The 234,034-nt window shown below is 40.3% G+C and overlaps 2 protein-coding genes across 11 annotated transcripts; one reads left to right on the plus strand and one right to left on the minus strand.

Moving 5' to 3' along the window:
* Positions 1 to 24,100: 24,100 nt before the first annotated feature.
* SH3TC1 (SH3 domain and tetratricopeptide repeats 1) lies at positions 24,101 to 57,967 on the minus strand. Of its 2 annotated transcripts, XM_076335872.1 has the most exons (18): positions 57,898 to 57,967; positions 52,054 to 52,290; positions 49,517 to 49,591; positions 46,774 to 46,901; positions 44,119 to 44,224; positions 42,141 to 42,284; positions 41,318 to 41,495; positions 40,464 to 40,537; positions 39,403 to 39,598; positions 38,393 to 38,520; positions 36,152 to 36,193; positions 32,804 to 34,489; positions 31,967 to 32,147; positions 29,349 to 29,499; positions 27,078 to 27,200; positions 26,636 to 26,786; positions 25,553 to 25,749; positions 24,101 to 25,326 (listed from the first exon to the last, which is right to left on the minus strand). In XM_076335872.1, exons 2-18 carry the CDS (start codon positions 52,244 to 52,246, stop codon positions 25,096 to 25,098), a joined length of 3,984 nt encoding a protein of 1,327 aa, XP_076191987.1. In that variant the 5' UTR covers positions 52,247 to 52,290; positions 57,898 to 57,967; the 3' UTR covers positions 24,101 to 25,095. The 2 variants fall into 2 exon arrangements, with proteins under 2 accessions (XP_076191987.1, XP_076191988.1); XM_076335873.1 differs by lacking the exon at positions 24,101 to 25,326 and having other exon boundaries at positions 25,664 to 25,749; positions 26,646 to 26,786.
* Positions 57,968 to 72,261: 14,294 nt separating this feature from the next.
* On the plus strand, positions 72,262 to 226,616 carry ABLIM2 (actin binding LIM protein family member 2). 9 transcript variants are annotated; one of them, XM_076335874.1, is made up of 22 exons: positions 72,262 to 72,317; positions 114,729 to 114,872; positions 130,972 to 131,155; positions 141,019 to 141,134; positions 145,987 to 146,113; positions 149,741 to 149,834; positions 166,141 to 166,228; positions 169,522 to 169,580; positions 173,318 to 173,395; positions 178,486 to 178,632; positions 181,989 to 182,021; positions 184,796 to 184,916; positions 186,658 to 186,756; positions 192,300 to 192,401; positions 193,660 to 193,713; positions 198,836 to 198,888; positions 199,504 to 199,651; positions 206,051 to 206,109; positions 208,468 to 208,522; positions 209,907 to 209,971; positions 210,144 to 210,224; positions 224,861 to 226,616. In XM_076335874.1, exons 1-22 carry the CDS (start codon positions 72,302 to 72,304, stop codon positions 224,972 to 224,974), a joined length of 2,037 nt encoding a protein of 678 aa, XP_076191989.1. In that variant the 5' UTR covers positions 72,262 to 72,301; the 3' UTR covers positions 224,975 to 226,616. The 9 variants fall into 9 exon arrangements, with proteins under 9 accessions (XP_076191989.1, XP_076191992.1, XP_076191994.1 ...); XM_076335877.1 differs by having other exon boundaries at positions 198,839 to 198,888; XM_076335876.1 differs by lacking the exon at positions 72,262 to 72,317 and adding an exon at positions 105,951 to 106,066.
* Positions 226,617 to 234,034: the final 7,418 nt, after the last annotated feature.

Consider the following 234,034-nt stretch of genomic DNA (forward strand, 5'->3'; position numbering starts at 1 on the left):
TCCCTCCATGAAAGGAGAGCTAGAAAACTGTTTTATTATGGAATGGAGACTCTCAAATTACTGCAGCAGTTAATGCTTTAAGACTAACACCACATTTTCAAGACTTGCCATAAAATTACAGGAGTTGGAAACTTTGGTTTAAGTTGGAGGCCTAGAGCTTGAAGGTAAGTAGAACTACTGAGGAATTAAAGAAAAAGACAACATAAGCACAATGAGGAAAATTGTAACGCTGCCTGAATTTTCCCTGTGAAGGCTGATTGATGGCAGAAGAGAGGAGCTAGTAGAGCTCCAAAGCCAGGGTAGGGAGGTTGATAGGATGAGTGAAACCATAAAGTGGAGAACAGTGGGTCAAGTGTGGAGAAGATAAGAATGTAAGTGAGGTCTTTCCAGGTTGGTCCAAAGGGCCAGTGTCCTCTCATTTATGGTGACTTACAACAGACCCTTGGAGAAGAATAGAGCAAGTCTGAACTGACACTTCTCACGCTAGACGGTGCTGCTGATTTGGGAGCAGCAGTTTTCTCACATCCTGCCACCACTACTCAGTCTTAAACTGGAACTCTCTGCCTAACTCTGTGACTCAGACTAACTTTGAGCAAAAGGGCTGGACTGCAAAGATGGTCGTTAGACCTTCTCACCCAAGCTGTGGGCATTATCAGCTTAGCCCTGTGAAATAATTGCCCAAAGCAAGTTAAGAAGACAGGTGTTACTGTTAGACCAAGCTGTTTGCCACAGGGTTTTATTTGCTTACCCTGGCACGTTTTGTATGATGTCAGCACACAAAGAATGTTTCTGCAGATAAAGCAAACGGCAAATGATTTCATGAGCCTGTTTGTGACAGATGTGTGCAGTGTGAAGAAACATTGTAGCACAAACTACAGTACTCGTCAAGATCGTGTTATTCCAGCTCATTAATCACATTTCTCTGGTTTGTCTCCATGGATGACTATCTGTGAAAACTCACTAGCGGTCATGACAAGGCTTTCTGCTTGTCACCCCCTCTACATAGATGCCTGTTGAAATTCTGCCTATCATTATCGAAGCCACACTGAAAGACAGATGGGTGTTGTACCTCTTTCACGTCTGCTTCACACTCCTCTTCCATTCAGGGCCAAGAGCTGCCTTGTATTTGAAATCTCCTGCAGTTTTTCATTACGAAAAAAAAATGTTTTAATCAGTATTCTCACCAAATTCTTTTTATTAATGTCCTTTTATCAAATAGGTTAAAATCTGTCATGCTTTTTTTGGTGATGACTGGATAAAAGAAGAGCAAATAACAGGCACTCTAAGTTAGAGGAATTTGCATAATGAAATTACTGAATCATATTACTACAGTGAAATCAGAGCCTAAAACGTATTTGGAAATGTGCAGACCTTAAGGGTATTTTTTTACGTGAGGGAGGAAAAAGAGGAGATGCTTGCCTTCTCTCCACTCCAAAGAACCCAAGGGAATGTATATTTACTGCTATCCCCAGGACTTCTGTGTGCTCCTGGCCCAGTCTTTGGAAAATTTTACTAGTCAAGGAGTCATGCATGCCTGTTTTCTCATCCTTGTCATGGAGCAGCTGCATTTCAGAGTTGTTAGGAAAGTGCAGTGACTACATATGGAAGAGAACAAGATGAATATATCAGTATTTGCAGTTGAGCTCAAATCTGAGAAGAAACTTAAATAATGTGATGTTCATTGTTGCAAGAGAAAACAAGGATTCAAAAATTCCATCTGTAGCAGTGCACAGACTCATGAAGCTTTTGTCCACAGACAAACCTTTTAATTTTGGATGTTTTTGGCAGGACGAGCCTCACTTGGAAGGACAGGTTCATTTATGGATATGCCAGCGTCTTGGTATTGAGGGACAACAGCAGTGAACCAGTCAGGTCCCAAATGGCTTGCACTTCTCTCCGTTGAGCTGCCATTCAGTCAGCTCAAAGAGTCTCAGAGCTTTACGTTCCAGTCCCTCTATCCCCAGCCCTTCCTACTATTCTTATAGAAGGAAGAAGGCACTGCACTAATCCACAAATCCTCTGTTAGTAGGATTAGGGTGAGATTCAGCTTTCAAAGGTGGTAGAGGAGGTGCTTGGCATTACACAGTGCCACAAAGACATGGGCAACTGAGAGAAGATGGAATTCCTCACAACCAGGTAGCTGAAAATTTTAGAAACAGGCCGAGTGTGATGTTGCTGGCTGGCAGTCACTGCAGTGAAACAAATTCAGGACTGAAATTGCTTCTGCACTTAAGGCATCTGGGTGGCATCTTTGACTGCACGTTTGCCTAATTCTTCTCTTCAGAAGATCTGCTGGAGGAGGAGATGGTAGTCATATTGTATATAGCAATATACTGATTGGAGAACTCATCCTGGAAGCAAGGAACAGAATTCCGGACCATTATCACCCAGAGGGGATTTCAGCCTGCATCTCCTTTTTTTTTTTTTTTTTTTTTTTTTTTTTTAAGACAAGCTATTGGAAATTGTCTTTGAGAGCTCCCACCATTTTCTCTGACCATAAAAATGCAAGGGTCCAGATGGGAGATGGTTTCTACAGTCTAGTGTTTAGGATACTCAGCTCAGTGGGATACATCTAGTAAAGTCCTCTAAATACTTATGCTTTTGCTGGTACACAATATTTGTGCTCAGCAGTCTAACAGTTCCAAACAACTATCTCTCCTTCAGGGACAGGATTTTTTTCAAAATGCATATTTTCCTACCAGCCCTTTCCGTGCCACCATATCTGGTAGGTAAGTTCTAAAATAAACCTATACTATAAAATTGCACTATATTAATAATTTGTGTGTGTGTGTAAGAGGGAGCAAGACAATGTTTTTGGTTGTGGTTTTTTTTGGTTTTGTTTTTTTTTAAATTGAGTGAAGAATTAGTATTCCATGCTGCAAAATCATAGCAAAGGGTTGAGTCCTCAGCAAGGTGTTTGGGAGCCACTATGTAGACCATGTATCACGGAGTAACTCATAGCAATAACGGCTTAATTTCACTTATACAGAAGAGCAAGGGTGAAGAAGGAGATGATAGGTATCCTTTAGACTGTCCCCACATGGGATTTCAGAGGTATTTGCTGTTGGTGCAGAACTCTGCCATTTTTGCTCTGTGACTCCCTCAGCTCCCTCCTTTAAATATTCCCAGGTGGGCACACTGCGTGACTCCTCCCTACCGCTGGCCCCTCATTATACACTCATTCTCCTTACTTGAAATTAAAACTTCTCATTCCCATCCCAGTCTCTGGAAATATTGTTATTTCTTTTCACCTCATCCACACCAGCTCCTCTTGGCTCCTCATCTAATCTGTCACTAGCGACTTCCACAAGTTGTTGAGAGGTTGTCTCGTCAGAACTACTTTGTTTAACCTCACCTTTGTCTTCTCATCTGGCTGCTTGGAGAATCTCTCTCCCCCTCTCCCTCCATTCCCCCCCTCCCTCCTTCACCCCCCACACTTACAGAGGTGACTCTTATCCCGGATGTCTGACTTGGATGTGATGAACATCACTCAAATAAATTACATTATTTTTTCAAGTTAAATCAGTCCCTTTTCAATCTATAGCTAACTTTCCCAAGGATTCTGTATAAGGATCTCATGTTATAGTATTTCATGTCAGGCTGAAAAGTTTTTTGAATGGAAAAATATTCCAAGGAATAATGAAAAAACTGCTCCTAAAGGTGCATGTCAGATAACTTAGGGACAAGTTGTGCCTTTCAGTGCAAATTCACACTGGTATCTCAGACGCTTAGTGCAAGTATCCCAAAGTTTTAGTTTGCCAAACTGATCAGTCAAGTCTGCCTATTGTATCCAGTCCCCAAGGTATAACCAACCTGTTGAATTGTGACCATATTTGTCCCTACATATCATACTCAAAATATTTTCAGAAGTTTTGCTTGTTAATACATAAACCAACCTGTCGTCCCTTTTTTTTCTCTTTTTAAGTATTCCACATTTTACAACGTTTCACAAAAAAATTTAGATTAAAGCATTTATCATGTTGAAATGTTTTTATCAACAACTGGCAACTCATCTGGTATCAATAGTTAGTAAGTAAATATGATTTAGCAACACTAAAATGTTTTTTTCCCCATTTTTGTAATGCTCTTTTCTTGAAATGCGCTAAGTGCCAATAATCTGTTTTTCTATTGTAATTGATGCTTTCTTATACAGGCTTATTAATCATAATGATCTAAAAACATCTGCTTGTGGATACAATCACTTGGGATTTAGGTTGCTTTTTCTTTTCTACTTCTGTCTTTGGAGTTCAAATAACTCCCACTCACCTGACAGCATCAAAACCAAACCAGAACAAAACCTCATCTGCTTCTGGTGAATTTCCCAATTCAAAGCTGACAGCAGATCTAGAAGGGAACTGATTCTAGGGCCACATCCTATGCAGCTTTTAGTTGGTAGAACTCATTTGAATTCAGAGGGCACCGGGAGAGATCCTGGCACCCAACTCTGGGTGAGGAATGCAAAACTTGACCCAAAATGTTCTGGACTTGTTTTTACTAATACTGCATAATCTGGCCAGGACTCCGAAGTTAATGTCTTTCCCCTTGTGAAATGTTCCGTGAGATCTTTAATTGACCACAAGTCACCAAGAGTCAGGTTCATCTTTCTCAGCAGTACAGTGCCTCTTTGAAGCACATCGGGCACCGGTTTGATGCTGACTCGGAGGGAAGACTGCCGTCTTCCAAATCACTACCACCATTTCACTGCAGCACATGGCAGTTCTTCAAGATCACAGCTTCCATTCAGATTTTAGCCACTCTGAGCCTGCATTGCTTTACAAGATCTGGAGAGATCATAACCGAAGTTTGTATAGTGGCTGACTTGAAGAAAGTGCCTTAGAATTTAAGAAACCTTAAAATCAACAGCTGATAACTAGGTTCTTTATTATACAGGCAGGCTAAAATTTCCAGAGTATGTATGTACAAATTCCACAATACAAATACAACTTTCAAGATACAGCTAAAAAGATCAAACTGAGTTAGCTAGTGAAAATGCAAAATGTATAGGGAACTTAGATGTCTTACTAAAAAGTATGTCTCTTCAATTTCCAGCTCCCTCTTAGATATCTAAGTCTATGGTTTACAGCTGTACTCAGTTTGGTGGAGATACAGAAAGATAAGAGCTGGAGAGCTGTAACAGTCTTCCGAGGAGAGAAAAATCCTTATGTATCAATCTGGAGGCACTGGCAGAGGAACGAAAACTTCAGCGCAGTGTCGGTGGTCAATGACAAAACAAGGTTCTTTAGCTATTTTTACTGTTACAGACTTTGAGTTATAGAAGAGTAGAATGTTTAGTTCATTTGATGAATATTGTCAATGGAGTTTAAGGTGCAATTCAGTTGATCAAATGTGGGTGTCTACTTTCAGATTAGACAAATAATTCTCTGTATTTTACTGATATATTAACTCTATTGATGTTAAGATTAGCCTGGACACTCGAGTTACGTGTAGACATGTACATTGCAACTACTTAGGACTCAATTCAGTTGCACACAATATGGATCTACTGCCATTTGAGCTGCGCCAGGGTATTACGTCTGGTCTGCAAAAGTCCCTGACACTCCAGAAGGGCATAGCACTCTCATATGCCCTGTTGTACCTGGCAGCCCTGTGCAGATGTCTTGAATACATTAAGGTGTTAAAAATCACAGTCTGCACTGATACTTAGGCAGTTGAATTCAGTCCTTGAGGTTAGGGGAGAGGAATTGCATGCATTGTGTCCTGTTTCATTTGAGAGCTTGAAAAGGATTTAGTTTATCTTTCACAGAAGACACTGGCAGTCTTTCCATGGGTTTTGATGTGAATCAGCTCAGCTATGTGTAATAACGGTAACAGCCTGGGAGACTGAATAGCCCTCCAAACTGACACTATCCGGACTGCATTACTTCCTTTTAAATAAAAGTGAAGCTAGTCAGAATCAACACTTACTCTCATCTAATGGCTGTTTGGTATCTCGGTCCTGTAGATAGATATCTACATCCCCAATAAAACCAATGAAGTTGATACTAGCTACGTATCCAAGACTCAGATTTTATAATACAATAAATGAAGTTTGATTCAGCTTGCTAGCTCCAAAGTTCTGTAGTGGGACACTGGTAGTCCCAGTAGACCAAGCAAAGGCCAAACAGGCATGGCAATTACCCTAACAGCTGAGGGTTGAGGCATGGCAGTTACCCTAACAGTTACAGTTGAGGCATGTTGTATAGTGGAAAGATGTTGATATGATGAGTCCTGATGAACCTTTTCAGGAATTTCTGTCAGGGACTGAGCATCCACATCACTTATTGGATTCAAAGAAATTTGAGAGGGGCTAGAGCGTTCTTAAAACATGCTGAGTGACCCAACAAAGCCACTCTCTCACTGAGAGCAGTGGAGGCCTTCCCACTGACTCCAGTGTGAACAGGAGTGGGACTCAAAAGTATACTTCTGCTGCCAGAACTCTTAGAGCAGAAGCTCTTTACAACCAAGAAAGTGCATTATATGAGTTGAAATGCAATATGTGTCATTTTCCTGTTAAAACTTTCTTACACATATAAACTTGTGCTTCTTGGCATGCTTACAATTGTCCTGTCCTGACCAAGCTGGGTATCTGGCTGCCTGTTTCCTGATAAAGCCCCTTACGATTTACACTGTTGGTATCTTTACGCCAAATTCCTTTGACAAGTTTGTTTCACTAGGCATGCTCATGTACACACAGAGAACAATGAACAGCAGGCACCATCACATTAATTCATTAGTCCTAAATTCATGCAAAGACTCAAAAAGAATATGCTTTTAAAAGGAGACCAATATCTCTTTTTCCTGTTATAACTGTATTTCAAATTTGGCTTCTCTTTGACAGAAGAGAGAGTAGTAGAACATGTAGGATTTATCAATTGTCCCTAGCAAACTTGTTTCATCTTTTAGATACATTTTTACATTTGAAAATAACATCTGCTCCTTCCCTCTTACTCAGTAAGACTTTTCAGAAGAGATTAGATGCAACACTTTTAGAAAAGCCTCGTATAATGAAACAGCTGAAAGAAAAGCTTAAAGGAAGGCAACTGAAAAAGAAATGTATTCCCCACCATGACCATAACTCATAGCTACATTTTGTGAGAACTCTAACAAGCTAATCCATCTGGTTTTGGTTTTCAGTCACAGATGAACTAATAGCCTCTCATTTAAGTTACTGCATGGAACCACCATGAGCTTAAGGAAGCATTAGTCATTTTATTTGCATTCAAAGAGTTGTGTTTTTTCGAATGTAAGGAATATCTCTTCCCTTAAGAAAGGAACATATCCTGCATAGCAAGGATTACCAGAGAGGCAGGAAAATCTGTGTTAGCTAAAAAATTGATTACATAGACTCGTTTGGGTTGGGCAAGGATCCTCCTGTGTCATCAATTCCATTCCACTGCACCAGTACCAAACTGATGATACTGATTGGATTGTGGGATGGAAGAAAGTATAATTTCAGCAAGAACCTAAAATTATTTCAGTGTATGTGTATGAAATTAAGGACTTTGAACTGTTCTGATATCTCTCCTGTAGAAAACACTAGCAAGATTTGCATTATTTTTGCCAACTTTCACCTCAATATTCTAGTTGGTATTCAAATGATACATTTTAATTCTAAATATTTATTGTCTCTCTTCTCACTTTTTGTTTCAAGAATGTTACTAAAAGCCCTTCAGCAAGTAGTTGTGAGTAGATTACTTGGGATGTAGCAACCATACTTTAGCCACAGAGCAAAGAAGGTAATGTAGGACCTTCAGTTTGATTCATTAAGGCCTGCAGCAGTTAATGTACCTCGCTTATGAAAACAGTTTTATCTGTGGAAATATGCATCCATTCAAGGAGAGCCATACCGTAAGGAAGGAACTTTATTCACAACGGGCTTCCTCCTCCAAGCACTGTTTCAACTCACTCAAGTCTGTCCTAGTTTTTCCGTTGCTTCCATTTGGCTTTGGATCAGGCCTCTTCACTGATGAGTTTGAAACCCTGATAGATAGGAGAGTATTTATTCTATGCAATAATAATTCCAGAAATTACCATGTTACAGTAGAGCATAATGAAGAATTTTGCTGTAGTAGGAATTCTGGTCTTTCATTTTGGTTTTGACCTAGAAATTATCTGACATGGTATAGACAGATAAATTGTTACCATTTTTTGATTGTATACATAGTTTTAAATAAGCTCAAGCAGCTGTTTTTCAGTACGCTCTCTATTTTTTCATATTAGGCTCATTATCCCTTAGTCTAGTGCTATCATTATAGATTTCATAGGAAGGCAGAGATTACCTTAAAAAAAAATTTAAATGGCACTATCCTAAACTTACCACCAATGTGTTCTTCATTTAAAAAAATGTCTTTTTCTCAGAGGCTGATAAAGCAGCACTCAGCTAGGCTCAGGAGTGTGTTACCTTTTATTCAACACACATCTAAGTCAAAATGTATCTTGCTTTCTTGTAGGTAGAAAAGCGATTGGATATGTATACATGGCAATACATCCTTTTGTTTCGCAGACTCTTACACTGTAAGACATTTCATTTCCCAAGGAACCATAGGAGCTGTGTTCACAGTAAGCATTTTTAGGACATCATTGTGTAAGGTCTCAGGGAAAGAGACTGCGTGTGTCTGCCTTCTCAAAGAGCTTGAGAAAAAGCTGCCTTATGCATAACTTATGTCAAAGATGCCCAGACTGTTGAATGGAAGGACAGAACGAAGCTCTGAATTTCTGTAGCCATAAACTTCTGTGAAATAGTGATTTCTCCAGTCCATGCTATGGTACTTATGATGGTCATTTGGGGTTTTTCAAGGTTTTTAGTTTTCTTTTGAGGGTTTTTTTAAATGATATGTTCCTTACTCATTCTGCTTTCACTGGTGACTCTCCGACTTTCTTAGAAGATTCAGTATGGTGCGACTTTTTCTGTGGCCCAGAAAAAGTCTGTTTTTTCTGTTGTTTCTAATTCTTAGTAGTTGTGTCACCTTTGCTATTAGGCTATAACTATTTAGGGAAGGGGGTTATGGTCTTCATTCTACAGAAATAATTTTGCGGGCATACCCAGGAGTACACAGACATCTGTGCCAAGGAATTTCTTTTCAGAGCTCCTAGGGGCAATTTTTGGTTCTCTTTGCAGGCTTCGGGGATCTCTGTTCTGTGTGCCGTCTACTCTGCTACAGTCTGGGTAATACTGGTAGGGATCCCAGAAGCTGTTTATGTGAGAGGTTAGAAACTCATTTGCATAAGCTGTTATTCTCACAACCAGCTTCATAGTTCTCTCCTACAGAAAATGGGTTTTGTTTTGCTTTCCTGACGTTTCCGTTTTCATGACGTAGGTCAAGCTTTTCCATGGACAAATATAATTAGCATTGGTATAATTTCGTAACTCAAAATGGCTCATAAGTCCACAGAAATTTTCCATTGGAGAGAGATCAAATTGTCCCCAGAAATCCATTTTTATGAAACCCACAGACAAAATATTCTTGAAGCTGTCTACTTTTATATACATGGTAATGGCCATTTTGCCTGAGGATGCATTTGGAATTGTTGGATTTTCAGGTTACAACTTAATGAAAAGGAGTAAATACTCAGTGAAAATAGAAGAGGGAAGAAAGGAATTTCTCGATCTTCACTCCTCTGTCCTCACTGTCACCAGTTCTATAGCAAGGCAAAAAATTGAGAACATTACTAAAATTTAAAATGATACTCAATACTTTATTTTCCCAATATTTTATACGCTTTCTTTTTTCACCAAAAGGAATGTAATTTTTAATTCAAAAATTGTTTCCAAATCATTTCAGATCAAACATACTGCTTACAGTAATAGACCGGCTATTCTTACTAACAGAACGAGGACCACATTCTCCCTTATGCCACATAAGGGCAAACATGATGGCTGCAAACCATAGTCTCAGTGTTGTCTTTTCAGTACACTAGTCTCAGGCATGAATATGGATGTCCATTAAAATTAAAGAGGCTCAGTAAGAGAAATTAGAAGACAGTAATTAGGATCAAAGGCTTCTGACAGGCATATTCTATAAATAACAGCAAACAGAAATAAAAACTGAATACAGGAATTAAAAAAATTCTCTTGCTAAATTATGTCTAGCACCTGTGGAAGATAGTCAGCCACCCAGCCTATAAATTTAATATTTTTTTGTTCACATAAGCAAGTCTCAGTTCTTGCAGACTTGCTTCTGAGCTTTGCCATTACCTCACTGAGGATTTGTGCTCACGGGTGTGTTTGTGTTTGTGTAGCAGTGGAAATTTTTTTTCAACAAGTATGAAAATAAAGCCTGCGTGTTTTTCTATTTTGAAAATATTTTCCTTGGCAATGAAAGTGATAAACTCAGTGGCTAAAAATGGTGTACTTTCTAGGGTATATTTCTTGGTTTATACCTGAAATAGGACACCAAACTCAATGACAACAAATCTCTCAGCTGGCAAAATTAGTACGGTAGCATGAACTCTGCCAATTAAACACAAGTAGGCTCTCATTAGCGTAGATTTTTGGAGGTATGTAGCGATACAGATAATTTATTGCACATATTATTGATTTGATACTATGGAATGGTTGGTTATATCTTTGTAAACTTCAACAGTGTTACTGGAGTAATACTGTAGTCACTGAAAAAGCAGTTGTCTTTTAGTCTTTAGGGTATTTGCCTCAGTTTTCATCAACTTCAAACCACAGTGCCCAAAGCTGAAAGGCCAATGTAGGCCAATCAACAAAGCCAATTGGATGCATAATGGAAGTTTACAACCCTGGGATCATTGTACTTTTCATACAACTGAGACCCAGCAAAGGTAGGCATATGGTAATGGCCCCCCTGTTTTACTGGTGTGACTTCCTCTTCTGAAAGAAAACTTTTCTGTCAATAAGAACCTGCTTTTGGAACTGCAAAGCCCACATCTGATTATCTGGGACCTTAGGAAAAGTACTAAGATATGCAGTAGTGGTGCCCATCAGTTTATGGTAAACCACAAAGCCAGAGAGACTCCATCTGATTTCACAGTCTTACTGGCCTATTAGGAACATACTGATAGAACTTCCTCCGTTTTCTATTACCTCTTCCCCAAAATTAACAGTGCCTGATGGTTAGGGAGAGCAACCTCTTCCAGTTATTCTTTTTAAAAGACTGATTTATTCAGCAAGTTTGAAACAGCTTTCTGGATTAAGGTGTCAACCAAAATAAGCAAAGGAATGTGTTGTTAGCAGACCCTGATGGGACTTAGGTAGACGGTTTGTGCTACTCGTGATGTGGGAACTATGGTTATACCACAGGAAGAACATCCAGTTAAGAGAATCCAGCGGCCAAAATTATAAGTGTCTATGGACTTCAGACTGCTTTAAGCAGCTGATAAGCATGAGTTTGGAGGACTGGAGCTTTGGTGTCAGGTGCCTAATATCTGACCTATTCATTCATCTGTCTAGCCCACACAATAGTACTTTGAAGTATTTTCATTGAGGATGATGGATGGAAAAGATATGTAAGCCAGCAGAAACACATAACAAGAAAAATTACTGGAAAAGATTGTGTCATGCTTGACCCAGTATTGAATCTGATTCTTCCTGATAAATATTGCAACATTTTGGAAGTAGCTGCATTTTTCAGTTAAAATTAGGTTGTCTTACATTCAGCTGAAATAAAACTGTGCGTATAAAACAATTCTGCTTGTAAAAAATGTTGTAGTAGTGGAAGCGGATTGCTGACCACACCGGTAACATGCAACGGATGTTACATTTCTCTCCTAAATTATGGATTTAAAGTCCAAGATGTTAGTGACAGCTGTTCATTAGCCTACAATCCTCTCTCAATCTCATTTCCTAGTGGACAGGCACCCGTATCAGAATCGTCAGTCTTGGTAAGTAATTGTTTCTGCATCAGCCTGAAGACAAAACTATCCTCCCATAAACTGAGAAAGCCTTTTAGCATCAGTATTGCCACTGCATTTCATGCTGTGCCTGTGCAGATAAAGAAATTATGTCTCTCTCTTTTGCTGTCATATCTGCTTTCATTCACAAGCGCTAAGCTTGTCTGAGCACAAGAATAATACAATGAAAAAGCTAAATCTTCCAAAAAGGTTTTTTATTGTTTAGCTTGGGTAGGCCAAAGCCCATTCAGTCACTATAGGATACGGGATTCCTTACTAAGCATCTATCCAGTGTTTTGGTATAACCACCATTCAAAATCTCTTCTGAACTCTTCAGCCTGATTAAATCCCATGTACGCTTACAGCTTTGGCACTGGTCACATACACATCAGCACTGACAGCGCCAAAGAAACGGCTATACCCTTGCAAAATTGAAAGAAAACAGGTTTCCCCTATCTCTCACTCCAGTGATGTAAGCATGGTTTGTCCCTACAGAACACAACCGAATGAAATAATGCCTTTTTAGTTAGTGGTTGGACAGCTAGACATGAAAGAGTCTGAATCACCATCTCCTTTGGCTTATATCCACTAGGCTCTGGGACATTTACAGATTGAGGTCTTTTGATCCCTCCATAGCTTAAGCTGTTCTATTTTGTCAAATTAAATCCTGAAAGCATGCAAATGCAAGGGATCAGAAGGATCTCTAGGGATCCAGTGCAACCCTAGTGCCCTGAGGCAGAAATAACTACAACCAGGATACCAAATATAAAAAAAAAAAAAATTATCTAACTTGTTTTTAAAAAGCTGCAATGAAAGAGACTCTCCTTATGTAACAGATCCTGGTACTTCATTACTCTACTATTATGAAAATACACAATATAAATCTTATTTTCCTTTCCCCTGCAGATGAGAAGAGCTATCTTCTTCACAAGAGGCTTTTACATTGTGAAGACTGTTATATCTGCCCTCAGTCTGTTCTAGACTAAACAAACATTGTTCCTTCAACCCTTCCTCAAAGTTCATATTTTCTAACCTTCTTATCAGTCTTATTGTTCCTCTTTGTACTCTGATTTGTCAACATCTTTCTTGTGTTGTGTTGTGCCTAAACTGGATACAGTTCTTCATCCAAGGTCTCACTGAACAGAGAATAAATTTCTCTGTATGTTGTCCATGACGCTTCTACTGATTTGAACCTTGCCATTTTTGCACTACAGCCAAAATGTTTAATGTCTGACTTGTCACCTATTACAATCCTTCATCCTCTTCTGTCATCCAGTCAGCTATCTCCCATTCCACATTTATTTTCCATAACACAGGTCTTTAGTGCAAGTTTCCTTTCTCAAAGAGATTTTAATTCTGATCCTACCCTCAGTAGCGCATTTAGCCCCTTTCAATTTGCCATCATTGGCAAATTATAGACATCCAGATTTCTTCAAAACAGGCAAACAGGCCCCAAATCATCTCTCTGAAGGTTGCTGTTTGAAATCCTTTCCATTTTGATAGTATGAAGTCCCAACAACTTGTTTTCGAATTTTTAGTAAATCACATGTTTACATCATGTAGTCTTGTACAAAAGGATGTATGATGTGACACTATTTTACATAGTTTGGCGTTTATTACTTCATCTTCATCCACTGTCCCATTAAAATACTTACCCTGGCAAACTCTGACGTGAGCTCTAAGACAGTTTACCATCATCTTGGTATTTCCTTCTGCCAGTCTCAGGCCAGTGGTGTATATTATGCCTTGTTTTTATTAAATCCCACTTCTGAGGTCCTGGGGGTTCCAGAAGAAAGGTGACTTACCTAAATGACCACTACAGATTTCGCAAAGTATCAGGACAATGGTAATCTAGGAATTGCAATGTTGTTGTCAAATCCAAACCGCAGAGACTTTGCGCTTTTCTAGTGGACTCTTTATAATAATAAAAAAGCCCATCCAAGAGTAGGCTCTTGGGATTGAACCAAATTTGTATGTTCTTTGGAAAAGGGTGTGTGAAATAAATCTGTAACAAGATCTTTTATTTTAGTAAGTTCAATTATAAGTACATAAACCTATTTCTAAGTGATGATTTAAGCCTCTATAATAATGAAACGGTTTATTTGCATGGTGAGTTCTTCCAGAGACTTTTATTAGGTTTTTTTAATTCATGAAAGATGAAGATAAAGAATGAACATGATTTTAATGTAGAGTATGGACCAAATGAAAAGTGATAGTTGACTCCACCCAGCAAAGAAGAGCCACCTCCCCTTAATGGATTGAGCATTTGAAAGGAAGAAAAATAGCTTCAGGTTATTTTAAGATGTTTTCTAAAGTTGGATGAAGTTAATCCATTTTGTTTCCCACCATTTATTCAGAAGTATTGCCTCAGGATATGGATGATTTTAAACATTGATATTCCACCACACCCCATAATATGGGATACAGGAACTAAGCATAATAGTAAAAATTCAGACATTGACCAAGATTGCGTGCATATCTGAGACATTTATACTCGGCTGACTGAACCTGTAGGCCTGGGGAACTCAAGGGTTCTAACTTCGGTACTTTATTCCATGAGGTGTAACAATTATCTTTCTTTGTTTACACATATCTTCTATAGTGTCCCAATCCTCCTCCTACTGTATGAAAATAACTTTTGCAGCCACTTTAAGCAAAATAAAAATAGGGCTAAAATCTTAACATGAGCTGTATGTTTGCAAAAATACAAACACAAAGAATTCTGAGCTGGAGTAAAGGAATAAAAGTACCTAAGATCTTCAAAATAGACATATTATACCAAATCTTGGTTCTGCAATCTTCCATCTTTTTGTAACTATTTTGTACCTTTTGTATTTTTTCTTGTACATTTTGTACTTTTTTTGATACACGTAATTTTTACCAAGAACTTCATATGGGAATGTAGCTACTGAATGCCTGAATCTTATTAGCATACACATTCTTCAGTTACCAATTTGAGCCTCTTCGCCTAAACTGTCTTACTAGTAGTACAGGGGTGGGTTTAACAGCTTTATTCTTTAGTTGCTATGGCATAACTAGTCAATACCACGAGAAAAAATTATACTACTTTTGAAGATGCAATGAAGATATTAAAGATTAATTGCTCTCCTGTGCTTGTCCAATGCACAGATTTAATTTTTTTCTGTAGTCTGAAAGGAACTGTTTGCATGATTTATTCTAGAGATTATGCTTGATTTTTTGTGGAGTAGAAATAAAGTCATTAAAAGCAGTGTAGTAACACTTCATTAGATAAAAATGAAAAAAAAAGAGGATCTTCAAGTGTCATGAGACTGTTTTTGTTATGTTTGAATTTTCCAAACTACTTTGACCACAATGGAAAAACACTGCTGAATATCCCACACGCATTGTTACTTTAATAAAACACCAGATGCATATTCTGTTAGATGCTCACAAGACTATTTTAAACTAGCTGAGTGATGTGGAAAATATATGTGCTTGTTTAATACGAACCTTTATATTAAGCTGTTTCAGCTTTAAGTTAAAAGTTCTGAAATTACAAAAGAATATGTGAAAATATGCCTTGATACCACTTTTGAGAAATAAAAATCATTCATGATTTCCCTTATATTTTCCCTTAATTCAGGGGAACTGAAGGCTCAATTTTACAATTTCCTGTCTTCCTAATATTCAAAATTAAATGCAGGATAAAATTACCCTCTCATTGATAGTCTCTCATATAGTCTAAATGATAGACTAACTGTCCAAGGTTTCTGCATAAGGGGACTCCAAGCAGAAATTGTCAAAATCACACCCCAGTAAAATCAGCCAAGTATTAGCTTCATGAAAATGTAAGCAAAGCAGACAGTATCTTGGCTTACAAACTGTGGAATGGGAGAAGACTCTGATTACAGAAATATGAATCAGCCAATGAAGGACTGATTTTTTCAGAAGATAAAAAGTTCCATAAGATCTTCAACTATAAGGAGAGACTGGTTTTAGAGCAGACACTTGTGACCTTCTTCCAGAATCAGACCTCTTTAACGAGTCTTCTAAACCAAATCCTGTAAAATGTGCCCTACTTTGCAGCCCTCTTTCCAGTAGAACCTCTAATATTTTGTGGAACAGTAAAGGGGAGGGGAGGGTCACTGAGAGGACAGCCAAGAAGAAGGATGCGTAGGAATATGCCAAAACTTCTACATCCTGTGGAGAAGTGCTCCTCACAGTTTAGTGCAAACACAATGCTGAAGAAGTGTCTCCAGTTTGTCCATGCCCACACAACCCGCTCCTCCAGACTCTCACACGGCAAAACACAGCCACACACCAGAGCTGCTCAGCAGCTATCAGATGGGAGGAAGGTTCAGCCTCTCAGCCCACATACGCTCTCCGTTTCCAGGAGTCCATTCAACTTGGACCTTTATGCAGGACCTCAATACTTAGCTGTAATCTCATGTGGCAAGGGAATGTCCCTTTAGCCAAATCTCAAATTCTTAATTTGACCCAGATCTGGGGCTTTATTTTAATGGAGCTTAGCTGATTTATGTGAACTGAGAATGTGGCATATTGTCCAAATCAGAATTCCATGTCTCAGCAACTGAGTAAAATAAAACCTTAACTTGTGAACACAGAGGTCCAAAGGCAGCAATCTAAATATTTCTAAATGCTCAATCTAAGTTTATATTAGATTTAACTTGTTATAAACCATATCCAGCATATTTAATACGGGACTCGTTTCTCAAAAGTCATTTAAAAATAGAAGAGAGTTCAGAAAAGGTCAACAAATACATCTGGGTAATCCAGGTATAGATTTTAAAGTAAAGTTCAGAAGCACTACACAAGCAGCTTGCAAAATTGCAGATATTTGCACATAGAGAAACTTATTCAGTGCACTGCTTTAAGTTTTACCTCTTGACAATTAAAAAGGATGTGTTTCGGGCTGTTTAACAAAAAGCAACAGACAATTCTGAAGCTTCTAATATATGATGGCTGTGAGTATGGGAGACTGGATGTGATGCAGCAGCATCTTCAAAAGTAGCTCTCTCCCCATTCTTCCTCATTTTGAGCAGAGGATAAGCTTTGTTCATACTTCTCAAAGCAATTCTCATATTTTCTGTTGGAAGTCTCATAGGTTTATTTGCTTCACCCTTGTAACAGCATGAGGCATACGCATGGCAGAGCCTGCTCGCCCCCACAAGATGCAGGTAGCTCAAGCTTACTCAGTAGGCATACGATTTTGGTAGCATGTGTCAAAACATCTTTCCTACGCAAGTTGCAATTTTTTAAAAGCTTGTGACAGGAATACTTTTTCATAGGAGAAAGTCCATTCCTAAAGCAACCCCACTTTGCTGGTAAATCAGGGTTCCTGGTCACTAAAGCTTTGTAGAGGACAGGTAATCAGACTTCATTTGGTTTAAAATAAACATTGACCAATTAGCACACTTTTCTCCAGACTCATTCTTAGAAATAGGATTGATTTTTTTCCAACATTAACGGGTATGTGGCAGACACTTAGGATTCAGCAAGGGTGATGAAAAGCCTGGCAGACCTAAACCCAAGTAAAATCATGTCTAAAAAAGGAGAGCAGTAGAGCAAACATAATTGGCAAGAGGTGCAATAAGGACAATGTTTCTCTGGTTTAATAAGAAAGTGTCATCACCTGTTCAATGACCTAGAAAATCACAGATGCAAATTTATACACGTTGATCAACTGGTAGGCAGAAAAAGGAAATAGATAATCTAACAAAGTGATTCTACCCAAAAATTCCACTTGTCCGTGAAAGAAGAAAAAATGTCAGAAACAAAGACATTAATTAAAATTTGTTAGTAAAGGACAGATTTTTAGGCTAAGATACTTGGTGACACACACCTCGATTTTCTTGAAAATTCTTGTAGTTACAAGTCTTTCAAGATTTTAAGGAACCTATAGTTATCAATAAGTAAAATAAAGTGGAAAACTTGAAGAATGGCTACTATCTCAGACAATAAAGACAGACTAATATTATAGTCATATAATTATCATTACTTCATGGTGAACAACATATTTACTCAGCTGTATGTTTGCATGTAGGACTATTGTTATCTCTGGTATGCAGGAAGAACAGAAAAAACAACTTTTATACAGTGTGTAATTGACAGACCTACAGCAGAGCATAAAAGACAAACACTTTTCAGATTACTTAGTAAGCAGTTTACAAATGTTTTCTCTTGAGTTCAATTCATCGGTACAAGAGTGCCTGAATTTTAACTAAGTCTTTATACCATGTAAGTCTTGACCAATATGAGACAAAGCTTCAGGATTTAAAGAAAATTGCAGTGCATATCACTTTAATCTACCAAAGAAATAAGTACAGAATTATGCCAAGAACTAAAAATTCAAAAAGTAATAGTTCCTAGGGAATAGATTCATAGATAGAGTGGATGTGTTTATTTTACTACCCTGTTTCTTTATAATTTGGATGGTTCTGCATGGTTAGTACTAACATCAACTTTGAAAACATGAGACAAAACATCCTGACCACATTTTACAATGATGCTCAGTAATTCAATTCTGAATTGAGAATGAAATTGCCTCAGTAAACAATAGGTTGTTCAAGGCTAAAGATAGTCTTTAAAAGGAAAGTAGACTAAAAGTAATTAATTTACATTTGAATTTCAAGCAAATACGGATACTTTGCTGCATTGCCACTGAACAACAACAGTGTAGCTGTATTTGGAAATTTTTGTATGTTATTAAATGGATATGAATTGCTAAAGAGAAATTATGGCAAAATGCAGAAATTAATTTGGGGGTTCAGTACACCACTAGACCTAAGCCTTCAATTCTCCTAAAAACACGCACACACCCCATTTATTCATGACCAAAGGCCAAAATGTACAAGAACTCCAGAAAAGAAAGCAATATTTTGGTTCAAAGTCACTTTTGGTCACTTCTTCGGTGCTTCCTTGTATGTCCTAATACCGATATGCTGTTGCTTTCTGATATTACAAAAAGTGCCCAGTTACACTGGTACTGTGTTAAGTCTCTTTCTCCAGGGAGAGAAAGAAACAGGTGTATTGCATCTCAGACACATAACTGTGGCATATATTAGAAACGGCAGGCACACAGAAATGTATCTGCACTTTAAGCAAAATATGAGCAGGTGGATAATGGTCCGTAATTCTTGATAAAGTCTTTCCCCAGTTTGGGAATGGATTGGCTCCTGAGAAGTTTCTCTCTTGCCCAGTTTATAACCTAACTGAGAGAACACAAGTATCTAACATCAGCCAGTGGTGTTAGATATACTTCAGGAAATGTTCAGAAAGAATCCATGTTATTTTTAGAAAAGCAAAAATGCTCCATTTATCACACTCGTTCCAGCTTCCAAAAAATTAAATATTTTCCTTGCAATGGTGAAATTCCCTTCTGTTGACTTGGCAAAGAAAGGGTACTTGGAGCAGATTTTGTACATCTGCTACAGCAGGAAAAACACCTGCTGAAAATTTTCAAGAGTTTCCCAGCACATAACTCTCTAAAGTAATTCAGCATCTAAACGGCATATAAGTTTTATGATATTGTGAGTCAGAGTAATCTTGTTTAGTTTGCCTTTTCATGCAAAGATACAATCCATTTAGTATGTCAGTGCACTGCAAAGGCAACTTAACCCGCCACTCAGTGATTCAAGTGCCAGATAGAGAGAAATATTCTGGGAAATGAAACATTATTTTTCTTCCCTTCATTATCTGAAATGGCAAAATGAAGGCAGAAAAGCATTAGAAGCAAAATATTTAGAGGAACATCTCCGTAGCACATCAGCAGACAGTAACACCAGGCAGGCAATTTACGTTAAGTGGGAAAATGGCTACTAGCTCTGCTAATATCTTTGGTACATTTGCAGAAAAAGTCGTTTGCTCTGTAGGTTAAGTATTTTGAATGTCACTGCCTAGAATACTATAGCACCAGGCTCATACAAAGCAATTCATATGGTATTTCTCTTGACAAAACAAGTAGCTGTCAAAAGTTGACCATTTTAAACTAGCACCAACAGTTTTCAGCATGTGCCTGCCTCTAACTTCATTTACTAGGTTTCTTCTCTACCACAGTATTCTGTGTTTGCACTCCAGTTTTCCTGTTACCAAATAAAGCTGTGTACTACCTCAGAGCAGCCAATCTCCAACTTGTCTGCGGACAAGTCAGTTATCAGAACTTTAAGCATTTCGAAGTAGCTTAGAATTATTATCTTTAACTCTTTTTGCTCCCTGCAAGTGCTCTGTTGCTTTCTTAGAGCATATTTTCTTTGCGACAGAGCACACAGATGCTTGTCTGGGGAAGATCTGTGTTTCTCTTGTCCTGGCAAAGGGGCTTGAAGCCCTAGCTAGGATCTAGGGCATCATTTTTGAAGGTTTTTTGAGTGGGGCTTGGTTTGGGTTTTTTTTAAGAGGTATTAGATTTTAGTTGGAAAGGAAGGGTAATGGAGGAACAGCGTGCTACTTTTTCAGGATTCAGGATGCCTTTCTTAACCTTCTGGACTGGAGGCCGCTGATGCAAAGCTAGAGAGTGCCACCGCGTGGCTAGAGGCTCTCTTGGCTGGCAAACTCGATCGCTTGGTCCAGCAAGAAATGAAGTGTTAAGATTGAATGGATTAGGCCCTGAAAAAAACAACATAAAGCAGGCTTAACTCCTCCGAGGAGGGCAAAGTTGCAAAAATGGGGATATGAGAAAGCAGTGGAGCTCTTACTCTAGTAAAAAAAGAGACTAATGGATACCCAACGACCAGGAGTCCTATGTGCCAGTTTCCACTCCAGAGACTGTATTTTATGCAGAGGTGCTTAATGTAAGCCTTTCAGAGCATGGGTGATGGAGCCCAGCCTTCCTTTACTCCAAAGTGAATTCCTTAGCCATGAGACGACAGGGCTGCACTCTCTTTTGCACACACCCAGAGAGCATGCAGAGTTTGGCATGCCTTTTTCTCTAACCAGGAGAGATGGAGAGAAGGAGAGAAGGACAGGCTCCTAAGTCTATTCAGTAGGATACTCTGTATTTTCCTCTTCGGAAATGTGAGCGCCTACAGGCTGAGGAAAGCACAGGGGTTGAGGTCACTCCTTTCGAGTATTTAAGTATTCCGTACCATGATAGCATCACTACCATTCCCGTCTCTCCCTTTTAAAGATGAAGGGGTGACGCTTGGCAACATATGCCATTCCTGGGTGAGAAACCACCACAAGTATCTGGCTCTGTATCTGACAGGGCTCTAGGAACGTAGCTGCTCACGGGCACCAGTTCACGCCTTCCTGGAAGCAGAACCTTGTTACTTCAAATCAAGTAGAAATACCTACAGTGCATCAGTGCCTGCAGAGCTTTTATCAGCTCAGCAGGGCTTTTTTTGCTCATTAAGAGTATCAAACTTTTGCTACTGACTAGCTAAAGAACTAGTTCTGCTTAGAAGCCTCTGAATCTACATCTGCTTCCTATGTCTTTTTCATTTATCATTCAAACATACCATCCCTCACTGTCTTTTCTAACAAACAGGCTCTGCAGAGGTATGCTTTTTATACCCTATCTAGGAGGCATCTAGACTCCGTGCTGTTCTGCCTTTTTGCTTCATTAAACTAGAAGAACATTCTACCAGTTATGTAGCCAGAATTGGTCATTTACATAACTGCTATGGGAAAACAGAGCTTTATAATATCTCAAATAATCAGACTTCCATTTATAAAGACTTGCACCAGGAAGCCCACCAGGTAAGATTCATCTCACCCTTCTATAGAATTGTACATTGTAGACAGTTGACCATTCTCTGATGCTAAAGAGAGTAGGGGCATCTGACAGGTGTCTCCTGAAGGGAGGACGAATCCTACCATTCCCAATCAAAGGGAACAGAACTTAACAGTAAAATCCTTTAGCCCAGATTCAGTTCCTCCCAGAATTTGTAAATTCCAACTTTGCTGTCCAAGTGCATTGCATTTGTTATTGCAGAATCATAAAATGATGCTGTGCTTCCTAAAGATATAAAGGTCTAACAGGTTTTGAAGCAGTTTTTAAAAACCTAAAATGCCATTTATATATCTAATAGGAATGCAGTTCTTTGAAATCCTATGCCTATGACTCACTTTAACCACACTGAGTAGCAAAACACAGAATTCCTGTGTCATCAGAGCAAGGAGAGAATTCAGGTACTGCCTTTACAAAAGCCAGATACATTTTTGGATGCTGTTCAACTGGCTTGAAGGGAATGCCCAAGAAATTCAGTGTGCTATACGCTGCCCAAGCACAATTTAATATTAAAGGGTGAATTAATAATAAAGGACTGGATTGCTACGAAAGCAAAAATTCTGTGGAATCAGGGCAACAAGATGAAGTAGCAATGCATGAAAGAAGATAGGTCTTATCAACAGAATTGAATTCTAGATTAGGAAGTACAGCTTCCCTTCCCACAACAAAAAGACTGCCTGTGATTACAGCAATCACAACCAGAGAGAGGTTATAAATTTATCTAGTCTGAAAGCCAAATTAAATGGAAAATAAACTGCCAAGCACTGAAAAGCAAGTTAGTGAACAGAGAGCAACATCCACAATTTTCCTGCCTCTGCAGAGATCATACAGAACTTCTGTTGAGTTTTCAGGTCAAGACAAGGAAGAGAATACGGGATAATTGATTTCCCATGCTTAGTGGGACAATATGATACCAGCCTGAATCTGAGTCTTCAAGGTAAGTTCCTAAGACACCTGAACAGTAAAACATTCAACTTTAATGCTTAGTTCAAGTCTGATTGTGAGTGTCCAAAAAACATTGTGTGCAGAATTGCTTTGAGCAGTACATATGTTTCTATAATCAAGACATTAGAGGTCTGAGTCACTACCCAACATAAAGCTTTTTTATGTTTTAAAAGCAAAGTGCTGAGATATTTTTAATGCTGCTGCATATTTACAAGCAAGGCAATATTGTGTTCATTATTTTTAGCCATCTAATCCTCAGCATGAAACTGAAAACACAGGAGCACTTAAGTTCTCTTTACAGTGTCAAAAGAGAAGAAAAAAAAAGTGCTTACTGTGCAAGGAGCCTTCTAGAAATAGCAAATACAAAGTGTTTAAGCTCAAAGGGATAGAGCTGAAGCCCCACTTCACTTTCTGGACCTTTGAGCCAAGTGCAGGGCTGCAGAGAGTTACCTTGTTGTCCTGGTTTCGGCAGGGATAGAGTTAATTTCCTTCCTAGTAGCTGGTACAGTGCTGTGTTTTGGATTTAGGATGAGAACAATGTTGATAACACACCGATGTTTTAGTTGTTGCTAAGCAGTGCTTACACTAGGCAAGGACTTTTCAGCTTCCCATGCCCTGCCAGCGAGAAGCTGGGAGGGGGCACAGCCAGGACAGCTGACCCAAACTGGCCAAAGGGACATTTCATACCGTGTGACGTCACGCTCAGTACATAAACCGGGGGGGAGTTGGCCAGGGGGTGGTGACCACTGCTCAGGAACTGGCTGGGCATCAGTCAGCAGGTGGTGAGCAATTGCCTTGTGTATCACTTGTTTTGTATATTTTATTATTATTATTTTCCCTTCCTTTTCAGTCCTATTAAACTGTCTTTATCTCAACCCACAAGTTTTACCTTTTTTTTTTTTTCCAATTCTCTCCCCCATCCCACTGGGTTGTGGGGGAGTGAGGAACAGCTGTGTAGCATTTAGCTGCCTGCCAGGTTAAACCACAACATTTGTATACCTAAGAAGTCAAATCTTCTCTTCAAGGTAATTGACAGGTCACAATTATCATGATAGTGGCAACTATCTGATCTGTTACATAGACTAGTGCTTACAGCACTCACCAAGGAAGAGGATGCATTTCCCACCTCCCTGGAGAGTATGCTAAGTGTCAATCTATCTAGACTATATGTAAGTATCCTCTCCCCTTTAGGGAAGAAGTCAAAAAAATAATGAAGAATTCACAAGGTCAAAAAGATGACAGAAGTCAGATACCTGAATGTATATATAGAAAGCATTCAGAGTGCACTGTGAATGGCAGATTTTAGGGAAATAAAACCCACACATTCTTAGGCAAAGAACCAAAGCAGTAAGTACATAGTTACACAGACCAGAAAAAAAAGTTGGTTTTTTGCACCTTTCCCCAGGTTTGACAGTATAAGCAACTAAAATATAATATGTAGCCAACAACTCCTAGCTAGTTTCTGAGACTGTGTGCGCATCTTCCAAAGACACTTCCATACTTCCATTCTTTGTAACATCTCTTAAAAATAAAATAAACTAGCAGTTTCTGTATGAAGTTGTTACAGAGAATGAAAAGGCATGATTTCAAAATGTATCTGAATATTTAATTGCAAGATTATCAGACTTTAAGACATTGACATTCCTTCTCAAAATATACAGCATGATCTAATATGTCATTTCTACCATAGCTTTGATATGAAAATGTTTTGAGGCACAAAGATTTAGAACTATCAAAATTAGTTGCAAAAATTCTAGATTGTTAAAGTGAAGTAGTACATTTTTCTGAACATAATGTAGTTATATGTAAGACAGTAGGAAATGCGGTAGTAATTCATTGCAAACAATACTGACAGTTCTGAAAAAGGTCAGTTAAAAATAACAGATAATTTGTCTTTGAAAAGAGAGAAAGAGGGCCTTCACATGACCACTGAAATCCACAAAACTACAACTTACATATTACTAGAGACTTCAGTTCTGGAAACCAGAAGTTATTACAACATGTATGTAAGTGTTTTCAGGAATTAGAAGATAAATCTCAACTAGTGCCTAAGTACTGCAGTAGATGAATTAGATAGGAAGTGAGGGGTGGTGTCTGGGGAACTGGATCGAACCAATTCTCAGATACCCCACCTAACATGCTTGTGCACATATTTTTATGACCTAGCTCTATTGTATTTACTTGATGTCATACAAGAACTAGGTCATGCAAAAAACACCACAATTTGTATGGAGTGTTTTTTCTCTATAACACTTTATTAAATATTTTCCATCACATCAATGCATTGATCATTTTCCTGTATCCAGCTAGGCAGAAACACATAGCAAAGAAAAATTTAATTAAAAAAAGACTGTTGGGTTTTGGTTCTAGTTCACAGGTTGATCCTTAAGCAACAAGACCGTGTATCTTGGAGACAGTGAAATGTAGTTCACTGTCATATAAACTGGTAATTTAGTCTGGAATGCTGAGCTCTGGCTTACAGCACATGCATAATGAGACACTGAATGCATTCTGCATCCTCCTACAAAGCCAGTGCAATATTACTCTAGGTACTTCTGTAGTAGTTAGACTGCATTTTCCAAAGATGCTTATGAACTCTTATAACACTGATCAGGAGCTAGATTTATTCTTCTAACATTCAGCTCTGTCGCAAAGGTTCTTGCCTTTTGATAGAAGAAGAGAGACATTTCCCGATCCACAAGGAAGTTATGGTAGATGATTGCAAGTCTTGTGTAAATCTTCAGCTGAGCTTTTTTATTGCCCAGGTCCATGGCAGCAGCAAGTGCCAAATGATAATAGCCTGCTGCATCAAAGGGATCCTGAAATAAGAGACACAAATACAGTACCCTCTATAGTACAGCCAGTGTAAGAGGACATCCAAACTCAGTTTATTAGGTATCAAATGAGAATAATATAGATTCTGAACTTCAGTAGGTTTTCCCACTTTATTATTTACATTCTAAATACATAAAAACAGAATGTGGTAAAACCTGATTACATTACTCAATGTAATGATTTTCTGCAGCAGTTTTTGGTATTTCTTACCTTAAGGTCATAGAATATAATGTCTCCTAAGATCAAGTACACCTTGACGTAATACAGGGTTTCCTCCTCAAACTCCAGAGGAGAGGAACAGAGGGACAAGGCCTTTAAATAAAAGTGTTCGGCTAGTTCACAGTGACCCAAATGATGATGGATGGCAGCCAACCGATGGTAAGCTATTCGTTCATTTAGCTGATTTCCTAATGAGATAACATATGAGTCAGGATAAAACCAAAGAGACAAAGCAGTCAAATTGTCTCAAACCAGAATACATCTATGCTATTTTTTGTTTTACTTCTCTATGGTATTTGCTGATCTTTTATTGAATAAAACTAATTTTGCTCAAGAGATACATGGCCAACACCTGCCCTTTAAGAAAAATCTCAGAATTCCTGAATTTCCCAGTGTAGGATTTGACAGTGTCTGGGATTTTCTTAAGAAATAACTACATTCATATCTCTCATGTACAGATATACACACCCTGCGCATACTTAAAGAATACAAATAGATTATTTTGAAAGTATAATAGCTAATGGGATTAAAGACTCCCTTGCCCCTCCCAGTACATACTTTATATCAAAAGTTATGACAAAAAGATGATTTTCAGATTGATCAAAATGACCTGTCTGTGCATGTCTGGAGGGGTGAGAGGGTTCTTAATCAGCTGAACAGCTCTCAAAGTCAAAGAAGAGTCATTTTGGAAACTAGCCCTATCGTTTTTGACTGCTTTTTCCTAGGTCAGTTCACCAGCAAGGCTATGAGCAAATCTGAAAGAAATATGACACTCAAAAGCCTCTTGGGGCAATATTACTCATTAGTGTTACAGCTTAGCTGTGAGAAGAACACTCAAGTTGGACTTGGAATCCCAGGTTTAATTCTGTGCTCTACCAAAGGTTTTCCATATGAGCTTGGAGTTAGAAAAGACAGCAATGAAGTTGTTCATTCTTGAATGGAAGCAAAAATAGCAATGATTATATCATTATGAAATCCTGGCAAGAAATCTAACTGAATTCAAAGGAAGAAAGCTTTTTAGAATTCTGCCTTATTTTGGAGATATCAGTAATATTCAATTGAAATTGATCTTACCTAAACTTACACTGAGCATAAGAGATGCTCTTGCATATTCCAGACTTTCTTCATAAGCCTTCAGATTCACCAGCAATTCCACCAGTTTATTGCACAATCTGAGTTCGGTGTTTTTGTTGCCAGTCTTAACAGCAAGTGGAAGAGCCCTGTCCTGAAATGCATAAAAACAGCTTAGATCTGCTGAACTGCAAGACATGCACTGACAGGCTTCCAGTTATGTCATGTCAAGCAATTTCTGGTTTTGTTTTGCTCTTTGCATAAGGCATATCTTACACCCAGGAGTTGCAACAGGTGAAATCTATTTACACCATGACAAAGTACTCAGCTGCAATAGATTATAAACTGTTTGCTGAGAGGATCAGCTTTTGGTTCAGCATTTATAGAACACCTACTGTGATGGAAGGGTACATAACTATCAATGCAGTAGAAAAACTGCACAAACCCTGTAGAAAGTCACTGCTTTCTCCTTTTCCCAAGTACCATTGAAAAATATGTCTCCAGCAGCTTCAAACAATTCCATTCCTAAATTTGGATCTCCTGTGTCAAGAGCAGCATCCTGAGCAACCTGAAAAGAAAACAAAGAATGGGGGGAGAGAGAGAGAGTAAGTCTTGGTTACTTGATAAAAAAAAAATCATAAATATTAGCAACTGAAAAAAGATCTTGTTAAGGCTTCTCATTATAAGATAGGAAAGGCTATATTTTATGAGACCATGCTCTGTCTTTTTGGTACTCTGGTTTTGAGCAGGCCAGTGGCAGATGCTGAAGAAGGAACATAAGGACCTGGGCACATAGTGTTACAGGCTCCCTTTTTCTGGCAATAGTACCCTGCTACCTTTGTCAGCACACAGCACTCTAAAAACTAAGACTGCATTTGATAGCTGCAACGTATTAATTTGAATTAAATTGCACTTATTATAGAAATAAATTCTAATTGCAAGTAGATATTGCTAACAGTGCAGATTTAAAAGCCTGTGAAGTGAATTCTGTAAATAAATGCAGCTCCACTATCTTGTTATTCTGAAATAAATATATGCCATGTTAGCAAAAAGGACTTCATGAAAGGCAGCATGCATCCTCCCCAAAGCAAGGAGACCAGGATACTCAGTTACTGATGGGATAAGTAGTAATGAGAAAGGGGACTTGCACATGAAGCAAGTTGAAGAATCTTGCTTTGGTTTTGCGATCTTTAGTTTTCAAGTTGCATTCAATTAATACAAGTCCAGCTCTCTACTTAAGCACAAAGGCAGCAATCCTTTTCAGCCTATTTTGGCTTCAGGCACCCAAGGACTCTATTGCATCACATTTTTGGAAGTTGTTTTACATGCAAGTTAAGACGTGATGACTTGTACAAATTACTGGCACAGTGGTCAACCTTTTAGTGGGCAGATTCTTGCTTTGAGGCTGTCCTCATGGAGAGGCACTGACTCTGCTCTAAATACCGGGTGCCATACATGCACAGTGTGGAATACACATGCATGTCCCTTGCCCACTCCTCCTCTTGGAGGAAATAAAGCAGGTGGAGAAAATCATCCCACATGCTGATTTGGCTTTTCTACCACCAGGTGACAGACTTGGGGGCTATCAGCTAAAATCATTTAGTAAAAGAAAAAGTAGTAACAGGCCAATAACACAGTCCCTTCCTGTAAGCATGTTCATTCAGTTTTCCTGATAAGGAAAACTTAATTTCAAAAGTGTAACTTAACTGAGAAGAAAAAAAAAATCATTAAAGTAGTCCCACATATTGTGTCTGAGTACACTTTAAACATGAATGTGTTTCCTATGTTTTCCTGCTGCTTTGTAGAATTTTTTTCAAAACATCTTAACAGATGTGTGATTATTTTATTTAGAGATCATGTTTTGGTACCACTCACACCAGCCATGACTCAGATCTTACTATATCAGGTTCCATATACATTCTGCACTACAAGGCAGCACTGTCCCTTACAACGGGAGAAGTATTTTTAACTCCTTTACAAAAGCAAGAAACTAATTCCCCAAATACTTCGGTGAATGGCTAGAAGCCACATAGACAGAGTCAGATCTGGGCTGCAGTGCAGCTCTGAGAGACTCCAGATCATCCCGTTTCAGCAGCCACAAGGGCTAGATCCCCTTCAGGTCATCTTTCAGTCTGTGTTAGCACAGAAGTAGAAGCAGCAGCAGGTCCCAGCTGGTTGCGGGGGGTCCGAGGTGTGTGAGCCACACGCCTCCTGTCTCACTGTTGCAAAGGCAGCACCAGCTCCAGCTGGCTCCGTGCCATGCTATGCACAGCCACAGAAGGAAAGCTTTAGATGCTTTGGAAATGTTTCCTGAAAAAGCTACTCTGTTTTCCTGGGGATCTGGCCCACAAGCCAGCATGCAAAGATTATTATTATCTGTTATCCACCAGCATGTAGCATGCATACATGGTTTGATAGCTGTGGTGCTGTAGAGCTGCTAGATGACAAAGAAATACACAGAATTTACAATAGAGCAGGCACTAAGAAAGGTCACTGCCCAAAGTCTTTCCAGAGTCAAGCAACAGATTAAAATGGAGCACCACCGGAAAATGCTGAGACTTTCAGTTGTTAAGCATTACATAAATAGTGTTACTATACATTCAGAACATCAGTTAGCAAAATCTCTGGGATCATTATATCGAATTACTTACTCTCTTACCATGCCACCTGCACCATGTTGACAACATGTGCATGCCTGTAAGTGTTGACAACATACCTGAATATAAAGATCCACAAGCTCATTCTGCCTCAGAACATAATATATCTTTCCTGCCCGTAGCCAAGCATGTGCTTCTTTCTCTTTTCTCTGGAGATCTATAAATATTCCAAGGCTTCTTTTGGTATATTCCAGAGCTGACCTGTAAGCCCTGAAACAGCAGAAAACTGCTAATCACGGAGAGATTCTTCAGAATTGGGAATGTTTTTCTTCATAATGAAAAAAGCTTATGTTAATGTAAAAACCAATGTTTCCTCTATTCAATGCACAATTGTAATTTCTCAGCTATATTCCATTAGTAACTAGCAAATTTGGGCTTCTTCCTCTTTTTTTTGTTCAATCTATGTTTCCTGTTAGATTGTTATCACATTATATTATTTCAGGATAGTTTATTTTAGATGTGTCCTTCCCCTACACCTCAGGCTAGTGACAGATCCTCATCTTTAGCTCTTTATCATTTATCGTTATCCTTAATGATTGTCATTTATGGCTTTTTCCTACAAACCTCAGAAAGAAGTTGTGTCTGTAAATATTTTTTTCTAAATACCACCTACGCCTCAGACTTACTTAAGCACAATTCAAATTAATCAGCATTTGTAGAAAATCTTGGAGGGGGGCGGACAAGACATGATCAGTTCTAGAAGCACCTAAGTTATCAGATCACTGGGCAGTGCAATTTTAGGTGTAAGGGCACTGTGCTCTCAGAAGAGTGGTCATACTTTTCATTAGGAAGACCTGTCAGATTGACTGAGCTTACGGTGCTTTATACCAGACATAGAAGCCCCAGATTTACTTATTAAATCCTTCTCTATCTGTCTTGTGATACTCCCATCTCCTTGACCTGGTACATTTTTCTCCAAGCACAAGACACAAACATATAAAAATAAAGGTTCACTGTAACTGCACAGTTCATGTTACATAGTGCATCTTTAGAACAGCCTACTTAGCCCTCCAAAAAGATCCAAAACAAATCTAAAAGTAATATGTTCCCTAGTATTTCATGCTATCAAGACTTCAGTTCTGTCTCATCGGGGGGGGGGGGGGGAGGGGGGTAAAAAGAGTTTTTACCACTTCTTGGTTCTTACAGAAATTGAAGAGACCTGTCACTCCTTTTATACTCATGAGAGGAAGTAAAGATCCACTGAACAAGCCTGACATTTCAGTCTTCTTTGCTAACAAGCTGCTAACATGAGGAAAGGCAAGGTAGTTAAAGTAGTCCAACTCAGCCCAATTACTGAATGCCACTTCCATCCCTCCTTCAGAGCTTTTGCTTTTACAGCAGACCAATCCATAACAGCAGCTGGAACAGGTCAGGATGTGTCCCCTGGCATGGCCACAGTAATTTACAATGGAGGTGGTGACACCAAGGACATCACTGGTTTTGTTACTTCATCACAGACACATCTCCTTGTTACTTGGGACTGTTAACTCAAAGAATACTGTGATACCATGGTCTAATATCATATTGAGTACGTGCTATTAGCCAGTAGTCTAAGGTTACACAACCAACATTATTCAGGAGCCAGGCTTCTAGGTGAGGAGCCGGGAGTTGGACTCGATCCTTATGGGTCCCTTCCAACTTGAGATATTCTATGATTCTATGATAAATTCCATGCACTACATGCACACAAAGCAGCAGTTTCTCCAGCTACTGAAATCCTTCTGCAAATTCCAGGTAGTTTGAAATCTTAACCAAGTCCTTTGTCTTCAGCCTCTCCAAAGGACTTTCACCAACTATCTCATTAAACAGCAACGAACAAAGCAAAATAAATTAGGTGACATATTGGGAAAGTTAAATGCCTGGACTGCAGCCACTTAAAGCTAAAATAAGCATCTACTCTTTCCACAACTGAGGCTATTTTTTCCATCCTTACTGAGGCATGCTTGAAAATACCTGAATCTAAAGTGACTCCCTGAAGTGAGATACAGTAAGAAGAAAAATCAGACAAAGCTGCCTTAAAAAGCACTTTAAAAATTGGCTAGAGAAACCTCTAAGTTTCCCCAGCACCTGTTAGTTACTATAAATTGACTTGTGCAGTCTGTTTTTTCAATAAAGCAAAGCAAAAAATCGGTATTCTGAAAATAAGAGCAGTATAGAAATTGCTGGAGACTGACACTATGCAGCTTTGCACACAGGCTTTGTGCTTATATAAGTTTTGAAAAAAGCGTTTCCACAAAAAACCACTTATATAGAGACAATTTGTTATCTGATCTGTTTGGAATATGTCATTTGGTTTCTAATGGAAAAATTGTCTTGTAAAAACCTATCATGGCAAACAAGTCACTTGCCAGCAATAATCCTAGAACTTGCATCACATATAGATCTAGAGTTGCATAACATACAATACTTTTTAAACGTATTTACATAGATTTTTAAAATAATGTGGCTCTTGAAGTGGTGCTAATCCCTACTGAACATTTTGTCTCCCTTGAGAGATGATAGTTACTTAAAAAAACAAGAGAAGCCTCCAGTAGCACTGGGCCCTTCAATTCTAATAAAGTGTATTGGCAAAGCAGAGTGAAAAAGTCAGTCATATTCAGCTGTTGCAAAAACTGAGATCTTTAGCATGACAGAAGTTACAGTCAGAATAAAAGAAAAGCCATTCAGCATGTCTTACCTTTCTGTTCCTAAAGACAAATAGAGCTGACTAATGGTTTCCAAAATTTGTCCCTCCAGAACTTTGTTGGACATCTTTCTAGCTAAAGATAGTTGATATTCATTGTAGATGACACACTGAGCCTCACTGGGAACAACTGTACTATAGAACTGACACAGCAGTTTAATTGCTTGTAGTTGACCTAGGAGAATAGATTGGAAATACTAACATGAATCTCTATTTTAAAATGAAAGTTAAATTAGTTTTAAAGTAATTCATTCTTACTGTTTCACAAATTCCACACAGTCCGCTGATTCCACTGCCAGTTTCTTCACCCCCAAAGTTAACAAAGAGGTTACTTCAAACTTGATCTCCAAAATAAAAGCATAAAAGTCACCTTACCTGTATAAGCTGCCTTAATCATGGTAGCAAGAATAAGTAAATAAAGCATGGGTCTTCTAAATACAACTATTCTATGCAAAAGTAATCCAGGTTACCAATTGTTTGCATACCTTTAAACTCAAGTCCGGTGCTGTTTGTACTACCAATGATATAACTATTGTAAATATTATTGAACACAGAAATCTCTAGACTTTTTACTGATTAAGTTTAGGTTTTTTCTTAACATTTCATTTTCTCTATCATTTCTGACAAATGTACCTAAGTACCACCAGAAGAGCAAGCCAACATGTATTTATTTCTCCACCATTATGGGACAGCAAAGATTTCAATCACTTTGACAGCTATCACATAACTGGACATAAAGTGTTGTTTAAGGAACAACTATAACATACCTATATAACAAACACTCCCAAACAGGAAACATTTTGTAACTTCAAGAGAAAAAGATGTACTTACTTTCCAGGTGACTTGTCTCCATTGCAAGTAAAAAAGCCCATTCATAATAAAACCTTCCTTTTTCTCTTTGAGTTCCACCAACATAGTAACATCCCAACTGAAGGAGGACTTGGATAAAGTCTTGGCCGCAGTCCATACTTGGAAGTTTGGAGAACAGCTTCACTGCCCTGATATAATAATGTTCTGCCAGCTTGCTGGCTGCTGCATGCAGGCAGAGTGCCCCAAAATTAGCCAGGGCTACAGCTTGGTTATGGGTCATATTGGTCTCTTCTGAAAGACGCAGTGCTTTGTAGTATCCCTCAGCAGCTTCTTTTGTATTCTTTGTTCTTTTCAAAGCAATAGCTAGCATATTATAAGCGATGCCTAGTTGTTGAGGATTGCTCCATGAAGAGTCCACAACAGCATTTAAAATGACTAAAGCCACATCATATTGCCTGTAAAGAATGTATAACCAAGCAAGTGAAACCAAATTGTTAATAGTTTCCTCTGGCTTAGCAGAAACAGAGTCCAGTGCTTTCATCATGTAAAGAATGGCTTTTCCATACCGTTTGTGGTGGCTGTACAGTTTTGCTAAGCTAAGATAGATAGTGCTGCATAGGTCTTGCTGCTCATTAGTGAACACAGAAGAAAGTGCTTGTATGAGGTAAGGTGCAATTTGGGATGGGAGTATTTGTCCGAGTTTTCTCAGGCTACAGAGCTTGGGAGCATTTTTGATGACTAAATCAATCCTTTTCAAAGAATCCATTAAAGTACTGGAGCTCTGGGAAGAGGTGACCTTTATGCAACTTAATACAATGTGCGGCAAACACTTTTCATTGTAGGACTCTGCTAGTTTGAAATAACAGTTGTTTGATAAGTTGTTTTGTAAACCCAAGTCATTAAGCAACAGTTGAAACCTTTCCAAGAATGGTAGTGCCTCTTCATGCTGTTTGCGTGCACTGTAATGTTTTGCCAGGAGAAAACATGCCCTTGCCTCTGCATGTTTGTTCTGGCTCAAAACTGTCCTCTTCAGAGCATACTTTAGAATATCTGACTCCAGGTCGGCACTGCAAATGTAATTGGGAATTCCCATGAGAAGAGATGTAGCCTTGTCAAAAACATGAGCGCATTTTTCTTTGTTCTTCTGTGTCAAGTAGATGACTGTTAGATTTGTATAAAGAGCTATGACAAAGTACAAATCACTAAACCCTCCAGCTACTGCTCCCAACGCTTCCTCAAAATACACCCGAGCTTGGGAAAACTTCAGCTTTTTAACACTAAGCCTACCTAAGAGAAAGCATAGCCTTGCTAGTGCCCAGGACATACCTGCTTTCTTTGCTGTTTCCCTTGCTAATCTAAAAAAGCTAACCAGTTCTTCTTCTTCTGAAAACCCATAAAACATGCTATTGATAAATGGATAAGAGAAATCATACAGGTTTTTGAAGTTTCTCTCATACTCTTTCCTATTTAAGAAGAGTAACAATGACTCAAAGATGTCAGATGCTTGAACATCATCTTGACATATGTGGAAGCAAGGTCCTTTAGATGGAGGAAAGTTTTCCATATTTGGAGAGCTAGCAGAATCTTTTCGTTCAGTAGTTGGCTCTTCTGCCTGAGTGGCCTCCAAATTCTTGAAGTTCTTCAGGAATTTTTCTATCTTGCCATTCTTGCTAGTGGATACTGTGCTAGAATGTGAACATGGATTTTCTGAAATTCAAAAATAAATTACAGATCACAACTTCACGTGTGCATACACACAAAGATCTTTGATAGACCAACAAAAACATTTATCAGTAGAAGATGCCGTTAGGAAAACATTATGTAAACATACTGCACTTTCTTAACAGTATGTCTAGGAGACAAGCCAAAGGTGGGGAAAGAGAGAGATCAAGAAGGATCAGGGAAGAACGCGTGTGGGAGACTGGAGGAGTGGGGATAAACGGGACTTGCCACATGTAAGCAGGTTGCTGATCAGTATGCTTGCCTAGCCAGGCCCTGTGCCTGATCCAACACTAATCCAACTGAAGTCCAACATTAATTCAACATTGACTGTGTTTGTGTCTGAGTGTATACTCAAAAAGTATACTCTTGAGCATATATTCTCTGTTCTCTCTGTGTGTATATGAGCAAGAGCGATCTGCCAATGAATGGCAATGCAGACTAGCTGGTAAGCAGGAGAAGACCAGAATCTGGAAAGCCCCAAGGTCTGCACTGGAGGCTGGATAAAGGGCCCAAGGTCAGGGCATGGATACTGGATGGACTTAAGGTAACTGTGAATTTGAGCATGCATGTGAGTTGAGTAAGGGTATGCCTATGGCCTGAGAGAAAGCTAAGGCAGGTTAGCCGGGGGAGGGGGGGGGGCGCGGCGGGCAGCGGGAAGTAAGACTGAGCTATCTGAGTTGAAGTCTGACGTGCACGCTGTGAGGGTGCCTGCAAAGGTCCTGCTCTCCTGTCCACATTATTGCTGTGTGGCCAGCCATGCCTGTGTAATGTGTAATAAGATTTCTTCTTGCAATCAAATACAAACCCTGATTCTCTGCTGGAACAGATTAAGTTTCTCAAAATTACCAAGTTTGTGGTGATTGATGTGGTCATTGATCTAAATTCTCCTAGTACTGACATTGTTGAATATCTTACAAATATAAGACAACAGACTGCGATTTCTTTAGTCCTCCCACTGTTATCCAGCCAAGGTAATAGGGACAGGGACTAGGGATGTAGTCTGCAGTCATAGTCAGTGTAAAGCTTACAGCTGCATATCAACAGGAGCTTACTGAAGTTCCAGATTTAGAGCTCAGTTTCCTTAGAGCTCAGTTTCCTTAGAATCTCATTTCTGAAACTGTTCAGCAGAATCATAAATATAAAAATTGGTATTTAGAAAAATGTAGTACAATACAAGTAATGATAGTGACAGCTTAGCAACTAAATGCCAAAGGGAAATAATTCTGCATCCTCATCAAAATATCTCCTTTGGGAAATATAATTATGGGATGAAGTTTTCTAGCAGATGGAAAATCTGCTGGAATTCAAAGTCAGCACTTGCCAGGTGCCCCATAAACAGTATTTTGCCCTGCTAAACAACGTGGGGGGGTCGGGGGGTGGTGCATGTGTGTGTCACAGCAGTAAAAATAAGTCATACAGTTTGCAGTTGAATAGCAAGGTCCAAGAAAGACATCTGATATCAGTGAAAACCCAAAAAGTCTTACAGCAAAACCTAGTGAGAAGGGGTTACAGCACAACCTAGGAAAGCAAAACAATGAGAAAAGTTAGAATGTGAAGAGACATTAGAAAGAAAAGCTGGCAAAGATACCAAAAATACCAGAAGTCACATTAATTTTATGTAAAAATTGTATGCATATGAAGTATTACCACATTTGTGAGCTTTCTGAAATTCTGGTTCTTCTAATTGGTCTGTAAGAAAGAAAAAAAGTCATGTTAGTCATGGTATCTTAGTTCTTTTTCAGTTTTAAATACCCTAAAATAAGGCTATTTTTTAGTTTGGAATTCTTTATGTCAGAAGAATTGGATGTGTCCTGGAAATTTAGAAGAGAATACATTTCTATGTCTGGCCCAGAGCTAACAGATACGAGGGACTTACCCTGCTGCTGATACAACTCACCACTTTCTACATGGTTACCATCATGCACCTACCACTGCTCAGTAAGGTGGGGAGACATCTGCATATCGCAGTTAGCATTAAAGCCAACCTGTTCTGCATGAGGGATGCATCACTGCTGCATTAAAATACAAGTGGGCAGCGTAGACACAATCATTCCCCACAACCCACCCCTAAAATGAGGTAACAAAAAGCCCTTAATATTACTGAAATAAGTTTTAGCATCACTCCTGGGGTTGGGGGGGGAATAATTATTTGGGGTAGTTTGTGTAGTTAAGAGTGTCAGACTTTTGTGGCCATTCCAATAGCATGCAGTTGAAAAATCCCTGTATCTATCTTTTCACTTAAAAGGTCTATCTTTAAATTCTGTAAACATTTAAAACTAGATGTATAGTAGTAAAGTTTAACATAGCACATCTGTAGAACATTTAGAATTACTATTTTGTGTAGAAGATATTTCAAGGTATTTCAGTTGTCATGCTGCTTTTCAGGATTATATTCCCTGTCTTTCATACGCTAGATGCAATATAAGTGGTACTGAGCATATGAAGGATATGTCTAAAAGCAGAGGCTCACAGAACTAGGTCTATTTAAGCAGATGGAAAGCTATTTTATTAGCCTTTAAGAATGACCTCTTACTGACTGTTTACTTCTGGATCTCCTTTCTTTAAATGCTTTCCTGACTTTGGTGGACAAATGCCACAGATGTTTACAACAGCCGTAACTTAACACTCTGAATATCTAATTGGGGAAGTGCTCATCAGTAAATACTTCTCATTAGATTGATGTAGATGGAAGGAATCAAAACCCCTTTTACTCAGATCACACAACAAAACATCAAATGAATATTGAAAAGCCTTGCTCTGGGTAACGCAAGTTATGTTGATCAATTGTGCAGTTTAAGAGAAAAAAAGTGGTAAAGATGGTACTATTAGCTGGGGAAGATGTGAAAAGAAGTTGGCACTTGTAAGATTGGGGAGGATATGAGATGGGGTGAAAAATGTGCAACAGGCAAAAATAGCAGTATGTCCATTAAGCCCATGAGACTGTTTTAGTAACTAATAGCTGTCTGAGCTTTTGTTCCCTGGCTTTTCATTTGAGCGAGGAAGGTGAGATGTGGAGCCATTTTGCACATTGACATGAGTTGCATTTTGCAACTCAGATCTGACATGCCTTAGTTATTGTTCACACACACACTGATTTGCAGCATTAAACCAAAGCACCCAAGTCAAATCTACACACCAGCTCCTTTCAAGCTGGAGCCTACGGGCCTGTCTCTTAGGATGCCACTAATGGAGATAAAACTTTGTTAAGTATTTGACAAGCATATGCACCGCCACAGAACAGCCTGTGGTGGGATAAGAAATTGCTGCTCCTGTTCAGTTCAGCAAGACAATTCTATTATATTACACTAAGTCTGTAAAGGTGAAACCCCAATTAGTTTATGTAAAGCATGAGCACTTAGAGAAATAACAACTGTATCAGAGGTGATGTAGCTAAAGTTTTTTTTTCTTTGTATGAACAGATTTTGCTATTTTTCTATACCTTTGAAAGTTAAATCAAGCACAAAGAGGTGTATGTTTGCATTAGCTGTCAATAATTATTATGCCACCTTTCCTAAGATGAATGAAAAGCCAGCAGTATTTGGGTGAACATACTGCCTTTTATAATGCAGCACTCTGACACATGAAAGCTTGAAGATCTGTTCAGCTCAATAACAGTTTTTAAAACCCTTCTGTTTAATTCACTCAAAAGAAGGACAAAAGAAGACTTGTAAATGCTCTGCTGGGTGAAGTCTTGCATCAGCAGGAAAGTAGCAAAGATGATATAAAGGATTTTTACATGTCATTTCTATGATCAAACTGAATACCGAGATATTTCAAAGTAGGTGTAAAGGCTGGAATCTCATTGAAATAGAAAAAAACAGTTGTAACAGGGATATAGGAACTGCACATATGTCTTGTGCAGTAAAAAGGAGTAAAACTCATGCTTACCTATTCGATACACAGAGCAAACATCTGTGATGGAGGTTTGTTTCAACAAATGTATCACTTCTTCCAATTTTTTTTCTTTTGAAAAAAAAGATAGCTCTTCCGCTTCAAGAAAATCCAGGTCTTGTGGTCTAACAAAGAAAGGAGCAACTTTGAAGGTGTCTGAAAGCTCGAAGAGCTCACTGCCATCAGTCAAATTGGAGCTCGCTAGAGAAACTAATGCAATCTTCATATTATAGGTCTGTTGTGTTCAAAATTAGTATCAGTCATATTTATAAACTTACAAACTGATAGTAGCTATGATTTCAGCTAACTGTTTCTGCCATATCAGAGTAAGCTTTATGTCTATCTGTGTGATGGTATAGCATTTTATAAGATAATTTATTAAAAGCACAGATCTTTAAGGACGTTATGGTATTGGTTTTTGAATATAAGCTTAAAGTTACACATCAAATGGACCTGCAAACAACATTTAAGAACTCCTTGTTTCAGCATGCAAACAGCCCAGACATTAATAGAGGCAGCCTATTTACATGGTGCCAATGCATGCTGAAATGCACACTTTTTACAGGTTTCTTTCTGCATTATGAGCAATTATTTTTAAGAGGACCCATATTTGAAATAAGTTAAGGCCTGTAACAGAGTACTAGCAAAAACAGAACTTGGATGCTTTAACATAGATCTTGAAAGACCAGTAAAAATGGAATCTTCTGCAACAGTAAGACTTCTTGGATCTTGTGATCTAAAGAATAGAGACTGAACCAGGTATAACTACAGCAACCCCTTTTCCCAGTAAGAAACTTGGGTACAGGCTGATAACATTTTTCCAGCATTTAAGCAGACTTCATATTCCAATTTCTTTGCATTTGTTTTGACTGATACACACTATGACAATTCTCATTAAAAAAACAAAACAACAATCACACCAGAAAACCGAACCCGAGTTTAACATTCAGCATTTTAAAACTCAAGAGACTGTCTTTTTGTTTATGAGTTAAATACGTGTCACTTACTTATTCTTAGGTATGTCCAGTTTAACATGACTTGTCTTCACAAAACCTATTTGGCCAGTAAACACATGTCTCCCAAGAAACCATTCCATGCATTCAATGAAGTAGCCAAGGATCTCAATTTTGTCCCCTTCCTGGAAACTCATCTCTTCCGACACAATACTTTCATAATTCATCACAGCTAGACAGGATCCCATTGCTGTGTAATAAGGATATAAATAATATTTGCAGATAAAGTAATTTAACAATACAAATACACTTAATAGGATAGAAACTCAGCAGAAGAACATATTTAGCAAAAGACATTCCTGGAACTCCTGAGTTGCACATCCAATGTGGCAAGATTTAAAGCATCCAAACCTAATCAGTTTGGTTTGAGCAATTAGAATTGTAAACAACGGCATAAAAATCCTCATTTCCCAGCCATTAAAAAACAAAGTCTAAAGCGTTTTCAAAATTCTAGCAAATTCCATCATGAAGCAACAAAAATAAATGTTTTAAGTCCCTACTTTGCTTCTTATAAAGGGCTCTGAACTTGGGCCAGAGTAAAAACATTTGAACCAACTAGTGAAATCCCTATTGGATAAATGTGCAGTTGTATACCAGTCAATACACTATTAAAACTGACACATATGTTAGAAAATAAGCCATATTTACTCTCTAACCTCAGACCATCTGTGTAAGTTTTATTTCTCTGGCAGTATTACATAAAGCAATATACATGTGAAAGATGCACAATCCACACATTGGTACATTTTCTTATTTTAAAGTTTGTCATCAAATCTACAGAGGCATCCTCAACTTAATTACTCTTTACTACTTTGTGCATCTACTTAATACAGTATTTAGGAGGAAGAAGAGGAGAGATAAGCCTTTAGCGTTTAACTCAACTTAGGCAGAGATTTATGCTCTCACTAATTTTACTGCAATGTAATTTTGAAAGCTGTTTTCCCATCCTAATAAAATGGAACAAAGTTACTGAACCCTTTAGAGTTTGCCCTAACACAAGCATAGAATAAGTTTGGGGTTTTTTTTAATGCTGATGTTTGAATGGAGTTTCTTACCAACTTTCCTGATGGATTTAGATTCAGTTTGGTATGTAAAATCAATAGGATTAGAATACTCTTTAAGAAACCATCTGAAAGTAGAAAAAGAAATTGAAGTTAGTGTATAAAACACTTCACTAGATGTTGTGACAATAACAGTGGTATTTTAAATCCATTTGAAAACAGATGCACCCCTCCCACAATTATCTTTCAATTTCAGCACACACTTCAGAACTATGTTTTGAGTAATATTAGTAGTAAAAGAAGTGTTAACTTCAGCATGACTTTCTCAGTTAGGTTTGACTATTTCTCCCTGCCCAAGGTAAATAGTAGTTAAAAAGCTGGAATTTTTCTAAGAGCACCAAGAATGAACGATTTACTGGTGACTCCTGAAGTGAGTCCATTGATAAGTCCATTGATGTAATTTTGACTTTATAGCAATTATGAGCTTGGACATGATCTTGAAACAAACTGCATTAAGGAGGTGGATGGCTCCTGTCAATAGTGTTGAGTAAAAACACTGCTAGCCTGTTGTCATCCACATTTCCAAGCATCCCACCTGTTACTATCCATATTTCCAAGCATCCTGAAAAATGAAAATTCTCACTTTATGTTACACCAGAAATGTTAATAGATTTTATTTCGGCTTCAGGAAGAAAGCAATATCTAACTCACAAGATGGTAAACCATCTTTAAATGCTGCTCTGCAGGCGCCTGGATTAATTTCAATCGTGTGGTATGGAAGGAAATAGAGCATTTGTTCTCAGTGTTAATGGAAGATGGATGTTCCATAACAAGCTACCATTTAGAGACACCTATGTCTAAGCAGACACGTGTACATATGAAACGGATGCATAGAGTCAGGTACCTACTGATGAAAAGGGATCAGTGGCTCTGGAGAAGCATTAGACAGCACAGTCATGTCACCATCCACAGATCCACCTGTTACATCTTCAGTAAAAGCCCCGGCCTCAAAATAAGTGTTTATTTCATTGTCTGTAGCCATTACCTTTCTTATCAGATTGTCGGGACATAAAACAAAAAATGCCCCTAAAAAGAAAGCAATGGAACAGATGTCATTTTATGTAATGTTTTAGTGTCATACAAGCTTTAAACTGGCTTCAAGAGCATCAGTAATATTCAATTAGAGATCAAAAATCTGAGATTTCACAAGAATTTTCTTTCTGATTGTCAGATATTCATACTTTTCTGTCTAGTTTCTCTTTCAGTAGAAAAAATTGCAGAGGTGAGGTGTTCGATGACATGTAGAACCTTCTTCTGCTGCAACATTTTGCGTGTTCCTAATGCAGCAATCAACGATCCATCTAGCTCATCATTCTGTCTGATGGTGATGCTATTTAGGAGAAGCGCATAAGCCTGGCAACTATCTGTAATCCCCCTCCTGTACATCTCCAGGATCTGCAATAATATTAAGCAAGTTGGAATGTACGTCCCTCCCTAATCCTTTTGGTATCCATTTATGGACCAGTTGCACATGAATTTCTCTAATCCCCCTATGATCCTACTGAACCCAATCTGTGTTTGTTCCTTTCTCTTCTCTTTCTGGTGCATTTGGAGTGAATAGATTTAAATTTAACTTCATTAAGTATTTGAGTAGGTCTTAATTTTTTATTTTAGGATTTTAAAGAAAGGTGCTTCTCTAAATTTAGCCTTAGCATGTACAGTCTTCCTTACCTTCCTGTACTAGCAGGCTTCTGTACATCAGATTTAACGATTTTTCATTTATACAGACTTCAATGCCTGTTTCTTCCTCCTCTTGAGAATAGAGCCAGAAAGATTGATCTAGGAATAAATTCTCCATACAATGATTTATAAAACCTAGGAAAAAAAAATCCAATTTGTTTTCTTTGCAGTTTTACAGTATTATACAAGAAAATAACCTTTCAGAAGGTCAGAGACTGGGGTAGGCATTCAGATAACTCCATTATTGCTTAACCCACAATGTATAACTAATTTTACTACATAGTATTGGCAAAATTACATCCATTGTCACATGCATTACAGCTACTTTTAATGCTTAGCTCTCACAAACTACACCTAAAAGGCATACACCTTTTCTGTGCCTAATCCTGCTGAAAAAGCAGACCATGTTCTCCCCTTATGAGGGTTCCCCATAGTTTAGCTATATTGGAAAGGTTTGGAGTCTGAGAGAGGTAATCACTAGCAAGCTTTGAGCAACAGGTGCTTAGCACCACTTAATAACAGATGACTGGAAATAATCTCAAAAAATAATCTCTGTATAGATTTCTGTTGCCTGATTCAGCTGTGCCGATTTATGCAGATACTGTGCCTGGGTATCAAATTCCTGGAATTTCTTTGGGACAGAGACGATGCTGCATACCAGAGTCATGTAAATCACAAGAAGGTAGTGCTCGATCTTGGAAACTGGGACTCCTTATATTAGGACTTAGGGCTTTCAAAGCAATGTGATAGTTACAGGGAGATCTGGATTGGTGTATCATAGTCAGCGCGGTATAGATAGTAGATTATTACTTAAAGGGCCAACATTAATACATTAGCAAATCCTTTGTGCAAAAAGTTATGATGAAGAGGAAAGGTGGTCAGATCAGTGATTAAGGTGCTACTCTGCTATCTGGAAGACGCTGAATCAATTCCCTGTTAGCCACAGCCTTGCCTAAGAAGAAACTTCATCTTCTTGTGCTTTCTCTGCAAAATTGGATTGAAACAGTATTTTTTCTAGTTCTCTAAGAAGCATTTTAAAATACAAAATAGTAAGTAAATAGCAAACATGAAATTAAAAATAAAATTCATTATTTTAAATTGGTCTGATGGAAACAGGCAAATTCAATAGTAATGCACACAAGCTCTCCATACACAGAAGAGGAAAAAAAAAAAATCAGGTGAACAAAATGGAGACAAAGATCTGATTCAAATGCTATTCTTCAGAAAAGACCCGTGAAGTTACATGATACTAAAAGTGGAACTCAAATCAATGGCATCATATTGTTACAAAAGGCATGCTCAGATTTAGAAACAGAACTGAAGCATGCAAAGCATATGAAGCAATCTTTGTTTTACTTGATATTTCCTCTGAAGCCTTACCAACTCTGTCCGGTTTGCTCACTACTATTCGGGAAAGATGTGGAACAACTAGAAGAGTCCAGTGGGAAGCATGACCAGAGGTCTAGAAAATACAGTCTGTGAAGAAGGATTATAGGAATTAGGGTTGATTTTCCTAGTGAAAACAATACTGAGTGGAAGCGCGGGTTAGAAGTCTCCAAATAGGTATTAGCATGATGCAAAGAAAGAGGAGTAACCTCAGCATGTCTACAGTGAGCAGAAAAAGCTGTAAAAGCATTTAAGTTGCAGCACAGGTTAGACTTTAGGACAAACACACCTGGTTTGGAATAGACTGCTTAGAAAGAAGATATGATCTGATTCTGGAGTATCTAACTTAGACATCTACCAGGAACAATAGCCGTTATCTGCTCTGGGACAAAGGCAGGTTCTCTTGGAGGTTGGAGGGTCTCTCCAGCTCTATCACTAGTACCCAGTTCAGGAACATTACTGCTATTAGGAGTTAATAACAAAGAATCTCAAAATCCTGTTTAACAAGTTCCCAGTCAATCAGAAATTGCGTGCAGAGGAATAAAAAAGCATATTGAACTGCTGTATGGTGAAACAGCTTTACCCAGTGAGTGGTAGGTTAGAAACTTCCATATTTCTTCAAAAGTTTTAAATGTCACCACTATTAGATCTTGATCACTATGAATAGACAGCAGTCTGGCGGAGAGCTCCTAAAAAAAAATCAAAGACAATATTTTAATTACAATTATACTAGACTTGAGCACAATTTCTCACTAGGTAATATACATAGCATTTTAGCATAAGTGTTAAGAAGGATAAAAAAAATCAATCAGGATTTTACCTATATGAGATATCTGTTCTTTAACACATAGCTACAACATACAGTGAGCCAAGTTTTAATCTGATTTTTTTCTTACCAGTTGTACCAACAGTTCCAGTGAGGTTAATTTACAGAGGAATTAAGACCTCAGGAATGACCACACTGAGTGAGACTAAAGGCCTGTCTGGTTCAGACATGTCTATGTATAGTGGCTGCTGTTCTTTATTTAGAGTGTGAAAGCCAGGCAAGCATCTAGTGGTACTTTCCAAGAATACCCTCCTAGCACAGAGCAATTTACAGCTTGGGAACTGCCTTTGCCAGACGTGTGGGCATTAATATTAAATAGTGGAAAGGGTTTCTTTGTTTGTTGTATTGGGTTGGTTTTTTTAACTTAAAATTTCTCTAGGTCACTAGAACCCACTGCAAATTTTTAGGATCCACAACATCCTGCTCAGATGTAGGTTAGCCTCAGAGCTCTGTACACATATGAAAACACCTCCTTTGATGCATCTTTGAACCTGCTACCTGGTAGCTTCAGTCTTGTTCCAGAGAAGACATTGAATAGTCATTCCCTAGTTCACTCTTTCCATGGTTAAGACAATTAAATATACTGGAGTTTGGTTTTTGTTTTTTTATAAGATGCAGTGAGAGCCTTTTCTCCTCATTTGTACTGGTTTGTGTTGCTAGAGTAGCATTAAATTGTGCATTTAACAAAGATGAGCAATGATCATTGTAAATTATAATGATGGATTTTATAAGGAATTTCAGAAATGCTAGAAGGAAGAACTACATAAACCTTCAAATAAGTGAAAGAAACGTATATTTTGATGGATTCTAGCCAAAGAGCAGTAATATACAGTCTGGTTGCACTTCAGTTAGTAGCTTAAGAAGAGGGCCATCTAATGATGCTGGCTACTGTCTTTCAGGGAAATACAAAGAATTGTGGCAATTTTGAGACAAGTATCTGAATCAGTATCTCAGAGAGTAAATCAGATGCAAAGCTAACAAGTATTATGTTACTGTATCATTTCCCAGTACTGTACCCTTTCTCCCATCACATCAAAATTGAAATGCATCTTCAAACAATTTAAGGACTGATTAAGACACTGATTCTGACTCCGAGGAAAAAAAAAATTGTCCCTCAAACATTTTCTGTAATCTGAGCAAGATGGAGCTGATCCACTGTTTTTATGACTGTTATGTCACTATTTTAAAAGATCTCTGAATTAATTCTGTTTAATGTCCATATTTTCAGTTCACACAACATGAACAGATTAAAATAGTAATTCCTTTTTGAAAACAAAAGTCCAACTTAAGCCTCTTCAACAGGCATACCTCATCACTGCTTTGATCTTCTGCATGCCCCTTTCTACACTAGATTAAATATTAACATAAGCCTGAAATCTATTAATAAATTGCCAACACATGCTAAAGTATCTCAGCCTTAAGGGCTTTATGCACTGCTGAGTATCAAAACAACATTCTAAGGAAACTTATCATTATGAATCTTGCCTCCTTCAAAATCCTTTCCCCAGTCTGTTTCTAATAAGGCCACAAATCTAGTCTATTTGTACGCTGTTTTCCTTCTCCTCCTGATCCCTTCTCCCTTTCTCCATCTTCCCCTAAACAAAAGCCAGAGCAGAGCAGCAGGAGTACAGACTGTTTTCACAGCCACAAAATCAGCAGGCTGGTGATGAAGAGTTCACAAATGAAAGGAAAATCATGTAGAAACACATGCATCTGAGACAGTCATAAAGCCATAATTAAGATTTCAGTGTTTGGCCTGCTAGTGAAGGAGGCTGGAACTCATGGCTCAGACGAAAGAGGAACACCAGAGGTCAAATGGTATCATCCTGCTTTTTCATCAAGAAGAAACTTTAAACTGTATTTGTAGCAAACCTCATTAGTTGTAGAGGATGGGTTTCCTATATACAAACAAAAGACAGTAATAAAAATATGCCAACCCTCTTGTGTGCTATTTAAAGCTATGGCCATCTAGCCCTAGGAAATCCAATATTTATGCTCTTCTCCTTCAGACTTCCTCTTTGGCTTAGCAGTGGGCTTCCTGGGTAACCTGCATGCCAAATGACTCCAAGTGGCTGGAAACTGAAGTGAAGAGTCAATATGAGGGCAAATTAAAAAAAAATCAGAAACCCTTGATTTACATCAATGGAAATCATAACAGAACTATTTACAATTAAGCCCTTCAATACCTTATTTAGCTGTGTTTATTTTATATCAATTTGTGTTCCAGCCTTTTTCAATGGTTCAATATTTCTAATGTTTCTAGATGGTTTTGGGCCATGGGAAACTCTGGTCACTCAAATTCAAGCATACAGCATGTAGATAGAAATGGGACCCAAATATCTCACAGATTATTTCAGTAGCACAGAGTGTATCCTCTGAATAAATAAATGAATTCCCAAGCAACCGACTTACACTGAAAACTGCCATCACCTCCCTGCTGTCATTTTCCAGAAGACGGAGCTGTCCTCTGAGCTGTCTTTGGAGTCTGGGATCAGGACATCCACTCTTTCGTCTAACCATTGTTAACTTCAAGGAGATATCTGGAGAAGGATATCCATTTACAGTGCTGCAAGTTTTGTGAATCGGCTTTGGAGAACCAGAAAATGCCTCAAAATCATAGAATCCACATTAAGAACTACTTTTTCAGCTTCAGAGACAGACACACTGAAAATTGACCTACTGCATGCTTCTTTTTAATTTTTATTATCCAGTAGAGATAGTAGCCTAGCATGAAACACAAGATATTTTCAGTTGCATAATAAAGGTTACAGCTATACAAAGGAGAGTGATGTGAAAGTCTATAGAAATTTTGGGAGACAACTGACACACTTGGGGATGGAGAAGAGAGAAGAGGAAAAAAGCAAGCAGATTGGTAATTTGTCAAAATAGACAGCTCTACAGGCATCGAGAACATGCCCAGATTTCCAAATATCCCATGCATATTTTAAAAATCGAGGCAAACAGATACTGGAATCGCGAAAAAAAAAATAGATAGTTCAGCATGTTACAACTCTTTATGCTAATCTTAAATTCATGGTTATCTGACATGTCACCCCCACTACTTCAGAAGGCTTCTATAAATTGAATATTGAAAAAGCTGTTTCTCAGCTAAGCTGGTTGAGCAGTACCAACCAAGATGAATGGTCCAACTAAAGCTCACTTACATGATTTCCCCAGCACATCTGAAAGAAGCTAGATACCTGTTCTCAGATCTTGACATCTGTTTATGAGAAGCTTTTACTACAGCTAAGGGTACAGTTTCAGCTAGCTTCTCACAGATAAAGAGGATCTTTGATAAAGCTGCTTTCATTCTGCATGTCTGTTAATTTAACTCAATAACAGTAAATCATATTCATAAGTTTTCAGATACCCAGATGGGCACATAAGCCAATAATACCCACTCAGGAAGAATTCCAATTGCAAGCGTGTAAATAGGTCACGCTTCCAGCAATAAATGGGATTGTTGTACATCCTAAAATATTCCAGCTCTGAGTTTCACCTTTTAATCAGGTAAAATAGATATTTTACACATTCTAGTCTAATACGCTGCATCTTAATCTGTTTTCAGAGGGCTTCCTATGTATGTCTCCAGGAGTTTTATCGTGACTTGCACCTAAATTACTCATTACTTTAAGGCCAAGAAGGGTCACTCAGAAATATAAAGCGGTGTTACTGAATTACAAGACCTTTCTATTCAAGCTGTGGTCATATAGTCAATTGTTAGTTCAAAGAACACAAACTAGAGTCTTTGAATGTTACTTGGATCACTGTTAGGCAAGAGTATTGTTGACCTTTTCATTCTACCTGAAGCCGTAAAAGATACTGGCACAAGCGAAGACTATTATTTAAAGATTTAAAATTTTGTTTACATAATCAAATTGACTTCAAGTTAAATTGTGTTTCTACAGTTACATATTTAAGTGTCATATAAAGTTAATATTACTGAAATAATAATTACATTGAATTAAAACAACTGAAATATGGCTACTTCTGCCAAAAGAACTATTAATAATGTCTTATGGAAATGAAACATAGTCCAAAAACCCATTGCACCTATGGTAGTCTTCCTGTCTGCTTCTGTGAGCTCTGATCCGTACCCTCAGTTACAAACCACCCAAATTCTGTACAGAGTTAGACAAACAGGTACATAAGCATAAATAATTTAACTACAAATAACCATGTGTCTGAGGGGGACTGTCTACCACTGATGTGATTTGTCAGGTCAAGCCAGAAAGCAGAGTGCATCCCAGTGTTTTTTGATGGTTATTTCTCTACCTCCACAAGCGAGAGAAGGGAAGTGTGACTAGACCCTCAACGCACAGAGCAGGCCATGAGCCCTCCGGAAGGGAAGCCTGCCGTACCTACTTACTGAGGAACTGCACTCAGTTCCAACTTCATTGAAAATACAGCATTAAAAAAATAAGTTAAGACTTGGAAAGGCCACAAACTTAAAACATAAGACTTTTATGTATGGGTTTCAATTCTTCAAATAAGCAATGAACTTTATTTGCTTTTCTTTTTTTATTAGCCATTACAATATAATCCACAAATTGTTTCTGGCTTTTATAGGAGTTAATAAGTTATTTCTCTTTTCTTTTTCTCTTTTTCTCTCTTTTTCTCTTTTGGAGAAAAGGAGGCTGAGGGGAGACCTCATCGCTCTCTACAACTACCTGAAAGGAGGTTGTAGCGAGGTGGGGGTCGGTCTCTTCTCCCAAGTAAGAAGCGATAGGATGAGAGGAAATGGCCTCAAGTTGTGCCAGGGGAGGTTTAGATTGGATATAAGGAAAAATTTCTTTACTGAAAGAGTGGTTAAACATTGGACCAGGCTGCCCAGGGAAGTGGTGGAGTCCCCATCCCTGGAGGTACTTAAAAGACGCGTAGATGAGGCGCTTAGGGACATGGTTTAGTGGACATGGTGGTGTTGGGTCAATGGTTGGACTCAATGATCTTAGAGGTCTTTTCCAACCTCAATAATTCTATGAGATTTGTTGAGAATTTACATAGAAGTTAGACACTTCACAGGTACCATGAAGTATGTTATAAAGTTACAGGAGTGACGACTGCAAATGTTGTTGACGTAGTGGTCTCAATTAAAAAAAGTAAGCAATGAGAAAAGCATTATATTTACAAGATATGATGGAAGAAAATGTCTTACCAGTTGGAAAGTTCTCTGCTTGCCTGGGAAGGGTCCTTAAACTGACATTCGCGCATTTTTTACTTTGAGAACACTCTATTATGGTAAATGAAAGGAATTGTTAAGTGCATTTTCTAAGTCCATATAAATCACACTGGGAAAAAAAACAAACAAAACACCCCACACTTTCAAAGCATTTGATACATTGCATAATTAATAAAAGAAAATAACTATATTTTTTCCCCTTCCTGCTATATAATTCCCAAAACCCATCAAAAGTATCTGAAGATCATTTCTCTCCTGCTGGGGAGGAAGTTAAATCTTGATTTCATCGTTTTGATGTGAAGCTTCAAGATGATGGAGAATTTGTGGAAAGACAGCCTCTCAGGAAACTGAAGTCCCATCTGGGAGGGAGCAAGGGTCAGACTTCATTTTCTCTTCCCTTGCACCTATACTAAAAAGTGGCCTCCACTGAAGCTTCAGTGGTATAAACTGGCAGTGATATGAGTGCCTTGTACTAATTCATACATGGAAAGAAATAATCCTTCTCTTTGTTTGTTACAAGCTTAATCCTTGGGAGGGGGTAATGTAAAGACAAGTAATTCAAAGTTTTAGAAAAATAACACAAAATAAGTATATTTTGTGTTAATAATAATCTGCTTTTTTTTGTTTTCAGCCCATATTTCTTCCAGTCCTTTTGGAAATGACACATTTTCATGCTGAAGAAACACCCACTCCAACTAATTCCATTTTCTCAGGGTTCCCTTGGCAAAAATCAGTGAAGATAAGGCTTGATATTTCTAAGAATAAAAGTGGGAGAAATAGATCTTTAATTTTTAAAAGAAGACTTCTGAGGCAATTTTCATGTGTCCTAAGGCATTTTCCTCTGCAGCTCTGCTTTTAAGAAAAAACTTGTAATATAGTAGAACATGGTAATTTCTAAGTCTTCTGCAGATGATGCAGATGCATCTTCCCTTGAGTGCATCTGTTGATGTTACATGAGCAAAGTCATGCAAATAAGCAAGGATACATAAACACAGAACTTCCTACTTCAGAAAAGAGTCAGTAAGCAGTAAAAACATCGTCTTTAAGGCCAATTATTAGCATATACTAGAATTAGAAATTTCAGTTCCCAAGCACTTTGGTTTTTGTTGGGTGTTTGACAGAGGCATTAGGGGGTTTTTTATTTGATTTTTTTAATCTAGACTCAACAATATTTGTTTTTTAAATAGAAATTTGATAGCAAGCTCACTGCAGTGTAGACTGACTGTATTTAAGGAACACTCTAATTTAAGTTCCCCACAATTTCTGGGATCATACTTAGTTGTAGTTCTGTTTTTTCTTGTTTTAGTCAGAAGTACGAATAGAGCAATCCTCAAACCTTTGTCAACATGTTATCAATCGCTTTGATCATCATTTAACAGTTGATAAGGACAATTAGTTAGCATATGTTTTGGGTATGTGAACTTGCCGTTACTATTATTTTGATATTACCAGTTATGGTATTTCCTTGAAAGGTATTTATCAAGACAGGAATATCAAGTGGGTAATAATTTATTTAAAAGCTAAACCTAATTTTATGACTTTTAGGAGAAAGCAAAAACTATGAGCAAGTATTTTATTAATCATGGGAGTTTAATTACAAATAATAGTTTGCTATTAAATTTGAGCAAAAGCGTAAGAGTTACTATAAATACCTTTTAAACATTGAGACTGTTTAAAGTGCTATAATTAGATTCAAAATTTGACATGAACTTCACGTCCCATTCTTAATTAATAGGATGACTTGATACTTCTTGGCAAGCTGAAGAGAAACTTTATACTGCCCTGGGATGCTTGTACCCATATTCTTTGATGTCAGCAGAGTTGCAGTTGTGAACAGAAAGACATTGTCTAAGCCATAGGACATATAATTTAAAATGAAATAGTTTTTCCATGATTGCTTGAAGTATTTTCACATTCAGAAAGCTCTCGGGCCTCCTATAAAGTAAGAGTCTGGCCACTGGTTTTGAGACAGAGCCACCTATGCCACTCCACCCTTCCACCCAAAAAGTGTTTCTGACCTGCATGTTTTTACTGCATGAAGCATGTTTTCATTTGCAGAAAAATATAGTATTATGTATTTTTATGAAAAACAGAAATCTAAGAATTTTATTAAAACAGAAACATGCAGTCTAACTCATCTTTGCTTCTGAATCTTAGAGCTTATAGCAAAAAGTGCTAGACAAAGAACTTATACTTCAGTATTCTGGCTTTTGGGTTATGATCATTTTAATCTCAGCTTATCTTAACTGATAGATAATCCATTTGCCTGCCCAAAGTGAATTTCAGTATAGATGGTTTAACAGTCCAATCTATGCAGCACTGCCATAGAGGTAATAGTTATTTGTCTTGTTGCATTTAACAGTTGTAGATGCATTTAAAAAAAAAAAAACTCAGCTGAAAAACACATGACAGTTCTCTGCTTGTGCACAGCAAGCAATGTTTAAAGAACACTAATTTAAATGCAAAGAAAAGTCAAGAGCAGAGTGACCAGGATATATTGATCAAGGTCTTACCCATTTGTTCCTGCGACATGTCCATCCTGACTCCATCCCTGACAGCGCTGATGGCCTCCCCACGTTTCCAGTCAGGCCTGCACCTTCCCTGCTCCATTTCTCTCCTCTCCAAGTTCGGGTTTTGCTTTCCCTCTAGACTAGGGATGATGGCATTAGCGCTGCTGCTAATGCCTGCCACTGCCGAACTCTCCATAATTTGAAATTCCTCACAGTGATGCAATTAACATTATCAACAATCTGAAGGAAAATTCAATAATATATTTTTAAAAAATGTCAGAATACATGCACATATTCAAGAGCTGTCCCACTCCTGCAGGAGTTATTTTTTAATTGTAATATACATTAAGTATTTGCTTTAGACTTCTTTGAGAGGAATTGTTGTATAACACCCAAATTCATCCCAGAAAAAGCTCCTGCAATCAGGTGGCATCACTGCTTCAGCAGCAAAGCAATAGATTTGACTAATAGCAGCAATCCAAGGCCTGAAGTGAAATGTACTTGTGCCCACTGCTAATTATTCATTCTTGGCCAGCTTTAATGCAGGGCCTCCAAGGGATACAGCATCATTCACATTAACAGAGGCAATGCAGGGGAAAAACATCATTTTCTAAAGGTGACAAGAATGGAACAGGTACTGCATGCTTAATTCAAACAAGCAGGAAGGTTTTTATAAATCCAGCTTTTTTTATAAATCAGCCAATGCATCCGCAAAGGACGTGACTCATGTAGCCAGCACATGCCCCACTGGTGTTTAGACCTTTTTCCTTCGTGGGCTCTCACACACCTCCTTAATTGATTTCATAAAGCCACAAGATAGATTTTGCTTTAGTCCTGTCACTTGGACTTAATCCAAATTTCTCTGTGCTTACTCCAGCCATACTCATTAACAAGCTGCATTCGTTATGAGTATACAAACTTGTAATCTTTGTGAAATTTCCTCTCTCATTTGATTTCCAGCAGAAATTGGTTAAAACTGATGGAAGATTACTTTTGCTCTGCCAAAACCGCAGACTAGTGCCTGGTCACCTGGCATCCCCTTACAATCTGCCTTCAAACTGGTCTGGAAATTTCTCCCTTCTCGGTTCACCATGCAACGGGCCATCCCAAAGCACATTGTTCTGGCTTGCTCCTTCACATACACACCTTCCAACACTTCTCACCCTCCAAGCTTCATGTCATAGAACCCTAAACCTGAGCAAACTGAGCACCAACATGAACAGCAGCAACAGCTCCAAGCTGTCTGCCATGGCGGGCAGGTAGGCAGGACAAGGCAGTGAGTGATCTGTTTACACAACTTCCACACTCTGTTTTGCAGTCATTGAGACCTTTAGCCCATGGAGCACTGGAACAAGCAGTAAACTGTATATAGACAGAAGCATGTTATACAATTATAAAAAAATTAATGAGGTACACATACAGGTGGTATGACCAGCTCAGACAATTAAACCATAACCATATCGACAACAAGCGCATAAATTAATGAATTACAAAGAAATCTAGGCTGGATATTGTTTTAATGTTTTCATTGTCCCATTTTGCCATTTATTCGAAAGTGCCTATCAGAGTGGTGAAGCTGATTGCAAAAGATGCTTTGTGGTATAGCATCGCAGTTCTCCATATAAAGTTGTATATAAATTCATATGTACCTATGAAACACAGATAGTAGCTCAAACAAGTGATTTTGATGCCTTTTCTCAAAAAAGAGTATTTCCACTAACATATTTAATTAACATTGTAGTTCTGACTTCAGATCTCAGTTTCTCTTGCTGAATTACCTGAAAAACTGCCTATCAGACTTGATGACCTAGTTATAAATGATTAAAAATAAAGGCCTGCCAGAGACCAAACTCACTTTGCTAGGGATATACTTTTCCATTTATATAGCTGACCTTTTCCTTAAAATAATGACAGTAGCTAACACCATTCTTTTCAGTACTGTACTAGGATTATATGTAACACTTTAATTTTCACACCTAAGAATTAAACATTCTTCTCCATATATTTTGTAAATACTGGTATCTTCTGTTGATGAAGACGTAAGTATTGTGGTATTAAGGATAATTAAATTCCAAAGGTGATTGTTTAAATTACATTGTTCTATGAAGCCAAAGCCAGTTGTTATTTTAGATCAGGATTATTCTTAATCCCAGAAATGAAATGTCTGTTCAGAATATTATTTTTTCCATCAGCTGCTATCTACAAGCAGAATATCAGCCTCAACAAAATTTAGGAAAACAAATATACTGTGACTTGAATTCTTAGAATTCAGTTGAGTTGGAGAAGAGATACTAGCTTTTCATGTCTTCTGCATCAGTGCATGTTGGTAAGGGTATATAAATAGGGTTGTGAATGAACTGGTGAAGCATGGTGCTGCAAGAGCAAGTAGGACATCTGAACGAATCAAAATGAATCTTCTTAAACAGATCATATCCAGTCATAGTATCCCAGAGCCTAAGCCAAGGGAAAAAAAAATCAGAATGAGTGAAAGAAAAGCAAAAGTGGTAGGTTCTTATCAGTGTTTTCTCTTGGCTTTTCCAAGACACACAGAATGAAAATTTAAATTGCAAAAACATTTAAGAGTCACGCTCTCCTCTACAGATTCCTTTCCCATCTTTAATGTTTGCCTTAACTATCAAACGTCAACTCATGCGGCTCTGTATAAGCACTGAGAACAAGATAGTAAATAACTTTCTGTAGCTAGGCACCTAGTCTGCCTAGGCCCTTTTGAATGTTTATTTAGCATCTAAATGTATCCTAAGTGATACAAATTTGGTCCCAAGTGACAAAGTTTTCATAGAACTTTGCACCACATCTCTGTCCTTCTAGTATTCACCTTTGACTATCATACAAATACCCCAAGGAGCAAAACTGTCACACACAAGCAATGCTATGGTATAGTCACCATATTTATTATGCTGATGCTCTCTCATCAATTATTAAACCATTCCAGTACAAATTAAAACAGATTCAGAAGCACCAGAGAAAAACATTCATCCACTATAAAACAGATTTAGAGAATAAACTTCAGTGCTTGAGTCACTCTCATCATTAGAGATTTTTCATAAACCTATAATGCTAACTTACCATTATACTTATGAGCAACTAGCCATCTGTTGATAGCAACAGATACAAGATGAAGAAATGGATTAAAGATCTAACAGTCACCTTGTAAAGTAAGTTTGTCTTCTATAACTAGTTCTTACAATCTACATTTATGTGGACATGCTTATGACAAAGCATTTTATTTATAATTTAGACAAAATGATTTTACCTCATGCTCTTCGAGGCTTGACCAAGAAATTCATATTTGGTGCAGGACATTGGCCATAAAACTTAATGATCTTCCCACTTTTCCAAACCAGGAGCCAACCTCTATTCAAAAGGCACGCAGACAAGAGGTGGCACTCCCCGCTGATCTGGGGGAGCCTCACTTTCTAAGGCAGGCACTCGCAGTGGGGATGAGCAGTGAGAGAGGGGAGGCAGATGCACTCCTACAGGAGTGCTACCGGGTTCACTGCTGTCATCCCTCCCCATGGCCTGAGCTCCCTGGACATGCTGCCCCAGACAGAGCCATTGGTAGCACCTGTCCAGGCTTACGAGGCTCAGAAGGTCACTCCACCTTCCCCTTGCCTTCCCACAGAGCACCGCAGGCTGGAAAGGTCTATATTCAACAGCTGTTGAACACGAGGTGGAAATAAGACACTTTTTTCCTACTGGAAGTTAAATAGAACAATTCTGTTATCATGCTTTTCCCTCTGTTGCTGCTTCCTTTTCATTGAGTGCTTGTATCTGTTTTCAAAACACAGCTAACCAGAAGAAGACACATACAGCTTGACATTTTCCATTTCCCTAATTATACAGGTTGAGTGTTGTTTTTTTCCCCTCTGCCTTTTGTTGTTGTTTTAAGAGGAGTTGCAGATGACAGGAACACTCTCTCCCCCCTCCCCCAACTCCTTCCCATTAAAGGATGTTGAAGAAGAAAACTAATAACATTCACTGAACAGGTTCTGTCTCTCTCTTTAAAGGTGTATTTCTAAGTATGAGAATAGGACCCAGTATATAAAGATGAGTTACATTGAACAAGTTGCCTAACACATGCATGCAATACAATATTTCTCTTCCATTCATTATCTGCCCTCTAGGAGGCTCAGGACAACTTATTAACACCTAGCAACAAGTTATCAGTGGCAACTATAATTATTCTAGTTTTTACAGAAATGGAAATGGAGACAAAGATTATTTGCGGTCATACAGGAATGCTATAGAAGTGCTGGAGAAATAGCCAAAGGGTCCAGAGGTGAATGTAAAGTTGAATTAATTTATCCCAAGAGGATTATTTATATGTATTGGAAGCCTCCTGGATGGCACAAGGTTACTGCCATTGCTCCTCTGTGCATCAATTCCTATCTCATCCAAAGAAAATGAGCACCAGCTACTGTTTGTTTCTGTCCTCATGTCATCCCACCTGAGCCCCTCGTGGATCAGGGCAACTCTTCTAAATTTAAAGTCTCCAGACTCTTCTAACCACTGCTGCTGTACCCAAGAAAGCAGAACTCTGGTAGCCCCCAAATTTTTACTCATCTCATGGGGTGTGTTGCGTCCCTCCAGGGCTCCAAACCAGGCAAGACAGCTAGTGAAGCCTGCATTGCCTCCATTTAAAGGACATTTGACTGGGTGCACACCCTTGATCTTCTGCTCTGCTTCATCTCCTGTACATCCCACATGTCATACAATACCTCAGTCTTGCAACAGTACTGCCATAAGTTAAATCTAGTTAATTTTCCCAAACTGATGCTAGAGTAGTTATTTTATTATTCTTTCTCCCCCATTTCTTTCTCCCCCATTTCAACTCACATTTGTTTCACATCTTCTGTATTAATCTACAAACATCTTACAGCCAAGATCATGATAAACTTTGTCCTCAGAGAGAGTAAGTCACAGCCTTGATATCTATGAAATTCAGTCACAGGCATGAATTTAAAAAAATCCGTACTACATACTGTATAGGCAACACTTAACACTTTTTCCTCCACTGCTGCTATATATTACACAGAAAAGTAAAGCAAACCTGTAATCAGGGTAAACAGACTTAGGAATCTGCGTACTCTCCGAAAATGGAAGATTGACTCCTTTATCACTGAAATAACTTTAGGTTAGTTAGCAATTCTCAGTAAACCATGTTGCAAGCAGTTCACAGTTGGTCTACAAACAAAAAAGCCCTAGCAAGCTTCAAAGATGCAATGGATTCCTGTAGAATTTTTAACCCTCTCATGATTAATTTTCTTCATACTAGCAGTAGCACTGCAATATACTTTCCACCCTCAATCCAGCTCTGAAAGCATCATTAAGTCCAAAATTTCCAAGTTTAAATATGGAAAGTTGTAGACTAAAATCCACAATTTCATAGCTGATTGCAAATAAGCATAAACTTTAGGGGTGCTTTAAAAAATATCAGATCACTGTTAGAAAGCTATAAAAGGCATCTGTGAATCTCAGCACTTCATTTTGAGTGCTAGATTTGACAGAGTTCGGCCTGTGGCAGCTAATGCAGAGGAATGAAGTAGGAGGAATGCTTTTGTTACTGAACAGCAGCTCAGCTCACACAACACTACCTAAAAGAGGGAACAGAGAGCAGCACAGGAACTCCCAGCCCATTCTCATAGCCATGAGAGATCCCATTTACACGTTTTCCAGTCATTTCATTATTGGCACACCACTACTGAAATTATGCCCCTTTGGCTGCAATTCTAACACACTGACAATAAACCTACAGTCAAATGCCACAAGTACCTAAAACACAACAAGAGACGGACACGCAGATATAGAGCACAGGAGTTCTCTTACCTTTTCCGAGTCTGATTTGCTGTAACATGCTGGTAAAGAGCAGACAGATCTGTGCCTTCCTCAGCTCTACTCAAAACCGACTCCAGCACAGCTCTTCCTGTTTGACCTTCTTATCTTTCCTGTTGATTGCACAGCCTGGCTTGGATGTGGCAAGTACAAAAAGTTGTCTATTAACCAATACTGTTAATTCAAAAACTTTTTTTTTTTTTTTTAGAAAAAACACATTCATGAGCATGGAGTTGAGCTACTAAAGCTCCTTAGGCAAAGCAGAAACGTATCAAGTATGCTGGAAGGTTCATTCACACACTCCTGCTTTTCAAAGCAATAATTCATGTTGGCATTTTGCATTAGTGGCTAAAAGGCTCCATGGGACACATCCAGGCCATTGTGCTAAGCGAGCATTATTCAGACAAAGTAACAAATAGTCCTTCAGATGGAGTACCAGGCTTTGTTTCCCCTTTGCTTTTGATCACAGAATTAGATTTCTTGCTATCATTCCAGCTACAAAAAGCCTGATGAAGAATTGTTTGACAGTGAATTTGCTCTGATACACTTGGTTTTAGATTGCAGAAGTGTAGTTTTGCAGATCTATCATGCACTACGCAGCCACGCAGCATTAAATATCAGTTTTGGGAGTTAAACAAGTCTGTTGTGGAGTACATGCAGAGCATATCTTCTGTGTCACAAGACTTTATCAGTGATCAGATGCCATATCCTAAATGACCCACAGAGGCAAGGATGAGAGAAACTGAAAATAATCCATCCTATTTCAAATCTGCTTGTTTTTTGTCCTCCACACCTTGAGATGTTTTTATATTCTCTTCCTCCCTAACATACTGAAAATTTCACATACAGTTAGTCACAGCTATGCTACTCTTCTTATAGGTAAGCATCGAGTACCCTGCATGCCATCAGTGCAGCTGCATTGGGGCAGGCACTGCAGGAGAACAGAACAAATAGACAGTGTCCACCCCAAAGACTGTACATCTGTTACATCAGACATCTCCAGTCAGCAAAATCCCAACGTTTGAGATATCAGGCCATTTACCAGTTGTGTGTGTTGGCAGGGGGGTGTTGTCCTGAGACACAGTCAGAGAGAGCCTGTGGGGCTGGGCAGCACCTGGAGAGTGTGGTTTGAGGTGATGGGTTGTCCCGCACAGCGCTGCTGCCCTCCTACAGCTCTTGCCCAGGGGAATAGAAAAGACTGACCCTCCAGATGCCTTGAAGACCTTAGTTATGACTCCTGCTAATCTGTCTCAAGGAATGTGTGCTTAAGTTGGTTTTACACTTTATAAACCAGGTATTAATTAGAAATCATACTCTCATTTACCTTACTTCATCCTGTCACACCACGTTAACATGAATTATAGATGCTACTTCACACTGATCGGCCAATCTGTTCCTGCAGCGTGCTTGGGAACTCTCCATCTTTCCAGAAATTATGAAGTTGGAAGGTATTCAAGTCATCGTATAAATCACAACTAACCAATCATCCCACAGGGCTCTCCTCCCACTGCAATTAATTTGATATTGCACTATAATGCAGTACACAAAGCTTGCCACTTCAGGTTTAATTTATGTAGTAGCTATGCCAACAGCACAAAATACCACATTTCTGTCACCATTTTACTGACTAATTTTTTATGTGTTTCATAAATGTCTAAATCTTTTCATCACATTTATTTTATTTGTATATTTAAGGATAATCTTTGGTCACATTTTATAACCTCAGTTCTTCACTGGTATTCCTATCACCTCTTCTTTTATGTGGACTTAAGGTAGTTTTGCAAAAAACAAAAAATCATCTAACCCTGTATTTTTTCCAACGAACACCAATCTTCCATCCTCTAGTTCTATGTCCCAATCATTGTAGGGACACGCTAATCAGTGGTAGATTCTAAAATCCCAAAAAATACAACCAATTTTTATTTTAGAGGAGTGAAATTAGGAGAGATGCAACTTGCTTTAAGGAAACAAGTAACAAAATAGCAACGACTGAACTCCAGGCTCCTTAGCTCCCTTTTCAGTACCTGCTTCTTCAGCTGTCCGCTATGATTTTACTCCAAAGTGTATTTCATCACACCACGCGTGGTACTTTGATTCTTGGGGGTGTCTATTGACATGTAGTTTAAGCAGAAACAAGGAAAACAAATTTTTCAGCTTCAGGGTAATGACATCGAAGTGATGATGATCAAAAATGATTCTATCAAAAATTGGCCCTGGACTTCCTGTTGCCTTATTAAAACAGTACCAATCTGCATTACAGAAGCGTAAGCAAATAACCTTATTGAAGATGTGAACAGCTGCTCTCACGAAATAACTCCAGAGACCAATATATTCTAGCAAACGGGAAAAGCACAAAGGCAGCACTGAGTGGCTTCCGTATTAGTAATTGTATCCCTTATACTACATTTTCATCACTAGAAATTGTGTTACCTGTTCAGGTTTCCTTATGCTAAAAAAATAGGCTTTAGAATACTTCTTTAACGATTAAAATTACATGAAGGCTTGATGGCCCTGTTTATATTTGGTTGTCCCTGATCTTTTCAGGACTATTAAAAAAAGCTGCCAGGAGGCTGAGGAGGACATTGCGTGTTGAAACAAGACACTTCCTCTAATTGTCTCTCTCTGGCATTGCTTTTCATCATCCTGTTTGTCTGCCCTTCTGCAGCTGCATGTTCGTCTGACCGCTTTTCACTACAGCGGCTTGTTTTAGGAAAACCAACACATTTAATATTAAGGCCAAGTTATACCTTCCAATATAACTATTATTCCATCACAGTTGGGGACATACCTATGAAGGAATAGTCCACTGCCAAAGGGACTAACTTTGACATGTAATCACATTGAAATGTAACTCATTTGACTATTTACTGATAACTGTTAGCAAATACCAGTTTTACACAAGAAGGGGTCTTCCCACCTGCTTTACTACATTCCTGTCTGATCTCTTTCATCTCCAGTCAACTAAATGTTACAAAGCTTATTTCCCCTTGCTGAACCCTATCATAAAAAAGATCCTCTCCTGCTTAATGTTTTGCTCAAATTAGCATTCTTCACTATTTACAGCTGGCATGGGGAGCTTGAAATCACACAAGATACTGCCTTCTTGGCTAAATTGGTCTCTATCAGTTCCTATTTCATCCATCGATTGAGGTATACTCACTTAAAAAAAAAAAGTAGTGTAATGCAATCTGAACTGCAAAGTTCAGAGAAATAATCAGTTGAGCCCCTAGATGTGAAATCTACTCAGCTTGAATTGTGAACTTACAGTAGCAGCCTTTTACTTAGCAAATTTACCCAAATAATTATCTTAATTTTAGCAGGATTAGCAGCATGGATGAATATTAGTTGTGTTCACACTATGGTTACCCAAAGCTTCCACAGAAATAGGTTTAGCTATATGTTTCCTTTCGATTAGCATGTTCTCTCTCCACAGTAACTGCATATAGAGTTAGCTAAAGAGTTAAAGTGTTTTCTCGTGGAGTCCTGTCATCTTTTTGTCTGCCCGGTTGGATAGCTTTACTTCCCCCAGGTCTTGAAAAAAACACCACCCCAGCTCCACAGCCTGGTTCAGAAAGGAAAAACAGAAAACATGAGAAGAAAAATATACTGCCATCCATCTGTACGGAAACGCTGTCGCCTTGTAGTCTGCAGGAAAATGCTGAGTCAAAACATCCAGCTGTTACACCGCTTAAACAGTTCCTAAGCTATTTACACAGCTCACTAAATAATAGCTAAGTTTACTTACAATTACCAAATGTTAACAATAGATGTTATTGAGCTTGCTATTCCTCAGCGCAAGCCATAACACAGTACACACCTGACAAAGCTTCCTCCTAAGTTTAGCAGCTCCCGAGAGCCACTGTTACTCACTTGAGGACATTTTTGGCCATGGACCAAAAACCCAACACACTCCTACCAAGGAAGAGATTTGCGCTCATATCGAAATCCCAGCAGGCAAAAAGGTTGCGATAGGATTCCCTGTTCTGTCTCAGCCATGACACAGACCATAAGCCTCCATGTATTAGAGAAAGAGAAACCTTCTAAAACAGTTTCATCAGCTCAGAATAAAAATTGATAATTAGCACTTACCACTTCAAAGATTAATCATCTCTTTCCTTTACTCTCTGGGTCACCCGGATTTATTTTCTGCCCCAGAGAGATAACAACCTCCCCTAATTAGGCACAAACTTTTGAGTCGCGCATGGCACAGAAAGCTTTTACTTCTCCGCAACTCCAAACCAAAAACATTCAGAGCGCTTGTATTCACAAACGCCAGTATAGGGAATGAGCTTTCTCTATTTTCTTTATTTTAAATTTTGAAAGTGAAATTGATTCCCTTATATCTTCTCTTATCTACCAGGATTAACAAACCACCTGGTAAACAAGGCCTCTAAAACATCTGACAAAGCCTTAGAAATTCAGGTAACACGTGTTGATACAGAAGCAACAATACTCTTCTACAAACCTCCAACTATTAAAGGGGGAAAAAAAATGTCTACATGCAATTCAACTTATACTTAAACCCCCTTAGAACACCTACTTTTTAAAAAAAATTATTTTCTTACACTCCTCAGCCTAAACCCCCACCTTTTATAGCATTGCAGGTGATTTAAAGGAAAATGGGTACTTCCTTTTATAATGAGGGGAATTGATTTTTCATTAGAGGTTAACTTTTTCCAGCTGCTTGAAGTTTACAGGTAGAAATAAGAGTTTATTCTTAAGGAAAGATTTGTAACCTTCTTATAGATAGCCAGGAAATACTTATGTAATGATACATTGATTTGAAACTATTTATTTTGTTGTTTGAATGAATTTGGTATCTCTTTTCCTTCTGAGAAATCTTTCGTTTTCCTTGGTAGGCATTCAGAAAAGGCCATTAATCAAGGTTTTTTCCTGAGTGAGATTTCTGTCACAGTCTTTCTGTTAGCTTTTAAAACAGATAAATCTATGTCAGTATATCTGAAACTGTTTATTGTGAGGACTGGAGTAGAAAGCCATGGCTCCATGATTTTAAAAAGAAGGGGGAGGAGCAGCAGCAACGAATATTTAGCTCTGCTTCAATTCCTTCTCCCTTCTAAGGATTTGCATAAATGTACACTATTTGAAAGATATTTTTATATTTCTATATACATATTCATGTTCTTTTTTTACTAGGGTGCTAAAACACTTCTGGGATGGATAAAAAGACTTTCAACAGAAAAGCACTTATAATCCTTAGCTGTATACTGAAACACTTAATTTGCAGTACTGAAATTTTACCCATCTGCTTGGTGATTCTGCTTAGTGCTAGAAAATGCAGGGTGAGGGGACTTTATTTATGGGAGCTCGAATATACATGGAATACAGATATCTCCTGAGCCAGTTTTGGTATTGAGGAAGTAAATTTTGACTGACTTAGGCATCGAAAGTGGAGGAAAGATATTTCAATGCGGATTCAGTGGAAACAGAGGCTCACTTTTGCCTCTGCTGATGCTCTGTGGAAGAACATGCCTGAAGGAATACCTGGAGGACCCAAAATGATAGGAAGCCACCAGGCCAGAAACGATCCTAGAACTGTGATTTATTATCCTATACTCTCTGTGCCATTCATGAGGTGCAACACAGTTTAGTGTCAGTAGCTTCCGTGTGCAACAGAATGAATAGTGGTGGTAGGTATGCCACGTGAGGGTTTTCCCTTTGATCAAGGTAGCCTAAAATACTATCTTCTTATAGTTTGGGATTAACATCTCCAGCCACCAAAATGTCTACAGTATAGAAAATCCTATATTGATAATTTTGACTTTAACAAATAACTGTAAGTCTGCATCCGTGTAAAACTAGCAAAGTAATTGGGATTTTTCCAAATTACTGCTGCCCTCTAGTTGAGACCTGAAGAAGGGCTCATGTGTGCAAAATGGTGCCCATTTTTTGCAGCTTTATCTGTAGATCGAAGTTAACAACTTCTAGCAACATCTTTCCTCTTATATGTATCTTTTTAGACCACTTGGCCACAGACACCACAACTAAGTATATAAAAAGATGGTAATAAACATAACGAGCACAACACTTTCTGCTTCATAAGTATCCAGCCTTGGCATGCTTGATGCAATATTTCTTAGAAGAATAAAGTCTTTAAAAGGTATAGTGCAATCAACAGTCCTGAGAAATATGAGGAAAGATTTTCTATTTAATAGAGAAAAACTGAGGCACAGTGGAGCTTTTGTCAATATGGATCTGAAAATTGTCAAAACTCTAGATGCTTCCAATTTAAATTTTGGCCTTTGAGCCATCTTACAATTCCATTTATGGACTTTTCATCAAGTGGCATATACTTTCGTTTGCCATCACAGACAATAATGATGTTAAGGTGTGTGAATGTGTAGGGGCATGCTATAAAAAGATTCTTAATATGTTTAAGAGCATGCAACTAAAAAGAAAAATTATAATAAGCATTAATACATTCTGGGCTCACTCCATTAAATGCACAATGTGTCATATCCATTCATTATATTCAGTAATATTTTTTCCATTTTTTCCCATGTTTGGAAAAAAATATTATCTTTCCATTCGTCCTTATTTTCTAGTTGACATCTGTGCATATGTTATCCACAAACCCCACCTAAAACCTCTAAGTTATCTTTTAGGTAGGCTTGGCCCAGGCCATTACATACAGACTGGGACCTTTACCGTGTATCATTAAGCCTGGAAAGTGATACTGGTAGTACGAGGCAGCTTTAACACAGCTGGGGACATAGACAGGAGCATTCAGTCACAGCTGCATTTTTCTAGGGACTGATGTCTTCAAGCCCAGGTATGTTCCCTGGCGGAGCGTGCCGAAAGCTTCTGCAAACTGTCGTGCATCTTACCAGGCAAAGCCTCGCTTACAGATAGTGCTATGTGAGAATTTTATCAGGAAGAGTCTAAATTCTGCTAGCGTGATACTGGATTTTTTTTTTACATAAGGACAGTGTTAGAAATGCAATGTAGGACAAGCAACAGGAAATCGGCATACATCAGCCTGTACTGCAAAACAGAGTTAAATTGGCTCGGGGCCAATGGATTGTAATATCATCTACTTGAAGTGAGAAGCTGTAGCTTCACATAAAGAGCAATTTTCCAAGGAGTCGCATTTGCAAGAGATCACAATATGCTTAATAAGCGTTAACCTCTCCGCAACAGGCACAAAAGGGACAGTATTATAGTTCTCGCTTGTTTACTACAGAAAGCGCAGCATTATTTACATGTTTACAGTCAGGGGTACGGATAACACTGGTTACACAGACTGTGCAACATTGCACTGAAATCCTTGCAAGCTTCATCTGCCATTCTCAAATTAAAATTAAATTTTTGCCAATGTTTTTGCAAGTGTAGTGACTTTTGTATTATTCATGCTTTGTCTTGGCTCTTCCCCAAACCATCCTTTGCATTTGTATTTCCGCACATTTCATTGCTGTAACCTGGGTGCTTGTCATTCTCGTGTATAAATTATATATTGATGCTAATCATTACCTGCTAGACTGCCGGTCATGTACAGCAGTCTGTGATATTAAAATTTATTTGTTCTGACCAACTTTCCAAAAGCTGACTGCTGACATGAGAGAACAGTCCTTGATTGTCTCACTGTAACAAAGATTTCTTTCATCCTCGGCCATTGTTCCCTTTGATGTTATTTCATTCTTCCTGTTTTCAAAGTTTGCCTGGGAGTTTTATTTGACCTACTGAACATAATGCATTTAGGTTTGTAATGGGTAATTGATGTCTAAGTTATAACTGCTGATGCAATATTTATAGTCTGCCTACGGTGTGAGAGGAGCTTTGCATAAAAGTTGTGACAGACATCTTGATAGTGCGATGCAGACATCTCAGTACAGTGCTACGTTATTATTTCATTACAGCTGCTTCATGCTAATTCATTATTTATAAACACGTGTACTTCTGGCTCAGTGAATAGTTGGAAATTTATTTCCATACCCAGAATCTCATTTTAAGATCCCAGCCTGTTATTCTTCTGAAACTTCAGACTTGACTTTTATTTTATTCACTATTAATGTCATATCAATACGACAAACACAGTAAGGTGGTAGAGAGGTAACTACTGTCACACAAACAGGTTACAAACACAAGCGTGGCTTATTTTGGCAACTGTCCCAGACCCAGTAATTCCCTGATATAGTGGCTTTAATGCCAAAAAAGTCATAACTTAGATTTGGGATTGGACATAAAATTAGACTAGTTCAGGTCTAGTTACAGGACTGTAACCCAGGCAAAGTAGTCCAGCCCTGAATTCCCAAGAGACATATGACTCAAAAAAAAAAAAAAAAAAAGTAGAAATGTTTTTAAAATACAGATTTTTAAGGAGGTTTCTTCACACAAAGGAGAATCAGTAAAAAGCAAAAGAGGGGTCATGACGGCATGTCATGCCACGTTCTTAGTCTTCTGTGATACAAATGAATTGCTATTTTTGAAGTAATAGGAAAACTGGCTCCGACAGAGCCAGTTCCAGCCTGTTCCAAGACAGACCCACCGCTGGCCAAGGCTACCACCATCAGTGACAGTGGTAGCGCCTCTGGGATAACATATTTAAGAAGGAGAAAAAACTGCGCAACTGCAGCCGAAGAGAGGAGTGAGAATATGTGAGAGAAAGAACTCTGCAGACACCATGGTCAGTGAAGAAGGAGGGGGAGGAGGTGCTCCAGGTGCCGGAGCAGAGGTTCCCCCACAGCCCGTGGTGAAGATCATGGTGAGGCAGGCTGTCCCTCTGCAGCCCATGGAGGTTAATGGTGGAGCAGATATCCACCTGCAGCCTGTGGAGGTTAATGGTCAAGCAGATATCCACCTGCAGCCCATGGAGGACCCCACGCCAGAGCAGGTGGATGTGCCCAAAGGAGGCTGTGACCCCATGGGAAGCCCATGCTGCAGCAGGCTCCTGGCAGGACTTGTGGACCCATGGAGAGAGGAGCCCACGCTGGAGCAGGTTTGCTGGCAGGACTTGTGACCCTGTGGGGGACCCACACGGGAGCAGTCTGTTCCTGAAGGACTGCACCCCGTGGAAAGGACCCACGCTGGAGCAGATCGTGAAGAACTGCAGCCCGTGGGAAGGGCTCACACTGGACAAGTTCATGGAGGACTGTCTCCCATGGGAGGGACCTCACGCTGGAGCAGGGGAAGAGCGTGAGGAGTCCTCCCCCTGAGGAGGAAGGAGCGGCAGAGACAACGTGTGATGAACTGACCGCAACCCCCATTCCCCATCCCACTGCGCCACTGGGGCGGAGGAGGTAGAGAAAATCGGGAGTGAAGCTGAGCCTGGGAAGAAGGGAGGGGTGGGGGGAAGGTGTTTTAGGATTTGGTTTTTATTTTCGCATTATCCTACTCTGATTTGATTGGTAATAAACTAATTTCCCCAAGTCGAGTCTGTTTTGCCCACGACAGTAATTGGTGAGTGATCTCTCCCTGTCCTTCTCTCGACCCACGAGCCTTTGATTATATTTTCTCTCCCCTGTCCAGTTGAGGAGGGGAGTGACAGAGCGGCTTTGGTGGGCACCTGGCCTCCAGCCAGGGTCAACCCACCACAACATTTGAGGGATAATTTGTCATTTAAAACATAAGCACTTCAAAATAAATCACTGTAAATCGCAAGGTTACTTTTTGTCTTCCAGAAGATATAATAGTTGTCAAAAGACAGCAGCTTGGAGTGATTATGCGCCTAATAATTAGATTTCAATTTAAAAAGTAAAGAAATACCAAAGTTTCTTAAGAGCTTAAGCTTAGTTTTCAGGACTACCAAATAGAATTTAAAGGCATGAAATACAGAAATGCACAGTAGGATTTACAAAAGGAAATCTAATTTATGTGGGGGTTTTTCTGATTTTTTTTTTTTTTTTTTTTTTGTTCATGAGAGATCCATTTAGGACATTTTTAGAAGGATTTGAAAAACTAATAATATAGCTGGCATAAACTGACTAATTGTTTTTAAAGTTTTGTTCCAAGTTGCTATTTGACCTGAATATCTTGTGATACTATGTCAGCTTTGAACATGAAGCCAAGGGCCAACTTCTTTTCCTTCATCAAGTTAAACATCTGCTTCATGTTTATAAACAGGTCTTCTATATTCTGGGTTAGCATGTAAATCACTTCTGGCAACTGGTTGGATGATGGGTTTTTTTCACAAGTATTTTTTTTGCTGAAGAGACAAAGGTTCTGCTTCATTCCCAGTGCAGAAGTTCTAGTCACTCTCCCTCTTGCTGGACCCTCCATCACTAAGATGCTTTTAAAATATGACCCCTTTCATACTCAGTTGGCAATGGCCTAAAAAGCTTTGCAGGCAGGCAATCAAATAAAAGTAATAACTTTATTGTGCCGAAAGCCCATGGCCTCCCCATGGTTGGAAAGCTCAGAAATATTAGAAACAATGCTTTTTGCTTGCTTTAGCTGGTCCTTTTCAAGAAAAGCACTAAAAATAAAAATATTATATGACAGCTTTGCTGTGAAACTGAATTTTAAAATACCAGTATTAGTAATTGAATATTACCCCAAGTGGATTCCCTGAATTTTGAAGGTAATAAAAGGAAAAAAATGAAGAAAGGGAAATAATTTTTGATGTGGTTAACTTCACTTTAATACGCAGGGAAAAAAAAAAAAACAAACTTTCTGGCTGCTTGAGCTACACCAGCTTCTGCAAGAATGTATATTTTGGCAGTCCATAAATCTGCAGTATACTTAACATATAGAAGCACACTGTCAAGTGTAATGCTAATATCTATCAATGAATATACACTATATTGATTGCATTTAAAGTGCTCACTCTTTTTTCCTTTACATGAAGCCGTATTCCCTTACTTGTCGAGGGAAGATACATGAAGATATATCCCCTTACTTGTTGAGGATGCATTTCTGATAACTGGGATGGTTAGCAATTCAACAGATAGTGAAGATTTTTTTTTTTTCCAGTACAGCTAATGTAACAGAGAAAGATGTGTGAATGTACTTAAGAAACACACGTAGTTTAAACACACAGGGACAGTAAAATGCAATATAAGTTCTTCCATAACACTGTCCAAATAACATTAGTGGAGAAATATTAGAAAACATTTGTATACTAAAAAGTAAACTTTTTTGCCTTGCATAGAGTTTTCTAAGCTCTGCCACAAAATAATGATGCTCTTAAAAGAATTCGGGGTGACACTGAGGATGTGGAGGAAGAAGCAGGATCATCAGGATTGCCAAGTGCCAATTCAATTTCCAGTAATGACAGAAGCGGTGCAAAGTGCTGGCAGTTTAGAGGCTGACTTTTCAGCCGCCTTTGCAGTGGCTGGACAAGCTGATTGCTTTTAAAAATTAAAACCAAGAGATGACTGCCTACTAGCCTGAGATTTGGCTTGGTAACATGAGACTGCATTTTACAGTGCCCCGATGAGTGTGTCTGCCCATTCTCAGGACGGATCATTGTCCTGAAAGATCTCAGCTGTTTCGTCTACAAGACTGCATGCTCGGTGTAAATCGTTTAATGTAAACCATCTTGCCAACTCTTTCTGGATGGTTTCCTTTTGCTATCAACCCTTTCAAGCCAACTTCCTGAGCAAAAGAGACAATGTCTTTCTGGAGAGCAAGGATAACACCAAATCCAACAGAGTTCAGAATAAACTCTGGCAACTATTTTTGCCATAGACCACTCATACACTGAATTGTGACCTCTTCCCAAGTAATGCTGATGTTATCTATGCCATCCATGATATTAAACTATCTCCAAAAGTCATTCAGGTGGGGATTTTCCTTTCCTCTTGTCTCCTGGATAAGCTTGGAGAAGGTCTCTTTTAGGCAGTAGGCCTTGAAAGTCGTGATTACTCCCTGGATCATTGGTTGGAGTAATGGGGTCTTACCAGTGGCAGAACATGACTTTTCCATTGGGTCATGGGGTCTCCTAATTAAGCTTGTGGCAAGTGGCATTGTCCTAAACAAGGAGAATTTGGAAGTCCATGACCTGTTTCTCACAGTGTTCCCTAAAGTCTGGCACCATGTAGGCACTTCGAGCATTTGTGTAGTAACCTGGGCCTTTCAGTTGTTTCCATGACTGGTAGAGAGAACTTCCAAAATGCTCTGGTAGCCCTGGGGTTCTCACTGCCATGAATAAGCCAAGGCTTTAGCGTGCAGTCTCACTCTGCACTGCTGCCCAGCAGAAGGGTCAAACTATCTTTTAGCAGCCTTAAAGCCCAAGGTAGTTTCCTCTTTGTTACATCCAATATAGATTGCACGCCCACCACATTCAATACAACAATTTATGTCTAATTTAGCTTTTAAAGCAACACTTCTGCATAGCCACAGCCTTACTAGCACCACTCAAAGATTTGCCTTGAACTCATGATTGTTATTATATGCACAGATAGTTCATGATTAAAAACACAAATTGCAGTGATGCTGGAAGCCAGATCTCATTGGCATGAATGCAGAACAGACAAGATGGATGCTGCTGCATAGCCACAAATGAGATGCTCTACACATTTCTACTAGTGCGATACATAACATACATATACACGTGGATATTCACGCATCATCTGCGTCTTGATGAAGTTCTACAAGGCCAACTGCAACTCAGCTGGCATGCTTCAGTACAGCTGGGCAGCTCGGGAGAGCTTTCAATGGAAAACGGGTGGTAGAAGATTGCAGGATGGAAAACAGGTAATAAAAACACTTAGCAAATCATGGTGTTAAACAATCGATGATGCAACTCCAAAACAAATGACAGAACGTGACAGACAGGAGCGTGGCACTGAAGTTACAAGTCACCAGTTTTAAGCAATGACTAAGTAGGGTAGGAGTGAAGGGTGGAATCTGATAAAGCAGCATAAATTCATGAGCGACACAGAGAAAGTGAATAGGGAATGATATGTTTGCTATCTCTTCTACTACAAGAATGAGCAGGCATCAAATAAAGGTAGCAAATAGCAGGTTCAGAACAAAAGCAGGTGGTTCTTCACACCACACGTGATGCTGTAGCTGCTTGAACCGTGCATGGGTTCAAACAACCGGACAAGATAATGGAAGAAAATCCATGGAAGGTTCTTCAATACAAAGAGCACACATCTGGTTCAGGAAGTCCCCTCAGCAGATATCCACTGCTGGTGACTGTCAGAAATGGGAAACGGGGTTGGATTGTCTGATCCTGTACGGCTGCTCTGAGTGCAGGTCCACTTTCTTCCCAATGGCAGCGATTATCTCCAGGGGCTCTCAACTCGCATCAGTCGAATGACGTGAGAGCCATACTGTACTGCTATACTTACAGAGAGCTGAGGACTGTGATTCCCTATCAAATCATGACACGTAAGCACTGCTACACAAGCTCATCTCACTTCGGTTACTGGTGTAGGATGGGAAAGTTGTGTAGGTTTTTATGGTTACAACTGTTAGTTAAGTTTTAACTTTTAGATAACCGTTGATGGAAAGGAGCATAATAATCATGCTGATATAAATGCAAAGCAAGTCTTCACACCCATTTCCTCATGCTGTTACTGTAACTCTGAGCTGCCCAGAACCCAGCCTGAACTCAGCATCAGAGGAGCTGTGCCATACAACACACTTAGGTAACTACAGCTGGCTCCTTCTGCGTTCGTTAGAACAGATGTTTTGGGTCTTTTTAAACATTATTTCTTCCAGAACTATAGTAGATTTTCAGATTGATGAGATACTGAATAAGCTGGCTTTAATAAAACAGTGTGTGTCCTTCTACTTTCAAATATGATGGATCAGTGAGAGTTCACCTGCCCCAGAAAGCACGGCCTTCCCCTCCTGAACAACCAGACTTGCTGCCAAAGATGATCTGTGCAGTGCAGCGCTGCCTGAGTCTAGGTTGAGCCGAGGAACAATGCAAACATCCTCATCGTCATTCCCTGGGCGTTTTGGGGACATGCTAGAGCACCTGTGCACCAGTTTGCTTTGCTCGGGCATCATACAAACCGAGCGCAAGTAGGGCAGGAAAATGCAGACCTCGCCCACAGAGCACAGCGGGGCTGGACGGAGAGCTGGCGGGCAAGCACGCCAGATCAGGCTGCGGCTCTCGCCGAGGCGGCGGGGAAGTTTCTGCCGGTGGAGGGGGGGCTGCAGCAGCTCTGCCCGCAGAAGCGGCGGGGCCGGAGCCTCCCCCCGGCCGCGGCAAGGCACGGAGGGGGATGTAGTCCGCGGGCGGCGGCGCGGGGCGGCGCGGAGCTGCCTACACTTCCCAAGGTGCCCGCCGCGCCGCGCCGGGGCTGTGGGTGCGCGGCACCTGCCGGCGGGGGCGGAGCGCGGCGCCGCCTGCCCCCCTGCGGGCTGCGCGGCGGCGGCGGCGGGGGCGGGCGGGGATGGTGCCGCCCGCGGGGGCGCGGTGACGGGCGGCGGCGGCGGCGGGAGCGGCGGGGAGCGGCGGCGGGCGCGGCCCCTCCTGCGCGCCATGAGCACCGGCACAGGTAGGCGGGCGCGGGGGGCAGCCGAGCCCCCCCCCCCCCCGTGTATTTTGGAAGGGGACATTGCCGCTGCCCCGCTGGGGTCCGTCACGTTGCGGTGCGGCTGCTCTCCAGGGTGCGGGCAGGGGGAGACGGCTGAAAATTGCTAACCTCAAAAAAAAACCCCGCAGAAAATACGTGCACATGCATGTGTGCGTATCTCGGAGGGGAGCTGCCGCAGCCGCGGGCGCTGCCGGGCGGGAGGAGCTGCGGCTGCCGCCGCGGTGCCGGGGCGGCGGGACCCCGCGCGGGGGCTCCGGCCGTGCCGCCCCCTCCCCGAGCGTCGTCCGCACCCCCAGCGGGGAGCCCCGCGGGACGGGCTGGGCCGGCCGCAGCGGGAGGCGCCCCGGGTCTGTGTACCCCCACCGCGGTACCCCGCGGCACGGCTCGGGGGGGGGCGCGTCTCGCCCCGGCCCCACAGCCGGCATGTGGGTGAAGGCGGCTGGCAGGCTGCTGCCCCCCTCCCCGCCCGGCATCCCGGGGGGCGAGCAGGCGGCTCCTCGGACGGGGATATCTGGGTTAAAATCTCGGCCTTTTCTGGTGGCCGAGATGTCGTGGTGATAGAGAAGGTGAAAATCACGGAGGTTTCATGGAGCCCTAGCAAGGATTGCCACTCGGAGGGATCCAGTTGCCCAGGGCAATACAAAAGTAATTTATCCTGTGATACGTGCAGAATTTGAGAACAGACTTGGAATTGTATTTTCCAGCGATTCAGCATTCATCTGCGTTGTGTGGCAGCAGGGGGTGGTTACTTCAGAGCGCAGATGATCACAAAATATTATAGTCTTTAAGGCAAATACAGGGTTGTGCATAGGGGAAAGGGGGAGGCTTTGAGAGTTGATTGTGTATTTCATTTCTGAGGGTAACTGTAGCTGCTAAATATACCTTCTGCCACAACAATAGGGAGACGTTGAACAGCTACAATTACGTGGTGACTCTGTATGTCAACATGCTTAATCATATCAGATCCTCGCAGCGAGCCAAATGAGAGCCTACTGCAAACAAAGAGGAAAACAAGCTCCTTGTTAGAACAGTGCGAGACCTGGGGTCAGACACCTGCCAGAGAATTCAGCTAAAACGTAGTTTGGCATTTCCTCATGGCTGTTGAAAATGTAGATATTTCCATGCGTGCCAATCATCCACGTTCCCGCGTGGTCTGTGGATGGAACACGCACTGCCAGCGTGCCAGTCCTTTCTGGGGAGGTGCCCAGGCCAAGGCAGGTGTCCAGCAGTGCAGGTGAGAGCAGAGTTTCAGGGTGAATTGAATCGTGTGCTAGAAATCCAGAGTCTGTCTTCTGTCTCTAAAGGGAATCGAGATGGTTAATGCAGATGGTGACATCTGCATTGGAGATGATTAAACTCCAGCACAGAATCCTATCCTCGGTTACCCGTCTGTAAATTCGAACAGAAAAGTATGAAATACTGTGCAACATTTAAATTCTGTAGCGGTAGAACTGAGGCTGGTAGAGGGAATATTAAAGTCCAAAGTTGTATCTCGATAATATTTAAAACGCCAGTTAAATAGATTGTAAAGTTATAAACCCAATAGAAAAGTTAGTGCATAACAGCCTAGTGCAGAGGAGACTTGACACAATTCTATCTCAGTAATTGCACCAAACACGGTGTAAATGAAATAGCAAAAATGAACGGTGCCAAGATAAAAATAACATCCTGGGAAAAAAGAGAGTGGAAAAAACCTCTGAGAGTTCTTAGCTCTCATTTGAAAGTATAACTGGCAGTTTTAGGAGTATTGGTTTTAAGTATAGGTTTAGCTTTGATGTTTCCAAGTTTCAATTTTGCATGTCTATGTGGACTATGTAAACAATTTGCAATCAATTTTTATGATAAATTAAATGTGAGGAGCCCACACCTACTCTGCAAAATCAATGGAAATTTTCCATTAACATCAATGGGGCAAGTATTGTACAGCAAATTGAATGCCACAATTTGACTAAAATTACTGTTTCCAAAAGATTTCCACCAAAATTACTGTGGAAAGGCTGTAATTCAGAGTTTGGTGTTTACTGTAACAGAAAGATGTTTCTGGTACTGCAAAGAAAATAAGGGTGCAATGTGGTATTAAAATTAGCCCCACATAAGGTTTGAGGAATTGCTGCACTGTTTGGTAATCCAGGAGAAATCCCCAGTCTTCCTGTTACTCTTGAGGCGGAGTAAACCGTTGCGGATTTGTGCTTGTTACTCCAGAAACCTTCACTCAGTCTGTGTCCCCTCTTGCCGATGCAACACATCATCAGTTATCTGTATCAAGAGGGTTTCATGCAACCCCACTACCCTGCCTTGCCATTTAGACATAAGATTTGGCTTTAGATATAGCAATGTGTGTATTTGGTAAACAACATTTAGTTTGTAATGTATAGATACAGATAATATAATTTAAAATGGCCCAATAGTACATACTTTGAAACAGTATTCTGTATTAATGGACTGCAGACTCATGCTGTAATTTTAAATCTAGAAGGCATATGATCATGTGGCATAGTAAAACACAGCTCAAATGCATCATTACCTATGTTGTAATTAGATTTTTCCACACGTGATTTTCCTCAGCTGACTTCCATATACTCACCATTGATCTTGGCTGAAACTATTTCTAAGAAAGAGCTCATTCACTGCCCTTTACACCTGTATTTGCATGGCATGGCTGTGTAATATTGTCAGACTAATATTTCAGTTCTTTGCCATCTTGAAATCATAGCAAGAAGAAGAGAGTAGGATAAAAATTTGAGATTGAGAAAATTAGTTTCCCATCAATTCCCAGAAATAGGGTAACATGGTGTCTATTATTTAAGCGCAAGAAAAGGAATTGCAGAGCTAATCACGTACTAGGTGAATTAGATTAGATTAAATTAAATGTCATGACACAAATTCACATGGCTATTTAGTCTTTAAACTATTATATTAGAGGGAAAATTTGATTGCGTGGATCAGAGAACAGCTAATGGAGTGTCACAGCCCAAATGGAGGACAAACATAGTGATTCTGGTTGCAAAAGGGGTTACGCAGGTTGGTCACGCAGGGTCCTGCTCTGCTTGGGAGAGGCTTAATTCCTTTTGAAAGTTCACATGCAAATATGCCGATAGGAATCCTCTCTGGAGACAATAGTACGACTGTTTCAGACTGTAGTATATTTTGTAGTTAGACACAGTGTTTTACTTTCAGCCCTTCATTTTGAGCACTAGTAGAAGAGAGCATTGAATTACTAGATAGGAGCAGCAAGAGGTCGACTTGCTTTGGAGTTCTCCAGCTAATGAATGTGTGCAGATTGTAACATGCAATCCTCCAAGTTTTGTAATTAAACAGAAGTAGAACTACTTCATTTCACTGCCCTTTTAGCCACATTTCCCTGAAAAAATAAGCAATTACATGTATTTCTGGATCGTATTTTCTTCCTCTGAAGTGGAATTGTATAGAAGGTATATAACTTCTTAGATTGTAAAAAGTAGGAAGCCATATCTTAGGATTCTTTAAGGGTTTTGGTTGAAGATTCTTCTTTACAGGTCTTTAGAAAAGGATTTCAGCTCAGTGTATGACATCTGTTAAATGGCATCATGTTCTTGGATTGTAAGAACGTACAGCACAGTTATGAGAGGATGAAATAGGTCAGAAGAGATTATCAGGTGGTGGTACATCAGCTGGTAACTCCTGTCTGCAGGACATCCGGGCTGCCACGGGCCTTCACGTGCTGCCCCAGCGCTGCAGCAGACCTCTGGAAAGGTGGCTAGTTCTGCTTTAAAAAACCCAGATATTTGGCTTTCTGAGCGAGGTCTATTTCTTGCCATCTGTACAGTAACAAGCATCTGTTGTGGCTGGTGTCTGTACACATCTTACTGCCACTTCAATATGATGTTAAAGTCAGTATACTTTCACTTTTGCTTCTCAGGACGTTAATGGCTTATGTACTTAATGCCCAATAATCAACTTTGTCATAAAAATATAGAGGGCTACGAAATGTAAAGAAAATTGAAAAATTAATCAAAGTGTGGCTATTGAGGTAACCTTTTCCCTCTCTTACCTTCATCTATGCAATGGGCTGGCCAACATTCAAGGAGAAGTGAGGAAGCCCTGATTTCAGTTTTGCCTAATTTGACAAATTATTCCCCTCTACACTACACAAATTCAGGCTTTTAGCAGTGGAAACACATCTCTCTTGACTGTTGTTAACTTTAAGCTCACCGCTGCATTTTCCAGCGCTGCTAGGGGATTGCTGGTGCCGTTAACTCACCTTCAGACCTTGGGTTCTCAAACCCAGCATCCAGCACTCACAATAATGAATTCAACATATTTGTGTGGAAATGGGCTGCGCTGCTTGGGGCTTTTCAAAGCAGAGCTCTGCCAGTGCCCGGATGAGCGGGGGCACAGCCAGCAGAGCTGTGTCTCTGCACGAGCCCGGCATCGGTTGCAGGGCGGCGGATGGGCCTTTGAGATTATTGGACAATTTGCTGGCTCCCTGTCTGCATCCTTAAACATAACCTTAAGGCAAATATTTCTGAATGTAGATTATTCCCCGTGTCAAGAGCCATTAGCAGTGTGTCAAGGTCCTTAGCTGTTATCGTCTGAAATGTTGGAATGTTTTTTTCACAGCTTATTAGTTGATGTTCGTGCTCTGAAATCTAGATGGAGCATTGTTTTGCACGAAGCACAGTTATTTATTTTTCCATTTCTGAAAAGGAATGTGAGAGGAATATAAACTCCATTCAGTGAATATTTCTGTCTGCCTTAGGAGCCATTTTTCTCCCTTTCTCTGTAAAAGCAAATCATTCTTCTACTGGCATGAGTCAAATTGATCAATAACTATTTTGGAGATTCTTCTGATCCTGTAGAACAAGTTGCTTGATCTGTAGTTGAAGGAGAACAAAGTCTACATGCAGTTGGCCATGACAAATAAACATTCCTGAATTGTAAGATGTCAGTAGTGATATTTTTAAAAGGCTTTAATGTTCTTGTAATACAGATTTTTTTTTTTTGCTATTTAGAAACTATTATTTTTAGATTTAAGTAATACTGTCACTGTAAAACAGTAACAGACCGCAGTTGCTCCTCATGGTGGACATGAGGAATAAGTGTGGTATCTCCATTGTTACTGTATAGTAGCTGCTCACAAATACAGCATCCAGTTCCTTGGAAGTTTTCAGATACCTCTTCTATCGTTTGATTTCTAGCATGGGGCACTCTGATACTTCAGAAGAGGATGAAATGTGATTGTCCCATGTTCTTCCTCTTCCCTCTTGCCAAGTTAATTTGAGCTTCAGGGAGTGGAGAAAAATAAAATTCCTTACCTGTACTGGTTTATGGAGTGAAATAACTGGATAGAGTATAAATGTGGAGCACTAAGCAGAGAGTAGTCGTGTTCCTTCAAGTCTGTTTCAGAGGATGACAAAGTAAAATCAAATCCCTGTGACATTGTTCATATGATGAGATCCTTGGTGAAGTAGAAGGAGTTGAAGTTTGATGGATATCATACGAAGAAGAAGCCACAGAACCTGTTCTGCTCAAGAGTGTCATGCAAGAGCTTTTGTCACTTTAGAAAATAGGTCATATACTTCCTTCCCCTCACAGGTATGTGACTTGAGGATTCATGGATAGCAGGGAATTTCAGAAGTAGTACATGAGGCAGTTTACTAGTTGATGTCTAAATATATACTGGGATCTTCTCTGCTGAGCAATGCTAAGTGGGACTAAATGAATAGGCAGCCTTATATGCAGTGATTAATTTGGAGAGTTCTTGATCACAGACCACTTCAGTTGTTTCTTGACTTATTTTTACCTCTGTCAAGAGAGTTTATTGAGGCACATTTATAAATCCCAGATTGCTGCAAATATTGCAGTTTGAAATGATGTGAATGCTCTAGAAGTCATGAAAAATACCTTTACAGTTGCCTCTTCACTTTCATCTCAGTTACTGTCATTTACTTTGTTCTGTTTACAAATTCTTTACCTCTCTTTTCCTGTTGGTGTTCTCGGTATTGCAAACTTAGCTGGGACCTGCAAGTCAAACAGGTATTTCTGTTCTTTACCTTGTAACAGACCGCTGAGGATTTTTGGTAGAGTTCAGCTGAGAAGTTTGGCTTTACGGAGTCTTGTAGGGTTAGCCTTGCTCCGGTGTTTCTTTTGGCTTTGCAATGCCAGCAGCATTAAAGCAATCACTCGGTTACAATTTTAGATGCAACACAGTTACAGAGGATCTAATCTTTAAGGTTGCATATACAATTGTGCAGGCCAGGGAGACCAAAGGAAACCATAGAAACCGGCGATGTTGCCACTATTACCCTTGATGACAGGAAGAGGGGAATGGAAGAGGGTTTGCAGCCAAATCCGGTAACCGGGAGACAAGGCAGTCAGGAACAGCTGCGGCTGCGTATGTCTGTACCGTGAGTTGTAGCGAGTGTCTGGCAGTGACTCCAACACCTCGCTCCTGTGACTCGCACATATGCTCTCCGTTCTGCTATCTGTTAACCTGGCTGTAAGTCAGGCTCAAATGTAGGGTTTCTGCTTGCGGTCTGAGCCTCGGTGTGCTCGGTGGTTCCTGCCCTGCTCAGACTCCACAAAAGCCTGCGCTCTGCCCTTGGCTTTGGAGCAGCGACAGAAGCGTGCCGGAGCGCAGGTGGTCGGTAAATACTGGTGATAAGAGAGCAGCGTTGGTTTGCGTGCTGTCTTGAACCTCTCCATGACTAATAGTGCACACTTAGGTACAGCGTTCCCACCTGCTTGGTCAACAGAGTCCAGCCCCTAATCCTACGGGGGTTCGTGCAGCGAGTGCGATGAGAGGAGCTGCTGTGTGCATCCCTTGAGTGTGTGGCATCCATCCAAGGAGAGGTGGAGAGGTCTGCTTTTTTCCACCTGGAGAAGAGGCGGCCAAGGGGAATTGGATTGCGGTCTTCAACCCCCTAATGGGTGGGTAGAGGGAAAACAGAGCTAAGCTCCTCTCACAGGTGCATGGAAAAAGGGCGAGAGGCAACAGTCAGGACGTGTAGCAAGGGATCCCCCTGGTTGTAAGGAAAAAAATTGCAATCAGAGTGCCTGAACCCTGGTGGAGGGTGCCCAGAGGGGCTGTGAAATATCCAGCCTCAGAGATTTTCAAAATTTAATTGGCAAAGGCCTGAGCAACCTGGCCTAACTTTGAAGATTGCCCTGCTGTAAGTTGGACCTCTGGGCATCTGGTCCAAAATTTTCTGTGGGTATCTGAAGCCATCGTTAAGCGTGGCTGCAGAGTTCCCATTGAGCTGCTACAGAGATCTATGGGCAGATTAATCTCAAATGTTTTGCATTACCATTTACCAACCAGTCTTCTGGGCCTTTTTTTGATGGCTCATTCCTGCCTTGGAAAATTGGAGAAAAACTGGTGTCAGCTTCATGTATGAACATTTGTACGCTCTCCTGCACCAGGCCCTGTGGAGAAACAGAGTTTATGTACCATGAATCTGTTGAACAGTTGTGTAAAAGATGCAGACCTCTCCCATGGGTTATGTATGTGCAGCTGCAGAGCCCCTCCTTGACTGGGACGGAGAGTTTGGTGTGAACATCTGGCTTCTCCATCACTGCTGGGACTTTGAGAAGTGCTAAGCATCCATCACCCATGGGTGAAATCAGTGTGAACTGCAGAGTGTTTTGTCACTCTGAAACCAGGGCATTTATTTATGTGCCTTAGTACAGAATTACATGTAAACATTTTAACATCTTTATTTTAATAGCCACAGCTTTTCATGGTACAAAACTAAGGTAACAAGCATCCTGGAGACTGTCTTAATGTGTCGTCGGCTGTGGGAACAACCAAAGCTTTTCCAGCGTCTTCTTTTAAGGTTTCTGTCCTTACGGACCGTAAGACCTTTAGTAATAAGCATTTGTGTTTCAATTTGCTGTATGCCACATTTATTGTCATTATTTAAGATCATAACACTGTCTGTACCAGCTCAGATTAAATGTCTGTGTGGCCCAGTGGCCTGTGTCCAGCTGTGCCCATCGTCCTGACCTGGGAACCACCCGTAACAGTGGTTAGTTGTGTCCATCTTGGTCTTGATTGTTTTTCAAGATGGTACGAAGTGATGCATCACCTCAAATGCCAAATTTTAGCTCATTTTTGGTAGTGTGGCCTAAATTTCATTGTCTGCAGAAAGCCAGCATAACAATAAACTTCTATTTATATCTTAATAGAGCTTAATATCTTAATAGAGCTACCCAGTTACACTGCTGTAGATTTGATTGTGTCTGTATTATTAATTGGATTTGACCTAAGACTGAAACTTAGGTTATGCTGAGGACCCTTGACTCCTGTTATTTCCAAACTTTGGGGTTAAATAATCTTTCTGGACTGAAGTGGTACGCTACATTTTCAGGAAAACTGCTAAAGCAATAGGCACCCATTTCACATTTCTTTCCATAGATCTATAATTTTAACTTGTGATATGCCTGAGCTTTTTTCCAAGGTCGAGGCTGATTTTCCATGGGAACAACACGGTCTGTGTCCTGTAAAGAATATGAGACTGACGTTAGAGTGATGCTGCCAGCTCTGAAGAAATGCTCAGCTGGACTTACTGCATCTTGTCTCTGAAGCACATAAGGTCTACATAGATCTAGAAGCGTGCCATAGTCATGCCTATTTTAGAAAGCAGCAAACAGCACGAGTTGCAAATTTAAGTTGGCAGAAGAAGCCTGGCTGTTAAGCTAAAGCTGTGAGAAACTGCCATAACGTTGGTTGGATACTTGCTTGAGTTACCTGTCCTGTTACGAATTAGAAAAAGGCAGCTTCTCAGAGCCTTTCTAAATACCAAGGTACTCTTAATATTTTTGGAAATGTATAGGAATGCTATATATTGGAGGCAGTCCCAGCTTCAGTCCTGGTAATTTTGATCTCATACGTGTGTTTTCTAGATGCTGTAATGATGTATTTAATAGAATGATGGATGCCTTTGGTATAGCTGTTTGCACTGTGGACATCAAACAGCTCACCAATTTCAGTTCTGAAAGTCATCTTTAATTCTAGTTATTTGTTTAAACTATTTTTATGACATTGTCTAGGTTATAAGTCAAATTCAGTTGCTAAACTGCCTAATCTTCTACTACTTCTCTGTATAACTGGTTGTTTTCACTCATATACCCAATATTGAGTTGTTTGCAAAAGCAGAGCTGTCTTCCCTCAAGACAACAAAAGATAACAAACTTATCACTTCTCCTGATAGCCCATTTCTGTACTAATTACTCTGCTTGCTTAGAAAATGCTGTACTGGTTTATATATATATATATATTTTAAATAATTTTCTATTTTTCTCTAATTGAACCTATTTTCTATAAGTGAACCTGTGAATGTATTTTAAGGAGTTGTGCATCCAGTGTTGCTTACAGAGACCTTAGCAGTGGGTGAGTAGCAAACCTTGACGTGTTAAAGCAAGCTTCCTACTCTTAGCGTGCCCTGTGGCTCCGTGCTGTGGATCAGGGAGGCAGGTGATGACTCTTGTGCTGGAAGGCAAAGGGCTGAAGTTTAACAGGTAGCCCTGATGAATTTTCTGGGGAAATTATGGTAATTATGCTATGGAAAAAAGTTATGATAGGGAAAGTATTTCCACTGCATTGATATTATGGTACTATGAAGAATTAACAGTTACCAGAGAACCTATATTGGTCGCAGGCTATTTGGCATTTCAACTTGACAGCGATGTATAGCACTTGAGCAGCAGGGAGGGAGGACGTTGGACGGACAGGAAGAGCTGCGCATCCAGGAGAGCTGTTGTACTCACCTGTAACCAAGTCGCCCTACGTGTTTCACTCCTTTTTGTCTCTAGGCTGCAATCGCTTCTGCTGCTGCTGAGATGACTATTGCATCTCGCTGTCAGTGTTGAAGTCTGTTTTTATCGATTTATTTAGACTTTTTGTGCCATACTGCTGTGTAAGTATCGTAAAATGTTATGCCTTAAATTATGAATGCAATAAAAAATTGAAAAACAAATACAAATAATGTAATTAATAGGGTAATTGCTGTTATATTAATATTCTCTGTATTTCAACTGACTGCAATTTATGTTGTTTGTAAACTTTTGGGAGGAGATGCTATCTCTGGCTTTGTGTACTATATCAACAGCCGTACTATTTTTAGTCCCAAGCTGAAAGATAACATCATCTCTTTAGGAAAATTCTGCCATATTTTGCAGGAACTCCTTCCTTTTTTGGTAGGATGTATCACTCTTTACATTTATGTTCTCTGATGTTGGGGTTTCTTTTTGGTAGAATTTCATTACGGTACTGTTGGTGCCGCATATTTTTATAAATATATTTAGCTTTTTAATAGTAGACAGGACCAGTGAGGAGGGTGACCACATCGGCCAAGGCCAAGTGGAAGATGAGGAGGACGGGGACACTGTGACGGCGGGTGATGGCGAAGCTCCAGAGGACCATGGCATTGCCTGGCAGCCCCACGTTGGGTGCCAAAAGGACTGTCGTGGTTTAATCTCAATCGGCAACTAAGCACCACACAGCCGCTCGCTCACTCCCCCCCACCCGGTGGGATGGGGGAGAGAATTGGAAGAGCACAAGTGAGAAAAAGTCATGGGTTGACATAAAAACAGTTTAATAATTGAAATAAAATGATAATAATAATAATAATATGATAATAATAATAATACACAAAGCAAGTGATGCACAGTACAATTGCTCACCACCTGCCGACCGATGCCCAGCCAGTCCCCGAGCAGCGGCCCCCCCGGCCAGCTTTCCCCAGTTTATGTACTGAGCATGACGTCACATGGTATGGAATGTCCCTTTGGCCAGTTTGGCTGTGCCCCCTCCCAGCTTCTTGTGCACCTCCAGCCTTCTCAGTCGGTAGAGCATGGGAAGCTGAAAAGTCCTTGGCTAGTGTAAGCATTACCTAGCAACAACTAAAACATCGGTGCGTTATCAACTTTGTTCTCATCCTAAATCCAAAACACTGTACCAGCTACTAGAAAGGAAATTAACTCTATCCCTGCCAAAACCAGGACATAGTATTTTTGGTCAATTGACTGCAAAGCTCTCACAAGAAAAAGGAATTTGCTTGTACACACAGGAGAACGGAGAAGCGATTTGTGACTTGTGTTTGGTAGGATTAGTCAAGAGGAAAAGAATCTGAAATACTGAAGTCTGAATTAAATGTTGCATCTGTTAGGTCACTCTGACTTCACATGTATAAGGCTTAATACATTTTGGGTTATTTTGGCACTGGCGTGAGTGGCTGACATTTGTCTACAGAAGTAAGAAATGAAAATGAAAGCTTAATTTGTTTGCCATCTTTCACTAAGTTTTGAAAAATAATATTTGAGCCTTAGCTTGTCCAGTGGCTCAAGGAGGGAGGGAAGAGTTGGGCTTGTAAAAACCAGCTGCAACAAAGCCAGTTTCCTGCTGTTAACTCCATGCCCCAGGGAGCCTAAATATTCCCCCCCTTGCTTTTTGTTTCTCTGTGGATCATATCTATGAGGAGATTTCATTCCAAAAAGAAATCAAGATTGCAACTGATGTCACCTGTCAGATAAGACTGCACATATAAAATACTTAAAAAACAAAACAAAACAAAACAAAAAAATTCCACAAGAACCTAACCCTGGAAAATGTTTTTGTATTTTTACTTGGTAGGAAAAGGCTGCATGTACTGGCACCCGAGCTGCAAGCGTGCAGCCCCACCAAGGAATCTGTGCAGCCCACAGTGACGCCTGTCCCAGCAGACCCTGCCAGCAGCTGCCACTGTCACTTGCCAGTTGTTTAAAGCTCTTTAAAGGTGACGTAACTTGGCAAAGAGATAACATGCAGCTCTTTCCTCTAGAGGCAGCTTACGTTAATATTTCCCCAAAGGCCAGTGTTACGATACATGCAGAAAAGTGGAAAAGCCCCTGCTTTTCTCTTTGCTCGCCCATCTCCCTTTCCCAGCTGGGTAGGGAAGCTGGGGATGGAAGCAACTTTCCAATTTTTCAATTTCTGCAGCTTTCATCAGTCACAATCACATGAATACAATAGGTAATTTGGAAAATATTTGTGATCCATTCCAGATCAAAGGGGTAACGCATGTCAGCTTTTGTATCCCTTGGTGACCTGAAAGCTTGGTTATTGGGGTGAAGATTACTTTAGTCCTGAGGGCTTGTGCTGAGTCAAGCTTGTTTACTGGGTACGTTTGTCTAGATAAAGTGGACCTACTCCAAGCCACACATAGCACTTCCATTCTAAAGACATCGAAACAACCAAGTTCATCTTAAGAAAAATCTGACCGAAGTGCCCCATGCTGTTTGACCCCTAATGCTTTCTGTGAGGCAGCATCAAGTTCCTATATTCATGTGTTTGTCATCAGGTTTTGATCATTTCATCATTCCAGAAGAGTGGAACCACTGGTATAGTTTAATACTGGGGGAAAGAGCGTCTTGCAAAATGAGAACCGTTCAAATGAGACGTGGAGCAGAGAGGTCACACCAGGGGGCGGCCACTGGGGACCAGCGCAGCACCAGCGCGGCGTGGTTATGAAGAACTGCATTGCTGAACAAACTCGTGTTTGTGAGCTTTTGTGTTCTTTGAAGCCTTTTTCCGACGTTTGGCCTTTATTCCAGGGGTGGCTCACAATGGGTTGTGCCTGCACCTGTCGTGCATATGGGTCGTTGCAGTCTTGTTGGTGAGGAGGGGTGGTTTGACCACCGCCAAGTTGAATGGGCCTGGTGTAAAGAAAAATGCAGACAGGTATTTCTTTGCAGGAAGTCCTCAATATCGTACAATAACAGGCTTTAACTAGGCTTCAAACCACAGAAGCGTATGTTTCAGAAGCTATATTTTGAAAAGCGTACTTCAAAATTTGTTCAAATTTATAGTTTATTTTAAGAAATTCATGAGGGTTATTTTCAGAGCTGTTGACATGAAGCCACCGATGAAACAGCAGCCAGCCCTGAAGCCTACAGCCCCCATAGGGAATGCCTGTCAAAATGCGCCGTGGCAGAGCATCAGGGTAAGGCGCTGGCAAGTTAAATTTGTCTTACGCGTGCCCAGAGAGTCTCAAGAAACCAGAAGTGCTAATGCTAGGGATGCTGGCTTATCAGAGGAGTGCAGCTACATGCAAGAGGATTAATTTTACTAATACATGCTTCGAGTTTGTCAAGCTAATAAGGCTCCGCAACATCTGATGCAAATCCACAAAAGAGTTACGTTCAGTAGGCATTATATTGCACCTTTAGTTTGAAATGGACATTATTCACATTTACAGCTTGGAATTCCTCATTTGTAGTGCTCATCATAATGTTTTAAAAGTTATTCTAAAATTGATTCCTTAAATGTTTTTGAGATGAATAATTTTCAAATTCAAGACTAGATATACTCTGCAACGTATAGTCCCATTGAAACATAAGGAACTACGTACTAATATAAGAAATAAATCTTCATGCTGCAGTTATTAAAAGCTGACCCTTATCTTAGAATTGAAAAGTTGAAGAATCTTTTTTTGAAGAAGTTTGATTCCAATAAGAATATTTTCGATTTCAGAGACTTTTATTGATAACGTTATTTGTCAGTCTCATGTCTGTGCCTGGGAAGATCATGGAACAGATCCTCCTGGAAGCCATGCTAAGGCACATGGAGGACAGGGAGGTGATTTGAGACAGCCAGCATGGCTTCACCAAGGGCAAGTCCTGCCTGACCAACCTAGTGGCCTTCTGTGATGGAGTGACTACATCAGTGGACATGGGAAGGGCTACAGACGTTGTCTGTCTGGACCCCTGTAAGGCCTTTGACATGGTCCCCCACAACATCCTTCTCTCTAAACGGGAGAGGTATGGATTTGATGGGTGGACTGTCCGGTGGGTGAGGAATTGGTTAGATGGTCACATCCAGAGGGTAGTAGTCAACAGCTCAATGTCCAGATGGAGATTGGTGATGAGTGGCGTCCCACAGGGGTCCGTATTGGGACCCGTACTGTTTAATATCTTCATCAATGACCTAGACAGTGGGATCGAGTGCACCCTCAGCAAGTTTGCAGGTGACACCAAGCTGAGTGGTGCAGTCGACGTGCCTGAGGGATGGGATGCCATCCAGAGGGACCTGGACAAGCTCGAGAAGTGGGCCCGTGAGAACCTCATGAGGTTTAACAAGGCCAAGTGCAAGGTCCTGCACCTGGGTCAGGGCAACCCCCAGTATCACTACAGGCTGGGGGATGAAGGGATTGAGAGCAGCCCTGCCGAGAAGGACTTGCGGGTACTGGTGGATGAAAAGCTGGACATGAGCCAGCAACGTGCGCTCGCAGCCTAGAAGGCCAATTGTATCCTGGGCTGCATCAAAAGCAGCGTGGCCAGCAGGTCGAGGGAGGTGATTCTGCCCCTCTCCTCTGCTCTGGTGAGACCCCACCTGCAGTACTGCGTCCAGCTCTGGAGCCCTCAGCATAAGAAAGACACGGACCTGTTGAAGCAGGTCCAGAAGAGGGCCACAAAAATGATCAGGGGGATGGAACACCTCTCCTGTGAAGAAAGGCTGAGAGAGTTGGGGTTGTTCAGCCTAGAGAAGAGAAGGCTTTGGGGAGACCTGATTGCAGCCTATCAGTACTTAAAGGGGGCTTATAAGAAAGATGGCGGCAAACTTTTTAGCAGGGCCTGTTGTGACAGGACAAGGGGGAATGGCTTGAAACTAAAGGGGGGTAGATTGAGACTAGATATAAGGAAGACATTTTTGATGCTGAGGGTGGTGAAACGCTGGCACAGGTTGCCCAGAGAGGTGGTGGATGCCCCCTCCCTGGAAACATTCCAGGTCAGGTTGGACGGGGCTCTGAGCAACCTGATCTAGTTGAAGATGTCCCTGCCCATGGCAGGGGGGTTGGACTAGATGACCTTTAGAGGTCCCTTCCAACCCAAACTATTCTACCATTCTATGATTATTCAGAGACCAATTCCAAATACAGCTTTGGTCAGCTTTCTTGTGCAGACATAGGTACTAAAATGTTATTCCTTAAAGTTGAACCCCCAGAGTCCCCTCATCTATGAATTATTGTGCTGCAAATTATTAACAGAATAAGTTATTCTGAAAGTTCGCATCTGTTTTATGTTATTTAATGCAAATGAATTGTAGATATAATATGCTAGGACATTAAATGTTTATTTGAGATAACAGTTCTGTTTATTCAGCTTGAGGAAACTAAAGGTGAAGTTAAGAGTGCGCTTAAAAAAAACATAGGTAGGAAGCAAGAAAAGAGGTTTTAATTGTGATTTAAAATGAAGTCACTACGCAAATAGGTCTAGAATATAATTATAAAAGACTGCTGTAGGTTGCTACAGTGGTACATTAACATACTAAACTATTTGGAGTGTGACACATTCTCCACATCAGAATTAAACAAATAGCAGCGTAATGTGTTAAGTCATTTCAGTGACATCTGCTCTTTCAGTTGCCTGCGGGCTGGAAAATTAAGTTTTATTGCAAAAGATACACGGACGGGATCCAGCAGCTCAGGATTCGCTCTAAGTGGTGGAGGGCTGGGGGCCAGTTTTGGGTCCCTTGATACCAGTCATGTTGGCGAGATGCTTTTGGCCCCTGCCTTGGTTTGGTAGGGGATGCTCAGCTATGGGCATTGTCACCACCGTCCTATTTCCCCCACCACAGCAGTAAAATCGGTGAGTGGAATGAAGGGGCTGTTTCTGGTGTTTCCGAGAGGAGTATCACTTGCTGTGGGAGTATTTTTTTTCTTTTTTTCCCTAATATTTTTCCCTGTCATTGGGGCTACACCAGTGAGTGGAACTGCCCTGCTTACTTTGTCTGCTCTTTCCCAACACCCTGGGAAGGCAGCTTTACAACAAAACTCGTGTGATTGGCGTTCTTGCTCCAAAGCAAGGTATTGTAGTGTATCTCTAGGACTTTAAATGATCTTATACTGTTGGCTTTTTTTTAAATTACTGTAGTATCATCAGTTTACCAGACAGTATACAAGCAGAAGCAAAAACCTTATGCATATCCTGAGATCTATCAATTAAGCCATATACACACACAAGAAAATTAAGGGAGAAACCTCAAGCAATAGCATCTGTATTCATAAACCAGAATACAAGTTGGAGCCTCTTCTTTACCATTTGGGTTTTGTTTATGTTGTTCATACAGGAAAGGGATGAGGAGACTTTTTAAGATGTTAAAAACCTTTAACCTTTTTATGCAACTATGACAGCTAGAACCAAATTAAAAAAATAAATAAAGAACAGATTGCTGCATAATCACTTATCTCCCAGTGATGGTACTTAATTTAAAACGTCAAGTATTTCGAGGCTGTGATAAAATTGTGAGACTTAACAATACTTCTTACATTACAGTCAAAACTCCCAGAGCTCCCATGTCGAAGAGTCAGCCAAAATTCAAAATGCAGCCAGATTAGTAGTGTTAATCACATTGCCTGTTCCTTAAATTGCAAGAAACCTGTTGCAGGGTGTAGAGGCTGGAAACTGGATACCTGTGCAGTAATGCCTGTGACCCATAGGATACCTGGTTAGGTGGGATTGGTATTTACTGTCACAACAAAATCCCTACTTCTAAGGCAAATTGCAGTGTCAAATGTGTAACTTTGTAAACCAGGTTGGTTTCTTTGTATGTTTGGTGTATGCATAGGTTTAAAAAGACAGCTTGGCTTTTCCGTTTCACTGTGACTTTTTGGTGGTGGGATCACCAAGGTCATTGTATGTCTAATGTTTGGTTTGTAGGTTTGTAATGAAATTCCTCCTGAATTCTCAGGGTCAGTCCTTGGGCCAGGCTGCTGCAAACCTGAAGGCAGGCAGTGTAAATGGAAATAGGCATATTCGTTGTGATCGATAGCACTATGGGACAAGAACTTTATTCTGACATTTATATCTGAAAAAAAAAAAGTCATTCATTTAGCCATTTATACATGAGTGTGCCTAAAATTAGCTTCTATTCTGTTAGAATCCAATGGTCTAAAGCTATATGTTCAGATCAGAAATGTTGACCCTCTAGGACATCCCAAATTCCTTATGGAGATTGAGAGAGAAAAGTTTTGCTTTATTACTTATGGTACGTAGTACGATATCATGATGTAAAAAAACCCCCAAAGCCTTGTAAAAAAACCTGGATGGGCAAAGATGCTGCGAGTTAAAGGTGTTCAGCAGCACTGAACGCCAGGTCACTTTTTGATAGATGCTAAATATGAGTTTGGAAGGCTAATTTTAATCACCCTGCTTTAAAGTGTGTGTCCTCACTCACTTGTGATGATGTTCATGTTAGAGAGGGATTTTAGACAGGTCTGTTTTGCTGTCATGCCAGGGTCCTGCCACTGGGATGAAGTGGAGCAGGTCCATGGATGGGCTGCCTGGATGGTCAGAGGCTGGGTGTACGAGGAGGGGCTGCGGGAGCCGTGCTCCTTCAGGAGACTGAGGGAGAAAGTCACTGTCTTCATGTCCCTACTGGTGGGCTGTACAGAATATGGACCCAGACTCTTCTCAGAGGTGCATGGCAAAAGGACAAGAGTCAACACTGTGACAGCTTGCGGCACGGCAAGTTCTGATTAGATATAAGGGGAAACAAAATTCCCAAGAAGGTGGTAAAGCACTGGAGCAGGTTGTCCAGGGAAGTGGTGGCTTTCTATCCTTGAAGGTTTTCAGGTCTGGACGGGACAAGGCCCTGATGCAACCTGATCTGGTGGGATCTGCGCTGAGCAGGAGGCTGGACTAGATGACCTCCAGAGGTGCCTTCCAACCTAAATTATTCTGTGGTTCTAAATACAGCGTGTGGGAGTGCTAAACTTGACTTTGGCATGATTAAAATTACATTTAAAGCAAGAGCAGGACAGCAAGGCAACGCTTCTGGGACTCTCATGCAGCACTTCCAAAAATATAGACACATGTCCATTTTCAATGGAAACTGTTATTCTGTAGCATAATGATATACCAGCTGAGAGTTACATGACTGTTTTAAAACCATACCTATGTCTCGGGGTGTGCATGATGCTTAGATGTACTTTGTAAGGGGTCAGATTTAATTCTCCAGGTCATAAACTGAACAGCTGAATGGATTCAAGGCTTCTATTTCCCATTCTGTGACAGATAATTAAAAGATCTAAAGTGTTGTACAGCTGACCTGAGAATAAAGACAATACACTTCCAATATTCTGTAGATTTTCTGCATAGTAGCGTACCCAGCTTCTCATTTTTAATTGAATACGTCATTACTACAACTAGGCCAATTTTAAGATAGTGTCTTGATTTAAAGTTGAATCTTGGGACTGTTACTTTCTTGTGGACTGAATGTAAAATATATAGTGAATTCCTAGGTAGGAGAGGTAGAATCTCATTATAAAACTGTCTGTAAAATGAGTGTAAAAGATATTGAAGAAAAGGAGCTTTTTTAGAGATTAGAGCAATTTCAAGTTTAAAAAAGCAAAATTTATTCTATTACATTTTCTAATTATGTCCATACCTCATCACACAACTAATAAATGGATTGATACATACATACCAGAGTTTAGGATTAGCATATAAGCATTAAAGCCTTTGAGTAGGTCTGAGTGTGTTTGAAAGGTTTTGGATCAGTGCTTTAAGTAAAATAATTAAATCTTACTCTGTGAGTAGAAGAATACACGTTAAAGTGATTGTTATAATTCTACAATTATAATAATAATAATTATTATATTTTAATATATTTTAATGTATTATAATATAATTATAATAACACTAATAATTCTTCGTACAAATGTAATCTCACTGGTTGAAAAGGGAACATACAGAATGAATGAAAAACTCTTGTCTCAGTAGCTTTCAGATTGATTATAATGAGTTTGTTTTCTGTCTTTTCCCAGTTTCTAGTAATCATTAGCAGACCAAATATGGAAGTGGGAAATCTGTCAGTCTGCTGGAGGATCCCTGGGGGACTGCTGTTACAGTGCTATAGCTCGGGCACATAGGCTGCCTATCTGGAGAACAAAGAGATGATTTACAGCAATTTTCCTTTACCCTTCCCTGCTGCTAAGTGGAACTCGCAACTGGAATTGGCCTAATCAATTTGTAAATAACTGTTGATTACATCTATATAGGTATAACTGTGCTAGCAGTCTGTCAGTAATTGGACTGATGGTGTGAATTAGGTGGCGGATTTGACCTGCAATTGGAAAGAAGGTCAAACGGAGGCTTAAAAGCAGCAGATTGTAAAGCACAGTAGAAAATGCTTTTGAACTAGAGGTGCAGGGATTCTGCTGCTTTCTCAAGTGCCATACTGAATGGCACTGTATTAGTGGTGTATTTATTAGTAAAGATAATTTTATTACTATGTATATAGAAAACCTCCATGACACCATCTTGACCAAAGAATATTTTATCAAAAAATCTTAGATATTTAGATAATAGACAGTAATCATAGAATGACACAGTGTTGCTCCTTTTTTCGCAAATGGTTAGCTAGCATTTTGGGCACTTTTTATTATTTTGGTTAGAAGGAAGAATTGACAACAAAGGCAGGTATTCCTTGCAAAATTAAATTTTCTTAAGAAGAGAACATGAAGAAAGGCCATTTTTTTTGCAAATAGCAGGGCCAAAGAACAGGACGCAATCTCCTGATTCAGAAACACCTGTTTCAGCTGTTTCTTCACTCCAGAGAACCTGTTGCTCTTCTCTTCCCATTGGGATTAGTAATCAGTGGGTTTTGCCTTTCCCCTGGTCCTTCTTCTCTGTCCTCAGGGCGGTACCTGTGTTTGCCAGCGGTTCCCAGGTGTTTATATGCAGAGGTTTTCTAAAGTTTCACAGACCTTCCTCTAAAAGAGGCGGCTTGCTTTTTCTTTCTTTCTTTTTCACTTAATCTGAGTCTTTTTCACTTGATATGAGTCTATATTAAAGACACAGTTTGCATGTGTATTTAATATTTGGTTATATCTGGAACTTGTGTAATCAGAATCTGGAAATAAGAGTTTGTAACGTTGTGGGAATACTTATTCAGAAAGAGACTTTCTTCTTCCATTGTCTAATTTTAAAGCTTAGAGATTAAAGATGTTTCATTTTTGTTATACAGTGCCACATACTGTTAATTCCTGCCCAAGAGCAATGCTCAAACTCTTATAAATACCTTTGCTTTGAATAAAATATATTTGCGCATAGTTTCATACACCATGTTCTGGCTAAGAGATTTTGTTTGGGAATTACTAACTTTCTTCTGATTAAACTTGCATAGCTATTGGCAGTAGCATTTCAGCAAACAAAAGCTGGCATCGTATAGTCATACAAAGTAATTATGGTCCTTCCTCCAAAGAGCTAGCAGTGTTACCCGCCAAACCCTTCAAGATAAATGAAGGTCTTTCACTTTATGCATAAGAATATTTCAGTTGACTTCAATACAGCTGAAATACTGTGCTAATATTTTTCATTCTTTGTTGATGTTCATATTAGTGTATGCTCTACTAGTATGAGCATCCAAAAATATGAAAGACTGTTAATGAATTCATGTCTGCAGAGGAAAATCAAAGAAAGAGTCTAGAAAAAGACTAAATTGTCATTAATTGGGATAATTCATAACTAAAAGTTCATAATTATGTCGAGGTACTTGAAGGGGGAAAAATAGCACAAAAAGGAAGAAAATGGTACAGTGCATTGCTGAAGTAATGGATTGAAAACTTGATACTGAAGTGTTATCAGCCTCCCCAAATTGTTAGAAAATCTAACTTCCAAAAAACATTATATTTGTTTAAAATGATTATACACAATTCTCAAATAATTTTGGGGGGGTTAGAAAGCTATATTTTTCTTTTCCTAATGAAGGATAAGATTTTCACATGTTTACAGGGCTCCCACGCTGGAATCACAAGAAGCATTGATGAGGAGGATCAGGAGAGCTGGCAGCTGAGTGACAGTGAGATCTGGGAGATTCAGACATGGTTTGCGTAAGAAATAAAGAAACTCACAATCCCAACAAGAGTTTTAAACAAGCACAGAAAACAGAGTGCGCAGTTATGCGCTCAGGTTTGGATTTATCTTATCTGACCTTAGATATCTCAACGTTAGGTGTCTAGCCTGAGCTACTCCAACATTGAGTAGAAAGGAGGCACTTCCAGAGGACGTTCTGTGCCAGCCTATGGTGGCGGTGGTGGACTTCATGGTGAGATGTTTCTGTCTCTTTTATGATAGTGCGAACCTACTTTAACTACTTTCCTAATTTTTGGATGCCTGGAGTTAGGTGGGATGACTCCCACCCTAGCAAACAAGGGAAGACTGAAGTTTTACTCAATCTCTGTATTTGTATTAAGCTCATGTTTTCATAGAGTGAAGAACTGAAAACTTGTTCCTTTGACGATTACAATTGCCTTTGGAAAAGATGCCATGTTAGTCTTCCTCATAGTGCTTTGGAAATATAAAGCTGTCTAAAAGCATTGTCGTTATGAAATCAGTGATACAATACATGGTGTTAAAACCTGCCTGCCTTGGGCTGTCAGCGTGGTGTCAGACGGTGAAACTGTGACATGACGGGGGTCATCAAGCTGTATGGCTTGGGGCATAAGTGCATGTAATTCCCATCTTCCAGACTGAAATTCAGACCAGACTGTTCAACACTGTTTCAGCTCAGTGTTAGAAGAGGGACTAAAATTGAGATAGCGCTGGAGTTTCTAGTGCTTAGTGATACAGGAAAGTATTACTAGTTGTCCTGGTTTCGGCAGGGACAGAGTTAATTTCCTTCCTAGTAGCTGATACAGTGCTAAACCACGACACTAGTAGAGTAGCTTAAAGAGATGGGACTGATTTGTGATTGACAGTGTGAAAAATGTTGTTAGAATGACTGAGTCTGGAAGCTAGGTCAAATTAAGGATTTCTGCAAGTCACGGTGGCTAATTTAGAGATTTATGCTTTTGGCAACTAACGTCTCACTGGCTTGTCTAAGCAAGTTGGTTAATCAGCAGAGAGAAGCACTTCCAGAAGATGTCTCATTTCGCACAGCCCCAGTGACAGTTGTAGCTAAAATTACTACAAATGTAAGGAATGGATTGCATTAAGGAATTGCTCCTAGTTCTCTGCTTATTTAATGTGTTAGCCCTTATTGTGTCCTTCTTCTAGCTCTTACATAAGAAACTGTATTGCTGAGATAATTCAATCGCATCCTATCATTTTTCATACCCTGAGGACCTCATCAGTCTTTTCACGGAGTTGGATATCATGCTTTGAATATGAAATTGATACTCATTACTTCCAGCTTGATCAGATTAACTTTATTAGACTATGTTTTTCTTAGGTAGCTCACCTAGTGCTACGTTCACATCCATGTTTTAAGAGAGTACCCAGAAAAGCAAAATAACTTTTTGAAATTCAGGCTTGTTCCTACAGAAACACTATTAAAAACAAAAGGTTTTGAAGTACAGATACTGAGTGCTTAGCAGTGCAGAAAAACGAGTCATACTGGAGCGAATGTTGATTTCATTCATTACAAAGCAGAATTGTCCTTTTTTAATTCAGTGAGAGCAGGGCTGTCACTCTAAATGATAGAGAGAAATGGGATGCCATAGAAAGGGTATTTACCATCTGAGTCATCATTTACTTAATGAGTATTTGGTCCGGGAGGAGAATTATCTTTGCTTATATTCTGTTTTAAACACTGGAAATGTGCTGTGGTAGCATGGATCACTTGCTCTTTCTGTGTGTCGCATCAAACTAAAGTTGGGCTTCTCTCTCATTAAAACCAGTATTTTTGTGTGATACTTTGGGAGTAGAGCAGAGCCAGATTGTGCCCTGATGCTCCTTTGGTATACAGTCTGCAGTGGGGAAGAGTAAAAAGAGCTCCCATGTTTTGCAGCCCTGCAAAACAGTAAGGGAGACTTGCCTCCTCCTGCTCCACGGGGAGCCCCAGGGCTGGTGGAATGAAAGCGTGAAGAAACTGTGCGCCCAGGAGAAGGGGGATGTCCAGGAGAAGGATCGAAGGTGGAGAAAGGAGGCATCAAGGTGGGTCAGGGAGGAGCATTTGTGGGGAAAATGGAGAGAAATTAGGGATAAACGGGTCTGGCTGCAAGTAAGTTTGCTGCCAGGCAGTGTCCTTCTCTGGCCGAGCCCAGCACCTGATGGCCACGGTCTGTCCTGCCTTCTTCTTAAACTGTGTGTGGGTTTTGTGGGTGTGTGTGCTTACTGGGGACTGGCACCCAGCCTCCTTGCTGGCTGCCTGTGGGAGGCATCCCCGCATCCCATGGTCCCCCAGATTTGGCTATGCATAATTTATCCTGCTTGTACATAATGCCAACTGGCCAAACAGCATTTATCAATGCATAGACCAAAATCATATATAATCAGTCATCCCTTGTGGGGAAGTGGAAGGGAGCTTGAAGTGGTTAAGGAGGAATGACTGTGAATACAAACAGCCTCAGAGCCACGCGTACAGCCAGAAGGGGATGCGGTAAAACATGTAGTGTCACGAGCTGAGTCCGTGAACCAGGACGGTTGTGTCAATGATGACCTAACAGGCTGAGTCTCGCTTCAGCGGCATATAGGTCAAGGAATAGCATCCTACGTAATTGTCGTCTTAGTAGGTTGTTATGAAAGACTTGAATCGGTAGGATTATTGGCAGCAGCTTGCAGCCAGATGAAACTCCCCGTTTCCTTCCCCTTGTGCAAAGGAGGAGTGACCTACATCTGCCTGGTGGGGCGTGCAGTGGGGCTGCCAACCTCCATGTCGCAGCAACTCGCTAGGCTTTTCTGTGTTAGGGACAGAGATAAAGACTTCTCTTGAGACAGAGGAAAATAAAGGTTTTTCTAATGCTCGTGCAAAGGTAGCTGGTGTTCACCAGGCCTTGGCTACAATTTTAGATTAATTGTATTTTTTGCATGGAATGTGAGGACTTACTAGGTTCAGTCCCAGTGAAACTAAAAGCCAATTTAGATTAAGAAAGTACCTCAAAATGGTTTCTTTTGCTTTCTTTTGTTTTGACTTGAAAAGCGTTCTTTGGTGCTTTCCTTTAACTGTATTTTACAGTTTCCCCCCTTGGTGAACAGAAACGAATTTCTGAATTGCACTTTTCATCACACAGGGCTGCGTTTATTCGCAGAATCATAAAACAACTCAGGTTGGAAGGGACCTCGAAAGATGACCTGGTCCAGCCTTTCGTGGGAAAGGGAGCCTGGGTGAGATTATCTAGCACCCTTTCCAATCGCATCTTGAAAACCTCCGGCAGTGGGGTCTCCACCACGTCCCTGGGGAGGTTGTTCCGGGGCATGATTGTTCTCACTGTGAGAAATTTCTTTCTTACGTCAAGATGAAACCTCTCCCGGTGCAACTTGTACCTGTTGTCCTTTGCCTTCTCCACGTGGCTCCTTGTGAAGAGAGAGCCCCCATCCTTTTTGTAGCTGCTCTTTAAATACTCCAATACTGTGATGAGGTTTCCCTTGAGTCTGCTCTTCTTCCTGCTTTTCCAGTGAGTTGGACTAAGTAAATACAGACAATGTGAAGACTGTGGCAGCCCCTCTTCGTGCTCACCACAGCATCACACTGACATAGCACTGGGACCAGACTTTGGCCACCAGTTTCCCTCACCTTCTCTAAACTAAAGTCTCCATGCAAAAGCAACCTGGGTACAGAGGCTGGATGGGGACTAGCAGGCTCCAGCATCTCCTGCCCCCACAGAGCATATATCCCACTATTGTTCCCTTGGCACAATGAACATAATTTGGCTGTGTTTCAACCCTGTTGAAATCAGGGGAGTGAGGCTAACGTGGGATTTGGCATTGCATTTTCATCTGTCCTTCACTGAATTGTATTTCTGTATGTTACCTGGGAAAAATGGTGTGTGATATCTTTCTTTTATAAATAAGACACAATTTTATCAGATGATGTTGCTTCTTCCCCTTCTATCTGCAAAAGGTGAATATAAAGCTTCAGACCAAAATATTCAATGTGACATAAAACTCATTCACTGTCTGAATGAGGTGGCAGGTTGCAAATTAAGCAATCCGAAACTCAGTCAAAAAGTGTGTTGTATAGATAGCTCAAAAATGTATCCGTTGACAGTAGAACTGTTAGTTGCAGAACTGTGCAAGAAGTAGCACAGTGGCTCTGGGCTCTGGGATTGTGTTTGCATGAATATAACACGTTTCTCCTTTGAATGCGGTGTTGAAAGATAATTGATTGCAGAAATTGTGTGGCCTGCATGTGAAAAGAGAGGCAATGTGCTGATGTATCTGATGGGGGTGAAGCACAATTAGATTTGTATGAGTGTAATTGAGACTAAGGAGAAATTCTCATGCTGTGAGAACTTCACCAAAGTTAACTAATTTGCACGTTTAAAGTAGCGTGACTTTAGCACCACCACTTCAATAATGTCAATACCTATATATATTTGAAGTAACTGTATGATTGCAATAAAACAGTGGCTAATCCCCTCTTAATGCCAAATTAAGCAGAGCAAGTAAACCAGGAGTTCAGTTTTATATGCTAGCGTAATTATTTAAGACATTTTTATATGCCATAGAATACAGGATAAAAAAAAAGAACCTTTGGAAAGGTCCTTAAATTATTGTTTGTAATCCTTTTCAAAACACCGTTTCATACAGCATTAGTGGAATTATAATTTAATTAATGATTGGGGGTGATTCATTGTGGCTTGGCTATCAAAATGAACTATTGTTTTTTACATTATTTTATCTTGCTTTTGCTTTTCGGTGTTGCTATAACAAGCAGGCATTGTTATTATTATTCTGTTTGTACCAGGGAATGGAAAGAGGAATGAGCCATGGAAATTCCTTCTAAACTGTTTTTCCCCAGTTCCAAACATTTGCTCATTTCCAAGCCAGGGAATGTGCTTCTTCCCCTCCCCCGTTCGATGACACAGATGGAGCAAATATCAGCGTGAAGAGTGATGCTAAGCAGGGGTGCAACCTTGTCAGTGCTACAGAGCCGGGGGGTGTAAATAGCACCAAAATGCCAGTTTCTGATCTAGGGTCATGGCACTCTATAGCTTAATGCCCTAAAGATGAGGGGACTGGCAGGAATATGGCTTGAGTAACTGGTGGAGGTGCTAGAAGTGATTATCGCCTAATTAGGGAGCTGCAGAGCAGTAATAGACATAGAGTCCAGTGGTTTTTTTAATTGATTCTTAAAATTTCAGAGCTACTTATGCTGGAACTGAGCAATAAAGAATACCAATTAATTTAGACACACTCTGAGAAAAAAATCTTTCTGCTTTGTTTCTTGGTATTAAAGTGAGCTCAGAGACATAATTTCATTTCAGATGTTACTGATCAGAAATTGTAACCTTAGGCAAAGAGGGGAAAGGCTGAACTTGCTGGTAGTGATGAGTAAATTGCTAAGATCAAAACTTGGCTGAACTGAGATCAGAAATGAATGCTGTTGAAAGTCTTCCATCCAGATCAATAACAGTTTTACTGGTGGGCTTCACTGGGAACAGGGTGAAGTCCAACAACATCACATTTCCAATGATGACTTCTTTTTTTGATGACTTCTTTTTTATCTTTTTTACTTTCAAAACAGCACTCCACGTTGTTGACTAATTCCTCAGTGATCCTCAATCAAAATGAATGTATTTAAGTAGGCTTTGGACCTGACCTGCTGCTTTGCAGCTACATCCCTTTATAGAGAATGGGATTTGGAAAGCAGGCAGAAAAATCTTTTCTGGTGTGGTCGCTGTGGGCTAAGACAAGGATTAAAGCGCTGGGAGTCGGGTGCGTGTGCACGGGACGCAGAGAGCTGAAGGTGAGGACGTGTCTGAAATCCCCTCTGCCTTCTGGGGCGGGTTTCTTGTTCAGGGCCTTACACTTGGGATTCACAGTCCGGATCCTGACCCTGATTTCAGTGTCTCTCTCCTCGCCTTTGTAAACCTGAACAGAGCTGTCTGTGCAAAGGCCAGGGTTAGACTCACAGCTGCTCGAGCCCCTGAGTAAGCAGAATTCGCAGCTGTGGTTCCCTGTTGGACCTAATGGGGTTAAAGTCGCCTTGCCAGTTTTTCAGTTTGCCCTAATCAGGAGATTATAGCCAACTTTTTTTGCAAAGAGGGGTTTCTGCATGTGTTTTTGGCCACGCATGCCTGTCCTCGTGGTGCCACGCATCAGAGACAGGCTGAGCTGCACGGCCTTGCAAAGGCAACCTGGGCTCAGGTGGGGAAGCTCCTCTCCAGGTTTCCTCCAACAAATGTGCCAAGGACCCGTAAAGCTCTCTATAGTCACATTTTCTTGGAAAACAAGGAAGGTTAAGTCTTCAAATAGGAGATCCTCAGATCTGCTGAGTGATAACAAGTAAAAGCAGTCAGTACCCCGCACTTGCACAAAGGATGTAAGCTACAAACAGGCACATAGAGCTGCTTTACTGTCCACTACATATGGAAAAGGGGGGGGAAACCAAAGGCACTTTCTTGCAGTCCTCCGTGGACAGCTGGGAAATGGGAAGTGAAAAATCGGCTCGCTCTGCCTTTGGACATGCCGAGGAGCAGGTGTGAGAAGGGAGTTTTTCAGCCTTGCAGCTTTGGACTTAGGTGTATGGCATTTCTGGCACATGAATCTTTCCTTAGACCTAGTCCCAGGCCTCTTAACTCTCAAAATCTTCCATTTTTTCAGGGGTTTTATGTGCATTCATTGCTTTTTCTTTTTCTTCATAAGACACCTCCAAAGTTAAATTTCTGGATTCTAATTAAAACACATGAGAGAGCAGGTTGAATCTTTTTTCCAAGTAGCACCCAACCCACATTATCGTTTGATAATCTTGCACGATAGGTAGCTTGTGATTGCAGAATTATGGCAATGTCTGTGTAACTTTCCAGAAGAGAGTGAAGCAATGAAGATACTTTAAGTCTATCTGATTACTTAGTTGATACTTCAGTTTATTCTCCATTTAAGCACTCAGAATTTCCATTAATTAAAAATCCAGACAATATAAATGGCAATTTTGTATGTAAAACAATGATAAATTAACATTTAGTCATCTCTTTCTCTGTTTGTGTGCAGGTACCGTCAGCCCACACAGAAAAATCCATCTTTAAAAACCTGCTCCATGCATTAATTTACTCCCAGAAGAAATACCCAAAAATGATCTTGGCATCTTTGCAATGCCTGTCATCTTTCTTGCACCATTTGTCAACCCATAGATGTCAAATTCATGTTGTTGTTTAATTCCTCCTGTATTAAAGAATATCAGTTAGCTTTTCTAACTTTCATGCCTACTATGTGCAATTTTTGGCCACACCGGCTGACATTTATTGCCTCATTCTGCTTCTTTGATTTCCCTCCCATAAAATGCCGGGCTCGGATTCTGGGTTTTATCTCAGCAGTTCTTGTTACAGTACCATTTCTGTTGCAACCAGGATGCCTTCCCTTCCCTCAATACAATACATCGCATTATCCTGCTTGCTTTCCCAGCTTACCACCAGGTATTCAGCAGATGGTTTAAGTTTCCCTCTCATGCTCTCAAGTCCTTTCTCTGATTAGTGCCTTGTAGTGCCTGACCTTTTAGAAACTAATACCTTTTGTTAATTGCTTGCCTTATCCTTATTACATGGCAGTTTTTCTGTGCTAAATGGCACATGTCAGCCTAAAACCTCTACTTAAGCAGGTCTTTTGTTATCTGACGTCTACTCCATTTTTTACCAGCCGTCCCTATCAGTTTTGTAAGGTCAGCAGATTCCCTGTGCGGCAGGTTCATTTCTGAAGGCGTGTGACCTGCGGTACCATCGCTGTGGCTCTCCTTGTCCCTTTGCTGCTAACCAGACCATATCCCTTTACCCTCTGACCTGTGTCACTTTGCAAACAGCTTTCTGGACGTGCCGCTACTCTGTCACCTCGTTATGAGACAGGGTTGGTTTGGTTTTTTCCAGTCCTCTAAGGATTTTCTTGCACCCTATTTATGGGTTTGATACACCATTTTTTCCCATTATAAAATCTCTGCTAAAGGCTTTGCAGGCTTTATGTTTGATTTCTGCTCACTATTTCATGTGTACAGTTTTCTGAAGAATACTAGATGGTGCTTTTATTCTAGTTGGGGGAGTAAAAGGGGATAACGCACCCTTCGGTCTGGATCTAGGTCTGCTGTAGAGAGGTCCCCCTCTGGGAGAAAGGAGCTAGGAATGGGAGAAGTTCTGGTTTCATTCATCTGACTTGCTGGCCAGCAGATAAGGACTGTCATCATGAATTTCAGGGCTGAAGGAAGCTCTTTATTCCCAAGAGATAGCAGGGAGCAGAGAAGGACTCATGACCCGGTTACCTCTGGAGCAAGCACAGCTGCCTGCTCTCCATTATGCAGAGCCCAGAGTGGATTCTTAGCCTGATCTCACATTTTAAGTTTTCCTGCTTCATAAATATGCAGTGTTGTCGGTGCCTTATACTTCAGTGCCTTGTACTACAAAAGCCCACAAATCGTTATTTTTCTCTGACTTGCTTGCGTGTGTGTTTCAATTAAAGATGCCCATGTATACGGCTCATTGCTGTGCAGGTGATAGGAAATGTTTTCTCATGTGTGGACTTGAGGATGGAGATGTTTGAGAGCCAGGAGTTTAAATTCAGTCCGTTTCTGAGCAGGACAGATTTTGGTAGGGTGCGACTGGTCACTGAGGGCATGGTTGGGTGACTCTGCAAGTCCATCCCCAGCAGGGATGGGACTGACGCAAGAAAGGCTGGGCAGAGAGTTGGACGACATGGGTTCAGTTGTAGAGACACCATTTAACCAACTCTATCTCAAACCTTTACCCTTTTACTGTTCGTTTTCACTTCTGCCATGGGTTTGTCCTCTTTATTTGGATCTTAAATGCTTGAGGGCAAGGACTGTTCAGCAATAGTGCCAACTTTGAACACAACCACTAAGGAATATATCAGTTCAATTAATAAATGATGATAGTTAAAAGGAAACATCTATTTCTTAATTTTATTTTTGTCCTAGTGATCAAGCATTGCCAAAATCTGTATCATTGCATACAGAGATATACTTAATTTTATTGCATTTGTTTGTTTGTTTGTTTGGGATCATATTATCCTCAATGAAAATCCAAATAAACACTAACCTGGATTGAAACCACTGTGAGTCAAAAAGAACACGAAGCAGCTCTACAGTGAGTTTTTGCGACTTAGAAGGAAAGATACCTTAAAGCATACTGAGAAAAATGTGTGAAATATGATGATTTCTTGTATTTTCCAGCATTTTCAAAGTAAAATTCATTAATTACAGATTGTTTATGAAAAGTAAATTTCTTAATCTGTATTGAGACTGGACTCTGCAGTCTCCATTTGCTATTAAACAGTCATATATGCGGTTGGCTAGAAACTTAGTGAGCAACTTAAAGTCCAAGGACATAGATTCATAGACTCATAGAAGCTCCTGAGTTGCAAGGGACCCACAAGGATCACAAAGTCCAACTCCTGACTCCACACAGGGCAACTTAAAAGTTAAACCAACATGCAGTCCCCGAGCAGCATGAGAATTGCTGTATGCAAGCAGGTACATACATGTATTGCAAAGTCCCTGAATCTCAGGTGGTGTTTTAGCTCTGATTTTTAAAAAACTCCTGATTAGAAAGTGCTTCATATTTTATAGTGGAGAAAAACATCTACGTTCTTCATATTTAATAGAATAAATAATTGTTTCTAAACATTTTCAAAGACAGGCTATGGAAAAAGCTCAAAATGGGTCTAGTGCGGTGCTGTGAGCATGGGAGAAAGGAGCAGGATTAGACCGTATGCCATCGCCTTCAGTTACTATTGACATTCACTTTAACTTTTAGTGGGAAGAGAGATGCAAGTACAGGGAAAAACATGAGTTAATTAGGAACGGATCTGAAATCTTTCAAAAATGCCATTTACAACCAATGGTACCATAGGCTATAAGGAGTTTGCAGCCAGCTAATCCATTTCAGCGTGGCCTAAATTTGTTGCTAAGCTGTCTGGCTGCTGTTTGCAAAGACATCAGTGAAGGAGTTGACCTCGGTAATGTAACCTTGGTGAAAAGAAACCTCAAACAGAGGATGGGCGAGGGCATTGCTGTGGCTACTAGAACTTCACTTGAAGTTGTAAGAGGAGCCAAGTGCCTCATCCTTTTCTATAGCAAGGGCAGTGTTACTACTTTTGAAACGGGAGTTACAGGTATTTGGCTTGCATTGATTTGAGAAATCAGGTTAAAGCTATTCTGCTTTCTGGATCATTTGCAGCAGGAGTGTCAGCAGGCGGTGTCTGAGCTGTTTCGCCTGTGCTGCCGTCACTGCTGTATCTTGTCATGCTCCGCCGAGTCAGTCCATCACAGTAATGAAGTGCAATAGCCTCGTACTTTGTGCCTGTGAAGCCCATGACTTGTGCTGGAGTTTCACAGCAACACCATCAAAACCCTCTGAGCTCTTCAAGTATGATTTTTCCTGTGCTGTAGCCAAGTGGTGAGACCGCAGGGGGGGCTCAGGGATTACACCTAGAATTGTAAATACAAATCAGTACACTATGTGACTGCATTATGATCATATAATGTCAAAATGTGGGTTATATAGCATTTAGCCTTGAAAAGGAGAAAGCCTGGCGGAGGGAAAGGCTGTGTTAGAGTGAAAGTGCTTTCACTTTTCCTGCCTATTAATTTATGTTCCTTCAGAGCGTTGCTATTTAGCAAAGTGCCTTCTGCATTTCTGCCAAGCTGAAGTAGCCGCTGGGAAAAACTAAGTAGGCCAAATCCTGCAAATATCTGGAGAGCTCGGCCAGGGTGGCTGATGGTGATCCAAAAGAGTGCGGGGACAGATTTGGCCTCACACAGACAGCACAACAGTATCGAACAAAATCTTGCCGTAAGGTTTTAACACCAAAAGTCAGTTGCTGCAAGATAGCGCATATGTAAGAATTTTAAAAAATGGAATAATTCATAGTTTTGATTCAATGTGCAGAACCTAGGATCTTCAGATCTGCTCTCTGGGTCTCAGGCCGTGTCAGCCGGGGGCTATTTAAAGTTACAGACCATGTCCAGGACAGTGGTGTACTCACCATATGGATTTCTGCAGTCAGAGCTCCTCAGCTGTCCTTATAGAAATGCACGTTCCGTTCCCAATAGTCAATACTGGACAAACAAAGCAATGTTTTGTTTCCTATCTGTTACAAAATGTAAAGATACTTTCTGCAAGTAAGAAACCAAAGGGAAACAATCTGAAACTCGGGGGAATTCTCGATTTCTGCTTTAGTTGATGGGCATTTCTATGAGATCTACGAACTGTCAGCTGTTTCTGGCTTTTCATCATGAAATATTTTCAAACTTGATCATAATTGCATATAGATGCTTTTCAAGCATTGATGCTTTTTGTTTTCAAAAAAAAGAATAAAGAGCCTCCAGGCCCTCTTTATATAGTGTTTATAAGAATTCATCCATAGTGAGCTGGCAAGAGCTTAAAAAAAATTCATAAGAGTTTCACTAAGCCATAAAATCTGCACTTTATTCTACACAAGTCCTTTTTTTCTTTTTCAAACAAAGAAAAAAAGCAGTATTTCAAGTTTTAAAAAACTGTTTGTTTTTTGATGGAGATTGGAAGGTATTGAACTTTCTGCAAAATGATTCAGCATCGACTGTTGAAGTCGATGGAGACTCAGCCTTCAACATACATGCAAATTGGATCAGTTCAATAGATTTTAATATGATTCAGTGTAAAATATTCTTCAACCTGCATAGCAGAGTGAACTTGCTGTGCTTTTTGTGCATGGTGCTACACAAGCTGTGTTGCTTTCACAGCCCGCCCTCAGCAGCATCAGAAGCTGCGGAGACCTGTTTGCACGTTTACACCCCTGCCTAGTTTCTGTTTGTCAAAAGAGAGAAAAAGCTGTTTCTTTGCTGCTTTGTAACCAAGCAGGCAATGACTGGATAAAAGATGGTGAGCAATGGAGGGTGGAGAGTGTTTTGGCTTCTGTGAAGCCTGCAGGGAAAAAATAATCAGCATTGTGAAAAAGGGAGGTGCAATCCTGTTTCTATCCCAGCACTTTACTCCAGGTTTAGCCAGTTTGTTCTCCAAGCCATCAATCCCCTTTCCAATGCACAAGCCACGTTATTACCTTCACACAAATTTAGTCCAAAGCAAGTAAGAGCTACAGATTTTAATCCTCGTGGAGTATTCACATGATAACTGGGCAAGCAAGTATTGCTTTAAATAGCTCAACACATCGCTGTTACTCCAGTGATACGCAGTCCAACTCTGTATGAGCAATCAGGGGAGAGATTTTTGGCTGCCAGGTATCTCACTGACCACCTTCGGGAGAGAGACATGTTTACAGCACCTCCTTCCGAAATCAGTGCTGTGCCCTCCTGCACCAGGGGGAAGGGACCGCCTGGATCGGGGGATGGCTAGAGGGGTTTCCCAGCTACCTCTGCCTGTATTTTTAATTTGTGGCCAGGCAGTTTGCAGGTTTTCCTTCTTTTAGCCTTTTTCCCCAGGTGCCCAGCACCACCCTGCAGTGGCTATGGAAGGTGGCATCGCTCGATGCCAAGACAGCCCTCGCTGGCACGTCCTGCGTCCAGTCCCTCCGGGACCCTGCCAGCGGTGGCCCACCCCATGGACGTGACAATATTTAGGCTTCTGCAGGACGCTATTTTTACATGGCAGCGAGGTGTTGGCTCGCCTCCCGCCTGTGCGTGGGTGCTGCAGGAGTCATCTGACCCCTGGGCGCGTTGGTGTCGGAGCGGCTCCGTGACAGCACGCTGCCGCAGCTCCCGCTCCCCTGCCACTCCGGCTGAGCTCCTCGCCGCCGGCTGGCCACCACAGCAGTGGTGCTTCTGGTGGCATTTCCCCTCTCGAAGGGAATTAATGCGGGAATGCCGGAAGATACAGGTACAGTGTGATGACTCCACATTTTGGAAAGCCTAGACCTGAAATGACTTGTTTTTCATCCGGAGCTGCGGTAACGAAATCATTGATACTGTCGTGAGAATAATTATTCTGTGTTTATGTGGAAACACAGCAGAGTGGAGGAAGATGGTTAAACATTAATTTTAAATTATGCTTCATATTCTTTTAATTATATGAATGATGATTTGGAAATTATAATGATACTGACATTTAGCTGACAGCTCGATTTGAAAACTTTCCTCATTTTATTTAATTTAAATTGACCTTAGAGTTTATGTTAGCTTGTAATGAAAAAAAAAACCCTATTGCTTTATGCAGATATATTGGAGTGCTGTTCCTGTATCCTTTCTCGTAGTAATCTTGCTAAACCCATACAAAAACAGCCTTTATATTGCTGCAGTAATGGTTCCTAAAATTCAGCAGAGATTTTTACTAACTGCCTTTGGATTTGGTAAGTATTTTATTATAATAACGAGGGCAGGAGGTTAGCTTGTGCTAGGCTCGTTTATGTGATGTGAATTTTGCACTGAGCAGATGGTGTGATCTGGAGCTCTCGTGTGCCGTGTACTTGTGCTGTGTTGCATCTCTTATGCATGGTTGTATTCACATTCTGCTGGATAACACCTCTCCTTTGTCTCTCATCCCATAAAGTCTGTAATTAGCAGTAAAAGCACAGGTTGCTTCAGTTGTGCTGTCTGCCTGCTGTCCTGTAGCAGCTATAGGTTTCTGGTTTGATTATGGTCCATAGGAAGTGCTGGAAAAGGCGTGCAATCCTTTCCTCAGTGCCAATGGAAAGGCACTGTAAAAGCTGTTGTTTGTGAGTAGTAGCAGCAGTTATACATTTCAAAAAGCAGCGTGATTCTTGAACCATGTTATTTTGTATTTTTGGACTATGTGAATGAATTCAATTAAATAGAGACCTATTGACATAAAGATTTATTGAATTTGCTGAATTGCCTGTCTTACGGTATAGGAACTAAAGAGAGAAGCAGTAATAGTGCTTTGCTGCAGGAGCTACAGCAGAGGTCTTGGAAAGAGCAGTGAGCATTTCTGGGGGGGCGGCTGGACCTGCCCGGTGCAGAAGAGCCCTGCTGGGGAAGCAAGCGAGCTGGTGTGCACTGGCATGGGGACAGTTCAGCCCTCTGTATGGCCAGCTGGAGGGCTCAAGAGACTATGTAATGTGGACATTCAAGGCAAAACTTCTTTAGCTTTCCCTTTATCCTTGTGATCTTCTGCTTTGTTGTGAGATGTAAGGAAGAAAAAGGTATTGCATTATAATGACAAGGCACTGTAAAGCATGCAAACACGTTTGAAATGGCTTTTAACACAAGCTGCTAATTGAGAAATACGGTAAAACAGGTTACCGGTAGATACTTAACATGCTGTTGCAGAACATCTGTTTCTAACATGTCTGCTGCTCAGGCAGGTTTGGTGCCCGTCCATTTGGGCATGTGTGCTCCCTCCTGCCCTGGTGCCTGGACCACCGGGGTGCATGGCCGGGCAGGGCTGGGGCCAGGGAATTGCTCTTCCCTGCTGCCAAGCGTGGTCAGAAGGATGGATGGGGAAGGCTTGTGGAGTCCCTGCTTCACAATCACTCTTCTTCTCATCCTTTCCGTGGAAAGGATCATTGAGGTCTCAGGCCCCAACAAGACTCCGTATGATTCACCAGTTCTTAGGAAAAAGAAAAGAAACCAAAGCCCCTTATCTGAAGTAAATTTATAGCTCACACCCATGTAGTTTTCTGAACATCGTATGTATTACCGTTTTACTTATTACTGTGTTATATTATCCTCACCCCCACGCCGCCACTGGAAGAACTCCTAGTCACTGTATTTTACACACAGATACAAGGCAGGGAGAGAGCAGGGGCCAGCTTTAGGCATTTAAAACCAGGAATAATGCTTCATGGGATATTTAGAGGCACTTAAATGCTTGTTTCCTTTGCTTTCATCTGGGTGTTTTTAAATCCAACCCCGAGTGTTTTGACTGAGGCGACAGAAGAACAGTTTGGCAAAAAAACAACTTGAACTCCAATCTAATTGTGGTCGGGTGCTGCTGCACTCATCTGCTTCTCCTTTAATCCTGCTCAGAGACGATTGCAAATTTAATTCCCCTCTGGGCTGCCGTGAACCACACCCTCCCCAAATCGCTTGATACAGCATTTTTAGCAATCAGTACTCTGTCCTGTTTCTCAAATACTTAGTGACTAAAGGCATTTGGGTCTCATATTGGTTTATTCTGATTTTCAGTCACCATCTCTACCTATAGAGATGAAAGGTTTCAGTGTCAACACAGAGATAATTTTCTGCTAATTCCTTCATGCAGAATAATATCCATTATCAGAGCTGTGCATTTTTGGTTCAGAGTTGGAATGTGGCCTGTGTCTTTGTTGAAAAACTGGACATTATTATGAACTAAACAGCTGATACTGGTAAATTTAGATATTAATGTCTTTTTGCTCAAACAAAATGTTTCCATCTCATGAAGTGAATGTAATGGGTCGTGAAGAGGGATGTTCCTGGTGAATTTATAGAGGAGCCAGTAGTGCTGATAGTTGCTAAAGAAAATTGATGTAGCTTTTCTGCTGACGGGGGGTTGCTGTTGAAGGCAAATGATATTATATTTGTATGAGCCTGAAATGAAAGGCTTGCACTTTTTAAACCCAACCTCAAGAACAGGATAAAAAAAAAAAACAAAACACAAAAAGAACAGGGGAGGGGACACACCCCCCCCACACCCCCCGCCAATCCCTTTGGTTTTCCTTTTGCCGTTGTCTTCAGGCTCTGGTTCTGCACTATCCATCCAGGAACCTTGGTGAGGAATTAGCACTTTCCCTGGACTGAGAGGTAATTTGGGGGATTACAAAAACTTGTTATTTAGGAATAAAGTATTTATTCACATAAATGTTGTCTATCCATTCAAATTACACCTTTGTTTAATTCACAGTACTCTTTAAAATAACCATATGAAATATTACAGAACAGAAAGCACCTGTCAGACCTAGTGTTCAGCTCTGGGGGCCCCAGCATAAGACAGACATGGACCTGCTCGAGCGGGTCCAGAGGAGGGCCACAAAGATGATCAAGGGGCTGGAGCCTGTCCCCTGTGAAGAAAGGCTGAGAGAGTTGGGGTTGTTTAGCCTAGAGAAGAGAAGGGTCCAGAGAGACCTTATAGCAGCCTTCTGGTACTTAAAGGGGGCCTACAGGAAAGATGGGGAGGGACTCTTGATCAGGGAGTGTAGTGACAGAACAAGGGGTAACAGTTTTAAACTGAAAGAGGGTAGACTTAGATTAGATATTAGGAAGAAATTCTTTACTGGGAGGGTGGTGAGACAGGTTGCCCAGAGAAGCTGTGGATGCCCCCTCCCTGGAAGTGTTCAAGGCCAGGTTGGATGGGGGCTTTGAGCAACGTGGTCTAGTGGAAGGTGTCCCTGCCCATGGCAGGGGGCTTGGAACTAGATGATCTTTAAGGTCCCTTCCAATCCAAACCATTCTAGGATTCTATGACTCCAATATTAAATTGTGTCATTTGTCCGTTTGTCACTTCAGGCTTCTGTAATCACCAAGAGCAGTAATAATAACATACTGGTTTTTAAGAACAGGCTTAAATAATGTGGAGTAAATAGGATATGTGGCCTTTTTTTGTGTCCGTATATTGAACAAAGCAGGTGAAAGTCTTTAAGCCTCATATTTGAAGTTTGATCCAAGATTGAACGTATATTCTTAAGCATGAGACTTCTTAACTTTTCAGTACTTGATTTCTAAGCTCAGTAACAGCTTCTATGGGTCTTTATGCTAAGTTAAACCAAAAGGCACCAAACTGGAAAAAGCATTAGGACTGTGTCGAATTCTGCAGTTTCTGGCCATATGTTTCTTCATCAGGTCTGTAATCTACCATGAAGATTTTTCTCATTTGGCTACCCAAAGCCTGATAGCAAAGGGGTTTGTCATCCTCTGCGTGGACCGGTCCTAGATGGGATCTTTTGCCAAGGGTTTGATTTCCCTCAGCGGTTTTCTCACAGCAGAGAGAAGATGACGAGAGCGCGGCGACATTTTTCCGTTCCAGGCTCCAGAGTAGAGCGTGACCAGGGACTCACGAATCTTCTCCCTTCTGCCACAGCCATCAGCTTGTCTTGTGCTGTTTCCAAAACACTCTTGTCTCAGCCAAATCTTGTCCTCAATCCTGGCACCTCATCCTGGCCCCCACTGCTGTTAATTCCTACTGAGTCTAGCAATGCCAAAGGAGCTGTGTTTATTCAGAAGGGGGTTTTTTTGACCACGTTGTGGATTTTCGTGGATCCGGTGTACCTTTTGCAAAGTCCATCTCTGTCAGGCTTCAGCCTTTACTCCAAAGTACTTCCAGAAACAAGGTGCTATGCTTTCTTTTTAACATTGAAAACCAATATATTTTATCCTATCCTTTTTTCCACCTTTATAAAAAGCTTAAACAGTTTGACTGAAATTTTCCCTAAAGAAATGAGCTCAAGAACACCAAACATGAAGAATGTCAATATAAACGGTTGAAGTTTGGCAAAGTTATAAGCACACTGAAAACATCATTTTACAGTTGCCGTAAGGTTGATAACGAGCGATACCACTGTCCTCTCTTCGCCATGATACTTACAGCAAGTGCATATGTCTCGAGCAAGCAGTGGAGGAGTAAATTTGAGGAATGTATCTTATTTGACAATTTGTTTAATGAACCATTGCTAATTCAATAAGCCCTACTTTATCCAGAAATACAGAATTATGTACTGCGTAGCCTGTTGGAGGGAGGTTGAGTCTTGACATCAGAAATATGTGAGCACCAGACATTTGGCAAGATTATTGGCAGTGATGTCCCCAGCAGACAGGTTTTGTATGCTGATGAAGTGCTGGGGAAAGTGTTTGCTAGTTCCTTTCTTGCCAGTTTTTGTCCTTGTCAAAAAGTATGTGCAGTCAGATCTTTTTAGGGTTTAAGGATTGGCGGAGAGACCTCTGGTAGAACAAAATGCAGTCTGGGAGAAAGGGAAGTTTGGAGAATCAGGCATTCATTTGTATTTCTGTTCAGGAAAAGTCATTTAAAGTTAAGAAGGTAATTTCTCATTTCGTTAAATTCTGTAGATCAGGATATAATATAATTTCTAGTCAGTTATGATCCTTTGAGTAGTCTCAGATCATTACATTCTATCAGTAATTCACTGTTTCACTCATTAAATATGTTGATTGTATCTTTTGCTGCTTCAAAGACTGATTTTGATACATAAAGGCATAAAAGTACAATGCTGAAAATTGCCATGTAAACATATTTCCTTAAAAATGATTTGAAACATAAGGTAAAATTTTAAGTTGACTACTATAGTTAGTTTGCTAAAATTGTGTCACTAGTTGCAATTTCAACATAAAGCACAATGTATTTTAAAATATTAAAACTTAAATTAATATATCATTAATTACATCATTTTGTTGTGCTAGATGAATGAATATTTAAAACTGTCTTCAGAAGCGCAGTTTTATAATGAGCCCAAAGGCACTGTATTCCCACTGGGGTTTTGTGTGAAATATCGATTAGCTTAGTTCTGAACACAGAGGAAAGCAAAATTAATTATTCATCTGTCTACCATGCATATTTTAAATATGATTTGTGTTACTTCAAGACTAATGGAAGAATTCCAACAGAAATACTACATCTTTTCCTTTTTAATTTATTTTATAGAGTTGTTGGGTTTTTTTAAATTCTAAATCTTGATCCAGAGACCTGTAGAGAAGCAAATGTGCTAAATAGTCCTGCCCTGTAGCTCTGGACACTGAGCACCACATGCAATGTGGAAAGCAAAACTTTCTGTTTTCTGTCCCTTTGCAACAATTTTCAGTTTGCAACAATTTTCACAATTGTTTCACAATTCACAAAACAAATTTGCAACAATTTTCAATTTTCTGCTGCTTTGCAACAAGTGCGGCATTGAACTCCCAGGTGCAAGAAAACAAACAGAAAAATGAAGTTTTCTCTGGAAATGTAACAGTATTTTCACTGTAGGGAAAGGTGGTATGTTTGGCTTGGAGGGCTGCCCTCGGGGCTCTCCAGTGGTGCATCTGGGTCCCTCCAGCATATGCTCTGCGCTGCGGCTGGGACTCCTTGGCCAGGTTACTGCCCTGCCCATGGGACACACCATGGAATGAGATTGCAGCCATCTGCGTGCCTCCGCACCGGCCAGGCGCTGATGCCTCTGGAGAAGATGCTGCTCAGAATGCCTTAGCCACGGGAAGAGTCAAGCATTGGGGGGGGAGGGGAGTCAGATGTTTAATCATTCCAATCAGAATTTTATATTTCAAATGAAACTTTTTAGGTCAAAATGTTCTGAGTGTGGTCAGCTCTTTTTAAGTCAAGTCTTCCATGAATTAAATGCTACAAATTTGATGCTTGTTAGTAATTCTGGAGGGAGCAAACCTTCTTTATCTATAGTTATAAACTTTTAGCAGCTACTCTACTAAGTAACTCAGGAAAATACTCTCTTTTGGTTTCTTGGAGGGTTGTTTCTTTTTCAGGGTGGGCAGTTGTTTTGGGCAGGTTACAGTAAAGAGAAATTCTCATGTCAAAAGTTAAGTATTGCAAAGTTCAGAGTTTTCTCTGTTTTCTTTTGAGGAATAAGGCAGACATTCGTATTAGCTTGAACCATGTGCACCGTTTGCCCTGTGTAAATCTGAGCATCTGCCTTTCTATAAACTTCTAATTGCCTCTCATGCTGTGTTGTTTTTATTGGAGATGTACTTAATTATAGCCAGGGCTTCAGTAATAGCTCCAGAGTTCACATTGCCTTGAGCAGGACTTTTTTGACAATCCCAGAATGCGTAATTTCAGCAGACAAGGCAGAATGCTAATGGGTGGTGAATAACGCTACGGGCAGCTCAATCCCATGTATCTCCTTGGGAAAAAAAACCAAACCACTTTACTTAGTAGAAAGTGCTGGTTTGGCAAAACTTGCAGAAACTCCCCTGGAAGACTGGGTGGAAGGCTCAGCATCTCACTGAAATACTGACTCCTTAAAGTCGGTGTATGTGGAAACGCTTTTTAGGTATCACCACAAGGTGCCGGCGGTGGGGATGAGGTGAGAATAGAGGAGGAAGAGCAGCAAGGTCAAGTATTAGAGAATAAAAGCTGGACGATGCTCACTTACTGATTTTGGTATCGTCTGTTATCATATGTGTTCATAGTGACAGTACCATCACTGGCCTCTCTATACCATCCCTGCCTATGGTGAAGGTATAGACATTACTGGGTTTTGGTTTGTTTGGGTTTTTTTAATTAAAATCAATTCTATGGCGTTTTTTCCCATCTCTTTTTCTTTCAGAAGCCTTTTTTCTGAAATAGCAACTCTGATATTACAGTAGGAATAGAAGCTAAAGATCTCGGCCAATCTGAGTTTAATCCAGCCTCTTATAAATTGATTAATCGTGTTGCAGCAGTCCCATACAAAAACTTACTTCCCAATTTTTTTTTTTGAATGCTGATGAAAGAAAAGGGTTACGCAGCAGTGGCATTATCCCTTGTCTAAACCCTGAAGGGAAACACATCTGATTCCCATTTATACTTAGTGTATTGACCTACAAGAGGTTGCTCCATCTTGACTGGTCAGTTGGTAAGTTTAATTTGAAGCTAAAATTTTAAAAAATTCAATCACTTTGAAATAAGCAATGCAACCTTAGAATAAGCATGCCGCATTAAAGAAAAAGAATGTCATTAAGTGTGTAATGTACTTAAAATGCTTGATTTGTTTTCCTGTTATTAGTTCTTCTTCACATCGGAAAAAAGCCAAGTCTGTTGAGTTATAGTGCAGCCACTTTATAATTAACTGCCTTGATGTTTGCTCTCTAGACTCCTAAGTACACTGCAATAAAAAATTGATGCAAGTACTGCAGCAGAATTGCAAGAATAAGGTCATATCTCACCTGTTCCACATAACACATTGGGATGCCAATTTATAGTTATTATCAACAGCCCAATAAATGCAATTTCTAATTTACATCACAAGATGGCAGCAAATTTTTAATTCAGTTAATATTTTACTAACCTAGATAAACCTAATATCTTGAAATCATGGTTTTCTTACAAAATGACAGCAACCTTTGTTTAATGATCAGATGTATGTGGTGTTTACAGAGATGTCAATGTTTCAGAAGTATGAAGTCAAAACATCTACAGAAATTTATTTCTATCTTAAAATCAATTAAAAAGGCAATTACCTTGAACTTTAAGGATCAGTAGCTCACAGTGTAATAGTTACTAATTCCCATTAAAGGTATTTTGGATAAAACCAGTAGCTTTTATCTATAGTCTTTGATTTCTTGAAGAGAAAATGCAACAAAGCATTTTTTGAAATTCAGGCGGCGGCTCTCAAGGCTTGATCATGTGGATTCTTTCCTCTATAAGCAATTCTGATTTATGTTTGAAATGTTTGCAGGCGTGGGCTTTGAAAGTTATGAAATGAGAAGCTTGGCTCAGCTGCTTTAGCAGATCTTTTCTCCTGTGCTGGCCAATACCAGAAGTTAAAACTATTTTATCTGCTTGACCTGTTTTGTCCCAGGTGTTAATTGTCATTATCTGTTGGTCTTACAGAAGATGTGTCTGATGGCCTTTAAAATGCTCTACCTTTTGTTTTCCCTTGCAGTTTCACAACCACAGGCTGTACATAGCCAACTGGAGAAGCCATCAAGTACTGCAATTCTCTGCAATAACTGTGGAAACCCATGCAAAGGAGAAGTTTTGAGAGTTCAGAACAAGTATTTCCATATTAAGTGCTTTGTTTGCAAAGGTAAGTGTTTGTGACAGCTCTTCCTATGAGTAGGGCATTAGCACTGGGCATGTGACTTCATGGTCCTGGAAACTTCACAAACATTATTTTACAATCCAATCCATGCCTGACAGGATTTACTGTAAACGCTATGACTGCTTACTGTAAGATTATAAACATCCTAAATCCTAAAAGTGGAGCATGTTTTGAATGGATATAAACTTGTGGAGTTTACTATAGAGTTGGGACCTGAAGAAGAACAGGTTGGGAGAACTGGTAGTGAAACACGGCATGGGGTTAGGAGAGAATGAACATTTACAAAGAAATTCGGAGGGTATCCCTCTCCCAGCTTTCTAATGCATGCCATGGGATGGGCCATGGCCACGTCTGTTCAGACTCTCTTGTGTTGGACTGTGATGTTTGAATCCCAGCGTGAGCCTCTGTGCTTTTCCATTTTTGGGGGGGAACTACTAGGTTTGCTCCAGGTTAGTGCCTGGCTGTGATCTAATATTGACACATTGTGAATGGCAGCAGGATGGTCAAGGAAACAGGGAATTAACCGATAAAACACCCCTTCTGTAGGTACTTGGTTGTTTGAAAGATTATCTGGAAGTTGCAAATATCTAATTTGTTTTGACTGTACAAATGAGTAGATGTTCACTGATGTTTACTGGACAACCTGTTTGTTTCATTATTAAGCAGTATTTCAAATGACGTTTATTAATCCTTGTAGTACAGCCTAGAAACATGAGCATGGCTCTGGTCCCAGCTGTGTTAATGTGACTATTTCCATTTCTATTTAGAGGAAACTATCAGAAAGAAAACTGTCATTATCTGTCAGCTACACTGATATTTTTATAAATCCCATGGGATTAAGTATATAGTATTCAATACCTGAGTCAATCTTTAATGAGTTAGATAGACAGGATTAAATGTTCAGCTCAATAATTGTGTTCTTTGCAAAATTACACAGCAAGAAAAATAAGCATAGTGCACTATCCTAAATAGCAAAAATATTCTGGTCACCTATTCAGAATGAGAATGGTATTTAAAGCAGAACACAGCCCGTACATACATCTTTCAAACTCTTTTAAAGCCACCTGTTCTTATGGCAAATTTTATTATCAAATTGGTTTTTCAGACCTAACTCGGGAAGAGAGCAGCTAATTTGTTATTCAGGAGTCTTGTCTCCTGCATGAAGTCTCAGTAACATACTGGTATGTGCTCTGTATAATTATCTCGATGAAATCCAAGCCCCCTTTTATACAGATCTGCTATGAGAAAACATTGAGAAGTCCTATGGAAGGAAAGAGACACGATTATACACCCACGTTTTCATTTCATAGGGCATCTCCTTTTAGAGGTTGCCAGGTCACCTGCAAATGCAGCAGGAGGATTCTGAAACTATTCACTGATCCCAAATTTAGGCAGTGCGGAGGCTTTTTTCCCCCACCCCCATGCAGAAGATGATGATGAACGTACTGTAGAAGCTGTATTACCCCTACCTGTCCGTAAGAGATAAGAAGGAGTTTGTACGCTTCAGGCAAATCTTGGATAAAATGAGAAAAAAAATCACTATGTTAACAAGGAAGAAGCAGTGTAGTGTCTGTCAGCCACCCATCAGACTCAGCTGGCAGAGGAGGTAGTGTCAGAGACGCGTGGTTAAACTGCTTCTCGGTGTCAGGGCTTTTGGAGTACTTATATTCCTCCTTAATAATCATTTTGCTAAGTGCTAAGTTTGCACACATGGTTGTCTTTCCCCATTATTTAAATGCCATAATTCCTTTTATCACTTTTCAAGGGTTTCCATCAATTTACTGGCATCCTTCTGGTATCTGTTTTTGTTTTGTTTCTGGGTTTTATTTGTTACTTAAGAAGCATATGTTGCTTTCTAGTGTGGATTTACTGCGTTGTTACATGAGAAAAGCTTAGGAACAGAACAGAGCACTGAACATACATTTCACTAGCTAACATAAAGGGGGAAAAAACCAGGTTAGGCAAATGTGATTTGGGTTTTTAATCATGTGCTCAAATCAATGGATGAAAAAATAGAGTTAATGTGTTAGGATTTAGCAAAAAAATGGTACTCAGTTCTCCTGGTCAGTTGACCACTTACCTCCTTTCAGCCTTGGAGGAGAGGTTCGTGCCACAACCCCTTTTCTCAACCCCTTTTCTTGTCATGCTGCTGGACTGTTGTGCATGGGCAGGGTGATGATCCTGGGAATATATTTACCTTACAGTTGACTCCTCCCTGTGGTGCATTTATTTTGATGGTACTCAGTGATGCAGTTTGCCCCCTCTCACCTCATCTGCCAAAGATAGCACCTTGAAAGAGGCAGTGTGTCCAGCGTCCAGCGCAGCCGCAGGACAGTCCCAGGACAGATTATCTCGCGTGTGGGCTAGCTGCATTGCCCTGCTAAGCTGCCTGCCTGCTTAGGTTGACTGCCTCTGTATTAAACCACTTCATAGCCTTCATCAGAAAACCTTAGCTATTTCTGAAACTGCAGAAAATTACATTCTTTCTCACAGTATTTACAGATATATGATGACAGAAACCACAAACTGACAAAGAGCCCATGAAGAAGAATGGCAAATGACTATGTCTTGAGAGGGTGTCTAGAGGTATTTGAGGTCTGTTTGAATGACTTGATCAGTTGCAGATGATATTACACTGGAAGAAGTCACACTTAACCTTTTTGAATATGTGTGAAATGTTAAACCATTTCCTTGATAGTGTTGGATAAATTACAGGGTTTCAGGGGGGCAGAGACATTTAATTGTTTCATTTTTTAAGGGTAGAAAGATAGTTTTGTATATTGCCATACTGCCGTCTGATTATTCCTATGGGGACTGTGAGTATCAGAATGGTAACAGCAAGTATGTAGGTGCCTTTTGTATTTAAATTAAATTATATAACCAAGGAAGGTTAGTATGAAGTCACTCATTCCCATCCAGTTCTTACATTCCCCAGATAATGATTCTAAAGAATTCTAAGAAAAGTTTTAAAAATCAAATAATTCTTCTTACTATTCAAGATTGAGATAAAACTCCAGATTAAAAATTTTACTACCAATACTGTGAACATCTGCTAGTTTTGCTCAGTATCAAAGTTTAATAGGACTTATGGAGGTAAATAGGCATTATAAATAAGGTTTATACCCATATCTATTTGTATATATTGTTTCTTGTTAAAGTGCACATCCGATCTGCTAGTAAAAGGTTGTAGGGAACATGCCATCTAGTCTCACTTCAAATTTTTACTCAGTCTTTGTTTTAAAATATCTCCAATTTTAATCGGGTTTAATAAAAACACAGTTTATAATAGAAGTCGATGCCTTTGAAATATAAGGCAAACATTTTATTCATTAGACCTCAAGGGCTTTGGTTCCCATGTTTGTGAATTCTCTTCTTATTTCTTACCGCTGTAATGAAAGCACCAAGGAAAATGACAAAAGGTGATAAAATACTGATGACTCAGACTATCAGATTAAAACAAATTGTGTTGTCTAGTTCATTCTGAGGGTGTCTGTCAGGTCAGGACTGCTTCTCATACGGGGTATGGTATTAGGCAAATACTCACTTGGAGCTCGATTACAACGGCATAATTTAGTGAGCCAGTAGAGACACAGACTAATGTAGAATTGTAGATAGGAGAGATGTAGGTGCTGCAATTATATTATCCTGGATAGCCTCTTTGATCTTTCATAAAGACAGAAATTACCTTGTTTTAGGAGTATTTGTCAAGTGTTTCTTTTTCTGTGATGTGATTGCATCCCGGCATTTCCAAAGTAGCAGTAACCTATGTCAAATACAGTAGTTAGGAAATACTGGAACTGTGAATCAAAGCCCAATGTTTCTAGGAGGTCTGGATAATTTGATTACTATAGCTTTATATAAAATCAGAAAGTACACTTTACAGTATTTTATATAGTCACTCTAGCAGACCAAATAATGGACAATCCATAGTTTGTTTGCAAATCTATTTGCATGCAAAAATCCTGCAGCCTCCACCCTAGTTAAATGGGAAAAATCCATGCAATCCTGCAAAAAGCTGTTCTTTGTACAAGAGTACTCATACGTGAGAAGGACCATAACTCATATCTTTGTCCTTTACTGGTTTGGTCTTGATGAAATGAAGTAAGCTCGCAATCTGAGCCACAGATGTAAAAACATGACTGCTGTGCTATAGCAGTGTGGTGGGTTGACCCTGGCTGGAGGCCAGGTGCCCACCAAAGCCACTCTGTCACTCCCCTCCTCAGCTGAACAGGGGAGAGAAAATATAATGCAGGGCTCGTGGGTTGAGATATGGACAGGGAGAGATCACTCACCAGTTACTGTCACGGGCAAAACAGACTCGACTTGGGGAAATTAGTTTAATTTATTACCAAGCAAATCAGAGTAGGATAATGAGAAATAAAACCAAATCCTAAAACACCTTCCCCCCACCCCTCCCTTCTTCCCAGGCTCAACTTCACTCCCGATTTTCTCTACCTCCTCCCCCCGAGTCTTGCAGTGGGATGGGGAATGGGGGTTGTAGTCAGTTCATCTTGTGTTGTCTCTGCTGCTCCTTCCTCCTCACACTCTTCCCCTGCTCCAGCGTGGGGTCCCTCCCACGGGAGACAGTCCTCCATGAACTTCTCCAGCGTGAGCCCTTCCCACGGGCTGCAGTTCTTCACGATCTGCTCCAGCGTGGGTCCTTTCCACGGGGTGCAGTCCTTCAGGAACAGACTGCTCCCGTGTGGGTCCCCCACGGGGTCACAAATCCTGCCAGCAAACCTGCTCTGGCATGGGGTCCTCCACGGGCTGCAGGTGGATATCTGCTCCACCGTGGACCTCCATGGGCTGCAGGGGGACAGCCTGCCTCACCAGGGTCTTCACCACGGGCTGTGGGGGAATCCCTGCTCCGGCACCTGGAGCACCTCCTCCCCCTCCTTCACTGACCATGGTGTCTGCAGAGTTGGTTCTCTCACATATTCTCACTCCTCTCTTTGGCTGCAGTTGCGCAGTTTTTTTCCCCCTTCTTAAATATGTTATCCCAGAGGCGCTACCACCGTCGCTGACGGGCTCGGCCTTGGCCAGCGATGGGTCTGTCTTGGAGCCGGATGGAAGTGGCTCTGTCAGACATGGGGGAAGCTTCTAGCAGCTTCTGACAGAAGCCACCCCTGTAGCCCCTCTGCTACCAAAACCTTGCCATGCAAACCCAATACAAGCAGCTTCACTATGTATGTGTCTGTCTTGTTTTACCCCTAATCAAAATTCCCTGGATTGCTGTCTTGCTATGGATGCAGCACGTGCAGTCTTCCTTGCTGGCACAGCTAGCAGTTTCAAGTATACTTTTTTCCCCATGAATTTTCATCTATTTGTTTAATTAACCTGTTAGAACATATCACATCTTCAGCTAGAGTTGGGTATGTGTTTCTGTGGGTCAGCGTTTCTGATCTTGTGGCACTACAGTTTCCTGGGAATTGTGAAAAAGCCCTGGGCTGGGTATATCACTTTTATACCATTTTTTCAGTAGAATATACAACACAGCCCAGAGTTATATCATTTATTGTGAAGTCATGTTAATGGGAAGGGCTAACACAGAATATTCAGTGAAAAGGTTAAAAACATCAAGTAACTTGGTAATAGGAGCGATTTGTTTGTTAGATCAAATGCATCTGCTAGGATATAAATATGTTAAAAGCTATGCGGTGTAATCTGAGGGACTCGCGTTTGAACATAGCTACGGGGTTTCACGTTTCGGAATGGGAGTCATTTACATGAAGCTCACCAGTAAGATTTCTGAGCCCCAGCTTTTTGCCAAGCAGTAGCGACTGATGGCATGTGTGGTATCTTAGGCACTGGGGATGCAGCATAGGGGCTCTTGTTCATCAGGCGCTCTCAGCAGCGTGCCCATTGCTTCCCAAGTGCTGTAGGAGTTTGCAGTCCTGGATTATATTAGCTCAGTATAATAGGAAAAACTATGTTTTCGACGCAATACTCTGAGTCTGGCTTGGACAGTATGGTGGGTTTGGGGCTGACTTACCAATGTCACGTTAGCTTAATATTTCATTTAATTGAAATAATGATAATAATGACAATTATAATCACTTTTGCCTGTGCAAAAGGGATTTAATGCAGTGGCCAATGGGTCTGCGTTGTGGTTTTGAGATTTTTAAACTTAAACTTTTAAAATCATTAATCACTAACTTTCTAAAAGTAACTCAATAATTAAAGCGTGAAAAAAATTTTCATCAGTGAACTCTCAGAGTCATGAAGTAATAATTAATTTTTCTGTTGTTTTGATCACATCCTTGTTAGTTGCAACCTTTCTTTGGATTCATGAAGAACTTTCTGCTGCATTGCATGTGTTTCATCTGATGAATTTTTTTAAGAATATCTTTCATGAATTTACATAATATTAGTAAAGTGTGGGAAAGGGACAGGGGAGGAATCACGGTTAAGAGTATCGGTAAAGGAATATCTTCCTAACATTTCAATAAAGGTTATCTGTCTATCCACCACAGGAAACCAAGCTTCTGTTATTTCGGGTTTCTAGCTTGATTTATCTCATTGAAAGACACGAAGTTTCTGGGGTTTTAGGTTTTTAGGGCATAGTAAAGCTATACATGCTTACTCTAGTCTTTATACCCAGGATATTACATATACCCCTGCTTTACTTTCTTACTAATAGACAAATACAGTTTTCTTTAGTCTTTTTTATTGCCTTGTTTTTCTCCTTATTTATATCCTTCTAATCCAAAGACTGAGAAGTTATGCTAGAAAGTTAAGTGCTCATTAAAAACATGGATAGGATTTTCAAAGAAGTAATTGCTGAAATTTCTGGGGGACGATCCAAACTACAGATACAGCCACATGCAGAAGATGTTTGCATGGCAGAGGCCTGGTTCCTCACTGGGCAGAGCTACCTGGGAGAGGTGCTTAACTGTGCTGGGAATGCTGAGATAGGTTTAGACAAAGACACCAAATAAACGGAGAGGAGTAAAACTCACCCTGGTTGAAATCAAAGTAGAACCGGGACAAAACTGAATGCATTTAAAAATGATGCCTGATGTTCGTTAGATAAAGTTTTGGATGGAAACGTAAGCTTTGCAGGCAGTAAAGTTATTACTCAGATAAGGCAGTTTTGAGCATACATAATTTCAGCCCACATTAGATAGTGTCACCCCCATGAAGAGCCTGTAATTCTTTTGAATTACTCAAGTTCTCTTCTTAGGGTAAAGTTTTTCCCCACGCAAAAAATGTCAGTGCAAGAATGCCTTTGTGCACGGGAACTTTCTGTCTGTATCGTGCCCTTTCATGTGGGGATGCAGCGGGGATACAGCCAGCACGCTGGAGTGGTTACTGGGCATTTCGATGCACTAAGGTGATGTGAAGCCTGCATGGAGGCCCAGAGAGAGTTGTCGCATAAAATTCATCACTGCCACAGTGGTGTTATTCCACCTCCTGCTTTCTGCGACTCATTAACACGAGACCATCTGCCATATCTGTGCATAGTCAGAGCAAGAACTTAATTTGCAAACCTGTAACTAGCACCCAAAGCATCATTATGAAAAATCAGAAAATATTTAATGTTGTTGCTTTACATGTTTTAATTAAAAAAAAAAGGGCAAACTGTTTTAATTAGTCTGGCAAATGACAGCAGTATTTTATCATAAACACTTAAGATGCTATTAGGCTGAAAATGGATTAAAGCACATTATTCTGTTTCTTAAATCTCTTTAGCATACTTGTAAATTTTAAATAACCAGATTGATTCCTTAAAATAATAAATTAATATAAACCAGACAACTTTTCCAGTTTCCCTGGGGGTTGTTGCAGTAGCTTGGAACAGCCACGTATGTAGTGCTGTGAGGATCTCTCTCACCATAACACTATAGGAGAGCTTTTATAGGGCAGTAACACTATCTTTAAGCTACTGGGGAATTCTACTTTCCAGAAGGGAAATAAAAAATGGAAATGTACTTTCTAATGCAAAATTACTAGACGTGTAGTTCCATAAATTACAGGAGTCAAGTTACATAGTGCACAGGAAACTCCCCAAACTCTCCTTCATTTTAATTAGTACACCTGAGTCGTTAATGTTTTGTCAGTCTCATAAGAGCGTTCTGAATCTCTAAGGGTTTTCTTGCACTGAAGTGTGTACTCCACAAATTAATTTATGGGTATCGTGGCCAGTCTAGCCTGAGAGCTAGTGTAGATGTGTTGTATGTTGTATCCTTTAAAGCTTTATCAATGCTACACATGCATAGTGAAGTGTTGTAAGACGGATAAGATATTGCCCACAGTTCTCTGTATCTTACCCACTCCAGAAAGTTGGTATGGTTTTCCTCTGGCAGAACTGTCTGTCTTCCTGGAGTTCCTGGTTGGGAGCTGGGGAAGGGACCAGCAGGTCTGCCCCAGACTTCCCTGGTGCTGCATACTCCTGTTTTTGTTTACCCCGGACTGTAACAAAATAAGGTGAGATTCCAGTCCTTGAGATTATAGCTGGTATTTCAGATATTATAGCTAAAATGCTGCCAGTGACTGACAAGCTTGAGTATTCTTGATTTCACAGACATCTGCGTGGAAAGACTTAGATATAATCACTCCTGCCTAGAAGAGTGATTGGATTATATGGATTATATACCATTGCAAGGTTCCTTCTGTCTTGCTGCTGCCTCACCTATAGACAGAAGTTTCAGGTGTGAATTGTCCAAGAGGGTGAGAGAGATGGTATTCCCATGCAGACTTTGCATGTCAGCAAACTTCCAGCTGGGGAAGACTTCCCCAAAACCTTCGTGAAAAGTTTACCTGGACTCATCCGCACCAGAAGGACTATCACAGTGACAGTTATCTTCTGGAAACGGGCTTAGACTGCTTCAAATTAATTGCAGGTCAGTTTGAAGTTAAGTCAAAGCTGTGGCGGTGGAATTTTACCAGGTGGTTGCTATTGCTTCTCACAGGCACAGTGGCCAGGAGAAACGTTCCAGATATAATCATGGGCTTTTGGAGAATAGGCTCCCAGACTGCATCAATGGTGTATGAAGACATGCAGTTTAGCTGCCAAAAGAGAATTATGTCAACAACATACTACGTGTCATTCTCGGGATCGTAGTCAGCCACCAGCGTCCATCTCGGAGATGGAGGAAAATGCTAGAAATGGACTAGTGCTGAGGAAGAAACCTTTTATGAGCAAGCAGAGATCTTTTTCTTGTTTTCTCTGTAACAACGTTATGGATGGGTCAGGTCTTTGTTCCTTCTTTCATTTTCAGGGTCTCTGCCTCTGTCTCCTGTGCTGGATTCACGCCTGGTTGCTTACATCAGGCAACAAATGAGGGGAAAAAATAGACTTCATACATGCAGTTGCAGGTTGATAAGCGAAACGCTTGATTGTCTGGCAGGCTGAAAGCAAAACGGCACTGTTTGGATGACAAGACGACCAGTGCATTTTACTGTTACAACCTGCTGTAGTGTACAGCAGCACTGCGAATGTAGCATCCTCCGAGCCCTTCAGTACACAGCCGATTTTCAGGCCCAGCGCACAGCCAGAAAATTAATCTACTTTCAGTAGGCTCATTTACCAGCAAGAAAAATAGAGATGCATTTTATATTCGTACAGTGTGAATGGAATACTGATGACATACAATAGTGGGATAGCAACATGCTTAAAGTGCATTAATTAATTGCTATTGCTGCTATTTATTTTTATAGGCTGTAGGCAATAAAGAATTATGGAGTTGGATTGACTGTGAAATCACACAGTATAAATGACAGTGCTCCAGGTGCTGTTACAGATACCGGGCTGGGGAAGAAAGTAGCCTGTTTCTAAGCAAGCAGAGGAACCCCTCAGATCTATATGAAGTATTTTGGTGTCAGATAACTGCAAACCATCTTAATGAGTGGGATTACTGAGTTGTCAGAGAAACCATTCTGAGGGACCCTCCTGGTGTGGATATCTTCCATCTCAAGTCCCATAGCACGTCCAGGTACTGGCTTGCTGCCCAATACCGTAAGAGCAGACAAACACTTATGCACTACTTAAAAATTACTTCTAAAGCTTGTAACTGTTCAGGATAGGGCATCGCCTTGGTATGCAGGGTAATACCAAGACAAGCAGCTGAGTTACTCAGTGTTAGTCTCTTCGTTATCATAAGTGCTGTGTTTGCAGTGCTTTTCTCGTTTCACTGAGATGAACTTCAATAATGGTTGGAAACTGTTTCTAGGTTTTAAATAACCCTACCTCCAGATACTCATTTTGGATGACAAGTGTTGGGTAGGAGTGGATCTGTGACATAATGCTGATTTCCTATCCTAGGAGAGTAAGATCTGGTAGTTGCCTTCAAACATGCTCCCTAGACTTCCTCCAGCTTTCCTTTCCCTGATTTCTTGTCTCTGCAGGTGTGCAGGATCATCTTGGCTGGGCAGTGTCTCTGTCCATGTAAGTAACAGGCAAGGGGCACAGCGTCTCACCCGAGGGATGGCTAATGGGTCTGTTCTCAGAGCTGCTCTTCTCAGCTTTAAATTGGGACTATTTTAATATCCAAGCAAGTATTTAACTGGAATCCCTGTGTTCTCCTCTGGTCAGCTGGGCATCAAGTTAAATCAGATGGTTCAAAGAGTGCGGGAGCACATGAGGGTTCGTGACTCGAGTTGTGGCTGGTGGAGCATAGCTGGTGATGGAGATGTGTGAAGAGCAGGGGAGGAGGATTTGGATTTTGGAAAAGCTGTGAGTTCCTCCAGCCTGCAGAGTTGGTGGGTAAGAGGACGGACTCTCTCCTGTGCCCAAGATTCACTCATGAGCTAGATTTTTCTTCATTCATGAATAAATAGAAAGACTTTGCAGAGGGTAGCACCTCTGTGAACTGTCACTTACGTGGTCTCTATTATGGGCATATGCCAAAACAATATGGAAAGAAAGGCCAAAAGCCCACCCTGCTCAGTTTTCTGTGCTGAAAAATTCATTAATGGACTCTCTTTCTTAGGAGTTTTGCTTATAGTTAATCAGTTTGGAGGGAACTCTAGAAGAACTAATGACCGTTGACAAGAATTGAGATTAAGGGGCCAAATGTGGCATCAAGGTCTGATACAAATGATTTTTGAAACTTCTTGGAATGCTAAAACACTACAAACCAGTATCACTGATACAGATAAAACTTGTGTGATGGCTAAGCCTGTTTGAAATCTTTTCATCCCAGCTTTTTTCTCTGAAGAAATATTTTACAATGTATCGAACATTTTTGCATGAAAAGCCTGTGTTCATTTAAAAGCTGTAATGAAAAAAATATTTTTCTTTAGTGTGGCACGTGTAAGTTTGCTTCAGCTAAAATCTTCACAAGTTATGTTTTTAGCGACATAAAAGCTGCTTGCTTTATAAAAGAAATATTCAAGAAAATTACAATCCTCTGCCACAAAAATGTTCTCGCACTAAACTGAATCAGTAGTCATACTGACATACCTCAGGAGATCTAATAGCCTTGCTGAGCGGAAGAGGTTATAAAATCTCAGAAGAAGAATAAGCATGTTAGCCACTAGTCTCAATTCGATTTGTTACGGATCTAATTGGTTCCAAATAAATTTATACTATAACCTATGTATATGTCAGTTTATTTCTTCTACTATATTACATAGAAAGTAGTACTGTCGGTGAAAAAGAAAGAGCTTCTTTCCTTATTTCCCATGCATTTTCCACTGTAACCATAGAATTCAAGGACTTGAAATTTCATGCAGTATCAGGGAACAGTTAAATAAAACTGTTAGGTATTTGTTATGTTGTAATGTTTGCTAAGTGATGATTTTATGGAGGAAGACAGATGCATCTGTTTAATTAAGTAGAAGCGTTAAATGGAAGAACTGTATTTTCAAATGTTGATATTTTATGGATGGTATTGGGTTTAAGGTACTCAAACACTAAGAAATTTAAAAAAAAACAATTTTTTTTCTTATTTCATCCAAGCTTGTTTCACATTTGATACTTTTTATGGTTTTGTGATCTCTCTCTCATTATCCTTTAAAAGATAGTCTTTTTAAGCTAATATTTTAACCGTATCTCATAATGGCTTTTTAATATTGCTCAGACTTCATTCCAAAGCTATAGAGATCTGAGGCCTTTTTTTCCATCTTTTTTCCTTCTTACTGGGATGCTGTTCCACAACCTCTTTCCTGTGATGGTTAGAAACACTTGCCCTAATTTGCAGCCTCCATTATTCATGGCCAGGGTTTCCTCACTTGTTCTTGTGGTAACATTCTCATTGGGTTTAAATAGCTCTTCATCTTTTCTTTAACTCGCTCTGTTTAAACCTCAGATGTGTGTTGAGATATTAGTTGTTTCCTAAGGTGGTTGGTTTTTTTTTTGTTATGCTAAACAAGCCAAGCTCTGCTTGTCTCTTAAAATAGGCTTTTATTCTTTATGTCATCCTGATAGCCCTGTTCTTCTGTGAATCAGTTTTTTGTGAAAATAACTGAGCAAGATATACCCTGTGTGCTCACAAGGTATACTGTCTTTAGTACTAGCTAGCTCTGTGGGACCTGCTTGGCCCAGAGTGTTCATACTTATTACTTCAAAACCTTAATGACTTGTAGTTGTCCTGTGATCGCCAGTATTTGTAAGTCTTTCTTTCCTTCTGCCACTCAGAAGGGAATTTTTTTGTTGCTCCTGTCTGAAGGGAAGACATTTCACCTTGTGCATTTAAAGTAAATCCCTTCTCCATGTCTCAAGGTATCCAGCTCCCCTTCAATCCGGATCCTGCTCTGCACCGATAGTGCCTATGGGCTTTGGGTCATTAGTGCACTTCATTGCCATGGGTCTGCGTTGTTGTAGCAACAACATTATTCCTATTGGCATGTCCCATAGTCATTAATCAGCTGTACTAATATCCTTCCTTGAGGCTGTGCTTTCCCCTTCTTCACAAACCACTGTCATCTCCACCTTGGCCAATTACCTAATTACAATCTTACCCTGTTATTTTTTTCTGTCCTATCTATTGCTCTAGAGCTACAGGTAGGTGCGATTTACAGCACTTGGTTTATCTAGAAAGTCGTGTATCTTGAAATAGCTCTGTATTGCGGAGCAAGTATGTTGGTAAGTTGTTTTTCCTTCTCATGGTCTACTTAATTTCTTGTATGAATGTCACCCTAGTGTGGTGTGTAGCAGAAGCCACTAGAAGAACCCATTACTTCGGCATGGAGTTCACTTGCAGCATACCTGCTATGACTGTCAGGCTGAATCCGTTAATATTAATTGCAAAGTACAGTAACAGGTATTAGCACAAGTTAGGTAGAAAACAATTCTTAATCTTCATTCTGCCTTTCAAATGAACGCGTGCTCTGCTCACGCTTGCCCGTGCTTGATGGAGCAATTTGTGTTCCTCCTTACTGAATTCAGCCACTCTTTATGCACAGGGAGGCTGAAGTGATGGCAATGCAGAGAGGGGCCTGGGTAGATGATGCCAAGCTCAGCTTTTATTTTGAAGTCCAAATATCTTGTTTATCTGGCTGTCTTTGGGTAAACAGTTTCACTGCAGGGTTTCCTGAGAAGCCAGGATTAAGTGCACTAGTGCAAACTCCTTTGGACTAATACACAACAAGCCATAGTAATTGTAACCTCGGTGACAGCAGAAAGAAAGGCAGACACCTTCACGGTGAGACAGGGTCCCGTCAAACACCCGTGATGGGGCTGTTGCTGGCCCCACCTGTCCCGAACCTCAGCACCGGGGCCCTGTTAGCAGTGAGACAGGGCCTGTGTGGCCTCCCTTAAGGACCCATGTCATCAGTGAAAACATAGAGATTTGCTTGTGCTTACTGCTCATTTTAGCAGGTGAGTAGTGGCAAGAGTGCACAACAGAGCAGTGGGAGATAGTTCGTGGGTGCACTATCAACTCTTCATCTTCCCCTTGTTATGGAAGCCCACCTTTAAGTCCCTTTTGGATGGCACAGACCAAAATGCATAGGTCAGCGCCTGCCCTGTAGCTCAAAATGGTTCTTGGTGGCTTTGTTCAGGTGCGCTGCAGTAAGATGTGCCACTATTGGCATAAAGAAATATTCTATAGGGATGTAACCCCTCTCTGCTCACTTCAGAAACCCAGTTATGTCCTTTAAGTTTTTTCTCTTATGATCCACTCTGCAAGTTTAAACACACTGTGATACAATTTAGAACTGCTGTAGTGCATCATTAGTATCAGCTCAGCATGCTGTGCAGCAGCATCTTAAATCCATAGTTGATTTGTGCTTCTGTCACACCAGTATGTACCCAGTTGAAATAGACAGACTGAAAGAAACTCATAATATTCAGCAAGTCATGCCATATTTTTGAAAGGTCTGTTCAAAAAGCATGTCTTTAGTAAAAATTAAAGCAAGGGTGAGAAAGAAAAATGTTAAAGCAAATGTGTTAAGCCTGTGAGATAAAGCAAATGAACAATGTATTGCAAGATAAATCATCTAACCAATAGTTGTTGTCCATGACAAATGCAATATAATTGGAATTATTTTGACTTATAAGAAAGTTTAATTAACCCATGTTTCTTCAGTTCTTGGTCATATGTGAATACAGTTTCAGCATGATTTTTGTTTTCTCTCACTTAGTGGTTGGGGCCATCTCCAGGGAGAAAGATCAGGATTTAAATGCCCACTCAGGGTTTAAAGAGCACCTTGAGCCCAGGCCTCCTGTGCTGCGGTCTCTAACTACTAAGAAAGATGATAAAGAAAGAGCAGGTGATTGGATGTGGTTTTGAACAAATGTTCAGGATCCTATGCTTTCTTGGGGTTTCTGTGCTGTGATTATGTGTTATTTTGTGCCTTGAGCATGCCTGCTGGACTCATTTCTCATAGTTCAGATGCAAGATGACTGATTCTGGCATTGCAAACAGGCTTTGGTGTGAGTTGGGAGGCTTTACGTTTGAAAACCAAAGTGCCTGTGGACTTTCAGGTACCTAAGCAGAAATCTCAGTCTTGAACTTGAAACGTTTAGGTGCCTCTGCTATTTTGGGACCAAGGCACTGAGCAGCTCTGCAGTGTTTTGTACATGCAACCCAAATTTGGTAAGCAGCATGCCCACTCTTCTTCTGTTTGCTGCGTGCGAGGAGTGACACTGCTGTGGTCATCTGTTCAGCGTCGTTTGACTGTAAGCACCGTTTGCTGCTGGAAGGGCTTCCCTACATGCACATCCCCAGGAGCAGAAGTACGTAGTAACAAGTGTGATGCTGTGACTTATAGTCAGCCCAGCAGCAGAATCACCATTTTGAATTCCAGTTCTCCTTGTAAATTATTTCAAGTCTGTTTTCAAAGATCCTGGTCAATATGGACAAGGATCATCTTCTACATCTCTGTCTACTTCTGTATGACTTCAGCCAGACTGTTTATCTCCCCTTTCCCAACTTAAATGTTCTCAAAATGCCAGCCTAGCTCCATCCCTGGTGCAATGGAGAAAGCCCCTGGAAAGTCTCACAAGCCTTTGGTTAATCAACTTTAACCCCTTCCTACAGATTTAGCTTAAAAAATATAAATCAACAGATAGGATTGAAAACTCTGCTTTTGCCAGGAGCAGATGGTTCTAGAGATCCCTCCAATTCATGCTTGGTGAGTGACGTTTATCAGGTAAATGTAAGATCTGATTTAAAAAAAGGATCTTTATAAACTTGTGGATGTTTACAGCAGTTGTCATGTGCATCAGACCCCATGTTTAGAGGGGGCAGTATTTTAACCACTTTTCTGTCCAGGAGGAATATCAGACAATTGTAATCTTGCAGAGACCTTTTTTTGTAACATTGGTGCTTTAGGTTTTGAAGGTTTATATCCTTTATGCGTTTCCTTTAACCTATTAAATATGACGGGTGTTGTATATGCTAGCCCTGAACTCAACTCCTAAAGACTTAATGGTGTACTAGCAGCCTCTGCACTGAGGTTAATATTTTTACAGGGAATAAATCCAAACTATTAGTGTACAAAATTACATCACTGATGTAATTTACTATAGAAGTAGTGTTTTTCAGATGCAAAACTGTTCTGTGATCTTAAGCCCATATACTGAAGTGCTTAAATACTCCACTAGGAACCATACTGATCATAGGTGAAAAATCAGCATCGTCTTAGAGAGTGAGCTTTGCTTTTCCAGCTTTCTGAGTTTGCCTTTTCTCTTCTGCAGCTTGTGGATGTGACCTGGCTCAAGGAGGATTTTTTGTGAGACAGGGAGACTACATCTGTACTTTGGACTACCAGAGACTCTATGGCACACGGTGCTTCAGTTGTGATGAATTCATTGAGGGAGAAGTGGTCTCAGCATTGGGCAAAACCTATCACCCAGACTGTTTTGTGTGTGCTGTCTGCAGGTATGTTTTCTGCATGAAGTTGTTTCATTTAAAAACTAGATTTTGAAAGATGAATGCCAGGCATTCAAACTTACAGCCTATACATGGAAAAAAAAATAGTTCTGTTTTCTATTATCGACTCCTTAAAATGTAGCAGAACTTTAAAAAAAAAAAAAGCAAATTCTGAGTGCCTCTTTTTGTTTCAAATGCTTTTCTGTTTTATGGTATCTTATATGTGAGGTTTTCAAAGTACTTGAGAAACTGCCACTGCCTCTACTGTCAGACCTTTAGCCGCGAACGTTGCTTTATTTCTCCGGTGTCTGCTATTTTGTCTTTTGTTGACTAAAGTTACAAAGGATTCAAATGCCAGTGGCTGAGTCTTCGGTGAGCCGGGTGGATACCGTATTAATAGATTTAAACCGAAGTTTCACAGTGCTGCTTCCCAGAAACTCCAATAGTCATTTAAAATAGGACAGAAAGGTCCTGGACTCAGAAACACATACGTGTTGGATTTCACCGAGGGTCTTCAGCAGCCGTGGAGGTGACAAGTGACACAGCACACAAGGTTTCCCCGCGCCCCCAGCTGCCTGGTGGAGTTCAGTGGGATCATTTCCCATGTGGGTACATGCAATGTTGCGACCCAGTGTTGGTGGGGATGTTTGCAGGCTCTGCAGTACAAATCATTGATGTCCATTTGACCTGCATCTTAAACCTCTTCTGTGGAAATAGCGCAAACAAATCTGTTGAAGACTTCAGGAATAGACTTTTAAGTCCACCAAACCTTCAGGAAATGCACTGTTACAGCAGTTTGGAGCAAACAGAAATGCTGTAATAATGTTTCTGCTAAACTAGAGCCTTTAGCAGTACAGGAATAGTAACCCCACATTCAAAGGGAAAGCACAACGGTGCACTGATGCACCGCACTGCAGATGCTGTATGTGCTGGTGCCATATTCAGGTGACTGTGCGGTCCAAAACCAGCCTGTCCGTGTCACTGTGGCCGTCTGCCAGCCGAATCTGCCCAGCTCGTAGGGCCGCCAAGCTCAGATGTCCTCCTGTGCTGATGCAGAAGTAGGACTTCAAATTCCAAAACAGCTGTGTTTCATGGCAGGATATCAATTTAGTATATCAATTGCAGGAATAATTAAATAGCCATGTTGAGGGGAAGACTCTGAGACTGACAAGCCTTTATTATATTAAATTCTGTCTGTTCAAGTTTTGCTATGTTTAATAGGAGATTTTTCCTTTTGGATACTTAAAACAAACATGAAGAGTAAAGATAACAAAAAACACTAAAATCTTCTTTTTTTTTTTTTAAATAGGAGGAAAAATTATTTAATTGGCTAATTGTGGCTCTTATGAGTTAACTGCTGGCTGCACATGCTCTTGGCCTGCAGCCTGTCGGTATTACAGCTCTTCCGCAGATGAGCACAGCTAATTATTGGTACCTGTCTTCTTAGCACTAGTACCTTCTGTAAAGTGAGGTACTTCTTCATTTAAGAGAAAAAGAAAAACTGGTTGAATCCGTTTTCCTGCTAAATGTGTTTGTATCCTCAGCCACACCATTAGGGTTTAGCATTGAGGCATGAATTATTTACCTGTCTGTTACTGTACTTAGCAGCTTGGTACCTAACTTAGGTTTCAGTCAGGCCATGGATATACTAACCTCTTGCTGTATTTAGCCAGTCCTTCAGCTGTTAGTTTGGAGCTTGGTGGTACAATTTGTCATGTTTCCCTGGAAATTCAGAACCACTTTCCATATGACTAAACAACTTATTGTTAGGTACCTAAAAATTCAGGTGAGCTGAATTGCAATACAGTGAAAATACTCACTAGAACATGTTACAAATATGTTTACTGAAGACATGCTAAAGCTTTTAAAAATGAAGTTCCTGATACAATAGTATTTCATATTGAAAAAAATAAATTCAGAGATGTTCCCTAACCTTCTGTATAACTAAATAGTTGGATTAAAAGCTGTTTCACTGACGAAGTTTCTAATTGCTGCTAAAACTTTAGTAGAAAGACCCAGATTTCCTTCCGTTGCTTTCCTTAGAAGGACACACAAATTCATGTTGTCTTCATCAGAGCCAGCTAATGCCCTGCTGACTAGCAGGCTTCAATTAGTGTCTCCCAGGGGGGTCGTAACACTGACTTGTGGTGCAGAGCAACAGAAGAATTCTGTCATCTGTTTATAGTAAAAACACTGGACCAGGTCCTCAACTGCTTTAAATCAGCATTGCTTCAATTACCCCGGTCTTTGCAAGCCAGACATAATTTATGTTTTTTATGGGAAAGCGTGTCCTATCTAAACATCATCAGCATTTATTTTATTGAGTGATATCCTCAGTAAAAATAAGGTGGGTAGACTGTAAATACATGTGGTTTAAGCAGAAAAAAGAACTTTTTTTTGTTGTTTAAAAAAATAGTATTAAAAGGCAAAAAAATAGAGCCATTTGATTTGAGGTACAGGATTGTAAAGCCCTCTACCTTGGCATTTTCTTTGGTGGGAAGAGTCAGGAGTACCATTTGTGTCCTCATTTCTTACACATGGGCAGAAACCTTAAATAATGGGCCAAAAGCATGCTATCTGTGGCAGTTGGCTGATCACGCAAACTTCATCTGACATTGCCTTTTACAGCCGGACTTTAATGTGGGTGCTCTGTTAGTAATCTGACTTCCAGAACGGTGTGAACTTGAGAGGTGGTGACTGCCTGACAGTGGGGCTGATCCTGCTCTAATGGAAACCAAGCAAGGCTCTTACCAACTTCAGCAGGAAAATGCTGGCAGCAGAAGGCACTTCACGCTTGTGACAAGGGTCTGCGGAGTGGTGCAGGATTGTTAAGAGCTTTAAACGAGCACTTTTATAATCTGTATTTCTGTAGCTCTGAAGTAACACTTTTAAACTGTTCCTGCATTGAGTAGTAAACCAGTCACAGTAGCAACTCCTTTTTTTCTTATTTTCAGAGAAGATAAGATTTGAATAGAAACTGGTGGGAAGTGTATATTGCTTCAGATGGGAAAATCAGTGGGAAAATCTAATGTGCATACAGCTAGCTGGAGCAATGGGAAAAAGCCAGTAACACAAGTCCATTAGTTTTCTGGAGCTCCTGGTATTGCTACTTTTGAAAGCCACGTGGCCCAGTGTCACAGAAAAGAGCTGTATTCCTTGGTGCCCTCTGCACCATGGTGATAAGCTGCTGGCCTCCTCTGGAAAAAGCTTGTCTGTCAGAAACCCAACTCATCCCTGGGCACGCCTTGGGACTCAGATGCTATTGCCCTGGGCTGCCACACATCAAAGTGTGAAAAAATGAATTAGTAGTCAGAGAAAAACTGACTATTAAAAGTACAGTATAATGTATCGTCCTATGTGATTGTTTCTCTCTATCTTGCATTGACCAGTTGGCTCTTAAACAAATTCAGGTTTTAATTGCATGATTGCTCTGCTGGTGTAAAGATAGAGGGTTTAGCCCCTTCTTCTTCCAGTGCTGCTTATAGACCAGTGAAACCGTTTTTTACTGTTGTGTTTGATGATGATAATGCCTAAAACTAGGAATGAGTAGAAGAATAACAACATAGATTGAAAAACGTTGCGGACTAACTGCTTACTCTGAATTCCCAGGAAGTGGGTGAGCAATCTTATTCTTACAGTTTCATTAACTGGAAGGGGCTGTGTCCTTCAGAGAGCTGCCAAAGACATTTCCTCCAAAAGGTTCACGTGTTTGTAAAAGTGAAATAGAAAGAGGGAGAAAATTAAGGCTATCTGTATCAGTAGAAGCTGAGTTTTATTGAAATTGTGCACGCAGCTCTTGTATGGCTGTCAGAGACAGGACTGTAAGGCTCCCAGGAGTATCTTATGTAGGGAAAGGGCAGGAAATTGAGTCTTTCAAAAAGCAGTGGGTAATCATACCTGTGATAATACTTTGGAAAAGAGTTTTCAGGAGAAGTCTTAGTGTGATAATACGTTACATAAATGTATTAATACATCTAGGCAGACCACACATATGTAAGATGTATGGTCTGCATAAGGTTGTACTATACAAAGACTCTATATTTGATTTCAACGTTACTGATGTGCTGTGTGTGCATAGGGTATCAAAAATCTGGGATTTTGTTTTAAGGGTTAATGTAACTGGTAAAGTTGCGGGTGTTGTTTATTCACCCAGTTGGAGGAATGTATACAATAATTTTCCCTTTAATTTCAGTATTCTTATAATTAAAGCTTGGGAAAATACAGCTTTTTGTGACATGTAAATGATGAAGAGAGGAGGACAATTTGACTCTTACTTAGCTGGGGGGATAAATTAGGATGTACGTTCCAGGTTAATAACCAAACAGGTACATGTTTGCTTTACAGAATTTGGATATCTGAGTTCAGTATTTTGTCTGAATTTAGAAACCTTTGTCTTGAAACAGCATATTGACAGAAGTTGAATATGTGCCATGCAGAGGTGAAAAATGGTGGAGGGGCAAGAGGCAGTTACATACTCTTCAAGGGGTTTTGTGCCAAATCCAGATCTAAAACCTCTCTCAATCCATTTGTATTTCTGTTATCTTCAAGAAAGTAATCGCTGTGGCCAGGCAGTTGAATAGAAAAATTCAGAAAACTAAAAACTTTTTTTTTTTTTAACAAAGGGTTTTATAGTCCTACATACAACACTGCTATTTCTAGAAAGAAGCTGAGGGCTTTTGTGTATGTGTCTTAAGAAATTAAGACAATATTGAAAATGAGAAGTTAAAATTCAGTTTGTTCTGGAACGTAGCAATTATGTCAGACTTTTCATATATGCTAAACCTTTTTAATTGCTCACTTTTTTAGTGCTGCTGAATTTTGAAAGAGATTGGTTCCCACTTAAGCAGTACGGGGTGCTTCTTAAAGCATCTCATGAAGCAGGCTTCTTCATCTGGATGTTGAGGCCAACGTTTTGAAATCAGACTGAATGTTCTTCTTGGCATTTTGATTCTAAAACAAATACATTTATCAATATATGGTGCTTCCTGAACAAAGGAGTCTCGCTATCCCGCTCTTCAGGTTTACGCATGGAGCATGCCTATAGCCCTAGAGTCATGTAAGATGGATGGGACCTCTGGAGGTCCTGTGGTTCAGCCCCTGGCTCAAGGCAAGTCCAGTTCGAGCAGGCTGCTGAGGGCATTGTCCGGTCACATTTTAAATACCTCCAAGGATGGAGATCCCACAGACTTTCTGGACAGCCTGTTCCAGTATTTGAGCATGCTCATGGTAGGTTTTTTTTCTCCTTATATTGAGTTGGCATTTCCCATGTTCCAGCTTATGTCTGCTGCCTCTTGTCCTTTCACTCTATACTTCTGGCAAGAACCTGGCTCCAATTTCATATACATGTCATCAGGTAGTTTTAAACAGCAGTAAAATCTCCTCTGAGCGTTTTAAGGCTGAACAAGTCCATCTCCTTCAGTGCTCATGCGTCCTGCGCTCCAGCTCTGGACCTAGCCACCTCCACTGGTCTCCCTCCAGTAAATCTTGTCCTGAGGAGCCCAAAATGGTACACACTGCTCCAGATGCAGTCTCTCAAATGATGAACAGAGGGAAAGATCACTTTCCTGGACCTGCTGACTACACTAATGCAGCCCAGTATGCAGTTGGCTGCCTTTACCACAGGGACACTCTGCTGACTCATGTTGAACTTGGTGTCCACCGGGACTCCTACATCTTTTTATGCTTTCCAGCTGATTGACCCCCAAGGTGCACGGGGTTATTCCTCCCTGGGTGCAGGACTTAGCATTTGCCCTTGTTGGTATTTATGAAGGCAGTAGATAGAAAGTAACGCTCACTTTGTCTAATCAGGTTTAACATCCTGGGTCAAATTTCTCTCTATGGAGCAACCTTAAGGGATGTGATTGTACCAGGTACAAGTTAAAGAAGAATTCGATCCTGTGGGTCCTCAGGTTGCAGTCTGACATTACACCTGACCCAGTGTAACTGCAGGCTGCTACTGAAATGGATAGATCTGCTCTCCTCACATCCCTGACCATATGCTTCTGTTAATTTTCCTATATCAAATTTAGTTGACTGTTCAGCCACAGAGTCAGATCAGCAACTTAAAGAACAGAATGCCATCCGTCTGCTCTGAAAAAAATTTAATATTTTCTTTTGGCCCAGAAAACTTGAATGACCTGCCCACAGCTGCATAGGTTGAGGCATGGTGCAGAGAAGGATGAGACCAGGTCCAGAGCTTTCAGTGTCAGCACACAGTTACCCTGGATTAGGCTGGTGGTGGTTTGATGTTTTACAATATAATTTTATTGGTCAGCTCCAGTTGTTTCTGGGTTTACAAATATTGTAGGCAGGTGGATAAAACAAAATTCACTGGGAAATGAATCATAGAAGATGTATTAAAATCTTACAAGTCATTTCAGAGAGCTGCTTTAAAGATGCTCTTAATTCTCATTTTAAAAATAGATTATCCAACTGTGAAAATCACACTGAATATTTTTAAAAGGATAAGTAGCTAATTAAAACCCATAGCTAGCAATGTTCAGTGGGTGACTGGTTGTGAGATGTCATTATATTCGAAGGCAGATACGCTGCTCTTAACCTACAATGCTATGTATAGTCCTGCTCACAAGTTAAAGAGCTCAGAAACTGAAACGTCGTTAATTGACTGTTACCACCTTCTGTTGTGTCTTCACTCGTACCAGCGTTGAAATCCTCGAGTAGGACTGCTTGTGAAAGGGAGAGGTCAGATGTTACAGAAATACTGGCAAATGTGTTGTGTATGAATTCTGGACTCCCAATGAACAAAATAGTGAAGCAAACGCTAAGACCTAATTACAAGTTTAGAAGACCAGTGAGGGAAGGAAACATCTGCCTGTACCTTTGGGCAGACAACTTCCAAGGAGGATTTCCCTGCTTTTGTAGAGCAAGGTATCTTGCAGACGTGGAAAAACTTAATAGAGAAGTGAAATTTTTGCCCTCTCCCCTCTGAATGGAAGGGCACAGTGAATAGTTACTTTCAGAAGATAGACCAAGTAAGATAGTTTGTGGGGTAGGAAAGCCTCCACACACGCTCACCCCGAAGGAGGCTCTGTGGCATGCTGTGGTGCCCGTGAGCTTTGGCATGATTTGTGGGTGTCATCTATCTGGCTCTGTCTTGTGCTGTAAGAGGTCAATTATCCTATTCCTCTCTAAGTTTTAACTATATTTTCTTTCAGATTGTTTAATTGCCTGATGTAGCTGAGCCAATTCAAAGTGAATGGTCTCTGCTTCTACTTTACTTGATACTTGGTGCATCTGTTTTAGATGGGCTTCTGTGTTCAGCTGGAAGTTCAGCTGGATTTTTGTTAGGTAAATCATTGAGGCAAAAAAAATATTAACTTTGCCTCTGGCTTCTGCTCCTAATATACTAGATACAAGAATGCTCAGTAGTCACAGTACTTCTTCAGAGCAGTGAATCGTTCATGGCTTCGAGGACGTCACCATCTCCAGGATTATTAACGGTGCAAAGCCCGCTGTTTTACTGAGGCCTCTCACGAGAGTCCAGCTGGGTCATTGGCTGAGTCCCAGTCTTGTTCCCCATAAAGAGTATGGCAAACCATACTTGATGGTAATATCCTGCCCAGGGCATGCAACTATGCATAAGAATGAAAGATATTGTGATAGTTGTATGGCAGTGTAGTTGTGTGATTGTATCTGCGGAGCAGGTTACCATTTTTGTGGGGGTTTAATTCAAAATAGATTACCAGTGGTCGTAATAAATATATGGGTGTCTGTAAATCAAGATGAGATGTCTTCCTAAAAACACACACGAGGTCAGTTACAAGTTCTTGTCTCAGTTCTGGAACAGTTGAAATTCCTTGGCTTCTGCCTTTCCAGGTCAATCAATAGTGCTTAGTTCTAGACTTGATTTTGTAACATTTTATTAAAATGAAAGCATGATTAAATGGTGTCTTTCACATTGGCAGTAGAAAACTAGGACGGCATTTGAATTATATCACTCCATTGTTAAGACAGGTTTTGGTAATTAGTCATTAATTTTTATTCTCTATATAGAAGTGTATCACATTTGGTACTTTTTATTCAAATGAATGTGTGTTCATGTCCAGAGGTCCTTTCCAACCTCAACTGTTCTGTGATGTTCATGAAACCCTTTTATTATTCCATATATTAGAAGGCTCCGTGACTTTAAGCAGTATAAAAATCCATTGCAAATAACAGTTATGACCTAAAAAGAACTTTTGTTTTATATATATATATACATAACACAGGAGCTTGCTGCTGTTGGATTGCTGCAAGACGGGACAGACCTGCTGCTCACTGGAGCAGTGTGGCTCCATCACATCCTGTCTGTTATACTAGAGGCAGTGTTGTCTTCTTCTGATCAGGTTATCGAGTAAAAGTCACGGTAGAAAATCCTCGCTTGAACACGTGGAAATTTAGGACTCCTGGATCTGTACTAACATGGTGTTGGGCCTGTTTGTACCAGAATCACGCATGGAACATTTAGTTGTGTCAAAGAGCAGGACAATTTTAAAGGCTATTTCCATAAAATATTTTTCCTTAGCTTAAGTTTAGGTAAGTAAGAAGGTAGAAAGTATTTGGAGTATTAAGTCATTAATGAAGGAAAAAAAAAAACAGTTGAAAAGCAGAATTCATTGCCAGATATCCAAAGATATAACAATATTTAAACTCCATGTATCCTCATAATTTTTAAAGTATTGCCTATGGTCCAAAATGGATGACAGCGTTGAACACTTATTTAGCTGATTTAAAATAGATTTTAGTAACGTTATTTAGAAACAAAGGACAGCATTGCTTTTGTTCTCTTTTTAAGTAATAAAAATTTACTTTTAAATGAAACACAAATGTAGAATAAGCCACTCTTGGGAGTTTAGGGAGCAAAATAATATTTATGCTTAGCAAGAAGTATCCGTGTAGCTTTTGTAGTGAAGACAACCTCTCAATTGGTATGAATTTGATAGTGTTTGTGGGGGAATGTCAGGCAGAGTTTTAATGAAATGTTAGTGAAATCATCTCATCAGATGGACTTCACCATGAGGCAGAAGGCTTGCATTATGTTTGTGCCCCACTTAAGCCATATTTTGATAGCTCACTTGGGATTTAGTCAGACATGAGCTTTGGTGGAGTGAAATGTGTTTCTAAATCCTCACCATCCTTTGCTGCATTATGAAGTGATTTGTCCATCTGGTCCTCTTAGAGAAAAAAACCTCAGCAGTTTCTGTGCCCAGACAAGAAAGTTCATGGTGGAAAGCTTTTTGTTTTAAGGACGTTGATAAAAAGGAAGGATTTAATTAAGTGTAAGGAGAGCTGTTGTTGAGTAGAGCAAACAAGTAATGTAGCCACTTTTGGTTTTATAACTGGGATATATTTTCTCCTGTGAGAGTTCACTGACGTTTGCTTTCTGAGCATACAGATTAAGAGAAGGACTTTGATATGATCAAAGTTGGGAGGACAAGTGCTGTTTTTTTTAATGTATAAAAGTCCTCACTCTCATGCAGCATTTTAACAACATAAAAACAGCTGTATTTGCCTGTACTTCCTGTAATGCCAATTTTATTTTCATTCTGTAACTGATCCTATTAGTGATCTGATAGTATCTGTAGCTGATACTACATTTCTTAGATACACAAGGATTTGGACTTGAGCGCTCAGTGTGTTTTTGTATCTTTATATATTATTTTTTTTCTAAGTAGCTGTAATGTCTGCGTTTGCAATTGTCTGTTTGATATGTCCCTTCAATACTTTAGCCTCCAAGTGGCTGAAAAATCGTGAATGAGAACTAGGCAAGTAGAGAAAAACCAGAGTAATAATCAGTTCCTTTAAGGGAAGATATTAAATTTTTATAAAGGCGTGAGACTGTAACCTGTATGCTTTTTTCCCCTCTGTTGCAGGCTGCCTTTCCCTGCGGGTGACCGGGTAACTTTTAATGGGAAGGAGTGCATCTGCCAGAAATGTTCCCTGCCCCCTTCCAGCAGCACCGGCTCTTTCCCCGTACAGAACCTGCGAAGTAAGTAGGGGTTTCTGCTCTTTTCTGTTGGTACTTCTTAGTCTGCACAAGTTTAAAGAACACAATTTTACGCCGACATGTTTAACTGGAATTTTTACCACTATGCTACTTAAAAGGTGTCAAGAAATACAGTGTAGTCATGTGAAAAAGTATATGGCAGTTTTCCGAGAAGTCTGATATTAAAAAGAAACACAAATGGTGCCCTTATAGGGTTAACAATACACAGAACCTCCCAGAATATTTGATTAAAAATGGAGTAACTCAAATTATTTGGAGAAAAGCGTAATCTAGACGTTAATATTTTTGAGGATTTAGTCCAACTCCAGCTAAAATAAAATCCAACGTGATATTTAATCATTTGTAAGTGGTTCCAGCGCTGCTTCAGAAAATATCAGTGACACGGCTGCATGGCTAAATACTACACAGGAAGGGTTAATGTATGCAACGTGACCAGAGGGACATTTGCCTTGACCTCAATACTATTGTGTATTATCAGAAGATACAAACACTGCAGAGAAGAAATGTGGTCTTTTCATAACACGTTTTTTGCAGCAGATCATAGAGTGGCATTGTTGCTCTGAACTCTGTTCCTCTGCTGATTTGTTCACGAGGAGAGCTGCCATGCTTCAACATTCACCCACCGCCTATATGGAGTTAAACATCAACAGCAATTAAATTAAACAGCAAAGAAATATTTTTAATGACTATTATATCGCATCGAGCTGGATTCGGCATGGCTGAGGAAAGACCCAATAGATTGTTCTTTGTCTATAAGGAATCCAGCTCACCTCAGGGAGAAATGTCTCCTTTTTTTCTTTTTTCTTTGTTTTTCCCCACATCTCTCTCTTTACAGAAGTTTTCACCATCCCCTTTTTCCAGTTTGTCAGCAAAAGCTGCTGTATGAATGCAGTGAGAGACACTATGCTGATTCCTCTCTTGCTAATGCTGTTCTCTTTTGGGGAGGGGATGGCCTGCTCTCTTAGGTGCTTTCTCTTGTCACTTATTCCAGAGGTGGATCATCCTCAGCCATCTTGGCTGGCTGCATTTGCAGATCCATACTTTAACGGCCTATGATCTGTTTGACTCTTTGTCATATGGGAAAAGTGGCTTTGACTTTAATGGAAATTATTTGCCTGGTTGAGTATTGACAGAACAACTTCATTTGATTATCTGTGATACAGAATCCTTTAATGTACTTACATTCCCTTTCTCTGTACACGCACACCCACCATACAGAGTTTTTCTGGTGTTGCATTTCCCCAGCTCTCTCAGGTCGCTGCACCAAGCCTCCCCAGTGCACGGGTACCTGCAAACCTCAGCAAACCACTTGCCTCAAAGAGAAGGAGCACTGGAAGCATGTCTTTGTAGCAAAACCTGACCTTGGAAAACAAAAGTTTAGATTTTCCCTGAATAAAATCTCAAACAGATGCGAGTATTTAAACCTCAAATACAGGTCTGCTTTAAAACTCATTAGAAATGGAGGAAATCTTGCTTGCTACAGGTTTTAGTGGATTCAGATAAGAGTCTTGGTTCAAACCCGTATATCTGCCTCACTGTAGACTGGACTTCTAAAATAATTTGATTTGATCTTCACCTGAGACTTACCAGCTCTGCTTCTCAAATGATGTAGTGATGGGGGTGAGCTGATAGATACCATGGCTTCTTAAAGGGCAAACTGAGGTCCATATCTGGTCTGCAAGTAAATTGTGCCATGATGTTGTCCCAGATAAATATCTTCCTTACCTGTGTGGACTATGTCCATTCTTAGCTCTTTCTTACTTCATTTCCCCACTGTCTTACAGTGCTGTTGCAGGGCAGCATCTTCTGATTTCACGGTGACATGCAGCACCCAGCTAGCCCAGGAGCTGCAGAGCTCACAGGCTTCGGGAAATTGGGTAGCAATGGTATAATCCCTCCTTGGTGTGGGGAATAGAGCTTTGATGGGTCAATGGGAAGCACTGCGGCCACAAATAGATGGAGGCGCGTGCATGTGTATGTAGCAGGATATGTCAGAGCCTGACCAATGACAATATACAGAAAATTAACCAAATATCTAAAAAAAAATAAAGAATTTGGGAAACATTCAGATTAATATGTAATATGTGAAAGAGCAATGTGTAATAACAGCTGTTTTCTAAGCACTTACTGATCCTTAGGCTAGAAGCAGTGTTTCAGGAATAAACAAGCGGTCAGAGACATCTTGGTTGAACTGGAAAGTTGAAAGTCCAGAATGGCTGTCTATGGCTATGCTACATATTACACAAAGCAATAAATGGCATTAGTGTCCTTGTTCTAACAACAGTCATCTTGGAAAAGACCTTAATGTTTTAAACGAACAATTCTTTTTATAAAAGAACAGTAGTGCACAAAAACATGTGACTTCAAGCAAGCTGAGTCAAGGACCAAGTAATATGTTGACCTGCTGTTACGCTGATTTTGCTCTTGGCTCAGAACTGCCTGATACATACTATGTATGTTACTTGTCAGCCTATTTATCTCTGACTTGAGCTCAAGAATGCTTTCAGGAGATCTCTTGGGACTCATTGAGCTCCCAACATCACTGCCCCTTCTGACCAGTCCTCCTATTTTCATCCTCCCAGTTTGGTTTTCCCCTTTATGCATTACTTTTGAAAGAAATGAAGAATGTCAAATATTTGCTTTTTGCCTGAGTCCTTGATTTTTTTATTATTGTATAAATACCTAGCTACCTGTTTTGTTTCTTTTATAAAATGCTGTCTGTGAAAACCTCTTGTGGCAGTGTTGATGTTGAAAGAGTACTCAGGGAAGAATATAAACATGTAGCAGCAAATTGATGTGTTCTGCAGAGTTATTGGTTGGAATTAGGTGAGTCACCCATTGGTGCATCCAAGACAGGACATTGCATCAATAGGCACTGTTGGCATAGCAACCACAATATTTGTTTTTAATTATCTGGAACTTAACAGAGAAAACAGCAGTTAGGAATAAAAAAAAGTAGCTCACAAAATGGTGCATTTCTGCTCACCCAAGCTTAAACCAGATGAAAGGTGAATGACATCTGAGCACACAGTGTTGTATTAAGTTTGTGAAATAAACCCTCAAGCAGTGAGATTAAATTAGATTACCAGATGAACCCGTGGTATAGGGGAGACCACAGAAAAATTCTGATTGCAGTTAAAGAATAGATACTGCAGTATTTATTATCTTGTGGGACTAAATCCAGGCACACACCCAAATGTTCTCTTTTATTAGCAAAACTCAAATGTTCTGATATGTGGTGGACATGCTTTTGTGCTGGGCTTGTTTCCACATATTGGTGCTCTACAGGGTGATATAGAGAAACACATTATTACTCCCTTAATCCATTCCAAATCCACTAAAGGAAAACAAGAACTATCCTTTATTGTTGTGCGCTCAGAAATTAAACATTTACAATTGCACTAACAGAGCGTCTCATTAGGGTCATGTAACCAGCTAAATAGCATCTTAAATCAGAAAGTTTTTAAGAGGACTGTTTAAATCTTTTAATGAGATCCTATGTTTGAAGTTCTTTCTTAGTAACTAGATAAATCTTTTTTAATGCTTTTGTGTATCATTCTCTTCCATGCAAGACGTTGTTGTGGTTTTTTTTTTCTCTTCTGGCATCTCTAAATGACTCTTCAGATGTCTTTCAGGGTTTGTCTTTTCTCTAGCAAATTGTTGGTATACATGAAGAATTCCTAAAAAACCCCCATATTTTCACATAAGATGGAAGATACAATCATATGGAGGATTAGAAAGGTTACTGAGATATTGATACTAGAATAAGTTTATTACTGATGTTTGTCCATATTTTTCCACATATTCCAACTATTTTAGCATTTTGTAAGAAAATTATACATAGATCAGAATCTGTAGAAAGTGAAGAGTGAATGAGAGCTGGACCCTATAAGGGTAACAGAGGATTCATTTAGGATACAGAGAACCAGGGTCAAATCCCATGTCAGTGTAGCTTCCCTAAACAGAGCCTTCACTGGTGGACTGTTGGTGGGGAAGCTGAGTGGATTTGGCTTTTACTACCATAACCAAAAGCATCCATCATGAAAAAAAAAAACAAAAAAGCAACCAAACCCCCCGAAAGTCTTGTCCTCAATTACTTCTTCTGAGGAGTATAGCTACTTCACGTCTAGCCTGCTTAACCAACATAGCCTAGCTTATGTTACTCAGTTATCACATGTTTTGCATTTAATTTTCCTTAAAACTTCATATAAATGAATTTCTATAAATAATAAATATATAAGTGAATTTCTATAAGTAATAAATATATAGCTAGCCATCACTTTCACATGTTGCAATGTCACTACTACTCAGGAACTTGTAATGCCTCTTAAATATTGGTGTATTTTTCCTGGTTACAGAAGTTCACATCAGAATTTCAGCTTAGTTTTTTCCACAGCTGCAAAAAGAATTTTGAACTATGAGCTTTCAGACCCAGAAGCAAAGTCTAATATTAAGGTTCAATCATTCGTTTTAATCTCACGACTTTTAGGTCTTTTTTTATTAATTTTATTGGGCTGATTTGTGATGCTTGAAAACTTAATCAGCAAAACTTCGTATCTTTTAAACACAGTATATATGAATTAAAATAAAACCTAAGTCACTAGGAAACCTAAGTCATTATTTTTTTCTCTGAATGATTCATGTCTTCTAGCAATGTTAGGACAGTATTAGGGCAGCACCACTTGTCATCCATCAGTGAGCAGCCAGCAGCAAGCTTTAGAGCCTGCACAAGCTGTTACTAGGACACCAATGGATCCTCATGCTGCAGTAACCAGTATTGTTGCGTGACCATCTAAAGCGTGTGATTCACTCATATTGGATTTTTCTCTTGCAGATTGTGGGGGCTGTGGTTCAGAAATAAAAAATGGGCAGTCATTGGTTGCCTTGGACAAACACTGGCATTTGGGCTGTTTTAAGTGCAATACATGTGGCAAGCTACTGAATGCAGAGTACATCAGCAAGTAAGTTGAGTGGCGGAGCATTTTCACTCGTTTTCAGCATTACTTTAGTATCAAATAATTAATCCAGTGTTGCATATCCTTTAGTTTGTGTTTATCAGTGTTTGGAGATATATAAAAGATCACAGATTATTACCTAAATTATTATCTAAATTGCATTAAATGCAGAAAAATTCAAATTAAGAAAAGTAGAATTTGTCCATTTACCTGGAATGGGACTTGCCAAAGCTATAAAAAGGCAATGGGTGGAGTATGCCCTTAGTTATCTATGTTTGACTTTGCTCTATGCGATGCTGTAATGTGAACAAGCAGAAATTATCCTTTCCATGTGTTTCACATTAGCAAAAATATTCTCAAAAAGTTCATTAAGGAGGTATGTATCACAAGATGACCTGCTTAGTGGATGAGGGAAAGGCTGTGGATGTTGTCTACCTAGACTTTAATAAAGCCTTTCACACTGTTTCCCACAGCATTCTCCTGGAGAAACTGGCTGCTCATGGCTTGGATGGGTGTACTCTTCGCTGGGTAAAAAACTGGCTGGACAGCCGGGCCCAGAGAGTTGTGGTGAATGGAGTTCAATCCAGTTGGCGGCCGGTCACAAGTGGTGTTCCCCAGGGCTCAGTATTGGGGCCAGTTCTGTTTCATATCTTTATCAATGATCTGGACAAGGGGATCGAGTGCACCCTCAAATTTGCAGACAGCACCAAGTTGGGCGGGAGTGTTGATCCGCTCAAGGGTAGGAAGGCTCTGCAGAGGGACCTGGACAGGCGGGATCGATGAGCCAAGGCCAATTGTGTGAGATTCAACAAGGCCAAGTGCCGGGCCCTGCACTTTGGCCACAACAACCCCATGCAGCGCTACAGGCTTGGGGAAGAGTGGCTGGAAAGCTGCCTGTTGGAAAAGGACCTGGGGGTGCTGGTCGACAGCCTGCTGAACATGAGCCGGCAGTGTGCCCAGGCGGCCAAGAAGGCCAATGGCATCCTGGCCTGTATCAGAAATAGTGTGGCCAGCAGGAGTAGGGAAGTGATCGTGCCCCTGTACTCGGCTCTGGTGAGGCCGCACCTCGAATACTGTGTTCAGTTTTGGGCCCCTCACTACAAGAAGGACGTTGAGGTGCTGGAGCGTGTCCAGAGAAGGACAACGAAGCTGGTGTAGGGTCTGGAGAACAAGTCTTATGAGGAGCGGCTGAGGGAACTGGGGTTGTTTAGCCTGGAGAAAAGGAGGCTGAGGGGAGACCTCATCGCTCTCTACAACTACCTGAAAGGCGGTTGTAGCGAGGTGGGTGTCGGTCTCTTCTCCCAAGTAACAAGCGATAGGACGAGAGGAAATGGCCTCAAGTTGCGCCAGGGGGGTTTAGATTGGACATGAGGAAAAATTTCTTTACTGAAAGAGTGGTTAAACATTGGAACAGGCTGCCCAGGGAAGTGGTGGAGTCCCCATCCCTGGAGGTATTTAAAAGACGTGTAGGTGTGGCGCTTAGAGACATGGTTTAGTGGTGGACTTGGCAGTGCTAGGTTAACGGTTGGAGTCGATTATCTTAAAGGTCTTTTCCAACCTAAACGATTCTATGTTTCTATGCTTTTGCGCTGCTCCAGACCCTCATGCTGTCAGATTTGGACTGAATGTGATGACAGCAATGAGAGGCAGCACAAAGCACACACGCAGACCAAGTCCCGTGTCAACACTCATATCAGTCTGGTGAGATACAGGGCTTTCACTGGTCAAGGCACCTGGGATTAATTTCTGCTTCAGAGAAGTGTGTTGATACGATGAAATTTTCCTAAACAGCTAAGTAACTCAATCACCAGTGCCTAGAGATGATGGAGTTTCAGAGCCGATGTCCCACTGACTTTCAACAATTCTTTGGATTTAGATTAATACAAGTATAACATTTTATTTCACAGCTTGCACTGGAGGCTGAGAAAACTATTTAATAAAAGGTTGTTCTTAAATAAGGTTTTGCATTATCTCAAATGTTATGTTACTCTGCTGTATTTTGGTGCAGTGCTTTTTTTGCTTGTTATTTAATAATAAAAACCCCATAAATTGTAAAGATATAGTTATTGTGAAATCCTCTTTTAAAAAAAGCTAAATGCCAAACAAAATAACTTAAGAGAAGAAACATCCTTGCTTCAATTAATTCAGTTAATTATTGTGATAACTTATAGGTTAGTCTCTAAGCAATCCAACTTGTATGCTATAAAATTGATTTTTATGTTTCTCCAGGGAAATGTCCAATAAAATTATACCTCTGCTAATATATCTGTCTGATCATGGGCTGTTTTAGCGTAGCACACTAAACTTATTTAACCATGTTAAATATGGACCACAAAAATGATCAGAGGGATGGAACACCTCTCCTGTGAAGAAAGGCTGAGAGAGTTGGGGTTGTTCAGCCTAGAGAAGAGAAGGCTTTGGGGAGACCTGATTGCAGCCTCTCAGTACTTAAAGGGGGCTTATAAGAAAGATGGCGGCAAACTTTTTAGCAGGGCCTGTTGCAACAGGACAAGGGGGAATGGCTTTAAACTAAAGGGGGGTAGATTTAGACTAGATAGAAGGAAGAAGTTTTTTATGGTGAGGGTGGTGAAACGCTGGAAGAGGTTGCCCAGAGAGGTGGTGGATGCCCCATCCCTGGAAATGTTCAAGGTCAGGTTGGACGAGGCTCTGAGCAACCTGATCTAGTTGAAGATGTACCTGTTTATTGCAAGGTGGGCTGGACTAGATGACCTTTAGAGGTCCCTTCCAACCCAAACTAATTTATGATTCTATGTTTAATTTGCACTTTGAAACAGGAGAAGGGTCTCCACTTTCTTCTAGAGTAATTTATTTTCATTCATCAGTTTAGTGGTCTAAATGTAAAATTTTGTAAAATTGTGATCTAAATGTAAAATTAATAAATAGGTTCACTTCAGAGCAATAGCCCAACTGTTCTGGTTCTGACTTTTTAGAATAAAAGCCAAGATTCCTGTTTTTATTCTTCATATTTTTAAATTGTACATTATCTTAAATCACTTGTGGTGGTGAAATAACTGTTCACATCATGCATGATCATACTGCAAGATCTCTCCTGCTGCTCAGGTTGAAGTCTCTTAGTCATTACTGGCTTCCACGGAGCAGGTTCCCCAGTTGATTAATCTATGACTATCTTTAAGCAAGTCCAATCAAGAATGTCAGTAGACTTAAGTGTTAATCAAAACTTGGTTTACAGTCAAGATAGTCAGTTGAGAAATTACTCTGAAGTCTAAGCTAAGTACAATCAGATGATAAATAAAGAGGCGAAGAATAATATGTAGAAATAAGTATTTTTTCCAGAATGCGAAACACATGGAAGAATGTAGTGAGTAACACTATCAAAACAAATGGTGTGAGTGTTGTGACTGGGGGAGAGGCGATGGCTGAATTCAGTGACAAAGCAGGAAAGTGGGATCGTGGTAGACTCTGAAGGGCCAAAATAGTTCATGAACTATTCAATTCTTTACAAAATTAATAAATGCAAGTATTTGGGAGGGGGAAAAGTCCATAAACACCCTGTGAAGTGTTGAAGCATTAACAAATTTTACCTGTGTAATCTCCCAGTAAACTGTAAGCCTACCTAAAGCAATCTCTGTATGGCCTGTTGTTCTTCCCTAGGGATGGCATTCCATACTGCGAAATGGACTATCATGCAAAGTTTGGTATCAGATGTGACAATTGTGCAAAGTATATCACAGGAAGAGTGCTTGAGGTAAGGAGAACCTGTCATTCAAACACATCTCAACGTGTACAAAGAAACTTGCTCTTTTGGGTCTCATCATATGCTCACTAATCAATGTTAATGCAGCAGTTTAATGTTACTTTTGTGAAATACTAGGAACTTTTTCTGTAATTCTTTTCTGTTTCTTCTCTTAATGGTTTGAAAATACACATGCTCCCTAAATGGATATTTGTGGTACTGGAGAACGTTCAGGCAGCAGAAGTAATAAGTGAATGGGTTATCAGGCACATTTTAGTACTTAGACTAAATTCCTTTGTAAATTCTGCTCTTTGATTCTGTTTTACGTTCCCCAGAGTTAGGGTGAAGCTGCTGAAAAACTAAAATGAATAATTTGAAATGTATTTTTGCACCCAGAAATGAGCTATGTTGCAGGGTTTTTTTGAGTTTGTTGTTTCAAAAAGCAAGGAGGTTGTTTAGTGTAGGTGAATGTTGATACTTTATGCAAAAGAGATTTCCACATAACTGACCCAGGGTCAGAAATGGATATATTCCTTTGTTCTAAGTAGAATTTATTCTTGGATCTAAGTGTGTGGTTATCCAATCAATGTTATCATTTATCCACTTTTTCGTTCTGCCCTTTCCCTGTATCTTGTGAAGCCTTAGCAGTACTGGAGTTAGGAAGAGGTTCCCCAGGTCTCTCATTCACTCCTTTCTCTTCATCAGTTAAGAAAGCCTGGAGAAGTCCCAAAGGACTTCCACCAGAGAAAGATCTGCTAGGAGTCGTACAAAGACTTAACTATCCGAATGGTGGACAATTATAGCTATGGAAGGGACTGAGAAGCAAGTGGAAGGAAACAGTGAGTCCATACGAGATGGCATGGTATGGTGTTAGGGTTAGGCATGGGAGGCTTTTCCATTATCAAATGTTTTTACAGACTTCTAGTAAGGGATTTGAAAGAGTATAAAGACAGCTTTCTCACTATTTACAGATGGCTCTCTCAAGTGGGAGAGGCAAAACAGAAGAAAACACTAAAAAAACTTCAAAAATGTAAGGGGTGACCAGTGGAAGCTGCTACATGTTTTCAGAGGTGTCAGCCTTTGACACTGAATGAAAGGTAGTAAGAGGGGGTGGGCTTTGGAGGTGAACCTAATTAACTTACATTTGATGTGATAAAGGAGAGAGAGGTGAATGCAGAGAGAAGAGTGTCATGGTAAAAGCTATAGCAAATTTGGGGTGCATTTACCCATAGCAGGTTACAGGGTGTGATTAATACTAAGATGGGAGAAGAACAGAAGCTCTAATTTCTCTACTGACTCTTGGCTTCACAATATTGTGTTTTTCTGTCCTGGTTCTTGCCTGGAAATATCTGTACAAAAATACTCCTTTTATTTGGTAATATTTTACCTGCCATATGGTTAAACAGTAACATGTGGTGTGATGTGATTGAGAACTGGGTCCTTACTGTCTCTGTGGATGATGAAAGGAAAAAAAAGTTAAAAAGAAGGTTTGCATAGTAACAGTGCTGAGTTGGATTTGTGGGACCTGGGGGCACATGTGACTGTATCTGTTTTTTCTAACTGCTTGGTGAGAGTGTACTGAACAGGAGGAGAGTTCCTTGTTTTTATTATAGAGGGACCAATAACAAACTTGAGAAAAGTTAATTCTTTAAAACTGTTGTAGGAATTTTACCATGACTGATGACATCTGTCATAGTAGTTCTAGGTGATGTTTTCGGTTAGCGCATGTGTGCTCCCCTCCTCTCCCCTTCCCTAATGTTGCTCCGATGACAGTGCTGTAGCACTGATTCTCTTCTTACTTTGGTACTGGTGCAGGCTGGGAGTGACTTTGATTGAAGTCTGTGGCATTTAACTGTGGAAAAAATACTGATGCAAGATTCTGAAACCTTTTTTAAAAAAAGATGAGGAGAAAGGACTTCCACGATCTGTAAAAGCAAAGCAGTGTCAGATAGTGTCACTGTCAAATAGGAAAGATAGGATGAAGTTGGTCTGAAGCAGGCAATGGATTTGAAACAGGTACAATGATATTTAATGTCTGGGGGCTTGTTACAACAACCTGGAAACTTTATGGTCTATAACCTTCTTTCCATAAGATTGTATAAAACGATTTGTTGTTTTGTGTGCAACAAAACTAATGAAGCTTGAATATGGGTGAATGTCCTATGTCCTAGCATTCTGCAGTCACGATAGGTCCTGTTCCTCATGACGTATCCCAAAATACCTGCTCCCATCCTCTCTGTTTCCCCGTGAAATATCTCAAGAGCTTTCTTTACATTTCCACTGCCTGTTTACATGGTCAAGAGGTGACACACAGTGTGAGGCTTCTTCCATGGTCATCAGCCTGTGATTTCCATAAGCTTTTGGACCTCTGTAAGGGATGACTTTAAATGGCCATTGAGTTTCAGTGTTGATCGTGGAGAGCAGTAAGGTGAGGAGGTAGCACGCACACCTCATTTCATTAGGAAGCTAGACTAAAAGTCACGACCTAAGCAAACAGATTTGAAAGAATGCAGAGACCGTATCCGTAGGTAACACAGTTAAGTCATTTGTTGTTCTCTGCAGCAGACTTGTTCAAAAGGCTTGGAATTGGGGCTGATTCTTCTGTCTGTCTGGTATCAAACTCAGTGTGTGTTTGTCACCGGCCAGCTTGCTGGTACATCTGTGTATCTCCTGGTCAAGAGGACAGAAAAAAGAAAAAGAAGCCATGGCTGCTTTTTGTTGTGAGATGTATTTTATGTGGAATTGTCTGGAATCCTGAAACATTTTTTAAAACTTCAGTATTTCTTTTCACCATCTTGAATATAATCTGGAGATACACAGAAATAATAGGGCAAATTGCTGTTAAAGTGGGGAAAATCTTGACGGCAGTACTTATTAGGCAGAGGAATAGTCTCCCAAGGGAGCTCCTGGAAGCTATCTCTTAGATCGTATTAAAACAAGATTGGACAAGGCACTGGAAAATCTACGTTAGGAAACAGTCCTGCAATGACAAAGGGAGGGACTATATGACCTAATAGGATTTTTTCCATCTCTGATTTCTGTGATAATATCAGGACGACAGCTGCTTCCACAATTACTCTGTGCCCAGATTTTCTAATATTGTCTCCCTTTCCAACACTTGTTCATTTTAAGTGTTTATTCAGCAGAGGAGGAAGGGAGAGTCAACTAGTGTGAATTACTGATAACTTATAAAAATATGGCTGTTTTTGTAGGTTGCCAGCCAAATACAATGATGATTTAGTTACTTAAATTCTTCCTTCAGTCCATTTTCTGAGGGCCAGATTCATTCCATGTAGTAAATGGGCTTAAACACAGGATAGCTCTGTTTATAATTCCTTTCTTGTTTCTTTCTTCCCCCCCCAGTCCACCTTGGCTTGCCCCCAGTCTCCCAGGAAACTTGTACTGGAAAAGCTACAAAAGGGGCTGAGCAGCTAATTTACGGAGACCATAAATTCTTCTATTGCTTTTAAAGGCAACAGTTTTGCTGTTCTTTTTAGAAAAACCCTGCCCACCAGTGCTTTTACGGGCAAGGTTTGCTTTGCTCTTGAAGCATACAGAGCACTGTTTAATGCAACATCAGTCCTCTCCTAGAAATCGCTATGTTTCATCCCTGACCATATATGTTGATAAACCTGCCATCTTAAATGGGGAGCAAGAGGTGGCTGGAGTTTACTTTATAGATTGACTTAAAATGCAGTGCGACTGAAAACCTTTAGGGAGAAAAAGGGTTTATTTTAGTGCTTATGCTATAGCTCTGTTCCCAATCCAGCAGTAGCTAAAATCATGCAATAAGACAGAAAATAAACACATTTAAAAAAAACAAGCTGTTGATTTTTATAACCAGCCATTTCCCTTTTCTCGTGTTGCAATCTATTTCTCTGCATTTGGCACTAAAAATATTTTTTCTCTCTTTTTCTATCACAAGTAGTTATTTATTAATTAAAATTGCAACTTGTGCTAATGAGCATATCATAAAAATAGACAAAATAAGTGTAATTGCCTTTTTTCTAAAAATATACTATATTTCGCATGATAATTCAGAGCCTGATACAAACCCCTTTCAATTAAGAAAACACTTTCCATTTGTTTTTTGATCTTTAATCAGTCTTCTAGCTGTGTTTTGCTCAGAGGAGGCGGAGAAGGGTTGCCTTCCTCCTGGTCCTTCCCACACGACAAGCTGTGCAGAGGCTTGGAAGGCTGTAGAGGCGTGTGGAGGAGCTGCGTGACAGCCAGTGACTCCTCCTGGTCCCCTCCTGGGGAACAGGCCTGGGTTTCCTTAACATTTGATATTTAGAAACTCAGTTCCAGCCAACTCTCTATTTGTAAGTGGTCTCTGTATAGTTATTATTTCTTCTGATATAGATTGATTTTTAGCTTTGTCGATCTTCTCCCCTTTAACTGATGAACTCTAAGGAAGATTTATGGAGAACAGTCTTAGTTCCTCCCAACTTTTGTTTTGCAAAACTGAATGAGCCAAATTCTCCTCTGCTCCTAAAGTCAGCTCCAGGCTCTTCTGGTAATGCTGGTGGACCTTCTCACCATCTATTCCCAGCTGGAACCACCTTCTGTCAGCATGGATGGACATTGTGCTCCAGATGATGCCTCACCACTACCTTGTGCAGTGATAGTAACCCTTCCCACTGTTTCTGAAGAAAGTACTTTCCTTGGTATATCTCGCACTGAGTGGTTTTTTTCTGTGGCTTCATTAACATTGACAGCCTGTAGCGAGCTATGACTTGGCAGGGGGAGCTGTTCTCTTCACCTGCTGTTTCAGCTAATGATGTTGTTAGAGGAAGCCTAGGTTGTTAGAGGAAGCCTTCATATCCAAAGATAACCCCCTGGAGATGTTTTCATGGCAAACACGGTATAGGCTGTGAGGGGATCAGGTGTGATTGCTTGGATAGGCAACTGAAGCCCAGTGATGGCCAGGCTTAGTTGCCTCTTAGCAGGCCTCCACAAACAACTGTAGCTGATGAACAAACTGGATCTCCACTGCTACTGGCTGGTGTTTTGAATTTCATGTGAATAAAAGTTGACAGTGTAGCATGTTGGAAGTTATGCTTTTAGAAAAGTCTCTTGGGGCTTATTTACATGCAACCCAACTGCTTCTGTAAGCACTGAGGGGTATTTTCAGCACTTGACTAGACTTCTGTCTACAGCTGTCCCGTGACTTACAGCTACATGGCTGTGGTGTAAATGTGTCCTGCAAGTGCTGGTGAAAACGGCTGTATGACTTACTAAACATAAAGATGGGTCCAACTGCAGTATCTGACATCCTAACATGGCAGCATGGCACTCAGTATATGTGGGGGAAGAAAGGGTTAACATTTTTCTGGTTTACATGTATGTGTAAATGTCTAGAAAAGCATAATCAATATATTTTTTTTAAATCTATTAATCATAACGGTATGTTACCTTAAAATAAGGGAACAAATGCAGTAGGCACTAGACAGGAATGAGACTAGAAATGTCAATTATTTATGTGTCAATTAAATGCCACTTACACCTCAGTGACTTATTAATTAAAACATGAATCTTTTTTTTTTTATTTTTTTTGTAGTTTGCTTTTTGCTTTGCCCTAGGGTTGAGCTGCTTTTGTTTGCAGCCACATCTACTTTGTAAATCAATTGCCTTTCCCTTTGCAAAAGTCTCGGTATAGCAGAGAGACGAGACTAATTCTTTACAGCAGGGTGTACAAATTTCTGCCTGCAGTGTGGAAGAATGGTTCATTCTGAAATGTCTGTTACCCTGCTGTTTCGCTAACAACAAAACCTAGTGATGTGTGAAAGGTACTTGAGCAGCTTATAATATAGGCATTAATACTGAAACATGCAATAAAAGCAGCTCCGTCTATACGAAGGAAGGGTTTCCAGTAGCATGGGCAACCTTGCGAAGGCTGTCAGAGCAGCAAAAGGATCCAAGTGTCAGTACTAATCTTCAGTTAGAAACTGCTCTCTACGCCAGTTTTCTCCCATCACAAGAGAAGAAGGAAAACTGTTGGAAAAGATACATCTAAATAAATCAGCATTAGCTCTTGCAAAAGGAAGCCATCTAAGGTAGGAAACATTAACTAGCGCTTTCAATGCATAGTGTTTGCAGAGATGCAAGGCATTTTGCAGCTTGAGAACAGTCTCTATTTTGGTGCCACTTGCATTTGTCTGGGGCTGCTGGTTTGCAAAGGCAGGTTAATCATCAGCGCATAGTATCTGGACTTGGCTGGGTGAGTGTTAATTGACAGTTGACTTAGACTTTCTGCTTTAAAACAGGCATCATTAAAAATACTATCAACAAGCATATAAATAGCAATGCAGATGTTTTTGACCTTAGCTTTTAGCCTTTTCTGTAGCCCAATTGTATTGTTTTAGATACATTCACCTTATCTTTCTCCCACCCTCATCCTTTCCCTTTTTCAACCACCACTTCTCTCCAGAAAGAGGTACAGAGCTACACCTATCCATATTTATTATCTGAACTGTTAAAAACTCACAATTGCTGACATGTACATATTGAAGGAACTGTTTGCATAGTTTTTACCCTGTAAATCAGTTTTTAGATTTATTGAGGACGAGCACTGAGTGGCATTTGGTAAACAAAAGGCTTAAGCTATCACCAAAGTAAGGGATTCTGCAAACTATTTCTGAATAACACAAAAGAGAAGTTCAGAATTTGAGGGAGACTGGTGGATAGAGAAGGAAGAATGACTGTTCCAGGTTTTGTGGATTTTTTCAGTTGCTTGCTTGCTTTTCTGTTGAGGATTTCTCTCGTATATATGGAAAAAGTTCCTGGTAGTGCTGCTGTGCATTTGTGCCTATATGGGTTTGTATGTCTTACAGTTTTAGTGCATAGTTTGACTCTTGAGCCTGGCAGACAGGTGAATGGCGTCCACTGCCTTTTCCCACTATGCAAAAACATAGTACCAGTTAACTATCTTAAACTATGTCAATTGATTAATTAAAGCATCAAAGCAGTGATTCCAGTAGTCACCTTGATACCTTCTGAGCCTCAAACACAAACAGCATACAGTACGCCAGTTACAATGCCTTTCTAAGCAATGTGTTGCTGTGGTGATGCATTATTGTCTAGTACTATTTGCCGGCATTGGAATATTTTGACAATGTGAGACGTCGCACTGTTTGGATGTCTTCAGTTCCTCATCCTATTACTTTGCACAATTTCTTTCATTTCTGGTGGTCTTCTGACTCATGCCTCAGGCATGCAGCGGTCGTCCAGACCACTGCTCTGTAGTGCCCTGTACCTACCCACAATCCAGCCAACAGCACAAGCATCTCCCTCCAGCTCTCTCCTGTAACCATGACAGTGGTGCAGCAGAAGTGCACTTAGTGACAATTGGCTTTGTTGATGAAGTATCTGCAGGATGCTCTGGCCCCTGTGACAACAGCTCAGTGTGTCTGCTAATAGCAGGAAAGCAGCCTATGTGACTCATTTCTTGTATCTTTAAGATTTTTCATCCTGCCAACCTTCAGCAATTTTTGTGCTTCTTCAAATTTCTTTTTTCCCCCCAAAGTAAGAACTTCTGAATGGTACCTTGAACTGGAAATGTGTGGATGAGTCTGAAAGTAGCAACTTCCTACTTCCAGGAAGGACTATTAATGTCAGTTCTGCATATGACAGCAGCATTTCCAGTCCCAGCTAAATTCGGGGGTCAAAAATATCAGTTCTTATTCAGGCACAGAATGAGAGACAGCTTCTGTCCTCAGATGTTTGCAGTCTAGATCACCACGACCAGCGTGAAAAGAGCTGTGCTGGCTTCATCTGATAAATCATGCTGCCTCTCCAGGGCTGTTTGGTGTTCGTTGCAGCTTCGTTCTTCCCATCTGAAATGGGTGGGCTAAATCCACAGCTGCAAAGTCAAAAAGGAAGGGGAATATGTCTGCAGGTCATCTTTCTCCTTCTTCATTCCCCCTCCCCTATCAAGGGATGGCGGAAGTGAGAGCCAGCTGCAGCTTGTCGTGGCCCATAAGTGGGTTTTAAGGAGTGGGAGAGGAAAGTGGAAAAGAAATGAAGGAGGTTGTTGAGCAAACGGGAAACAGAAGCCTCTTCCAGTCTCAGTGGGTGGCAAGAAAAATTTGCAAAGCTGAGAAGAAAAAGACAAAAGGGGCAGATCACTCATTGTATAACAAAAGCAACTGAGTGCAAAATCAGTGATTTTAAGCATGACAGACCATTTTGGTTTACAAGATCAGGTACCAAATTCTGTAGAAAAAATGCACTATGGGCCTTTTCCAGCTTTTGCCTGATTGTGGCAGGGCTGAATTTGCTCCTGAGTCAGAACTTGTTTGCAGATGTCACAGAATGAGATTACAGTTATAATAGTGCTGATTTCTCTTTCTAGTCTTTCTTAATTATTCCTTTTAGGGTTTTTTAATTATTTTTTTATTTCTCCCGCAAGCATTAGAAACTTCTCCTTCTGAGAGTCCAGTATATAATAAGTTACTATCGTTCTGAAATAAATGTCCCCGTTGGTATATTCGATCTGCACTTTATACCTGGAAGAATAAAGAGTATGTGGGAGGCAGTAAAATGACTCAAATGTGGGTGGGAAGTCTCAGGGCTCTGCAAAGTACAGCGGGATGAGCCAGAACCAAGACAATAAGAAATAACCGTACATGTGAGACAGCTAAAGCTGTAAGTAATGCTGCAGGTGCATGTATTGAACATTTCACATGACTGTTTCTTGGCATCTAGTGGGATGATAAATGAATCCAGTAAGGAGAAGATGAGGAGAAGGATTGATTCAAAACATTACACTACATTTACACTGGTGTAAACCCCGTTGAAAACGGTTCATTTGCCCTGGCACACTGCTGAAGTGACTCAGTGGTGAGTCAGGTCCACTGTGACTAAGAGGATTAGTAAGAGTTTTCCTCCACATAATTCTCCCTTTGTCTCCTGGCTCTCACACTTTTCTCTCCTCGGCACGATTGTATAACATAAGCAATAGATATTTTGCCATATACCTCTGTCTTGATAATGTTGCCTGTCCCTTCATACCCAGTAGATGACATGACAGCTGTTTACTAACTTAATCAGTATTGTATACAACAATCATCAAGTTCTTCTGTAGCATATGCAAAACTTTGGCTTAGCTATAAATGTGAATGGGGGTTTTATGTGGTTACACTTAAAGCCGGTAACTGAGCACAGTCTTCTACTCCAAGCAGCAAAGGTTATCTGATTTTCTGAATATCATCACTCTCTTTGACATAGTACCCCACAACATCCTTCTCTCTAAACGGGAGAGCTATGGATTTGATGGGTGGACTGTCCGGTGGGTGAGGAATTGGTGAGATGGTCGCATCCAGAGGGTAGCGGTCAACGGCTCAATGTCCAGATGGAGACTGGTGATGGGTGGCGTCCCGCAGGGGTCCGTATAGGGACCCGTACTGTTTAATATCTTCATCAATGACATGGACAGTGGGATCGAGTGCACCCTCAGCAAGTTTGCAGGTGACACCAAGCTGAGTGGTGTGGTCGACATGCCAGAGGGATGGGATGCCATCCAGAGGGACCTGGGCAAGCTCGAGAAGTGGGCCTGTGTGAACCTCATGAGGTTTAACAAGGCCAAGTGCAAGGTCCTGCACCTGGGTCGGGGCAACCCCCAGTATCAATCCAGGCTGGGGGATGAAGGGATTGAGAGCAGCCCTGCCGAGAAGGACTTGGGGGTACTGGTGGATGAAAAGCTGGACATGAGCCAGCAATGTGCACTCACAGCCCAGAAAGCCAATCGTATCCTGGGCTGCATCAAAAGCAGCGTGGCCAGCAGGTCGAGGGAGGTGATTCTGCCCCTCTCCTCTGCTCTGGTGAGACCCCACCTGGAGTACTGCGTCCAGCTCTGGAGCCCTCAGCATAAGAAAGACACGGACCTGTTGGAGCAGGTCCAGAAGAGGGTCACAAAAATGATCAGGGGGATGGAACACCTCTCCTGTGAAGAAAGGCTGAGAGAGTTGGGGTTGTTCAGCCTAGAGAAGAGAAGGCTTTGGGGAGACCTGATTGCAGCCTATCAGTACTTAAAGGGGGCTTATAAGAAAGATGGGGGCAAACTTTTTAGCAGGGCCTGTTGCAACAGGACAAGGGGGAATGTCTTGAAACTAAAGGGGCGTAGATATAGACTAGATAGAAGGAAGACATTTTTTATGCTGAGGGTGGTGAAATGCTGGAAGAGGTTGCCCAGAGAGGTGGTGGATGCCCCATGCCTGGAAACCTTCAAGGTCAGGTTGGACGGGGCTCTGAGCAACCTGATGTAGTTGAAGATGTCCCTGCCCATGGCAGGGGGGTTGGTCTAGATGACCTTTAGAGGTCCCTTCCAACCCAAACTATTCTATGATTTACTAGCTACTTTACTAAGTGAGTAATGTGTTGAGATAGACTTCAGTCTTAGACTTCACTGTTGAGAGAATCGTCAGAAATCTTGAGTCTTCTTTCCAGGACTCAGCTTGTATTTTGGGTTCTAGGCCTCTCTGGTTCAATCCCTCATGTGTCAATCCATAAGCAGTTGTTGCTCATCAACTGCAGTAAAAAATGACATCAATCACACTCCTAGCAACGGCATGAGAGGCCAGACAAGCAATGTCATTGTGATAGAGTTACAATTATTATACATAACATCTTTTGTATATTCTACCACTTCATCAGTTATTGCAGCCATAGCCAGAGAATGAGCAGAGGTTTTTTGCTGAGCTGTCTGCAATAACGTAGTATCTTTTTCCTGAGTGATGACAGCTAATTTAAAACTCAACCTTAACGAGTTAAGGTTATTCCTTCTGGTATGAATTACTCCGGTTTTGCTAGCCTTGCATGTTTCCCAGGCCTGGTATTCATACTGCTCTGCAGACTTTAGGATAACACCCCTTACTGTCTTCAAATTGTGCTTTAAATGATGTGATTCACATTTGTTGCATCATGTTCATTCTTCTTTTATCTAGTTCAAGCCCTGAAGCTATGAGAAATGAGAAAAGGTGGTTGTATGTGCTTTGTTGCAGAGCTTTCTGGTCCTGTTTTAAGTGAAGCATGTGTTTACTTGTTGATGTGCTGTGGGACAGGTAGCAACACTGCAGTGCCCCCCATGCTTAGGGCAGGGAGTGTGGGGAGGTCGTTGGCTCTGCTGGGAGAACTTTCCTCACGTTGACACACCCCAGAAGGCTCTGCCTGCTGCATGGAGGAGATTTACCATTCAAAGCGGTCCCTCATATCTAAAGAGAATTAAATAATTCACAATACCTTGTCTCAGAGTGTTAAGGACTGTTTTGACTCTACCTTTAAATTACACACCAAGACTTTGACTCGGTGATTGTGGAAAGCTGGTGTAGTCACTTGAAGAGAAATTAAACTGTTGGTAGTATACTGTGTTCCTAAGGACATACTTTGCTATTCAGGTTTAAGGAAATCTCAGTTGAGAATTAATCTTTAAATTGATCTTCATAATAATACTATCTTCACATCTAGATGCCTGGGCACAAAGACCTGGTGCAGTCTTGAAGCAAATGTAGGATATCGAGGAGGTTTCTTACAATCTACCACTTAAACCATAAGAGATCTCTGAGATGAATGTCGCTTCTTCTGTGCTATGTGTGTGTTGATATTTTATTAAACACTGACAACAATCTGTCAAACTAAGCTTTCAAACTGTGCAAAGAAAAAGTAACCATATGGTTAGGAATTTGTTTGCTGCATTAAATTCCCTCACATCAATATAACCAAGAAAAGAAAAATAATGAGGCCATCATTACAACTAAACTGAAAACATAAAACAGTTGCTGCCCTAAGCTTATAAAATTTCTGGGTTGTGCTGGAACCAATTGTTCATCTATGAGATGAAGCCTCTGAAATAGTCTGAAGAGAGAGAAGAAAGGGGCATTGATGAAAGCCTCCTTGGCATGTACCCAAGTGGGGTTATAGTTGCATTCATAGAATCATAGAATAGTTTGGGTTGGAAGGGACCTCTGAAGGTCATCTAGTTCAACCCCCCTGCCATGGGCAGGGACATCTTCAACTACATCAGGTTGCTCAGAGCCCCGTCCAACCTGACCTTGAAGGTTTCCAGGCATGGGGCATCCACCACCTCTCTGGGCAACCTCTTCCAGCATTTCACCACCCTCAGCATAAAAAACTTCTTCCTTCTATCTCGTCTATATCTACCCCCCTTTAGTTTCAAGACATTCCCCCTTGTCCTGTTGCAACAGGCCCTGCTAAAAAGTTTGCCCCCATCTTTCTTATAAGCCCCCTTTAAGTACTGATAGGCTGCAATCAGGTCTCCCCAAAGCCTTCTCTTCTCTAGGCTGAACAACCTCAACTCTCTCAGCCTTTCTTCACAGGAGAGGTGTTCCATCCCCCTGATCATTTTTGTGACCCTCTTCTGGACCTGCTCCAACAGGTCCGTGTCTTTCTTATGCTGAGGGCTCCAGAGCTGGACGCAGTACTGCAGGTGGGGTCTCACCAGAGCAGAGGAGAGGGGCAGAATCACCTCCCTCGACCTGCTGGCCATGCTTCTTCTGATGCAGCCCAGGATACGATTGGCCTTCTGGGCTGTGAGTGCACATTGCTGGCTCATGTCCAGCTTTTCATCCACCAGTACCCCCAAGTCCTTCTCGGCAGGGCTGCTCTCAATCCCTTCATCCCCCAGCCTGGATTGATACTGGGGGTTGCCCCGACCCAGGTGCAGGACCTTGCACTTGGCCTTGTTAAACCTCATGAGGTTCACACAGGCCCACTTCTCGAGCTTGCCCAGGTCCCTCTGGATGGCATCCCATCCCTCTGGCATGTCGACCACACCACTCAGCTTGGTGTCACCTGCAAACTTGCTGAGGGTGCACTCGATCCCACTGTCTAGGTCATTGATGAAGATATTAAACAGTACGGGTCCCTATACGGACCCCTGCGGGACGCCACCCGTCACCAGTCTCCATCTGGACATTGAGCCGTTGACCGCTACCCTCTGGATGCGACCATCTCACCAATTCCTCACCCACCGGACAGTCCACCCATCAAATCCATACCTCTCCCGTTTAGAGAGAAGGATGTTGTGGGGGACTGTGTCAAAGGCCTTACAGAGGTCCAGATAGACGACATCTGTAGCCCTTCCCATGTCCACTGATGTAGTCACTCCATCATAGAAGGCCACTAGGTTGGTCAGGCAGGACTTGCCCTTGGTGAAGCCATGCTGGCTGTCTCGAATCCCCTCCCTGTCCTCCATGTGCCTTAGCATAGCTTCCAGGAGGATCTGTTCCATGATCTTCCCAGGCACAGACATGAGACTGACTGGCGTGTCATTCCCCGTGTCTTCCTTTTTTCCCTTTTTAAAAATGGGGGTTATGTTTCCCCTTTTCCAGTCAGTGGGAACTTCACCGGACTGCTACAACTTCTCAAATACGATGGGTAGTTGCTTAGCAACTTCATCTGCCAGTTCCTTCAGGACCTGCGGATGGAATTTAGACCCAACACACCCAGGTCTGAATATCATTTATGGTATCTAATCACGCTAACTGCATAAACATATCAGGGAATATTGTTAGTTAATTTCTGCATCAAGTCCCTAGCCTCAGATTCAGCTATCACCTCTTCATTTAGAAAGATGGTTTTAAATACTTGAAGTGACGAAGAGTCTGCCGTGTCTTGTCTTCTGTGCTTTGGTTAGAAGAGGGACATCATAAAAAAAGATTTAAAAAGGGGGAACAAAGAAGACTGTCAGCACTTAGAGTTATATGATGAGTTTCAGTATATCCCATTTTAATTCAGAGGTAATTATGCAAAATCCATTGGAGTTATGCTGGTGTGAGCATCAACAAAAGGATCACTACACCTTTGCCCCCTGATTTTTCTGTTATAATTGTATCTAAGTTATAAAAAGAGGCCTCTGTGCCATTCTACAGCTAGTTGATATTACTTATTCTACAGAGTGAATTAAAGTGATGTATTTGGTTGTGCTGTTAAATTTAGGGAAATAGATTTTATTCTGTGATGCATCCAGGTTATCTGAGAATGTGTTCTGACAGTTTATTTTAGCAAAGGAGTAATTGAATTCCCCTAGAGCGTGTTAGCCTGGGAATTGTATCAGCTGTGCTAAATCAATTGAATTATTGAGGCTATGCATTGCATTAGTAATGCTTGTGAAGTACAAATCTTCCAAGGGAAATTATATTTCTTTTCAGCTTGATACTCCAAATTTAAGTTTATCTCCTGATAGTTAAATAACCTTCTGTGTTTAAACACCTGCACTCTGTCAAGCAATTTTAAACCTTAGGTTTAAAACCAGTACTGATACTTCACGGTCTTATACTTTAAGGTGTCAACACAGGCGGTGGTGACCATCTTCCATGTCTAAAGTTGCAGAAATCACCCAGCAGTCCGCACAAATGACACCGTAAAAAGAAGAGTGAACTGGAACAAAGCTGTTTTCAAAATGGCAATTCTCATGAGATGCATTGCTCTTCTTTATTGCTGATTTAAAATACAGCAACAGGTTTTCAGGGGTGAACGAAGTTAACACTGATGAAGTAAAACCAAAGATTCTTTAACCTAAATTTATCGCACTCCTGTATTTGGTATTATGAATGGCAAAATAGTCCCCAGACACAGATTATGATCTTTAGTGTAAATACCTCTGAAGGCTTCGACATTCAGTCAATGAAAAAGAGTAAGACAAGTCATCCCTGTAGTAACAGTGTTAAATTTCTAGATTAAGAGAAGGGGGATTTACAGTGCAGTGCTGTGAGAGCATATTTACATGCTGAAGACAGTGGGGCAATACTTGATAGTAATTTCTTAAAGGTACACGCAACGCCCTTTCAACCTTTTCCAGATAAACAGGTTATGATACATTGTACATGGACCAAAATTTACTTGTTTTTAGCTCCAGGAGAGCTTCTGGTGAAGTCAGACTTAGCTTAACTTTAACTTAAACTTAGTTTAACTTAGCTGTAAGCTTTAGAGTTACTTGGTTCTCCTGGCTTTTGTTCATAATGGAGGTGGCATTGACCTTAAGCCACTTACACCATGGGCCATTATGTCTTATCACAGAAGAGTGTGGGGTCAGAGAGGAGGAAGGAGATGCCAAAATTTGGCTTTCAATTCTGTGGGGTTTTGAAGAGTGAGGAGTGCTGGGAGCATGCACAAGAGCCGGCTTTGGGCTCTTGAACTCTGTTTCGTGAATGTCATCTGAAAGGTGGGGTAGGGGTGCAGTTTGGAGGGGCTGGCCTGTGTCGTTCACTCAGAGGAGCACAACTCCCTGAATGCTATTTTTGTCACTGGCTCAAGCTAACATTGCCTTGTGGTGCTGCTGTCCTTGCCTGTGGGAACCAGAGCTAACAAGTTTGCCCACAGTCGGCCATAGAATTGAATTTTGGCCAAGCTACCAAAATTGAGTCCTACATAAATCCCTTGATCCAAGAATCTTGGCTTTCTTTTCTGATAGTCATTTGAGGTTAACTTTACCCTTATCTGTGTTACACATTGATGTTCTGACATAGACAAGCCCTTGCTCCTTTTAGCAGGTAGGTGTCTCCTCTTGAAAAACACACTGAGGTCAATGGTGAAAGTTTAGATTAATGGGGTTATAAGGTAACTGGAAATTTAAATTTATGAAAATTGATGAGTTACTAAGCTGTGATGAGCAAATTTAGGGCTCAGTCCTATTCTCATTCCAATCAGTGAAAATGGTGGTATTAAATTACGAGGATTAGTCTCAGAACAATTGGCAAAGCTCCTGGCTTGTCTACGTGAGGGATTTAGTGCACAGTACCCAAAAGCGGCAGCTCTGAACTTACAGTCCTATAGGCACGCCACACACATTCCTCATGGAAACCTTTTAGTACCCGTTACTTGCAAGCCATTTTCAAAGCAGATGCAAACATTCCTTGAAGATGACAGTTCTTGCTGTGCATTAAGAGTATATGTTCAGTGGGATCATGAAGAACGTACAGTGAATTGCAAATGTATGCTCAAGGTTATGATCTCCCAACTTCCTTCTGCAGGTGAGTCCTAAGCTACCTTGCACTTGGTGCACAGTATGGTTGTCTACAGGGCAAATGTGTTCACTGTATAGAACTGTTTCCATTCTGTAAATTCAGAGACTTAACTATTGCACATTAACTTTTTTTTGTGTAGGCGAGACCATAATTACATTTTAAATCATGAATTGTCTGTAATCAAAAATAAGCATTGTGGTTGTAGGAGATTGTTGAGCTAATTGGCATTAACTAGTTTATTCTAATTAGTCATATTCTAGAGGATGAAAGAAAAACTCATAGTGAAGCTGCTAAATTGATCAGTATACTTAATCATCTGTACCTTTTTTCCCAAACAGGCAGGAGAAAAACATTATCACCCAACGTGTGCACGATGTGTCAGGTGCAGTCAGATGTTTGCAGAAGGAGAAGAAATGTATCTTCAAGGTAAAAACAAACAAACAAACAAAACCCCAAAACCAAACCAGTTGCACTCGGCAGCATACCTCTTGCCCATACCTGCTAGCATGGCTGAGATGTTTTGCACATATTCTCACTTCATAACTACCAAAGAAAGTGAAGAATGCAATGTGTAGGCTAAAGAAAAGCAAAACCAAACCCTTGTTGCTTCTTACTGTTACTTCTCTCTAAGTTCAAATCCAACAGCAAGTGTGAATCACAGAAAGGATGAGTGGTAGCAGTTATTTCCTGCAGATGGAAGTACTTGACAATGAAGATGATAAAATTTTCCATTTACTAGAAAAATGTGAATTTTTCTGCAGTGATAAATGGTTCAGATGAAAGTTAACCCACATACGGGACAGCAGGTTCCCTAAAGCAGTCCTAAGTCCAGTTCTCATTTGGGTATGAGGAGAAAATCCAAAGGCCCTTACCTGAATTCCCCTCAGTCAGACCTAACTGCCCTCAGAGGCTGGAGAAGAGGATGCCATGGAGCTGAAGCCCTTGCCAGGCAATATGCCTATACTTTATGCAGCCATAAGCTTGCGTCGCTTAGGAGAAAGCTATGCAGGGAGAAATTCAGTCTTTCTTGTCAGGGAATTTCAGTGGTAATAGAGAACAACTTGCATAATAATTTATTCAATGGGGAAAAAAAGTTATTTAACATAGATATGAGCTAAAATCTGTTTTTCATATGTAGCAACTTTTAGCTGTGCTAAACTGATCAAAGAAAACAATGTCTACACAGTTAAATACAGGGTCAGACACCAGAGAAAATGAAGGCTTTTGCTTATGTCTTTGACTGTCAGTATCTTTTCAAAGGAAAACAGAAGAGAAACTCAGTAGGACGTGGGAACTGCAAGGCTGGTGTATTATCCTAAAATCACATGCTTGCCCAGATCTGTATTACAACTTTGCAATTGGCCACAGTTTTCTAGAAGCGTACTTTGAAATCTTTCATTAAGCTGGAACAGTTAGACTTTATTTAAAACACAACAGTGGTCTCAGTAAGATCTAATTATAATTCAGTATGTTATTCAAAATTACAATTTTATTGTCACTTTGGTTTGCAACAAGAACTAGTTCATTAAAGGACATAACGATCCTTGTCTGTCCTCATGGATTCTCCCTCAGGAGCCAGAAAATGCTGTGGTTCTTCCAATTGCAAAGTAGCTTAGCAGTAGTAAAATCCCCTGGGAAATCAATGCCTTAAAAAAAGATATCAAACTACAAATTTGTTTCTAGATTTCAAACCCTCTGAAACTGGGTTGCAAGTGAATCTTCTTTTTAAGTTCGGTTTGTTATGAGGGTGGATATTTGTTAGGTTTTGTGCTGATTTTTAGTTCAAATACTCACAAAGTATGCTCAGGTCCTGCTAATTTGGACCCATCTTACTCACTTTATTTTCTGATGCATGAAACATTCATGCCAGCTTACAATCATACACTTTCTGTCTTCATACGAAGAGCAGTTTCCATTAGAAACTGGTGTTAACTTCATGAAAGATCTGCGATTAGGTATTTGGACTGCCTGACCTGATGTGTTAGATAACAAAAAATGTCAGACCCCAGCATTTTATAACTTGTTCTTCAGCCTCTTAATAAAGTCCTGTAAAGTTCCTTTAGGAACTTGTTGCAAGTTCATGTGTTGCATGTTCCTTAGCACAAATTGAGTCGTCAGTGGTCATCTAGCAGATGACTTTTGGGTGAAAGGACTCTTTTTCTTCTGTGTGAAAAAGTTGCCCGGCCAGTTTTGCTTGACCACAGATAGGAGTAATTCAAAAAAAGTTGATCTAAATACTTACTAAAACCATTGGGAAGATTTACATCAACTTATGCAGCAGTTGGGACAAATGCTTTCAGTGGGCAAGCTCAGACCCACTTAAAATTGGAATATAAATTAGCATTGAATTTAAAGGTGCTATAAAGATGTTTCTTGGTGGTTCAGTCCCAAAAAACTTAAGTAACTTAATAAACATAATTTATCCGGTCTGTACTTATAGATAGTCTTTTACTGCTAGAGTCTGTGTTCATCTGGGTTATTTTTGTGAAATAAATTCTAATGATCTCCATCTGTCTTCTGGGAAATAGACTTTGTTTCTTGTTTCCAAAATCCACTGGTTAGAAAACTATCAAACTGCTGTGAAAACAAAGCATTTCCAATAAATCTTCTTGGTGCTCTCCACCCAGTATAAACATTAAATATTTATAACACAAAAGTTCTCAACTTCCCATTTAGCCAGGCAGAAGCTGCAGTGCACTCGCATTATTTAACTGTGTGGAGCTTTAGCTTGTGGCTTGTCCAAGCTCAGACTGGCATAAACGTAAAGGTTCCTTTTTACTATTAAAATTTACAAATAATTCTTTTATTTTATATAGTTACACACGTTCCACTTCCATTGAACACTGAATATTGAACATTGTGTTCAACTTTTTAAAAGTTTTTTTTTTTTCCTTTGTGACTGATGCAAAACTATTAAGTTTGTTTCTCACACTTACAGTTACTTACATCTCTGGAGTTCATAATCCTCTCTTCAGTACTTACATGCAGTAGAGAATTGGTTCCTTCTGTATTTTCTGCTTCCTCTAGGATGGATATTCCCCTGAATTTATGCAGTTCTTTAGTATTTGACTTATGAGAGACAAACATATAGGAAGTGCAAGATCAGTACAGTGAGTAATTCGGAAAGAAAGACTGAATCTTCAGCTAGTGTTAAATGCCACAATGCTATTCCATCCCATCACAGTGCGCTACTTAGTATGACCGGGGCCAGACTATTACAAGAATACGCATAATAAGAGTACAGGAAATTCTGACTACATATAAGGAAAAAAATATTTACAGTGAGAGTGGAACAGGTTGCCCAGAGATGCTGTAGGTTCTCCACCCTTGGAGATATGCAGAACCCAACTGGGCACAGCCCTGAGCTGCCTGCTGTAATGGGACCTGTTCTGAGCAGGAGATTGGGCTGGACGAGCTCCAGAGATCCCATATCACACTTCTTAGGACTCAGGTTTTGATGTTGATCTCACATATTGAAGTCCATATAGCTTTCTGAAGTGTGCCTAGTCTTTAATATGTATGTGATCAGGCTCAATGATGCTGAGAAATTGTCAGTTTTAGCTTTGAAAGTATCCATGAAATAGTGACTGCAGTGGAATCAGTCAGTGTGCTGTGTCGTATAAAACCTTATAGGAAGGTTTAAAAAGGTTCTTATTTTAAACCTTTTAAGGGTCTTATTGGGGAACTGAATTACGCAGAACTTTAAATTTACTTTCCAGGTACATCCATTTGGCATCCAGTTTGTAGACAGGCTGCAAAGGCTGAAGAAAAAAACAAGGTAAAAATACCTTATTTTTACCCAGTGTTATTCCATTGTCATATTATTCTCTATGCCTTTTTTTGCAGTGGGCATGGAGGGAAGGATTTGGAATTTTTTCACTACTGTAATTTTAAATTTTAAATGACAGAAATCTAGTAGGTTAATGTAAGGTAATAATGTACTATAAATATTCTGCTTTTCCTTAGTGATTAAAGCTACAGCTTCAGAAGAATGCTGACCTAAGAGTTAAATGTATAAGCTGAATAAGGAAAAATGTGAAAATATGAATAAGAAAAAAAAAGTTAATTTTTAACTTCTGTCCGATTATGATGTGATCAGTGCACTACCTCTTCTCTTTTTATGTGGCTCTGCACTTAAAAGATCAGAGGACTTTCACTTTATTTGTTTTTACAAAAAAAATCTCTCCTTGGAATTTCTTTTTTATTATTTGTTTGTTAAATGTTGGCAAGCCAGCCCCAACTTAATTTAATCTCTGGCTTTAAGTACCTCCTTAAGTTGGATGATTTGTGCATCTGTCTGTGTGCAAGGGGAAAAAGGGGGGAGTTCTGGCAACTTCAATAATTACAGGGTTAGCAGATGAATAAGCTGCCCCTAGGAAATGAAGAATTAATCTGTAGCTGGGGAAATGATCTCTCTGAAGTGGTGGAATGAGAGGCATCTATCTCATTTAATGCGGAGGCCAAGTATGGGGTTTTTCAGTTCTGCTGTTCTCTAATGCTCCAAGTGGTATCCTTGTACCCTGGTATCCTTGTTCGTCAAAGCTCTGCTTTGATCCATCAAGCCTTGGATGCAAGGCACATGGGACAAGTCAGAACAGCAGGCAGCAGCTATAAAAAGCGTGTTTACAAATCTGGTGTGTTAGCAAGTGCAACTTTGACTAAATTACAGTTTTGAAAAAAAATTGGTTTGGGCTTTACCCTGAAGGATCTTGGCTGTATTTTTTGTACCGATGTGTTCGGGAAGCAATTGCTCTGGTATTCTTCATGGAGAGTTCTGAATATCAAATAAGTAGTGTTTCAGTATAAACTGTATTGTTTAATACATGTGTATTTAAAATTGTCAAAATACTTTACTTCAGTAAGTGCTTCTGATTCAGCTTAATACTATTAAGCAGTATATCAGGCTTCCTAAGGATTTTATTCTGGCTGAGTAACTGAAATTGCAAGGCTAAAACCCCATGTCATTTATTGAAAATGTCTTAGGGTTTGGGGCTTTTTTTTTCCCCTTCCTTCAAAGAAAGATAGCAGAGGAGGTTATACTGGGTTCCTACTGGCTGCCTTTTCCTCACAAAGGCAAGGTACTGTGTAAAGGCTGACTCATTTATAACACATCTCTCCTGAGTGCTGGGAGTCTGCCCCTTCCCCAGCAGAGAGGAAGACATCTGTATCTGAAAGTCAGTGGGAGTTCTGCCTGAGTAGGGAAAAAACCCAGAATGGAGCTCAAAGAATTTTTCCAAGTCTAGTCATTTTTCCTTTTCTTTGGGTTTTTCCTCTTCTTTTGGTCTTTATGCTCATTATTGAAAAAACAGACCAAGAAGAAAGGATGCTGTTTCAAAGAGAGTAGTAATGGACTTCTCAACATCACTTGTAAAGTTGGGAATGGGATATACTGGTTGAGAAATTTTCTGGTCAACCTTTGCAGTTTGTTGTTTTTAAAAGTTATCTTTCTATATATTTATATAGATATATGCAGAGCATGTAATTAAAGTAGGTGACAAAGGCAGAAGGAGTAAGTGGCAGCACACTCCAAAACTTTGGAGATGGAGTGGAAAGGAAAAAGAAGTTGTGAAAGAGAGTGACAGCAAAAAGAAGACTGATGGGAGGGTGAGATTGTAAGCAGAAGGGATGAAGCTGGAAAAGACAGAAGAAATCAAAGTAGCAAGAGAAAGAATAAGGATTATCAAAAGGCGTTAAGGAAAAAGGCATAGGTGGAGGGAGAATAAAAATGTGTAGTATGGAGAAAAGAACTGAACAGAAGCAATGGAATCAACTGAGGTGTGAGTTTTTATTGCAAAAGCTAGGAGATTATGTGCAGCACGTGTGGACTGGGGATGCTAAAAGGGGTAATGGATCGTGCAGAGAATAAAGAGCATGCATGAGATGTGGAATGAGCAGGTTTTAATCACCAGGAGGAGAAATGGGACAATTTGTGGGAGTAACTGAATAGCGTAAGGAAGCACGGAAGCAATCTGCAGAAGTACCTTAGAAAGATGAGACTCTACACTTTGGTTGCAAAAGTTAGAAATTTTAATGAATTGTAGTTCTTCTTAAAAACAAGATGGCACCTCTAACTTGAGGAAAGCCCCTGAAAAAACTCCAGGAATTTATTATGCAGTATGCTTTAACTATGCAGAAGATCAATGCGCTTACACTGTCCATGTTGAATCTCAACGGCAGCCACAAGTATTTCTCAGAGAATACTCTATTTCCATGCCAGTGTTTGCCTTGTCCCCTTGGACCTTCTGAGCTTGTCCAGAGCCTCAGTGTGAGACAACTGAAAATGAGAGGGAGAAAATTCTTAAATCCTAGTCAGACATGCCAAAACAATTAAACTGAGTCTTTTTTATACGGACAAGTATCTCCACATACTGTCTCAGAGAAGTCCATGGGACTATTTAGGCTAAAGAAGGTCTGTGGAAGGATAGTTGTGATCATTGAGTTTGTTTGCTCTGCTAACACAGTACAGTATAGATATATTCACATATTGCTTCTAAAAGCTAGTAAATCTTTCAAGCAAAGACTGGAGTAGTAGGAAAGATGCTTCCTTGACCTGACAGCTTAATAATGCTAAAAGCCTTTTAAGGGTCTGAACAGTTGTAATCTCCAGTTGAGAAGTGCCAGCCTTCGGTGAGACAGTAAATGGCAATCATTCAGAGTGCGTGGAAAAATACGTACTTTTTGCAGTCAGGGACAGATTTTACCATAGATTGGAAAGAGTATTTTATGATGAATTAACATATCTGGGTAAAGAAGGGCATAAAACTATTGATTTCATAGTAAGATTTGTTTAAACTTCAATTATGAATGTCAGGTCTGTTTGCTCATGGTTAATATCATTATGTCTCACAACCCTTTGTTATTTAAAAGCAATTATATTTTTCATCATAAAGGAATCTACCAAAAAGAAAGCAATAAAGTTCTGTCACTGTGAATGCCAGAATGACTGAAAACAGAGCAAAACTAGTTGAGTATTAAAATTAATCTGGTAGTGTTACAATCGGAGAGGGGAAAGCTAACCTACTGGGTGTCTGATTCAGGATGCTCTGCAGGATGTCGTGCTGTTTGCTAGGAGTGAATGGCATGGTAGTGTGACACGTTCCAGAAGCAATGTAGATTGGCTTGATGGTATAACCTTAGAGTAAAAATGCTGCCACCATATCGTCTTGTGATCCCAGACTCAGAGCTGCTGTAATTTGACCTGTCCCTGACAGTGCCCAAAGGCTGTCCTGGCAGCCCAGAAGTGCTCCAGGCCATTTCATTCTGAAGGGAGTGGAAAAGAAAGTCATATGTAAATCATTTTCGCATTTCCAAAGGTCAATTTGATTGACTAAAGTGTTCTTTTATTTTTAACTCTTTGGCATGCCTATATGTTTTGAGCTCACTGTAATATGCCATTTTTGAGTGGTAAAGGTTAAATTAAATGAAATGTCTTGCACACTCTTTTTGAAGTAACAGTTAGATTTTCTCTCCCTCTCCTCTATTTTTATCTGTTTCACTTCTCTTTTTCTGCCATAGGAAACGAGGACTTCATCTGAGAGTATTATTTCTGTACCTGCTTCAAGTACATCAGGTTCCCCAAGCCGTGTGATCTATGTGAGTATTTCATGGTGAAATTCGTTCTGGGGGATGGGGAAAACCCCATGCTTCCTCCTACAGTTTATAGCACATTGTGTGGAAAGCTAGTGTCTCTAAACCAGTGCAGTTGGTGATTCCTCTAAAACGGAATTTACTTTCTCCCGTTTAAAATGTTTGAATACTGCATTTACCATTACAGAATTCTGGCAGTTTCCTGTTATTTTTTGTGGTGTATTTATAGCACTTACATTACCACTGGAGCTGGCTTATACCAAAGCATGCAAAATAGCACAGTGCTTTCTAAAAAGAAAAGTTTAAGTAAACAGTACAGCCCACAGGTAGATTACAAGCCTAGATTTGAACACAACTTGTCTAAATCGAGCTCTTGAGCCTGCATCTGATTGCTTATAAAAACACTCGTGTGTGATTGCAGGACTCGGGCCTTGACAAATGCCAGTCCCTAACCTCAGAGGACCTTTGATGTGTTTATGGTCTAAGAAGTGGTAGCTCTGGAAAGGTCATAGAGAGAATTTAAAATAAAAAGTATGATAAAAGCTTATGCTGAGTATTTTTTCAGTACCAGGTGTACCTTGCTTGTCATAATTGCTGTAGCTAATGTTCATGGCCAAATTCTCAAGGCTACCACCAATAGGTAAAAAATATCCACAAGTGTGGCATGTTCCATGCAAACATCTCTTGGAGAGCTTCAGTATTCCCAGGGCTATTCTTTGTTCTGTCCAAGTGTCCCTCAGGTAGGCAGGTCATTCTCATCGGATAGGACCATATGCAGAGGAAATTGCTGGAGATGCGATTGACTGCTGGAGAGGTTATTATACAAAGATTAAAGGCTTTTATCTACTACAGAGACAAGCAAGAGTGCCTTGGAGCCAAACTTGTCTTTTTTCTTCAAGTAAAAATTATTTTGAATGCAATATACCCTTCATTTGAGAAAGATTAAACTAGAAGTGGAGGAACTTCCCGTTATCTAAATGCTCATTGGTGTTTCTGAGTTCTCCATCCCAGTGAAAAAATGTCATTGCCTCAACTGCTATGAAGGCAATTCATTGTGCTAGGAGCCTCTTACCGTGTAAGCGCTTTCTTTGGCCAGATGGTCTCTATCTCTCCAGCCATGCACCACTTCATTGTTTTTATAAGCATGAGCATTCTTCTAAGATTTATATGTTTTTAGTGACATTTATCTAACTGTTGGATGGTACTGTTTTTCTTGATGTTTGTGATTACAGCTTTAAATATGCTTCACAGGCTGTTAAAAGTCAAGGACAAACCTCCATTCTCTTTTTCTGTTTTTTTCAAAGGGTATCATTAAATCAGCACACAACTCTAACGTTTGTTACTGTAATATACTTTAGAGGCAGCTGGGACTGTGAAAGAATAAAGTTCTTCAGCAAATATGAGTCAGTTAGGAAAAAAGATTCCCCAGAGGTGTGCAAGTTCTTGGTATATCTGTCTCATCTCTGACTGCTTAATTGTCCAAGCTGTGAGATTGATTAAATCCTGTTTTGGCTTTCACAAACAGCAAAATAAAAAGAATTAAAAACATGTTATTGGACTTCTATATTATCAAAATGATTCTTTAACTATCTTTTGCATCTGTTTTCTATTACGGAAGTGTTATGACATAGAGAGATGCTCAAGATTTGTCTTGGGTGTTTTCGTGATTGGTTTTACCAAACCTAAATTCATGCTGCCACTGAAAGGAAGGTCCCACTCACATGTGGCCCTGTCCCTCTCCAGCCATGTCTTCCCATCTCCTCTTTGGTGCTAGTACTAGTGGGTACACAGAGGTATGATCAGTCAGATTTGAGACCAGATTCAAATGAAAAATAACCCAGGAAAAAACTCCAGCCAACCGAAGAGGGGAAAAAAGACTCAGCCGTCTGCATGTCTCTAATGCTAATGTAGAAGGCAGAGCAGAGTGGGAAGGTGCACACAGGACAGCCACTTTCAGCAGTAGCATTGATTTGGATCATTAAAACCAATAATGAAACTGTACCTTAACAACTGGTGAGCTCTGTGAAGTACTGTGTTAGACAAAAGAGAATTTAGAGAAAACGGTTAAAGCTTAGGAACCATGAATTCATGGTGCTCATACTTTCAAAGGCATCAAGTCAGAGCAATGCAATCATTGTGAACAACGTGCCATCTCATGGGAGATGTGTTCCTGGCTCATGGTTGAGTGGTCAGCTAGGGAAAGATGAAGAAGCATGTTTTGACTAAACATGGTTCATGTTTGGTTCATACAGGTGGTTTACTAAAGCCAAACCACTTTTTCTTCATCTGTTGATACCAGACTTTGTCGTCTTCTTGCACTGAGAGAGGGCTTAGGCACTGGCCTTAAAAATGCTTTAAAATCAGTTAATTTCTAAATTATGCCATTAAATAGGGCTTAAATAAAAGTCCTTCTCTATACTTAGCTAAATTTTATGAAGAGAGAATTAGGTGCTCCCTGCAGAGATATATCTGCCTGGAAGGTTTAGGTTAGGTTACACAGCTGTGTGTATGTTCTCATACTAGGAATAGAAATCACATTGTATTTTTATACAGATCATATTTGCAATTATACAATTGTAAAATTACATATTCCAAATGAAATAGATACTCTAAACTTAGAGCATGGTTTCAACAAAATCCAAAATACCAGATTATTGAAGAAATGGCTTAAAGCCTCTTAGCTGTAATTTGAGCCTTCCCTAGCATATCTGAATTCCACTCACTGTCCTGGTTTTGGCTGGGATAGAGTTAATTTCCTTCCTAGTAGCTGGTACAGTGCTGTGTTTTGGATTTAGGATGAGAACAATGTTGATAACACACCGATGTTTTAGTTGTTGCTAAGTAGTGCTTACACTAAGCAAGGACTTTTCAGCTTCCCATGCTCTACCGACTGAGAAGGCTGGAGGTGCACAAGGAGCTGGGAGGGGGCACAGCCAGGACAGCTGACCCCAACTGGCCAAAGGGACATTCCATACCATGGGACGTCATGCTCAGTACATAAACTGGGGGAAAGCTGGCCGGGGGGGCCGCTGCTCGGGGACTGGCTGGGCATCGATCAGCAGGTGGTGAGCAATTGCATCATGCATCACTTGCTTTGTATTTTCTTTTATTATTATGATGATTATTATTACTATTTTACTTTATTTCAATTATTAAACTGTCTTTATCTCAACCCATGAGTTTTCTCACTTTTACTCTTCCGATTCTCTCCCTCACCTCACCGGGGTGGGGGGGGAGTGAGCAAGTGGCTCTGTGGTGCTCAGTTGCCGGCTGGGTTTAAACCGCAACAATCACATATTTGAAAGTAGGTGAAACAAAGAAAATAAAAATCAATGTAGGCTGAATGTTTGTAGAATTAAGTGTTTAGAAAGCAACTGTATCTCTAAGGTGTTTTTTCATCCAAATTTGCCTACATTTTGATATTTAAACTGAAAGGAGTTATGTAACTAGATAAGTCTAGTGGGAGGATCTCAAGTTGCACTTCTACACGGAGAGATAGGGGCTAAAATTACTGTAATTCACATTTAAATATTCCCAATTCTGAACTTCTTTGGATTCACTAGAATAATCTCCACAACCCTGGATACATTAAAAAAGAAATTATCACAGCCTCCTTGGCCTTCCTTGTAGGTACAATGCTGCCCAAAGTCTTCCTGGAACAGCCCCGATGGACAGACTCCTCCTTATCTTTGTGTGACCTGTCCCTGCATCAGATCTTGCTACTGGCTTCTCAGTTGGGAGAGATGTATTTTCATTAAGAGGCTATTTCATTGCTCTTTAGCTTCTTAAAGTAGCTGCAAGGAAGGTGAGATCTATAGACCACTAAAAAATCACATATTTGATTAAAACACACGTTTTCATTAGTTCTGAGGATGAGAATATGTGATGGTTACGGCAGCTTTGTTCCACTTTCTTAGTTAAGAGGAATATTCCTCCTTTCTGTGTTGCTTACATTTGCACAAATTCCTATGTTGTTTCAGAAAAAGGGATAAATTAAAGTTGTCACACTAAATTTTTCCTGTATAACCTAATAGAAAATTTCCCTGGAAAATCTATTGAACTTTTCTTAGCTCCTACTAAGAAAAAATATAATCACTGCACACATAAATCCTGGATACTTCATATTTTTGCATGTGGGAAACATTATTACAGTTTTACAGCTGATCATACTGAGATTTTCAGAGAATAGTGAGATTTATTCATCATTTTGTTGCCAAAAAAGAGCTTACCATTCTGCAAAGCCTGAACTGGGAATGAGACAATTATGCTGCCCATTTCTCCACTCTCGATGTGGCCAGCTTGTCGTCGTATCTACAAGACAGTACGTGCTGGATACCGTTTTGGTACAAGTTACCATTATCCTAAGGATAATCTCTGCAAATGTGGCATTTTGATAATTATAGTTTTGGAATAAGCATAGTAAAGTGGAGGATGGGGAGCGGCACAACCCTTTCCCTCTGTTGGCTGTGTGAGTCTCATGAAAGGATTTGAACTTTACTTAAGTGGCATCTGTGATCTTCCAACTAATCCACCATGGTGCAAATCCATCATCTGCTGGTTTGTGACCTATAATTAAGGGCTACTTAGACATAGTCAGGAAAGGAGGTGAAGCTGTGGGACACAGCTGAATGGAAAAAATTAAAGACCCGACTGATGTTTTTCAGCATCTGGAGAGTGTATGTTGGAAATGTGTATTTGATTAGTCACTACAGCTTATGGTAGGGGAACCCTGCACACCGAAACCACTTTAAAATGAAGGGCATTTTGACTGAAAAAGACTACAACATCTATCCCGCATGTCTCTGTGAGCTATCAGTAAGCAGCATGTAACCAAGGGAACTGGAATGATGCCATGCTACTCCTATTAGCCAAATGTGAGTGACAAAGAAAAGTAGAAAGCACCAGTATGTAAAAAGAAAACAGCAGTAATATTTAGCATTGTGTAGTAAATATGAGAGATTTAAATATGCACAAACAGAAAAAGTGGTTTATTACTGTGATGATGACTTTTCTACCTACATGAATCTGTCTTTTTCTGATTGCGTCCTGATCATATTCTTTCTTATTCTCATTGCTTTCTTTCCTCCTTTTCTTAGGCAAAGCTTGGAGATGAAATTCTTGACTACAGGGATTTGGCTGCTCTTCCTAAAAATAAAGCCATCTATAATATTGACCGCCCAGATATGATCTCCTATTCTCCATATATCAGTTACTCTTCAGATGACAGGCATAGTTACGGGGAGGTACTGAAACATGGGTATTTTTTTTTACTATGAAATTGAGATTTTATGTGCATCATTAAGCATGCTGCTGAACACACTAAAACGTGCATAATATTTAAAAAAATTTTTATAACTTCAGTTAATTGAGTCATGTCATCCATTCATTCACAAGGCATTTTAGCCTTCCAAAAGCGAGATGTTCATTTCACTTTTTAGTTTGTGGAAATTAAAGAATTGCTTTCTGTGATTGTTTTTTAAACAGATGACATAATTAAAATATGTTTTTCTATGAGAGGAGTTCTACATGCATGTGGTAGGAAACAGGAGCCATTGCTAATTATAATGCAAAAATCAGAAGCAAAGCCAAATGTCTTTCATGATTTTTTTTTTTTTAGTGTTCCATGTTATTTTGGTAACACAACAATGGTATCACTTTCCTATGCACATATTTCTTTCAACTGTCCCTTACTAAAGTTCATCCTCATGTCACGCATGCATTTCAACCTATTCATATGCAGAGCTAATATTATGCAGCTTGTGTTAATGAAATCTAATTTAACATAATCTTACTAATACTAATTCTGTTTTTTGTGAACCATATTTGTATATAACTCCTGTCATGCAAGTTAGCTTTTCTTCCCTAACCATATCTACCTTTTGTTTGAATTTCTGATTTCTTTTATAATTTTAGATACTTTTTTACAAATCAAACCTCTTATATATACACTAGGTATATTATCAAGATATATATGGTCTAGAATGGAAGTCTGCATTGTTTTCTATAGGTGTAAGTGAATGGGTAGAAATAAATACTATAAATAATACCCAAACTGTTTATAATAGCCCCAGTCCTGCTATCGCTTACACTTATCTACTACTAAAGTCTCAGTACTACTCTCAGGTAAAGTGCAGCATACACGTTAGATCTTGCAGACTCTCTTCCAAACCCTCTCTGTTCAATGCTGAACCACAGTAGCTCTATTCTAATGCATGCTAAAAGAATTAAGATTGTTATCTGGTAAAGGGTTTAAATGGTATTTAGGTTCCTGAATTCACAAAACTGAAAGCTGCTTGCTAGCCCTGACCTTATGGAGTATAAACATTTCCTTTCTATGTCAAAATTTGTGGGTGCTGATAATGTTTGTGGCCCTCCTCAACTGCCCGTTTACATCTAGACTTGGCAGAGGTGACATCTAGGCTTGGCAGAGGTGCATAGACTGAACAACCTTCCGTCCAGCTCCTGGGAAGACTCACTCATTGCACCCGCTCCAAGGTGATGGTTATAAAACCATTGCACCCAGCATAAGTCTGTGCTGCTGCTGGAAGGAGTTTTCCCCTGCCTGCCCTCAGCATCTCCTTGGCCACTTGCTTCTGCTCCTCTCATTTACCAGAGCAAGCATCTGTGTGGCTGTGGTAGGGCTTAGGCTGTTTCTGAACCCCTGGCGTGAGCTGACTCCATGCCATCACTCAAAGACTGGAGAACCCGCGGGCAGGACAACTGCCTGGTGGTGCAGTGAAACTGCCCATCTTGGTGGCAGCCCGGCCTTTGCTGGGACCCAGTAGCTATGAACTGCAGGTACCTCAGCATCGCACTTTCAGGAGTGGGATAGAAGGTAGTTGCAGTTGAGCTCTAAAAAAAACAACCAAAGAAATAAAATCATAGCAAAGAGGGTATTGCTGCTGTCACCTGCTTTTAGTGGGTAGCTCAGTGATGAGACCACAACAGGAGGGATTTATAGGGACAACTGGAGTCATTGCCCTTTTCAGTAAACATATAACAGAAGATAAAAGGGACCACATCATGAATGAGGGTCTTTTCCCTTGGGGCTGTAGGAGACACCTACAGTGTTTGCACCACCAGCTTAACGCTGTCTCAGGTAGGTCTGTGCTGATGTAGGCATTTGTGTCAGCAAGACCTCAGTAATATCTTAAAAAATAAAAAAGTGGGGTCCAGTCATCTGTTTCTAGGTGCCTAGACCAGGAGGGGGTTTTGGGCTGTGCTCACAATCCAACATGCACATTTTCGTGATGCTCCAGATATTTACATCCTTGATATTGCCAAGGGAAAAAAATATTGTGGAATCATAGAATATCTCAAGTTGGAAGGGATCCATAAGGATCATCAAGTCCAACTCCCTGCTCCTCACAGAACTACCTAAAACTAGACCATATGACTAAGAGTGTCGTCCAGACACTTGAACGCTGACAGGCTTGGTGCTGTGACCACTTCCCTGGGGAGCCTGTTCCAGTGACCGACCACCCTCTCAGTGAAGAACCTTTTCCTAATGTCCAATCTGAACTTCCCCTGATGCAGCTCCGTTCCATTTCCTCGTGTCCTATCGCTGGTCACCAGAGAGAGGAGATCAGCACCCAGCCTCCGCTGCCCCCCTTGAGGAAGTTGTAGACTGTGATGAGGTCACCCCTCAGACTTCTCTTCTCCAAGCTGAACAAACTAAGTGACCTCAGCCGCTCCTCGAAAGTCTTGCCCTCAAGACCTTTCACCATCTTGGTCACCATTCTCTGGACACACTCTACTAGTTTGATGTCCTTCTTATACTGAGGTGCCCAAAACTGCACCAGTACTCGAGATGGGGCTGCACCAGTGCAGTGTTGAGTGGGACAGTCACCTCCCTTGGCCAGCTAGCTACGCTGTGCTTGATGCACTCCAGGACATGGTTGGCCCTTTTCGCTGCCAGGCAGACTGTTGACTCATATTCAACTTGCCATCAACCCAAACCCCCAGATCTCTTTCTGTGGAGCTGCTCTCCAGCCTCTTGTCCCCCAATTTGTACGTATGTATATCCTGTCTTCCAAATTTCAGCATCCTGGCTACACCTGCAGCTGCAATAGTTTCAGTAGATTTCTGCTCAACTAACCGAGTCTAGCCTTTAATTTTGAAAGGAAAATGAACAAACAGCAAATTTTCAAATTACATTATGTTTATTTAAAAATTAAATAGCACAGATATTTTTCTTTCCCTTAGAACAGCCAGATCTGAGCAACAAAGTTCTAGTCCAGATTTTGGAGCTGCTTCAATGTAGATTTAACTAGGGCTTGTGTCTAGTTTCAGGCAGGTGCTTTAAATGTGAGTTTCCCTACTAGCAGCACTCTCTCTGGTACAGTACTGGCCTCACCAGACTCCAGGATTTTGTAGTAAAGAAATCAACAGAAGCTTTATATGAAATTATTTAGATCTTATTCCTTATTTACTTCTTTAAAAAAAAAAAAAAGAAAAATTGCCCTAACTTAATTGACAGGTGTTTTTTGTAACTCTATCGTGTTATACATGGATAGTGATATTTTAAGAGTAGTTCTTCTCACAAGTGACATCATGCATGAATTTGTATCACTAATTTGTTGTGTGTTGCTGTTTGCAGTCACCTCAGTTGCTCTCTCCAACACCTACTGAGGTAATCCCCAATGCCTTTGTTCTGTTCTGACCCATTTTGTGATGAATAACCTGGTCATATTGATAACCAGCAGTGTCTGAAATGTGGGGTTTGCCTCCTGCTTCTACAGTGCATGGGGTTTTATAATTCATGTTTTTCACAGTGTTACTTGTGTTGAATACGTGCTCTGCTTCTGGATTGTCATCTGTATGCATCTATCTCCAGTCATCCATGTTTCTGCTTTACAAAATAAAGGTTGTATTGTGGTCACTTCTTCAAGCTCTACTAAATAAATTACATTTGGAAATATAATTTATGTTTACATTTAAAGCTTCCAGTGTGAGTGGACTTGAATTAATGCTTGGCATAGCTTTCTCTTCTTTTTTTCTTTTTATTTTTTTATTCCACAAATAGTTAAACTATTTATACTATTTGTGCACACATACTGTTAATTCATTCGCACATACCTGAACTTCTAGGTCTGTGTTTTTTGATGTGCATTAATGATCAAAGCCAGTCACTGTTTCAAGAAACATCACCTTGGAAGCTGCAAAAGCATTTCACATAGCTTCCCAGATAGTAACTCAGTTACACATCACAGGTCTGGCTAATTTCTCCATTATCCTGATTTTACATTAAGAGAACTGTATTGCAAAATTTTGGTAACAGTGGAGAATTGCAAATTTTCATTAAGGATTGTAAATGACCAACTCACTATAAGCGTTGGTTAAACAGAAAAGTTAACCAGTAGAAATGTAATTTAATTGATAGTTTAAAAATAAAAACATGCCTTATTTAATATTGGATTTCATGAACTTGATTGACTGTTCCTTACAGAGACACAAAGTACGCAAAAGATAAGGTCTGAAATAATCAATATGAAATCTTGGTGTTTTGGAAGATTATAATAATTTCCTTTAAATTAGCTATCAGTTAGCAAACAGTTATACTATTAAATTCCAGAAGTCACACTGGTATGGAGGTTGGTGCTGCCGTGATTCATGTTATACGAATTCTCCAGGTTATCCAGCTTTGCCATGCTGTCTTTCTCTAAAGAGTCCATGATCAAGGACATGCTTGGGCACATGGTTTAGTGGGCATGGTGGTGTTGGGTTGACGGTTGGATTCGATGATCTTAGAGGTCTTTTCCAACCTTAATGATTCTATAATCAGGTGCTCAGGCATCGTCATCTGCAAACTTGTCACAAGTTTTGTTGCTGGGATTTTTATTAGAGGAAAATTCCACTTTCATCCAATTGGACACATCATAGACCATTAGCTAACACTCATATGATATTTAAATATCATCACAAGACTTTCCACAGACATTGCTATACTGCTTGTAAATCTCTTCGCAAGGGTTAGAGTGACTATTAAATAATATAGCTACTTTGGGAGGGAAACATCTCAAACTGGGCGTAGAGGAGTTGGTGGCAGAATGCCTACAGAACGCTGCATGCTTGGGAAGGCATCAGTTCTCACTTTTTTGTGTAATTTCTTCTGAAATGGGTATTAAAGCAATAATGGTACTTACCACTATACAAAACTGATTTTCCATTTTTGAAAATGCAGTCAGTGAGTCTGGGGTGAGGTGGAAGGGATGGAGCACACCTGAACCAGAGGAGAAAAACTGATGATGGGAGAAGATTGTACATCTCTGTGGAGTCAAGGATAATCCCAGAGAAGCCAAATAGGAAACTGCATTCACCTAAAGATGAATGGATGGACATAATTAAGTTGTCCTGATAGGAATCTGGGAGATGATGATGGGGCTATGTAGGATCTCCTGTGTGTTTAAATGATGAATGATTCAGTAGGATCACACAGATGCCTAAAGATGTCCCAGTATTCATGACAAGTGACTAACACCTGCTGCGGTATAGCCTATCTTCACTCACTCCTACTGGAGCAGGAGAGGGGAAGCATTTTTTGGAGTATGACTTTCCGTAAGGGAACATCTGCATGTTACATTGATTTGTTCTAATTTGAAGTTAACTCAAGCCAATTCTCACTGGTCCTAAAAGAAACAAGAAATTTGAATTTGCTTTTATAGCTAGTTTACAAAAAGTAATTTCCACATCTAATTCACTTAGTAATGCTTTTACTGTCAGGAAGACACTACATGCAAATCGCAATTGTAATTTAGCCAGATATTTGGAATGGGTGTACATGGTTTTAAGTGGTTGAAGCCAAGGGTTTAGTGGGAAATGGGTTGTATGACTTGCTTTGCACAATGCTGCAGTATTAATGCTAATGCTATATATGAGTGTTTATATCAATTACCTAGCTAGTAATGACCATGTTGTAATATGGTACGCTGGGCAATTTATACAGCAGACACAGTCATTTCTGTGAAGCCAACAAATGCTGACTTTTGTGTTGCCTGTAACCATTATGCATCCGTTCATATGGGTGCAAAGTGACCATAGTACTATCAAGCTAACCTGATCTCATCTTCCGCCCACCCGTGTATGTTCAGGGAATTATACTGTCCTGAAACAACACTTCTACAGTGTTATGTTCTTTTCAAATTATATTGTCATTTTACATTCATGTATGTGCTGTCTTTCCTGGGAACATGACCGTTCTCTGATATGTGGCAGAGCTCCTTCGGTTACACTGCGCTGGAGGTGCTTACGGCTGAAAGCCGCCTCATTTCATTGGGATTGCAAGGAGTGTTACGACAGCATCAACTTCCATCTACACGGCACAGAAACATGTAAAATGGCATATTCTGCCTGTTTTGGAAGTTATTTCTCTTCCCTAATGACATATATTTCCTCTCTTCCTCTCAGGGTGACCAAGACGACAGATCTTTCAAGCAGTACAGGACGTCAAGTCCTAGCTCTGCTGGCTCACTGGGCTATGGTCGCTACACTCCAACCTCCCACTCTCCTCAGCATTACAGCAGACCAGGTAACTGAAAAGCAGCCTTATTTATTCTCTAGATTTTTCCGCTACTTCGTCTTATGTTGTAAGTAGGGTAGACTCTGGTAGACAGGGGTTTAAGGTGGAGTAGCAGTTCATTGCAGTGATTTATTTACTGTGAACAGAGAGTCCCATGGGGAGAAAGGAAACAAGTGCTTCGGGAATGAGCATCTACGAAAACAAAAACAGGCATCTAGAAAGATTGATTTTATGTATCTGTACACAGAAGATAGAACAGTTTAAAGGACTTTAATCCTGGTCCCATCCTGCCTGAAGCTACACATTCAATCCACAGCTCTTTCATGGTGCAGCATGGTAGCAGTGAATGCACACTAAGCCAAGAGGGTGATTGAGTGACTTCGTATCCCCTTTCTGTACAGCAGGGTTATGGTCTGTGTCTCCTCTCCACAGTGCAAGAGCTGGAGGGGTGACTAGTGGCTCTAACGGCTGGATTTTGAAGGCCAAGTTGCTTTAGTTGAGAAGCTTACAGCAATGTTCATTGCAGCTTTGGGCTGTAGTGACAGCTGTGTTGGTGTTCTTGCTGCACAGAAAGGAGGGATCACCCCCTTTTGCTCTTTGCATGGGGACATCATGCAAAGGCCCATTTGTATTTGGGCACTGTACAGAGTTTTATCCTTAGAAATAGTCAACTAAATTGTTCAAAATTCATTCTAATTTATCTCCATCATTTGTGTGGAAAACACAGAGCATTTGTATTACTTTCTTGGTGTCTTTTAATTTCATTGGGGATACATTATAATTATAAACTAGTTTGGCAAATTGGGAGTTCTTAATCTTTCCAGTGGAAATTAAAATTTTATGGGTAACAAACAATTTTTACAGGAATTGAATATTTGTACTAGATAAAGTCTTTGACAAAGTGGAAATGAGATCAAGTATCAAAGATCTATTAAAGAGAGGAAAGATTAGTCTCTGCTGAAGGTCTGGCAGCTGTGTCATGCTTAAGCTTAGCTGCACACTGTTAAAGCAAGGAGGAAAGACGAAAGACATTCCAAATTAATTCTAATGTTTTACAGCTTCATTGAAAATTTAGAAGATAGTCATCATAATTGCCACTTTTAATAGTTGCCATTAGTCCTCCAAAATATGTTATCAGGACATTGTTACAACAAAGCAAACAAAGATGACTTCTGAGAACGTTTTTCAAAGTACTTAATCACATGTCTAACTTTCAGAGCTCAAATAACTTCAGGATGTTTCTTCAAATGCTTAAATTAGCCATGCACTTGAGTGCCCTGGTGCATTGTGAACTAAATCCTACCAGTGTGCACCGACGGCAGTGAGAACTGGACCCACTCATAGCACAGTTCTCAGCAGAGACAAGGCTCTCCCCATTTCATTTCATTAGATCCATTATGAGCATATATCATTCCCTCTTGCAGCTTTTGAATATGCAGATTTTCCCCTGAGTGCAGCTATGCTTTTTGTGGTGCCTTTTCTGGAATATTTTCTGATGCATTACATTCTCAGCATTTTATACGATGCTCTTTCTGTCTGCAGAAAGCCTGTGTCCCTTGGCCAATCGCATAGTATGGCCACTGTGATGTTTTTAGCAATAATCAGAGAAAGATGAAGTCTTAAATATAAACTATATGTTTTCTAAGCATCAGGAGGAAAATGTTCCTGAAAAAAAGGATGGCATTGTAATTTGTGGCTTTCAGTAAGTGAACTAAATAGTTTATTTTCACTTACTCTCTGTTGCCCCCAGCTGGTACTCAGAGTCTTGGTACCAGTAGCTGCATCTCCCTGCCCCAACACCCAAGCCCTACATCTACATTCAGACATCATTACATCCCTTTCTTCAAAGGTAAGGTCCAGGAATGCAAAACCGTGCTGTGATACTGTAGACTTATTCAGATGTGTTTCACTTTTATGTCTGTGCAAGCATGGCTTCCACTTGGATAAAATTTGTCTTAATTTTGTGCAAGTGCTTTCTTGATGTACTGTGTAAGTTTTAAGAACTGAGTGGGTATGGGTTGTTTTATTTTTGCTTTTTTTAGTGAGTGTTAAGTGTTTTTCAAAGGGGTGGAGGGAAGGAATTAGATTTTCTAATGAAAATGAGGGAGGGAAATAATTTAAAAGTCTATTTGTTCTAAAATACAGTTTACCCTATTTTGGTGATGCTAAATAAATATTATAACAAGCTTATACGTTGGATCCAACATTGGATGATCAGTTATCTAACCTTGTAACCTACATTTAGGGATTCTTCATATTATTTGTAGCATTACCAAAAATTATGCCAGATAAGCTGGTTAAATCAATATACCTGCACTGATTAGCAAATAATGTTATAAAACAGAGTAACTGAGTCTAGTCTCCTTGCCATTAATTTTTTTTTTGCAGTGGATATTAACTTTTAATGACCTTCATGTTGCGAATGTGAGACAGTAATGAGAAATGCGAAGAACTTTTGAGGCAAGGGCTATTTTTTTTAGCTAGTTAGTTAAATGTCAGAAAGAGAAGACATTCAGCTACCACATGTGTTTTCCCCTGTCTGTCCTCCCTAGTAACAATACGAGTGGGGAGGAGACATGAATGATGAATGCCAAACATTGACTCTCATGTACTGTTTGATTTAATAAAGCAAAACTGTTGTTCTTGCTGTCATAACCATTGCAGAAAAGGATGTGACCCTCTGCAAGAACCAGACTTACGAACAGGTCTGATATGCAAACTCGAATAGCAGGCGCTCATTGCCTTTGGAAAAATAACTAATGCATCTTCATTGGGCCCTAATGCATCCAGAAACAGTTCTGCCCAAAGTCAGCTGAATTTCACTGGTATAAACAGGAACAGAATCAGACTCGAGTCTTCCAAATGTGATCCCCGAGAGAAAATTTTGGAGGAAAAAGCTGATGAGATTAAACTGATCGTTGCCATTGTAAAGAATACCTGCAAAGCTCCTTCCCACACCCACAAGCACTCACCCCCCCAGACATTTCTTGGAAGGCTGGCACACACCCTGGTATTCCCTAAGGCGCTGCTTGAACAGTTTTTTGATCTGTCCTCTAAATTTGGATGATATTATCTAACCTGATGTACTGAGTAAGAAAAACCTCTTTAGTGTGCTGCAGTGCACAATTTCACTGCATGGAAAGCTCTTACTCGAAAGCCCGCCTGCAGTTGCTTAGCAGCACTCCTGTTAAAATGAGTTTCTGTTCGGTGCTACCTGCTGTTACTCAGAGCAGCAGCAATTACTTTGTGCTGCTGTTTGGAGGATGAAAACCTCAAGTGGCAGCTCCTTGTGCCCAAACAATTATTAGTAGTGCGATCAAAATTATAATATTTTGCAATTCTGCAGCACTTTGTATCAAGGAGCTCAAATATTTTGCAAGCAGTAGCTTACAGTGCCTCACAGCGCTTCTGTGAGGCAGGCGAGCCTGTTTATAATTTTCCTATATAAGTAATCCTGACCCCTGCAGAGGTTATATAGATTATCCACTGTTTTACACTGAGTTAATGTCTCAGTCCAAAAGGAGTCAGAAGATTTGCCCCCATCCTCTTCAAGTTCTCTGAATTCTTTTCCCTGAGTTGCAGACTGTATTTTTTCCTTATCTTGAGAAGCCTTTTGAGGGCGTCGATGTGCTATTTTTTTCTCTTCGAAGTGGTTAGTGTGGGAAGAGTGGGATTGTACGAATAGTTGCTTTGTATCCAGACCAAGGTTAATGTTGCCACTTCAGTTTTGAAAAAGTGAAATCACGCTCATTTAAAAAAATTTTATTAAATCCAAAAATAATACACTGCTTAATAATACTAGAAGTAATCTTTGTAAAACCAGCACTCCACAATCGTCATAAAAAATATTTCTTTAAGCTTCCGGGAGACAGAAATGTTACTACCCTAGGGAAATTAAAACAGGCAGAATCTTCCTTTTGACTTCATTGAGTTTGCATCATATTCTTTCTGAGAATTACATGGTTCATCATTTTTCCAGCAAAAAATATGATTACTGAGTTCCTGTTCTTCCTTCAGTGTACTGTAGTCTAGCTCCCATGAAGTGTAATAGGATGAGCTATTCTTTATCATGCAGACCAGTGATTTGGTTGTGCTCTTTTAAGGATTTTTGTCTTCAAAATATCTTCAAAATAAATCCTGTGACAGCCTCGCTTCAAGAAAGCTTCACAGTTCATGCCCTTGCGAATCGTAGGGTGCGATATTCCATGTACCTACGCTTGGTGTAACTCTTCCTCTTGAGGTGATGGAGTCAGTGAGCATAAAGTGCTGAGCCCTACTGAAAAAATGCTTACTTAAAACGTGGTGGAAAGTATCTTGCCTTTCTAGTGCAGGAGCACAGCTTCCAAAGCCCATTTATTTGGCTTTGAAAGCCTGAAAAGAATTAGTCATCAAAATTCAGAAAACTTTGTCTAGCTTAATGCACCATGTGCAGAGATATTAAAGGATCCAGTTTCAGGAGTAGGCTCTGACATCTCCCTCAATAGACCAGGGGTATCTGTTTGTTGTTCAATCCCAAACTTGGACAGCTCTTACTGTAACTTGTTATCAAATTTCTCATCCTCCCAGATAAGATAAAAGCTGACTAGGAAGGAGGTATAAACAACGTGATACTTTTCCTGACAATCCCTTGAAAAGGGAGCATGGTCTGAGCTCTGGTCAGCTGGCTTCACACACACAAGGTTAAAAGAGCAGCCTACCCTGTCAGCAGCCAAAAGACACAAGGAAGTTTTTGTGGTTGACACTCAAGTTCAAAGTAAACCTTTCCAGATTCTTTCCAAGTTAAACAAAATCCAGGGAAGAGTTCATGATTCTGTTTTTTTGCTCTGCACTGACCAGTAGAGCAGATCACAGCCTGCAGCTGCTTGTGGCAGAAGACAAAACCAAAAGTTTGAAAAACATCTCTCTCTGGTAGTTTTGTTTTCTCTGAGACCTTATTTTAAGTTCTTCTTCAGTGTATACCAGGCAAACCTTGAAAGAGACAAATTCTTGGCGAAGTCTCATTTTAGAGATTTTTATTATAGGCTGGAGTATATGACTGTCTGGAGTTCCTACACATGAACGTTCTACATGGGTCTTCAGTTTGCATTATTATTAAATACTTACTTTTGTATGCAAAATGTGAAATACAACTGCTCTTTTGTGTTTGTCCAAATTAGTGACAGAGTTATAAATATAATTTAAATGTGCATCAGCTTGTACAAGTGGGCTGCAAGAAGAACCTTTTCCCTCATTTCATCCTTAATTCTTCCCTTTCGAGCAAGTTAGAGGTGTTGGCTTTCCAAACTGCTCCGCCCAGGTGATCCTTGCATCGAGCAGTTTGCAGATTTGCTGTCCCCTGGTACTTGTGCTTGCATCCTGTTTTCTTAGAAGTTTATTCCTCTTAATGCTTCCTCCCGATTCCCCGCTGACACACTACCCTATCCCTGAAGAATGACTCTCTACGTGCGTATGATGCCAGCACCTTGGGGTCACGGCTCAATGAAGTAATTATTCATGCAAGTCATATATGAATATGAGTTTTCAATAATATGCTAATTTTAAGTAAATGATGAACTAATACACTGTGAAAATCACTTGAAAACTTTCCTTTTCTTTCTAAATTAAAAAATTCCAGTAGTAACATCCCTTTGGGATCAAGATTTTTAAGGTTGGTTGAGTTGTAAAGGAACTTACTTAAATAAGTTTCTACCACTGCTCTTTGTGTTCAAACTTGGAGTGACACTGAGGCTTATTCCATTTAGTAGGGATGGCCAAGCATCTGGGCAGCAGGCAGCAAAGAAAGAGGGAATTAATAAGTGGGCAGTGAAAACCTGTCACCACTTCTCTCCTTCCAAGAGCAAAGCAGGAATCAAGAAACTGGTTAACCGTCTGGTACCTTGTCTGAGGACAACTTGACGGCAAGCTGGTGGTAACGCACCAGATTTTTAGTAATGCCACAATTCTTCCCTGACTTTTTGGAAGGACCATAAGCTATCATCACATGCAGTTGTGACTTCAATTTCTCAAGTGCTCTGATCACATTTTTTTCAACGCATAATCATTGTTATTGAGTACACAGTGGTAATGGGTGAATAGTTTTTGAGTTTTAATTTTTCACCAACTGTGAAAATAACAGACACAAAATTTAGAACGTATTAGTTAGTGTATTGTCGAGATACACAGCACACTCTTCTGACCTTGTCTGGCCTGCTTCTGCTCCCGTTGAACTCAGTGGCACTACCCAGTTGACTTCAGTGGTGCACGTCAAGGCTGGCTTTGGTGACAGACCGATAACCATGCGTCCACTGCTTGTCAACAGAGGCAAGAGTTCAGCAGAGACCACCTCCATGGGCATGGCCTAGACAGTTATGGTAATCCAGTAGTTTTACGGTTATAAAACTTCCCCTCCCTGAAGGCAGAACTCAGTTACAGATCTAGTGCTCTGAGCTGCTGCACTTTCTTTACCCCCAAAAAACTTGCTATAATTTCATCGTTACTAGCCATTAAATTTGTGCTCCATCCACACTAAAACAATAACAACGAATTAACAACCATTTTATGTTAGAATAAATGTCATGTTTGGCTTCCAGTTGCTTAACAGTGCTGTAAATTAATTGGATTTTACAAGTCCCAAAAAAGTAGAGCTTTACTTTTTTGTTTGCCAAGCAGCACTATAATGCCATAGAGTGTGCTTCGGAGAAATAAGCTAAGAGGAAATGAATGGCACCTGATGAGCATTTGACAAGACAAGTGGAAAAATGAATACGGATCAATCCTATGTATATCTTGAAATTTGGTGAAGTGACTATGGCATTATAGATCCATGACTTGATAATCCAACCTTGTTTGCATAAATATAAAATGCTGTGGCATGTTACCTGTGCGAAAAGTTTGCAATTAAGAACCAAATTTCAACATCTGTTTTTGTCACTGATATATGCAGGAATATTTGTCTTAACCGTAACATCTGGTTTTTGGTCTAGTCCTGCTTTGAGATAATTTAAACACTATTAAATGATTTCATTACTGGTTTCAGGGGCAAGCCATGAGCCATAGCATTAAACTTTTCAAAAACTTCATTGATAGGTTGTTCAGTTAAGGCTATGCAAACACATTACAAGATTGTGGATGTTCTTATCCTTTTATTTTCTTCATTGAAGTGTTGTTAAAAGAGAAGCTTTAGTTTCAAAGTGGGGCAGTTTAATCTGATATTATCTATCAGATATTCATTACTGATGAGATGTTTGGAGACTGAGCCAATACACTGTGCTGAAAAATAATGGGTTTTACACAAACCATATATTTAAAACTGTTGGATTAACAAGTCATTCTAAACAAGCTTTTATGCTTGAAATACTCTACTTTGCTTTCCATTTTTTCTTTTATCTGCTTTCTTTGCTCTTCCCCTTGGAGGCAGTGAAAGTGGTCGGAGCACTCCAAGCTTATCCATGTACTCAGACAGCAAATCTTCACCTTCTGTCTATCAGCAGGCTCCTAGGCATTTCCATATTCCAGGTAGGCATTCACTGCTTAGCTTTTGATCTTCAATTGCTGGCATCTGTTTATTCTCTTCTGAATGTAATTTTTTTTTTCGCATTGATTTGTGAATTTCGAACTGCAAGAGAAGATGTCTGATAAGTGAAAATCTGTTACCTGTTAAACTTCGTCTCAGAAATAAAGGAGTTGGAGAGCTGTGTGCTTATGTACATAAAAAAAATGCGTTAGAGGAGGCACACAGTGACAAATGTTATTAAGCCTACAAAGATGCAATTATTTATAGTGCCATGGCTGCATAGGTCTGTTGAATTTGTGTGCAGAAGGGAAGGCTGAAGCGGTTTTTGGTTTTGTTTTTTACCTTATCCATCTACTCTCTGAATTAAAGAGTCATATTAACATAGACTTTAAAAATAGCTGGAAGACTTTAGAACTCCGGGAAGCTCACTGTGGCTGTGTCTTTGCATATGTACTGTACTGTTTTCAAGTTCACATTCAGTCAACAAGCACATTAAATTTATGTCCACACTGCTTAGCTTTTTGACTGCTAAGCACATCTGCCTGCTCAGTGGAATAGTTTGTTTGTTTATGTTTAGCTTCTGGGGTTAACATTTCTGTAAACACACAATTAGGAATAATATCTGCTCAGGTCTGTAGTACTAAGTAAATCTGATGTCTGTACAGCATGATATGGCAACCCTGGACTGTGGCTCTGGGGGCTTTCAAAAAATTCCTGGAAGGCCAAGTTAGCTATACAACTCAAAATATAGACAAACTATAGGATTTCCTATAAGAATATTGGGCATTTCCAGTAAAAGCATCTATATCTGAGCATGTACACTTTCTTCATAATTAATGGAGAAAGTTGCTTTTCAAATGTGACTATTATAGTAGTCTGTTGTACCTGTATATGAATTTTATTTTAAGTAGTGACAAGTGTAGCCAATTTCTCTTTGTTGTCTATGAAGTATACATTGGTTGTGCAGATATAACCACCTACGTTTCAGCAAATGGATGCCACTTGAGGTGTCTTAAAGCATTTTGAGGGACTTAGGGGGGATGTCGCTGTATAGGTAGGCATAGCCAATGTTTTAAATATATAAAGATGATGGGTAAGGCTCCATTCTCTGGTAATAACCAATGAATGACAAACCACTGAATGAATGTGTAGTCTTTGTTCAAGTGTTTGCATTTTAGTGTTGTTGAGGGGAGACGAGCAGCATGGTCTGAACTGCTTGCTTACTCTTTTATTCTTTCCTTTCTCTTTCCTCTTCCTCAGACACTGGCGTAAAAGATAACATCTATAGGAAACCTCCTATCTACAAACAGCATGGTACAGTCTGCTTTTCTCTGTTGCAGTTTTCCCTACAAGCCTTTGTAAAGAAATGCATATTGACTTCCAAATTAGTTTGCTGTAGTCTTTGCAATTCATTATGTCCCTATAATCTCAAATAGAAAAGGAAAAAAAGTAATGTGAAAATTAAATAGCATTTTGTATAGCATGCTGTCTGTCCAAGGATTCAGTAAGTTCTCTGAAACTGGGATAATGATATTTTGATTTGTCTTGGTAATTCAGAGTTGATCCTAACTTCAAAGCAGTTTTCTTATTTATGGGATGATATAAAACATGTAAACGTAGAAGGTTGCTCTCCTGTTTTCAGACCATGCCTTGGGATATCTAGTTTTTGTAAATAATTCTTACTTCTATTGCTGGGGAAAAAATGTTCATTGATAAGTGGTGTATATGAAATATCTACTTTTCATCTGCAAGTTCTTCAAACTGCAAAACATCAGGAACAAATGTAATCACACCATGGCAGTTAGGAACAAATTCAGTAGCTGATTACATTGGCAAGATATGATCGGAAAACCTTTGGTAGACCCAGCAACAAGACTGCTGTCTGAGCTTCTAAACAACAGAAAGGAATATGTGATGTTTTATGCCACTGAGGATCTGACTTAAGACTCCAGTAAATACAAAAAATAGAAATACAAAGTCAGCATTCTTCTATTATTATTTTTGCTGTATATTTAACTAATTAACATCAATGCAATTTCCATGTTGATGTCAGTGCCTGTATATTCTCAGTGATGTTTGACAGTGGTCTTGGTTCATGATACAGGCTTAGAAATACAGAATTCAATTTTCTAAACTGAATTCCATTATTAATCTTTAGAAACAAAGATGTATGGATTCTGCTGCATTAGGGTGCCTAGAAAGTGCAGAAGTACCTTTCTGATTAAAAGTCATGACTGGGGTGCTCCTGTACTCAGAAGGAAAGGACAAAAATAAATCTGTCCCAAACCAAATATTGTATTTTAATCATGATTGCTCCCCTGCTTGGGAACGAATGAGAGAATAAAGTAAACATGAGAGATGTTCATCACACTGTGAGCAGTAACTAAGGCACTTTGGGGATGAAAGCATGCATCTTTGGGGGTACAGATGGGAGATGCCCCATTTGGGGGTACAGATGCCACTCTTCATGGCAAGGGAAGGTCCAGTCTGTCCCTGGAGTGAGCAGTGTCTCTGTTGGAGCAGCTCTTCCCACCCTATTACCTTCTGCAGCACTGTCCGCGCAGAGGTGACTTCCCATGTTGTAGGTAAGAGTGAGAAAACTCCATGTGTCTGTTCTTACATACTTTGGCTTTAGCTGATAGCTGATAACTTTCCGTGAGTCAAAGGTTAGGGAACTGCAGATACATCACTGACTTCATGGTCAGAACAAGGGAAATACATTTTACATATTTTTCTCTTGTGGTAATAGGGGGCTTTAACTGATTTTAAAATACTCAATTAACATTTAGTCCACAAAATGATGCTTTTATGTAGATATCATTTTTATACTCTTTCACGGAAAACGACATTTATTTCTGTTTTGGATGAAGTTCTAGTTTGGATCTGATACAGTAATAGGAGAAAGAAAATTGTCAACTCCCAACTGAGTGAGTCAGCCTATGCACATTCACGGGAACTGGTGCTTCATGCTAAAGTAACTGCACATTCAAATCATCCAGATTTAGATAACCTCTGTGGTTTTTCTGGGTATGGTTTTGGACAAAGTCAGACTTGCTGATGTTTCAGTGCACTTTAAGTATCGGTCTTTGATAGACATTTTCTGCTCACAATGTCCTAATCTTGGAGAAACTGATGTTACCTCTAAGGCAAAAAGATAGTATCTGTTCGGTTTAGTGCTTGATTTAGTGTAATCTGCCAACCTTATAGTCTGCCCAAGTGTCCTGGTTTCAGGACACTCTCTAATTCCTTCTTGTCTTTAGATATATAAATCATTTGAGGCAACTACTCAGGCTGAGCAAAAAAGCTACTGACAAAGGAAGACGTTGAATATTACGGTGGTGTTTGGAAAGATCATGAGCAAATGCAAAGTTACAGTCATCTGATGTAAATCAGCGTGGCTTCACTGATTTACACAAGCTGATGATACGGCTTCGATGTCCTGTATCCTGTCTGTGTCATTTAGTTTTATAGATATTTTTGGTTTGCAAAGAGGATTCAAAGCAGCAGCTTTCTTTGTTCCAGGCCAGGCATTTTTATATCAATTTTCCATCCATCAGATATGCAGTCGAAGTCTGGATTATGTCAATTTTGCACTGCTCTGTGAAGTTGTTCCTCATAGCCACTGGAGTGAGCGGAGAATTAAATTATCGAGTCAGCAATCTCTATAGGTTAACAAGGATATATGTTTTAAACTTTCTTTTATAGATTATGGATGTTCTGAAAGGTTGTGTTGAAAATACATGCTCGTTGTTTTTCTACTGAAGAGCAAAACATAATTAACTCAAAAAACAAAAAAATCAATGAACTTTCCTTCCAATAAAAAAAAATTAAAAAATAAATAAAATTTACCTTTTATTCTGGAAGAACTCCCAGCTAAAACATGAACACATGAGCAACTGATGATTCAGCTCCTCAAGCTAACAGGACACTGAACTGATACATGCTGAAAAGGAGCCAGAGAACATTCCTTTGTTGAAGAGACCGAGTTTGAACAAACAAGCACAAAAATGTTCTTTAAAACAAAAACTGCAAGAAGCTCTTCCAAAACATTTGGCTTTAAAAGGTTTCAGTTACAGCAGTGCACAACAGATTTGCTGTAGCTACAGCTTCTGTGTTTCTATTATAAACACTCAGCTTCAGAATGAAAAAAAGGAGGTGGAAAAATGGGACATACGAGAGATCAGGCTGAGAGCTGGGGTCGGAAGGTGAAGAGTGCAGGAGCCTGCGTGGTTGTTCTTTTGTATGTGTTCATGTTTCAGAAATATTTGAACAGCATTCAAAGTTTTAAAAAAATTGAAGAGGTTTGCTCTTCAGCAATATTAGCAGTGATCCATGTGAAACATGCAGTTGACATTGGGCTTCACAGCAGAACTGAGTATCCCTTGTAGCAGTGAAGCTAATGCCCAGGTACTGATGAAATTCAGGCCACTTGGACTTATCTGCCAACGATGTGTTGTATAAAGGACTCTCAGGAACTTGGGAGGGGCAGGCCTTCATGGCCTCTGTTGGTTTTGGTTGTACTCCTCTGGATCTCTGTATAAAACCGTGGTGTTTAAGTAGTTTGAAGTCAGATGCTCTCAAGATCCTGTGGAACATTTAAAATCTCTGAATAATGCTTTGGATTAAACTTGTTTTTTTCCTTTGAAAACATCAACATCTTGAAACAAAAACAATTTCCAAAAATGCATCAGATTCTCTATATGGATTTCTGATTTAGTGAGAGCAAGATCCATATATATAACCTGGAACAACTCGTTGACTGGTGATTTAGGGTATGCTCCCAAAATATCAGTGAACCAGGATTAAGTCCTTCTTGCCATGTAGGGACTTTATTTTTCATCTTTCATATATGGATATTTCTCTCTATTTCTTTCTCAGAGAAGCAGCTTGCCATCTCGGGAAAATGCCCTGGTCAGGATGCTATCAGCTAACTGAAAACTTTGAGTTTTTTCATAATGCTGTTTTTATTTTATGACCCAGCTTTGTTTTGCCTCATTAAATTGAGAAAAAAAAATCCAGTTACAGATTTTCACCTCTAACCCATAGATTTTTTCCTTACTGCAATTTGTCATTTTTTAAGTATCACCTCCTCAACAAAACCAGTTAAGGTCTGGATGTGAGCTGTGTAATGGCACCAGAAAATGAAACAGATTAACACTGAAAGGTTAATGGTGGTGGCCTTTTGCCCGTGTTGTTTAGATGCAGGGCAGATCCTCTGCAAACATACTGGCCGGGGAAACGGAGAGGGCACAGTTGTTTCCCAACTTGCTGGGAGTGTTGCAGCACTTCTAACGGTGCAACTTGATCTCTTCCTCACCTCTGTCTCTGAGAGTCTAATCTGAGCCTTAACTTTTGTATTGCCATACTATTTTTATTACTAATAAATGTTTTCTGGCTACATTGCGTTACATGGGGTTCTTGTGTTGCCCTTTTACTCAGGCATTGCAGACAACCCCCTTGTTGCGATGACTTCTCATGGGTTTAAAATTATTCTAGGTCATTGCATTACTCCAGTTTTGTACCATTAAACTCTCCTCAAAACAACATACCATGATACAAGTAGGATACCAAGGCAAGCAGGACTCAAATTTTGGGAATTTATTTGAAATGATGTGAAATTTGGCACAAAATCTTTCTGTAAGATTCTGAGGTGTAGCTCAGTGTCTGGAACAATACTCTGGGACATAAAAGACAAGGAAAAACACATTTGATGGTTGGGAATTATCTAATTAATAGCTTTTAGGTTTTCAGTTGTGAGTTTTTCTTCTCAGCAAGTTGGAAAGTTACAAGAAAATAAACCAACAGTAAAATATCAGCAATATTTTTTTGTAAAAGACTAAGAGGGCAATATAGTCAGAAAAGTGGCTGGTCACAAAATTGTGAATTTTAGAGCCTGACACAGCCTCTCTTACAGATTTCATGAAGAGGTAATACCAAATTTGTTCCTATCTTCTTTACCATCATTGCCTATCCTTTTTGGGAACGTAGGAGGCCCAGGTGTGCAGACCACAAAATATCTATGTAACCATATGTACTTTCATGGTTGTGGTAACACAGAAGAATGGAGAAATTACTTGCTCCTGTGTGCAGTGACCGTATAAATCTGTCCCTAAGTTATGATGTAGGTTTTTTCCCACCAATCATTCCCCAAAAGTAGTTTCTTCCTAAAAAGATAGGTTCAAAATCCAGCAGGAATAGATTGTCTAAATTCACTGTATGCCTGAAGGATGAGTATTACTGTAATAATTTCAAAATTATTTTAAGTACTTCTGTGAAACCATAGCTTTACACATCAAATTTTATGCCCAGCTCTGTTTTTTTTTTAATTGGGGTTTTTTTTCCCCTCTTAAAAATATTTGGAACATAACCACAGTCAAAACAGAAGACAAAAAAAATGTAATCTGTTCTAATTTTTAAAATTAACTTAATCTTCCAGCAGCAAGAAGATCAGAAGGGGAGGATGGAAGCTTGGATCAGGACAGTAAGAAGGTAATGATCAGAAAGAACAAAAGGGAGTAGTGTACTGATCTTTCTTGAAGCAACTGTTTTTTAAAACATGTTCATACGTAAAGTTATTCTTTCATATAAATCATTACTACTTTTAGGTCTTTCCAAGAAGATACAAAAAAGCTTAATCTCTCACCCAGAGGGTTTGGAATCTACATTCTGTAGTAAAGAAAGAAATAGGCATATTGAGATTAAGAGCAACAATCTCATGGATTTTCACTCAGTCTCAAGATATACATTGGTGATTCAGCTAAGCCTGCGGACTTTTACTTAGGGTGCATATTAACATAAAAGAAAAACCTTAACAGCAGATTAATTATAAGAAAATGACATAGTGCGTCCTCTAAAGCGGGGCGCAGTGGTCAGCTTAATTAACAGAGAAACTATCCTCAGCCCAGCTGAAAGTTAAAAAGTTTTTGGTAGCTGTGATGTCTAAGTCATGAGGTAGTCAATTTTTATAATTTGATAAAGGATGGTACAAGTTGCAATGAGCATAAACATACAATCAGTTCACAAGACTTCCTAGACAGGTGAAGTAGGAGAACTGCATTCAGATGTTAAATCCTGAATTTTGTAACAGGCTTTTACTCTCTCCAGCTAAAGACCAGTTGGCTTATTCTGAAAGGGGATATGGACACCAGAACTAATTCCCCGGATTCAGACACGCGGTCCCTGTCTCTTACTGCCGGAACCGACAGAGAAAACTTCCCAAGGGCGCAGGAGGGCACGACTGCTGGCTACTCCCGTGAGTACTGCATTCCCTGGCCCGCCGGTGCTGTCGAGTAGGAATGTGGCAAAGGAAGGTGGCCCTGCTGCAGCCTCGTCCACATAGCTCTCTAGTTGGCTTTATGCTTCATTTCTCTATCGTAATTACACCTATTTGTCAGTTGGTTTTGCTATGGCTTGTAAGTGTTCAGTGCCTTCAGACTTTGATAGTGAAACTATTTATAGTTTCATATTAGTGAAAGCAGCATTGCTTGTATAAAGAAACTGTATTGTCTCTTTGGAGACCAGAGGTTCCTTACTACAAAAATCTGCCCCTCATTAATAGGTAAAAGTGCCTATTTATTATATGCTATCTGTTTTCAATAGACAGGATGATAGTATCAGGCAGATTGTTGATTTGTGCTAATTACTCCTTGATACAAACTATGTATTTTGAATATTGGTAGAGTCATTGCTTCTGTATTGTGATAAGCATAAAGAACACTTTGCTCCAAAGATTAACTTAGAATAGGCATTTTTTGTTATTGCTCACAGTTATAAGTTCACAGAAATCTTCCGGGTGGAATAATGGGGTAATTTTGTTACTGAATACTGGTCTGAAGACCATATGCCCATGCTAGCTGTCAGTACCAAAAGCGTATTCTACACATTTCTTACTCCACATTTCAACAAGTCAGGAGGTGAAGGAAATGGTCATCAGAATTGGGTCTGAATTTTACTTTCATATTACATAAATGACAAAAAATAGGTTAAATGAATTTTAACAGATAACTGGGCCATTCCTCTCCCTGCCTCCTCCACTTTACACCATATAGCAGTAGCAGGTCATCTGGGGTAAACAAGTTGGGGAAGCAGTTTTCCAAAAGAATGCATCCAATGTGAGGCATGTCTAGCAGCAGGGCTAGGATGTCAGTCTTGTGGGCATTTTGGTAACGTGATAGCTGGCTCCATCAACTTATATTAGGGAAATTATGGCTTAGTTATGCAAGGAAGAGGAAAAACAGATGCTACAAAGTCTGTCACAAGGCTGTAACAAGATAAAGAAGAAAAGTTGTTTTGGATCATCAGCCTCACTGGTCTAACTTTAGGGGATTTGATTCCTTAGTCCTCACCAGACATCGCATACAAGTGCACAACGTGTATTGTAGGATTCCCTGTGCAGGGGAAACCAAGTCTGACCACCTCACACCCCTAACATCTGTAAGTCATTGCCCAGAAATGAACACCTAAACCTTTCATTGTAATGCGCATGTCGGGTATGCGTGGAACCTTTCTGGAGTTGATATGATGCTTTTCTACATATGTATTGAGAGAATAGCCCTTGTGTGCAACTTTTAAGTAGGGAAAAGTATGTAGCACACCAACTGTGTTATACAGGAACAACATATGGTGTCCATTTTTTTCATGAGAATATTGCTATACCTGTCACTCTTCTATACCAGCATTTCTTTTATGTTTTTTTATTATCTTGGGAATGTGGAGCTATTAAAACTAAAAATGCAAAAGATGGCTCACACTTCTGTCAGGGTCAATATCACCTCTGTGCCAATGCAATATAGGTTGTGTAGTTCATTTTCCATTGCTTTTTGTCAGTGTTTCTCTGTCCCTCGTGAAAGTTGGCCCTGGTACCCAATTAGCAATTGCACAGAAATGACACTGAGGAAGTTTTCTTTTCCTGACATTTACACTTCTTTTTTTTTTCTTTCTTTATGATTTTATTCAGCCACCTGACTGTTTTAATACCCATGGACATCCTAAGTAATTCCTTCTCTACTCAGTGTTTCCCTATTTAGTTCTGAATATTTGTAGTCTGTCACATTCCCCGTTGGCCATGAAAGAGTAGCTTCTCTGCCTCTTGCACTTAGGGTTGAGAACTCTGACGTTCAGCCCCATCTCTGTGGCATAGTCAGTGAGTATCAGAGAAAATAAACTTTTCGGGTATAGGTTTGATGCCAGGTGGTTACACGCAGAGTGGAGGGGTTAGCAGGCATCAGGCTGCGAATCTCTGGTAATGTGTCCAAACACGCTGTGCAAACAGCCCTACGTTCATCTGTCCAGCCTCTGAACAAACCAGAGAAGGGTTATTCTGCTCTAGAAGATATTTAGCCACATTACGTTAGCTATATGCCCAGAAGAATGCATCTAACAACAAAGCACATCAGTATGAGGCTTGTGTAATTAGCAGGCATCTAGAGTGGAGCTTGCATCTCCTTACATCCACCTGTGTAAATGTGTCTTGTTTCTGTATATGTAGATGTTTCATAGTTAATCATTTACCATAATTCATTATTTTAAGTGTCACATACTTAGGAAAGCAGACATCTGGCAAGGTGTGTAACCCTTGCTGTTCATGCATCCCTGATGTCCTGAAAGGCAACCTCAGAATATCCAGGTTAGAGCGAATGTCGTACTGGAAGAAGCAGGAGCCGTATCCATGCAGAGAGTAGCTGATGTTCAGCTAGTGCCTAATTAGAGAGGAAGATTGCTTTATCTTGGCCAGTTACTCCAGAAAATTTACTGTAATGGTACAACTGCAGTTGGATGTGATAATGAGCGGTATGTGGTTGTTGGCTTTTAGTGTTATATTTTTCCTTGATATTAAAAAAAAAGAAAAAAAAAACCAAACGTGTTTAGCTTTGTAACTAAGTTCATGGGAAACAGAAGCTAAGTGAAATACAGGTCCCACTGGAGTCGGTGGGTCTTGCTAGCTTGTTTTGGGCTATTTCAGCTTTATTCGCCTCTTGGATTTTTTCCAGCCGGCCACACGATGTCGCTTGTGCCCGCGGATGTGGCTCAGTCCTGGCAGCCTGGGAGCAGCTCCGCCTGCTACGTGCTAAAGTGAATTGTGTTTGTTTTCAAACCGGTCTTTACCTTAGTGCATTTTTCCTTGGTAACTGAGTAGTATGCGATAGAACAAAACTGTCTCACCCATCTCTGTAGCCAAGAGGCCAAGAAATTGAACTCCGCACTGATGTTTGACACCAGCATCTTCTTCCAGGCAGGAGCAGAGATGATAGTTTTGTTGCAGATACATTCATTCTATCTCACGGGTATTATACTCTTTGCCCTCTGGTGTCACTACCATTCAGATAACAGGCAGTGATAAGTTTCTAGTTTCCAAAGTGGAGTAGCGAAGTGATCCATCTAATTCAGTATTCATCACTATGTCCCTGTATCAGATGTGGAAACCCCCTGCGGGGCTGAAAACAAAAGTTCTGCTCGTAGTTTATACCACACCTCAGATGGTGGTTGATTATGTTTCTAAAACATCCCTTGCTTTTATAGATCATCTTCATTTTATGAGCTTAAATAAGTTTATAAAGCCTTCTTTCCTGCGATGAGCTTTCATTGCCCCAGTTATCCTGTAGGCCACTGGTCTGGTGGAGTTAATTTAACCCACTTGAACACTGATGAACAAGAACAGCACAAAGGATTCCTCCAGGATCTCCCGTCACTGCCTGAAAATACTACTATTTCCATATCTTATATGTATCAGGACAGACATTTCCAATTTTTGCTTTTTTTACACTTACATTAGCAACTCACAGTCATCTTGTGATTGAGCTGTATATCTAGGTCTGTCTCCTTCCCCATCATTTCCAAATTAAGAGCTCTCAGCGTAAATAGTAGAAGTTTGGGGTATTTATTAGTCCCCAAGCGCATGACTTTTCCCATGAATTATTAAATTTTATCCCATTTCTATTACTCTAATGTTCAATTAGATGTTTATGATATCCCAATCCTCCTCTGTATTGGCAGTGCTTTATAACTTTGTGTAGACAGCAAAGTTTATTAGCCCATTACTATTTTTGGTGTCCAGATTATTAGTGAAAACATGAGGCAATTTCAGCTCAACACCAGTCCATGCTGACACTTTTCTCTATCAGCTCTGCTCAGTTCTCACTACCCATTTCTTACATTTCATTATTTCCTTACTGACCTTATAATTCCTCTGATAAACTCCATCTTCTTCAGATTTGCGTTTAATTCCATGTGCGGCCAAATACCAAACACTGTAATGATATCACATTAGATGAGATCCAATAAAATTTATGTTGTGCAGAAATCATTTCTCTTAACAAAGAAAGCTACCAAGCAAGTCTGGCGCTGTCTCTTTAACTTATGTCAAACCAATTAAAATCTATGTGAATATAATTCATTTTCTGTTTACTTCTATGTTTTTGTTCAGTCTTTCCTTAAGTTTTCTGTTGGAAGCAAACTGGTAGCTCCTTACTATCTTTTTTCCCTCTTTCCGGCTGAACATGAGCCGGCAGTGTGCCCAGGCGGCCAAGAAGGCCAATGGCATCCTGGCCTGTATCAGAAATAGTGTGGCCAGTAGGAGTAGGGAAGTGATTGTGCCCCTGTACTCGGCCCTGGTGAGGCCGCACCTCGAATACTGTGTTCAGTTTTGGGCCCCTCACTACAAGAAGGACGTTGAGGTGCTGGAGCGTGTCCAGAGAAGGGCAACGAGGCTGGTGAGGGGTCTGGAGCACAAGTCTTATGAGGAGCGGCTGAGGGAACTGGAACTGTTCAGCCTGGAGAAAAGGAGGCTGAGGGGAGACCTCATCGCTCTCTACAACTACCTGAAAGGAGGTTGTAGCGAGGTGGGTGTTGGTCTTTTCTCCGAAGTAACAAGCGATAGGACGAGAGGAAATGGCCTCAAGTTGCGGCAGGGGAGGTTTAGATTGGATGTAAGGAAAAATTTCTTTACTGAAAGAGTGGTGAAACATTGGAACAGGCTGCCCAGGGAAGTGGTGGAGTCCCCATCCCTGGAGGTATTTAAAAGACGTGTAGATGAGGCGCTTAGGGACATGGTTTAGTGGGCCTGGTGGTGTTGGGTTGACGGTTGGACTCGATGATCTTAGAGGTCTTTTCCAACCTCAATGATTCTATGATTCTATGATTCTAAATGTAAAAACTATAGTTGCTGTTCTCCAATGGTAAGAGGTATTGGACTTGCAATTCAATGTGAGCTTATCACTCCCTGTTTATGTACATTAAGCGCTTTGAATTATGTTTCCATCATGACTGTGATTCATTGGCATACCCTTATTCCGTTAGCTTTCCCTCCTTGCTCAGTACTCTACCTTTTGTTCCTAAAAACGGAGCTGAAATACTCCTTCAGTGTTGGAGCCCTACCTAGGTTACCTTTCACCTCTGCTGTGTACTGACATAGCGTAACTCCCAGTGATCCCATTTCGTCTTTCCTTGTTCTCTTTTTGTTTGGATAGCTGGAGAACCTTTTGCTATTTGTTTTAATATCATTTTCAGTGTTTAACTCAGCTTGACTTCTGGCAGTTCTCACTTTATCTCAGCACATCGTGAGCTCTTTGCTGATCCATCTTTTGTTTTTTCTTTCTGTATGCTTATTCCTAATCATCTCCTTAGGGTATTTATTAATCCAGTGGGGTCTGGATTCCCTTCCTGCATTCCCCTTTGGACACAGATTGCTAAAATTTTTGACAGAAAGAAGCATTGTACATTCAGTTCTTTGAGCTAACTGACTTCTGTAACTCTTTGCATCAATTTATCAAAGTTTCCTGTACTGGAATCAAGAATGCTTATTACACACGTGTTTGTTCATCTTCTGTTTAATTTAAACTGATTCAGCTTGTCACTTCTATATAGCATTATTTTTATTAACCAAAAACTAATCTGAAACACTTTTTGTCCTTTCACTGACAAAAAGAACTTCCAAACTTTCTTATTAGACTCTCAATATTAAAAGTAAGGCTCTTCGGTTGTTTCATAGTGACCGCACACAGTTTCATCACCATATTACATCCAGTTTGTTCATGGTAACACCACTTTGCCAATTTTGTCTATCTTAAAACTTCCTTTCTCTTGAGTGTTTATACTCTCACTGATTTACTTTATCCATTGCCATATCTTCATTTATGCTTTTTTCCACTTGAAGCAGTAGAAGTTTTAAAGAAAGCAAAAAATTTTTTGTGGGTTTTTTTAAGTGGTAGGATACCTACCCTTCTTTTTTAAGAAACAAAACCAAAACCAGACTACATACATTATGATCAGAAGTGATGTAACTCTAAAATGATGGTACCTTTAATCCCATTTTCAAGTCATGGTTTAACACCAAGTTGGAAGGCAGAGATTTCACAAGCTCTCAAATCTGCTTTGCATCACGTAGCTGCATAAGGCTTCTGTAACATGAGTCCCACAACTCTCTTCATGTCATGCCTGGTAAGGTGATTGCATCTGGCATGCTGTTATTTATAGACATTCATGTACATTAAATATGGATAAAAGATGAGCATTGCTCAGTTATATTTCATCCCGTTAATAGAATGTACATATTCATCTTGTAATTGCTGTTTCTGGATGTTTTCTTGAATTCAGTGTTTTAGTAGGCTGTAAAGGATTTACAAAAAATTATAGCTGTATGTTATGTCTTTTACAGGATTTCCATATTCTAAATCTGCTTCTCTACCTGGCTATGGAAAGAATGGCTTACATCAGGTAGGTATACATTTAAATGCATTCTCCAGGCAATAGAGTATCATAAATAGGCAGCTTAGAAACTAGTTGAAAATCTACACAGTAATAACACTTCAAAGGTATTTTGGCTGCCAGCCCTGTCTGACAGATTCATACCCTATGTGGTTTACAGATTGTCTGTCTTCAAGAGTAAGACAGACTGAGGCTTCTCCTTTTAATTGTGTGCATCATGAGCATTAGGAATCTTGATTCTCCTCCCAAAACAAACAAAGGTCCAAAATGTACAGGCTGCACATATTAATAGATCACAGTATAGCTTGAATTAATGATAGAGAGGGCTAGGCCTATAATTAGGCAAATAATGATCTTAGAGCAAAGGTGGAGCAGCCCACATCCATTGCATTTCTTGAACCATCTGTTCTTTTTTTTTCCAGAATGCATGTGTGTATATGTATGTATATACACACCCAGTCATTGTACTTTTAAGGTGGGGAGGGAGCAATACAGAGAGAATGGCAGGCAGCAATCTAGAAAGCAAAATGCGTAACAAAATTATGATCAGATCGGACTAGGCGTTCTTTTTCTAATCCTTTTTTATAATTTTTGTAAGTCTTTAGGAAAAAGGCATCTTTGACACTGTGGACCCTCTTTCTTGCTGGCATCTAGCATTACAGGTTCTCAGTCCATGGCTTATATTTTTCGGTATAAACCCATCATGGTTAATAGTGATAGGTTGGCAATACATAGATGCACATACACTTACATTTTGAAGATTGATTTGTGTCTAGATTACATGGACAGGACCTCATTCAAATTCCCTCCTTTCTCCAAAGGAAGATGTGAAAGCTGGAAAGACATGAGCAGGATTAAACCTCCCCAGTGATAAGAGTCAAACTGCAGGTCATTAGAAGGAGCTATAAGAAAGCAACTGTCAGAGAGTAGCTAAATTAATTTTTCAGTAGCTACTGAAATGTCCATCCCTTTGAGTTAATATTACAAGACTAATTGTGCCTGTGTTGCTTCAATACCTGACTGCTTGAATTCCTCTCTGAAGGAACCAGGGGCACTGCAACTTGATCAAATGAGATTTAGGAATTTGAAAGGGTCTAGATAAACCTGTCCCCACCTATGAGTCAACAGCTTTTTTCTGACTTTTCAGAATAACTGTTACCAGTAACCTGACGCGAGCGAGGGACCGACTTGCACCCAGCCAGTGCGCTGGGTGAGGCACCAAAGCCATCAGAAGGCTTCACAAAGATGAGGCCAAAGCAAACTCTGTCAGCAGTGGAGTTGGCCGCGCTTGTAGGCTGAAGCCATGCAATGTAATATGAAAACAGCAGATGGCAGCATGTGCCCCGCCTAAAGGGTCCACCCTCACAGCCAAAAACTGTAGGAAAGTTGAAAAGGTTGCTTATGGTCAAATCCTTGAGGCCAAAATTCTTCTCAGAATGGATGTCCTCTGTTTGGATTGCAGGTTCATACCAGCTTTTGTGGTTTGTTATTTTTAATCAGCCATCCCAGTGCTGCATAACAAAATAAACCAGAACCAAACAATAAGGAGCCTTGCAGGTTATTGTGAGCATAGCTGTGCACACCGTTGATACCCTAACAGGCAGAAATGAGACTCAGGGAAAAAAAAATCATATAATAGTGCTTTTCTGATCTCCTGTAATGTTTTTCATCATAGCATTTGCCAGCAAAGGTAAAAGACAGTGGGTCAAACAAAGCTATGGCACATACGCACAGTGTTTCCTGGTCTTAGTGGCATCAGCAGTGTGAAGCAGAAAGCAAAATGAGACAAGTTTCAGTGCAGCATAAGTGATTTGTGATGACGGCAGTAAGACGTCTGCATTGCAGGGAAAGGCATGTGACAATTTCAATCTAACCTTACTGCCAGGTCTTCAAATGGGGGTGGCTGGTGGCTTTCTGACACCTTTCTGCCTCATTGAAAGCTGCGAGGAATCAGAGCTCAAAAACGTCCCAAGGGCTTAGGGGTGAGGTGGGTTGGTAGGACACTGCAATTGCCTCTCTGAGTGTCATCCAAGCTCCAGCTTTCCCTGGTCTGTGGGAGCTCGCAGCGTAGGCAGGAAACTGCACCTGCAGTGCCTCCGAGGACCCAGGCATTCACTTGACGCTCCATCCTTGCCTACAGGCAGAGCTCCATCTCTGCAGTCATAGATCAATGGGTGTTGCAAGCACTCGGGACTCCTGCCCTGAGCAACTGCGTCAAGTTTGAATGAGACTATTCTCTTTCTCTCTTGCAAGGATCTGTATTTTGATTGTGTGGTACCAACTGTTTTTCTTTTTTTCTCTCAACAATGTGCAGAGTGATTTTGTGGTGTATTTTGCTGCTATATTGCTTCTTTCTTTCTCTTTCAGCCTGAAAATATGGGCCAATACGAAACGGACCAGGAGGCGAGCTGGGGGATGAAAGGTACATCGTAGTATCATTTCCATTCCAATTCGTGTTTTCTTCCTTTGAGGATGCTCATTAACATCTTGCCATAAAGGGTTACTATTCTGAGATCTTCCCATAGTTCACGTAATAATGACTAGATAGAGACCCAGCTCAGTATCATGTTTATCACAGAGAATCTTCTTTTTATCTGACCGAACATAAAGGCCTGACTGAAGTCCTGCATCATAAAGTGGTGCAACCATGTTGAGTCAATCCCAGTATCCTCAACATGTGGCAACAGCCTCTAGTTCTCTTTGCTTAGCAGGTGGTGGTATTGTATCAAAGAGAGGAAGAAATTTAAGATAATCACTCCTTCAAGATGTATCTAATAAAAAAGTCCATTGTGCTTCTTGTTTGTGCTACAGTGTGGTTAAAATGTACAGAATTCAAAAAGCAGAATTTATTTGCATTCATTTTTTTTATTTCAGTTTAAGTGGACTGTGAACTTAATATGGAACTTGGGTTGGAATTTTCAAAAGAGCTGAGCAATTTAGGAACATGCGTCTCCTCATGAGGAAGAGTAGGATTTTGTTCCCAAGACACTTAATCTCATTTTAAAAATCTTACTCTAATGCTCCACTTCATGCCTCTGTGTTGATACAAATCTTTGTCTCTGTGTTTGAATAGTTTAAAGTACAGATTTTGAAAAGCAGACTTATCTCTGATTTCATTTCAGACCATAAAAAGGTCTATGAAAACATACTGGCTATCCTGGTTGCACTTAATCATCGATGTGAATAGATGACCTTGTGGTAGTCATATCATATATAGTCATATACTGACCTAACTAGAATACTCTTGTGCTAGTTTAGATCCAGGAATCATTGTCCCCACACCCCCAAATCATCTTTTCTTCACTATCGTTATTCCCACTGCAGTCAGCCCAAGTGCAGGATGTTGGCATCTTGGAATATTGTATTAACTCAATGATTTCCATATATGTTCCCAAACTGACACACCTGTAATAATCCATATATTTTAACTATTTTCAGTAAAGAACAATAAGGGCAGGACTTTTGGATGATAGACTGGCTTAACTCTGCACAAAAGCCTCCTGTAAAAAGAAATTCCCAATTTTGCCAGACATACTCACTGTGTAACCCAATGGCATCAGGAGATGGATTTTCTGTAATAAGCCTTTGATTTCGAGGACTATTGCTTCGGTAATAGACAGTGTTATAGGCATTCAGAGCATTGGGGTCAAATGCTTACTATGCATGCAGTTATCCAACAAATATTGAAAACCGTAAGAGAAACGTAATAGCATAACAAATTGCTGATGTACCTAGATGTTCGTTATGGTGACTCCAAAAGAAGCCTATAAATTCTAAACTGTGAACCTGTTCTCATTCTTTTGCAGAATACAAGGTAAGAAGGGCTTTTCCAACACTGGAAGAACAATCAGATTCAGCACTTCCTAGCAAGGTTACATGTGTTCCTTTTTTTATTTTATTTTGTAAATTTTTGTCCCAGTGAAATATTTGTCAAATCAGGATGCAAGTATGTACCATTTGAATTAGTAAGTTCCCCACACTGTGATTTCCACACATCAGAATCAGATTTGGCTGGAGTTCATATGCTCTTGTCTTTTTAACAGATTTATCCTTACGAAACACTTATTGTAACAAACCGAGTTCGTGTGAAATTGCCTAAGGATGTGGACAGGACCAGGCTGGAGGTAGGAATGATATTTACTTGATGGCTTTGAAAGTCTTTGTCCTGTTTGTTTACCATCTTAGATGTTCCTGTGCCCAAGTAAGAGCAATGAAAGAAGAGAGAAGAGAGGAATAACATTATAGATTATATTTTATTTCAAAACACTAGTATGTAGGCAATTTAACTAAAAAAGAATAGCCAAAAACCTAGCAGATGTCTGACCAAATGGTGTTTTACAAAGATACTGATGAAACCATTGGTTTTGGATGATTATACAGGATATTGAAAGTTGGAATGGCACGGGTGGAAACTTGTTTTTTTAATTCCTATTAAAAACACCCTCCTAGAATAACCTGAGTATTATAAAAAAGCTCAATTTATCCTGCAATTATATGGACCTGTGTTTCTGGTCCATTGTCTTATTCAGCCTCTCCTTTGGCTGTGTGATCCATGATCACTGTGCTACAGATTTGCTGTAGCATCCACCTCTCTCAAAGACTAGTAGTCTAAGCTGGAGAAATGCAGATGTAATTTATCGTGAAGGAAAGCTTAGTTTCCAAAGGCAAAATCCTGAAGTTGATGTTCAGGCAAAATTCATGAGGTTGATTTTTTTGACAGAGTAATGACAGGACTGAATAAAGACTCACCTAAATTATTAAACTAACATATCTTTATGTGAATTACTATCAAGAAGAAGAGATAGTTCAATAAAAATTATGTGATTAGCAATATTGGACTTTTGGGGAGATTTATATTTAAATAAATTTATTGTATTTTTGACTTGCTAATGTGGCAAGAAAAGAAGAAAGAAACTTTAATCTTAAAGCAAAAAAAGAAGAAATACTGTGAAGTAGCAGAAAGTTCCTCATTAAAGATAAAAAAAAATTAACTTACCAAATTCTTATACATGTGGTATATTTTGGAAATGGTGTTATGTTCTTAAATACTTCAATGTGCTTGTCACCTGATTACCTGGCAAGTGGTATTGATTTGATTGTAAGGAAAAAAGAGCCTCAAACGTGTGCTGTTTTAAGCCTGGGGTATAACAAGGCATGACAGCAATAATAAAAAGCATAATGAGTCCAGAAAAAGGATCAGGGAGTTGGAGGGATACTCATCCAGACGCATCCTATAAAGGATTTTTTTATATATATACGGGGGGGGTGGTGGTGGTGGTGTATTAAAGAATAGAGTCTTTGTTTAAAGACATTAGGCTGGTCTGAATAGCAAATGCAGCTCCAAATTGCTTTTTTAAGACAACATATAGTTTGCTTTGGATGGATCATGCCTGTCCTGGCTGCCATTATCCATACACTGTCCTCAGCTGGGATCGCTGTTTGTTTAACATTGGAGTTGCTCAGTCTGCCTCGCGCCAGGTGCAGCCCAGTGCCTCATGGCTCAAGGAGCCCGACCACTTCAAAGATCTCACAGAGGTTTGCAGAAAAGAACAATAAACAAGATCTGCTTCAAACCTGCACCAGAAAAGCGATAAGGGGACCAGGCTGATCCTGCTGATCGCTGCACGATGTTAATCATGTGCGTCTGCAGGAAGGACTCCTTTGTAGACCATCTTACATTTATTAGGGATTGGTAGGTTTTTAAACAATTAAATTAGCAACGTTTTAATAGGATTATAACTACTGGAAAAACAGAGGCAGCAGCTCATCTACGCATTCAAACCATATGCAGAGTTGAGTGACAGGCACAACCTGTTGCCTTCCCTGCCGGCCTCTTCCCCTCCTCCCCGTCCCTTCCTTCTGCATTACAGAATTGCTGGAAGTAAGTAGCTTTGCATAGAAAAGCAGTTTGTCATTATTTCCTCTTGTGGCAGAAGAACAAGAAGATTGTAACTTAGTTGCTGACTTGTGCATTCAACAGATTTCAGGCTTGGGCAAGACCCAGGACTCAGGAAGCCCAAGACTATGTGGGTTTATAGGTTTGCACAGGAACAGACCAGGATTAGACCCACAGACACCCCCCCCCCCAGCTGTTAGTAGAGAACCCACTTAGCATTCCTTGTTATCTTCAAGCTTTTGGGGGCAACACTGGGAATACTGGAAGCAGGTACTAAGCTTAGATTTCACCTTTTCTTGAGCTCCATTTCACATTCACTAGAGGGTATGATTCGATGCTCACGGATCTCTAGGAGGCAGGTGCTCTCTCCGAGCAGAACTGATTGCTGGCTGATCTTCTGTTTTCATCCTGCACAGCCAATGCCACTTGTGAAAGGGCTGGATTGCGCGTACAGAAACGGTGAAGGTGATAGCACTGCTAAGCCCATGTATTATCCAAACTGTAGAGTGATTTATCTAGGAAAATCTTTTAAGAAAAAAATCCATGTTCTAATATTCCAGTTTCATTCTGATCAGTTTTGCGGGCTGAAGCCTCACCTTGCTCTCGCTGCTGCAAATCAGAACAAGCTCCTGGCTGTGATGGCTGTAGACAGGGTACAGGCGGTGTCACTGAAAGGAGACCTAGAATCATTGTGTTTTACATCAACTATCAAACCTGAAAGCGGTCTTACCGTGTCCAGTATGATTAGAATATCTCACACGTGATGTTTCTGATTTCCTGGTCTACTTAGGAGCAATAAGGTGACTAAATCTGCATGAGCTGGATTTATTTTAGCAGCCTTCTTGCAAGTTGATTTGAAGCGGGCTCCTGTTTGTGAAACAGAGTTTGTTGTGAACTTTGAATGATCCGGCATAGATGTCCTGGAAAAGGAGCTGCTGTTTGTCTCTGATTCCCTCTTCCAAGGAAAGTCTCTTATATTGAGTGTTCCTGTCATGAAAAATGAACTCAAGTAAATGGTATTAGCTCCTTGGGTCAAATTAAGGGAGGCTGCAATGAAGGCCTCAGCTGATGGTTAAGGACCACAGGAGGGTGGGGTTTTAATGGGTGGTAGTGTTTTCCTAACTTTGCTCCCATTGTGAGTATTTTTTAGATTATGCTGTTGTGTAAGAAATTTATTTTAAGGATTATAAAAAATATTTTCTTGTAAAAATGCATATTTTTCTAAGCCCAAGAGGTATCTAGAGATTAGGAAGACTCAGCTGGTAATAAATGCATTCAAATAATAGGAATTCTTTCTTCAAAAGCACATACATCTAAGTGTAGAAACACTCGGCATGTTTTTGTTTGCTTGTTTTAACTCAGTAGTGAGGCAGAAGTAGCCCAGTTCCTTGTGCTTCTCGAGGAGATGTTTATGCCAACAGTGAACTAATACATGCAGCATTGAGAACGAGTTATAATAAACGACCTGCTGATTTTTAAATACATTACTGGCACTCTGGCTTTTGAATGAATAGCCTGGATCTTTGTTTAGTGTAAGCTGATTAGAAATGCGAGGAATTTACACTAGATAACGATTTAGCCCAGGAATTTTTTTAGAAGTTTCTCTCTACCACAGTGCTGTTTATTGTAGCGTTAGATGAACGGAGCAGCATTCCCATGAGCTATTCTAACGGGAAATGGTGAAGAACAAGTTAATTCAGATAATGTTGCGGAACAACAAAGCAGTAGGACAGGATTGGATTATACAGTCTGGGTGAAGAAGGGGAATTGCACCCTCACCATGTCTGCAGATGGCACAAACTGGGGTGGACAGCAGTTGATGCTCTGGTGAGCAGAGCCTCCGTTCAGAGGGACCTGGCGAGGCTAGAGGAATAGGTCAACAGGGACCTCATGAAGTGCAACAAAGGTAAATACAGATTCCTACACTTGTGACAGAATAACACCATTCAGCAGCACAAGATGGGGGGAACAGCTCTGCAGAAAAGGACTTGGAGGTCCTGATGGAAAACAAGCTGAACATGATTCGGCAGCGCACCTTTGCAAGTAAAGGGGTTATAAAGGAAAACATACCCTTCTCAGAAGTAGTCACTGGAAGGCCAAAAGGCAACAGTCACAAATTGCAGGAAGGGAAATTACAATTAGATATAAGGGACAAGTTCCTCACTGGGAGATGAGTGCACTGGAACAGGTTGCCCAAGAGGCTGTGGAGCCTCTATCCCTGGAGGCATGCAAAACTCAGCTGGACGTGGCCTTGAGGGATGTGGTCTAATTTTAAAGTTGGCCCTGTTTTGAAGACCTCCATAAGTCCCTAATTTGCTTAGGTTGGTGTATTCTGTGAAGACAAAGCCTTAACAAAATAATTCCAAAATAGGATTATTTGGTGCTCTTGCCGCAAAAGCATTTGAAAAAATAAATAATTTGGTCTATCTTGGAACATTTTATCAAAAGGATCATTTTATTATGCAGGGGCTTAAATATAACTGTCCTGGAGCAAACTTCCCTGTTTTGGACAACTTGAACCCTGAGTTTCCAGGGACTAAGATATCACCTTTGGATGGTACACATTAGCACATTCCCTACCTGCTGGTTTTGTAATGGTCTTCCACATGGCCTGGCTTTTTTTTCCAGAGGAAGTTGGGCTTATGGGCACTTTTGAAAATCTTGATACCTCTTTTAAGTACTTCAGTACCTTTTATGATTTAGGCCTTGGGCTCCTAAAAGCATGCACTTGATACTTTTATCTTAGATTAGATATTGTTTGCCTGTTAGTCATAGCAATGTGATTCAGTGCTCACACATCCAAAGTTCATGCCCAGCTGCATGGATTTTTTTTTTCCTCCTGAGGTTGCTTTTATCGCAGAGTATAAAATTTCTTTTGTGGTCACAGCCTGGTAGTTTTGAAAGCCAACATAGAGTCTTCCATTTGGAAACCATCTTTCAGTGTTTTCATTTGGTTTTCTTATCTTAATGTATCTTAGTTTCTGTAGCCTTTTCTTTTGAATGTTAGAGAGTTAAAAGCATTATTCATTAATGCCTATCAAATACAGTAGAAAGTAAATTATTCCACTTTTGTTTGAGCCTGTTCATTGTTTGTTTAACAAGGATACACTGAAACAATTGCTAAGGAAAAAAATATTCTGGAATGTCAAGTAGCAAACCTTCATCTGCCACCTTGTTCTCTTGTAAACAGAAGTGAGAGATTTAAACACGGGTGTGGTCTTGTTTGAACAGAGCACTCACATTAATTCAAACATGCTTTTCCTCCTGAAACTGCTTGTCTGGATTTGGTTTCGGGATGACATTTTTTCCACTATTTTTTATTCAACAATCACCCTGGGTTCTAGCCATTTGGGCTGCACCCATTTTAGGACTGGTTTCCAGTAATTGAGCCTGAATTTGTAACAGCCCCAGCTCCTAGATGTCATTCATACAAGTAATGTTGTGTGTCCCACCTCCTCTGGAGCTCAGATGGGGAAAATCGGAACAAAACTGGAATGCTGTGTGTTTTAACATAGAGAAGTGCAGTTTGTAGTTTGGGGCTGGATTTGAGGTTACGGGCTCACTTCACGATGAAGCTCATAACCTGGAGTGAAAAAGTGCAGGTCACTGGCTTCAGTGGAACTTCACGCTGTTTAACTTGAAAAACATTTGTGTGGTGTTTCTTATTCTAGGCATATGCTTGTGTTGTGATCAGTGCTGGATGTCTATATAAGTTTTCAAAGCCCTTACGAAAGGAGCCGTTATAAAATGAAAATATGCATTAGAAATTATGTGATATGTATGAAAGCTAATTCCTATCAGAGTGGAAACGCTGTGGGAGTGAACAGAGATTAGATGTGGAGCATTTGTATTACAGAAGCACTAAAGCACAAACTAAGGGAAACTGGAAAATCTGCTTTAAGCATAAGGTATTTTGTACCTAAATCAAATGAAATTTTTGAAACTCAAAATCTTCTATATATTTTCATAATTCATTACGGATTCATAGCTTTAGTTTTATTTATGAATTATTTTCTTAATTATATAATTTTTTTTATCAGCAGTCTGCTGAAGGCAATTACTTATGTCAATGTCAGTATGAAAAAGCTCATTTGGTTGAATGACAGAATGATGGCACAGGTTATCCTCAGAGATGTTCTATGTGTACCACTATGTAGGTAATATATTGATATCCCTGAGAGAAATATTTGTATCTTTTCACCTTCTTGCATATTTATGGATGACTCAGCTGGGGAAAATATTGAATGTACAATGCTACTACAGAAAATTTTGTGTGTGCCTTGTGATATTTCACAAGAGGTTAGATTGTAAGTACCCCACAGTAGTAGCGCTGAGTGGAATGCAGCTTCTCTGTGAAGTTTCATGATACCCTGAGATACTAGATGAGCTATATCCACAGATCCAGGAGCCTTGTGTAGATGCTTGGGGTGACATCAGCTTGGGGAAGGGTTTCAGACTCCTTTCCTCGCTGCTTCTGTTACACTACTTTTCCTGAGAGCCTTTCTGGGGACCCACATTGCTATGTGGAAGCAGAGGAGAGAGGGGGTTCTACACCTCCTGCCAAGGCTTGGTTGCACAAGTGCTCCAACTGTTCAGTGTTGTGACTAAGTGCCCTCATCTAGCGTAACTGCAATTGTAGCACCTACTACCTCATCCCCTGATCAATGGAGTTGCTCTAGTTATCTTTTGATACCTTTTGAATTTAGCAAAACTTCATTAGGTGGCAACTCATGCTGTTTCTTAATTTTCCCTCCCCTATCACTTAATTACTTAATAGTTTGAAATATTTATTGAGCGTGAAGCTTAATTACTTCTTAGATGAGCATAACATTCAATACTCCCTTGGGAATGTGGCACATGGCTAATTACAGCTTTGTAATTAGCCATGCAGTAGGCTTAGAAGAAACCTCTGAAAAGCCTGCTGAGCCCCAGCAATACAACAGAAAGAAGGGGGAAGAGTGCAAACCTTGTGAAAGCAAAATGAGGATTCGAAATTCAGTAGATATTCAGAAATTCAGTAGATATTCAGAGAAAATTTTCCGGAAAATTATGATTGGGCTTCCAAAAGTAATATTTGGGCTAACTTTGAGAGGCACAGAAGGGAATGGGGGGGGGACACAGGAGAAAAACTGGAGAAGGGAGGAGGCTACTATTGTTCCAAATGTATTCAGTTGAGATACTTTTAACATCCTAATGAATACAGGAAAAAGTCGACTATGTGCCACCAGCAAAGCCTCTGCACTACCTACCCTAAAGAGCTAAGATCTGGTTAGTTACATGAATGCTCACTTACCTGTGGATAAACCTTTCCCAGTAAATCCCAGTTTAGTTTGACTATTTTGCATTTTGAAGACTCTGGAAAAGCTTTTACTTTGTCACCGAGGATGAGGAAAAGGCTGAGGTACTCAATGCCTTCTTTGCCTCAGTCTTTAACAGGCAGACCAATTATCCTCAGGGTACTCGGCCCCCCGAGCTGGAAGACAGGGACGGCGAGCAGGATGAACCCCCCATAATCCAAGAGGAAGCAGTCAACGACCTGCTACACCACCTGGACGCTCACAAGTCTATGGGGCCGGATGGGATCCACCCGAGAGTGCTGAGGGAGCTGGCAGAGGTGCTCGCCAAGCCACTCTCTGTCATTTATCAGCAGTCCTGGTTAACGGAGGAGGTCCTGGATGACTGGAGGCTTGCCAATGTGACGCCCATCTACAAGAAGGGCCGGAAGGAGCATCCGGGGAACTACAGGCCTGTCAGCCTGACCTCGGTGCCGGGGAAGATTATGGAGCGGTTCATCTTGAGGGCGCTCACAAGGCATGAGCGGGACAACCAGGGGATCAGGCCCAGCCAGCACGGGTTCATGAGAGGCAGGTCCTGCTTGACCAACCTGATCTCCTTCTATGACCAGGTGACCCGCCTAGTGGATGAGGGAAAGGCTGTGGATGTGGTCTGCCTGGACTTCAGCAAGGCCTTTGACACCATCTCCCACAGCATTCTCCTCGAGAAGCTGGCGGCTCACGGCTTAGACAGGTGTACTCTGCGCTGGGTCAAAAACTGGCTGGACGGCCGGGCCCAGAGAGCTGTCGTGAATGGAGTTACATCCAGTTGGCGGCCAGTCACGAGCGGTGTTCCCCAGGGCTCAGTACTGGGGCCGGTCTTGTTCAATATCTTTATCAATGATCTGGATGAGGGGATCAAGTGCACCCTCAGTAAGTTTGCAGATGACACGAAGTTGGGCGGGAGTGTTGATCTGCTCGAGGGTAGGAAGGCTCTGCAGAGGGACCTGGACAGGCTGGATCGATGGGCCCAGACCAACTGTATGAGGTTCAACAAGGACAAGTGCCGGGTCCTGCACTTTGGCCACAACAACCCCATGCAGCGCTACAGGCTTGGGGAAGAGTGGCTGGAAAGCTGCCTGTCGGAAAAGGACCTGGGGGTGCTGGTTGACAGCCGGCTGAACATGAGCCGGCAGTGTGCCCAGGCGGTCAAGAAGGCCAATGGCATCCTGGCCTGTATCAGAAATAGTGTGGCCAGCAGGAGTAGGGAAGTGATCGTGCCCCTGTACTCGGCACTGGTGAGGCCGCACCTCGAATACTGTGTTCAGTTTTGGGCCCCTCACTACAAGAAGGACGTTGAGGTGCTGGAGCGTGTCCAGAGAAGGGCAACGAGGCTGGTGAGGGGTCTGGAGAACAAGTCTTACGAGGAGCGGCTGAGGGAACTGGGGTTGTTTAGCCTGGAGAAAAGGAGGCTGAGGGGAGACCTCATCGCTCTCTACAACTCCCTGAAAGGCGGTTGTAGTGAGGTGGGTGTCGGTCTCTTCTCCCAAGTAACAAGTGATAGGACGAGAGGAAATGGCCTCAAGTTGCGCCAGGGGAGGTTTAGATTGGATGTAAGGAAAAATGTCTTTACTGAAAGAGTGGTTAAACATTGGACCAGGCTGCCCAGGGAAGTGGTGGAGTCCCCATCCCTGGAGGTATTTAAAAGACGAGTAGATGAGGCGCTTAGGGACATGGTTTAGTGGACATGGTGGTGTTGGGTCGACGGTTGGACTCGATGATCTTAGAGGTCTTTTCCAACCTCAGTGATTCTATGATTCTATGACTTCTGGATTTTGTGGATCAGAGGTTGGAAGTGTTACAAGACTCTGAAAAAAAATGAATTGAAGTGGACAACTACTTAAAATTACACTCTGTAAAATAAAGTGGACAGTAGTGCTTCAGAGAGAGACTAGCTGAAAGATTCACTATGGATTCAAGCAAAGGTAATGTAATGCTCAGCTGTCATTTCTTATGAACATAACGTAACAAAAAGCAAAAGAGAAACAAACCTGAGGTTTTAAATGACCTCTAGGAATTAGGACTTTGATTTTTCTAGTCTTCAACTCATCACCTCCTGCTATCCACTCTGTTGGTTCACTGGTTCAATACTGACTCGTAAGGAAGTATGATACCCTCTGAATTTCCTACATCAGCAGGTTTTCACATGAAGACTCCCATCCAATTACTGACACAGAATAAACAAGCTTGTGCAGCATGACCTGGTCACAGCTTACTACAGTACGGCTGTAGGTTAATTGCAATTTTCCCTTCCTGTGACTTATTCACACTAATGCCATGTTCCTAAGTATTAGTTTTGAAGATCTCTGAATTTCATTAAAAGCACAATTATTCTCAGGGAAAAGAACTCTCATTGCATTAAATAAACATTGTAACTCTATTTAGAATGATTAGTGGCTTTTTAGCAGGCCACAGAAAAATAGAGACAAGCCTCATTAATTTACAGCGAAAAGCATCACTCCTTTCTGAGATAACACTGTGGAGCAAGTATTTGAATGTGCAATTAATTACTTCTGTTCTGAGAGACTCAAAAATGAGCACGTATCTGTATCGCTCATTTTAATGATCATGTTTTGTAGAGCATGAGGATTTTCCGTTATAGTGGTTGCATTGCAGTAGAGAGGTTTAGCTCAGCCCTTGCTTAGTTCTGTATATCTTAATAAGAAACATTTGCGTTTTAATTCTTCTGTTGTGCGTTTGTATGTTTTAGGAGAGCTAGCGGCATAATTACAGCAAGGTGTGGTGACCCTTCTTACACAGTGCTGTGCCCGATAGGTAATATCCAGGTGAGGAATTACAGCAGCAGTATTCAGTTCCCAAGCTGCAGGCCACCTTTGGGTTTCCCAAAGTGGGATCCCAAGGTTGTGATCCCATATATCTAATCCAAAATGCTGTCAGTGCAGGTGAGAGATTGTGCATCTGGAGACACGACTCTCCTCTTCCATATAAAGCCACTGCTGTGACCCATGGACACATCTGGTGGATCCTCAGCACTTTACTGAACTTGAGTCTCACTGTCTTTTTCTGATTTCCCATGCAAGCTGACACAAAATGCTATCCAGAACAGAAGACTGAGCACTATTGACTTTACAAGCCTCAGATTAATACAATTTTATCACAACAATATGATGCAGTAGTCCTTTCTAGTGTGGCAATTTCACACTTAAATATATCCAAAATGCTGATGTTCTGATGCTGCGAGCTCCAGTAAAGCAGTCTTTTTAGTGAAGAACCATCTTTAAACTGTTTACCTTATCTTTTAGCAAGGTTTTCAGGTAGCATCATGTTAACATCACTATGCAGCTTCCAAACTGAGCTCACTTAAATACAGCCAGTTCAGAGTGTGGGTAGAAGGGGACCTTAATCTGGTCCTCTGTACTCTCCTCAGTGTCTTCAACGTGCCCAGCTTTGCCGTTGATGCAGAGCAGAGAAGTAGATTGAGTTAAGCTGCCTGAATATGGCCAAATTGTCACAAAGGGAATTAAGAATCAGTTACTAGCACACTGTAAAACACCCAGACTTCCTGTGTAAACAAGGCCAACACTAGTAAAAAAAAAGGAATGAATGTTACTGGGTAAACAAGGCCAACACTAGTAAAAAAAAAGGAATGAATGTTACTTTTACTAATAAGTTTGGCCATTCCATTAATGGCCCAATGATGCACTATTAACATAGCTGGATATTTTAAGCTGATCCATTCCTAAAAAAAAAAAAACAGAAATCATGTTCTTGGCCTTGTAAAGCATAGCTTTGCACACACATCTCTCATACCTCAAGATGAATATCCTCCCTATTCCCTACGCGTAATTTTCAATTTCCCTTCTTTTGTTTGACTAATGAGACAAGGTAACGCTTCAGTTAAGACAAATTAATATTCAAATAGCTGAGAAGAAAGAGAAGTCAATCTAAGATTTCTTAGTGGTGCATTTTCTCTGCCTTTGTTTGGGAAGAGCTCTAGGTCCTAAAGCTATAAGGTTTAAGAAAGTCCCAACAATAGTGCAGACAAAATTTAACATCACACATAGAAAGAAAAGTATGAACATAAACTTCCCACACTGGCCTATTCCCATGGTGTTTAGACCCTTCAAATACTTGTAGACATTTACCATATTTTCCCTTAGTCATCATTTGGCTAAGCTTATACATACTTAGGCCTTTTAGTCTTTCCTCATAAATCAAACTCTGCAACCCATGATTACTTTTGTTGTTTTTATCTGAAGCTTTGCCAGTTTGATGACATCTTTCTGGGATCAAGGTTTATTCCAAAATTTGCAGACAGAACTGTAATCATTGCTGCTTCTAGGGTTGGTCCCAAAGCTAGAGCCCATGATGCTTAAGAAAGGGATGGTGAAAGTTGCTGAGATGCAGGGAAAACAGTGGGAATTATGCTACACTCGGCACAGACTGGTGTCCTCAGAGAGGGTTCAGACCAAAGGGGAAGTGTTTCCTTCTACTAGAATTAATTTTGCATTGATGGAGTAAGAAACTTTGCTAATATTGCAGTCTCGTTGTTAGTCCTTGAGATGAGGGACAGTATGTGGAGGAGAACTAAAAGCAAAGAAACTGCCTAGTGGAATGGGAGGTGGAAATAAGTGAGCTTGTGCTTTCTCCATCTCAATCTCTGCTACTGCATCCCTGGGCTGGAAACTCTCAACTCATTTTGGACCAGGCGGCATCAACTGAGAACTTCTGTGAGGAAAAAAATGCTGCTGGTGTAAAACAAAACTTCAGTATAATTAGAAAATGAGTGCATGCAAGGAATGAAGGTGATGTCATCTGGATACAGAGGAACAGAGCGCATATCTAATTCATACTGGCTTGGATAGATGCATGCAGCTTGCTAAGCCTGAGGGTGAAGCAAAATGATAAATGGCAAAGTACGGCCTTGGAGAGGAAAGGGGGAGTTGGAGAGCTTGTACTGAGATTGGTGGCAAGCTTCGTCAGGAGGGGAAGCGTTAGCAAGTATTTGACACCCTGCAGAAAAGGCCTGAGGCCTGACACAGTGCTTGCTGACTCTCTCTCCATTGACCTTCAGTATTGAAACAGATCTGATGAGACCACAGCAGTTTCTAGGAAGAAATGGCGTAATTTACCTCAAGAAAAGTGAAAACATTCCTCTTAAAGTTTTACATTTGCTATGGTTTTGGATGATTGGCAAAATGGGTTTACCTGCAGGGTATAGGCTTTTTGATTTTCTCTTTGAGTATGAACTACAGTTTGTCACTGCTTTCTTCTGAGTGAGGGGACATCTCAAGTCTTATCCACAATCTAGAAAGTAAGATAAAATAAAATATGATACACTTTGCTCATCCAGACTTCTTTTTCAATCCCACAACTTACAGACATGTTCCTTGCTGTGAGAAATTGCTGAAGTTAAGCTTGCTCGCATTTGTCCACTGGATTACCAGGAAAATATGAAAAAAAAATCAATGCAGAGAGGTTACTTTTTCTTTCCAAACCCAGTAGAATTAAATTCTGTCAGTGAGAGATTGTTTCTAAAATACATTGTCAGATGTTGCTCATTTCCATGCAAAACAGGATCTCCTTTGCCAAATATGCATGGCGTGTTTGTTCCATGCTATGCATAGTGCTTACGGTGGGTTGCTATCATTGCTCAAATGAAAAATGAAGGCTCAGTTCCAAGCTCTTAGTCACTGTTGTTCTGAATATGTGGAATCTCAAGGGAAAAAAAACAAGGCTGTCCTTTTTTAAGAAACCACAAGGGCCCATAATGACCATTCAAGGTAATTAAATGTAGTGATTTCTTATAAACAATTTCATTAATTTTCCTTGAGTAATTTACATTACAAAGATAAATGCATTGTTAATAAGTGGAAAGTAAAATTCTGCTTTCAAATTTGCCTAAAAAATAGCTTTGTACAGTAGGCCAATGGGCCTGTGTCCATCCTGGTCAAGTAAACCATCATGGGATTACCAGGGCATGTTAGCATGCTCCCTGCCACAGTTTTGGCTAACAGCAGCAAGCACTCTTCCAGACGATGCTGAGACCTGATTCAAATGATAGACAACCTTGGCTTATTTGAATTACCAGAAAAAAACATAGCCTAAAGGACCCAGTGGCTCCCCTGCCTCTGGGGAGTGCTGTGCTCCCCGCTACCTTCAGCATCTTCCACTCAGCATTTGCAGGCAGCATTATTCACATTCGTGAGGACTCTATGTCCTTTAAAATTACCCTCCTGGCTGACTTGCTGGCATGCATCTTGGGAGTGAGTGATGTGGACTAGATGGTGTTTTTGAGCCTCCTCCAAATAATGAGGGCATTGAACCCAGGTTTCTCACCTCCTGGGAAGTCCTGCAACCAGGAGACAGTGAGATGAAAGGAAAGGGCCAATATCCTTCCCTTGAAATAACGCAGTTGTCTAATGTGTGTTGAGCCTGATTCTGCTGTGTGAGGCATGTCCAAGTGTTTCTTGCGCTTAGCAGCTTTGGGGGACCTCATTTCTGGAGGCAGGTGGTGCTTCAGCAAGCACTGAGGTGCAGGCTGGGGCTGCCCGCGTGTGCCTGGAAGGAGAGCTGCACCTGGGGAATTGAAAGTCAAAAGCTCGGCTGGGGAGGAGAGGATTAGATTGCAGGGCTGGACCCAGGTTTCAAGGAAATCTTTGTGGAAGAGGAGAGGCCATGTTTAAAAATTGCAATTTGTAATTCTCATTGCACTGAATCTGTCCCTTTCAGACAGTGCGTGCTTAACACATTGGAAACAGAGAACCATAACTGATACTACTGAAATGATTGAACAAGAGTTAGTCCACAATTATCAGAAGAATTTTATAAGATACTCATTTGTAATTCACACATTTATCTTTTGTGCCTTTTCTGTGTGTATACTAGTAATTGTTAGGCAAACTGTATATACTTTCCTTATCCTAACTCCTTCCAATTCTTTATGTTGGTATTCTCCCCTCTTCATCTATCTTTTTTTTTTTTTATATTGAATCATGAAAACATGAAATAGAAGCATAGTTCTTGGCATTTAAAAAAAAACCTATATCCAACTTGGACTTCTGATATGAGTTTATCCCCGTGGATAAGTACATTTTGGATTTAAGAATTTAGCAGTGTGCTCTCTCCTTTGTTACAAGGCTGCTATTAGTGGACCAGTGTGGTGTCCACCGCTCTTATTAAAGATCAAGGCAAAACAAATCCAACTCTGAAATTACATTCTTATCAGTCTCTTTAAAGTCCTGGAATAGCTTGAATTTGTCTCAGCGTGCTCTGTCATCAAGCACCGCGTATAAACACATCTTTTTCCCGAAGACCGTAGCTTCTGCTCAGTTGGAACTGTATTGGAAAGATTTTCTTTTTTTTCAAAAGTCACTACTGCCATCAATAATTTCATTTCCCAGCTACTCTGAGTTCATTTGGTTTTGATGCAGTCTTTTCCAGAACCAATTTGGGAATTTAAATGCAAATCCTAATGCATTATTGTGGTGTGTTTTAAAACTTAGGAAGAGCAGAAATATTCCTGTGCACAGAAGAGCTTAATGATACCTTTTGTATTTTCATTTTCAAGAGGCATTTGTCCCCTGAAGAGTTCCAGGAAGTCTTCAAAATGAGCATTGAGGAATTTGATCGTCTGGCACTTTGGAAGCGGAATGACCTGAAGAAAAAGGCCCTGCTTTTCTAGCCCCTCCCGGATAAAATATGTGCTTAATCAAAACAAAAATAGTCTTGCCAGAACTATCACATGCACTTGCTGTTGAACCATTGTCCAGCTTCATTGTGTTAGTATGTGTCAGGGGAAACAGGACAGATTAGATGGCAACACGTTGGAATACAGAGAATTTGCTAATCTTGCATGACCAGATGGTTTTGTCAGTAACTCCTGGTCCTACCCAGTTTACAACGTGCAAAAAATCTAGCTTTAAATTTATTGTTGCTTGCACTTATTGCTTGATGCAAACGGAAATTATGAAAGGAAGAGAAAAAGTGTAGCTGTGACAAAGGAAATGCATCCAACATTTTGTTCCATTAAGTTTTACAACACAACTTTTACAAAATCAAGTAAGTAATGAATATAAAATTCTCCAATAGGGGATCACATGCTATTAAAAATATGGTAAAAGCCAAAGAAAAGCATGTCCGCAAGCAATTATTGCAATTGTTTATGTGTGGTACTTTTTAAGAATGAAAGCAAAAATATGGAAGCACCTTAATTCTACTTCTTATACTTTAGACACAGCCTACTCTCTAAAAGGTCATATTTGTCTAGAAGGTAACTAGCTATCTTTAATTACAACACAAGAGTTTTTATTTTATTAAGAATATATTGTGACATAAAACAGTTATAATGACTAAAATGTATACAGACCTACTTATAAATTTAGTCCCATTCATCAGGAAAACTGAAGCCTTATACAAAACTGGTTTAAGAGTGTATTGTGCCAGTTAACTGTGTTTTCCTACTAGTTTGGGGTGTTTGGAGAACTTTTTTTTTACATTTCATGCTGATAAAAATACCATGTAATCTTAATTATGTGTAGATAGATATATCTATCTACAAAAGAATTATTTTCATTAATATATGTCCTAAGTAAAGACATTCTTACTTTCTCCACTTTCTGACTTTATGTAGTAAGCCATGAGAACTGTGATGGCAATTGGTAGGTGTGGAAATGGAACAGTTCAGCATAAAATGTAACAAAAAAAGCTTGGTGTGCTCTATCAATAATACATCCAGTTATAATCAAATATATAAAACCCTCATGCGTTACTATTTGCATGTTTCTCTACAAATCAATTAAAAAAAAAAAACCTATGTGATACTGGTGCAGTACCTTGAAACTATCTTAAATAACAAGCAAAGCTAACAAAATCTAAGCATTTGATATGAGCGTTAGACCTTAATATCTCTTCCAGCTGAAAGACTGTATTAAATTTAGTAATTTCATATGGTCAGAAGTATGGTTGCTGACAAAGAATGGTTTAAAGTGAGTTGCTAGTTTTGTGTGATACTAAAAGAGCATTACAAAAAGTACATTTTTCAGCCATGTGTCAGTATTCTGCATTTTTACTGCCTTGAATGTTTGTACTCACTTCCTACTTCACTATGTCTTTTTGCATTTCCTTGAAGTAACTGGTTAATATATGCACTACAACACACTGTTTCAACTGACCCAGCATTGGAAAAACCATAGCATTGAACATGCCTTCTTCCAACTAACTTTCAAAATCCATGCTGTTGGAAATAAATATTTTCTCATGACCTAAATGTTTTGTCTGACGATACAAATGTTTAAAAAATTCATTAAAACAAAGACATAACTGAATGACTTCGCTAACGTGTGTATAATTTTCAGATTGCACTGCTGCTCTGTATAGGGTCTTCCCATGATATTAATGTAAATCATATGTAATTTGCATTAGTTTTGCTCAGTGAGGAGAGCGTTAAGTGTACCTCTGAATGTCAAGTTACTGTAAAGTTGGTCATGATTTAAACAGTCCATCTAGCAACTGGCACATCTCACCAAGCAAAAGCTGCTTCACTGGTGATGTTCAGCGTACAGAACCATTAGCCAGTCTTAACTGAGAGCTCCTGATCACCTGCAGGCGGCATCCATAATGCTCTTCAACCTCAGAATAGCTTGTTACGTTTTGCCTACATGTGAAAACTGGCAGCGCACTGAAATGGGCCAATCTAAAACGTGATCAGCAAGGTCCATTGGTACTATGAAAATCTAAATCCAGGAGAACAATTGGTTGAGTAAGTAATGATCATGAATAAGTTTGACACTGGTGAAGACCACTCTTCTCATCTACACCTTCCTGGGACATCAGATTGATTACAGGCATCTTCTCCATGAGTAAAAAAATTGCAGGTCGATCAAAGAAATCCATATACCAGTGCAGATCAGGTTCAATGTCATTCTTCATGAATAATTTGAAAATTGCTTAACCACAGCAGCTATTGTCCCAGTGTAGGATTCAACCTATGCTGCAAGGAAAATGTGCGTTACTAAGGATCACGTGATCAACAGCTCCATGCTTCTGTACTGTATTATGCAGATGTATAGCTGATGACAAGTGAGGACAGTGAGAGCATGTGAGCTCTGTTTGACCCATTTATGCTGTTTTGAGCCAGTTAGTCTGTTACAACATCAACAGCCTTAAAAGTGTCTTCTGAAGATCCTTGTCCTACCTGAGCTAAATCAGATACAGCTCTTGTTTTACATACCCCCATGTAGACGTTTTAGCTCATGAGCATCCGTTCTTACCACAATGCACAACTGTACCTAGGAGCAGTACCCCATCATCTATCTCTATTTGCTTACAAGTCAGTTTGTCATTCTGTGCTCCCTTTTATGGTCAGTGAAGAGAAAAAAAGCACTTCAATCACATCCTAATGTTCAAAACTTGTTACATGAATTGCACCCATCATATTTCTGTCCACTGAATATAAAGAAAGCTAATCCAACTGCAGAAGTATACATTGCAAGCTATCGAATCTTAGATGAAGTTAATTCTATGCCTACAGTCTGTCAGTGAAAATAATAAGCCAGATTTTACCAAGTTGGTGGAATACCAGCCTTACAACCATTGACAGTTCCTAGACCATGTTACCAAATCACTTTCAAGCCATCAGGACGGTACTTTGAATTGCACAGATCTCACAAAACGCCTTAACACAGTAATTCTTTGTGTTCATTATACTATTCACCAAACAGGCAGGTATTCAATGCCAAACACGCAAAAATGTTTTAGAAGACAGTCAGTTTATCAACTTACGTTCCTACTACCAGCCAAAACCAAAAAGGAATTTTGGCTTCCATACACAAAACCTTTGCTGACGTTAGATGAACAAGTACTCTTGTGTGTCCTTCTTACTTCGTTTTCCTGAAAGGTTGAAATGGTCTGTAGATGTCTGTTCTGTGCAAAGGTGGCATAACTCAATAAGCTGTTCTGTTTTTCAGATGATACATGTCAGTGTATCACTCTATATTTAAAGCATCTACTGTCATATGGTGCAAGGACCTATTTAGTTATGCTTTTTAGCCTAACTAAATTCTCATTTACAATATGGTATTGTATGCTGGATTTGGCACCATCAAATACACCAGTGTAAAAGGGCCATAAAGTGAGTAGTGTTGTAGTTCACTGCTAAGTTTTCTGTACATCACCTAAACTCCATAAACCAGAACATGGCGTACCAGAGAACACAACATTTCTGTTTCTAAAATTTATCATTTTTTCTCCATTTAAAAACTGCAAATCGGAATTTTAGTCAGGTAGTCTTCTTTCAGGAACTTAAGAGTGTCTTATTAAATGTGAATAGACTAATGTGTGCATAATCAATGTTCTGGTTTATTTCTAGAGTTCCATATGCTAATCTTAAATAGCATCATGAAATGGAAAATGCATTTCAGAGTAATTAGATAAATCTTTGCCAGAATGTTCCATCTGAGTGTGGTCCAGCATTGGCAGTAACAAACCGAGAGTCTCGACAGATCATTGGCTGTTTTTTAGATAATGCTCTTTCGCGTTATTAAGATACTGGTCCATAGTTCTGTTTTCAAGGAAATGCTGTCTTTCACCATTTTGGTAAGTATGGATATGGCTCTGCAGGTCAAAAGGATCAATATAGCTCTTGAAGGAAGCTATTTTGATATGTATACAAGAAGCAAAGGAATTCTGTCAGAGATTTCATTTTCATACTTGGATCTGAAGTGTATGTCTCAGCCGTTCATGACAACCCTGATGTATGACCTAATTCTCACCTCATGTATTTTAAAGAAGGCACGTCTCAAACACAGCAATGAAAGAGCCAATTTATTTCATCATCATAGTCTTTGAGACAAAGGCACACATGGATTTTTGTGGTTGCTGAAAAATATCTGACCAGCAATTCCAGATAGGAAACCAGGCGTGCCAGATTACCATTATAGCTGAGAAGGCTGGACATTTTTGTCTGACCTTCTGCTATTTCTTTTCCTTGTGGTTCAGGGGAGAACTCTGAAAACTGGAATAGCAGAAACAAGAAAATACGTATTTGTGAGAAGCTACCTGGAATCTAATAACCCTCTGAGACAAGGTTAGTTTTACATGAACAAAAAAGATACAGTTCAGACCAAGAGAGATGCTTTGTCTTCCATTCCTCATTTTGATGAGGAACCATCTATTTAACATTTCCCAAGTGTGACCAAGCCAGACTATTAATTTTATTAGCCTTTTCAGAGATCTGCAGGAAAATGCTGTTCTGCTATTTGCAGATGAGCTAGGTGAGATCCCAGGCACTGCCATCTGTGTGGCGCATGGGCTCCAGGGTGTCCTTATATTCTCCTCTCCCTTTGACTCGTGTGTGAGGAAAAGGGTCATGTTCTTCTAAGCTTCGTAAGATCTAGACTGACCCTTGACCAATGTGATTACTTGATAGCTCACAGGCATGGCTACCATTTTTCAGATATCTTGAATATCTGAAAAAAAAGACATGTTTTTAATATCACAATGACAGACTGCAACCCTCTTATACATGTAAAATTATACTGGAGGCTTGCATTTCTTCATATCCAGGCCGCCTCTGAGGTACGGCCAAATCCTCACAGGCTCACGGGAGGTGCTGGCTCAGGCTTTTGGAGTCTTTGTATCATAGAATCATAGAATCATAGAATCATTGAGGTTGGAAAAGACCTCTAAGATCATCGAGTCCAACCGTCAACCCAACACCACCATGCCCACTAAACCATGTCCCTAAGCGCCTCATCTACACGTCTTTTAAAAACCTCCAGGGATGGGGACTCCACCACTTCCCTGGGCAGCCTGGTCCAATGTTTCACCACTCTTTCAGTAAAGAAATTTTTCCTTACATCCAATCTAAACCTCCCCTGCCGCAACTTGAGGCCATTTCCTCTCGTCCTATCGCTTGTTACTTGGGAGAAGAGACTGACACCCACCTCGCTACAACCTCCTTTCAGGTAGTTGTAGAGAGCGATGAGGTCTCCCCTCAGCCTCCTTTTCTCCAGGCTAAACAACCCCAGTTCCCTCAGCCGCTCCTCATAAGACTTGTTCTCCAGACCCCTCACCAGCCTCGTTGCCCTTCTCTGGACACGCTCCAGCACCTCAACGTCCTTCTTGTAGTGAGGGGCCCAAAACTGAACACAGTATTCGAGGTGCGGCCTCACCAGTGCCGAGTACAGGGGCACGATCACTTCCCTACTCCTACTGGCCACACTATTTCTGATACAGGCCAGGATGCCATTGGCCTTCTTGGCCGCCTGGGCACACTGCCGGCTCATGTTCAGCCGGCTGTCGACCAGCACCCCCAGGTCCTTTTCCGACAGACAGCTTTCCAGCCACTCTTCCCCAAGCCTGTAGTGCTGCATGGGGTTGTTGTGGCCGAAGTGCAGGACCCGGCACTTGTCCTTGTTGAACCTCATACAGTTGGCCTGGGCCCATCGATCCAGCCTGTCCAGGTCCCTCTGCAGAGCCTTCCTACCCTCGAGCAGATCAACACTCCCACCCAACTTGGTGTCGTCTGCAAACTTACTGAGGGTGCACTCAATCCCCTCATCCAGATCATCGATAAAGATATTAAACAAGACCGGCCCCAGTACTGAGCCCTGGGGAACACCGCTCGTGACCGGCCGCCAACTGGATGTAACTCCATTCACCACAACTCTCTGGGCCCGGCTGTCCAGCCAGTTTTTGACCCAGCGCAGAGTCCACCTGTCTAAGCCGTGAGCCGCCAGCTTCTCTAGGAGAATGCTGTGGGAGATGGTGTCAAAGGCCTTGCTGAAGTCGAGGTAGACCACATCCACAGCCTTTCCCTCATCCACTAGGCGGGTCACCTGGTCATAGAAGGATATCAGGTTGGTCAAGCAGGACCTGCCTCTCATGAACCCGTGCTGGCTAGGCCGGATCCCCTGGTTGTCCCGCTCATGCCTTGTGAGCGCCCTCAAGATGAGCCGCTCCATAATCTTCCCCGGCACCAAGGTATCCCTTCTCTCTTTTCCTATTCTGTGAAAAGCCATGCTAGAAAAGGTGGTGCTCAGTAAAAATGCATGCCTTTGAAGCATTAGATCTCACTAGTTTCTCTGGTAATGAACAAATTGAAGTTTGTTGCATTATTGCAGCTGGTTACTATTCCCTCCTCACAGCCCCCGTCTCTGTGAGTTACAGCTAAGAGAAGTAAGTAGTTTTGTGTTTTTCTAAGTGTTCTTACTTTCATGATTTAGCATGTTTTCTTCCCACCACTCAGTGTTTGACATCTTGACTACTATGCATGCAGGTATTTGTAAGTAGGTAGGTTCCTTTTTTTTTTTTTTTAATGGTTGAACAAATCTATGCGGCATTCAAGCAGTTTGGACCAGCCGGTAGACCTTCCGTGCCAGACTGCCCAACAGCAGCAGCTCCAGAGTGATCGGTAGGAAACCAAAAACAGACAAAAGCAACGTGTCCCACATATCTGAACGTCTAATGATTCAAGGCTTTAGGGAAGAGGTTTACTGTCTCAGCTATGATGTGTTTACCACTTGTTAGAAGTCTGGATATCCTTGCTTTCTTCTTCTGAATCTTGTTACATTTGTGTCCTGAATGATTTGCTGTTGACCTGTTTTCTCCACTTGCTACGATGCACTCCCTTATTACATCCTGTAACTCTTTTCTCCACTAAAAATTGCAATGTTTTCAATTTCTTTTGAGATTAAAACCTTTCTTTGCCCTTGATAATTCTTCTGCAAGCTCCTTGCAGCCCATTGTACCTTGTATGCAGGAGGTGGTCTGACAGAATAAAGGCATTACAGTATTTGCTTTATATTCACCGTGTTATGTCAAACATCATAACATCTTTTTTTTATAGGGGAAGAAGAAAGGTAAGAATGACTTTGACTTTTTTAATACAAATATACATTATGCTGAAGCCCTGCTAGAGCTATTCTCACTATTGCAAGTTGTTGTTTTTTTTTTCACCCCGCGTGGACATGCTCCTGAACTCTGACATAAGAGCCATTTTAATTTTTTACACTAGTATCTATACATTTTTCTATCAACTGATAGTTAAATAGGTAACATGATTGATAGCAAATTAAACAATTGAAGTTCCTAATGGTCATCTGAATTTTCCCAGTTCTCGGGCCTGGAATAATTCAGTTGTGGAACCAGGTTTATACTCTTCATGCCACTTGACAATTTTGCTAGTCAGACTTGAAAAAAAAAAATCTCTTTCAAGTTAAGGATCTGGAATACAGATGCTTTGGGCTCCCCAGTTTTTGCCAATTTTATACTAGACACTTTTTCATCTCCCAGCTAGTTTTTGATAGATGGCAGTGCCTGCAGGACTCTATGAGTCACTGTATAAGCATCAAATTGTTCAAACTGCGTTTTTTTCCTTAATCCTTTTTTTCAGTGTAATAACTGGTTATTTTTATAGTGCAATAAAAATAACATAATAACCGAAGGCTACTGAAATAATTTATTGAATTTTAAATGGCACAGAAAAGAATATACGTACCTAATAGAAGCTGAAATCTCTCTCTTTTTTGAGTAGGGGCTAAAATTAAAGGGTTCTACAGAAGAATGTATGCCTGTTGCCATTAGTGGGAGGACTCTGCTGCTGTAGGTTATTATGAGGTGCTGAATTTCAAGGCAGACACTTTCCTCCAGGGTCTATAAATGTTTTTTTAAATATTCTATAAAAATATAAATACCACATTATGTGCTTTCACTTTTACTCTACCTTTGTACTTCTGAAATAGGCTCACATATAAATTAGCATATTTCGTGCCTTCTGCGCTCATGAGATGATGACTAAAACGAGTATTTCTATACTAATACCAGTTTGGCAACACTGCTATTATTCTGAAATTAAATGTATTTATGAAAATTTTCTTGAACCCTATCTTGCTTGCTAAAAAAAGGTGAAACATCTACTGTAAGAAATTCACTAAGACATAAAGAGGCCTAATACTTGCAAAACAAACCTTGTAAAGATACTTGCTCTACATCATCAGACCTTGATTTCCAAGCACTGTACAGAAGGCAAGCATTAAAGTAGCACGTGCCCAACCCTAAATGAGGTCTTTTTCTTTCAAAACCCTTCTAATTCATTGGCTTAAATAGAAATATTGGAAAGGGGGTTTGGAGCAGAAAAAGTATGGCTTTGTGCTTGTGAAAGTATCATTAAATGCAAACCTGGCCAAGCTTTCTTGGAGGAATAAGAAAATTACTTAAGCAAAAAAGTGACATTGTATCACAGTGAGTGAACTCAAGAGCAAATAAGGTGTAAATAAGGAGTAACTTGAAGTAGCTTTTCCAGTGCTTACATAAGTGTGTTTCTGTAGGAAAAATTCCGAAGTAATGCACAAGTAAAACAAGACAGTGGGGTTTATCTGAATAGTTGAGATTTTCAACAGAATTACACAGGCATTATTTTGACAGATGATAAGTTTAAGAACTGGCTGTTCCCTGATCTTGATGATAAAGGAGAAGGAAGGTATAGAGTTTCATACGCTGTTGAACAATGCGGGGGGGGGGGGGGGGGGCAGGGAAAGAGGCAGATAAGAGCTGAGATTCCATTTTTTGGCCTAATCTTGCTTGAATTCAAAGAAAGCAGGGGCAAGGAGGCGAGATTTACTGGAATTCTTTTCCCAGCGTGTTCAACCTTAATATAAAAATAAAAATAACGAGACTAGGATTTTTTTTTTTTTAAAGTTTGTACTACCCAAAGGTAGAGCTACTTTTCAGTGATGCTAGGGGT

This window comes from Aptenodytes patagonicus, chromosome 4 (assembly GCF_965638725.1).
Source record: "Aptenodytes patagonicus chromosome 4, bAptPat1.pri.cur, whole genome shotgun sequence".
NCBI classification, from domain to species: domain Eukaryota; kingdom Metazoa; phylum Chordata; class Aves; order Sphenisciformes; family Spheniscidae; genus Aptenodytes; species Aptenodytes patagonicus.

Coding starts and splice junctions, on each gene's coding strand:
- ABLIM2 (XM_076335874.1), top strand. Junction 131,156..141,018: donor TTTGTGTGTGCTGTCTGCAG/GTATGTTTTCTG, acceptor CCTCTGTTGCAG/GCTGCCTTTCCCTGCGGGTG. Junction 186,757..192,299: donor TTACATCCCTTTCTTCAAAG/GTAAGGTCCAGG, acceptor TTCCCCTTGGAG/GCAGTGAAAGTGGTCGGAGC.
- SH3TC1 (XM_076335872.1), bottom strand. CDS start 52,246: ATGGAGAGTTCGGCAGTGGCAGGCATTAGCAGCAGCGCTAATGCCATC. Junction 40,538..41,317: donor CCACTGATCCCTTTTCATCA/GTAGGTACCTGA, acceptor TTCTACTTTCAG/ATGGTTTCTTAAAGAGTATT. Junction 32,148..32,803: donor GGAGACAAGTCACCTGGAAA/GTAAGTACATCT, acceptor CTATTCTCCTAG/GTCAACTACAAGCAATTAAA.